The 288358-nt window shown below is 37.5% G+C and overlaps 1 protein-coding gene across 4 annotated transcripts; it reads left to right on the top strand.

The window, feature by feature from the left end:
• The first annotated feature begins 125758 nt into the window (after positions 1-125758).
• On the top strand, positions 125759-287261 carry Nipbl (NIPBL cohesin loading factor). Of its 4 annotated transcripts, XM_051182518.1 has the most exons (48): positions 125760-126020; positions 192536-192678; positions 193799-193964; positions 196382-196509; positions 199626-199725; positions 200379-200530; positions 206924-207084; positions 207776-207872; positions 209720-210346; positions 218113-218775; positions 218842-219723; positions 229683-229865; positions 234172-234369; positions 234609-234680; positions 234764-234853; positions 236570-236673; positions 238763-238849; positions 240623-240854; positions 241959-242110; positions 242601-242681; positions 243161-243261; positions 245059-245197; positions 246846-246928; positions 247479-247611; positions 248217-248360; positions 250307-250396; positions 251173-251387; positions 251473-251575; positions 252170-252268; positions 252372-252518; positions 253380-253514; positions 257038-257136; positions 258059-258112; positions 263689-263797; positions 265239-265375; positions 268539-268679; positions 268873-268966; positions 269334-269488; positions 270485-270575; positions 272658-272831; positions 273218-273408; positions 274817-274924; positions 275290-275490; positions 279264-279410; positions 281133-281407; positions 283830-284004; positions 285560-285748; positions 286296-287261. In XM_051182518.1, exons 2-48 carry the CDS (start codon positions 192615-192617, stop codon positions 286659-286661), a joined length of 8334 nt encoding a protein of 2777 aa, XP_051038475.1. In that variant the 5' UTR covers positions 125760-126020; positions 192536-192614; the 3' UTR covers positions 286662-287261. The 4 variants fall into 4 exon arrangements, with proteins under 4 accessions (XP_051038476.1, XP_051038475.1, XP_051038472.1 ...); XM_051182519.1 differs by having other exon boundaries at positions 125759-126020; positions 218113-219723; positions 285560-285789; positions 286296-286439; XM_051182515.1 differs by having other exon boundaries at positions 218113-219723.
• Positions 287262-288358: the final 1097 nt, after the last annotated feature.

The raw sequence follows: 288358 nt of genomic DNA, 5'->3' as shown, positions 1-288358 counted from the left end.
AGAGTCAGAGAGACCTGTCCACCTACGGGAATCAGTTGTTCTCTAGGACATGGATTCCCTCTTGAGGTACGGAGACTCTTCCAGAATGTTACTGGTTTGTTGGACTAGACTTTCTCCTACAGGACATCCTAACTTATTCCACATCATCTTATTCGCTGTGAATTCCTCTCCATGATGCTTTCCCTGGAAACCTATGGCAAAGTTTCAGGGAGAGATATGAAGAGCAGCAGGTGGGGAGGCTGCCTATCCACATTGATGCTGTTTAGGGTCTAACTGAGGAGAACTGAGGGGCGTGACCCAAGGTGGAGCTGAGACAAATGGCTAGACTAGGGAGTCCTGGTGTAGTTGGTACATTGACCTGATATGTAATATATTATCTCCACTTCTCACAGATAATGCTTCAAGTATCCTTACAGAAGCGAATATGTAGAATTCTTTTTTTAATATCAAAATTCACACATGCTTATCATTTTTAAAATTCAAATAATTCTGAATCTTCTATTTAGGAGATAGAAGCTCCCTCACTTTCCTCTTTTCCCAACACACTCTTGCCTCCTGCCCAGCCCCACTGGACACTGGTCCCTCCTCACTCTTAGAGTTTTTCTCTTTTTTCTTTTTGAGATTATAATACAATTTCAACATTTCTCCCTTCCCTTTCCTCCCTCCAAACCCTCACATATACCCCTCCCCACACCCCTTCATATTCATGGTTATATTGTTATGAATTAATATAAATGTATATCCATTTCTATTATTACTAAATATAACCTGTCCAGTTAACAGTTACTTTCCCTATGAATATACAAATTCATATAACTTTTACTATATACACTGCTCTGCATTTTGCTTTTGTTTGTGAAATTGAACAGTGTAAAACAGCCCCGTATTATGGCAACACTGACACATACAACCAACTCACTGTTTCTTGACAACTGATTTGATTATATGCACACGTTCTGTCCCTAATTAACTTAATCGTGGTCCTATTGATGAGTAAGTATTAGACAGGGCCTTCTCCATTTTTAAAACATTACAATCTTGTAATTAACATTCAGACACATGCATCTTTGGACATAAATGTAACTAAACAGAATAAATTCCAGTATGTGAACTTTCAGGAAAGCCAGTGTAAAATTGCCCTTGCAAACCTCAACTCTCCTATCTACAGTTTACTGGTGAACGAAGAGGTTCATTGTGTGAATCTTTTCACAAATTATGTTGTCCAAGAGAAGGAGACAGAATTGCCACTAGGAGTTAATGTCATTAATCAATTCACAGCTCAATCAAATTCGTAACAAACTCAAGGCCTGAGAGTGATCCCAGACAACCTACAAGCTTGCACTGTGTCTAGTGACTTTAGGTCAGCTCTCCTTTAGGAATGCTGATTTAGGTGGGGAAAAGGAGGACATTCTGGTGTAAAAGACCTGATGGGCTGCATGGAAATCTCAGTAGCCCAAGTACACACTACCAGTATCATCTACGTCATTCACTCTTTGTAGCAAGAAAAGAGGGTCTTTCCCCTTCCTAGGGTGACACAGCCACATGCCCGTGGATCCTGTTTGTTTAGGCAAACACTAACTTCATTGCTACACTCACATTAGGGAATGTTGCTAATTCACGGAACATACAGCCACAGTCATTTGCTTTGAGAGTTAAACATTTGCGTAAAAGTCAACTCTTTCTTATAATTTTGGACTTTTACAAAGATATTTCATGTAGAACAAAGATAGGATGCCAGATTTTACTAGGTTTTACTATTAATATCTTAGCAAGAAGTGGAAGAAAGATCTTGGATAAATTCAGATTTTTTTTTTTTTTTTTTTTTTTTTAAAGAAGTGAACGGGAATGGTCATTCCAGAATCTACCACCAGAGGGCAGTGATGCAAAACCCAGTCAGTCTCACCACGTATTTGACTTTTTAAAAAATTATTGAAATGCTCCTTCTCGGATTAAATGCCCTCCCCTCCTTTACTTGAGCAAAACTTTGAATATAAACATGTCACATTAGAACTGACTAGACGTATGAAGTATGTTATATACAATCATGATATAAATTCACATTTCCAATCAGTGTATGTAAATACTTCCTTATTAAAACTAACTATATATAAGCCAGGCCTCGTGATGCACACTGTTAATGTTATCACCCAGAAGACTGTGGCAGGCAAATCTCTGTGAGTTCGAGACCTTCCTGGCCTACATAGTGAGTAGGACAGTCAGGGCAATGAGTCCCTGTCCCAAGAAAGAAAGGAAAGAAGGAAGGAAGGAAGGAAGGAAGGAAGGAAGGAAGGAAGGAAGGAAATAAAATAAAATAGATATATACAGAAAATAGATATACATATGAAAATAGAAAGGAATCATATGCCTTCATCTCTTGAGCTCGCCTCTCTGGATTTTCTAGTTCTCGTTGTTTTATCACCCCTTTGGGTTTGACTTTTAACAAACTCCAGCTGGGCAATACTGCAAACAGAGTGCTGGACAAGGTCTGGCTTTCAACCCCAGCTTTTCTTTCCTTTGTTTAAACTTTCTTTTTATTTATTCTTTGTGTCTTTCACATCATGCATTTTGATCCCCTTCATTTCCCATTCCTGCATATCTGCCCTTTGCCTTTGCAGCCTCCACTGCCAGATTTAAGAGAAAAAAGGAGAAGAAGGGGGTGAAAAAGTCATCATGGAGGCTGTAGTGTAACACAGTGAGTCACTCAGTAGACCCTTTTGTCGTTATCTCTTTACTTGCAAGTGTTTACAGCAGCAGTCACTGGTCTGGTTTGGTCACCTCACTGGGACTCCTCTTAGTTTTCCTGCTGTTGTCCTGTGTTGTGGAGATCCTGCAGCTTTAGGTCTGCAGTGCCTGCCCCTTCATGTACTGCAGGAGCTCAACCCATAACAGGGCCTGGGCCTGGGTAGTGGCAGGGTTGCTCAGCCTGCCAGCTCTCCCCTCTCCTCAGCACCAGGGTGAGCTCTCCAGCTTTGCCTTGGTGAGTTCACTCTGCAGTGATGAGCAAGGGATCCAACCCCAGCTTTTCTACATGACAGTTTCATGACCTACAGAAATCCCCGGTTCCCTCATATGAAGAATGGAAGCACTCAGAGCTTGCAGGACCTGTGTGTGAGCAGCAATGATAAAGCCTCAAACACATTCTGGGTGACTGACATTAAAGGGATTGCATGGCAGGCTCATGTCCACTAATATGCTAAAAAGAACTGCCACTATTCCTGTATTACAGACGTGGAAACTGTTAATTATGTCAAAGGTCACACACAGAGCTAGTAACAGAAAGACATATAAAGCCCGTGTTATTTTTACTTTTCACACTGCCTTTCCATGGAGGTCAGACAGAAGTCACACGTAAACTTTGTATATCTAGAATTGGCAAACATAGTAGATACCTGTAATGCTTAATAATAGTTTTTAACTTGACAGTCTTTAAAAATTATCCATAAGAAATGCCTGTGTACCATTATTTAGTAGAATTTTCATGATTATATTAACTGAACTGAGAGGACTCATACTATGTATAAGAGAGAGAGAATACTTTCTGCTTTTTGCCTGCTTGCCTCGTATCTTGTTTAGCTGCCCTATTGCTACCACAGCTGTTGCCAACCTTCCCTCAGCTTCTTCAGACTTCCAACATGGACTGAAGACTCCAGACCATTCAGGAATTATCTGGGCCTTCAGGACCAGGTGCCAAGACGCCCACTTAAGTGAATTGAACAAGCCCCTGGCTCTCAGTTTCTCTGGTGTAAAGACAGCAGTGTTGGACTACCCTGTCAGCACTGAGCAAGCCAACCTGATCAACCTGAGGCTAACACACCTTCCTTCAATTGGGTCTGTTCCTCCAGAGAATCCTGACTACTATAGCTCCGAGGAGCTGCAGGGAGAAACCTATGAATATGTATGCAAAGCAGTTTCTAGGGGGAAATGAAACACAATTTGCTCTGGAAGATCAAAAGAACTTCACAAAGCAAGGAATTGTTACCATCATTATTTACTATCAACCCCACTATGATAAGATGCAGCAGAGGTTTGCCGGATTGCACGGTAGTGATACACACAGTCTGTAACTCAGTCTAAAGAAAAAGGGGGAAACAAAGATGAACGGCAAAGATAAACTTCAAAGAAACAGAAAGAAAAAGTAACCACCCTGAGGAACAGGCACCTCAGAGTGTCTGACCTGGACAGAAGAAGGGCGCGGAGACACAGTCACAGGTGTGCTGGTCATGAGACACATTCACAGGTGTATGGTCGGGGACCCAGAAGGAAGTCACACATGGGTAACAAAAAAGGGCAGGCAGTGAGTGACAGGGCAGCAAGAACTGACTCTGCTACCGAGGGAACATTTCAGAAGGGAAACACCTAGCCTAGAAAGCACCCCTGGGAAGACTGAAGCCCAGATGGTGTGTTAGCCCTGGAACCAAAGAGAATGAGAACTTCTGTTTGCTTCCCTGTCTCGACGCCATCCTTGTGCTGGCCCCCACCACAGTCCCCTGTAACCAGGGACTGTCTTTATATCTCCAGTACCCGTAGCCTGCTCAGTTAACTCTCCACAGCCTGAAAACGAAAGGCTCCCTACTTCCCTCCACCAGCACAGGAAGAGGCCTTGCCAGCGTCTGTCCTAATGTATCAATGTCAAATGCTTCATGCCGCACCCCCAGAGCCCTGGGCCTGGTGTTTTCCTGCTACACAGGCAGTGGGAAGCAGAGGCCTGCTGCCGTTCCAGCAGGCCAGACAGAAGCTAATTACAGCAACCTGAACCTGCCGTGACTAACATGCTTATTTAATTTCAACTGTTTGTTTGTTGACCTACAGAAATCAAATATAGCGGCCTCGTGGGCCAGGCCTCTACTGGGGCCCTGGGAGTAATGTCTGTGTGCAGAGCAATTACACAGGCCTGAGTCTAGGCAGGGGTTAGGTTGCGTGGCAATACCTGGAATGGAATCCACTTGGAAAGATGTCAATTCTGTGGGGAATGTGGTTCAACTTGGGCATGACATGAAAGGCAGGAAGCAGGCCACGGGAAGGCCATAGCAGTGAAGGCTCTCCAGCATGGTTAATTTGTGGTAATAATGATAACTTCCTTCACCAAGAGCCTACTTTGTTTCAAGTCTGCTCTGCACACGATCACATCTATTCCACCTGGCTTTGGAGACAAGTGAGTTTTGTTTTGGGTTTTTGTTTTTTTGTTTTTTGTTTGTTTTTGTTTTTCCAATTTCAGGTTAAAAAAATCGAAGCGCCGAGCCTCTAAACTTTTTAAACAAGTGGCCTGTGGTCATGTTGTAATATTAACACAGGTTCAGTATCTCTAACTCAAAAATCCAAGATCTGAAAAGCACCCAAAATTGAAACTTCTCGGACCCTGACATGCTACAACTGGAAAATTCCACACCTGATTTCATGTGATCATGGCAAAAATACAGACACATTAAAAGTGTTCTATAAAATAGTCAGGCTATGGGGACAATGTTTATAGAAAACATAACGGAGTTCTATATTTAGACTTCAGTCTCGTCCCCAAAATATTTAATTGTGCTTGTGAAAATACCCCAGCCACCCATTTTTAATATGAAATAATTTTGACCCCAAGTGTTTTGACCGAAGGACACTCGAACTGCATTTGTGGGAAATCCTTCAGGGCACAGGCCATCACTTTTAACTGAGCATCTGCTACAGGGTCATCTGGCATTATGTTAGTTCATGCTAACTCCGTGAGGTGAGGATTATCGTTAACTGAAGCTCAGGATACTAAGTTATTTATCTAAGAATGGGAGATTCAACACAGCCATATTCCTGCAGTCAAGACTGGAATCAGTGTGCAAAGCTGGCTCCACGGACCAGATTTTATGAAATCATACAACGTGTGTCTGAATCCAGAGCCGACATCTCTCTCCAGCTCCAGCTTACTCACTTCTCCAAAAAGGCAGCAAGAGTTTTTGAGGCCACAGCACAGCCAAGGAGGCTTCTCTATTCCAAGTGCTATCCTGAGAAAACCTGGAACCAAGCTAGAAGGAAACAGGCATGAGAGAGTCTGGAACATCACCGACAACGCCCAAGCATCCCGGCGCCCTGGTGAGAGTCCATCCAAGCTCAGGAGCCTGAATCAGGGTTGTTACGAATGTTAATGGCTGCTAATGTTTACTGAACATCAGTTTAACACAAGACACTGTTCAAAGTCCCAACACGCCTTCTGTGATCGGTTATGTTCCCACTATAAAGTGGGACCACAAGACCACTAAGGCTCAGAGAACATCCGGAAGCCCTGACAAAGGTACTTGAAGAAGGAGCAACATCAGACACTGGAGTAGATGGCACCCCAGAGCCAACCCCCATCCCCCCAGATGCTGTGTGCTACAGACATCACAGAGTGAGGAAACTCACCTAACGTCCAGCTCATTATGGTTCTTCACCTACAGTATGAGCCCGCTCATTCTCTCTCTTTATAATAGGTGTGAAATATAACAAGAGAGCTCCTTTTTAAAAAAGATTAAAGAGCCAGAGTGGCGACACACGATTTTAATCCCAGCACTTGGGAGGCAGAAGCAGGAGGATCTCTGTATGTCTGTGAGTTTGAGACCAGCCTGATCTACATAGAGATCCTGTCTTTAAAAGAAAAAAAAAAGTGTGTAAAGTTTTCTAAGCTGTTATCTAAATTAATAGGCAAACCTTTTTAAAGACACATTTTTTGTTGTTCATTATAATCAATTTAACCCACAAAGTGTGGTTCTTTATCCACATACATACAGGAATACACAAATACATACACACATATACACACGAATACAAAGATACACACACATACCTATCACCCACCTGTCATTAAAAGAAGATTCTCCCTGTGAGGATGTGTGCGGGTGTGTTTCCTGAATGAATGAACTTCCAAAGTATGCATCATGCATTCTTACTTCTCTGTTCCCTCCAAGCTGCCTTTGCCCCCCACAATATTGTGGAGCTCCTAAAGAAATCCCCCCAAGATTTCTCAGCGCTAGAAACAGATCTTGCTGACTCGTCAGACATTTCCTCAGCCATTACTCATGACTTACAGGGCAATTTAAAAGTGGTACCAGGGGTCTTCATCACCAGAGAGAAATGGATCTTCATCTTCATTTTCCTGTCAGCGGCCACATCCACAATAGGAAAAAAAAAAAATTCACATGGATCCAACAGCTTCCAGCGAAACTCAGGAAACACATTTGTTTAGATCAGAGTTGCAATTCTAAGAAAAAACAAATGCTGAAAAGATTTCTTCTCGAACGCTCAATTCTGAATGTATCTACATACCTAACTTCTTGCTGTGAATAAAATGAATGTGGACTAAAGTCCACATATTTAGCCATTCTGTGCGATGGGTTTATTACTCCATACACTGCTAAGCCCCCAGAGACTGCTATTTAATTAAATGCAGAGAAGTATTCATGGATAGATTTCTAATTTACCGTTTCTATGCCAAGAGTCTCAGAGGTCTCATTTCCGTTTAGAAAATTCTACCGCCACAAAAAAGAGGAATTAATGAAATTAAATGCCTTCTATCTTCCATAAGACTGGAACTTACTCCTACATGAACTCTGGGTTTGGGGCACAGGTCAAAAGTGTACTCTGCCTACAAGAAAAATCCCTTGCTCTATGGTCCTGAACTCTCTCTCTCTCTCTGTCTCTCCTCCTCTTCTTCTTCTCTTCTCTGTCTAATTTTAAAATTCCATACAGAGATATTGCTGGGCTGTTATAACAGCAGTACTCAAGCCTCATTTGTCCACATGTCTCCATCCTCTCTGCAGAGAGTTTTCTACAGCTAGACAGGTCCGAAAAAACATCCAGTCCCCCAAAGAAGTCTATGACAGCACTCTTAGCTCCAGGAAGCAGTTTCAACTTCTGGTTCTCCTGCAAGCTTTCTTTCTTTTTCTTTTTTCTAAAAAGGTCAAACAAGAGTGTCTAGCTTTAGGGATTCGGTGTTGAACAACTTAAAACAGAACATGAGACCAGGCCCCCATTTTGCCACATTCATCCTGGTCCTAACACAGTCTCTCTCTTAGTCTGTGGGACTAAAGTCCTAGGTTTTTTCTTTATGTGTTTGTTTGTGGTTTTTTGTTTTGTTTTGAGACAGGGTCTCACTGTGTAACCTTGGTTGGCCTGAGACTTTCCAAGTAGATCAGACTGGGCCCACAGTCATACAGATCCTCCTGTCTCTGCCTCCTGAACATCAATATACTCTTCCCACGGGCTTAGTGTTTGCTAAGACACCTGAAATCAAACAAATTAGTTCATCAAGCATTCTGTCAACCAGAGTGTTTTATGTCACCATCCAGCCTGCCTACAGACATCTAGCTATTGTTTCAAATGATCATCTTTGACATCTTCTGATCCTGTTGCCTCTCCAGGTGGCCTCAGTATCACAAGGCTTCTGTTCTCAGGGTCATCCTACTGTACCTCTCCTCTGCTTCCCACTGCCTTTCCTCAGACGAGAACTTCATCACATCTTGCCTGATCTACCACCATCTCTCTAGAAAGAAGAGCTATGAACACAGCCATGAGGCTCACCCTGAAGGACAGACTCTACCACCGAGAAGACTAAGGGAACTCGTGACTGCCCTGAACTCCCCTTGGTCTGCCATATAATCCCAAGCACCAAGGTGGCCACCATCTGCTTCTCCAAATCCATTCCTTGGTGCAGGAACACGCCTCCCTGTGGGTTGCCGCATCCCAAACCTGAGTCCAGAGTTGCCAATCACTTTTCCTACTCTGCTGTCAGGATCCTGCAGCCATCTGTTCAGACACTCCCTCCTTCCTAAAGGTGATTCCAACTTCAGCCTAACCATCCCTTCCAACAAACATACCTGTCGAGCTGACTCCTTGACACCTTCCCCAAGGCATCACTTCTTGCCTGGTCATGAACTATCTATGAATTTGCCCTAAGTACAAAGCATCTTACTGGAAAACATTCAAATGTACATTCTTATAGCATTTAGGACAATGTCCTGAGCATGTATGCATGCTCAGGACACATGGTAAACAAATATATTTGTTCTGCTTTTGATAAAATTTGGAAGACTTTTAAATTCTCATATTTGTTAAGAAAAGATTAAGACAAAAAAGTATGGTAAATGGTTTAATAATACCTGATAACATTCCAAATAAAAGCCTTCATCAGCTGAGCCACCTTGTCTGTAAATGAGCCAGTACCAGTAGATTTGGCATTTCTAATGTCTACCGCTGCCAACATGAGTGGGTTGTTTAACATAGCCCACCCTTCTGAAACCATCTCCACTCTCAATCCTTTGTCCTTTTCTTCTGTGGTGTTTCTTTATAGGCTTTTTTTTTTTCCTTTTAAACACAAGTTGGTACTGAATTTTTGGCACTTACAAATCCATCACTTTAAAAAGAGAGGACAAAAGTAATAAGCAGGTCCAGATTTATGTTCAGTGCCCAAAAAAATATGCAATTTCTCCACTTTAATCTGATCCAGCCAAATGGCCAGTCCAATGTGCAACATATGTCCAGCCAACTGGTTGGAGTCCATGCATTTAGTTCCTTCTGTAGATTAATGAGATTATGGCATTGTTAAAAAGAAACAGAAAATGCTAATTTGACATCTACTATGATATACTTTACAGTTTGGGGGCTTTCTGCATTTTAAGACATTTTTAATTACTTTGTTATGCTGTGCCAATGAGGACCATATGCCCATTCTTGTCCCTCCACGGCTGTCTTCACAGTCACCTGCGCATTCCCAGGCTATGCAGATGACAGAGACCTTGCTTACTGTAGCCTCTGCTAGAAGAAGAAAACAGCCTTCTCCTTTATCTGGTTGAAGCTGTTTCTGAAGCAAAGACAAGTCACCTATGTGTTGGGAGCTAAAAAATGAACTGACCATAAAAAGACTACTTTAAAATCATAACATTTTGACTCCTTTTAAAAAGAAATCCACATAGCAATAGTCACCACCACTACCTTCCCCTGTGACTAAGGGAAAAACTGGTATGTTCCCCACACTGTGTACATCATCTACATTTCAAATATTCTTAGTGGTTCTGCAATTTGCACAGGGCTGTGTGTGCTACTGCACTGCCCTGAAGGGTGTTGGGGATGATTGATGTGACATGTGCTAACATGCAGGATATTATTCTGTCCTTTGCAAATGCTCTGAGCAACCCCTAAACTTAGCATGGCAGAGCTGCACCTTCCTGCTTTCATCCCGAAGATAGCCTTGTCTCATCATCATCTGTTTTGTAGTGGTAGGTTTACTGATGCGGGAGATAAGACTTATCCCTCCCAAACTCTCCCTAAGCATCTGTCTGGAACTGACAGCTAGACTCTCAAAAAAAAAAAAAAATAAAAATAATCTGGGGACACAGTTCAGTAAGTGAAGACCTAGCATAGAAGTATGAGGTCCCAAGTTAGGCTCTGTGGCACTCATGTCTAAATCTTACTGTAATCCTGGTACTAGGACAGGGAGACAGGCTGTGCACCAAAGCTCGTTGGCCAATCAGTCTAGACCAATCAATGAGCACCAATGTCAGTGAGAGACCCTGTCTCAAAAACTAAAGTGGAGAGTTGAGAAAGGACACCTGATGTCAATCTCTGGCCTCCACAGACATGTTGATACAATGCACTATTGTACAACCCTACAGAAAAGGAGAGTGGGAGAGAAGAAAAAAAGAAGGAAGGAAGGCTATTCATGCTAAATGAAAAATGTCAGTAGCTTGCCACTTATGAGGCCAGCCATCATTCTAGGTGCATTACCAAATGAATTCATTTAACCACTCCACTATGAGACCCATACTATACCTGGCATCTCTTTCAGAGAAGAACATGGAAATACAGAAACGTTAAGCGGCCTGCTAAATGTCACCTTTTGATTTAACCTAGAGAACTCCTACTCCACCTTTGGATTTCGGGTAACATCACTTTCTCTGAGGAGCCTCTCTGATTATTTCCAGTGTGCTCCCAGGAACCAAGTGCTTCCTCTCAGGGAGCAATTATACCCTTACATCTTAATATAGTTCTGAGAACCAACCCTGGTGAAGTGTGCATTTGTTTCACAGTTCATCGTTGTGTTGCAAGCATCTCCTGGGCATATGTGTACTTTCCAATGAGCATTGGAAGCAGTCTGCTACATCTTTCTTACCTCTCCTATTTCATTTGCCAGCTAGATGGTAAGCCCCATGAGGGCAAGGCTTCTGTGCCTTGTGGTCATTGTACCCAGCCTAGTATCTAGCACATACAATGAACTTAGTAAACATGGATGGACCTCTCTGCACCTCAGTTTCCCCTTCTTCAAAACTGAGGAAACAATATTCATATTGAGAAGTGCATGTGGGCACTAATGCATGTGAGTGTGTACTAAATGAGATAGCATTACAGAGCATCTGACATGAGACAGAAATCAACGAACAGGACTGTGCTGTGAGTTCCAGCCTGTGCTTTCGACCACCCTGTAAGTTTTAAGAAGACTTGCATTTCTCAGGTTGCCTACACCTCACTGTAGAAATGCTATCTCCTCCCTACTTACACTACTTCAGGTAAATATGTGTTGCCAGGCCTTTGTTAGTCAATCAGTCAATAACTGTGTCTTCATCATTAACCTTAGGCTAGATACTCAAATACACTATTCACACATCTCTTGGTATCCAAAATAATAAAACCTAGCTGAATGTAGTGGCACATCCCTGTGACTCCTGTGTTTGGAAGGCAGAGGTAGAGAGACTGTCCCAAGTATGAGGCTTTGTAGTGAGTTCTGAACCAGCCAGGGCTTCACAGTGAAACTCTGTCTGAAAATAAATAAATAAAATCTTGTATGCAACCACCATAGTCATTTTCAATAGTAGCTATTCATAGTCTTCTCTCCCCTCCCCCCTCTCACACAGAGAGAGAGAGTGTGTGAGCAAGAGAGGAGAGAGAGAGAAAGAGAGATGGAAAGGGAAAGAAAGAGAGAAGAGTCAGAGAGTCTCTGGGAAACACAAAAACATTTTGAAAGGACAAAGAGTTAGTCAGATAATCTATTCAGCCACTGAGGGATACCTGGTGTCAGCCAGAAGCTGAAACGGTGACAAAGTCAGATGAGACATGAGACATGTCCTTGGGGAAGTCCCCATCTATTGATAGGAAGGACTGGGCACAAGAACAATCATTCCACAAGTGGAACAGAGAAAAACTCAGGATAGTACCACAGCCTCCCAGAAGAGGGAGTTAGAGAACAACCTAGTTAGAAATGGCTTTTGCTAGCCCGCTCTTTCCAAGGAGTCTGTTTCACTGCTCTCACGCTGTCCTCTGGGAAGATGAGGAATAGTTAGTTCATCAGCATTTTTCTCATAATCGCTGCTTCAATACAGCATAAAGACCAGCTCTACTGAACAAAAAGGTCACTGAGAACATGGCTCTCATCTGAATATCTTGCTGTCACCAAAGTCTGTAAGGCAGGGCTTGGAACCTGTCCAGCTTCGCTGACAGGATTCCTAACACTGGTCATTCTCCTCCACCCTTACAGGGGGTTGTGTGAATGCAACACTGTATTTGCTTCCTCACAGGCTACTTTAAGTGCTGACTTGGCCTTTGCCTCTCTTGATACTTTGTTTTGTATCTTGAAAAACAAGATCCAAATAAGAATCAGAGTGGTCATTAAGTACAAAGAGAAGAAGCACAAGTTAATTAAGTGCAACAAAGTGTCCAGTCGGAAGCAGCACGCCTCTTTCTGCTCCAAGCATGGCTTCAGAGGACAGCACATGGAGCAGTCTGTTGCCAGAACCAGTCTTAAGAACAGGTGGCATAGCCATCAACCAACAGCTGTAAGCCTCATACTCACAAGGCTCCTTTGACCAACACCTCTCCCATGGGCCAGCTTTGGACACCACAACTTCCCAAGATAAAGAACATCACTATTCTTCTATTCACCCAAAACAAGATTTCTGGAAACCATTAAATACAATGCAGGCCATTCTAGACACTGAGGGACACGGACCTGGTGAAATGTGAGTCTTGGAACAAGTAAGCTATTCAACAAATTTAAGTCTTGAACAAGCGAGTACTTGGGAGCCCAAAGGCACTGTTCCCCAAAGAAGCATATTGATTTGCTAGGGCCACCAAAACAAAGTGCCATAGACTGAATGGCTTCAACTGTCTAACTATTTTCTCATCATCCTGGAGTCTTAGTTTCATGCGGATGTTCCTCTGTGTGTGTCTATGTCCTAGTCCCTTCTGACAAGAACGAAAAGCATAGTGGATCAGGGCTCACCTCCTTTGACATTTAGATGTTTCCATAGTGACCCTATTTCTAAATATAGTCACATTTTAAGGTGGTAGGGGGTAAGATTTTAACATACAAACTTGGGGAGGCCAAAGTTCAGTTCAGAACAAGAAGTGGGAGGAAATGTGAGGTGAGGGAAGGAGGGAACTCATAGGTGTAAGAACCAAGTGAGCTTGATCCTAAAAGGCTGGAAATGGTAGCAGTGAAGAACTGTAGCCACCACCTCCCTGGTGATGGCTTTCAATCTTAGCTGTGTGGCCATGGCCTCCATCTCACATTCCACTTCTACACTCCCAGTGGCCCGCTGGACACATGCCACTTGGACAACCTGCCAACACCTTACATAAACAGGAAAATACAAGCTGAACTCATGTCATTTCTATTATTGCTATCACCAACCTTCCAGGGATTTGCAATCCTCCCCCCATCATCTAAAATATCACCAAGGCCCATTTGCTCTTAACAGCTCATGTGTCTGGCATCCATTCCCCCTTTCTCAGGCAGAATCCCATCACATCTCCTCCAGCTGATATTATGGGGACCACTGGAGATATCCCTCAACAGGTCTCCTGCTGCCTTTTCTTTGTTTCATCTTCCCAAGCATCACTCTTATCAACCTATTTCTGCTCTAACTTTCCCAGGACTGTTCACTATGACAGGAAAACAGCTGGTCTCTGCAGCCTAGCATTTTAAGCCTTCTATAGTCAGCCTCAGTGTCTGACAATACACCGTTCCCCTACACATCCTAAGGAAATATGAACACAAATGAATGGACGCCCTGACCACACTCTCCACCCCACAACATGACACACAACTCAGTCTATTTCCTGCCACCTTGTCAACACAGAAGGATGCTCCGGTGCCTAACATCTCCTCCACCTCTCTAGACCAAGCCCATCTCCCACTTCTGGCATCAGCTGGTCCATCCATTCCTATCATTTCCTGATTATTGGGAATATCTTTTTTATTATTATTAAGATTTTTAAAATTTCATTTTACATTCCAACCAAAGCTCTCCTACCTCCTCACTGCCCTCATAGCCCACCCCTGCCCACTCCTCCCAATAGGTAAGGGCTCCCATGGGGAGTCGACAAAGTCTGGCACACTAAGTTGGGGAAGGACCAAGACTCTCCCTGCTGTGTTAAGGCTGAGCATGGCATCCCCTCATAGGTTATGGGCTCCAACAAGTTAATTCATGCACCAGGGATAGATCCTGGTCCTACTGTCAGGGGCCCCTCAGATAATCCAAGCTTCACAACTGTCTTCCACATACAGAGGGCCTTGTTCAGTTGTTGGGAATATCTTAAATATTCTTCTCTCATCAGCACTAAACTGTGAAATATATTTTTGTTTATATATTCACTATTTATCCTATATGTTATCTGATTCTACATGCATATGTGTGAGTATACCTTACTCCGTTAATTCCATGAGAGCAGATAGTCTATAATCCTCATGGTACATAATAACAGCCCCAAACTTATGAATGCTTGTCACATCCCAGGACACTATGCTATTTATTTCCCAGCATTATCTTATTTAATTAAAACAGCATCCTGATAAGGTAGGTGTTATCATTATTCTTAGTTTACAGATGTGGACATTGCAGGTTAAAACAGTTAAATAATTTGCCTGAATTTAACTAGTAAGTGGCAGAGCTGGGGGACCTGTACATCCCTGCTAATAGGACCTTTACAGAGGAAACATTAAGCATATGCTTATGGGTTAATTAAGGCTGTGCTTGCTACCCAAATGAGCAGAATGTGTAGCCCCAATAGATTTCCATATCCTAATCCTAAGAACCTGTAGATACATTAGATTAAATTGCAAACAGGCATTAGGGATGTAAATGAGTCTAGGTTTGCTAATCAGGGCATCTTAAAATAGGGAATTAATCCTAAACTACCTGGATGGGCTCAATATGATCATATGAGTCCTTAAACGAGAATGAGGGAAGCAGAAATAGCTATCAGGATGATGCAATGTATAAATTTTGAGATGTCTGATTCTCATGAGGAAGTTGTGAACTGGAAACCCTAGAAGAATGAGAAATGGATTTACCCCTACAGCTTCACCCAACAAGACAGACTGTGTCAGATTTCTAACCTACAGAAGGTGAGAACTCAGGGTACAGATCCCCAGACAGATCTAAACTCACCTGAGAGCCAGCATTGGCTGCCCAAGTGAAAACTGAGAGCACAGATCTCTTTGGAACCTGAATACTGGCCCCTGCATCCACACCAGCAGAGAGTACACCACACCCTGTAGAACCTGTTTCCTGCAGGGCTGTGCCTTTCCCATCCTGTCCCTACACTATTCGGTAAGTGACTTTACCAAGAACGACATGAAACTCTTGCGTGAGAGTCACATACTAATGACAAAATTTCCTCAGAGAATATTATGGCACTCAAAACATGCATGGTATCCTTTTAAAATATTATTACTAGCGCTTTTATTCCAAAGCATTTCCCATATATCATCTTAGACATGTCTGCCAGGCCTTATGTGTACATAAGTGGTACTTCCAAGTTCATACCATGGTTTTTAGGTTGCAGTTTTTGGCTCGATTCCAAGAATTTGATTCCTAAAATGCCCAAATAGTACCGTAGGGGTGGGGCGACACAGGTTTCTGCAATGGAGGAAAACTGCTAGGTCAGTGTTGCAGTAAGTGATATGGAGCGGGCAGGTGACAACTCTCAGCTCCATGCCCCTGCTTGCTGAGCCACTACTGACCAGTGGCTTTGCCTAAGTCATTTCCAGTGTATTTAAGTATGTGTAAGCTGCAACAGATGAGCGAGGCTGGCTGATGCAGGCATTCACATCCTATTTCCTATTGCTTGTCAAGCTGCTGTGGCTGGACGTTGGTGACCACCAAGACCCCTCTGCCCTTTCATTCTCCAACGAAGAGAGGACACATTGCTCTCAGCTAATGTCAGTTTGTTGTTTATGTTCCCATGGTCACGGAAACAATGACAGCTGCCATCCTGCAATTTCCAGGTACTTTACATCTACATAACCATTTACATACAGGTTAGAGCTGTGGTTAAAACATGAACTTTGTAATTAGATCATGTTTCTTACCCTGAGTCCTCGGGTATATATATATATATTTATTAACATTTCTAGGATTTGGCTTTCTCGTGTATGAAATGGCAGTTTTGAAAAGGCTTTTAGTTGTTTTGTGTTTTGCTTTTGCTGGCCTCTGTGCAGCTAAGGATGGCCTTGAACTCTTGATGGCCTTGAACTCCTGACCTCCCGCTGTAATAATTTTACGTGGTTCTGAGGACCACACCTTAAGCGTCTCCTTGCTAGGAAAGCAGTCTTCCAACTGAACTCCATGCCCAGCCCCCGAGTACTTCGTCATAGGCTACAGTGAGGTTTGTGTTCAGACAAGTCCTAGCAACATTGTCAAGAGCACATCCAAGCACCGCCTCTTCGTGAAGTTACACGCGAGGCCACTGGAGCATTTCAGAAGGAAGAAAGGAAGAAAGGAAGGAGGGAGGGAGGGAGGAAGGAAGGAAGGAAGGAAGGAAGGAAGGAAGGAAGGATGGAAGGAAGGAAGGAAGGAAGGAAGGAAGGAAGGAAGGAAGGAAGGAAGAACTTCGCCCAAGGTCACATACTTGAAGAAGGGCAGCGAGTTTGGAGCCAGCTCATTGTATCTGGAAGGCCAGCTCATTGTATCTGGAAGGCTCTGTACTTTCCACCCTGCCGCACTATCTCGAGTTCGTTCCCGATCCCTTCGGAGCCACCTGTTCCCATCCTCACCCCACCCACGCGAAGATAAAACAGGACCGACTCCCTAGGAACTCCAGAGAAAACAAGAAAACAGAAAAAAAGCGCGCGCTGTCTGGCTGGCCGGGCACGCCCCCGGGGGGGGGGGGAGGGGGGATGAGCTGGGGGTCGGGGAACGATCCTAGACTGCGCGCCCTCCTCTCCGCTGCACCTGGGCTCCCTCGGAGCGGGCCCGCTGAGCGATGCCAACCGCGGACAGGTGCGCTCAGCTCCGCAGGACGCGTGCGCAGAGCCCCGCGGGACGCGCCCGCAGCCCCACCCTTCGCTGCCGGGTGGAATCCCTCCCAGCTGGGCAGGAAGGCAGTTGTTTGCTTCCTGGTGGAACGTTCCACTTGAAACGGTTCCACGAGGGCTGTTCTCGCCTCCGACTCCGGGAAGAACTGTAATTAACACAGCAACAAACGCCCACGACGCTAACTGGCAACGGGAGTGTAACACGAGCCCGCTGCTCCAACCGAATCGGGCCAATTGCTTTCCCTTCTTTGCCTCCCCATTTGGTCTGTTTTGGTTCCGCACTCATCCAACTGGAGCGTTTCTTAAAACATGTCAGTAGCTGGTGTTTGTGTTTTGAGCTGAACAGTTTCACACCCGTCGCTTGAGATGGTGCTCGGCAGGCTGCTGGGATGGGGACTTGCATCTCAGGTAGAAAAGTTCTGTGTGAGGCTGAAAGGAAGCGAGGGAGGAGGCAGCGGGGCCTCGCCACCTCCAATTGTCTGTAGTTGCTCCTTCCGACCAGGACAAGTGGAACCGGTCTGCCAGCTCTCCAACTGGAGAGGGTGGGGCGTCCCAACGCACCTGGCAGCAACTCTGGGCCTCCCTGACGCAGCACTACGGCGGTTGAGGAAGGGGTGGGGCAGGCTCTCGAGGGGAGAGGGGTTCTGCAAACTGCACTCAGGTCTGCAGGCATGCCCAGCAGGGGTTACGGTGGTCAGGGTTCAGGAACTGTTGTGATTCTTTGATCTGTGTGCAAGGGTCTGGGTTGTGATGCTTTGGTTATATTTAACCTTGCATCTGCCAAGTATGGTCCACTGCCCAGCAGCTTCTTGAGAACTGGTTTCGGTCAGAATCCCCAGGCTAGCTATCAACCTCTTTTTCTGGCTTCAGACTCTTTCCTTTAACAAGATTCTTTGATCAGCGACCTCTCCTGTCAGCTTACTTGGTTCAACAGTTGCTGAAAAGCACCTGGAGGTGGGGCGCAGTTCATGGAGTGCCTAGTATGCATGAAGGCCTGAGTTTGAAGATCCCCACCACAGCATAAACCTGGTGTGGTAGTTTAGCCACTCCCATAATCCCAGCACACTAGACAGAGTTAGCAGCTGGAAGATCCAAAGTTCAAGGTCTCTGGCCATACAGTGAGTTCGAAACTAGCCCAGCATTCATTTCGTAAGGCCTCACCGTCTCCACCTCCCCCCCTCATCAAAAAATAAAATTGTGCAGTTGCTTTTAGAGATAATGCAGCCTAGCTAAATGCCTGCATCTGCATGATGCTTAGAAGTTGCTCTCTGCTAGTTCTAAGGGAGAAAGAAAGGGTGGGGGGCACGGAGCTTGCTATATACAGTTCAGCCTGGAAATGCTCAAAGGCTAGATGAGGAGCCAGAACCCGAACGAGAAGATTAAATAATCATGAAGTGATAATACAAAAGTTACCCGAAGCAGAAATGACCAGACAAGCCGCTCAAACAGCATGTGCTACATAATTAACACCTCACTGTTAGTAGGTGATTACTATTTGTCCAATCAACAGAAGGATCCTCTCGTGTTCTTCTAGGGGAGAAAAACGGAAAAACAAAAACTATTTGCATTAGACCAAGACACATGTATCTGTTCCAAATTTAAAGATTTACCAATAACCAAGAGCCCATTTCATTTGTCCTTTAACCCATTAAACCATAATTATGTACATTAATAACCATAGGTACATAACCCCGTCTGCTTAGAATCCACCATAAGATTCTGCTGTATACTCCCAGTCAGACTAACCCCACAAGCCTATTAAGGGCTCCTAGTGCCCTCACAGATCTCAGTCTGTAACTTTTATAAAGCTGTTTTGTTCTCATGAGTTATTGATCTGTAAGCCAAACATTTTCAAGCAAGGCTTCACTCCGTGGACCATAATAGCTTCACTTTATTCTGTCAAGCACTCATCTTTCCTTAACTAGGCACTTAATCATGTGAGTCAGGCTGACTGAGTACCAGAGAAAAGAAAGGTGGAGATCCCTCATCACTTGGTGATCAAGAAAATCATTATGATTTCAAAAATTTGTTTATTTTTTCCATCTACTCATTTCCACCTACTTATTTTTTCTATATATTTTGGTGGTGAATGTCACCAGAACATAGGTTTTTGTTTGTTTGTTTGTTTTTTCCCCTGCTTTGCAACTGTTGTGCCTCAGTGCTAAGGACAGATCCTGAAAAACTGCAAGTACTCAGTAAGTATTTTTACTCATTTGAATTGAATTGTATTGAGTTAGTGCTTACCTCAGCAAAGATTATCACTGTATATCCAACATGGACACAAATCACTGTGTATGTCCAGTGACAATAATCTGTAATGAGCAATCTGCTTATGCTTTATCCTTACCATTAAAATCAGTACTGTCAGGATGATGCGGTTAGAGGCAAACAGCAACTGCGAGGAAAGGAGTTGATAGGAAGTTGTCCAGTAGCAAATGGTGAAGGTGTGATGGGCAGAGACTAGACCGAGACTAAACACGGAACTGAGAACCCAGCCTGGTCAGTTGCTAGCTATAAATTAAAAGTTTCTCAGTGGCAGAAATCTCCAGTTCTCCATCACTGTAATAACCACAGCTCATACTTGCTGGGTGCATATACAAGCCAGGCACTATCCAGGTGTTCACAGTGACCTGGTTCTCACACTGACTTCAAGGGAGGTACTACTGCCGTCTCTGGCACACAGAGCTGATGGTTAGAGTGCCAGGACTCAGAAAGTGTGATACTTATCAGTGGGGACAGGATGGAGGGGTAAAAAAGAAACTCAACATGTGAATTTGAAAGAGAGAATGATCTAATAGGGGAGCCTGCTGAGGTCTCCTTTGTTCTGCTGGACATGATCAATTCACAGCCAGGGTCCCATCAGCTCAGCCTGTGAGTCCCCAGCAGGCAATTCTCATTCAACTGTGTCAGGATGCATGAGAGAACCAGAACAGAGGTACCAGGAAGCTAGTGCCTGAGCCCTGAGTCAACAGAGAACAACAGCCAGTGGATAATGACCTACTTCTTCACATACATCTTTGCAGGACCTTCCGATTGTACCTGTGGTAACCCTTTTCCCAACACACTCTTGTTAGCTTTGTTTCCCTCTGCCTCATTTATCTGTTTTCTGGAATCAACTTCAAAATAAACTCCTTGTCTGCAGGTCAATTTGGGGGAAACCCAGATCAAATATGTTGTAACCAGGATTTAGGAACAAGGCACCCAAACTAATGATGTTAGGGACCTTGCACACTAAGGAGAGTGAAATATAACCAGAGATAAGCAACTTTACAGCAGTTTTTTGTTTGGTTGGTTTTGGGGTTTTTTGGTTTTTTTGTTTTTGTTTTTTGAGGGGCTGGAGCATTTCTGCACACACAGCACTCTAGTCTTCCTCCTCCCCCATCCATATCAGCAAACAATAGGAGGGAGGGGGTAGAATTAGAAGAAATGGCTAAAATCCCTGAGTCCATTCTCCAGCTTCCCCTTCCCTTCCCATGGGAGCTTTCTCTAACCATGACAAGTGAAACTGCACTGGAGCAGAACATTCCAATCACACCATGTCTACTCTGTGGGTCCAAAATACAAGTGCATTCTCTCCCCAGCCCACAGAGGTCTCTGGATACTGGCCACACAGTGGCCTCCAGCTTCCAACCAAACATCATCGTCACATGCCCAGCTTCCCACATGTAATGTCCTACCCTCTCTCTGTCATCATCATCAGGAGAACAGGGCAGAGATGGTGCAGGTCTCAGAGCCTGCCATCCTGTGGGTCAAAGAGGGAGGTATGATAAATAAATCATGTGAGAATTAAAGATTTGAACAGAACCAGGCTGTCTTCATGTTGGTTTGTCTTAGACTGAATACAAATCTACGGGGTCTTCTAGAGATACAGATAGATACAGGAATTCTACCCAATATAGCTGCAGCTGGAAACAAACAGTGATATTTATACACAACCAAAATGAAGGTTTCGGGTTTATAAGTTATTCTTGTTTCAAAAGAGCCTATCTGAACTTGTTATCTAGCAAAAAAGATGAGCTGTCAAGTGCTAATGAAAAATCACTAGGGAGAAGCTACAGGCTTTCTTTGCTGTCCACTAAGAGATAAAAACAAAGCCAAATTTTCTTCTCAACTTTTCAAGAGGAGCCAAACAGCAAATAAACTGGTGAAGGAGATGATTCCTGATGTAGTTCACATGACATCTTTATCTGGTACATTTATTCAGTACCAGGCATCTTTACACTGAAAGAATTCAAAGTCTATTTCAAATGAGAGCTCAGGAAACCAAGATCTGATGGAATTCCTCAGGGAATATTGCTGGTAAATTTTACAAACAGCATTATTGGTTTGTGAAAGTTACCAGCATGCTGCCATGGTTCTGGTAGAGCCAGACTCTATACTCAGGACAAAAAGAAAGGAGACAGCTTTAATCATGGGCAACGTTGAGAACCATATAACTGATAATTAGATTTAGAGCTAAGACCAGTGGGAGTTAAAACCACTGTGATGCAATCACTAATCTGGACCTGGTTAAAATCCTGGCATAGCCTGGCCACCAATGGCTATCTTTGTCTGATATAAACTAAGGAATAAAAGACCATGAAACCACAATGGAAATGGATAATAATAAAGGAGTCTCTTGTTCTTCCCTATTGGCTTTCTGATCATTTTTTTTCAATCATACAACAAAAGTATTTGAATGCTATATTAATGTTATACCCTATAGAAAATGTACAGGGGAAATAGCACAATCATTAAAGAGCATCAATTAATAATGAACTTCTGCTTCAAGCAGAATTTAATTTCCTCAGCCCCCCCCCAAAAAAATACACACTTTTAACACTAAATATATTAGATGTTTACTCCAAGAAAATAAAGTTTACAAATTTTAGAGACTCCAGTCCTTCTGGTCTCCTAGTATCTCAACCTCTTTCCAAGGCTGGAAGAACATTAGACCCACCTCTCAGTGCCAAGTCCCAAACTTCTCAGGCACTCCTGCAGTCTCATTCATCAGATGTATCTTGGAGGTGGGTGGTTCTGGTAGTAGCAATGATGGCAGCTGGTGCACAGATGCCAGGCACCTCAGCAGTGCAACAGCAGCAATTGGTGTTCAGAGATAGTGGACATCCGTCTCAGCTTGGAGCTTCCCCCATGGATTTGTGAGCTGTCCAATATCTTACAAATACATTTTTCAGCTTCTAAAATTCTCTAGGTTTCTTTTAAATGATATAATTATTACTCTGGGTACATTAAGAACTGTAAAATGAATTTCAGCAATTATATCCATTATAATGAAATGAAAATGAAGTTTTATCAAATCCCCTTTGGGATAAGGATGCTTGAATGGCAGTCCATTTGCCACCAAGAAAATGAAGAGACGACACCAGGAGTCTAGAACCTGTATTTTCTGCAAATCTAATTATGGGAAATGGAAGTGACAACTTCCACTTAGAAGTAATTCCTCATGCTTCATTACATTTTAGAAAGCTTCTTAGAATTTTTTTATTTAATTATTTTGTAATTGGTGGGAAAAATTATCATCATAGAGATAGAGGACTGTAAATCCTTCTCAGAGGGTAGAACTAGTTTAAAAAATATTTTATTTATGCCTCTTTGTCTGTTTGTCTCCCCACCCCACGTGTGTGTGTGTGTGTGTGTGTGTGTGTGTGTGTGTGTGTGTGTGTGTGTAGCTCCAGATTCCCCTGGAGCTAGAGTTACAGGTGTTTGTGAGCCATCTGACATGGATGCTGGGAACTGAACTTGGAACTTGGGTCCTCTGAAAGAGCAGCAAACACTCTTAACCACTGAGCCATCTAAAGGTAGTATTTCAAGTAGGCTATATGAGAGAGGCTTGAGTGAAAACTTCAGGAAGGTGTGCAGAATAGCATGCAATGAGCAAAGGTCAATCTTGTTGGGTGTCTCTTTACTGAATGTATTACACTGTAATTCATAAGATCCCTCTCGGAAAAATTGCCAAAATTCTGTCTGGAAACAGTTTTGAAGTAAAGCAATCATCATCACCATCATCATCACCATCACCACCATCATCACCACCACCATCATCCAACTAAATGCAGCACTTAACCAGTGAGTTATAGCACGAGGAAGCTCAGCAAGTGCAGCAGGAGAAATGCCTTTCATTCTAAGTTCAAGGTTCCCAGCAAACATTCCCTAGGTAATTTTTTCAACAGCAGTGGTGAGTTATGATTTAGCATTTTGTAGACAGCTCTCAGTGTTTTTAGAGTGTTTGTCAACCGCAATCAGAAGTTGTTCTCATCAACCAAGTAGACCCAGGATCACCCTCATTTTAAAGACAGACACAGCAGTGAATGAATATGCACAGAGAGTGAAGACCAATATAAGTCTCTTGTAAATCATTTTCCATTTTCCTAATGCATTTTTTAAAAAATGTTCTCATTTTAACATTCCCCCCACCCACCCAAATGGCACAGAGTTGCTTATATTTTACACCAAGACTGCACATCACAGTAGTGGTTGCCTGTTTTGTCTTCTTGGAATTTCTACCTCAACCATGGATTTAGGGTCTGAAAGATTTGAGAAGAAGACACAGAGGGTCCCTGGGGCAAGCTGAGTTGGTAAGCTGTGAGTTCACCCAGAGATCCTGCCTCAGTGAAATGGAGAGCAATGAAGGAAAACACCAAGCTCTGACCCCCACAAAGCAGGCATAGGTGCATCCCAAGCACACCATGCTCACACACATGTATACATGCAAAACTACAAAAGAATTCATCCAGCCAGATGATAGGCCACCCCTAGAACAAAGTCCCTTTCAAAGGAAAAAGGTCCCCATCTGTGTCACACATTATAAAGAGTTTCACAAAATCCATTCTAATCATGACAAGTTCTGAGCTCATTTTTGTGGTAGTAGACCCATGGACCCCCAACCCACTCATTCAGCTACGAAGATCATTTCAAGTAGAAAGATGGCATTTGTTATATGTAGAAACAAGCAATAGTACCAGATCCCCTGTAGGGAGAACCGGTCTCCTTGAGAATAATAGGAGCTGAAGAGCCTTTGAGAAGGGGAATTCAAAATGAGGCAACCACTTGAAGCAACTTTGACCAAAACAGAATCAACTTAAACCCATTTACAAAGGTTTTCATCATACAGGCTATTTCTTCACAGAAAATGCAAAAATTAACTGTACAAGTCTGTCTTTTTTATTCTCTGTAATTATAGTGGACCTTATATTTTCTTTTTTACAAGAAAAATGTCAACAACTGTATTTTCTTTGTAATTTAATTGAATCATTAGGTAAATGTTAGCAATTATAGCGAAATATGAATACTAAAAAAGAAAAAGTTGCCAGATCATAGTCTGACCTCCTTTTCTTCCTTGCTGCCTGAATTTTTGACTATATCAAAGCAAAAATAAATTGGAATTAGTAGCATGCTATTTTCCATTCATCTAACTGACAATTAAGCTAAATGAAGGAAATTTGGCCTTGAAGTATATAGAATTATTCAGCACTAAACAAAAAAGAGCTCAAGCTCCTCAGTGTATCTCTAGACACTAATTTGCAAATAATAGTTTATTACCTTAGAAAAGTTGCCTTGGAAGCTTTATATTTGAATACATGGCTTTAAAAACCAGTCCTTTCATAGCAAGCATGTTACAGTAACTGATCAAATGTTTGTTTTCTTTAGATATATCTTACTGAAATTTTCATTTGAGGAAAGCACCAGTTGAGGAAACCATGAACTATTACAAACATGAGCTATTACAAAATTCTGCAAGCAAAAAACAAACAAACAAACAAAAAAAAACAACCTAAAGGCTGTGGTGGTCCCAGCAGCAAGGTCATCCAAAATCCAATACATTAATACTGCCTGGCTCTCCCCTTTGAACACTGATCTCTTGTCTGAGCTCACTTAAGAATCAAAATCAGTGCCTTCCATGACTCCATTCTGAAGGGATTCCATTCCTAATGGAAAGGCTTTGCATTTGAACAGAGCAATAGAACTGGAGATCCCTCTCTCTGCAGGAATTCTGAGAGCAGTGCAGCTCTGTCACCATGAACTTGCCTTCTGTGGGCAGCCCAGAATACTGGGCACTATTTGTGGAGACCATGAATGATCTTGTGACTGGTACAAGCCCCAGGGGAGGTGAACAGCAGACATCAGCAGCTACACTCTAGGGCCATGGAGAGTAGCCAACTAGCTCCCCCCTTCTTCCCAGCAGCACCCAGAGCTGCCACATGGGCACCAGTTACTCATGTCCTTATTTTGTCTTCCTTAAGCTCTACAAACCAAGATCCGTAGAAGCAGTTAAGTCAAGGGTGCTGGTCCATCTACCGGCTCCTCGGGTTGATGAAGACTTACTATGGAAAAAGGACAAAGAGCTGCTGGAAGTTGTGGCACCCCTGTCACTGTCTTAATATTCAGGGCTATTTACTCTGCACCAGCATGGCAATAATAATGACAGCTAACAGTTGATTGGATAAAAAGACCCGGAACAATTTAAATCTCAATACTCTTAACAACACCTCCAAGTCGATATTATTCCACTGTTCACAGGCCATAAAACTGAGGCATGAAGAGGCATTAAGTAACTAACTTACTAGATCGGGAACTTCATTTTTCTCTGACCTCGGAGCCTATTCATTTAACCATGTCTTAATTAAATAAGCACAATGTCTTAGCCTAGGTTCATCTGAAAGCAAAGCCTGGGGCAGAAGGTGGTACTATTTAATTAGGGAAGTGGAGGGGAGAGGGCAGGACAGTGGAGGGGAGGGGGCAGGACAGTGGAGGGGAGGGGACAGGACAGTGGAGGGGAGGGGGCAGGGCATTGGAGGGGAGGGGGCAGGGCATTGGAGGGGAGGGGGCAGGGCATTGGAGGGGAGGGGGCAGGACAGTGGAGGGGAGGGGGCAGGGCATTGGAGGGGAGGGGGCAGGGAAGTAAGGAGAACAGACACAGATGCAGTACAGTACTGTAGGAGCCACTGCTGACTTCTATTAAGTCATTTCAACTGCATCTTCTCTTTGGGCGGAGGCAGGATTGATCAGATGGTTCCTACTCTCTGATTCTCAGGCACTAACCCCTCCACTCACCTTCAGGAGGGCTGTAGGTGGCTATTAACACACCTCGGGTCCACTGGTGGAGATGAGAGGTGTGCCAAGGCAGAGGATGAAGGTATCTGATACTTGAAACGAGGTGGTGAGGACTGGGCATGTGAAGTGTGAGGGATCTCATGCAAGTATCTCATATTCTGTCTCATATGTGAAATAAAGAGAAAGAATAACTGAAAGGAGAGGAGGGACGCTAGGGAAGGAGAGGGGACAATCGGGAGAAGTTAGGAGGGAAATGAGAAGGGAGGAGAGGAAAGAGGGTGGTCATGATCAAAATATGATGCAAACACATGTATGCAAACAGGGGAGGGCATTATTTTTGCATAATTAATATCCATTAATAATTATAATTTTTAAAAGCTGGGGAAAGTGTAAATTTGAGGAGAAATGTGTACCAGATGACAATAGTCGTTGAAATACAGAGCCCTTTGGTTGGATATCACTGAGCAGATGGCTTGCAGCTTCTTCCAAATATATTGACTCTGAGGGTTCACAAGTGACCTCCGATTCATTATTTCCCCAGAAACAAGACAAGTAGCTTCAGGTAGTGTAGGATCATGTTTAAGATTAATGTAGTCACAGTATGATTAATCAATTACTTCTTTAACACTTATAATTCAGTTAACTTCTTAATAAATATTTGAAGTTTAAAAACAGAAATGGGAGCTGGCAAAATGCTTTGCTGGATAAAGGCCTTTGCTGCCATGCTTGGTGACCTTAGATCTGGAACCCACTCCTACAAGTTGTTCTCTGAGCTCTGCAAGTGTGTGCATTCGCATGTGTGGGTGTGTACACACGGTGATATGCATATGCTCCCTTCCTAGATAAATGTAATAAAAAACAAAAACAATACCCAGATGAAGATCTCCTGCGAACAGACTCTGTCATGATTTTGGATTTCCAAATGAAGGAAATAAACTCCGTGAAGCCACTGAGCAATGAAGTTTGGAAGTCACTAGTTGCCCTGGGAAATCACCCCAACTCTTCCACGGGACTTATAGTAATATGGCGTGAGTATATGCACACTAACCTGAAATCATCTCACTGAGTGATGATGTGTATAATACAACCCGACAATACTATGTGGGAACAGCTGGAGAGTCTTTCTTAGCTCTCTCCCTCTGTCTTCCACCAGTGTCCTACACATAGACCCATGCAGCTGCCCTTTCTGTATTGCATATAGTTATCTATTCTGTGTCAGTCCCCTCACCCCACACCTGTGAGACCCTTGGGGAGAAGGGATGGTTTCATGGATCTTTGGATCTCTAGAACAGTGTTGTATATCCTCTACCATGCAGTAGGTACTCAAAAATTACGTCAAGGGAAAATGGGTGATGTGGGGAGTAGAGGCCTGAAGCTTCAAGGAAGGGGAGAACAAGCAGACAGCTATTGGGGAGGAATAATCTGGCAGAGCTAAGGGCCAGCTGAGGTGATCAGTGGTGAAGCTGTTGGGGAGCTATTTGGCCAGTGTGTGATTTTTTTCTCCACTATCCCCTAGCTTGGGAGGAAGAGGTAATTTTAAACCAAGTGTTATAGATATCAGGATATTGGAATGTAATGGAACATTAAGTGATATCTCCTTTTCCCTGAGTTTCCCCTGAGATCCCAGTTTATGAATATGGGGTTATAAATATTTGCAGACTCTGACCAAGCATGGTGACACACACCTTCAGTCACAGCACAAGGAAGGTAGATTGATACCTTCTGACTCAGAAATCTACAGTAGCACCCAAGTATTTTTAGCAGCTTCCTAGGATGTGAAGTACTCTGATAGACTCATGTGCTTGAACTTGGTTCCCAGTTGGTGTTGGGAGTTTGTGGAGACTAAGAAGATGGAGGCCTACTGAGTCATTGGGAGAAAGCTCTAAAGTTCAACAGCGTGGCCCAACCTCTTTCCTCCTCTCTGCTTCCTGACTGAGGATGCATTGTGATGAGCCACTTCATGCTGCTACATGACGCCTCCCCCCACGATGAACTATAAGCCTAAATAAATCCTCCTGCTCTTAAGTTGCTTCTTGCCACACATTTGGTGAAAGCGACAATAAAAGTTCATGTGATACCCTACAGCTGGCTTAGGGACCAGGGTGCAGGGGAAATCTCAAAAGGGCATAGCTGTGTCAGTAACCAACACAGAGCAGTAGATGTGTAAAAGGAATCTGGGCAGGGCATCAACTACATGTAACTGTACCACCCTTCTTTATAAACACAAGCAACAGGGCAATGAGTTCTTTAGGAGAAAACTAGAGTTTTGTTGCAGCAAAGAAGGGGAGAAATCACTAAAGGGAGGGGGAGGTCATGACTAGGTCATCTGAGCAAAGAGGAGCTTCCTTTTTTTTCAACCACCAGTGAGACAGGTGGGGCTTAAAGGAATGATGCCAGTGACCTTAAAGCTATGGATCATTTTGGAGCCCCTCAGCATACCTATGACCAAACTGGGTATTGATGCCAAGTCAGTCTTTCTTAAAACCCCCATGCAGTCCCTGAGTGACAACAGTCAACCACATAGCAGTACCACTGTCATTCTGAGGTCTGAATAAGGATATCTTGTATCTAGCATGTTACAGTCTCATTCTTTAACTGATAAGAAAATTTTACAGCACCTTTAGCTGTGAGCACAACTCTATGGCTCTTGTAGCCTGAGAGTTTTCAGAGAGTGTATAAAAATCGCAGAAGTTTTACTGAGCCTAAGAAAAGTGCTGCAATTAGAAAAAATTATCTCAAATGCATTGTATGGAAGGCAAATTGAACTAGGTAGTTCAAAGAAAAGGAGTGAAACATCAGGAAAGTGGAGACAGAAACAATGAATCTAGATGTCCATAGAGGCTGCTGGATGTAAGATCCGAAAATAAAGTATGTGTTAATTTAAGAGCATCAGTCTGATGATGACTAGAAGAACACCTGAAGGCCAAAAGCAACGATGAGAAGAGTTGCTAAGAGCAAATGGAAAACAGAGAAGTCTACATGGAACAGAAGGAAGCTTCAGTTCAGAAAAGCATGCCCAGAAGGGATTCACAGATTTTCAAGTTGAGTGCCACATGTTTACTTCCATCACTACCAAACCTGAGACGAAAGGTCCAAACCCCTTGGACTGTGAGATATTTTTAACTCTGCATTAAGAGGGAGATAGGACATCGCTTAACCCAGGCTAACTGAGAACTTGGTACATGGCAAAGTCTGACCTTGAACTTCCTATCTGCTGTCTCCACCTCCAGAGAGTTGAACTTACTGGTGGATTTAATACAGTGTGGGATGTGCATATTGGGCTTTGTATATTGTAGGCATGCACTCTACTGAGTGAACTGTACCACCAGCACACTTTTTTCTTTTTATTTATTCTTTTCTCATACTATACATCCCGACCACAGCATTCCCTCTCTCTCAGTCCCTCCCAGTTCTCCCCCAACTTCCCCTCACCCTCAGATCCACTGCCCCTCCATTTCCCTTCAGAAAAGAGCAGGCCTCCCAGGGATAGCAACTGAACATGATATAACAAGACGCACTTTTTCCCCTTTTTTTAAATTTAAATTTGAACAAGCTTGTTTTACATGTCAATCCCAGTTCTCTCACCCTCCCATCCTCCCCCATCACCCTCACCAAACCCCAGTGAGGGTGAGACCTTCCATGGAGAGTCTTCAAAGTCTGTCACATAGTGTCTAGGCTGAAAAAGTATCCCTCTGTGTGGAATGGGCTCCCAAAGTCCATTCATATACTTAGGGATCCAATACTGATCCATTACTAGTGGCCCCATAGACTGCCCAGTCCTCCTAACACCCACGTTCAGGGGGTCTGGGTCAGTCCTATGCTGGTTTCCCAGCTATCAGACTGGGGTGCATGAGCTCCCCCTCTTTCAGGTCAGCTGATTATGTGGGTTTCTACAGCCTGGTCTTGACCCCTTTGCTCATCACTCCTCCCTCTCTATAACTGGATTCCAGGAGTTCAGCTCAGTGTTTAACTGTGGGTGTCTGCTTCTGCTTCCATCAGCTGCTAGATGAGGGCTCTAGGATGGCATAAGGACCAGAGAGATTGCTCAGCAGTTAAGAACATCTGACTCAGAGGCCCTGAGTTAATTTCCAGCAACCACATGGCGGCTCACAACCATCTGTAATGGGATCAGATTACTTTTTCTGATATGCATGAAGGCAAAACACTCATACACATAAAATACACGAATAAATAAATCTTAAAAAATAAAAGTAAGATGCATTTCACTGCATAAATGTGAAAAAAATCTGAGTATTTTTATTTCTGAAGTATGGACTAGTTGTCTTAAGACTTCTGAAAGTATAAAGAAGAAAAGGCACTATACTCACCACCTTACCATGGAAACAAGGTGAGAGAATATATAATTTTCTTCATTATAACCATTACATTTTGCATCACCTGTGCCCCAGTTTCCCACCCAGCATCAGATCAGAAACATCTCTAGTAGCAAAAGGATCTTTCTGATTTTCAAAAGACAGCTTTGTTTATGCTCCTAATACCTTATGGTACTAAATACAGGGTTATCAAGAAATTCCACAGTTTTCACGCTGATTTCAACAGCCAGAGACAAAGCAAGCTGTTACCATGTGACAGAAGTGAGAGAGGGAACAAGTGTGAGAAAGAAACATCCCCATATTGGTCAATATCTTGCAATAATCTGATAGTGGCTTTTTGTTTTATGTTTCATTTTATTTTCATTTCATGTATCTCAGGCTGTCCTCAAACTTGGCTATATACTGAGGGTAGCCTTCAACCCCTGATCATCCTGCCTTCACCTCCACACTGCTGAGATTACACCTGCATGACTACATACATCTTATGTGATCCTGGAAGTCAATTCAATCAATCTTTGTGTGTGCTAGGCAAGCACTCTACCACCAGCTACATCCCCAGACTTCTGTGCTCTAGAAAGGCCTATGAACTTCTTCTATTCCAACTCTGTAACACTAGGGAAGTCATCTCAAGTGGGACTCATAAGAGTCGTTCTACCAGTAAGTGTGAACAAATGCAGCTAACATAGACATGTCTTTCAAAAAAGGATGGCATATTAAGAGAGCAATTTATGCTCTTTGCTAAAGTAACAATAATGGCTAAGGTAAAATAAGAGAATAAAGTAATAAAACTGCAAAATAAGAACATCGGGAATCCCAGCACCCAACAATGAACACTGTTAATTTTTCACAATGTGAAATACTATCAACCTTGTAACTAACTACAAGAGTGCAATGCGCTGTCAAGAGCAGAGATTCTGTTACCAGTTAGTTACTAGTCAGATTGGCATTACTAAAACAAAATGCCCAAGACAGTCATTTACCAAAAGAGTAGTTTATTTAGCTCACACCTCTAGAGGATCAAAGTACAAATACACAGTATAATCTCTGGTGAGAGCTGCCCCTGAACTGGCTCATAACCCCAAACTGGGTCACCATTGGTGAATACTGGATGACAGTGACAGAATGTGTCTTGGAGAGAGTCACATCTTAAACCAGAAACAGCTGGATGATGATTGGTTACTTCTTATATGTAAAGCCACTTCAGACCTGAAGAACTTCTGAGAGCACACCCTCCCCACAGAAGCTAAGAACCTGTTTCTAGACCTCACCTCCTTGGGGTTCTACCGCATGTCCACATGCCACCACCCTGAGAGCACAAGCCTTTGAGGGGACACACACCATAGGGGTTGGCCTGGATGTACATCCCAGCTCTATCACTCTATGAATCTACCTAATATGTCTCTGCACCTTGGCTAATAGATTTCAGTCAGTGTGTAAAGCAGTTAAAAAAGGATCTGGTACCTGTTGAGATATGGTCCTGCAAGCTATTGTTCCAGCTCATGCACGGAAACATTCTAAAAGGGCAATATGAACCACACCAGCAATTTCCTACGTCTCTCCACTCTGTGAGACAAGAGATCCAGCTCTGCAAGCCTCTTCACTGGACCTTGGTCACAAGTGTGTCTAGAGAGGAAGCTAATGATTAGAGTGAGACTTTGCCCTAGTACCTGGTTTACAAGCACAAACTGACTACTTCATCTTCAGTCTCAACTGATGGCTGCCTTTCAGCGATCTCCTGTGCAGTGCATTTTTTGCTCATTGTTTTTGAGACAAGGTCTTGAGTAGCCCAGGTTAGCTCCACCTCTCTATGTAGCTGAGGATGACCTTAAACTCTTCTTGTCCTAACCCTTCCCTCCACTTCGAGTTCTGTGGTGTACCCTTTGGTGAGTGATTGTCTGGAATTACTTTCTCTGTATTTAAATTTTACATTGCATTCTGATATCTAAAATGACATTTCATTGTCTATTTTTCTTCCTGGTGTCACTGTAGTAAATTTCCTCAAACTTGGTGGCTCAAAACAACAAGACATTTATTTTTTCCACAAGTCTTGAAGCTACAAGTCCAAAAACAGTTTCACTGGAAGAGAGCAAAGTGTCAGTAGGACTATGATCCTTCCAGAAACTGTTAGTGACTCTTCTAGTTTCTGGGAGTTACCAACACTTCTCGGATTGTGGTTGTATCACTTTAGTGTCTGTCTTCCTGGCTACGTTGGCTTCCCTTCATTTTTCTATGTTGTCTCCTCATGCTTCCTTCAGTAAGAACATTTGTGACTGAGTTCATAACCTACACATATGACCTCGCCCACCTCAAGAGCCTTAACAACCTCTGTGAAGTTCCTTCTATCAAGTAAGGTTCTGGAATTAGAATAGGAACAGATTTGGTGCCATTATCCAGTCTATCAACATACGAATTAAAACTGGGGGGGGGGGAGAAGGGACCATACATGAGGCCAAATTGTGACTTGTTTTGAGTTCCATCAAGTCAGTTGTGTTATGTTCCTAGGAACAGCCTGATGTCCACAGACAAGCAAGTCTTTGCTGCTCAGTGGGCTTCTAGAATCTGCTTTGGATGTGCCAGGTGGATCTTCAATTACAATATTTTTCAAGCTTTAGCTGAACAAAGAAAGTTCCAGTTCCTCATCCTCTCCATGTGTTGTTTTCAGTAAATACACATTTGGTCTTATGTGAATAAAGAAGATTTCTCCAGCCCTGTTTCAGGATCTATATATCCCATTCCATTTGTCTGAGTTTGCCACCCCCACCCCACCCTTGCTAGTTTTTCAAATGCTTTAGGGAACATAGCTTTTGCTAAGATATAGAATTTCTGAAAAGGTTGATGTCAGCCAATCCAAACTGTTTTTCTTCATGCTGTTGAGGAAAGAGAACATCGTTCCTCAGAAGACAAGAACCGCGTGTCTCCAGAGAGTGTTAAACTGTCCCAAAAGGAAAAGGAAAATTTGGAAAACAAACTCCTATGCAGGTAAAAATCACCCCATCCCTGCTTTGGGGGGGTTTGGTTTGTTTCCCTATAAATTAATAGAACTGGATGTTTGAAAATTGGTGTAAATAAGTAAGTGCTAGTGCATTTGGAAGACAATATCCAGAACATATGCACAGAAAAGAGTAGAGAATCCTAAGATACCTAAATTAACACAAATAGTTCTATAAATTGTGGAAAATGCAAATTCCAGACTCATTTATTTTAACCAGAATAAATGATAATGTAAAGGCATATAGACCTTGCAAAATTTTCCCTTTGAGAAAGGGTCTCCTGTAGCACAAGCTGCCCTCAGACTGGCTGTGTAGTTGACCTTGAACTCTTGATCCTCCTGCACCCATCTTTTTTAAACAATCACACTTAGATTTACACATTGCAAAATTTCTGGTGAATATTCATTGACTGTGAGACTGTGTTGCTTTAGAAGTAGACTATTGTACAGATTTAATTTAACATGTGTTGCTTTTGTTTATGCTCTGGAACATTTAATGATGGAAAGATGTGTTTGACTAAATAAAGTTCACAGGCTGTCAGGAGGCTGGGTCAGCAATTAGCTGACAAGAAGTCATAGGGAGGAGCCAGGTGGAGATGGTTTATGAGGAGAGGGGGGATTTGGGAGATAAGAGGGGGTGATCTAGGTGAGCTGCTTGCTATTCAGCCTCTCTGGGAAGCAGAATTCTACCTCAACCTTTGACTGTTGAGGGATGGAGATTTAAATAATTTTTCTTAGTAGCTTTGAAAGAGTGTCTGAGGGAACAGAATTTCTTCAGGCTTCAGCTCTTTTGGCCTAGCTGATGCTGGTAGTGGGGGAGTGGCAGTTGCTGACTGGGATAGCTGTAGCTTAAAAGGCAGCAGCAATTAAAAAAGAGAAACAACAGTAGCCAGATGCAGATCAAGTGCGTGTAGATAAAGGAAAATAGACAGCTGGACACATTCAGCCTGTCTTTCCTGGGAAACCTAGTACAACAAAGTCAATAACTAGCCCGGTCAGAAGTTGAAAAAAATCTCTTGGGAAGTGGCCTGGGGAAAAGGCTGAGAACTGAAGTGATGGGCTCTAGTTTTAGCTTTCCCACCAAGTTCTGTCGATTCATAGTTGTGTGGAAATAATCTAGGACTGTCCCAGTGAAAGTGAGCTTCACTGTGGGTCAAGAAGGAAAATTCCAGAACTACACAACTTCAGATGACTATAGAAGATTATTTATATCAAATTTTCTACCCTTCCTATCTCAGAAATAGAAATCTACTGGTGAACAATGGTGGCATATTTTAAGAAACATCTTACTTCCCTTTGCAAAGTGTGCATAACTTAAATTAGACCAGAATGATTCTTCATTTGACATCTATAAGTTGCATCTTACATTGAAAGAAGAGGCAATCATCTATTCCTGACTGTTTAGCTATGGACTGTTACATAACAAACCACATAATGAACCAAAACAACACATTTCTTGTTTCTCATGAATCTGCGGACTGATGAGGAGTCCTTTTCACTCTCTGTGATTGTTATACAGAGGACTAGGAGGGCTGGAAGACACATAACATCATTTAGGGAGTTGGCAGATATGCGGTGATAGCTGGGAGCTCAGATGCAGCTGTCAATTAGGGATTTAGTTCTCTGTGTGGTCCTCTCTACATGACTGTAAGTTGCAAACAAATTTAGAAGCTGCTCATCACTCTTCTTTTCCATACAATGTATTTTGATCATGTTTTCCCCTCCCTCTGCTGCTTCAAGATTCTCCCCCACCTCCCTACCCACCCAACCTTATGTTTTCTATTTCTCAAGAGAAAGAACAAAAAGAATCCAAGAATCAAGACTCCAAGAAACAACCCCCCAATAAAACCACAAAACCAAAAATCAAAACAAATAGGCAAAAGACCAGTAAGACCAAAAAAAAAAAAAAAAAAAAAGTAAAACTAAACAAAAACTCCATAAAAATAGTGTTGAGTTTGTTTTTCCTGACCAACTGTTCCTGGGTGCAGGCCCTGCCCTGGAGTGTGGTTGTTACAGCCAGTGAGAGTCCACTGAAGAAAACTGATTTCCCCTCCACCAGTGAGGATCAGAACGGCACATCTAAGACCCAGATTTTGTGGTTTCCATGTTGCCTCCGTCATGTTCCTTTTATCCAAAAAAGTCCCTGGGCAGCTCAGATTCCAGAGAGTTGGGGAAATCCGTGTTTCTTGATGGGAAAATACCAAAGTTGATGAAATGCTGGCACTGGAAACCCCCAGGGTAGAGACAGCATGGCTGCAGAAAGATGTCAAGCTGTTTTCAAGTTAGAACTATTTTCCTCCAGACTTCTAGTAGGTAAGAATACCAAACCCCATCATTGCTGAAGATGCTACTTGACAACTAATGTAACCTAATAATAAGCATCTCTTTTGGAGCTGGGGAGACGGCTCAGTGGTCAAGAGCATTCATTGCTCTTGCAGAGGACCTGGGTTCAATTCCCAGCACCAGCATGATTGCTCAACTGCTGTCTGTGACTCCAGTTCCAAGGGATCTGCACCATCTTCTGGCTTCCATGGGCACAGACACCCATGAAGACAAAGCATTAATACACATAACAATAGTCACTTTCTCCAGAGAGAGGCCACGGGAGAATGCACAGGTGCCTGTGTAGGCCAGGGGTCAACTTCAGATGTTGTTCCTCAGGAGTTGTCCACTTTAGTTTTTGAGACAAGGTCTTCTCTGGGATCTAGGGCACATGGATAGATAGGCTGGCTGGCCAGCAGCCCCAGGAATCCTCCCATCTCTGTCCCACTCCCAGCACAGGATCTATAGGCACGTGCTATCCTGCTCAGCTTTGCATGTGAATGCCTGGAATCAAACTCATACTTGCAGGGCAAGCACTTTATTGATTGAGCCATGTCCCTGGGTGGGTAGCCTGGGGGGGGGTAGTGAACACTTCCTGGACAAACATGAAGGGAGGAAGGAGTCATCTAGGGACTTTCAGACATGTGGCCAGTTTCCTGCGTGAACGTCTTACAAAGTCATCATAATTTGCTTCCGATATGTTAGACTTTTTCCTTGTTTTACTTTATCTCTATTTTTTAAATTTCCCATACAATATGTTTTGGTCATATTCTCCTTTCCCCAACTTCTCCCAGATCCAACAATAATAGGTTTCAATTGGATTGAAAGATAAGGGATTTGTAGAAGGCAGGCACTCTTGGGCAAGTGTCCCGTACATACTGATAATACCTAAGCAAGTGATCTATCTTAGTGTCAATCTACAGCAAGATAAGGAGATTATGCCAGCATACAAAATAAAGTGCTGTTTCCTTCTTCTAGAAATTTTCACACACGCGTGCTCATGCACAAACAAACACACTCACACACGAATGTGGGGTGGGGAATAGCAGAGAAAAAGAGAGAGAGACAAACTAAAACGGCAAGCTGAATTACACTAAGCACTCTGAATACTGATATAGTTGATCTACATGCTGGAACAAGTTTCTTATCTACTCTTCGATAACTGATAACAGTTCACAAATCTGTAGCTACCCCTCAGGCCACACAGGCTAATAATGAGTTACAGAGGGAACAGTTTGCACCAGGCAAACTACGTAAGATAACCCAGCAAAGCAATGCCATGATTTTTACTCTGGATTCCATTCCTCTGATTCAAGAAGGGGTTTCTTTGCATCTAATTGAGCTGCCTGCTAAGCTTTGGCTCCTTTGAAACCTTCCCAAACAGTGCTATTTCAGTGTATTTGTAGGTATGATTGCTTACATTTTTTTAAAAGTGTGTATTTGTTTAACTATAACATTAATTTGAAATTTGCTCCCAAATGAGAAAGTGGTAACTCTAACTAAAAGAAGATTCCAAATAAAGCCATCTTATCTCTCCCTTGCCACCTGCAATTAGATTGTTTAAATATACCCAATAAATCTCATTTCTTTTTCAGGATGTCAAGTGATGATTACTAAGTACATAGGGTATTTGTAGGAGGTGCACTCTGTTAGGAATAGAGACTCCAAAAGAGAAGAAGAGAGGAGAGGAAAGGAGAGGAGAGGACAGGAACTTTAGTCCACAATGAATACCGTAAAAAAGAATGAACAAGAGCCTGGACAGTTTAGACAATAGACATGAATGTTCTCAAAAATCTGGAAGGTAGTTCAAGGACAGTTCTTTCCCCTGAACATTACAGTGTCATATTTTTAATCCCTCTTGAATGAATTCAGGACAGATCATTGACTTTGTTGGTGATAAGAGCCTTTGATTTTGGATAGGTTATACATCATATTAATTAAATGAGCATGATTTTAAAAGAGAAAACCCACTTGTAATGTTATTACTTCTGTCTGTCTTTCAAAGGTTTGGGAAAACTGTTCATCCATCTAAAAGTTAGAGAAAGTACCTCATTAGGAAGATTCTTTTCATATTTTACTTTGTGTTTTTATACAATAGCTCCAGATAAATAGTCCACATATTACACCATTCCACCTTTTAAAGTGTAAACACAGCTATTTTAGTACATCAGTAGCTTCATCTAAGTCCACAATATTTTCATTACCCCCAAAGAAACCCCATACCCCTAAGCACTGCTCCTTTCTCTCCAACAACCTTCACAACCACAAATCTACTTTCTTTCTCTGGATTCCCCTATTCTGAACATCTCACATAAATAAAATATGTGTGACATATAGACTCACTGCCATTTCAATTTTCATCTATACTACCACAGGTATTGGACTCATCCCTTCTGATATGTGGGTAACATTTTGTTATCTGAGTCTTGCTTTGATTTTTAAGATTTTGTTACTGTCAAAGTGTGTGTGTGTGTGTGTGTGTGTATTAGCTCTCTAGTTCCTATAGAGGTAAAAAAAAAAAAAAAAAAAAACATTATGGAATCTTTATACTTGGTTGTGCTACCTACAAAGTGAAATGCTTCTATATCTGTACAGTCCCAATTTCTAAGATGTTGTTATAGTTCAGGTGGTAAATGTCCCGAAAGACCCATTTGTGAAAGGTTTGGTTGCCAGCCTGGGGTAGTTACAGGGAGATAACTAAGTCTTTTAGCAATAGGGGCTAGTATTGGGAACCCAGTTTACTGACTGGGCCATGTCTCTTGTGAGCCATGGTCTCTCATACTTATCTCAAAAACAAGCCATCTTCTTGCCTTTGAGGTGAGAGCTGGGTTTTCCATTGGCACTTTGGATGGAATGTTAGGACCTCATCCCTTCCTCCCCTCTTGCCTCCCTGCATCTCTGAAGTGAAAGTGCTATGCGCCCCTCCTGGGCCACACAGTGCTACTACAGACCCAAAGCAACAGAATCAAGTGGCCATGGCTGAAACTCCAGAATCACAAGCAGGCACAACTCTTGGCCTCTCCTAGATTGTTCCTGCAAAGTATTTGGTCACAGTGATGGAAAGCTGAAATCTCCACTGAGTTCCAGGACTGTTCCTTGTAATAAAAGACAGCGGGCAGACACGTGCCTCAATTTTATCTAAACTGAACACATTTCCTTGTAAGAGTAGAATTTTTTTGAATGTTCTTTTGTTTTTCAATCTCTTTCAAAGGGATGAAAATTCATACACAGATAAGATGATAAACAACAAGGCTTGACAACAAACAATAAAGCCTGAGTAGCTGTGAAAAATTCAGTTTTTTAAAAAAAATCCAGTTCTAAAAAAATATTCCATCCAGTTCTTTCAAAAATTATACTTTGAGAGATAAGTACCCATATCACCTTGTCATATTTCTCAGATGAAGAGAGAAGATAGTGTTTCAGTATCCCAGTCCTTGGCTTATCCATGCAAACAGGCACACAATTAGTGTGTGCTTGTATTTGTGAGCACATCTGGCTCAAAAACAGAAGAATCCCATAGTCAGACCCACCTGCAAGTTCCCTAGTCCACACTCACACAGAAGACAAGTCACACCATCACACTCAAAAGCAAACCCTTTTTTGCATCTGGTTTAACTGGGCTTGGAGAGGGCTGCCTGTTACCAGCCCACTGTGGATTCTCACTCTAGAATGTCTCTTTCATTCAATTCACAGAGGACTCAAAGGGTGGGAGTAGAATTATTAACCCATCAATGTATACTTTATAGTGGGAGAAAAATGATGAAGAACAGCTGGATAAGAATTAATAAGCACAGAACATCTGTGTATATACATAAATGAAAATAAAGGCCTTAAAAGACTATACAACAAATTGCCAACAATAGTGAATAACTTTGTGGGACACATATGGGCAGATAAATCCAATGAAGTTTCTAGGCATCCAGAACATTGGAACATAATGGACTATCTCCCTTCAAGGATGCTACACTTTGTCCCTTTTCCAAACAACACAGAGGGACAAAGCACAATGCATCTCCTGGGATTTAGTACATTTGTGTTATCCAGTTCCTGCCTATTACCTGAGTGGCTCTCAATACAGTCTGCCTAGAATGGAACCAGTGGGAAAAGACATTCCCTGGCAGTTCTTAGTGCCAGAGTGTCAGGCTAGTAAAGTCTGAAATATTTCTGGTTGATCTAGAAAGAGATATCCAAATCACAGCTCAAGATCCTAGCACTTCATTAGACTATATTTGCCTTGAAAAATAATTCTTTTCTTCAGTGAAATTGCTTTTGGGTTAGAAATGAGCACTAGTAGAGCCTTGCCGCCTGCCCGTATTGGTCGTTCCAATAACAAATTACCACAGCTGTGGCAGGCGGAAGAATGGCCACCCTGGAATATCAAATCCTAAAGATGATGCTGTAAATTTAAGTTATAAGGAGAAGGGGCCCTGCAGATGTAATTAAGTTCAAGATCTTGAGACAGTCCTTAAATGGAAAGTTTCTGAGATGTAGATGGCAACTTGATAAAAGAGCAAAAGATGTACACAACAAACCAAGTAAAAGCAAAGATCAAGGCAGAGGCTGGAGTGACACTTCTCAAGCTTAAGGAATGGGCAGGCAGCCCAAGGTGGAATAGTTGAGAGACAGACTCTCTTGTCTACAAACGGTTCCAGCCTGGTCACATTGATTTCAGCTCTCTGGTCTCCGGAACAGTAATGGAGGAGATAGATCTCTGCTACAACAAGTCTTAAACCTGCAGTAACTTGTTACAGCACCAGCATCAACTTGATACAATGTTGTAAAGCAAGATAGATCCACTCCTGTTCTTTCTAGAAGTCTGAATTAGCTTTCCTGAGCTGAAGGCAAAGTGTTATAAGACCTGATTCCTTCTGGAAGCTTTGAAGTCAGTCAGCCTTTCTCAAGTTTTCAGTGACTGTCCTCTGTTCTCTGGAACCCTTCTTTTCCCACAAAAATGTATCACTCTAGTTCCTGTTCCAGTCATTTTATCACTTATCCTCTTCTGTGCTTACCATGAGTGTTGTTGTTACATTGGGTCTGTCCAGAGATTCCAAGGTACTTCCCTATCTCAAAGTACTTAACTTCATCACCCCAGCAAAGGGCATACACTGTGACATCGACAAATCTGGAGATTCAAAATAGTTATGTTTGAGGGCCGTTATTCATACCATGCATGTATTCTACAGTCATTGAACTCCAAATGTCTCTGTGACCCAGTCTTTCCATAGACAGCTAATGAATATGCTACCCAAAAACTCAGAGAAAGTCATAGTGAAGACACTGGAATTTTCCATAAACATGTGGTTTACACTCTGCAATAGTCAGCTTTAGCTGTCAACTTGACACAAACCTTTAGTCACCTGAGAAGGAACCTTGCCTGAAGAACTGTCTAAATCATTGGCCTGTGGCTGTGTTTGTGGGACATGTTCTTAACTGATAATTGATGTAGGAGGCCCAGCCCACTGTGGGCACCACAGGCATCACAATCCTTGGTCAGGCTGGTGTTGGCTTTATAAGATAGGTAGTTGAATGTGAGTTGAGGATCAAGCCCATAAGCATCATTGCTTCAGGGTTTTTGCTTCAAGCTCCTGCCTCTAAGTTAGTTCCTTGAGTTCCTACCCTGGCTCTCCTGAATGATGAACTATGACCTGAAAGCTGAAAGAAACCCTTCCTTCTCCAAGTTGCTTTTCATCATGGCATTTATCACAGCACCAGAAACCAAACCAGGACACACTCTCTGTGCTCTAATCCTGAGATATTGCCATATTATTTTTCATTCCACAAATAGTCACCTAACAGTTAAGTTTTCAGAACCTATAGGCAACTTCTATAAATAGACTGATCAAAGTTCTGCTCACTCAATTTATATGCCTCACCTTCATAGCATTAAAGTTAGTGTTGTTACACAGCTCTAGAATAGCACATACAAATGACACTGTAATATTGATATTTTTTGGAAATAGAAATGCCTAGAAGTCTACATGAACTTCAGTCCATAGGCAGGGCCAATGATCTGGCCAGATAGTCAAGGACTTGAAAGAAATAAGGATGGACAAATTAATAAAAATAGGGGACACCACCTTCAGAGTGGTGGGACAGGCTATATTTTCCAGAGATGGCCATGCTAACATACCCTTTACAGTGACATTGACAATTCTCCACTGAGGTGTCAGATACTCATTTTTCTCCTTCAGTCTAGGAAAGTCCATAATCATGGAATATGTCATATGAATTCTAAGTTATAAAGTGTAATATAGCTTCCTTCTGTGACTCACAAAACACCAACCTGTGGTGTTTTGTAACTAGTTTGCAAGGAAGCCAAGTAATATGAAAAAGCCATACACAGATGGTCTAGCCTCAGACCCAGCTGAAGACTGGGTCCATATCAGCCTCCAGACACAAGTAAGCAAGCCTTCAGAATAGTTTGTCTCTCAGTTTTTACTTATCCCAAGTGTCAGTGGAGATGTGCTGACCCTGGGTGACCTGCTTATGTAGAAAATTCATTATTGAAATAAATGTTATTTCAAACCATTATGTTGGAGTTGTTATACAGCACTAGAAAAATAGATAATGAAGACTCTGAGAATAGTCTCAAAGGGTAAAGTTGTTTATTCCCATTATAGGTGCTAATCAGAGGTCAATCATTACAGATGAGGCTGTTAGAAATATGCTAGATGAGGAAAAGTGTTCATGGCCTATCAGTCAGACCCTTTCTGCAGCCACCCTGCATTTATTCAGCGGTCCTATGGGCAGACTGTGGGGGAAAGGGGATGGGTGGACTTTCCTTTAGCAAAGCAAACCTGGCTACTTCCATGGATGTGTACTCACTCTTCCAACAGCAGAAACTAGCAAGGAGTCTACAATGGAGTCACCTGAGCTGGAATTCAGGAGCCACCTGACTACATCAAAAGCCTTCCATCTCTGAGACACAGATTGTCCTAATGAAATAGCACATACTCTGGCTATGTCTTATTTTTCCCAGCACCCATTATTTGTCCTATTTCTGCCAGCACTGCCATCCATAGACTTGTTTGCTCAATTACTGACCAAAGAGCTGTAGGTAGAGAAAAAGAGGCATGTGATGAATTGGTTCCTGTGATAGTCACTGACATTACCATGTATCTTATCACCTAGAAGCAGTCAGCTTTGTAAACAGTAGAATGGCTTATTGAGAACGCAGGAAATAATACTGTATTCAGCTTTCCTGAAGGGTAATACAGGCAGGATTAAAAAAAAAAAAAAAAAAAAAAAAAAAGACAGCAACAGGGGCCAAGGGGCCAAGATGGAACAATAAGGACCAGATTTATCCTCCCAGCTGTAACAACACCATCAACAAGTGGTCCCCTGAGAATAGGAAGCAAGTGAGGTAAACCCTATGATACCCCAGCCTGCTACCCTGAGAATTTCCAGGCTATAGTGCAGGCAGGGAGCAGAAACCCAGAAAGAGCTTCCCGACTTCCTGAATAATAAAGGAGGTAGAGCTGAGGCGTCCAGGACACCAAAGAGACAGAACTTATATGACAGTGTGAAAGAAGTTCACATTGAAAGCACCCCTCAGACTTACAGAGCTTTCTTCAGTCTTATGTGTGAGAAAAATCTTAGGTCACAAAGAGAACTGGAAAGAAGCGGTGTCTTGTGGCCCTGGAGGGACTCAACCAGCCTGGAAAGGCTCAGAATGCACGGACACCGGGGAGAACATGTGGATGACTCTTCCCTCAGTAGCAGGGGAAATAACTAGCCTCGCACTGGGTTCAATTTAACAGACACCCAAAGCAAACCCAGAAAGGATCAACCTGTGTCGCACTGTGTTAAAGAAAAAGCACATTTCTCGTGACTAAGGTCCTAAAGGCAAATTTCAATTTGTTTTATTTTGGTTTTTTTTTTTTTTTTTTTTTTTTTTTGGCCAACCAAATGCATTTTATGTGGAAGGTAGAAACAAAGCAGAAAAGCTTCCCCTGGTACTTTGCTTAATGCTAAAGATTAAAAAGACTTTATTCTTCAGGTACTTTACTGACCTAGAGAGGAACCCTATGCTACTGCAGCAATATGATAGTGGCAGAATCATCCTAATTCACCTAACAAAGTTACTGAAATCAGCGGTTATGGAGACAGTCTTATCATTTTTCTCCTTCCTAATAGTAGCAGAGGTTGCTGCTGTACTTGCTGCTGAATATGGTGGTATTATTCTACAAATGTGACCTAAATATGTTCTGCCAGTCATGACAACTCTATCTCACATGAAAACACTTGCAATTATCTCAACTTCTTGAGATAATTCTTGAGAAATTTGTATTAGTTAGTTATTACTGTGTAACAAACTACCCTCTCTAAGCTTGGTGTTTTAAAACAATATTTACTGTTCCACACTTTTGTCTAGGCCAGGACACTGGAACAGATTAGCTTGATTGCAGATCAGAATTTCTTTTGTGGTTCCAATTAAGTTATCAGATAGAGATACAATCATGTGAAGGTCTTACTGGGCCTGGAGCTTCCATTCCCAAGAATGTTCACTGGCAAGGCCATTGACAGCTGCCTCAGTTCCTGGGTTACTATTGGCAGTAGCCCTAGTGTCTCAGTGCCTCATGTTGCTTGACTGTGCTACAGGATGCTAACAGAGCAATCAATCCAAGGAAGAGAATGGAGAAGAAACTGCAATGCTTTGTGTGAGTTTCTAGTTCATCTCTGCTGCATTACATGCCCTAGAAGCCAACTCTCAAGGAGAAGTAATTTGTAATTTAGGATCAATTTGTTTTTTTTGTTTTTTGTTTTTTTTTTTTTTTTTGAAGGAAGTTTCGTCAAAGAAGTTGTAGACATGCTTTAAACCACCACACAATTCTCAATGGTATGAGAGCACATTGCTTTGCATAGTGTCAATGCAGTTTGCCTGTAATATCTAAATACCTCTGCATCATTAAGGAACAATTTCAAAATCTCAGATTAGGTTATATCTTCTCTCTTAGAAACTGATTACAGTTTTAAAATCTTTCTTCTATCATCTTAGTTTTTCTTCCTCAAAGGCAAAGGTTTATGAAGGTTAATTTGACTTTCTTAGCAGCTAGTATAAAGATGAAATTTTTTTCCATGTTCACAACAAATGCCATGATTTTTATGCTGGATAAGTATCAAAACTGCAAATCTTGGACTGAAAGAGATGGCTCAGTGGTTAAGAACACTGGCTGCTCTTCCTAAGGACCCAGGCTCAATGTCCAGCAATCATACGGCAGCTCTCAACTGCCTCCGCTGGTCTCCTTAGCCACCAGGCGTGCACATAGCACATAGCACATAGAGATACATGCAGGCAAAACACCCATATACATATAAAGAAATTGAAACAAAACAAAACAAAAGCTACAGCCAGCCCTCATGGCAGAGCAGTGTGTGTGAGGAAGAGAACCTCAGCCCATGGCAGCAGGAGCTGGCGGCTTCTTGTATATATGGTGGTGGGCAGGATGGAGACAGCTGCCACTGTAACCAGATGCAACTAAAACCTTCAAAGCCCTGTCTCTTGTGATCTACTTCAACCATCTAGACCTCACCTACTAATGGCTCTACAGCCTTCAAAATAATGTCATAAGTTGGGACTTAGTGTTCAAAACATGAACCTAGAGTAGGGGATATCTCAGATTCTGGCCATAGCAAAACGAGATCATACTTGTAGAGCAATAATATTTATCAAAGTTACTGCAGATAATTAAAAATATTTTAGACATTTTTGACAATGCAAAAATGCCACTCAATGAAACTAGAGATATATTATGAAAATGGAGAGAATATATTAACCTTATAGCTATTAGCAGTTGCTGTTATGAAATGAAACTTCTTGTATTAATAGATTAATACAGCTAATGAGAATGAGACTTTTATCACTTCAACAAGAGACTTATCAGCCTGGCTGGCAGTCATTTCAAAGTTAACCTAAAACTTCTTCATTTTGCTAGACCTAAATGACTTTCTTTTGTGTCCTTAGATATGAGAGCCAATAACAATTTTCAGAACTAATATGCAAGATATGATAAAATACAATTCAGCCCATCCTGCCTAATAAAATGGAAAGTAGTGGAACCTGAAGGCAGAACAGAAGCATGCAGGAGGGCTGGATTCTAGGATGTACTCCCAATACAACAACATCAAACATGCGTGCTGTAGGCTGTTCTCTTCCAAGCACCCTTTGCTGGTCTCTCGGTACCCAGCCAGCTTCCTGTTTGCTTATATCAGCTCTTCTTTCCTTCAAATGTACTTACACATTTTCATTTTACAATCTGTCTATGTGGTAGGTGACATGCGCTTGCTGCACAAACCAGATGACCTTAGTTTGATCCCCAGACCCAACCCCAACACATACAACAACAACAATAATAAGTTAAAACTTTTAACATTGAGACAAATGATACTATAATGAAAGGCACTACACGAAAATGAATATATTTGATACAAGCTTGGAGGTAAGAGATGACCTCAAGAGATCTGTGGGAACAATAGTCAATATTCACTATGAAGAACAAGAAAAAGCACCAAGGCTGGGAAATACATGTGATTTTGCATCTACATAGCTTTCACTGTTATGTGATCCCAAGTCAATAATCCTGCTTATTGAGAGAGACAGTTCATTCAAACACAGTATCTGGGCATACCATGTCTGGTAATTTTGGACACTGCAATTGCTTTGACTTACAACAGCCACCCATCAACCAAAAATAAAACAAAAACAAACAAAGAAAAAAATCAGGAGAGCCAAAGGGAATGTGAGTCATGAGTTTTCCCTGCTTAGCTGTAATGTTATTAGTCAAGTATATTGCTCCATGCACATTCTCTATTTCTTTTTTAAAAGGTAAGCTTTTCTGTTTTCTCTTTGGGTTTTTGGGTTTTGACACAAAGGGCGATAGTCCAGGGCCACTGAGACAGCTAAGTGGATACAGACACCCACATCATGAACACACACACAACAACAATAATGAATGAATAAACAAACAATATAAACATCTCAGGAACCTTTAGTAATTGTATTACACATAATATCACTGCCTGGAAAAGAAGTATCATCCATATCCACAGTATATTCTCCAAATGGCTCCGAGAAGCTAGACTACCCAGAAGGATATAGTAAAATGTTACACTGAGACCTGAGTGTCAGGAAGCTTTAACGTTCTAGCCTATAAGAACAGTGGCAACTATAGTTTCCTTGACGGAGTTAAGTAATGTCTAATAAAGTCTTCTATCTGCGTATGAGTAATGAAAATGAGAAAGACGATTTCAGAGTTAGCCAGATCAGTGACACTCAACTGTGGTATTTGCACAGCTCCCACATTAAATACACATGCCATTTCTTCAGGTAATATTTGTGTCCTTGAATATCCCAGTGACTGCTCCAGGGACGGGAATAGAAGAGGGAGTGAAAAGAAGGGTGAAGTGTAACACCTCCCTCCGGAGGAACCATACCCATGGTGCAGGAAGCCAGTGAGGAGGAAAACACAGAGGAGGATGCTGTTCAAACCATCCTCTCCTGCCACTTCAATTTAAAAAAATTAAAATCATTTAAAATACACTCATAGGATTCTTTGAATAAGTGACTGTAGGACTGTCTACTTTCCACTCAGCAGATGCAGTGCATCAATATTTCCTAAGGGTCATGGAGGAGGTAGCTCAGGTGTCTAACTTGAGAGTAGTGTGGATAGTGTGGAAAGAGATGCTCTGTTTATAGAATATCCTGAAACGGGAGGATTTGCTTGGAAATTATCATCCAGTCGAAATTTCACTAATTGAGGGGAGAGAAACACCAATAACACATACGATCTCAAACAACAGGCTCTTTTTGTTTTCTTATTTGCTTCCCCCTGACTCCACCACAAATGTGACCTGGAAGGTACTTACAGTCAATTATTCAGGAAACCACCATGTATACAATAAAAAAAATAGTGTATTAATACGTTTCCTATGTTTCCCACATGTGACTGTTATTGCTTCTAATTCCTCCAACTCACCTAAAAAAGATCTGAATTCAGGTAGTTATAAATTGAAAAGTATTACCCTAAAATGACATTTATTTTTAATGCTCCATTTAATCCTGTGTCTTTTGTTAAAAGTATTAAGTAACTAAGATGGCTAAGCAGAAGAGGTGTCTGCTGCCAAGCCTGCCCAGCCAAGCTCGACAGAATCAGCTCCTGCAGCTCATCCTCTGGCCTCCACACATGCACACCTACACCCTATCCTGGTTAGGGTTATCATTGCTGTAGTGAAACATCATAACCAAAATAACTTCTGAAGGAAAGGGTTTATTTGGCTTCTATATCACTGGTCATCACCAAAAAAAAAAAAAAAAAAAAAAAAAAAACAACAACAAAAAAACCCTTAATCAGAAAAACAAAAACTATAGAACCTATGAAAAATGCACCCCTCAAGTCTCCTACTGTAGAAAGTGCTACTTTTAATAATTTTACTTCACTATAAATGTAGTCAATAAACTAGTTTATTTATTGTCATAACTGGTGTCATAATTAAAGTAACTATGTCAAATATCACTTATGTTCTGAACTGCTTCAAAAATATGGTGGTTATTAGGTCCACCCAGGCTTATTGATGTATTATAAAGAAACCTGCATATATTTCCGTATCACAAATTTAAATGTTTTATAATTGGCTTTAATATATATGCAGTGCTCTTCGTAACTGTACATTTACTTAAACCTTCTATTTTGAAACTATTTCCCAGACTGTTCTATAGATTTATCCAGACTGCGAATGGGTAAAAGAAAAATTCCAACCCCTGCAATTTGATTCCCATGAAGCCCGCTACCTACTCAAAAGTATAACACATATAAAATAAAGGGTCTAGAACTAAAGCCTTATTCATTTCATAATAAATTGATCACTAGGAGTAACTGAAATAACAGCTTTCACCCAAGGGACAGAATTTGAGTGTCGATAACATTAGAGAACAGGCTGGGGCTCCTGATGTCACTGTGAAGCGTAGTTTTACCAGTCCTCAGCAATTATAGTGAACCAGGATTTAACACACTCCTCAGGCTCCTAATGCATGGCAGAACTGAGCAGAGTTCCCCATTCTGCTCAGAATCTAACCGATATGCAGACACCCAAGGGTAAATATTTCTCATTTTAATAATAAAGATAATGAAAAGTGCCCTTACATTGTTTTAAACATTTCTATCAAAGAGGAAATGAAGTCACCAATCTACGGCTAGCCTGTAGCCCCACTCCTAAGTCCTTAACATTTTCATATCAGGGCAATGATGCATTCAGAGATTTTTTTTCTTAACACTTTAATGACGTGTTTGCCTGTCTTTCCTTTTAAATGAAGAGTCAGGCCTGAATTCACACCTTGCCCAAACTTGTTGGATAATTGCATTTGAAATCTGAACTCTAGCCATTCTTCCCTTGACTCAAGAGGTAACACACACACTGACTAGTTTTGTGTTTGTGCTTTGAGCCTCACTAATGTTTCCTGTAGGTAAAATTTCAAATTATGTAGCTCATCCATTGAAGTAGTAATTCATGAATAATAAATGTCATTCTTTGAAAGTTACCCATAAGCAATATGCAGTTGTTATGTTGTTTTTTTTTTTATGGGGGGGTTATTTGTTTGCTTTTTTAGGTCAACTTGACACAGGTGAGAGTCATTTTAGAGGAGGTAGCCTCAACGGAGAATATGCCTCCATAAGACCTGGCACAAGTCTGTTGGACATTTTCTGAATTAGTGACATGACAGAGCCCAGTCCATTGTGGGTGGTGCTACCCCTGGCTGGTAGACCTAGGCTCTATAAGAAAGCAGGCTGAGCAAGCCATGAGGAGCAAGTCGTGAAGCAGCACTCCTGCATGGCCTCTACATCAGCACCTGCCTCCATGTTCCTGCCCTATTTGAGTTCCTATTCTGACTTCCTTCAGTGATATCAGTGATGTAGATACCAAATGCATCCTTTCCTTTGAAAGTTGTTTTGGTTATGGTGTTTCATCACAGCAGTGGTAACCCTAGCTAGGACAATATGGTTTATCAAACATGAGTTTACTTTTTTTGCTTGCTTTATTTATTTAGCCTATGTAGCTCTGGCTGATCCCAGAACTTACCAAGTAGACTAGGTTGGCCTCAAACGCCTGCCTCTGTCTCCCAAGTGCTGAGGCTAAAGGTGTGTACCATTACACTCAGCCAAGTTTACTTTACTTTTTAATCTTAAAAAAAAACATAACACTTCCCAAATAGATTCCCTGTCCTTAACAGCTGTCAAGGAAGTCAGCTCAAGTCTTTTCAAGCCTCACATGATTGGCCAGCCTGTAAAAGAAGATCCCCAGAAGCACAGCTGGAGTAGACACAGTCCTGCCTGAACTAATGTCCCCGATGTACCTCCCTGCTTGTACCCTTCTGTTTGTTAGTCAGAGCATCTTTGCTCTGCCACCTGCACTGCTCCCCATAGAAAGAACCAGGAGCTCTGCCTTATTTTCATGGCTCCCAGTACTTGGCCTACAGTCTATTAACCTGGTCCCCAAGCAAGTCAACGGGTAGAGAAGTCAAGAGTCCAACTGAAAGTTATATCTATAAAAACAAATTTCAAGGCTGCAGAGAATTTACTGAACCAGGATTCAGTTAATTAACATCTGCATTAATATAGGTAGAGACAACACAGTAAAACAAATCAAAGTACCTATTTTCCAACAGAGGGAGTGACCTGGGCATTGGAATTTGTACTCACCTCCCTCCAAATCTCAGAACTCCTCTTTCCAAGGGATATTGTAGCATAAACAAGGGAGATTGTGCACAAGAGAACATCTTGTGGTCATACAAGACCAGATTGTCAGCTGGCTTTGTTGGCGAGGGCCTTGTGTGTCTTTGGCAAGTAAGAGAGAAATTACCCATTGTTACCACAGGGCCAGGGGCTTAAAAATGGAGTCATAGACCTGTTTCAGATACCATTTCTTTTCTTCCTAGTAAAAGTCTGGGGAAGTAATAGGTATCTGCAGTACAGACAAACTCGGGAGTTTGTGCATATAGCAAAGGATGGGGGGACCTGGAGCACTCCCGACCCTGCCCCATGGGAAAAGTCAGTGAGTACCAGTTCAGGGTCTTAGAAGAGACAGTATGAAAAGAGAATTACCACAGCTAGGATCAAAGGGGTCCCCTAAAGGACCTTTAGGTTAAATGTTTGGTTGCCAGCCTCTGGCACTATTGGGAGGCCTAGTTGGACATTAGATCACTTGAGGTAGCCCTTGGATCAGATACAGGGATCATGGACCATCCTCCTTTTCTGCTTTGCTTTCTAACCACCATGAAGTGAACAATCTTTATCTACCATGTGCCACCACTGTGTTTCTGAAACAACAATCCAAAATATATTCTTCATCCCTTTAAGTTGGTTATCTTAGGTATGAGAAGCTAATGTAAAGATCTAGCATTTGTGTAAGAAAGAATGGGAATGAGGAATGGGTAGGAAGAGAGGGAGGTGAGGTGTGAGTTGCCTTCCTTCTGAAGACCCAAGTCTGCTAGATCTTCGTTCCCTTGCGATAAAAAACCCCTGCTCTCCCACACACTTCTATTCACGGAAGGCTGACTTTATCATCACATATATGTTCACCCAAGGAAGACTAGCAAGGGAGGAGATACTCTGGAAAGGGCTCTTTCTTGACCATCAGCAGAATTAGACCAGAAAAAAAGTGTGTGTGTGTGTGTGTGTGTGTGTCGGTGTTTGCTTTGTGTATGCAATTGTGGGGCTGACCAAACAAGCCCAACAAGTGTTGAGAACACTTCAGTCAAAAAGCCCCTTGAGGGAAGAGTGGGAAACACTATCTTCCTAGCACTCAGGAGACTGAGACTGGAAGCTTGTGAATTCCAGGACAACCCGGACACTGTCTCAGAAAAAGAAGGAGCAGGAAGAAGACGAAAGGGAGGAGGAGGAATAGGAGGAGGAAAAAGAAGAGAAGATGGGAGAAAAGGATGGGGAAATAGGAAGAGGAAGAGGGAGGGAAGAGGGAAGAACTGTCTCTGATTCTTTTTTTAAATATTTTTAAATTTAACGTTATTTTATGTACATTGGTGCAAAGGCGTCAGTTTCCCTGGAACTGGAGTTACAGACAGTTGTGAGCTGCCATGTGGGTGCTGAGAATTGAACACGGGTCCTCTGGAAGAGCAGCCAGTGCTCTTAACCACTGAGCAATCTCTCCAGCACCCTGTCTCTGATTCTTAATGCTCTCAAGCAAGTGATAAGACACTGGAACATACAACTGTCATTGCTTGCCCTGCAGTTACCTCCAAACACCCAAATAAATGAAAACAGGAACATTCCTGAAGACAAATGTCTGTAACTATATTTGACAGTATAACATAGCCAAAATCGTTATAAAGTAACCTTCACTAACATATCTTTATTCAAAACCCATACAAATGCATCTCATTAATGGCCCTTATTGAATATAGAGAAGCCTCATTGTAAGTGAATGGGAAAATGAGGTTTCCCAGCATCACCTTAGAAAGAAGATGACCAGGTGCTAATTGACCATATCCAAAATGCACAGCTAGACACCCCCAACATGGTCTCTGTGATATTGGGCTTCATCAAATTATACTATCCTTGTGATATCTGCAAGCTATAGCAGTCCCCAAACACCATGGTGGGTTCTAGGACTTGGCTACCAGACCTAGAGTAAGATCCAAGAGTCATCCCACAACAAGATTGCCTCTATGCCAAACGCATGCTTCAGTGGAATCATTTAAAGATGTGCTCTTTACCAAGCATGAATTTGAGAAACTAATCTTCTAAAACTTTCGTTCAAGTTTTAAATGTTACATGATATAAAAGTAGTCATAGAAAAAGATAGAAGCACATAGTTTTCATAGTTTATACTTAAGCGAGGGTTAAGATAAAATAGAACACATTGCTTATTAACTTATATGCATGTGCTGTCTTCCTGAAACAATGGTAAGTCTTAAAGGATAACTTGAGAACGTATGTTCAGACATCATTCTTCTTTATATTTCCTTGCTGAAGACCTTGATGAGTGCAGATGTCATTATTTCTTTCTTCTGATGACTTCTTATAAGTTATCATGAGGGAACATGAAGGTGCTGATGAGACACAGACCTGGAGATCTGGAGAAAGCTGCAATTCAAGCAATAGGGCCTGTAGTGGAGAACCTGCTAAACATCTCTTTTTACTTTTGGCATTTGGACTCCAAAAGCACCTGGAGGGAGCAAGGACCAGAGGTGATGCTGGTTGGTAGAGGAAAGTAGTAAGACAGCGGGCACAGTGGACATAGAAATCCAGGTGCTCTGCATCTCTGACAGCGGAGCAGCTGACAGTGAATTCCAAAATGGAAATGCAGCAGGTCAAGAAAGGTTTCATCCTACAGAGAAAGTCAAGCTCCCTATCTGAAGGAGAAAACTAGAACCTGCTCACTTCTAAAATAAGCAGAGCCAAGGTTTGTTAAAAACCCATGTTCAAATTGATGAGCCTGGCATCCAAATGATGCAAATTACGTGGGAAACAAATTGGTTTTAGGAAGAGCAGGGGATTAAATGCCAAGGTTTCAGAGATAAGAATAGACACCAGGGATGCAGAGAACTGGAACATGAACAGACAGAATGCCCAAGAACAGAGAGCAGGCAGGGAGTGGGGGACGAGACAGACTGCCTTGCCAGTTTGGCCTCCTCTATGTTCAAGAGGCTTGGTCTTGGGATGCACAGAGTCTGGCCAGAACCAGGAGAGATATGCTTGCAGCAGGTCAAGGATGGCCAGAGATGCAAGGCAACCAAAATCATAGTTGACCAGAAGAGCTTCAGAATCCATCCAGTAGCTGCTACAAAGGCTCTCATACCTCTAGCTGAAAGAAGAACCAGGTCCCAAAATACAGAATGCTCCAGAGAGACAGACAATGAAAATAACAGTGCCTGAGAGACAGAATTTAAAAGACAGAGCCTGGCAACAATCAATGCAAACTAATGAATATTAGCATATTCCCCCCACACACTATGGCAACAGGGTCTTAGATCAATGAAATTATATAGTTTTTTAAAACAATGAGTTTTAAAATATATGGAACGTCTGTTCTTTCAGAAAATACTCTGTATTAAATTTTAATGTGTTATTCAAACATTCAATAGAAAGCTAAATGAGTTTGTCCGAATCAGATCCCATAAAAACTGCTTCTATGAAATGATATGTTTTGAAAAGTATGAGTGTGTGTTAACGACAGAGAAACAAGTCTAGAAATCTGGGGTGAGCCTTCACCTCTAGTAATCACTGTTGTTCTAGTATCATACAGGGTTCTGGGGGTAACATTCTATATCTCAACTTGAATATTTAAACATTTTATAATAGCAGTCAAGCTTGTATAACACATAAATAATTAAATACCACTAATATCTAATATTTAGAGAACGGAGAAATTCTTGTGCTTTCTCATATGGGCTGTATGATACTTAAGGTTAATACTAGCTTAGAATGTGTGTGTGTGTGTGTGTGTGTAGTTAAGATTATATAGTATAACTTTAATATGCATGATTTTGTGTAATTAAACAGTTTGTTAAGATACATGCTGCCCCTGGCAACAAGAGGGTTTGTGTAGCCACATAAAACCCCACATAGTACACAAATATTGTGTACAAAATTTTTCTTCTTTAAAGAAACAACTTCAGGACAATTTCCAAATATATAGGTGAGGGTCACCAATATATTTTCAGACCTTGAAACCAAACTTGCTTCTCACACACATCTCACTGTTCCATTCAAGTCCTTCTCTCCATTATTTCACATTAAAACAGCAAAATGGAATCCAGACATTCAGCAGACATGGATGGTTAATCAGCACCGGAGAGTGCTCTCAATATTGAGAGTCTTCTGGACTGAGAACTAAAGGTTGCAAACTATGTAATCATGGGGTGAACCAGAACACACACACACAAATGCCAGCGTTGTGGATGATACTCTACTAGGTGCTCTGAGTGAATTTTCGAAGTTTATCTTTAGCAAATTGCAAAGCTGGTTTCCAGGGAAAGCCCTTATTTACTAACTATCCTTTTTTCTGACCTGGTTTTTAAACACCCTGGTGAGATGACCTTCCTGGAAGAGCTGAAGGCATGCACTGATTGTAGATCAGTTTTGAAAGTAATTTTAGCACTGTGGTCACTGCTGTTCTGCTTTGAATAATATTACAGTTACATTATTTTAAAATGAGCTTCAGGGAACACCAACATGATTAGCCAACTACAGAGAGCAAAAGCAGTAAAAGTCCGACTACATTTAATTTTAAAAGAGTTGGCCTGGGTCTTTAATGGCACTTGATAAATGCAGAGTTGTTTAAACAAGCAGGAAGTTGAGGATATTCTAGAATATCATCTCTTGTCCATGAACTTTTCTTTGTGTTGTTCACCCCAGATGCAACTTCACGTAACTCTCATCACCCAGTCACAGGCTAAATGTGACAGAAGGAGAGAGTGAGACAGAGAGAGACAGAAACAGAGAGGTGCATACATTCGGTATTCTAATTAGTATTAAAAAACACAGGTGTCCACCTGTCAGCCTCAGGGACACGGCATTTATTGATAACAGGCAGAGAATTCCGTGAAATCTGAGGGAGGAACAGCAAACTTTGTGCAAACCTAAAACTGGGAAGCAGACTGAAACCAAAGCTACCTTTTCTACAAGCCACAACCTGGTCTCTGCACATTTCTCTCTCCACAGGGTTCTTCTGCTCATCATCAGCATCACTTCCAACTCTGGCCTCTCAGGTCCACTGACCATCATTAGCTGGAGAGATGCTGTGTGAGTCTCAGCTCAGCTTTCCGAAAGGGGACGACTGTGAGTCAGCAATGTGACCTGTGAGGAATCCCTTTGGGCTATCTGGCATGATCAATTAGATCAGAGAAGACAGACCACAAGTGTGATTGTGTAGCCCTCATGAATAAGACAGGCATATGCAGCCTGACATCTGTGAATGATTAACAACTATTACTTGAATAGCAAATTATAGCATAGCTTCACGGTATATTATTTTAAGGGTTACTTTATTTTGTCAGGTTTTTTTTGTTTAGTTTATGTGTATATACATGTGCCTGAGTGAGTTTATATATGCCACATGTATACAGGTGCCTAAGGAGGGCAAAGGTCATCAGATCCCCAGGAACTGGAGTTATAGGCTATTGTCAGCTGCTTGATGTAGCTGCTGGGAAATGGACTGGCTCCTTTGCAAGAATAATAAGTGTTCTTGACTGCTGAGCCATCTCTCCAGCCTCTGGCTTTATAGAACTACATCTTTAAATGTCCTCTTTTCTCGATCAAATTTCAAACAGAAAACACTTGTTTATTTACAACAAAGGGACTTTAATACAAAGGATTGGTAGCACAGGTGGTGGAAACATAATGAAAAGTAAGTAATAAGTGATGAAAGTAAGATAACCAGTGTTCAGTACCAGTAATGATCTGTTGGTACCCTGGATTAGAAGGGCAAACAGAAGATATTTACCCTATAGATACCCTGTCTGGAGTCATCAGGGAGACATACCTGCTACTTGAGATGCTTCTCAGGCAATCAGAAGGGGACAGATACTCCAGCAATTCATCCTTTTCCCGTTCCACATTCCTCATACCCACTATTGACCTGACATAGAAACCCAGCATCTGTATATGTTTATGCTGCTATGACAGAATGCCATTATTAAGCCTGGCCAGCTTAAATAACAAACATCTACTTCATGGAGTTCCAGGGTTGTGACACTGAATGTCAAGGTGCCAGCATGGTCAGTTCCAGTGAAGGTGCTCTTTCTAGCTTGTAGACAGTTGTCTTCTTGCTGTGTTCAAAAGAGATATATACACTTCCTTCTCTTTTTATAAAACCACAGCCCTGTTGGGTTAGGGATTCATCAAGGTTTGATGTCACAGCCAGTGTCACTATTTTAAGAGGTTGTGGAACCTTTGGGAATTGGGGCCTGGTGGATCACTGGGCAACAGAGTTTAAGGTCTCATTTCCTGTTGTCTCTATTTCATGGTGGAATTCCGGGATATGAATAAGCAGCTTTGTGCTCCTACAGGCACAGTTTCAAACTGCTCTCACTCCTAATCCTTCCCTGGCAAACCCTGAGTCCAAACAAATCCTTCCTCCCTTGAGTTGCTTCTCATCAAGTATTTGTTCACAGCAGTAACAAAAGTTGCTGATACAAGCCCTACTTTTCTGACCCCATTTACCTTCCAAAAGGTGCTGTTTCAGATACTGTCATAATGGAGGTCAGAATTTCAACACATGAATTGGGTGGAGAGGGCACAAAATGATAGCATCACAGAGAAATGAGACTCCTCCCCAGACTATCTACCCCACCCCCACTACCAACATACACTTTCTACTGTGAAACACAGTGGGCAATAAATAGATCAGAGGGCAAATGGTGAAAATCCTCTTCAGAACCAATTTGTTCAGGGCCACAGAGCCACACCAGGTCTTAACCCAGGACTTCTAATTCTAGATACAGCCGACAGTGACTTCCATTGAGACCGTACCATAAGTATCAGCTTTCCTGGGTTCATCTTTTTCTGAACTTCTATTCTTAATCTTGTGGTTCATTCATGATTGGTCTCTTGTTTTATTCCTATATTTCTTATGAGCAATGTTCCATCATTCTCTACTTTTCCAAGTGTATCAGCATATTAAGATCAAGAATCATGATTTCAAGTGATAGCCATCTCATTGTTTATACACATGATGCGTGCTAAATAACCACTTTAACTGAATGATCTCTCCCACCATATTCTCAAATATTGGAAAAAATAGTTCCACCTGAACAAGGATGACTCCTATAGACTTGCTAACAAGGAAGGGAGAAATCTCAATCCTAAACAAAGAACTACAGGCAACCAAAGAATGCTGAGAGCATGAGAAATTGTCTTCCCCAGGGAAGAGCACCCCAACTAGCTATCCAATACGAAGTCGTTGGCCATTAAATTATATGCACACAAGTAACATTATATAGACTGTGAAGGTTCTATTTATGCATGTAGGAATACATATGCATGCATATGAACATGTAAGTAATTAAAGTAAATGAGGCCATGAATGTGAGAGATGATAAGGGAGAGGACAAGTGTACATGGTGTGGTTGGAGGAAGGAAAGAGAAGAGGTAAAATGATGTTATTATATTTTAATTTAAAAAAAATTTTAAAATAATAGTTTCATTATTTCTTTAAATAAAACTATTCATCTGTTTTCCAAAATGCCATATCCCTCTAGCTGTCAAGAAATTCTTTGTGCAATTCCAGGAAATTAAATTATCCAGGTAAATATTGTTTATTATTTCAGATATAATCTCAAAGAATGATCTATTCCTATGGATCAGGAATGTAAAGCACCTTCCAATTCCCTTCTGAACTGAGCTGTCAGGATTATCTTTGATCATGGCCATTATTCATCCATATTGGGAAACTGCTGTCCTCTTTTCTCCTGATGGTCCTGCAAGTATCTGGTTTGGTTGCTATTGATTAGCAATTTATCACACGATTCTTACTTACAAGATAAAAATTCCTTTGCAAAAATCTCCTGGGGGTGAAATGATAAACATATCTCTTTTTTTTTTGCCACCACCTATGTTATGAAATAAGACCTGTATTTTACTCTCACTCAGAACGTTATTAGCACAGTGAAACATAGAAACCAAAGTCAAATGTTATATTGCTCGCATTAGAATATTTAGCTCATATTGCCTTTGACTTAATCCCAACTTGGCTGTCATTCTGAGTCCTGTTATGACTGACAATTCCCATCTTCAGGTATCCTATAAGGTCACAAAATGTCCTTCCATATCCCATCATCTACAAACACAGCAAAAACCTTCAACCCCTGTGAGATCATCAGTGAAACAATCCATCACCTCTCCATTCACTCCCATACTGACTTTGTTTTTAAATTTTCACACACTTATAGTTTGAAACTTCAAATAACCTGGAAGATCCGAGGGAACAAAATAGGTCTCCCTCCAATCCCTGATACTCAGTCCTGGGTGTCCTTCCAAGTGGCAGTCCTAATATTATACTTTTGTTGTTGTTGTCGTCATTGTTTTAGATTTATTTATTTTATATTTTGTGTGTATGAGTGTTGGGGAATATAATTTTAAGGTGTGTGGCTTTTGTTTACACTGCATTTGTTTAACTCTGTGAAGCTGTGTTACTGTACATATCTAAAACACCTGGTAGGCTAATAAAGAGCTGAACCGCCAAATAGCAAGGCAGGAGCAAGGACAGGCAAGGCTGGCAGGCAGAGAGGATAAATAGAAGGAGAACTGAGGAAGACAGAAGAGCAACAAGAGAATGAGGAAAGGACATCAGGGGCCAGCCACCTAGCCACCCAGCCACCCAGCCACCCAGCCACCCAGCCACCCAGCCACCCAGCCACCCAGCCACCCAGCCACCCAGCCACCCAGCCACCCAGCCACCCAGCCACCCAGCCACCCAGCCACCCAGCCACCCAGCCACCCAGCCACCCACAGAGTAAAAAAGAAAGATATACAGAATTAAGAAAGATAAAAGCCCAGAGAGAAAAGGTAGACAGGATAAGTAAAGCTGGTTAGAAACAAGCCAAGTCAAGGCTGGGCATTCATAACTAAGAATAAGAATAAGCCTCTGTCAGTGATTTACTTGGGAGTTGGGTGGAGGGCCCCCCAAAAGAACCAAAGAGTAAAAAACATATGAATGTTTTGTCTGCAGGTATGTGTGTGCACCACATAGGTGCCTGGTGCCTGCAGAGTTCAGAAGAAGTCATCAGATCCCCAGGGACTGGAGTAACATACAAATATACGGGTTTAGGGAACTGAACCTGCGTTCTCTGTAACGAAAAAAAAAAAAAAAAAAAAAAAAAAGCTCTTAACTGCTTAACCATCTCTCCATACCACTTGTTTTTTGTTTGTTTGTTTTTAAACCTCTTCTCTGAAGCAGATTAGCCAAGATGGGTTGGGTTATGATGCAGCAAATTTAATTCAAGATACTAGTAGCTGAATACAGTAAAGATTGCTTCCGTACCAAAATATGTTTTGAAGCTGCTTTGTTTTGTAAGGCATGGCTTCAGTGAAAGAAAGAGCCAGAGACTGTTGAACATATATCTCTCAAACCCAGATGGGCTCACACTATGTTTGAGCTATTCACAGATCTACTTATCAAAGATTCATTTTCTGCGAGTTTAGGAACAAGAGCGACAGCAGAAAGAGCCCGTAATCTCTACCACACAAGCCTTACATGTGAACTTCAAATAAATGGTGCATACCAACCCAGTTTCTCCACCTTGATTTTCAATTTGCACATTGTCTATGATAGTTCCTTAGATATGACCGAGTATATAATTTACTTATTTAGAACTCAATTATAGGATATTTGTGTTACTTCTAGTTTTTTAAAATTATTGTTTATTATGAACAAAGCTGCCACAAATATACTTGTAAGACTAATACAAATCATTGCAATGATTTCAGACATATTCATACCTTATTATGTCCAAAATGCTTTTCAAATCATAGTACATGTGTAGATTTACCTAATACTCTTGGCAAGTGACATAACTTATAGGTTCCTTATTTACAGAGGCCTTAAACCTAGGCAGTTGGTCCCAGGGTCTCACATTCATATAGATCTTTGCACAGTATTGTACATGTACTCTAGAGGTCTCACTTCCCAACCCAAACTCATAGTTCTATTTGAGATATGCTGCCTCTGTTTCAGTTGCCTTCTAGAAAGGAGCATACATAAGAATCTCAGTATATTTATCAAAGTGAATCTGAGTCCTGCATCCCTCACATCTCATCTTTGCCAAGTCTGCAGATGCTGTAACTTCTCATTCAAGCTGGAGTTCCAGCTGAAAATTCAAGTGTGATAATGTCCTTCCTCTCTACCTCACACTCCCTCCCATCTCAGTCCTTATCTGTCACTCACACCCAGCCAAGTCCTGTGTGCTCTTATTCCTCTGTATACCAAAACTCCCACAGAAACACCTTAAGGAAGAAGACAGAATTGATTTTGTTCATAGGTTTGTTCCATCATGGCAAGGAGGGTGTACTGAAGCCGAACAGCTTACACTATGGTAATCAGAGAGCAGAAGGAGAGACTACCCTGATTGTTGGGGTTTCTTCTTCTCCCCTTTCCTATTCATCCTATGCTCCCAGCCTATGGAATGATACCAACCTCAGCCAGAGCGCCTTAGTTAGCTCTCTTTGGAAAAGACCTCACAGACATATCCAGCGGCAAGCTTCTCTAATCTCCTAGGGACTTTTCTGTCTAATCCTGTTGATACCAAGCTTAGACACCATATTCCTATTTCAAACTGGGTCTTGAATCCATCCACTCTCTTCCGGTCCCACTTCTACTTTCTGAATGAAGTTTTCATTATCTCTGAGCTGAATTATTAAAATACTTTCTTCACAAGCTGCTCTGCAATTCAAAGTTATTTTTGAGGCGGATGCGCTTAAAACATAGATCATATCACACTTTCCCCACTGCCTCAAGCCCTTCCCATTGCTTTGAAAATCAAATTAGAATTTCTGAGAGGAGCTTGATCAGGTCTGTATGATATGGCTTCAAATTGCCTCACCAAATGTGAACATTTTATGTTAGCCTCTGCCTCCATTTTGACTGTGGAGACATCAGACTTGTCCAACTTCAAGATTTTTGTTCTTCCTGGCCCTCTTCCTCTCACTTTGAGTGGTTCCTCATTCTCCGATGTCAGTTCCAAAGACAATCTTTTATTGTCATCATGAATAGGTCTTTTCAGTTATTTTCTGCCATCTTTCCTTCAAAGCAGCAGTCACAATCTGTAATTTTTACATGTATTTGCTTGTTGGTTTTCTCTCCTCATAAAATATAAGCTCCAAAAAATTCCTGTGTCGTTGGGAAATCTATTCCCAGCTTAACTTATCTTAATGAAGATGGTTGAGTAGAAGGCAAAGGACATTTGAATAATATGTCAGACACTGAATGGCTTCCTGTTTAAAAAAACAAACAAACTAACTAACAAACCTAGAATATGAAGTCCCATCTGTCTGGCTCCAAAGCTTGTGTTTTTCTGTGCCATACCGACCTCCCATATATGTTACACCTATGAGCTAATTGCTCTTTTTAAAGTATTTTATTAACACATCAATTATATAAAATAACAACACTCATTGGGGGCATTTTCATGTATATAGACAATGTACTTTGATGATCTCCATCCCCTCCTTACCTTTCTTATACCCTGTCCCCAATCTTCTTTCTCATCTTTAATAGTCCCCTTCTGCTTTTATGTCTCCCTCCCTGAGTCTACACACTGAAGGAAATGTGGTAGTTACTTCCCTAAGTCTTGTTGCAGAATATTTGTTTATAATTTAAAGATGTGTCTTTGCTTAAGGAACCTTCTGATCAGCTTAATAAAGAACTAAATGACCAATAGCTGGGTAGGAGAGAATAGGCAGAACTTCCTGGGAGAGAGAGAACTCTGGGAAGAAAAAGACGGATGAGCCAGCAAGATGCAGGGGAAATAGGACATGCAGTACAGAAATGAGGTAATGAGCCACAAGGCAGAATATAGATTAAAAAATATGGGTTGAGAACAAGCCTAAGCTAAAGGCTAAGCTTTCATAATTAATAATAAGTCTCCATGTCATTATTTGCGGGTTGGTGGTTCCAATGAGAAAGTACTACTACACAATCTGGTTTATTTCTCTCTCATTTTCTCTCTTTCTTTGTTTTCGTTTGTTTTCTTTTTGAGACAAGGTTTCTCTGCATCTCTGGCTATCCTGGAACAAGCTCTGTAGAGAAGGCTGGCCTTGAACTCAGAGAACTGGGATGAAAGGTGTGACCACTGTCCAGTGGTTTTCGTTTTCTTGATAAGATGATCTCCAGTTCTATCCTCCTGCAAATGACATGACTTTGTTCTTACTAATGGCCAAGTAGTACCCCACTGAGTAGTACTTAATGCTTGGTTGTTGTGTATTTGGATTTGCTTTGTTTGTTTGCTTGCTTGCTTTACTATGGACAATATCTGCCACAGCTCTCCTTGTAAGCCTAATATGGAAAATTGAATTTGGTGTTAAACCCTCTTTTGAATTTAACACAAGAATGAAAGCACTACTTTGAAAGTACTGTTAAAAATCCATCTGTGTGTTGAATTAATTCACTAAAACACTGTTTCCCATCTGGAACTTGGATCTCTGGTTTATGTTATCCTGTGAATAAAGCGATATAAAAACACTTGAGATTCCTAGTTTACCAGCTTTCACACTAGGGTTGAGAAATTATCATGAAGCTAGTATGCTGTTGCAAAACCATCCAAGTCATGGACACTTGGTTGCCAGAAGATACCAAGCAGGAAAATCAACTAGAAGAATATGGTATCTGAGGACAGCAATTGCCCAAAAATTTCTTTACAAGCCCAAATGCTTCCAATGAAACAAAAATCTGTCCTGTTATGTATAACAATTTGAGATGTTCAGGTTAAATTTTACTCACAGTTTATCTCTGTTCTGTTTTGATGAAGTAGTGATTTTCTAGACTGGAGAAATAGCTCACTGATTAAGAGCACTGAGTGCTTTCCCAAAGGGCCAATGTTTGGTTCTCAGCACCAAAAAGCATCTGTAACTCCAGTTTCAGGAGCTTTGACACCCTTTTCTGACCTGCACAATGCCAGGGAACACATACCCAAGCTAAAAACCCACATACAATAATTAAAATCATAACTTTTAAAGTAGTGATTTAGAGCTGGAGAAATGGTTCATAGGGAAAATGTTTGCAAGTTGAGCATGAAGAAATGGTTCTGATCCACAGAATTCATGTAAAACATAGACATGACAGACTGCCCCAGTACTGGGAAGTGGAGACAGGATGGTCTCTGGGGCTCATTAGCCAAATCAATGAACTCCAGGTTCAGGGAGTCACTCTATCTCAAAAACTGAAGTGGAGAGCAGTACAGGAAGACACTCAGCAATGTCTACCTTTGACCTTCACATGTGCATGCAAGACAAGTACTCACACACACACACACACACACACAGAGAGAGAGAGAGAGAGAGAGAGAGATTTTACTCTCATAGAATAAATAGAACAAGACTCTTTATTTCCTAATTTACATAACTGACTTCATGTATTATCATTTATTTCCACCATGTTATTGAAAACTGTGTTTTTTTCTCATCAACTGAATGGCACAATGTTATATGGTTTTGATACATTGTAGGGAAAATTACACAGCAGGTTTCTGGGTAAACTAAAAGAACCCAGCAGAGTTTCTTAAACTGTGTTCCATGGATCAGTGAATTCAGAGTCACAAAGAAGGCTTGTCACAAAGTGAAGTTCCTGGCAGCTTCCCAGATTTTCTCCTACATCTCTGAGGACTGAGGCATGGAACCTGCTTGTTAGCTCTCTGGGTGATTGATTCTTACATGAACTAAAATTATATACCCAACACATAATGTGTTCCTGCCCTTGCTTGTCTCAGCCCGGAGGTTTGCTTCTAGACTTTGAACTACTCCCCAAACCACCTAAAGCAAAACTCACATGGCTGAGAGCTGAGGAGAAAAGTCTGTCAAGATAACCACTCTGTTAACACTGGGACTCCAGGATGTTGCCAGAATTTGCAACCTTTATCATAACTCATTTTCCTTTCTACAGTGTTTTTAGTTGAAAAAAGGGAAAAGAGCTATATAAAACAAAATTATGCTTTCATTAGGCCAAATTTTACATGTACACATCACTCTCTGAGAATAAGATATATTTTCACAAGTTAAGTCTTTCATTTCAATATCTATTATCTTCTTAATTATTATTTCAGTACACCAGTCTTCTTGGCCTAAAATAACTGTGATTTTAAAAAGTAATCTTTTAATTCTACAGGGACATTTTCACATAACTTGATATTAATTTTTGGTTCACTCTTTGTAATACTAAGTCATCTGGGCCAAAATAATAAAGTGCAAAGGCAACTCTAAGAATGGGAAAAAATATTTGGAATATATATGTATATATATATGCAAATATATATATGAATTGGTACTTAGAGTATATATATAATATATACATTATATATATGAATTGATACTTAGAGTATATATATAATATATATACATTATATATATATGAATTGGTACTTAGAGTATATATATTATATATATAATATATATATATATATAGGAATTGGTACTTACAGTATATAAAAACCTGAAACAGCAACAACAACAGCGCAACTAAAAAAAGGACAAAAGACTTAAACATTCCACCAAAGAATAGATATAAATATAAGCAGATTCAAAACACATTAACATACTCACCATTGTTAGCCATCACTTTCAAGCCAATGCTGCAATGAAATACCACTTCTCACTCATTAGGATAGCTATTATTTACAAACTGGGAAATACTAAGATTGGCAAGAATATGGAGAACCAGGGAAGCCTTGTACTTTGCTAGGGAATATAAAATAGTGTAGCTACTGGGGGAAAAAAATAGTATAATGGTTCTTCAAAACATTAAACATAAATGTACCATAGGATCCAACAATTCCATTCCCCCAAGAACTAAAAAAGATACCATACACCGATGTTCTTTGTTACATTATTTATAATAGGTGAAAGATAAGAACCCACAAACAGGTGAAGGGATAAACAGAATGTGGCATTGGAATCTGCCTTCAAATGCTGATATTATAACATGGGAGAACCTAGAATGCATGTTGCTAAATGAAACAAACCAGGAACAAGAAGAAAAATGTTGTCTGCTTCTACTTATATGAACTATCTACAGTAGGCAAATTCATATGGTGTTAGTAACAGGTAAAAATGGGATTTTGTTCTTTTAATAGGTACAGAGTTTCTGTTTGGAGTGATGAAAAGATGTGGAAATGGTGCAAAATTGTGCCTGTGAATGGTCTCTGAATTATACATTTTAAACTGGATAAATATGAAATCCATGGCATACACATTTTCATACAATTAAAAACATACAAAATAAACACAACTGAGCAAGTGTTTCTGTAGCAGAATATCAAGTCTTTGGGTATATGCCAATGAATGATATAACTGGGCTGGATGGTAACTGTACTTTTAGCTTTTGAAGAATGTTCCACACTGATTTCCACAGTGGCTGCAACAATTTGTCATCCCACCAACAGTCAATGAGGGTTCCACTTTTCCCTCATTACTGCCAAGATTTGTTGTCGGTGGTTTCCTTGATCTTAGCCATTCTAACTAGGGTAAGATGAAACCTTAAGATAGTTTTAATTTGCATTTCCCCAATTGCTGAGGTTGTAGAACACTTTGAGAGATTTCTTAATCTTATTTCTTCTTTTGAGAACTCCATGTTCATATTAGTAGTCTAAGTTTTGATTGGTTCATTTGTTTTCTTGATTCTTTGTTTTTAAGTTCTATATTCTGGATCTTAATCTTCAATTGGATAAATACATGGCAAATATTCTTTCCCATTCTCTGTGAGATTTCCCTTCACTAGATTGTTTCCTTGTTATACAAAGGTCTCATTTGTTGGCTTAATTCTTGACAAGTAGAATCCTGTTCAGAAATCACCTTCCTGCACCTCTATCCTGTATGGTGCTGCCTATGTTTTCATATAGTTCTATCAGTTTCAGGTTTTACATTGAGGTCTTTGAGTCAACGCACTTGATTTTTGTACAGGGTCATAGATAAAGGTCTAATTTCATTCTTCTATATGTTGACATTAAGTTTTCCCAGCACCATTTGCTGGAGATGTTGTCTTTACTCCAGTGTGTTTTTGTTGCTTTTGTTGACTATCAGGTTGCTGTAATTATATGCACTTCAGACTGGGTCTTCTGTTTTGTTACACTGATCTGCATTCTACTTTTTGTGTCAGTATCATGCTTTTTTTTATTTCAGAATCATTAACTTGATACAGATTAGGTAGATTTCTATATGAAATCTATAACAATATAATAATACAACTTGAAATTTTTTGCTCAGATACAATGAGAGCTAGTCTTTATAGAGGAGGCTACTAGTCAGAAGATTTATGCAAACTGCCAGGGGAGAAAATTTATCACAGCCCCAGCCAGATGTCAAGCCAGAGAGATACAGTAAACATGGTACCAACAAGATGGTCCCTAACACTGCAAGAACGGTACTTGTATCTTGGGAACGGTCAACAGCTGTCTAGCTGTGCCTAAAGCATGCTCAAGTAGATAGAATCCATGGCTCATACTATAATCCAAGTCCTCATACTATAATCCTAGCCAAGAATCTATGGCTAAAGAGGCCATAGATTCTAGAGGAGCGTCTACCACTACCATATTACTAAGTTTCCAACTGCCTTCTAAATGCTCATCCTCATACCATAGATAATTGCACCTCTCACACTCATCCAAGAAGTATCTTTTATAGTAGCTGGAGATGAGAAGAGATATCCATAACAAGTCAAAATGCAGAGAATAATTGACTATGGGGTGCCTGGCTACAAATGGGACATCTATTATATAACTCCTACAACTATGGGTCAGGAAAGATCATGGAATGGGGTACAGAAGACCCATAAAAGTCTGAGGTCCAGGATGACTGCTATGTGATAGTGTCTTCAAGATGCAACGAGATGCTGCTCCATAAACTCTCATCAGTATGGCTGCCTGCACAAGACCTGCAAAGACCACACCAGTCAAAATGCCAATAAAGACAGAGGAAAATTCCCAAAGGCCCACTTCTGATAAAGAACAATAGAGCTGCAGCTAATGACTGCTGAGGGAGGAAGGAGTTGTTGTTTTGATTTGGGTTTTTTGGTTTGTTTGTTTGTTTGTTTTTTTCAGGGACAAGAACAAAATCCAAAATTGCTCAGCCATAGCATATGCAAATAAGGGCAACACTAATGGTACTCTTCAGATTATGTATACACACACACACACACACACACACACACACAAAAGAATAAATATGAGGTCATGAATTTCAATGGTCAAGGGACACAAGAGGACTTGAAGGAGGGAGAAGGAGTGGCAATGATGTAAATATAATGTACTCGTGTATGAAATTTTCAAATTAAAAAAAGGAAAGATAGTCTATTACTGTTTAACAAAATAGCCACTGGTCACGTTTGAAATGTCGTTAATCAAATTTGAGAAATGCAACTTAGTTTCAAAGAAGAGAAGCATCTTAGTAATTTCTTATATAAATCATGAGCTGAAATAGTTACATTGTGTACATATTATAAAATAAAATCCAGCAATATTAATTTAGTCTATTTCCTTGAATTTTTAAACATGACTACTACAATTTTAAACTAATATGCATGTGTAAAGATGTCATAGTGATACCCATATTCATTATTTAATGAATGATACACATTCATTAAAACAAAATTAAAAATCACTTAAAATATATAAAACATTTAAAAATAATCCATCTCTTTTTTTTTTATCTTTTTAAAGTGATTTTTTTTTTCTTATTTACATGCTGATCCCAGTTCCCTCTCCTACCCCCCCTCCTATGGCCCTCCACACCCTGCCAACACCCCCCCCCAACTCCATAGGAAGGATGATGACTTGTAGAAGGGATCATCAAAATCTCACAAGTCATTTGGACAAAAAGGACTTTGCGGGCACATTCCCCATGGAGGGATACTCCCTTAATCTAGAGGCAGGAGAGAAGTCCTAGTCCCTACTCCAAATGATGCTTCCTGGAGGGCATCACCCTATAGGTGGAGTGGGGAGATGGGAGGGGAGGGTGGTCGGGGTGCATGTGAGGGTGGGAGACAGGGAAAGAGGGAGGGAAGGGGAACTGGGATCAATATGTAAAACAAAAATAAAAAATAAATTAATATTAAAAAACGAAAAGGAGATAATGCTTCAGAGAATGTAAAAATAAAGAAGGAAAAGAAAGCGATAACTTCAACCCTCCGGGGTGGGGGGAGGGGAATCCAGCCACACTGAACCTCTTAGAAGAGAAAGCAGGAGGTGCCCTTGAATGAATTGGTACAGGAGACTGTTTCCTGAACATAACACCAGTAGCATGGACACTAAGATCGACAATTAATAAATGGAACCTCCTGAAACTGAGAAGCTTCTGTAACGCAAAGGGCACAGTGGCCAAGACCAAAAAATGCCCACAGACTGGGAAAAGACCTTGAACAACCCCACATCTGACAGAAGGCTGATCTCCAAAATATACAAAAAACTCTAGAAACTAGTCACCAAAACACCATATAACCCTATTAAAAATGGGGTACAGAACTGAAGACAGAATTCTGAATAGAGGAATAAAAAATGCCTGAAAGACACTTAAGAAAGGGCTTAACATCCTTAGCCATAAAGGAAATGCAATGCAAAATAACTCTGAGATACCAATTTACTCCTGTCAGAATGGCTAAATTTAGAAAAAACAATGACAGCTTATGATGGAGAAGATGTGGAGAAAGGGAAACACTCCTCCACTGCTGGTGTGAGTACAAACTTATATAGCCATTTTGGAAATCAGTATGGCAGTATCTTAAGAAAATGGGAATCAGTCTAACACAGGACCCAGCAATCCCACTCTTAGTCATATACCAAATGTTCCATATCCATGTAACAAAGATATCTGTTCAACTATGTTCATAGCAGCATTATTAGTAATAGCAAGAACCTGGAAGCAACCTAGATTCCCCTCAACTGAAGAATGGATAAAGAAGATGTGGTATATTTACACAATGGAATAATGCTCCACAGGATTAAAAAAAAAAAAAAATGGAATCTTGAAATTCACAGGGAAATGGATGGAACTTGAAGAAACCATCCTGAGTGAGGTAACCCAGGCACCAAAAGAGGAACATGGTATGTACTCACTCATATATGGATTTTAGACATAGAGCAAAGGATCACCAGCCTATAATTCATACCGCCCAAGAAACTAGGACACAAAAGGAGGAATCTAAGAGGTCCCTCACAGAAGCGGAAAGAAAAAAGAGCTCCTGAGCAATTGGGAGCATAGGAGTGCTTTGAGTGAAGAGGGAGTGAGTAGAAAGAGAAGGGGAGGAGAGGAGAACATGTGGTACCAGGAAGACTGAGTCCAGTGATGAATAGATGAGAGAGGAAAAAAAAGAGCGAGAAACCATAATAGAGCCATTATACGTTTGAAGAGAAAACATTTCTACAGAAATGTCCACAGACCTACAAGGATCTGAGCAACAGTGGAATGGCTACCATATATGCTTTTCCCTGATATTGAGATTGATAACTAAATTATATGCTATCATAGAGCATAGCTGATGGAAACCGAAGCAGACAGCCACAGATAAACACTGAGTCGAACTCCTGATATCCAGTGGCAGAGAGGGAGGAGTGGTAAGAAAAGATGTGAAGACCACGGTACAGAATCCCACAGAGACAGCTGACCTGAACACAGGGAAGCTAATTGACCCCCAGACTGATAGGTATGAAACCAGAATTGAACCTACTCAGACCCACTGAACTTGGATCTCAGTTACAAGCCCTGGACAGTCTAAAGGACCTCTGACAGTGGAACTAGGATGTATCCCTTGTGCACAATAACATTTTGGGAGCACATTCCCCTTGGAGGGATACTCTCTTAGCCTAGAGGCAGGGCAGAAGGCTTAGACACTACTCCAAATGACTTGTGAGATTTTAATGATCTCTTCTAGAAGTCATCACCCTTCCTATGGAGGGGGGGTGTTGGCAGCGGGAAGGGGGGGTAGGAGAGGGAACTGGGATCAGCATGTAAAATAAGAAAAAATAATAACTATAAAAAGATAAAAAAATCCATCTCCATTTTTATTGTAACTTCATTAATATTTGTATAATTGAGTTTAGTTTTGCTTTTGAGACAGGGTCTCACACTGTATCCCAGGCAGCCTTGAACTCACAGTATTGTTCTTGCTACAGCCTCCTTCAAGTGCTGAGATCACAAGCTTGAGACATGTCTGAGGAAGTAATGCCTTCACATATACTATAATAATAACACTTCATCTAGTAGTCAAAGGAATACAATTACACAGAAAATTGAATGAAATAAAAAGACATTTGAAAAGCTTTCCATTTTTCTTCAGTTTCTGAGTGGCATAGCCTTCTGGAACATCAGTTAGAATGTTAGTTAAGTAAATTAATTTACCTTGTTTATCAGATCCTGTGACTACATCCATGCTATTGAAATATGGAGTAGTACAACTAAGTTGGAAAGAGACAGCAATATTATTCACAGAGCCAACGTGCATTTTATTATGTATGAGCTCACTTGTGGAAATTATATATGCCAAATAAACATGTATTTTATCAGTGTTTTACTTCTAGGGAGATAGGCAACTTACCAAGAAATTTCTGAGTAGTTTGTTCCCATTTGTATTCACATGCAATATAGTATCTGTTAGTACAAATGTATCTTTATAGTTCCTGGAAATCCCCTCAGACATTGATGAAAATGCTGAAGATTTGTTATTTTTGTTTTTCATAACTCCAAAAGAAATTTCAAAGATAAAACTGTCATTACCCTGTACTAACTTAAAATATCAAAAGGCATTCATAAATTGGTATATAAGATCAATAACTAGATAAACTGAGAGAATTGATAAACAGTATAAATGAATGTCTGTTTTCTAACAACACAGTTATTACTTCTATAATGTATAAAAAGTTACTGTTTCTGTATTGAGTCAAAACTGCTCTTCTAAGAAATAATTGATCATTATTCCCCCTAGAATCACATGAAACATTTTAATATACTGACACAGTTAATATTTTACAAAATTAATTCCTATTTCTTATGAAAGTATAACTCAAATCAATCTTTTTAGCATGCTACCTTGTCTTAATATTCTGAGCAGTTTTACTCTAACATTACTTCCAGACTTCTTCTTTTTTTTTTTTTTTTTTTTGGTAATTACACTACCTTTGATTTTGAGTTTACATTTTCTTCTTTACATAAAATGCAAAGTGTCTTAGTTAGGGTTCCTATTGCATGAAGAGACACCATGACCACAGCAAGTCTTATAAAGGAAAACACTTAATTGGGGTGACTCTCTTACAGTTTCAGAGGTTTAGTCCTTTATCACCATGCTGGGACATGATGACATGGAGATAGACATGGTGCTGGAGAAGGAGCTGAGGGCTCTGCATCCTAATCTGTAGGCAACAGGAAGTACACGGAGACACTGGGCATGACTTGAGCATAAGAGACCTCCAAGTCCACCCCAACAGTGACATACTTCCTCCAACAAGACCTTACCTACTCCTATAAGCCACACCTCCTAATAGATCCACTCCCTTTGAGCTGATTGCATTCAAACTACCACACAGAGAATAAAGCTAGTGTTCCTAAGTGATTCTCTGAACAACAGCTTGCAGATAAAAAATATTGACTGATGGCTACAAGAAATTGTGAATCGAATATAGGACTTCTCTTATATTTGAAATTTATGCTAATAAAGAGTTATTTATCCCCAGATCAATTCATGAAATTTGTACTCGTTTCATTATACTTTTGATTGTAGACGTTAAAATGCTTCAAATTACCTAACAATTTAGTTGTAGAAAGTCATCCTTAAATTACATCTAGATGAAGCAACTGAAGCTGTGAATCTCCAGAAAGACATTTAAGGTAGTCATCAATCTCATTTTAGGGGAAGGGCATTTAAGGTAGCCTCTCCATTACTGCTTAGATTCTTAGTTGGGGTTAATCTGGAAATTTCCTAGTGCCAAGTTTCTCATTAAGCCCATAAGGGCTCCCCCTATCAAGTTATCTCTTTCCTTGCTCTCCTTCTCTGTTCTTTCCCCAATACTACCTTCCTGATCCCTCATGTTTTCCTCCCCACCCCCCTTCTTCCCTCCTCTCTCTCCTACCAACCCCCCATAAAACTTCCGTACATAGTGAGTTTCAGGCAAGCTTTGGCTATACAGCAACACCACATCTTAACAGTAAAACTACAAAACAACCCTACCATGCTTCCCAGGTGGTTGTATGTTTTATTCCCATTTTCACACTGATAGCTGCTCAATTTTCTTGCTAACGGGCAGTATAGTCTGCCTTTTCAAACTTTAATTTAAACTTTCCTAATAACTAATAATGTCAAGAGTCTTCCCATGTGTTAGTTTGTTATTAACAATTTCTGGCAAAAGCTCTTCAAATCTCTTAGGCATTTTCCATTGATTTATAAGTATTTATATTACTAGGTAAACATTCTTTCTTGGATATATATTTGGGAACTAATTTCCTCCAGACTGTGGCTTGCATTTTGAACTTTATAACCATGTCTTTTAAACAGGAATCCGTTTCAACTTTTTATATTTTTCATTTTTCTTTCATATTTATTATTTCTCTATATTATAAACAAGCATTTGTCAAATCTAATATTATTAAGGTTTTAGACTATGTTTCCTTCTAAAACTTTTATGAGTCTAATGCTTAGGTTTAAAATGGTACTATAGTTAAAGTAGTTTGTGCATGTGTGGGAATGAGGTAAGAAGCAGGCAGTTTTTGGTTTGTTTTTTTCTGTCTTCTTGTTCTGTCATTTGTTGACAATTCTAACTGGATGGGGAGAAGCTAACAAAGGTAGTGGGTATGATTGAAGTACATTATATTCATCTACAGAAATCTTATAACAAAGTGATTTTTTGTACAATTATTATATGTTACTATAAAACCTTAAATGATTGTCCTTCCCTTATGGATTTGCCTTGGTATCTTTGTTAATATCAATTATCTGAATATATCATAGAAAACTTCTAAATTCTTTTTATCAATTCCATTGATCTTTTCTGATGTTTTCTCAAGCAACTCATTGCTAACTTTGATACAAATATTCATAAATTATGTCCTCTATTGTAGGAGACTTTATTATTTAGCCCACAAAATTCAAATGCTACTGTCCTGAATCCCTGAACCTCTGTACATGTCCTTGTTTGGAGAGAGAGAGAGTCTTTACAATGGTGACTGAATCACTAGTGTGGATCCTAATTTAGTATGTATGGTATCTTTTTATTTATTTTTATTTATTTATCATTTGTGTGTAGGGAAGTTACTCTTGTTTGGTTTTGTTCCTACTTTCAAACAAAGTTTCTCTGTGTAGCCCTGGCTATCCTGGAACTCACTTTGTAGACCAGGCTGGTCTCCAACTCAGAGATCTCCCTGCCTCTGCCTTCCAAGTGCTGGAAACTAATGGTTTATGTCACCATCTTTCCCAGGAAGATGGATGGTGTCCTTTTAAAAGAAATCTGGAGACACAGCTCACATACAGGAAGAATGTGCAGTGAAAGAGGCCCCCACAACGCATGGAGAAAAACCTGGAACAGCTCTCTGAAGGAGTCTAAGTCTGACCCTTCCCAACACTTTAATCTTGGAGTTCTATGGAGCTGAGACAACAGATTCCTAAAAACTAATGCATCATCCACAACATTGGAAATATAACACAATGTAGTAATATAACACAATCTGTGGTAATGTGACTAAAATTTTTACTGACTGAACTAAGATTTTCTCATGTCTATTTCATTTGCAAAATTAATGACCAACTATAACCACTACCATAGTCTTTCCACATCACAGTTTCATGCATGCCATTTCTTTGGTGATTTTTTTCTTTCTGGAATCCTCTACTGTTGCTCCTCTTGTCTTTCCCATAGTACAGATTTATAGTAACAAACAGTAAAGTATGCCCAAACATCAATGAGGCACTAATATATCTCCAATGAAAATATTTCGATAAATGCCTTAGAGTAAGCAGCATGCTTTTACAAGAACAGAAAGTTGCTGAACTCCAAAGAAGGGTGCTGCTGGTTTTTCATTATTAAACAGGCATGTAAGGGTCGGTGACATAGAGTTCTAGACAAAAAGGACAAGTGTCACATGACTATATCAGGAACCTTTTATCACACTGCCCTCCAGAACTTTTAAAAATTATGGGTTTGGAAGGGACTAAGTTGTACAATGCTTACAGCACCCACATGCCACAGGTACAACAGGACTCACCTCTAGCAATTCCCTGCTTATTCTCTGTGCCTCTGATTAAATGTTAATCAGGCACTAACTTTCAGAGTTATTATACTTTCCATCCATGTATCCTGTCTTTCTAACTAGATTATGTGTCCCTCAAGGGAACTTATTCATAGTCTTTTTTGTAACTCTGTTTTATGGTACTTTATAGTGGTTATGATGATAAAGATAAAAAGAATAAAAATGAATTAAAAATTAAATACAGCCATAGCACATTTTTTCAGTGTGATCAGATATTCAGAGTGTATATTAGACATGGTCCTCAATCTTGAGTATCAGATAGTATTCAAGAAGATTTTAAATTTCAAGAGAAAAAGACTCTCACCACATCCTTTTATTGCATCATCTTCAGTACCTGGCACAACACTGAATGTCATTTGCTCATAGCTAAATTGTTTTGGTAAATGACTGATAGTCACAGATACACATTTTCTCAAAGACGTGGATGGTTAGCCAGTGGTTCCCAAATCTTAGATATCATAAACTAACACAATTCCATAGACACTCTTTGACCTAACATAAAGTTGTCAATCTCTCAACTGATAAGAAAGGATGTTAAGAAATGTGGTTACCATTATAGTTGCAATAAAAGTCATTTCACTACCAAATTGATATAAAGGATATCTATTGCAGGACAAGAAACAGTACTTTAGGCACAATACATACAGCCTCACTTAGTAAAAACCATACTGCTGGTCAGGCGGTGGTGGTGCATGCCTTTAATCCTAGCACTCAGGAGGCAAAGGCAGGTGGATCTCTTTGAATTTGAGACCAACCTGGTCTACAAGAGCTAGTTCCAGGACAGGCTTCAAAGCTACAGAGAAACCCTGTCTTGAAAAACCAAAAAAACAAAACAAACAAACAAAAAAACCCAATCAACCAACCAACCAAACAAAACCTCAAAAAAAAAAAAAACAAAAAAAAACAAAAACAACAACAAAAAACCCACAAAAAAAAAAAAAAAAAAATACTGCAAACTAATGAGACATCTTTAAATGGAAATAGTACTCTTCCTCTGACTTTAAGCAAAGATTATACAAATGTAAGCATTGTCTCTATGGAACAAAACAGAGCAGTTGTAAGCAGGTTCTGGGCTTTAGTGCTGGACATAAGCACTGAGCACCAGGAATTCAAATGGCACAAATGACCTCATTCAAACAGATGAGAATTCAAAGTGCTTTTCTAGCTGTTAAGGCTTGGCTATGAACTGTCCCCTGACAGGCTCAGTATACACTCTGTTCCAAGCTAATGGGACTATTTCAGGAAGTGGTGGATCAGGAGGTGAGGCCTTGTGGAAGGAAGGAGGTCACTGGAGACACAACGTTGAAGGCTGCCCCTGGCTCACAGTTCATTCATTCGTGACTTTCTGTTTCTCAGTGGTGGTGATATAGGCTGTCTGCTTTGCTGTGCCCTGGCTGCCATAATGACTGAAAACACTGAAACCCTATGGCCAAATAAATCCTTTCTGGCTTAACTTATTTATGTCAGATATTTTGTCAGTGTAATGTAGAAGTAACACAGTATCCAGATTCACTCTATGAAGCCCAGATCTTCAGAATGGTAGCCACAGTAAGAGGAGCTGGAGCTACAAATCCAGGGACCATGAACAATGGGAAGAAGTTAAGCATGAACAGATAGACTTTTAAATACAAACAATTAGCAATTCTGGAAATAATTTTAAAAAAACAACAACCAGTCATTGCTGGGTTTAGTGGCACATACCTTTATTCTCAGCACCAGGGAAGGTAAGACAAGCAAATTTATAGTTCAAGGTCAGCCTGAGCTACATGAACCTTTTCTCAAAAAACACAGTCACTAAAATTTATTTTACACAGGGCAACAACACTTTAGAATCAACCCTTAATACAGCATGGGAAAACATACTGGAAGTTAAGCTATGTACTAAATAGATTGAGAACTCTAGAAACAAAGTCAGGAGAAAGTGACTAGAATTTTGTAGAATTTAAATACATAAATTGAAAATACATATCTTTATATTGTGCTGTTAAACTTACTTTATATTATTTTACTTTGTGGTGTGTGTGTGTGTGTGTGTGTGTGTGTGTGTGTGTGTGTGTATTGTGTGCACATGCATGTGCCATGGTGTACATATAGGTCAGGGGACAACCTGAAGGAATTTATTCTCTCCTTCCCCTCGGTAAGTCTTGAGTATCAAACTCACATCATCAGGCTTGGTGGTAAGCACATTTACCTACTGAATCATTTTGCTGGCCTCTTACACCTATTTTTTTTTTTTTTTTTAGAAATAGCTGATAATTTTTGTTGTCCTATAGCTCTTTGAAAACCCAACAAGTGTGATCCCTTCCCCTTGAGACTGTTTGGACCTTTATAACATGGTAGAAAGAGTAACTTCTAAGACAAGGTTATAAATGGCAATCATTTACTTCTGAATTCTTTCTTGAGACCTTTGCCCTTAGACATAGATAATGCAAGTTAGCCATGGGAGGTCCTCCAGACTGCAGCCCTATCTAAGTACCCAGCTGATAGCCAATGCCAACAAGCTGGCTGCAGGAAAGAACCATGTTGACTCAGTGCCTGCCTTGATCAGTTAAGCCACACAGTGTATGACATATGGAGCAGAGACACATTCTTCCAATTGAGCTCTGAGCAGATCACATGATTATGGCCAAATAATTATTGTTTTGTCAAGTCTATTATTCAACACTAGATAACTGAACCACTCATATCAGCACCGAAAGGGTACTCCTCACGGAACTTCTTGGAAACAGAAAAAAAAAATACTATTTAAAGAACATGTTGAAAAAAGGACAAAATCAGTCAACAAGAAGCATTGACACAAAAAGAAGCGATGTGCAAAGAAGTTGGCATAGTTTTCGGCAAATCTGTAATTAACTGAACTATTTAGAGTCACCTATTAATTTCGGGAGGCAGATGTAAAGCTAGAATGGATACAATTTGTAGATAGATTTGTAGATAGGATGTTAAGTGTATCTTATTAAATATCTTAGGTGTTTCTAGAAAGTAAAAAGTTAAGCATATGGAGTAATATGTGAATCAATAGAATGTCTTTTTCATGGCTGAATACGGTGACTTAGAAAACAATTCAGCATTCATGTATTTTATAAAATGTAAAACTACATTAGAAAACAATTTAACACACTCATAGAGTTGGCCATACCTGTCTCACAAAACAAAATTTCTGATCCTGATCATTTTTTAGCAAACTTCTTCTCTCAATGCTGGAGAAGACAGATATTAGAACTTTCAAAAAAGCAGCAAACAATGGACACAGCTCAGTGGCCCCTTATAAACAGAATAGTGTTTATACTCATAGCAGTAAAAATGATGACCCTTTACTCCCTGTATAACACAGGTGAATATTGTTAACCAATGTTGGATGGAAAAAAGCAAGTCCTTTTCAAAACCTATGTTGTACTACTTTGTTCTTTTACATGGTTTCCTTTCAACAAAGTACTATCTCTGTAAAGTCCAACAGAATTACATATATTTGCAATAAAATCATTTTCAAGGTATAATTATAAAATGTGCTTTAGGGGCTAGCTGTTAAAAAACATTTGCAGAGGACCTGGGTTTGGTTCCCAGCTCCCATGTGACAGTTCATAACCATCAGTAACTGATTTCCAGGGACCCAAAAGCACCTCTTGTAGTCTCTATAGGCACCAGACACACACTTGGCATATATACTAACATACAGGCAATTACTCTTTCATATAAGTCAACAATTAAAAAATGTGATTTTTATATCTTCAAAAGGCAGAGGAATAGTTAAGTGTAGACTTTAGGGTAGTGATTATCTAAGGGACATGGTGGAAAAGGAGGGCACTCAAAGACTAAGGACAAATCAGTAAGGCAAATATAAATTATTAGTAGCTTAAAAATTCTTGGTTTGGGTATATATTTATAATACTTTTTGAAGGAAGGGTAAGTAAAATTAAATTTGAAAAATAAAATAGAAACTAGGGCTATGAATATAGCTCAATAGCAGAGAGCTTGCCTGGCATTCCGAAGCTCTGTGTTCAAACCCAGCACCCAAATAAAATAAAATACAGAACTGTAGTGGGATATTCACGTTGTCTCCTTCTGTGGCACTGACCACGCCCATTGGGGGTGGAGCCATGGGAGGAGAGGACCTGTGGAACTAGGTCTGAGGAGGAGCCAGGGAACGCTCTCTTGCTGGTGGGACTCAGAGAAGAGAGCATCCGGTGGAACTTGCTGGTGTTCATCTGTCTAGTTTGTAAGTTATTTCTCCCTGAATAAACATCTATTTGGCCTATTTGTTTTTCCTGATCCTTATTAAATCGCAATATCTGGTGTCAGAAGTGGGATCAGGATTTTCACAGGACCCGGGTTTCACCCAGGAGGCAGACGCTGCTCCTCTCCCCCACCATCCCCAACAGGCAGGGTCCCTTGCCTAACCAGGTGGACTCACCACAGCTTTGGGACATCTGCCTCTGTCCTACAACGCCTTTGCCTCCACAGCAGCCCTGAGAAGGCACTTGCTTCTCATTTTTTGCCCATTTCCCCACTTTGTATTCGCGCAGAGCCGCGTGGCGCCCGCCCTGCTTGTGCATTTCCCGTGGTTAGCCCTGCGGTCCCAGCAATTCCACAAGACTCCTTTTACTCATTTGTCTAACAAAATTTCTCTTGCCATAGTTTGTTAAGAGCTATTCTACAGGGACCGGGATCAGAAGGATCGTATGTTGCCGTAAGCTATTTGGCAGTACACTCCCGGATACTGTTTGGTGGTACACTTCCGGGTAGAACCGGGAATGGAAGGATCCTCTGCTGCCGGATGCTAGTTGGTGGTACACCTCCAGGCATAACTACCACAAACTGAGATCTACAACTAAAAGCATCAAAGTTCCAGGACAGCAGAATTACACCTAAGGCAGAAAACAATTAAAGGCCATCTATGAGCCAATAATGACAATGTGTTATGATTAATTCAATCTCTTCACCTCTAATTCAAATAAAGCATAGTATGTCAATTTAAAAGAAAATGGAGAGGCCTATCTCTGCGGGTCCACTTGGAGTTCCTGCAGGCTTGACCCCCAAATCCGGGCCCCTGCCAAAGAACGAGGTCTCAGCTGGAGAGCGCCAGTTTCCAGTGAGATCCCACTACCCTGCAAAACCTTCTCAAGTTCCAGCCCAGCCCTCGTCCTCTTCTGCCGGCTATTGGCCAGAGGTGAGTCTGGGCCCAATCGGGGCTGCCTGTCCCCTTCAACCTCTTTTCCCCCCTCCCCCGCCTGAACTCCCTGGATTGGCCCCTGATCCTGCTGCTCCTGTCTCCGGTCCCCTTTGAGAGCACCCTTGGAGCTCTGATACACCCCCACCCATCCCAACCTCCAGCCTACCCCCCCCCCTGTGCCCTACCCCACCTACGGTCCTGATGCTCTGGTTGAGCACTGGGACAGAGGGTGGAGCCAACAGTCCACCCTACTTCGGAGACCTCTCTGAGCAACTCCGAACAAAGGAGACCTGACTATCCACGTGGGGCCACCTGTAATTTCCACCGGCTTGGTCCCTGACCCCGCCTCCAGTCCTCTGCTGGAGTCCCAGGCCCCTCCCAGAGATCCGCCTATCTCTGCGGGTCCACTTGGAGTTCCTGCAGGCAAGATCCTTGACCCACAAATCCGGGCCACTGCCAAAGAACAAGGTCTCAGCTGGAGAGCGCCAGTTTCCAGTGAGATCCCACTACCCTGCAAAACCTTCTCAAGTTCCAGTCCAGCCCTCGTCCTCTTCTGCCGGCTATTGGCCAGAGAGAAGCCTCCTAGAGAGCTTGGACCACACAGAAATACAGACATTGAATCTTTGATCCACATAAGCCCATCTGGGAAGGACCATAGAGAGAGGGAAGAGACACCACCAACACCTACAGGAAGAAACTATGGGAAGAAGGCAATACAAGAGAACACCTAACAACAGAAAGACAAACATGACACCACCAGAATCTAGGGAATCTACACCAACTAGAATGGAACACAACAACAAAGCAGAGGAAGCAGAAGGGTACGACTTAAAAATCACCATCATAAAAATGATAGAGGCCCTCAAAGAAGATATGAGAAAATCCCTTAAAGAAATAGAGGAAAAAACAAACAAAAAAGTGGAAGAAATGAACAAATTCCTTAAGGAAAGTACAGAAAGCCAAGAAAAAACAATTAACCAGGTGAAGGAAACGGTTCAAGATTTGAAAACCGAAATTGAGAAAATAAAGGCAACACAAATGGAAGGAAAGCTGGAAATTGAAAAGCTGGGCAAAAAATCGGAAACCACGGACACAAGCATAACCAATAGAATTCAAGAGATGGAAGAGAGAATCTCAGGCGCAGAAGATAAACTAGAAGAAATAGATTCATCGACCAAAGAAAACCATAAATCCAACAAATCCTTAACACACAATATCCAGGAAATGTGGGACACCATGAAAAGGCCAAACCTAAGAATAATAGGCATAGAGGAAGGTGAGGAAGCCCAGCTCAAAGGTGCTGAAAACATATTCAACAAAATCATCGAGGAAAACTTTCCAAATCTGAAGAAGGACATGCCCATGAAAGTACAAGAAGCATACCGAACCCCAAATAGGCTGGACCAAAGAAAAAAGACCCCTCGACATATAATAATCAAAACACCTAGCATACAGAATAAAGAAAAAATATTAGGGGGAAGGGGGGGGGGGTAGGTCCCCCCCCCCCCCCCCCCCCCCGCGCCTGGGGGGTTATAATAAGAGACGCGCGCCCCCACCCCTGAGGGGGGGGGGCCCCCCCCCCCCCCCCCCCCGACGGGGGGGGGGGGGGGGAACCCCCCCCCCGGGGGGGCCCCCCCCCCCAAAAGGGGCGCCGGCACCCCCCCCCCCCCACCCAGGGGGGGCGGGCCCAAAATCCCCCCCCCCCCCCCCCCCCCCACACCCCAACCACACCCCCCCCCCCACCCACAGGCCCCCCCCCCCCCCCACCATTAATGGCCTTACCCCCCCTAAAAAAGACACAGATTAACAGAATGGATACGAAGACAGAATCCATCCTTCTGCTGCATACAAGAAACACATCTTAGCTCCAAAGATAGACATTACCTCAGGGTAAAGGGTTGGGAAAAGATTTTCCAATCAAATGGAAATAAGAAGCAAGCAGGCGTAGCTATCCTAATATCTAACAAGCTAGACTTCAAACCAAAACTAGTCAAAAGAGATGAAGACGGTCATTTCATATTCATCTCAGGAGAAATCCATCAACACAAAGTCTCAATTCTGAACATCTATGCCCCTAATACAAAGCCACCCACATTCGTAAAAGAAACACTACTAAAACTCAAAGCTCATATAAAACCTCACACACTTATAGTGGGAGACTTCAATACACCACTCTCAACACTAGACAGGACCACAAATCAGAAACTCAACAAAGAAACAAAAGAATTAACAGAAGTTATGTCTCAACTGGGGCTAACAGACATCTATAGAACATTCCATCCAAAGACAAAAGAATATACCTTCTTCTCTGCTCCACATGGAACCTTCTCTAAAATCGACCACATACTAGGAGACATAACAAACCTCAACAGATACAAGAGAATAGAAATAGTCCCCTGTATCTTATCGGACCACCATGCTTTAAAATTGGAATTCAACAACAATACAAATAGCAGAAAACCTGCAAACTCATGGAAACTTAACAATGTGCAATTGCACCACTCCTGGGTCAAAGAAGAAATAAAGAAAGAAATTAAAGACTTTCTAATATTCAACGAGAATGAGGATACAACATACCCGAACTTATGGGACACCTTGAAAGCAGTGCTACGAGGGAAGTTCATTGCACTAAGTGCCCATATGAAGAAAACAGAGGATAGTCACATAAATGAATTAACAGCGCAACTGAAAACCTTAGAACAGAGAGAAGCGAATTCACCCGCAGGAGCAGACGCCAGGAAATAATCAACTTGAGGGCTGAAATCAACAAAATAGAAACCAGGAAAACAATACAAAAAATCAATGCAACAAAGAGTTGGTTTTTTGAGAAAATCAACAAGATTGATAAACCTTTATCCAAATTAACGAAAAAGCAGAGACAGAACATGCAAATTAACAAAATCAGAAACGAAATGGGGAACATAACAACAGACACAGAGGAAATCCAGACAATTTTCAGGTCATACTTCGAAAATCTGTATTCCACAAAAATTGAAAATTCAAAGGAAATGGACAAGTTTCTTGATAACTATCACTTACCAAAATTAAATCAAGAACAGACAAACAACTTAAATAGACCTATAACCCGAAATGAAATAGAAGTAGTCATCGAAAGCCTTCCAACGAAAAAAAAGTCCAGGGCCAGATGGATTCAGTGCAGAATTCTACCAGACATTCAAGGAAGAACTAATACCACTACTCCTCAAACTGTTCCACAAGATAGAAACAGAAGGTTTATTGCCAATCTCTTTTTATGAGGCCACAATAACTTTGGTACCCAAACCTCACAAAGACACAACTAAGAAAGAAAACTACAGACCAATATCCCTGATGAACATCGATGCAAAAATACTCAATAAAATAATGGCAAACCGAATTCAAAAATACATCAGAGAAATCATCCACCATGATCAAGTAGGCTTCATACCTGGATTGCAGGGATGGTTTAACATACGAAAATCTATCAACGTGATCCACCATATAAACAAACAGAAAAAGAAAAACCATATGATTATCTCCCTAGATGCAGAAAAAGCCTTCGATAAAATTCAACACCCTTTCATGATAAAGGTATTAGAGAGGTCAGGGATAACAGGAACATACCTAAACATAATAAGAGCAATATACAGCAAACCAACTGCCAACATCAAACTGAATGGAGAGAAACTTAAGCCAATTCCTCTAAAATCAGGAACAAGACAAGGCTGTCCTCTCTCTCCATATCTCTTCAATATCGTACTAGAAGTTCTAGCTAATGCTATAAGACAACAAAAGGAGATCAAGGGCATCCAAATTGGAAAGGAAGAAGTCAAACTGTCTCTATTTGCAGATGATATGATAGTTTACATAAGCGACCCAATAAACTCTACCAGGGAACTCCTACAGCTGATAAACACCTTCAGCAAACTAGCAGGATACAAGATAAACTCAAAAAAATCAGTAGCCCTATTTTTTTCAGACGACAAAGAGGCAGAGAAAGAAATCAGAGAAACATCACCCTTTACAATAGCCACAAGCAACATAAAGTATCTTGGTGTAACGCTTACCAAACAAGTAAAAGATCTATATAATAAGAACTTTGTGACTCTAAAGAAAGAAATTAAAGAAGATACCAGAAAATGGAAAGACCTCCCATGCTCTTGGATAGGTAGGATAAACATAGTAAAAATGGCAATCTTACCAAAAGCAATCTACAGATTCAATGCAATCCCCATTAAAATCCCACCACAATTCTTCACCGACCTTGAAAGGATAATAATCAACTTTATATGGAAAAACAAAAGACCCAGGATAGCCAAAACAACCCTATACAATAAAAGAACATCAGGAGGCATCACCATTCCTGACTTTAAGCTCTACTACAGAGCTATAGTTCTGAAAACAGCCTGGTATTGGCATAAAAATAGACAGGTAGACCAATGGAATCGAATTGAAAATCCTGATATTAATCCACGCACCTATGAACACCTGATTTTCGACAAAACAGCTAAAATGATACAATGGGGCAAAGACAGCATCTTCAACAAATGGTGCTGGCACAATTGGATGAGGGTGTGTAGAAGACTGCAGATAGACCCATGTCTGTCGCCATGCACAAAACTCAAGTCCAAATGGATCAAAGACCTCAACATCAATCCAGCCACATTGAACCTCTTAGAAGAGAAAGTAGGAGGTACCCTTGAACAAATTGGTATAGGAGACCGCTTCTTGAACATAACTCCAGGGGCACAGACACTGAAAGAAACAATTAATAAATGGGACCTCTTCAAACTTAGAAGCTTCTGTAAGGCAAAGGACACAGTTGACAAGACCAAACGGCAGCCCACTGACTGGGAAAAGATGTTCACTAATCCTATATCCGACAAAGGGCTGATCTCCAAAATATACAAAGAACTCAAGAAACTAGTCAACAAAACACCAAATAACCCTATTAAAAAATGGGGTACAGAACTGAAGAAAGAATTCTCAATGGAGGAAATCAAAAAGGCTGAAAGACACTTAAGAAAATGCTCCACATCCTTAGCTATCAGGGAAATGCAAATCAAAACAACTTTGAGATACCATCTTACCCCTGCCAGAATGGCTAAAATTAGAAACACCAGTGATGACTTATGTTGGAGAGGATGTGGAGAAAGTGGAACACTCCTCCACTGCTGGTGGGAGTGCAAACTCATACAGCCACTTTGGAGATCAGTATGGCGGTTCCTCAGGAAAATGGGAATTAGTTTACCACAGGAACCGGCAATCACCCTCTTAGGCATATACCCAAAGGATTCACATCAATGCAACAAAGCGATCTGTTCAACTATGTTCATAGCAGCACTATTTGTAATAGCAAGAACCTGGAAGCAACCTAGATGCCCTTCAATTGAAGAATGGTTAATGAAGATGTGGCACATCTACACAATGGAATACTACTCTGCAGAAAAAAATAATGGTATCTTGAAATTCGCAGGCAAGTGGATGGCACTTGAAGAAACCATCCTGAATGAGGTAACCCAGTCACAAAAAGAGGAACACAGTATGTACTCACTCATATATGGATTTTAGACCTAGATCAAATGATCACCAGCCTATAATTCACATCACCAGAGGAACTAGGATACAAGTTGTATTCTAAGAGATTCATATAAAGTCCCTCACAGAACTGGGAAGGGACAAGTCCCCCAGACCTCAGGTATAGTGGGGGAGGACAGCTAATGGAGAGAGAAGTAGGAGAAAATGAGAGGGAGGAGAGGAAGGCATGTGCGACCAGGAGGATTGAGCCTGGTTAGGAATGGAAAATAGGAAAGAGAGAGAGAGAGACAGAGACAGAGAGAGAGAACATAAAAGAGGGAGCCAATATTGGTTTGAAGATAAAGTTGAACACAAAGAAAGGTCGAGGGAACTACAAGACTGCTCCCAATTAACAATCTCAGCTTCCGTGGAAAGGCTATCATAAATACCCTTCCCGGAGAGTGAGATCAACAACTAACTTCTCCATGGAGTCCTCAACTAATGCCTGTTGAAAACAGGAGCAAACACCCATACATAAACACTGAGTCAAACTAGAACCCAGAAGCAGATGGAGAGGACAAGACCATGCGGTAGAAGTACATAGAGACAGCTTACCTGAACAAGGAGGAGCTAAGGGCCACTAGACTGATAGCTGGGAAGCCAACAGGGGTCTGACTCGGACCCCCCTGAATATGGGTCTCAGCCAGAAGGTCTGAGCAGTCTAAGAGACCTCAGACAGTGGAGCCAGGATGTATCCCTGGTGCACAAAAGGACTTTGCAAACATATCCCCCATGGAGGGATAACTGCCTTATTCTAGAGATAGGAGAAGACCCCCCCCCCCCCCCCCCCCACCCCCCCCCACACCCCCCCCCCCCCCCCCCCCCCCCCCCCCCCCATTTTTTTTTGGGGGGGGGGGGGGGGGGGGGTTTTTGGAGCCCAGGGGAGGGGGGAGAGGGCACAAGGGGGGGAAGGAGGGAGGGGGGGGGGGGGGGGGGGGAAGGCTTGGGGGGAGGGAGGGAGGGAGGGAGAGGGAACTGGGATCGACATGTAAAATAATAATAATAAAAAAAAACGCTTTGACTCCAAAATTTAAGTTGAAGAACAAGTTACTGGGGAAAAGTATTTCTATTTTTGTTTCCACAGAAAATGAAAAGATGTGGATTCCTTCCAGACTAATGTGGTTTGATCACACCAGACCGCCTGAAACAGAGTACAAGCTGATCCTACATTCCAAACAGCTGGACAAAACAGCCCTACAGACTACAGCTAGGATATCTGAATCTTCTTCGAATCCCCCAAGACAGCGCCCCTTACCAGCAGGAAGTAGTTTGGAAAGAACGACGCCCAAATTCCCAAATATTGTGTATAAATGTTTGTTTTCATTTAATTGGACTTTGTTATATAAAATTAAATAAAAAATACTCTATATGCATAAAAAAAAATAAAAAAAAAATAAAATGGAGAGGGACAGGATTGTCCCATTCCACCTGTGTTGTTCCTTTATGTTGTGTGTGTGTTTCCAGTTTTCATTACAGACCATAGAAAATTCCTTTATGCCCTGGTTCCTAGCGACCAATCACCTACACTGAGTCCGTCTCTTGTCTAAGTCCCAGAGGGATGAGACTCTCATGACTCAATTTCATATACTTTCGTGGGAACTGAGGGGGAAGGGTTTGCATTCGCTTTCTTTGAATTTGTGTTCTTAAAATGAAGAATCCAGTGACCATAGTATTAATGCAACTGAACCTCAGAAATGCATAGCTTAAGACACATGTTAGCAGAAACCAGCCTGAAGATGTCACTCAGCCAAGCCCTCCCAGAAGCTTAGCCCTTAATTGGCCTTATTTGCACCATCTGCTCATCAGGCTTGCTTGTGGAAAAGTGTTTTCATCAGATATCAACAAGTTGAAAACAAAGCAGATCACCCACACCACATTTTGTCCGCCTCTTATCACAGTTTTAAATCACATTAAAGAAGCGAATCAGATTACGACAGTTTCGCCACTCACTCATTTCACCCTGCTTTTCTGTGTGATCCCTGGGTCATGTGTGGAACGTCCAGAAGCTCTTTCCTTCTCAGGCCTGTCACCCTCAAACTGCTTAGTCAAACACTGGGAGAAGCCCTCCCTCAGTGGCTGTATTCAAACAAATCTTATTCACGGGTGCCTTTCCCCTCTACCAATCCGGTTACACTATTAGATGTATAAAAGTTACTCACACAAATGTGCAGAAATTATAATCTTTTGCTGGATGATAATTTGAAGTAAGAATTATCCATACTGTTTATAAACTCATTTCCTGATAGCCTTTTATATAACTAAAGGCTGATGATTAACAACACTTACTATATAGGCTTCCTATCTGAAACAGCTACTTTACTATTGTAAGTTGTCTTGATCTCTATTCTGTCGCTGTGAAGAGACACCATGACCAAGGAACCTCTTATAAAAGAAAGCATTTAACTGGGGCTTGCTTACAGTTTCAGAGGTTTAGTCCCTTATTATCATGGCAGAAAGCAGACAGGCATGGAGATGAAGAGCTGGGAGTGCTCCACCCTTAGCCATAGGTAGGCAGAGGAAGAAAAGCTGGGCCTCACAGGGGCTTTTGAAACCTCAAGTCCACCCCCAATGACACACTCCCTCCCACAAGGCCACACCTCCTAATCCTCCTAATCCTTTCAAACAGTTCCCCTGACTAAGCACTCAAATATATGAGCAGCAGGGTCTTTCTTATTCAAAGCACCACATGATTTATTATCCCCCTCCCTACTAGGAAAAAACAAAGACTAATTTACAAAGATGTAAGTTTAAGTTTGTTCTTTCTTTTCATGAAAAGCATGTGAACGTGCACATACACGCACATAGACACACTTGGAATTTTTATCATGCTCTAGCATCCATCACAGCAATTAAATGTGACATTTTTGTAGACTATTAAACTGAAGGGTTGGCTTAAGTCTTTTGTTTCCAGCCTACAAACTGTAGTAATTATAGGAAATACGTATTAAAAAAAAACTTGACAAGTACTCAGTAAATAGCAGCTATGATGATTGTGAAACATGCATTGAAATGTTGTGACTATGTTGAGCCTCTTTCAGGGATTTTGCTCTGATTCTCATTTCCACAGCTAACAGTTTTAGTAATTCTGCCCAGTTTATTAGCTTTACTCTACTGCTCATCAATATTTACTAAAAAGAGTCTCACATTATTAGAACTTCATCATCTAGAGAAAAAAAGGCAAATTAATTGTTTTGCACATAGTAAATGTGTAAATAATTCAAACCAATTGCATTCACATTTTGAAGCCATAGTTTCCTATTTATGATAATATTTTTTATTTAAATTTGAAACAAGTTTGTATTATATGGCAATTCCAGTTCCCTCACCCTCCCCTCTTTCCCTGTCCCCCTCCCAACCCCCTCCCATCCTTTTTCTGCTCCCCAGGAAGGGTGAGGCCTTCCATGGGGGATCTTCAAAGTCTGCCATATCATTTGGAGCAGGGACTAGGCCCTCCCTCATGTGTCTAGGCTGAGAGAGTATCCCTCTATGTGGGATGTGCTCTCAAAGTCCATTTGTATACTAGGGATAAATACTGATCCACTTCCAGAGTCCCCATAGAATGCCCAGTCCTCCTAATTAACACCACATTCAGGGAGTCTGGGTCGGTCCTATACTGGTTTCCCAGCTATCAGACTGGAGTACATGAGCTCTCCCTTGTTCAGGTCAGCTGATTGAAGCCACAGTATTCTTAATCTTAAAAATTTTTGAAGCTGGTGAGATGGCTCAGTGGTTTAGAGAATTTGTTGTTCTTTCAAAGGACCCAGGTTCCATTGCCTTCACTCAGGTGGGAGCCCAGAACCATCAGAACCTCCAGTTCCAGGATAATCTGACATGCTCTTCTGGTCTCAATGAGCACAAGGCACACTCATTCTGCAATACAGACAACCAAAATATTGGTACACATAAAATAAAAAAAATACATATTCACAAATGTGTATTATTTCCTTCATAATATGCAAAGGATTTCTTACTTGAGCTAATCATATAGTATAACATTTTATCTCATGTTTAGCAGTTTTGAGTAAAGCTGCAATTAACCAAAGAAAACAAATATTTGATTACATTTATTTATTCATTTTGTGTGTGTGCTTGTCTCTGTGTGTGTGTGTGTGTGTGTGTGTGTGTGCAACAGTGTATCTGTGGAGGTCAGAGGACATCTTGTAGAAGTTGATTTTCTCTTTCTACTATGTGGGTCCTGGGATTGAACTCACATCATCAGTCTTCCTGGCTAGCCCTGAGTCATTTTATTGGCTCTGCAAATAAATATTTCAAATACACGTTTTTTTAGAGTCAGAAAGCCAAATAAAATAACCAATTTAGAGATTACAGGAAAACACAAGAGAAGCAAGAGAGATACATTATATCTCGTAGTAAAAGTGGAAATCCCTGGTTCACCTGTACACCCTGAGATGTGTATGGTAGTAAACTTGTCTTTGCTAGAGCCTGAATGTATCCCTACAAAGTGTACGTGTTGGAAACCTGATTTACAAATTTGTGTGCTGTTGGAATTTGAACATGAGGTTTTCAGAAGGCAATTAGGATTAGGTGAGTCAAGAGGTTGGACTCCCATGGTGGCATGAGTGAGTTTGTAAGATAAATTTAATTCTGAAATGGAAACTGTTATGTGCTATTTGTTTAATATCTATTAAAAACTAACCTTGATGTCATCTATTTAGTATTCCTGCTAAAATGCTTAATATAAATCTAATCATGATTTAAAAAAGCATAGCATTAATCTAAATTGAGAAACAGTTTTTTTAAAAAAACTGACCAGGATGCTTCTATGAGATCAGTGTTATGAGAGACAAGAAAGTTCTAGGTTAATGAGTACTAAAGAGACTTTTCAACCAAACGCTGTGCTGGAGCTGTGACTGGAGTTTGAAACAAGAGAGGAAAAAAAATGTTACACATAGGGTGTTATTGAGACAACTGGAATAATGTGAATATCAGCTACACAGAAGATGATAATAATGGTGATTTCTTCAATTTAGGCATGACAGATACTTATTATTTGTAATTCTCTTGTCCTCGAAAAATATATGCTAATGCACAAAATGTTTACAGGTATGTGTGTGTGTGTGTCTGTGTGTGTGTGCATTCGTGCATGTGTGCATGTGTGTACAATAAAGCTGAAGGTCCCACATGCTGAGTATTTGCTCTAACAGCAGTTACTATTAAGATGAATCAAAAATAAATAGAGAAAAGCAAGTGTGGCAAAACATTGGCCATTTTTAATCTATGCAAATAGTATCTCCACTGTACTGTTTTCCCAGATTTTCCAATAAGTTAAAAAAAATATACAACTGGAAACAAAAAGAGAAGAGCAAGTAACTCCAATGAAGCCACTATCATGTTCTCTTTCATAAGAAGGCATTTATTTTCAAGTGCATATGATTTTTTTTTTTTAGTTCAGAACATTTGCATGCACACTTTTTTTGTTCCTTGGCTATTCAAACGAGAATGTGTAGGTTTTTCTAACCAAAATTAAAATTTTATTAAGCTCATGGAGAAAAAGTTTATTAAAAATAAAATTCCTGTTCCTCAGTTGTCTACCTGTCAATTAAGGAAATTACCTGCCTCACAGGGGTGCCTAGATGATTAAATGAGCAAACTACGGTGAAACCCTGAGCCCAGGGCCATCCAGTGCTGAGTAATAGTAATACCACTTATTAGCATCCAAAAATCTCATGAAAATGATTACTACCCTAACTTTAATGTAAAGACCTTTTCTCTGAAGGAAAAGTGAGACATTCTGCATGAGCATTCAGAGGAAAGCTCACAGCTATTGCTTCTATGACAAACTTGTTTTACTGTGAGCAAGATGACCTCCATAACAAACATCACCTAGCCAATAAAAAGAGAGTATTATAGAAATTCACAATCGTGTTGAAGTTCTATAATTCATCTAAGTATTTCTCATAGAATCTCTCTTCTGGTCTATGGGGATAGTCTTTTTTTTTTCCTACATCTTCAGCTCTCTCATAAATGTAAATAATAGATAATCAATAAATGTTTCCAAATTAAAGATTAGATAACAGTGCAGAATGTGTGTTAATGGGAGTGAGTGTAGAGAGAAGAAAAATTCTGATAATGTATCTTAGTCCATTATGTGTGCTCTAACAGAACACCTGAGACTAAGAAATTTCTAATAAAGGAAATTTATAGGCTCACCATTTGAAGACTAGGAAGTTCAATATCAACATTCAGTCATCTGTCAAGGGCCTTCTGTTATCCCCTTGATGATTCTGTCTCTTGATATTGTTACAATGGCAATTAAATGTGACCACGAATTTTAGAGGGAGCAAATGTTCAAACTGTAACAGTAAAGAAGAGAGGAGAAAGCTCACTAGAAATTTACAAGAATGAGATTAGGTTTTAGAAGGAACCCAGACAGTGCACCTAAAAACAATGTTTTCTTTGAGTGAACATACTTGCAAGGAGATGCTGGACATTTGAGATGAAAAAAGCAGCTGTGACATTGTCATCTGAAAGAGCAGGAGACTGTAGGGTAACTCTCAGAAATCTTTCAGTGTCTACCTGGGGCTACCACTTTAAAGGGAGACCAGCAAGCTCATTTCTTCAGCTCTGTGAGGTTGTGTAGCAGACAATAGATGAATTAACCGGAGCTGTGATTTTGCCATGCTGACCCTATAAGAAAGGTAAAAGGATTTGAGAATGAATTAAAATGAGTGATTATGATGCTTGACTATGGAATTTCAACTAGGTAAGGAAAGGAAAGTGATCAACAGGAATACTCACGACAGCTACAAAGTCATGGGGTGAGTGGCCTGATTTCCAGCCCAAAGCTTGTTGGTAATGACATATGAGAGCCAGCTGGAGAAGCAGCTGTCAGTTGAATAGTATGCCCAACTATTGATATGATGGGGCTATTGTGCTTGTTGTAATAAGAAGGCATTGGACATAATATTAGGACGAGGTGTTATCAGGATATTATAGATTTGGTGGGAATCAAATTTCAAGATTACTGAGAGAAATAATGATTATTGGAGGTGATGTGTTCAAGGAACTAAGTGTCCAGGATACTGTATCATCTATATATTTATGAGTATCATCAAGAATTAAGACAGGAGTTATATAAATAAATAAATACATAAATACATAAATAAAAAAAAAGAATTAAGACAGGAGTAGTGAATGGTAAATTAGGAGATGAAAATCAAACAATAAGGATCAGTGGGAGGGGGTGAGGAGGTGTTGCCCAAAGGCACAAACTTGAAGTTGCAAGATGAATAAATTCTGGAGATATAATATACAACAGTATCTAGAGTTAACAATATTGTATACAGCATAGATATTAATTATCATTACTATAAATAAAATCATTAATATGTAATTGATATGTTAATTAGTTCATATGGTAATTGTTTCCTAAAACATAAATACAAAAATATATTTGGTAGTTTGAAAAATATATATATTTTGTTAATTATATGTCACCAAAACTGAAGAAACTTTAAATGCCCATTTTCAGAAGGGAAGAGGATATGGTCAAAGGGCCATAACCCATGGATCTACCAGGGAGAAGCATGGAGGTGGTGGGTGATACATTCTGATGACTCACATCTGTAGACTCACAGATGAGGGCTTCTCAGAGGTGACTGAGTGAGGACACTCTGGAAGGGGCGACAAGGGACTGAGAGCACACATACAACCCCAGGGCCGCTTGACGGCAGGAAGCAGCATCTTACCACTCGATGCTAGATAGCATCGTATTAGACTCAGGAGAGAAGCAGGCCTCAGTAAGAGCAGGCACCTGAGAGGAATTGTAGAGAAAGCTGAAGATATAGAAGGTTCATTGATTGTAGCTCCGAAGCACACTGTGTTAAATAAAATGGGTTTCTGCCTGGGGAAACTTCTGGAGCCTGCCCAGGACTTGGAAATTTGGGGGCAGATAGACTCAGTCGCATTATTATTATTATTATTATTATTATTATTTAGACTTATCTAAGGGCAGGAAAGGAGACTTTGTGACCCACAGTCTCTTCCATGAAGAAATAAAATATTTATGCCTGTTTTATTTACCCATGACTGCACTCTGTCAGGAGTGTAAGAAGTAAGTTGTCTGACAGGTTCTCTCTCATCAGGGAAGGTGTAGTCTTGTTATTGATTCCACATCTTAGGCCAAATTCCTGGATTTGGAAGGAGTCTCCTTAGCATGAATGTTTCAGAACACCAGGACAGGGTACTCAAGGTGCTCTGGGAAGTCAGACTATGTGTTCCAGATGCTCTGGAAGGTCAGGCTAGAGTGCTCCAGATGCCCCATGAGCTCAGGGAAGGTGCTCCAGATGCCCCAGGAGGTCAGGCCAGGGTGATCATGATAACATGGGAGGTCAGGCCACGGTGGTCTAGGTACTTTTGAGCGAGGGGTCTTCCAGGCACCACGGAAATAACCTTCTGCACTGCTCAGTTCTCCTAGATGGCTCTAAACTCCTTCCTGATCCCATTCCTGTCTCCATTCTACTACATTAATCCAAAGCAAATACTAATTCACACATCTATTTTTCATCAAGTTACTACTGTTGCCCCCAAATCAGGTAAAACCGTACAAATTAAGGCTGTGGGAAAAATCCAGATGTCACATGGATTTTGTCATAAGACTAATTTGATTTCAATACTAGACTCTACATATAATCAGTCTTTGCCTTCAAGTAATTTAATTATGGCAGACATCTTAGATAAAACAGTAATAAACCATTACTACTGATACCTCAAAAACCCATCTTCAATGATCGATTTCTATCTCCCAGCACTTGGAAGGCTGAGGCAGGACAATTGCACAACTTAATGAGAACAAATGGTAGTTGGAAGCAAAGACTTTCCAAATAGTGGTGCAGATTTAAATTTCGAAATAATAAACTTTCAATTTCTATCAGATAGTGTTAAATTTACTTTTTGTTATTTTGCTTTATGGCAGCAAGCATTAATTATTCATCTTACTCAGGCATTAGGGTGATATTTCTAATTATTCCACATTGTGGGCATTCTCCTAAGGAACAAAGCTAAAAAAATTAAAAATTAAAAAAATGATAAGTATAGCCAGGCATTGGTGGCTCACACCTTTAATCCCAGCACTCGGGAGGCCAGCCTGATCTACAAAGCAAGTTCCAGGACAACCTCCAAAGCAATACAGAGAAACCCTGTCCTAGAAAAAAAAAAAGTGACAAGTATATTTCATATAGTTGGTGTTTTTTTTGTCAACACATCTAACTATCTTGTGTGGACTCTAGGGTTGAAGATAAAGCAAAGCATTGTTCAGTATTATCCACTGTAGTCTTTCATATCAGTGAGTTGTATAAACATGAGTCACGCTTTCATATTTCTGTAGAAAATGGTATGATCCCAGATTACTACAATAAGCCATCTTACAAACAGGTGCTGGAAAGAATCCAACGCTCATTCACTTATGGGAAGTGTTACTGTCACTTTCATTTTATTATTTCCTGTAGCCGTACAAGACTTAGACATATTTCAGTTTCTCACCAAGGTGTTTTGAATATTATTTTAAGGGGTGCTACTTTTGTTTATGCTCTGGAACATTTGTTTAAATGCAAAGATGTGTTTGATTAAATAAAATTCACCTGCCATCAGGAGTATGGGTCAGCAACTGGCTGACAGGAAGTTGTAGGGAGGAGCCAGGTGGAGAAGGGTTTAAAAAGAGAGGAGAGAGGGCCTACAAGGACTTCTTAGGAGATGCAAGGAAGTGAGCTGCTTGTTTGCTCTTCAGCCTCTCTGGGAAGCATGATTCTACCTCAATCTTTGAATCTTGAGTCTTTTAGCAGGACAGTGATTTAAGTAAGTTTCCTTAGTAGCTTTGAAAGAGTCGTTGTCTGAGCTCTTGCAGCCTGGCCACTGCTAGTAGCAGGAGAGTGGCAGTTGCTAAATAGGATAGCAGTATCTTAACAGGCAGCAACAATTCAAAAAGAAAAACAATACCAAGGTGTCCTCAGCTCAAGCATACTTGATCAAAATATCAAAAAAGAAAGCTGTTCCAGGTCATTTCCCATATGCCCCACCCACATCATCTCTACAGGCAGCTCTAATCATAACTCTTCTCTTCTCTACCAATTCTTCATTCAATGTAACCCAAAAGTTCTCCTAAAACTGGTTGCCAGTTTGGCACTTTAATCATCAGAGAGGGTAAGGGGACCTTAGAAAATTATTACTGGGCTTTCTCTCTGCCCCTACCTTCCTGAGCATGTGGTATTGTCCTGGGTCTACTTGAAACAATGAATTAAGCATTGGCTTGTGACAAAAATTATTACATTTTTACTAAAAACTAAAGAGAAAGGGGAAGATAATATTTCCTTTCTCATATTCAAAAATGGTTTTCTTCTGTGTACTCTGGCCCCAAGCAGTAAATACCCAGGAGTAGATGTAATAATGAGGTAAGTCTTTCATTCTGAACAGCTGTTTCCTACATGTATATTTAAATACGCTGTGGAGAATTCAGGATCTTCCATTTAATACTTTTCTATAAAATGGAATTCATTCTAGTGTAGAGAAGTCTATACAAGTCACTGAGTGCCACACCAAATATGTAACATCAGGACAGTGTTAAATGGGAAACAGGGTTGAGAGAGCCAGGTGAAGCATTCCTTTCTGGAATCAGCAATTCAGGAGTTACAGGTTTGAAAATGTCAATCAGGAACTCATGGCAGAGCCCATACAAGGTACTAACATAGCACAGCCACTACAGAGCAAAGCAGGCTGAATGTCTGGCTCTCAAGAGTCAATGGAAATAAGATCTGGAATCACATGCTTGTCTCTGCCCACTTGTGTTTAGTCTGAATGAGGGACCTTTGTATGTAGCAGGAATAATAATAATAATAAACCCAGAGACAGATAGTGGGGTTCAAGCCGATGATCAAAGAAGCAAAGCACCCAGCCACTAGAGAGTTCTCACCTCTACCAATGCTCAAACCTGAGGGGCGATCCCTGAACCTCAGATTTCATCTCCAGACTGCATTGCTCTCTACCAAGTCTCAGAATCCTAGACTGCCACGCTCTCCTCAATGTGGCTGGAGACAATTCCTAAGACTGACTTTGCTACTTCCATATCTAGCTGTAGTTCTGGGAGTAAAGGTGTGAGCTCTGTTTCTCTTTTAGACTGATTCACTCTTGTGTAGCCCAGGGTGACCTTGAGATCCATCTGCCTCTATCTCCCAGGTTTTGGGATTAAAGGTGCCACCACTGCCCAGCATCTGCTTCAATTCTTGCCTCCAGATTTCTGCCTTAAGTCCCTTGGCTTGGTTCATCCCATTGTGGGCAGTGCTAACCCTGGGCAAGTGGTCCTGGGTTGTTTACAAAAGCAAGTTGAACAAGCCATGAAAAGCAATCCAATAGTCAGGGTTCCTGCATGGTCTGTGCTTGAGTTCCCACCGACAGCTTCTGCTCTGGTTTCCTTTGTTGGTGGACTGAACAACCTAGGTTGGTTTTCATCAGGGTTTTATCATAGCAACAGAAAAACAAAGTAGAATGACTGCTAAGTGACCAAAACACATAGCATTAAGTGTTAAGACAGGAGGATTATCAGGATCCCAGAGATGTCCTGATGTCAGGGTGTGTAATTCACCTTCTCAGCTACTTACTCCCTTACAAGGCACAAAGGTGTCAGAGGTGTGGGGGAGGGGACATATTAGGGGAGCATCAATTCTCACACCTAGAAAAGTATGTTAGACAGCTAGAGTACTTGTGTAACTATACCTGAGTAGGGTTACCAAAATGATAAGGAGAACAGAGATAATAAGGGCATTCTTAATTTCTTTTTAATTCAAGCAAAATCTAAAGAAAAGCAAACACGACTGTGTAATTAGGTGACCATTCATTAGCCTTCTAGACACCCCACACTATTAGCTGATCTTCCTTTTTCTGAGGCCTTCAATGGCATCCCTGTGAGTGACAGCTACTTCTGTTTATCCTTGGCTCCAAGATTTCTGACCACGCTCCTTCAACATCAAACACCTGAAAATCTTTTGCTAAAGTTTTCACTCCAATGAGAAACATCCAACTCTGACTATATGCCACTAAATGCCACTTGTGTTAGAATAAAATACAAGCTATCCAATCCATGCACTGCTTTGCTCTCTGACCTCACTGCCCTGCCACTTCCTCGTGACCCACTGACATACTGGGGTGAATGGCACATCATTCCCAAGTAGAAAAGCTCTGCACTGCTCATCTCTGGAGCCTTTTCACCATTGTACTTTCTCCAATCACTCTTTGTGATACTGCTCCTATCCTTCACCCCACATTAGTCTCTGTCTTGTTGCTTATTGCCTTCATCACTATTATCATTGTAAAAGTGTCTTATTTTTTTACTTGACTATTAATATTCTCCTCTTGTTTGTTTCTAGTATAAACCACAGGGGTAGGAACCTATTCACTGCCGTATGTTTACTGCTAGATCATTAGAGACAGTGGTATAGATTGTGTACTGCACAATTACATTATAGTCTACATGCATACATACATGGTGCTCTGCTATCTGGGTACCTGTTGTAGAATATTGTTTTAAGATGTGTTACATTTGTTTATGCTGTGGAAAATTTGTTTTAATTATGCAAAGATGCGTTGCGTTCTTTCATGTTTCGTTTGTTTAACTCTGTGAAGCTGTGTTACTGTGCCTGTCTAAAACACCTGATTGGTCTAATAAGGAGCTGAATGGTCAATAGTGAGGCAGGAGAGAGAATTGGCAGGGCTGGCAGGCAGAGAGAATAAATAGGAGAAGTCTGGGAAAAGGAAGCAAGAGAAGGAGGAGCAAGATAGAACAAGGAGAGGAGGACATAAGGGGCCAGCCACCCAGCTACACTGCAAGCCCCAGGAAAACAAGTGAAGAAAAGTATAACCAAATAGAGAAAGATTAAAAACCCGGAGGTAAAAGATAGACAGGATAATTCAAGATTAAAAACAAGCGCTGACGAGAAACAAACCAAGCTAAGGCTAGGCATTTATAATTAAAAATGAGCTTCCATGTGTGATTTAATTGGGAGCCGGGTGGTGGGTTCCCCAAAAGAACAAAGAGCACTTATGCTCTACAGGAGGTAGTATAAATGGTATTCAGACAGGCCAAATCATTTTCTCAGAAATCTAGGGAAATCCTGGACACTTACCTGTGTCTAGGTAGGCTCAGATTTATTTTTGTTTTGTTTTTTAAATTTGCTCATATGTATGTGTCCTACATGTACAACTGGTATGAAAAGAGGCCAGAAGGAAGGCATCAGAACTCCTGGAGCTGGAGTTATAGAAGGCTGGGAGCCACTATGTTGGTGTTGGGAACCATGAGGACCCCTGAGCCCTCTCAGAAGCCCCAATTATGAAACCAGTTGTCTCAGTTACTGTTGTTTCCATGAAGAGGCATGGTGACCAAAAGGGCTTAGAGAAGGAGGCATTAACTGGGGCAGTTTCAGAGAGTTAGTTAGTTGGTGAGAATCTTGGGAGTAGGCAAGCAGACATGTTGTTGGATCAGTAGCTGGGAGCTTCCATGTGACCCACAGGCGTGAGACAAAGATCTGGGAACAATATGGGCTTTTAAATCCTCAAAGCCCACTCCCAGTGCACACAAGCTCCAACAAGGCCTCACCTCCTAATCTTTCTCAAACAGTTACACCAAGCGTCCAACTATGTGAGCCTCCAATGGCCATCCTCATTCAACCACCACTCACTGTCCATATGCCAACAAGCAAGGAGATAAATTTTAGGGTTCCAGTTCTACCGTCCTTGCTCAATGATCAGGTTTCTGATACTTGCCCCAACCTGTGGTGAGGATTGGGTATAAGGAACACACTGATTTGGAAACTTCTGTCTCTCCAGGGATAACACAGTGATGCAAACTGACCAAAAGACCAGTGAGCACAGTAAGGTAATTGCAAATAATTTTCAGTTCTATTTTCTTCCTGGCTTGGTATTTAGTCTTTCTGAGGTTTAGTTTCCTTATCTGCATAGTAAAGAAAACAATAGCAATTATCTTATAGTTTTAAGAACTGAGTGAGCCAAAATATGTAAAGCTTTTAGTTTGGAACGTGGTGGATTTTAAGTACTAAAGTTATGGCTGCTGTTATCACACTGATTTCAAATTGTGTGCAGCCCTTTGCTGATTTTTCTTTCTGCTGAAGTGCAGTCTATTTCATTGCTGTGCTTTCAGCTGAGACTGGCTAAGGTCAAAAGTCATTGCCTCTCCAGCCCTGGCTCCAGCTTAGACGTGTGTGGAAAATAACACATCATCACCCTGCTGGCCTCCGTGTGTGCGTGCGTGCGTGCGTGCGTGTGTGTGTGTGTGTGTGTAATTATGGGTTTCATAAAGATATTTTCATATATTCATACAAGTAAGTATTTCATATACTTTAACCATATACACCCTCTGTCTTAGTTAGGGTATCTATTGCTGTGAGAAAACGTGACAGAAAGCAACTGGGAATGAAAGGGTTTATTTCAATTTACAGTTCCCCATCACAGTCCATCGCTGAGGGGAGCAGGGCAGGGACTCAAGCAGGGCAGAAACCTGGAGGTGGGAACTGAAGTAGAGGTGGTAGGTGATATTTTGTGCCATCCTCAGCTGTCAGTGGTCTCTCTTCCCGAAACCATACATTTTCAAGTGATCCTCAGTAAGTGAGCTATGGCACTAACTTCTGTTTACTCTTTAAAGTGTCCCTTCTGTCACTCATGCCCACAGTTTTTATCATTCCTGCCAGTTTTAGCGTCTGTGTTTGTACAATTATACCTTGTCCCTTTCTTATCCAGTCTTCTGGGATTCTGTTTTTTTTTTTTTTTTTTTTTTTTTTTTTCTTATCTCTTTGTGGATTTAGGAAACAAAAGCTATCAAAATGACTTTTAGGGATTATATTATGTAATCAAGGCACTTCTATCCTGAGGTGGTCAATCCAGCTACCAGGAAGCAGCGGGCTTGAGTTTGGGGTTTGATGTGCTTCTCTGCAATGTTTGTTTTAACTGTGGGTTCAGAGATGATTATGGGTTCATTGAATTAATCTAGAAATTCAGATTTATAAAGATGGATACTGGAAAGGCAAAACTATGTGCTGGCACTCCATCTCACTGAGGATGCAGCTAAACACACGAAGCCTCAAGCATTACTGCCCCTGGTGAGGTATCTAACCTAATAGGCCACCAGCTTCCTCCTTGTTAGCTCTTGTCCAGTCTCTTGGCTTGTCTCTAAGCTTCTCTGGGCCTTGGCATCTCCTGTCTGGCTATGACACTCTTCACTATACCCTCATGGTTTCATTTTTCACTATATTCAACGCTCTTTTGTAACATTGTTTCCTCCTTTCCTTATTTTACCACCTTATCTGAAATAGCACACATTCTCTCTCTCTCTCTCTCTCTCTCTCTCTCTCTCTCTCTCTCTCTCTCCTTCTCGGGACCCTCCCCTTTTGCAGTATTTATCACCACCATGCATATCTTTACAGGGTGGTTTATTCATTTTGTGGGTCTTTTTCCACCTAGCATGATAAAAGTTCCAAGAGGACAGGGGTTTATTTGTTGTTCATTCTTCTAGAAACAAAACAACCTTCTTGCTGATTCCTTTAGCAAGTAAAGCCTCTACTTACCTCAGCCTTTATCCTGCTCCCCTTCTGCATAGAAAACTTCTCCCTGGATGTCACATGACTTCTCCCTCTCCCACTGGCACCCCTTATCTAGTGCCTGTCTCCACAGGCAGGGCTTGCCCTGACTCTTTGCTGTCATTCCCCACATCCCATGCTTTTATTTAACTTATTACACTTGGATACTAAATACTTGTATTCTTATTTATTTATCCCCTCATTATAAACTCCACGGTGATGCTCACTGCATCCTCAGCTTTTCAAGTGGTTTATCAACTAGCGTTAGTTAGGTGTTCAATAGATTTTTGTCAAATAAATAAATTTACCATCATAAGAAATAGTGTAAGATTTTTTTTTTTATCTCAAAGAATCTCAAGATGAAGAGTTTATTTTACTTTGATACACCAAATAGAACAGATGTCCACTTGCTGACAAAGCAGTTGAAGAGTAAAATAATAAGGCAGATTTTTTTACACCTACAAGTAGGTTTACTGTGAAACCAAGTTTCAAGACCCCTCATTTATATGAGCCATTAAGACATGCTTTTCTATCATTTTTCTTAAAGTATTCTCTGGATTGTTGCCATTTTGTATTACCATGTGTTGATTTTACGTATTAATAGTACACAGCATATTTTAACACATGCAAACACAAACTGACCCACTCAGGATAATTAGCATTTCCTTCTCTTATCTTTGTTTGTTTAGAGCCTTTGAGTACCTCTTTTCTAACACTTCATAAAACAGAACAGTTTACTTCAAACCGTCGTCACCCATTTCCACTGCAGAACACCAGAGCCAATCCCTTCTATCTGAGTCTGGGCATCTGTTAGCTAACTCACTTTACAGGTTATTCTCTGGCCACCTACATCAAACTACAAAATATTTTAAGATATGCCTAAAGGATCATGACCCATTGGGGTAAAATTTGTGCAAAAAAACCTTTTAGGCAGAAGAAATACAGTACTGTGTGGCAAGAGATAGCAGATTTACTGAACTAAGAGATGCAGCATTAAGAGGTGCACAAAAGGACCTTGCGAACATATCTCCCATGTAGGGATACTGCCTTAACCTAGAGACAGGAGAGAAGTCCTAGTCCCTACTTCAAATGACTTGACAGATTTACATGACTGCACCTGATGACATTGCCCTACAGGTGGAATTGGGGTGGGGGGATGGGAGGGGAGGGTGGTCAGGGTGCATGTGAGGGGGCAGAGAGAGAGGAAGAGAGGGAGGGAGGAAGGGAGGGAAGGAAAGGGAACTGGGATGGACATGTAAAATAAAAATAAATAAATAAAGAGTAATACCCTCACTTCGGTAGTGGAGAAATGTCAGACCATGAAAGATCCGAAAAACAGAGCTAAAGATTGGAGACTTACATAAGAAGTTTTAAGCTTGTATGCCCAAAAGATCATTTTAGCAGCAGCATGAAAAATAAGTATAATTTAGGCCCAATTCTATAGATCATATAAATGAAAATCACTATTAAGATGTAAGGGGAGTTAATCTGAGAATTATGTTTTATATTTTTATTTTTCTCTTCAAAATGAACGTACCCTTCATTTGAAAAGAATGAAAATATTCTAGTTCTCCAAATTTAAAAACAATATCTCTAAAATACAAAGAAAATTTTATCACCATAATTTTTCTTCCTTGTAACCTCTCTAGAAGCCACATTTTATTATGATTTTTTTTAAAAAAAATTAATTCAAAATACACAGAACCTAAGACAAATTCAAATAAATACATTTTTAAACAATAAACTTTTGTGTTCGTTAAACTAATAAAATACAGTCTTAGTTAGTTTTCCTGTTGCTGTGACAAAATACCCCAATGAAAGCAACTTCTGGGAGAGCATGGGCTTACTTTGACTCACAGCTCAAAACCATAGTCCAGCATCGGGAGCCGCCATGGCAGCCTGAGCTTGAGGCAGCTCGTCACATGCTGCTGTCGGTGAACAGAAAGTAAGGGATGGTGGTGCTCAGCTCATTTTCTTCTTTTCATGTAGGTTCCAGGACCCAAATCCAGAGAAGAGTGCTGTGTGTGTCTAGGTGGGTCCGCTCACCTCAGTTAAGCTAACCTAGATAACCCCTCACCAAGCATGTACAGAGGCTTGTCTGTGATGGTGAACCCTGTACCAACAATTACAGAGTCCAAATGGAGAAAACTGAAACAGGAGGGATGCACAATATTAATGGTGTTCTCCATTTGGAGAATGATACATCACTAAGCAACAGAAGTTACAGAACCATGCTTTGCTCCAATAATACCACTTTTGAAAAAAATCTCCAAAATCAACTTTAGACTGGGATTGTTTGTTTGTTTCTTTGTTTGAGACAGGGTCTCACCATGTAACCCCGGCTGGCCTGAGACTTGCTATGTAGACCAGATTGATCTCAAACTCACAGAGATCTACCTGTCTCTGTCTCCTGAATTCTGAGGCAAGAAGTGTACACTGCTATGCCTGGTTATTCACTGTATTTCTACATTCTTTTTTAAAGGATGCAATTCTGGGGCTGGCAAGATGGCTTAGAGGATAAAGGCACTGACTGCCAAGCTTGTTGATCTGAGTTCAATCCTGGTAGAAGGAGAGAATAGATCCCTGCAAGTTGTCTTCTGACCACCACACATGTGTCACAGCGCCTGTGTACACTCAGGCCTGTGCACACCTCCCAATCCATAAATAAACATAATGAAACATTTAAAAACATAATTCTACAATTAAGTAGTAAGGCTTATAAAAATAAACACATTAGATAATTTTAAATAAGCAACTACTTAAAATACTCAATAAAAACTAAGGTAGAAATAAATTGGGAAAGATACTTATACTTATGACTATAAACAAAAATGTAATATTCACAACATAGAGTTCTTAAAATTTTAATGCAGGAAATCTTACACAATAAAAATGTTAGACACAAACAAGTCAGAAGATGAACTGGAAAATGGACAGTAAGTATAGCAAAAGATTTTCAATTTAACAGCAAAGGAAAGGGAAGAAAAGAAGGGAGGGAAGGAGGGAGGGAAGGAAGGGAGGAAGGAAATCCTTTGACTTATCACTTGCTATAGTGGTGAGTGTTAAGAATGAACCTTCAGGCAGAAATGGCTGCTCTCCTAGGGGGCCCTAGTTTATTTCCCAGCAGGTTACAGCCCTGTGTAAGTCCATTCACAGGGTACCTCACATTTTCTTCTAGCCTCTGCTGGCACACACATGAGTTACAGACTTACATGCAGACTTTGTGGAATTGTAAATTTGTGTTCTGAAGGGAACAGTTTAAAAATAGGCACCTATTTAAAAGTAGATACATACTTTTGATCTGGCAATTTCTCTTCTAGGGTTGTATTCTTAGTCTGTAACTACAAAAAGCACTCAAACACAGGCTATGCTCTATAGTACTACTTTCTGCTGGTGTAAGCTTTGGAAACCATCTGTCCTTTAACAGTGACCAGTTTAATAATTTATTGCTCAATTAGGCTGCATATCCCATAATAAGAACAGACCTATCTGAACAGACATTAGATGTTTACAACTATTATTTCACTAAAATCAGTGTATAAAACAGTATGCATCTGGCTTGATAGTCATACAAATTGTGTGTGTGTGTGTGTGTGTGTGTGTGTGTGTGTGTGTGTGAGAGAGAGAGAGAGAGAGAGAGAGAGAGAGAGGGAGAAGGAGAGAGAGAAGATAGCTATAAAAGTGACAACATTATAGAAAAAGCTATCTTTGAGAAATTTATTTTCTCTTTTATACCGTTGTGAATTGTTTTGATTTTAAAAGTAATGACTATGTATTATAAATTAAAATCAGAGGGAAAAGTGAAAAAATGTTATTTGTTGTTGTTTTGAGATATTTTATGTAAAATACATGGTAATGCCGTGTGCTGGCTGGTTTTGTGTCAACTTGACACACGCTAGAGTCACCAGAGAGAAAGGAGCCTCAGCTGAGAAGATGTCTCCATGGGATCCAGCTGTAGGGCATTTTCTCAATTAGTGATCAATAAGGGAGGGCCCAGCCCATTGTTGGTGGTGCCCAACCACTGGGCTGTTAGTCCTAGAAGAATGCAGCCAGAGCAAGCCATGGAAGCAAGTGACACTCCTCCATGGCCTCTGCATCAGCTCCTAGCTCCAAGTTCCTGCCCTGCCTGAGTTCCTGTCCTGACTTGCTTTGGTGATGAACAGCAATGTGGAATGGTAAGCTGAATAAACCCTTTCCTCCCCAGCTTACTTTCAGTAATGGTGTTTTGTTGTAGCAGTAGAAAGCCTAATTAAGACATATGACGATATGCGCCTTCCACTCCGTCTACTAGAATGAGGTCTCTCCCACTGATTACTTCTTATAATCCTTTCTTTATACTTAATATCATGTTGAGAAAAATATTCTTGAAACGCCTTCATAAGTTATGTCATCAATTATGCAAAATGTAAAAATTGAAGTAGCTATTTGGAATTTGAGTATACCAATTCTTTTTATTTATTTTTTCTTTTTTTCCTTAATTACTTTTAAGAAATCCCTATCAAGGCAAATCAATTTTTACATGAGAAAATTGTCTTTTGATTTACTCTAGTTTTACACCCCATACCCTCCTTGCCATAATACAGGGTATGGGACTGCTCTAACCACCCCTGGACTCTTTCATCCCCACCCCACCCACCCCCCAACATTGCTGGACTGTTCCATTTTCCCAGAGAGGGAGGTTGTTCTTACAAATCTAACTTTTTAGTTCCCTGTCTAGCAAAGTCACTCCATCATCACCAGTGTAACCAACAGGAACAACTTACAGAAAGCAAACACGTGCAATAATATTAAGTGAGTCAGATGAAATTTTAAGTAGGAATGCTCTTCCTTGCTCCAACCAGAACTCCCTGTGAAGAACGGGTTGATCACAGGTATGAGACAGCACAGTGTTCCCCACTCTTAAACGCCTAGGTAACTTGCTAATGTTACTAAGTCTCTATTAGTGTTTCCTTCCAGATGTACCACACACATCCTGCACTCCGTCCCTCTCTTCATGAATTCTCTAACTACAATTAATATAATCTTTCATTTGGGATTCACCCCTTCTCAGGGGTTCGAAAGGATGGAGCTGGGTGGGCTGAAATATTACAAATAGGATATTCAAGCTTCAAATTCCACGAGTTTCAGAGGGTAAAGTCTATATGCCTGGCATTTACCCCAGCAGACCAGTTGTTTCAAAGGAACAGTATCACTGTCTTCCACATACTGACAAAGATTTCATCAGGTTCCCAGTAAGAATTAGGAGTAGCATTACAGTCATACTCTATATTATTTATACTTTGTGTGTGTGTGTATACACATACACATATTCAACTTGTATGATAGTTTATTATATAGTTAGAACAAGTTCAACTAAATCAATATATTGCAAAAGCAGAAGTTAAAAAAAAAATTCCCAGCCGGGCTTTGATGGCTCACGCCTTTAATCCCAGCACTTTAATCCCAAGTAGAGGCAGGCAGATCTCTGTGAGTTCCAGACCAGCCTGGTCTACAGAGCTAGTGCCAGGACACAGCCAATGCTATACAGAAAAACCCTGTCTCAAAACAAACAAACAAAAAAGCAAGAAAGAAAGAGAAAAAGAAAATTCCCTGACATATAGACACAGGGTAAATCTAAAGAGTGTGATGCCTAGGGAGAGCCACCTCACACAGACAATGTACAGAACTGTCTTTGCAAAATACTATAAATAACAAAATTGTTTAAAGATTTAAGAAAACTCTGTTGAGTCTTTACAAAGAGAAAAGAAATGTAAGTTTAATGGGAAAACGAATTCTCCACAACTTCTTACATACTTGAACTTTACATGTTTTACTTCGTTTGCTTTTCACTGAGAAGTCCAATGAAATTTTATTTCAAGAAATTTTCTCAAAGATAAAACAATTCTAGAAGTTACAGAGTGTAAGTACATGGCCATAAATGTTATTCTTAAGTTAATGCCTTTTTTTCATATGCTGCCTTCAAGTAAAGGACTTTAGCAATTACTGTCTTGTCTCATTTTCATTTTAAACCAATTATGCAGTAAGATTAACTTTACAGTGGCCAGGTTATTAGTGGTAGGATGGAAATGAAAATGTAGACTTTGGGATTCAAACTATTTTCTTACTCTAATGAGTAAATCATTTTGTCTTTTGCTTTGTAGCCAGATTTGAAGATGTAAAAAATATTTTTAACTGCTTCATTTAAGCCTAGATCTTAATATTAACAACTTTTGAGAACAAATAAGGACTAATGTTATAGTGTACATGTTGTGTCTATGATTATTTGAATATAAACAGCTATATATAGTCTAAGAATTTCATATGATGGTGATTTATTAAGACTCAGCCAGCCTATTTTTTCCTTGTGATTTGGGTCAATCACTTCCAGCTTATTCATCACTGAAAGGGACACAGTTGTATAACACTTTAGTTGTGGCATATTAATTTCTTAGTGAAGCCAAGGCAATTTCTTGGTTTCTAACTTCAGTAAAATGGAAAGTTTCAGAAAAATCTGTGAAAGGTTGACCTGTAACATTTTTGTTTTGGTGAGAGGAGAAACACTTCAAATAATTCATGGGTGTTATTTAAGGACTTACAAATATTCTTTTCAAAACATTTATATCAGTTCTATAAGAAAGTTTATATATTTGAAATGCTTCAAAATTAAAACTTTCTAATAATATATTTATTTAGATTTGATTATATGCTAGGCATTATACTAAATTCTTACAGCTATAGATAGATTCTTTTCCTTTTGCCTTAGCTATGTACACTAGTCACAAATAAAATTTCTAATTTCAAATGAAAAAAAAAAAAAAAGGATGGGGCTGAGAAACCTACAAGACTCTCTTGGAATAGGAAGACTTGCACCGTCATCTGAACTGTACTGCTAATCAAGAAGAAATGAGTGAAACAGCAAATTTTCAGCTCTCTTCTTTAGCGCACTTATCTGATATTACCAGTGACTTAATCCCTAACATTAATGGATGTCTAATCTAGTAGTACTGGTTTGGGAGTGGGCAACATGTAAACAAGGAAGTCCTGTACTTAATCTCTGAGAGGTGACTCTTCCTAGGTACCACAACCTATAGATTTACGCTGTTGTCTGTATGCCTGTGGAGTTGGTTGTTTTGTTTAACTTTGACTTTTGCAATATATTTATTTAGTTGAATGTGACTGAGCTATATAATAAGATATCATAAAAGCGAATATGTGTATCTCTAGATAAGCAAAGTACAAATAATTCTCCTAATAATAATTCTTACTAAGAACCTGGTGAAATATTTGTCACTATATAATGGTCTTCCACAGTCTGTTGATTTGTCTGTGTCTATATGGGGAAAGGTACCTGTCAATCTATGCATCCCTTTATCTTTGTACATGCACACACACATTTATTTATTGAAACTGGTGTCACAATGTAGTTTAAAGACTTTCCTGGAACTCACTGGATAGCACAGGCTGTGCTGGCACTTGAGATATTCCTGCTCCAGCCTCCTGAGTAATGAGATTTAGACATGTATCACTGTGCCCAGCAGAGTCCATATTGGTCTCATGTCAGAGTAGTAATCAGAAGGAAGTTTAGTTCTACTTGTAAGACAGCAGAGGAGGGAGCTTCGGAGTGTTGAAGAGGATACTAATGTTACTCTTAAGGGGCCACACTGAAGTATGGTAAGAAGAGTTGTGAAGTGTGTGAATGGTGGTATGTGTAGTGTATGGATGTGTGATGCATGCCAAGTGTGCACACGCATGCAGAGACTAGGGTGAGCACTGCTTGTCTTCCTCTTCCCTCTCCATTGTCTCGAGAGAGGCTCTCGCTGAGGCAGAAGCCCACTGTTTCAGCCAGGCAGGCCAAAGGAGCTCTTAGGACTTGCTTCTTTGCACCTCTCCCCCAGACACTGGTATATACAGACATATACATACATGCCTGACTCTCACATGGGCAGGTGATTCACACTGAGGTTTTCATTACAAACAGCAAGTGCTCTTGTTCACTGAGTTTGTACACAGCGTATAACTGTGTACATGTTTGGGTATAAAGTCCAACACAAACTATCAAGGAGCTGAGGAAGGCATCTAGTAACCACTTATCATGAACATCTACCTATCTTATATCTCTAAAGCTAATTTTTCATTTAGATTATATTTGACCTTTAAATTCTAACTCAGTTCATCCCCATTTTATAACAAATATTTCTTAGTTTAAAAACTTTCAGATTCTCATCCATTCACATATTTGGCACAAATTTCTCATGTTCCAGATCCGAACCATTCAGTTTTTAACTGTAATTCTTTATATGAGTTAAAGATCTGAGACACCAAAGAGATCTTGTCAAATGTCCACACAATTTTTACAAAGTTGATTGGGAAAACTTTCATTCTTCTTTCTCAGACATTCCACATATGACAGAAATGAGTTCTGTGGGCATCTGATGAGACCATTTGTGTCTTCTGACTTAACTGATAAGATGCATTATCTCTTAGGTTAGTGGAGTCACCCCTTTGTGCTCTTGGAAACAAATATGGTAGATTTTTTTTTTTTTTAAGGTTACTATTGAATTAAGATCTTAACTATTTGAGGATGTTTTGTAGTTTCTATTTTAAGAGTTGTTGTTGGAAAAATGACTCAGTGGGTAAGAGAATTCGCTCTGTAAGCAAGTGTGAGTGTGTGAGTTCAGCCCCTTGTACCTGGGGAGGGGGGATAAAAAGCTGGGCAGGGCCCTGCATGGGACAGTAAGCTCCAATGCTGTGAGGGAGGAAACAGGAGGATCACTGGGGCTTGCCAGCTGCCCGCCTAAAGCAGGGTGAGAGACCCTGTCTCAAAGGAGTAAGTGTGAAATGATAGAGCAGGGTGTCCAGCATTCTCTCCTGGCTGCCATATATGTGTGCATACCTGTGCTCATTGGCACATATGTGTGTGCATACACTGCACACACGTGCACAAAATGAACAATTTGGGGGGTATAGTTTAGCCTTGGGCTTTTACTAGTCTAATAAAATGAATAAGGTAATTTTAAATTACTTCTAAATTCTCAAACTACAAAACATGGACAATTTTCCATTTTATATAAGTTTGATGATTTGGACTCAGCAATACCGCAGAGTAATTCTTTTTTAATATAGAATAATTATTTAGTAATTTTAAAAAAATCTATCTTTTGGTTGGTTGCTCTTGGTCAAGATGAAGAAAATGACTCCAAGCCCACATCTAACAAATAACATTTTCTGCTTCTTTCTGGTCAACCTTTAAATGATAAAATTGTCATTATGGATTATATTTGCTAATTTTACACTATATTAAATTATTAGTCTCCTATAATAGTATCTTTTATAGATATGACACATTATGGATTCAGTTGATAAGACATTTAGTTGTTTGATATTTTAAGTAGTACTTACCAACTTTCTTAGGAGTTTTTAGTTATTTAAAGTCATTTGCTATGGCTTAACAGGTAAGGTCACTTGTCACTAAGTCTGAAGACCTAAGTTCAAACCCAGGACCTACATCGTAGAAGGAGAGAACAGACTATTGCAAATTGTCCCCTTCCATCCACATATGAGCTGTGGCATGTTTACCTATATTCATATTTACATATATTAATAATAAAGATAAAATAAAAAATTGTATCTGGAGCTCTATTAATTTGCCTAAAATAATGTTTTAAGTGAGTTGTTTGGTTTTCCATTTGACATGTAATGTGAGAATTTAGATTCTTTTATGTTCTTTAATTGGAATAGAGATTCTATATTTATCAAACATATTCTATTAGGTGCTGGCAAACCATGTATGGTCCCTGCTTAGTGGAATTTACAGTTTAGAGCATATAGACAGACATAAATATAATAATCACACCATCATTTCTAAACACAAATTGAGCTAAGTGATCTAAAGGAAAAGAATTGTAAGTACATGATGGAGCATAATGTTGTTCTAAGTATTGGGAGAGGGGCTCCAGCAGCTGGAGCAAAGACAATAAGGTGGAGATGGATGAGTAATGAGGCTGCAGGGCCGATTAAAGACATACCATGCAGAGCCCGGGTTATTAAAGGGTCTTATCTCTATCTTTAATGTGAGCCATTTAAGAGTTTTAGGCAGTAAAATTACAGTATCAAATTTATGTTTTGAAAAGATCATTTGTGACAGCAGGAGAAAGTTGGGAGAAAAGGGAGTATTTTTATGGATGCCAGGAGCCCAGTAAGGAAGTGATTACAGTAATGGTAGGTGAGATTGATGGTAGCCATTTTGTTCATATCCTGAGTTCTGTTATCTACCCAAATCTATAGTTATAAATAATTCATTGTTTTCACATTTAAAATTTAGGACTTCAACTGTATTTATTTGCTGAGTAATTATAACTATATATGGTGTTTCTGGAAACAAAGATAAATATACAAAATCAACAGATACTTAGAGGATAAAATGAAGCGCTAAAACCATAGCTTAGTGATAGGGCACTGGTTTTAGCATGCAAGAGGGCCTGGGCTGAATTCCCAGTAAACATCTCCATCTTCTCACACACACCTCTACAAATTGGTGACAGGAGGATGGAGACTTTAAAGCTTCTGGCTCTTTACCAATACCATATATTAAATTTCTTATCTCTCCTTTTGGAGAGATAATGAATTACCTTTCAATTGTCTGAAAATCTTTAATGTAATCATATTACAAATTATTTTAGTTTTACAACATTAATATTTAAAGAAATTCTCAGCACTTACAATTCTTTCCTTTTTAAAAAGGCATCTTGGTCTTCTTTGATCTAAAATTTTAAAATCATTTTTCATCTTCACTGGGGGAGCTGTAAGTTAATCTGAGAACAGTTCTTAAAGGCTTTTCTAACTCTCAGCAGTTTTACAAAGTTCTTTCTGTAGAGTCCACAAGGCTCGTCTCAATTATTCTGTTTTTACTATTGGTCTTGTGCTATTTTAAACACATTAGAGTTTCTTTGCTTTATTGCAGTAAGATGACTAGATTGTGAAATCTTGTTGAAGAGTTGCACTGATGCTACTACTTCCTGTCTAAAATTTAGAGTCATTAAAGAATCATACTTTTGTTTTAGGTTGAAACACTCTCATATAGTTCCTCCTGACCTTGAACTTGTTACGTAGGGGAGGCAGGCTTTGAACTCCTGATCCTCCTGCCTCTAGAGTTTAAGATTCCGAGAATGTAAATGTCTGGTAATAATGCCAGCTAAGTTTTTGTTGTTTCTCAGTAGAGGGCTAAATCTAGTATTTCATGCAGCATCAAAGGATGGAAAGAACTGCTAAGCTATTTGGTAGAAATAAAATCAGAATTTCAAAATAAATTCACAAATTCTCATTAGCTTAGATTATGCCCTAAGTTTTTGCAGCTGACTTTGGTGCATCTGCTTTGTCAACATGGTTCTACATCAAGAGAACTGACTGAATTGAAAGTAAACAATGCACACACACATACACAATAAAAAAACAGGGAAAATAATGTTTATCAAGAACATATCGTGTTCCTGGGACTTTGAAGATGAATATATAAAACACATATGGCTCTGTGGCTATTCTCTTGCATTATTTGAGTCTTCCAAATATGTTCTTATATATTCCCTTCCTGAACTATGCAAGTCAAATCCAAGATTTACTTTCAGAGTGTAAACCTGGATCAGTTGGGATTCAGATAGACTCTGTATCAAGCCCTTATTTGACTTTAACCACTTTTATTGAGATGGAATTAATACACACTGTACAACTAAACATTAGAAGGATACAACTCACTGTTTTTTCATATTCACGCAGATTTGTGTAACCATCACTATAGTCACTTTAGAACATTTTCATAATCTCAAGAAGTCTTCTTTCCCATATCTACCCATCTTCATCTCTGTAGAGACTGCTCTGTTCTGTCCACACATCTCTCCTGCCACTTCAAGTGAATGTAAGGAATCATATAGCATATGATTAGGTCCTTTCACTTAACAGTGTTCTGTTAGGAACCAATCACATTTCAGCATGTATCAGTACTTCATTATTTTTTCTTGGGCAAATAATATGCAATGGTATAGCTATGCCACATTTGCTGGTTCATAGTCGTTTGTTTCCGCTTTTGGATATTGTGAATAATGCTGCTTTTTTGGCACAAATTTCTATTTGGATGCGCATTTTCATTTCTCTAGAATTGCTAAGTCACATGGAACTAAATGTTTAATCATTTGAAAAACAGCTAGACCTGTTTTTCAAACTGGCTATACATTCCTAAGGCACTATCAAAGGTTTCAGTTTCACCAAATCTTTGTCTTTAATCTGTCTTTTTATTCCAGCCAATGAAGTGCTGTCCCATTCCTTTAGTGACCAATGATGCAAATACCTTTCCATGCTCTTATTGGATTCATATTTCTTCTTTGGACAGTATCCAGTTAGATTTATTGCCTATTTCAAAGCCAAGTTACTTTACTTTGGAGTTTAGTTGTTCATATATTACACACACGGATCCCTAATATACTTGTAGATGTTTTTCTTGCCTGCTCTGTAGATAGCTGTTTTTGTTCTCCTTCACTCTTGGTGGTGTGGATGCCCTTTGAAGTATAAGATTTGGATGACGTCAGTATGAACTTGTTTGAGTAACTGACACTCTTGTTTCCATATTTAAGACTCCTTTGCCAAATCCAGAGTCAGAAACTTCACCTGTTTTCTCCTGAGTTTTATAGATTTCGATTTCACATATGTCATTGATTTTTCAGTTGTGCTAGTACCACTTATTTAACAGCACCTTGGTTCTTGAGCAAAATCTTATCTGCCATGTCAGTATTGCCTCCCAAATTAACCAACTAGTACTTGCCCCTTAATTGCATATACATGCAAGTGTGTGTGTGTGTGTGTGTGTGCGCGTGTATGCATGCACGCACACACGCATAAAGTTCATTCTGGCTTCATCAGACTCTTTTATTTTTTTCATTTTATTTAAATTTGAAACAAGCTTGTTTTATATGTCAATCCCAGTTCCCTCACCCTCCCATTCTCCCCTATCACCCACACCAAACCCCATCCCATCCCTATATCATTTGGGGTGCATGGACTCCCCCTTGTTCAGGTCAGCAGTTTCTGTGGGTTTCTCCAGATGGTCTTGACCCCTTGCTCATCACTCTAATCAAAATCTTAGTCTTATACTTCAAGGGACACACACATACACAATTTAGCTATTTGGATACTGCTTTAGAATACTACAAAACTATTTTTTGAATAACAGACCATAATTCTATTTTTAAATGATTTATAACATATGTAGCCATCCATGAATTTCATAAAGTAATTTTGGAGTCAGCTTTTTCCAACTACCTTTAGGTGGGTTCTAGAATAGAACTCAAGCCTGCTTAGCAAGTGTGATTACCACCGAGTCATCTCACAAGCCCAGATATGACTTTTTGAATGTTGTGGTTTACTACTGAAAAACAGAAAGCTCGATAGTAGTGGTTCTCAACCTTCCTAATGCTGTGACCCTTAATACAGTTCCTCATGCTGTGGTAATCTCCAACCATAAACTTATTTTTGTTGCCTCTTCATAACTGTAATTTTGCTACTGTTATGAATCATAAATATCTGATATGTAGATGGTCTTAGCTGACCTTTGTGAAAGGGTCATTACCTGGAGGCCAAGAAACACTGCTCTTCAATAAATAGCACAATCTTCACTTGCACTCTTTCTAGTTTCTAATCCCTCTTACCATTAGACAACAGGAACAAAAACAAAACAAACAAACAAATCCCATGCGATTGTTTGATTTAAAAGACCCAAAATGTGTGGAGAGAGTAGAAACTAAGAGACTGGGCAGTTGTTATGAGAGGGGCTGGCAACAAGAGAAACAAAAGCCAAGTGATAAAGGTCAGGCAGTAATAAGTAGCCAGGTGGATGTGTAGGTTTGATTGCAAATAAAAACTCCTGACTGGAAAGTTAGGAAGGTGTAGCTAAGCTGTCTAGCTCTAGATTCAAAGTATCATTTAATGTTAATAAGTAGCTGCTTCAAAGTAAAGTGTTAACCTGTTGCTTTCTTAGGAAATTGACTTGTCTTCCTGATCTTTCATTGTCAAGCAAAATGTAAGAAACAAAGTAACTGAGTAACTCCCAGGATTAAGTGATGCAAGATTTTACAAGGTAAGCCCAGTACCTGAAATATTTGAATGAATACAATAAATAAAAAGCTCTTCTAGAATGTTTTTGAAGGAAAATGGTGGGTTATTAAACCATACCAAGTGTCTCTTATAATTCTTAGCTCTTATTTTTATAAACTTTCTGTGTTCAACTTTGTAATTTCAATTAGCACATGTATGAAGATGACTCCTACCTCTCTAACAGGCTCCATTTCCTGGATATCTACATATATTTCCAACTACCTAACCAGAGAGCCTGTGAGTCAACAGTTGCTTCAAGTTTAACTTTTCTAACATCAACTTATTCTGTCTGCTCGAAGCCTTATCTTGGTCCTGTATCTCAAACACATCCGTGACCATCTAGAGCACTAAGCCAGGAGGATCAGTAACACTGACTCCCTTGTCCTTTCGCTTACATATTCATTGCTTGTCTTTGATTCTACTTTATCTTTAAAGTCTTCTTGTTCCCCTTCAAGTGCTTTCATAGCCCAACCTTCCTATGTGGCTTGAATATATGATTACGTTAATTTCTTGATTCCCCTTCCTCCATCTTTCCTGACCTATTTTTGTTTTTAATTGAAATTACAAGAGCAACACAGTCATAACAAAAGTTCAGGTAAAAAAGCAGTCTGTCAAAGTTAAACTAGATTCATATTTGCAGTTGTTTGCCACACTTTCCTTATCTTGCCTGGGTAATGTAACTAGCACTTCTTTCTAATGTTACTGTGCAGTTATTCTACAACAGCCACTCTTTTTAGACTAGATAGGGTACCACACCTCAGTCTCTTAATCTGTTACACCCAAACTGGTTTTCAGTTTCCTTCAAATGCACACATATTTTTATATGTTCTGCCTCTTCATTAGAATAATAATTTAGTTCCTGTTTCCCTGTCAGCTATTTGGAAATTACTTCAGTGACATTCAAAATTTACCATGCTGCAAAGAGTTATTAAAACCTTCATTAGCCTTAGTTATTTCATAGTACTTTTGACCCAACTTACTGCTTGTTTTAAATGTATCAGATAGTAATCTGTGTTGTTAGCTATATGAGGAAAGAAACAGTTACTCATTTCCCATTTACTGTTTCCAGGACATAGAGGTTCCACGTGCTCAGTGACTGAAAGGTTTAGTTTCATTACATCCTTCTTTGTTGTTTGAGACACAGTGTTACTATGTAGCCCAGGCTGGCCTTGAAGTCACAATTCTTCTGCCTAAGTGCTATGATTACATATGTTCACCTCCACACTAACCTTGTTCATTCTAACAAAGAAAGATCTTCCATCTTCCAAGTTTGGATCTATAATCCACATATTTCTGTGATTATTTCTTATTTTATTTTCATTAATTTAATAGTCCTCAAAGTGATTTTCAAATTAGTTTTCTAGTGAGCACTCCTCAAAGAGGTAGCATTCATAACCATAATGTTCTTACAGCAATACTATAGCTATTATTAATGTAAATATATTGTGAGTACACATTTCTCACCAAACTCTTGCATTTGATGTTTTAGGGAAAATAAATTTTACACTGATTTGTTCTGCTTTTGCTCACCAGAAGTCACCATGTTGGTATTCCTAATGTTACCTTTTGTTCTTCCAGAATAAGACAAGGTATGAGTTATTTTCTTTCCTATTTTTTTTGGGGGGGGTTGTAAGTTTAGTTATTTTAATCCATATTAAATAAAAAATAGCTAACACTTGTGCATACTATGTATTCTGGAATGACGACTAAAGTGACAAGAATTATTCCATTAGACTTTGGTATGAATTAAGCTTGCAATAAGGAAATGGTTCACATATAGCTATTGCCACTTTACTAATGTGTTTACTAAAAGACTATGCCAGCAATTTTTCCATGCACAGAAGAATTAAAAAAGTTTAAAATATGGCTTTAAAAGGTTAGATTATTCATACAATTCTTCAGCTCATACCCACCACAACCTGTATGAAGGAGCCACATGTGCTCAACTAGGAGTACTTGTTTGTTTGGGTTTTTTTTGGTACCAAATACCTGTAGGAAAAACATGAGTTTTGTTTCGGACTCATTTCATAATTAAAACAGACTTAATACCAGGACATACCTAACAGTATAATAAAGCAGAGTATTACAAGAGAACTGACTTCAAAATCCTCCGCCAATGCTATCTTTAGTCCCATTGCTAAGTGATTACCTCCAAAGGGCCATGTCCTCAGTTTTTTAAAAAATATTTATTATTTTTCCTTATTTTACATATCATCCCAGTTCCCTCTCCCTTCCTCATATCCCCTGAGCCCCCTCCCATCTCCCCCCACCACAGGGAGGATGATGCCTTCCAGGAGGGATCATCAAAATCTGTCAAGTCATTTGGAGTAGGGACTAGGCCTTCCCTCCTGCCTCTAGGTTAAGGGAGTACCCCTCCATGTGGAATGTGCTCCCAAAGTCCTTTTGTGCACCAGGGATAGATACATCCTGGTTCCACTGTCAGAGGTCCCTTAGACTGCCCAGGCCTTCTAAATGAGATACATGTTCAGGGGGTCTGAGTCGGTACAATGCTGGTTTCCCAGTCTGGGGGTCCATGAGATCCCCCTTGTCCATTTCCTGTTTTGTACAAATGTCCAAATTTTCAATGGCATTACACTGAATTTAAGGCCTTGTCTAGCTTACGATGAAAATTTTTACATGATATGCAAGGAGTAAAGAGCTCAAGCAGCACATTTTGTAAATGAATAAACTTGAGTTATATACAGCTGGCTAAAAGTTACCTGGACCCATTGTCTGAATCAGTTCAGACAGCACTCCTGCAAACTCATACTGGGTAAAAGACCAGGCTACCAAATTCAGGTCATTGTTCAGCTTCAGTGTGGGTCTTTATTTTGATGCAGTTAGTTAAAACCCAGGTCTTAAAAGTTCTTTCGACTTGAAATAATAACAAATAGATCTTATCTATTAATTCAACATTATCTATTATCTGCATTTTGCAGCTCCTAGGAGACATTAAAAGTTAGCACATCACTCAGTTATACACCTCCAAATAAATTGCACAAAGTCAACATTACTTAGCTTGTGTTTATAATGGATAATGAAAACAATTCTATTTTCAATTTTCATAGTGAAAAATCACTTCATCGTAAAAATATTCTAGCAACCTGCAACCCTTAGCTGACGTATACATTAAAATAAAAAAATCAACAAAATTTTGATCTACTTATTTGTATTTTAAAAATGTGTCTATTTAGAATTCAACTTCAAATTTAAATACAAAGTTCTAAGAAATGTTGACTCTTGACATCTGTGGAGCAATTTGCCATGGCTCTAAGTTACTGTTTTCTTCTGTTTGTCCATCATAGACATTGTGACATTTCCTCCTCTCCTTCATGTTCAGTACTCTTTGTTCTGATTCATACTTTACCAACCAGAGTTAAAAAATTCAATATCTTGAAGTTTGAAAATTTTATTTTCTTTGTTTTTAACATCTGGTTTTAAAAAGATTATCTTTTGTTCCAGTATTCTTCCTTGAGCTGTTTCTTATTTAACCAGAAGTATAAGATTGTTTAATATAAGAATAAGAATGTTCAGATCTTTAAATTTTTCTCAATTTGCTTCCTATAAGTTAATTTTGATGGCTAAATATGTCATCATTTCCACATCTGACACACTAGTAGCCTTTGTCCCTTTTTGATTGCTTTTTGCTACACTAGACTAAAACAAGAGAACAGCTGCCACAACAGTTAAATGCAAAACAGGAAGTCATGTGGCCTTCCTAACACCTTTCAAGGCCAACTCACTCCCCCTGCTGGTTAGTAGTAGCATTCATAGTTTACAGGACATTAATTAGTACATTGCTGAAAACTGATAGAGCACAAAGGCTTTGGTTCAACTGGATTGTTATTTCTCTGGTAAAATTTATGCTTAGCTACTTTTTTAAAAATGTAAGATTTAATGTACCTGTTACTTAAAGGAATCTGGCACCAGAAGTCTGAAAAAACAATTCTGTTTTGGTTTAGTTTTTGAAACAGGTTCTTCATATGTAGCAGACTGGCCTCTCAGATATGGTGAAAACCAATGCTTTTTAAGTCTGTTAAGGAGACCACAACAATAAAATTCTGAAATCTACAGAGAGTAAGATGAAAGAGAAATGAGATGCTTACATTTTATTAAAAATCTCAGCATGACATAAACCTTACCTTTTTTGGAACACACACACACACACACACACACCCACACACACACACACCCATACATATAGATCCATTACACTCCTGTCTTGATTCTGTTCACAATTCTTGTAAGTTTCCCATTTTAAAATTCTATACAGGATTTTAAGCACATTTACTTAAACAAACAAAATAAACTGGGTAGCAATTCAAAGCTAAATATTTAAGAATTTATTTTCTTATGTTACATACAGAAAGAAACCTTACTGAATACTGTTTTTTTTTTAATTCAGACAAGTTTGTATAATTTTAAAACATAACATTCTTTTTTTTCCTTTTTTTAAAATTTAAATCAGAATCAAGCTTGTTTTGCATGTAATCCCACATAACTTATTCTTATGATAATTACTCTGTAAAAGATGGCAGTTAGTTTTCTTATGAATAATATGGGTATAAAAGTTAAGAGAAATCAGGAAGGAATGGAACAGAAACCTTACATTTGTTTCACATTTATTATTTTCCTGTATTAATGTTAGCTAAGAAAATGCACCAAAACAGATTGGTAATAGTCACTGATCTACTAAATACATCAGATATTGATCCATCACAAAATACTTTCTATACAGTTTGAATCATGATTGACATTTTTTGACTAACATTTTTACTTCTTCCTCTTTACTCTGAAGATACCTTTAAAATATTTAGTGTCTCAAAATTCACATTTTATAGGCAACATTCTAACATTCTCTTCTTCTATTATCTAGGGGGAAAATAAATACAAATCTGAACTTTGTTTTGTTTTAAAGAAAACATTTTCCTTTTGCTTATAGTTATAACTCACAGGAAGGCATATACTTTAAATGTGCACACATAAACAAGATAAATGTCATTTTAAAACTTGTGAGCCAGGTGGTGGTGGCACACACCTTTAATCCCTTTACCTGGGAGGCAGAAACAGGAGGATCTCTGTGAGTACAAGGCCAGCCTGGTCCACAGAGAGAATTCCAAGTCAGCCAAATCTACACAGAGAAACATTGTCTTGAAAAACTTAAAAAAAAAAAAAAAAAAAAAAAAAACACCTTTACCATCTGTGACATACTATTAGTTTTCCTGTCTTCACTATTTTAGTACCCTTTTAAGTTAATACTATAATTTCACAGTGGTGCACAGCCAATGCTGTTTTAAACATTGGTCAACAGCAGATGCTTTGATTACGAGCTAACCCACCTCAAAAAGCAGTGAAAATGACTTTTAAAAGCTTCCCTATTATCTGCTGGAGATGTTTCAGATTATAAACAACATCTTGCATTCTTCCTTTAGAGATAAAATCACCTTTAAACTAGTGATTGTCTAGATTAGCTGAGTACTAAAGTACAACTAAGCTAAACTCTGATTCATATCCAGTATTTGTGTGGATCCATGTAGATTAGTCTTTCATGAAGGTTTATAACCTTAAGTAAGTTTATACTGAAATTTTTCAGAAGTACACTTTACAAAGCATAGCTATAAATAAACACAACTGGTTACCACATATGATTATAAATGGATGACAGAGACAGTAAGATCCATAGTTTTAGTGAAAATTCTTAATTATAAGTTAGTAGGATTAGTGAAAGGATAAAGTTTATTCTTGAAATAAGGTGGGGTGAGGACTATGCCTTTTATCCTAGCACTCCAGAGGCAGAGGCAGAGGCAGGTGGATCTCTGTGAGTATGAGGCCATCCAAATCTACATGGTGAGATCCTGCCTCAAAGAGACAAAACAAAAGACAAACACACAAAACAAAACTGAAATGAGGAGCCTTAGCAGTTAAGAGTGCCCCCTGTTTCTTCAGAGGCTTCCTTCCCAGCACCCATGGCAACCCCCACCCTGAGTACACAAGCACTTGGACTCCAACTAGAGGGGCTACAACTCCCTCTCCGACTTCTGAGTATATCTCCCCTTCCCCCCAGGCATACACATAAATAAAAATCTTTTACCAAACCCACAAAAGCTAAAAAGCTTATATATTTATAGAATGTTAAGTCATCTGACAATTTTAAGTTCTGCCCTCAAAATTGGCATCCTCAACTCTCCACCAAAGTTCAAGTCATCCTAAATATGAAGTAATTTGAAGCTATTATAAAATAATCTACAAGGCATACATTTTTTAATCTGCTATTCTCTCCCTCTTAAAACTGTGTTTCTATTAGCGATAAATACATAACTAAGGTTTACTGTCAAACATAAATAGTGGCAAGATAATTTTCTAAAAATCTTTTACTCATTACTTTAAGGCAACTTGCAACTATCTTGAAGATAAATATTCACTAAAATATAAGTTCATAAAATTCATCAGCTTTACCAACTTTTTGACAACAACATCACAGTTAAAAATCCATCTACAATACTGTATATCTCTGTAATCCACTGATCAAAAATACAGATGGGAATATATACAAACATTCATTCCCAGAAAAGAGCTGAGTCAAGAAACTCACTCCTTAATACAAGGTGCAGAAGTCACCTGGCTTTAGAGAGAAGTTAAAAATGCAGAAGCAAAGCAGACTAGTAGAGGTGGGAAAGATAGGTGTTAAGCAAACAGACAAGAAAATAACATCACTATCATAGTAAATGAGTGTAGGAACGACCTGTTTGAAGCCATTGTGTGATGGTGCACATCAGTCATTTCAGAACAGGCAGGCTGACACAGGATGAAGGACCAAGGTCAGCCTGCACTACAGAGTGAGCGCCTGACCCAAAACAACAAAGGTCTTAAATTTAGGCAAGCAAAATATTCAGATTCTGTGAGGAAATACTCATAAGCCCTGAAATTATTTAATTCTGTAATCGGAAAGCCTTCAAAGAAAATGAGCCCTTGTCTGCTTTCATTTACTATTTTATATGAGGCGCCTAGCAAAGAGCTAATTAGCACCTAATAAATCTTCAATATGTTTTGAGGAAATAAATTAAAGTTATTAATTTTGGGTGCTGGGGAGATTGCTCAGTTGGTAAAATATAAACATGAGGACCTGATTTGAATCTCCAGCAAGCTGGACATGGTAGTGCACACGTGTTATCCCAGCACTGGGGAAGCTAAAACAGGTGGATCCCTGGGACTTTCAAACTAGCTAGTGTACCCTCATCACAGATCCCCAAGTCCCAAGAGAAATCTTCTCTTAAACAGTAAGGTTGGCAGCTTCTGGGGAACAACATGTGAACCGACCTCTGGCTTCTATATGTGTGCACCCTCACACATGAACATGCATACACCAATTTATTTTAAGTTTGGATTAAATGCTGCAACCATGCCAAGACTTTGTACCAAACAGCCTATCCACTGTCTTTACTGAGGCATGAAAAATTACTAGCTCACCAGTAACATTCCAGAAAGTATACATGCAGGAAGATAATTGTGCTTCTGTAAGGAAAACAAATTTTGAAACTGACTGAAAAACATTCTAAGCCATTTGTAAGTTACTTAAAACTGTTCTCAAAATTAATACCAAGCAGACTGTTGACTGTACTAAATAATATCTAATTATTTATGTTAATGGATGTAAATAGCTATTAAAACTGTATTCTTGTCTAAAAAGTCTGTAAATGAAATATGAAAAATTTAAATATAACTAAAGCCTTTACTATACAGCTTCCAGTTTATAGCTATACTTAATTTATAAAACCTACTTTCCCTGCTACTAGGAAATAAAATTTCCTACTTTTATAGTTTTCAAAAATCATTTTCTTTTCAGTGGTTGTGGTGGGGTGGTTTCAAACCAGGGTTTCTCTGTATAACAGCCCTGGCTGTCCTAGAACCACGTTGTAGACCAGATTGGCTTTGAACTCTCAGAGATCCGCCTGCCTCTGCCTCCCACGTGCTGGGATTTAAAGGCATGGGCCACCACCACTTGGCTCAAAAATCACTTTCAATTCAGTGGTTTTTCAAGTGCTACAATAAGTAAATGTAAATGAACACCAACTCCAATGGTGAATAAAATACCAACGCGAAGCTTGCCCTCATCTTTCACACAATCTTCAGAAAATTTAAAAATTCGTCTAGCTTTTGCCTTGCTTGACAGCATAAGAGTAAGTAGCCATATGTGGTCCATTATACAAGGCCTGGTAGCCTTGGAAACATACACCGTTTGAATCACAGTGCCACACATTATGTGACCAATAAATAATTTCTGAATGAATTTTTCTAATACTACTGTATTTGAACTGAGCCAACCAAATTCTTAGACTTCGGTTCAGTCAAAACAGCGTGTAATTTGCAAGGAGGAGGGCAGACAGGATTAAGAGTGAAGTTTCGTGACTCATGAAAGCAAAATTAATTAGCCCACTATGGATAAGGTCATTTGATCAACAGATGCACTGGCTTCTGCCATGCCATCTAGAGAAAACCCAAAACAATCATCACCTTTATGAGCTTTCGAGTGGTCAGAAGAGATCTTTCCCTGACCTCCAATAAACTTACCTCGGTTCCATCTATGTACTTTTCTAGTTTTCACCATCTTTCGAAAAAGTTCTTGTAGGTATATATAAACTCATAGTAAAGGGTAGAGTTCAGAAATGAGGTTAGAAGGTGTCAGAGGCATCCATAGTGCGCGATGCATACAAACATACAACCAGCAAAGGAAAGCTTAATTTTATCGGCTGAAGCTGCCGGGCTACTGAGCTAAGAATAAGAAATAAGAAAGGCAAGACTGAAAGTCCGGGCGACAGAATGAGAACGAAGCCGCCAACCTGGGAGGTAAATAGAAGCCATGGAGGCACCCAGCAGGCATCTGAAGAAAAACCTGAAGAGGAATCAACTTCTACGGGACAGTCTGAGGTAAGGCGGCTGGATGCCAAATCGGGTTCCTTTCTTCCCCACTCCTTGCAGAACTCTTTAGGCCCTGACTTACGACTCCAGGGTCTGGAGAGCAGGAAAGATAAAATCTTAACACCTTGCCCCCAGTGATTTCTAAAGCAAGAGAATAGCCTGTAGGCAAGCTGTTCCTAGCTCATCTGTACACATACAAACTACAAACGACTGACACTAGCAACTTGATTCATTTAAATGCATGTTTCCTCCAGAGTAAAATCCGCTTACCTACTGGCACCTTTTACCTGAAGAATAGCCCCTTTTTTAAAATTTATACAAAAAAAAAAAAAAATAGAAAACTGTGTAGCGATGGAATCCCCTCGTTTTACGGTAAGACACTACAGACAGGCCCGGTACTGTGTGTACATTCACATTTTGTACTCCAGCCTTGTCCAGTGCACAAAGAGGAAAACGACGTTTGAAGTGCGCCGGTCCCGGGCTCCGGTGCCCCGCGTCCGGATGGCCTCGGCTCCACCCACACCTAGACCGCCGCGCCGAAGCGACCCGCTCATCGCTCGCACAGCGTCGCCTACAGGCCTTAGTCCGACTTATCAGGGATGATTCAAAATCGCCGCCAGGGGAAAAAAAAAAAAGAGGCAAGCACAGCAGCGCCCGCGTATTTCCAGAAATTAATGCACCACGATCACGATTCCAACTCTGCCAGGCTGGGAGCCTTCACCTCCGAGGATTGTGTCCTTCGCAGAAACAACATAGACGGATATAGAGTCGGGCCGCTCGAAGGACGGGAGGCGTGCGATCCATCCATCAGGGCGGCAGGGACACCGTTTAAAAGGTGCACGGTCGGCATCCACCGGCTGGCCGCCCGACCTCGGCTTCCCCGGGGCTGATGGCCGCCGCCGAGTCAGGGCGCGCAGGGCTGCCTCCGCTCGTCGCCGTCTGCGGCCTATGAGGCCCGGAGTACCCGAAAGAGAGAGAGGCAGAGAGCGCCCGGCTGCACGGCCACTGCACCGGCCCAGCTCCCGGCTGCTGTCGTCTCGGGGGGGGGGAGGGATTCAAGCCGGAGAGAGCCCGCCACCCGAGCGGCGGCGGCGGCGGCGCCGCCTCGCAGGAGCGACAGCACAAGCAGCAGCATTCACGGCCGTCCAAGGCAGGGCAAGGACGCGGATGAGAAGCGCTGCCGCCACCGCCGCCACCGCCGAGTGCCCGGGCCCGCGGGAGCCGCTACGTTGAGGCCGAGCTGCGAGCCCGAGTGGCGGCGACGGCGGCGGCGGCGGTGGCGGAAGTGGAGTGGGGAAGAGGGGGTGGTTGTTAGTGTTTGGCGCCGGCGGAGGGAGTCATTCCTGCAGCTGCACTTCCGGTCGGCATTTTGTTCTGAGAGGGAGAGACGGAACGAGAGAGAGAGACACACACACAGGGCTCCTTCCCCCCGCCCGCCCTCCCCCCCCTCCCTCCGTCGGTACCGACTCACCCGACACCACCAAGCCGCAGGGAGGGACGCCCCCGCCGACAGGAGGACTGGTTCCTGGGCCCGCGGCGATGCCCCCCCGGTAGCTCGGGCCCCCGGTCGGGTGTTTGTGAGTGTTTCTATGTGGGAGAAGGAGGAGGAGGAAGAAGCAGCAGCGATTTGTCTTCTCGGCTGGTCTCCCCCCGGCTCTACATGTTCCCTGCACTGAGGAGACGGAAGAGGAGCCGTAGCCACCCCCCCTCCCGGCCCGGATTATAGTCTCTCGCCACAGCGGCCTCGGCCTCCGCTCGGATTCAGACGCCGATTCGCCCAGGTAAATTCCTGCTCTTTATTTCGGCGGCGGCGGCGGCGCCGGCGCCAGGTCCTCAGCGTTTCTCCTCCTCTCTCCCCTCCCCGCCGTTTCCTCAGCGGCCCCGGGTCTCTTCCACGGGCGAGTCGAGAGTTCGCTCCTCTCCGGCGGCGGGCACCCTGGGTGGCGGCGGGTTTGTCCCCTCTCCCGGCCGGCTCCGGTGACGGGGAGCGGGCTCCTGCCGGGCGGCCGGGGAGGCGTAGGCCCGGCGGAGAGTGCAGGCCGCGGGCCAGCGGAATCTACTTGAGCTCGGGGATTAGTAGAGCTCCGGGCTGAGCGGAGCGACGGCTGGTCGGTGACAGGCCTCGCCCGGGAGAGGAGCCGTAGCTAGTGAGGAGGCGGAAACAATACAACTATCGGCCAATGTGCCCCGATCGTCCCCATATTTACAACTTTCCCGGTCCGGGAGTGGGGAACGTCCCAGTGAAACAAACAACCCCCCTTCTTCCCCCTGTGACCCCATGAAGGGAGGAAGTAGTTTCAGTTAGTGAAACAAATGTAAATACTCAGACACGGCTCCAGTGGTAATTCTCTGCAAAACTTGTTTGGAGGTTGGAAAGTTAATAAAGAGTCGTTTTCTTTGTAAAAGGATTAAGCCGTCCACATGTATATTTAATGTAGAAAACCATAGCGGAGTAGACAGCGCACATCCTCGCCCGAGAGCTATTATGTTGTTTGACAGTGTGTGTTGCACATAGACTTTATATTCAGAGATAAGTGTAAAGTGCTTGACAGGTTGACTCTGCCACTTTGCATTTGTGTGTGTTATGTAAGGATAATTTTAAATGACTGTACATAAAACCCCCAGGTACTTCCTAGCCTAAGCGTGTGCAAGCATACAAAGAATTTGAAATGTTCTGAGCTTAGGCCGAGATAAGGATGAAACCTATTTTCTTTCAAAGGATACAAGTTAAGTTACACTTAAAATCTTTGGGAGGTTTAAAAAAAAAAAAAAAAACACGTAGAAGGTGCCATCCTTTCTTGTCAGGGCAGATCTTCTTGAGGTTCCAGGATTGTCATTGGCTGTTTGTACCATGATGTTTGACTGTGTAATGAGCGAGGTGTCATTTTAATAGGTCAAATGTATCTGTAAATGCTGGAGAAAAATACCAGTTCTGTATCTTACCAAGTTCTAGTTCACGAGTAAGTTAAGTGTTGGGAGCTTGTTTGTGGCAGCTTCAGTCATGGAAGTTGGTGTAAAATGGAAATAACCTTTTTTTAAAGGCACTCCTCAGACTCAAAAATTGCACAGAAAAACAAATGTCCCGTCTGATAATTTGTTTCATACTCGCTGAAGGAAAACTCATTTATTAAAAGGAAGCAACACTGTTCAGTAAAGTCCCTTGTTTTAATAGTAATGGTTAAATATTGGTTCAAGTATTTTGTGTATTAAGTTTTTGTCACTGTAGAACTTTTCTGCGGGTTATTTTTGAGTTTAACATTCTGCTTTAAAAAAATGCCCCACGTCCCCAGCAAACGTATGGATAAATGTTAAAAAGAGTGAAGTTAATATAGCTGTCACGTACTAGGCATGTTTTTAATGCTATAAATCCGTGTAGTAGTCAGTAGCGTGTCCGTGATTTGTATTGGTCGGGGAGCAGTTTGAATTTTAAAAAGCCTGAAGCTCCTGCTGAGCCCCAATCCCGGCCTCCCTCCCTCCCACTAATCTCCCATTCCTGTCTTTGTGCTGCCTGCTCCTGTTAGACTCTGTTTGCTGCGGGGCCTCAGGCCTACGGGGGTGAAGGGGGGTGGTAAGGGGCATGCCAGGAGGGAATGCTAAAGTGAGGAAGACTTCCCGTCTTGAGAAAGCGGACGGTTTGGTGTTTGGGGGCGGGGGCATGTAAAGGCTTGGGCAAAGGCGTCATTAAATTTCTTTTGAAAGGCTCTGTGATTATCTTTTCAACTTTTATTTGATTAAAAAGGAACTGTATGTCAAAAGATGAACCTATTTCCATGAAAGATAATGGGAAAAAGAGGTCTTGCTTAGTTTTCAGAAACAGAAGCAACTTTATTTAGTTTTGTAAGTTACAAGGAGCCTTATGTAGATGTTTTAATCAGCCTAATAGATGACAGTGTATGTGAATGACATATTTTTTAAGTCTTTGGAATTATATTACAGTTAGTCCTCTCTTTTTATTAACCCAGATCTACATCTTTTGTACTTTGTAAGTGATGTTCAGTTAGTGATGCTTCCATAAGATCTCATGAACATTTCTTTAAAATAACTTGAAAATACTTTTGTTTGGCTCAGAAGATACAGATTGTTTTTAAAGGAGAAAATTCAATTCTTAAACTTTGTATTTTGGATAATTTAGTTGGAGATAACAGTGTATGTTTCATGAAGGATTATGGGTAGACAATTAGAAGTCACCTGGGTTGGTTGAGATATTCACCAGTGACACATCTTGTGCTCCCCTTCCTCTCTTTAATCCAGTGTGAAGATACAATCGTCAAACATTTAGAATTCTAGTTACAGTATTTGGAGAAATATTCTTAGTGTACCAACATGTTCCTAGTATATGCCTAACCTCAACTCTATGGCTTACTGTTTTTCTTGAGTATGCAGTTACCAATAACGTGTATTACATAGAAAGAAAATACCCTTAATAATGAAAAATCTAGTAAACTAAAATTAAAATTAAATACATAATTACTCTCAGCATTTTAAGAAGTGGGTTTGGGGTGCTTTCTAAATTCATTCACACCATTTGTTTACTGAAAGTACTTGAATGTACTTTTGAACCTGTGCTAGAAATTATTTTATTGCTGCCTACATGTAAGAAGAAAAAGAGTGGCGTGTTTGAAGAAAGACTGAGGCTTTTCAGTGGGGATGAAAAGTGAAGATTTTTACTATTGTAGTAAACAGTTTTGGTTCTGCATAGTGATTGTCATTAAAAGTTTTAAATATGAGCAGAGCTATACCAGTTGATGTTTGAAAGCTGCTTTATTTCAACCAGACTACTGAACTAAAAAATGTGCTTTCTAAATTAATTTCTTATTTAAATTTTTTTAACTAAGCTATCATCAGACTGTCATAGAAACATCTGACATGTCTGTATTAGATTTTGACATAGCCTATTATATTTTTACTCTCTCAGAATAAGACATAACAAAATATAGTAAAAACTAACTTTGAGTTTTATATAGTGTTATTTAACTGTTGCTATTAAGAAAAGCATAATTTGAAAGTATTCCTAAAATTTTAAACTGATACTTCAATTTTACATTGTCTTATTGGGAGATTTGAAGGTAAATTTCTTTGAGAGAAATGTAGTTTAATTCTGTTTATCAAGGTACTGACTAGGTCCTTTTAAATAATCCTAATTAATTGTTAAGCTTCAAGATGGTTATTTTAATATTCTAAGCATACTATATTTGCTTTAATGGTATTTTGTGCCTTTAAAAACTTTAGAGGTCATTTTAAAATGTACTATTGCCAATAATTGTCTTTTGTAATATTTTGTATTCCTAGAGTTTTCAATCTGACTTGAATCATTTGTGTGTGTGTGTGTGTGTGTATGAGTTAAAGGAATTTCCTGATACTTAATACTTTTTCTTTTTAATTTGATTATGTTTCTCTAAGAAATGTCTGCACTCAGGTCTTCAAGCCACATATTTCTTAGTGGCAATGCTATACCATTTTTAACTTTTTTGAATTATCTGTGTTCAAGGTAATTTCCCCCCTCCCCACCTTTGTTGTTGTTTTAAATTTAAAAGAGATGGTATCTTTTCCCCCTCTAGTTGTATTTTCTTGGTGTGAACATACTAGTTTGACATACATTGGTGTGTATGTTTAAACTACTGATTTTATTTTCTTCCATGACTATTACTGGCTTTAAATGGTTATATATGAGTTGTTTCCTTTACATTTTTAAAAATGACTACAGTGGAGTTTTAGTGTTTCTACTTGATTTTAGCACTCTTAAAACCTGCTTTTGTCCATTTAAGGGCAATCATTCTCATTTTTAAGCATGATTGTATAATTATAATATTTTGCCTGCATAGGTTAATTAATAAAATTAATTAATAAAATAAAGTAAATTTAAAAATTAATAAAAGTAACTTTAGATATTTGTAGTGTATATAATTTTGTTTTGGTAGAAATCTAGGGTTAATCTTAATGAATTGCATTTTATGAGATTGCATTACTCTTTTTTAGGCCCAAAGAGATATTTAGAAAGGTTATTTAATAACCAACTAAGAGTTTTCCTGTAAGATTTTGATTGCCTATTATTTGCCAAGAATTGTTTTAAGTATGTCCCCCATAATAGTATTTAATTCTAGAAAGTCTGTAAAGTAGAAACAGTCACAATTTACAAATAAACAAACTGAGGTTAGGAAGATTTAGGAAACTGGGCATAGTTATATAGTTCATGAATAATTAGCCTGATGTTCATTTGTTTTCCAAAGTTCAAGGTTCTACATCTTTAATTTTATAAAAATCATGTATTCCTTTGGTTTCTGAATTGACTCAACATTCATAAGCTCTGTAGTTAAAGAAATTATGTACATCAAACTAGGAAGATAGAAAGAATTTATGCCCTATACACATGCTATTTTTTGAAATGAAGTTTTAACTAGCTTTTAAGTTTGTTAAGTGGTCTATGCATTTTTTACTTCTCTTAAGTCTTTTTTCTTTTTATATTGGGTTGAAATTGTCATAGTATCTATTTTCAGAAAGCAAAAAAAAAAAATAGCTTTAGAGTTATTTCATTCTTAAAAATGGAAATGACCAACTAACTGTAGTATGGAAGAAATATCTACAAATTAATATGACTTTTTTTTTTTAATCCAGAATATTTATGTAGTTGTCAAATGTCGATTCTTTCAAAATCTCCCACTTGGTTGTGTACTTGTTCTAGAGCTATTGCCATTACATAACTTTGAGGGAATTTTGTTTTGTTTTGCTTTGTTGTAGGCAGGGTCCCATTAGGAAGCTGGGAACTCTCAGAGATCCACCTGCCTCTGCCTCTGAGTGCTGGGATTAAGGTGTTCATCATTGTAGCTAGAGGGAAATCCTTTTTCGAATATTCAGCAAAACATTTGAAATACCAAGTCTCCCTTCCCCCTCCCCTCCTCTTTTTTCTTGTCAAGACAGTGTTTCACTATGTAGCCTGCCTGGAATTCGCTGTATAGATCAAGCTGATCTTCCTGCCTCTGGCTCCCCAGTGCTAAAATAAAGGCATGTACCCCCACACCGAGCATTGAAATAGGCCATTAAAAATAAAATTCATTATAATGAATTTTTACTTTCAGGAGGTAGATTTTAGTTAAATATAAGAAGGAAACTAAAATTAATCTTTTGTAGTCAGGTGTTGTACCTTTTGGTTTGTGACACTTTGTTGTTTTGTTCTGGATTTTGTGTGTGTGTGTGCGCGTGCGTGCCTACGTGCGTAGACAGAAGACAGGGTCTCACTGTGTATGCATGGCTGGATTAGAATGTACTGTGTAGACCAGGCTGGCTTGGACTCTTGCCTCTTTCCCCCAAGTGCTGAAATCATAGGTTTGCTCTACCACACCTGGTAGTAGTATGTAGCAATATTGAATGGTTTTCATGTGCCAGAAACTCTCCTGGAATCATTATATTAATTGTCTCAATTCTCTGAGGTTGACATATTATAAAACTAACTTATAGGATGATTCGGTGGCTAGCTCAAGGTCACACAATGAAGTGTGAAAAGAAGAAAAAGCATTCCAGAGTTCTTTATCCACTATACTGTGTATCATGATTTTAAAACTGTTCAGTTACTCAGTGAAGCTATAGTATTCTTGTTTTACAGACATGGAAATAGAAGCTTATCATGTTTAAGAAACTTGTTCTGGATGGTAAATCTAGCAGATGTTAAGAGAATTCCAAGCCAAATATGTTTAATTCTAAAACACCTTTATTCTTTGCATTTTGCTTCTTCAAAGTTTACAATTCTTTTGTATGTATGGATGTTTTGCCAGCATGTATGTCTGCATTGTGTGCATTCCTGGTTCCTTTAGAAGAAGGTATTAGATCCCCTAACTTGAAGTTGTAGCCTGTTGTAGGCTGTTACATGGGTGCTAGAATTTGAACTTGGGTTCTGTGGAAGAAGAGCAGCTAGCTACTACTGCTCTTTACTGTTGAGCCATCTTCCCTAGCTTGAAAATGTATGCTATAATTTTTGATGAAAAGAGTGGGCTTGGTTATAAAGTAGACTGTTTTTTTTGTTTGTTTTCTTGTATAGCTTATAAAGAAAGTAGTTTGTGTCTGCAATGTTTGGCATCTGATCCAGGGCCCCATCATATTCAGCATGTGCTCTTATCACTAAGCTGTATCCCTAGCCTCCTCAAAAGAGAAGAGTTATGTTTTGATAAACTATAGCTTACTTGTTACTAAGTTATTGTCATATAAAATACTTTGTTGCTGTACATTATGCATACCTGTATATAAATGTGTGTATTTAAATAATATATTGGTTTTTAAATATATGAATTATATTTAAAATATATGTATAGAATAGCTCTAGAAAATGTCAGCTACTTTATTTTAATGACATTGCAGTTTTCAATTACTTTATGAAAATAATAAGCATCAAAGATTTCCATGAGTGATTTAAACTTCTAAAAATAAGTCATGTAGTTAAATTGGCTTTGCTATCTAAATTGTGTCAAACATTATTTAACATGGATACATTAAACTCTAAAGTTTCCTTTTATGTTTGTCAGGAAGGAAACACTTAAAACCTGCAGAAATTAATTTATTAAAACAATTTTTTGTATTTTTACCTCTTCTGAGAAATATCAAAACTGTGAGGAAATTTGAAATACTGGATTCCTTTTAAATACTGTTATATTTAGGTTATTTGTCTTCTTCATCCCAAAGAATCATGCTCTTCTTAAACAGGTGAAATGTATACTTGTTTGTATGTGACCATTACTTTTAAAAAATCATATTGTTCCAGATATTTTAAATCTAACAGTTTCTAAAGTAATACTAAAAGTCAGGGCATGCTTTTAAGTTAAAATCTAAAGGTTTATGGTATTTTTATTTTCAAAACAAAAAATATGCCCTTGAAATTAATTATAGCAAGAAAATATATCCAACACTGCTACTCTGAAACCCTTTAAGAAAGTAGGGATTCTTAAACTTTCTCTGCTCATGAACCTTTTTTTTTTTTCTCAAGAAATTAGGTAATCCTCGGATATATAGGTATTTAAATAAAATATTTACTGATAACAAATTATAAACATTGGAGCTGGAGAGATGGCTCAGCGATTCTCAGCACCTATATGACAGCTAACAAACATCTGTAAGTCTAGTCCCAGGTGGTCCAATGCCTTCTTTTGGCCTATGTGGGCAATGCAAGCATGTGATGCACAGACATAAATGCAGACAAATGCCTACAAATAGAAAATAAAATTGTTTACAATTTATTTTAAAACAATTCTTTGGTGTATATACTCTTTCTACCTGTTGAAGACTAAAGCAAATTTGCATGCTAAAGTGATATATATATATATATTTCTTGTTTTTTGACAGAAGGGATTAAATCTTGCTTGAATATTTAATATTACAGGATACAATGTCTTCATGCTTGTATTTTTGTTTTGTTTTTATTTTAAAGACAAGGTCTTACTATGTATTTCTGGCTGACCTGGAATTCATTATGTAGACCAAGCTGGCCTAAGACTCCAAGAGCTCTGCCAGCCTCTGTCCGCCTCTGCATCCTGAGTGCTGGTGTTAAAACAATGTATCACCGTCCACAGCCCCCTTCAGCTTTTTAAAGAGTTGATCAATATTTTGATAACCATGTGTGCCAAGATCACCACTTCATTTAAATACATAGTACAGAATGGTAGAAGTATGTTTAGGATTGTTTTTGGAAATTTATTTCTAGATCCAAGACAAAAATCATATGACTAGTTACAAAACTCAAGGTAGCAATTCAAATAATAATTTTAAAATCTAACATTCTAACTATGTTAGACTACAACCCAAAGATAAACTAATTTGATACATACAAACTGAGGAATGTGGTATGAAAGTATTAGAAGTCTTCGTTTCCCATGGTCAAATCATTATGTTACACAGAAAACTTGAATGTGTACTCAAAACACTGCATTTTATAGAATATATTATTCTGGAACTATGTGTGGCAAGATGGCATGCATAGTGCAAAAGTGTGTGCTGTGTTCAGAATCAAGGCCACAGTGAAGTCGAGGGAAGCAACAAGGTGAACATTATAGCAAACACCTCCAGTGTCATTCATATGGGGTTTTGAATCCATTTTTGGTTGCTGTGTGGAAAGAAGCCTTTTATTGTTGCTAAATGTTTGACAGCACCTATATTCAGTTCCCTGACTCCTTATGGAGTCACAAGGAGCCAGAGTTAAAGAAGCTACTTAAAACATTTTTTTACTTGCCTTTTGTCTGATAGTGTTATGGTTTGCCAATTTCAGCTAAAGAAATTGATTGTTGAGGTATAGGCTATATATATATGGAGTTTTTCCTTAGTAATGGCAAAATTGAATTTTTATGTGGATTAAATTAGGTATAGCTCATTATAAGTAGTAATTCTGTTCTTTAAAAAAATGATATAAAGGACACTCCCCCAAGGCTCTATTTAATGCCTTAAAAGACAACTTGAGATTGAAAGTTGAAATGTAATAAACCTAAAAGCTGCTGCTCTTTCCTTCTTGATAAAACTAACTAGGAAGACAGTATACCACAGTTCAGGTTATCCTGAAAGCCCTATCTGACCTTTCATTCTCTGCCTGAGTGAAATTTTTGCATAGCATATAAGTACAGAAAAGTTCAAAATATTGGTGGTAGAATATCAGTGAGATTATCCATGGAAATGTTTGTCTTAGTGTTCCCATTTGTCTACACGTTTTACTTTTTAAAATGTTAAGTCAGTGGGTGGTTTTTTTGTTGTTTTGTTTGTTTTTTTAATGTGTGAAGAGTAAAGCATTTTGTGAATATTCCCTTGATCATTTATTCCATTTCACAGCGATTGTACAACTTATTACATACTTGTGGAGAAAATAATTTGTTTCTGTGTCCATTCACCATATGGTGGTGTTTTTCCTGCTTTAGGCATTTGGTAAAGTTTTGTTGAATTGTTTAGTTGAAATTGAGCTGCATCTTTTATTCTACTCCTTTCCCCTTTTTTTTCTTTTTCATTTCCTCTTTCCTTTCTCTTTCCCTTTCCTTTAAGCACTAAACTGCTGAGAAATAGCTCTTGCCATGTTTAGTTCTTAAAGATCTGTTTCTATATCTATGAGTAGCAATGGCAACTTTTATTTCAATCAGTTTCAAAATGTTTCCTTGACTGCAGGTATGTACTTGAACCTTCTTGCTCTAGGATAAGAGCCTTTCATTTACAGGCATCCCTAGTACTACAGGTGCATTATAACTTGCATATAAAAGTGAATCAAATAAAAATTACAGAATTCCTTTTTCAGCTGTCAGGACTGTATAGTTTAAGAAACACCCCCCCCCCTTTGGTTCCAGTCCTTTGGACTGCTTAGTTGGGAATAATTTAGTAGTGTTTATTATAAGAAAGTAGTTATCTCATTACTTTGTTTTAATCTTAACATAGTTTTAAAGTTTTCTTTGCTAACTCAACTATTATATGTAATGTGTATTAGTTTGTGATAAGAAACACATTACTGCATATAAAAATGTTGCTCAACTAAAATGGTGATTTGATAGCTGCCTTTAAAAATTAAGTTAGATTTATTGAAATAATTTATGCCACAAAAGTCATTGTTAGATCTAGTCCAGTTAGGTGAACATTAAATCTTGTCACCTACTACCATTAACATAATAGTTATTATATTAACTATAGTTACTACTATATTAATGTAATAGTATCCTTGTGTCTCTTTGTGAATTTCCTAACCATCCCAACCCATAGCAGTCCATCTGATTTTGTTCTTACAGCTTTGACCCTTTCTATAGTATCATATAAATGGAATCATATAGTATAAAAATATTGCATGTCTTGTTTCTTTCACTTAGCAGACAGCTTTTGGGATTCATTCATGTTGTTTATATATATTAATAATTTATTGGTGAGTGAATTTTGAAGTTATGTTTAATGTACTCTTTGATTGTTTTCTTATGAAAACTAATACTTTAAACAGGGTGCATATTTTTCTCACAGCTTAGTGACTATATAACTGAATGTTGTAGTTGTGCAATTTTTACCCATTACCTCCTCAAATCTAGTGTAAATGGCATTTATTTATATTAGTACATGCTATTAGTTAAATACTTTATCAAATAGGTGAAGTAGATATTACTCTATCATAGGGAAAATAATTAACATCATGTATTTAAAACTTGTAGCATTTATCTAGAACAAGAAATAAGGGATAGTGCAGTAATTAACTAAAAATTGAATTTACTATTTTGTTTGTTTTTGAAAGACTTATGTTTTTGTTTTGTTAATGTTTGTTTGCATGTATGTGCACTATGTGCATGCCTGGTGCAAGTAGAGTGCCAAAGAGGACATTGAATATCCTGTAACTGAAGTTACAGACATTTGTGAGCTGCCATGTGGGTGTGGGAATCAAACCCAGGTCCTTACAAGAGCAGACAGTGCTCTTAGCTCCTCAGCCATCTCTTCAGCAGATTGAGATATGGTTGTTAGTTAACTATGTTGTTTTGGCTGACTTGGAACTCAGAATGTAGCCTATGCTGAGCTCAAACTTAAGCAATTCTCCTGCCTTACTTCCCAAGTGCTGGGATTACAGCAACTACCCACCACTCTGATAGCTTACATTTTGTTTACATTTAATGTTTATAAAGCCTGGGTTACAGTGAAGAACATCTATAGTCTTTTTATAAAGATTAAATTTGGAGAAATGGTGCTGTTTGCTGAAAAATGGAGTCAAGTTTTGATATAAGTTGTTTTCTACTTATTTTATTTGACCTCCCTATCCTAATTCTGGTTTTGAAATAGCTTCTTCTTTGGGGTTTAGGGATCCTCTTGTTATTTTTCTGTGTCATTCCCTTCTATTTAAAAGGGGGAAAAAGATTTATTTATGTGTATGTGTGTGAATATAAATGTATGTGCAGTTTTCACAGAGGACAGAAGAGGAGCTGGAGTTACAGACATTTGTGAGCCATCAGACATGAGTGTTAGTAACCAAACCTGGGTCCTCTACAAAAACAGCAAATACTCTTAACTACTGAGCTGTGTTTCCAGCTTCTGCCCTCCCAGCTAAACTGTGTGTGTATGAGAGAGAGAGAGAGAGAGAGAGAGAGACAGAGAGAGAGAGAGAGAGAGAGATGAGTGGCAGGCAGAATTGATGGATGGCTGACTGACCATGTAGTTCAGATTGATCTTGAATTCAGATCCGCCTGTTCCAGGCTCCCTGGTTAATGTAGTTGCAGATTTATGCCTCTGTTGCACATACTTTTGGAATCTTTGCCTAAAGAGTTCTTGAGACTGACAAGATGGCTCAGCCAGTAAAGTACTTGTGATTCAAACATGAGGACCTTGGCAAAACACATCAGTCTGTAGCTTCAGCACTAGAAAGGCTGGAGCTCACTGGCTAGCCAGTTTACTAAACTCAGTGAGTTCAAGGTTAGTGAGAGACCCCCCCCCCCATCTCAAAATGTAAAGTACAAAGTTACTTTAGAAAACACCCTCTTAAAACTCCGGTTTCCATGTGTATGCATATGCACGCACACATACATGAGCAGGTACACAGATATACATAGTGTACGCACACATACGTAAGAGTTCAGTTCATGTGATTTATTACATACCACCTGTACACTGATGACTCACAAATTCGTTTCTTGATTCTGTCTATTCTGACTGGGATGAGATGTAACCTCAAAGCAAGTTTTAGCTTCTATTTCTCTGATGGCTAATGCTATAGAACACTTTAAAGTGTTTATTAGCAATTCATATTCCTTTTGTGAATTCTTTTTTCAGGTTTATAGCCCATTTTTATTGGTTTGTGCCAAAATGCATTTTTCCTTATTTTTTTTATTAATTTATTTTTTACATCCAATCCCAGTTCCACCTCCCTTCTCTCCTCCCACCCAACCCTCCTCCTCCCATCTGTTCCTCTGAGAGAGAGGGCAAGGCCTCCCCTAGGAAGTCTACTAAGTCTGTCCCATCATCTCGTTGAGGCAGGACCAAGAGACCTCTCCAGCCCCCACATTCCTGTGCCTAGGCTGGGCAAGGTATCTCTCCATAAAGAATGGGCTCCACTAAGTCAGTTTGTGCATTAGAGTTAGATCTTGGACCCACTGCCAGTAGCCTCATATATTGTCCCAGCAGCACCATTGTCACCTATATTAAGGAAGTTTATTTCAGTCTTATGTAGGTTCCCCATTTGTCAAACCTGAATCAGTCATCTCTCACTAGCTCAGGTCAGCTGATTCTGTTAGTGCCTATATGTTTTTTTAAAAGACAAATTGATAGGCTCCAGCCTAAATGTTCTACATGATCCATCTGTGCATTGGAAGGTATTGGTGGTGAAAGAGGAAGTATTTCTTACAGCTTTAAGTCTTATGTAATTACTGTGGTTCCTAATGTTTATGGGTATTCATTGTACTGCCCTGTCTTCAGATGTAGGGATCTCAAAACTGGAATTTCAAATGACTCAATTATAATAAACTTATGGCTGCTCTAGATTCAGTACCTGGATCTTTAAATATGTTAACTCATTGTGTTGTCACCTATAGTAATTCCATGCTTTAATGAATCTGATATTTTCTAATCTAAAATGTTTTCATGTTTCTAATAAACTCTCCACATTCCCTCAGTTTTCTTACAAGCCAGAACTGCTAGTAGTGTTCTGGTGTGTCAGATGAGGCTCAATTTTAGTTTGCTGCCAAACTCTTTCAAGAATATTAATGTTGAAGACTTTTAATGTGTTTAGTTTTTCATTTTTAGAAGGAATTTGAGAATTCCTTTTGCTGTTTTGAAAATTTGGAACTTTATAGATATTATTCAATAACAATAGTTATATAAGTACATGTAACTATATTATATATGTACATGGTATAAACATATACATATTGTTTTAAGACCATATGATATAGATTTTCTTAGTTTTTGTATGTTTTATTCATAGTATTTGAGATGCTTCCTATTGTTAGTAGGTGAGCCATAACTTTTCATTTTACTATTGGATATTTTATTTGCTTTTACATTTTCTTTAAAAATGTTAAGGCAGAGAACATCTTATGCGTACAATTTGGGGTGGGGGGCCCCATATTCAGTCCTTTATTTATTATAGAGTAGAATCCAGTAAATACAAAGTTAAAAGGTTTCAACATTTTTATGACCTTTTATATGTAATTCCAATAATAGTTTGCCCTGCCATAATTATTTTCCTTGATGTCTTGATTTATAGAGAAAATTAATTTTGTTTTTCATGTAGAATGATTCTACTAATATTATCCTCCCCAATATTGTGGCTGTTTTCAATATTTAAATTTTTTTAATGGTGAAAATCATGACTTTTCAAACAGTACGTATCATTTGGAGATAATGCAGTAAAATGTGTTTAAGATCTAATCTAGTTACAAGCCAAGCAACATGTAGGCCAACTCATTTCTTCTATAAATTGTCTCAAGCTTTAGGAGTCTGAACTAGTAAAGCAAGACAAATCGAAAGAGTTAGGTTCAAAAATAAAAGTGCTAATTGTTAAGAATATAGTTGAATTTTACAGAACAATCAATCTTTTATTTGCCTATAGTAGTAAAGAAATTCAGGACTGTAATATGATGGACACAAAAATCAGTTTCTAGGTAAGACCTATTAGTCCTTTTTATTTCTTATTTTAAATTATACCTTTACTTATTTATTGAATACATGTATATGTGTGTGCTTGGGCACACATGTGCTATGGCATGCATTTGTGTGATCACCTTGGATGAATTCTTTCAGTCTGTGGGTTCCAGGTATCTAATTTAGGGTGGCCAGGCTTGATGATCTTACCAAACCATATTACTTAGTCTTAATTTTTGAAATATAAAACATTTAGTGTGATGTGTACATGGCTTTGATCTAGTTCCCATTCTTCTGGTTATCACACATTGGTTGTATTTTCTGTTTCTACTCAGAAACTGCAGACATTGGAAATGGTGAACTGAAAGCCCATCCTACCCACCAAAATCTTAGAGTCATAAAGCTTTTGGATAGATGGGCAGTGATCATTGTGTAGTGCTGTAGTGCTGTGATGAGGATGAGCAGAGGAAGTACAGTAGGTTGTTGGGGTGGGGGAGGGAGTGGGAGTGAGAGAGACTGTTAGAAAACCTAGTTTACACTAACTAGTGTGGTAGGAAAGTAAGTTAGGAAAGCCTTTCCAGGAGAAGCTGTATGTAATCCACAGGCTTTAGTCAGACTTGTGAGCCTGGAACAGCTGTTGGATTTTGGAAACTGGATGGCACAGGCTTGAAAAAGTGTTGACCAAAAGATTTAAACCCTTAAGAGAGGGCAGATTGTGAAGAAATGTGTCTGCCTGGGACTGGGAGGGTAGCTCAGTGGGTAAAATGCTTGCTGTGCTAGAATGCGGACCTAAGCTCACATTCTCAACATAGACAGTAAAATAATGGGCACCTATTACCTCCTCACGGACAGGGTAGGAACAGGTGGATCCTGACCCTGGCAGCTCACTGATCAACCCGTTTAGTTTAGTCAACAAACTCCAGGTTTAATGAGAAACGCTGCCTCAAAACACGAGTTGGCTCGTGATGGAGGAGCCTCAGACCTCCACATGTGAATGCATGGGTGAAGTGCTCCCCACACACCACATGTGCACACACATTGCTATGAATAGTGTTTTGCAATAAAGGTAACAGTGATTAGGAAATTATTAGGTCACAGTTACAGTTTTTATTCTTTAAGTCTTAGTTGGTACTAAGAAGTCATGGAGGCTAATGAAGAGTTGCCAAGGTATTCAGTTAAGATACTGAGAATGTAGAGAAGGAAACCCATTAAACAGGTATTAAGGCATTCAGTGATTATAGGTAGGTAGAATGGGTAATGGAGAATAAAGGCAATTAAAGATGTCTTCTCAGTTTCTCAAGTTTCATACATATGGACATTGGAGTTTGAGATATAAGTTCAATCAGTTTTGACCGTCTATGAATAAAAACTGTAGTTTATCTAAGGGTGTATCTCTTTACATATTCCAGAGGGAATGGATTTTGAAAAATAGTGGCTTGACCAAATGTGGATATGAATGATATTTGAAAATTACTTTGAAGCTGACCTGGAATATCTTTCTAGTGTTCATACAATGTTAAAAAATTACGGTAGGCTGTACTTAATTTTTTTTTTATCCAGTATGGTTTAAATTATAAAAAGATATTACCATATGGTTTAAATTATAAAAAGATATTACCATATTTTCCTAATGCTTAATTTTCCAGTATGTTAACTATATTGCTATGTACTTAGTATAGTAGTACACTTTTAGGCATCCCTGGTATATTTGTTTACCTAGTGTAATCTCAAAACTGGCCCTTCTGCTTTAATAAATTATACATACAATGAAATATTATAGTGAGAACTGTTACTTAGTTCATGATGGGTATCTTAATCACGTTTCTCTTTCTGTGAAGTGACATCGTGACCACAGCAACTCTTAAGAAAGAAAGCATTTAATTGGGGGCTACACTTTCAGTGGTTTAGTCCATTACCATCATGGTGGGGACATGGCAGCAGACAGGTGCTAAAGCAGGAGCTGAGAGCTACACACTGATTTGGAGAGAGAGAGAGAGAGACAGAGAGAGACAGAGAGAGAGAGAAACTGGGCCTGACATGGGCTTTTGAGGAGCATCCCAATTCCTTACCACACCTCACTCCAGTGACCACTGCCTCCAACACAGGCCACACATCCTAATCCTTCTCAAGTAGCAGCATTCCCTCATGACCAAGCATTCAAATATAGGAGCCTATGGAGGCCATTCTCATTCACACTACCACAAGATTATCTTCATCTTTTAATTATAATTAAAATGTCAGGAATAATTACAAATAATCAAACAGATTCATCAGAAATAATTTGAGCAGTTGGTTTTAACATGGCTCCTTTAATGTTTTTCAAATTCATCTTTATTTATGTGTATGTGTACATGCCTGCTTGTCTGAATATGCACCATATGTATATAGGTGCCTGCAAAGGCCAGAAGAGAGTGTCAGATCCCCTAGAACTGTTGTGAGCCACCTGGTACAGGTGCTGGGAACTGAACACAGGATCTCTGCAGAGCAGCAAGGGTTTTCTTAACAACTGAGCCATCTCTCCAGCCCCACATGGCACCTTACTTGATTTTGTAAAAAGGCAAGGGTTAATGTGAGAAGCTAGTGATAGAGGGGAGAGATGTGTTTATTTTTGAAAAATGGAGAGAAAATTGCTTGATATTCTTAGGCTATTTTTTGAGGGAGGAATTAGGGTAGCAGGCATAGTGCAATTGGAGAATAAGTTGTGAAAAACAACAGCAACATGAAAACAAGCAGGTGTGTATGCAGAACTTTTAAAAATTGGAAGTGATTGATATATTCCTAAAAGTATATTTTAAAAGAATATTCTAAATATTCCAAGTGTATTTCACATAATAGATATACACTGCTTAAAAGCACCCTGACTCCATAAAAGCATGCTGTATACTATTAGTTCCTTGGCAAATATTGGTTCTTTTGGTCAGTTGGCAACAAACTTTCTGAATGCTACTTGAAAATATATTGCTGCAATACTTTCGAACAAATGTGCTAATTTGTGACACTTTAATGGATTATTAGAAAAGAAAGTATTTGTTGAGAATTGCTTAAATTCTCCAGGTATGATGTCATGTGCTTTAATCCTAGTACTCTGGAAGTGGAGGCCAGCAGATCTCTTGAGAGTTCAAGGCCATCCTATCCTCGTCAGTGAAGTGGGTTCTAGGCCAACTAAGGCTGCACAGTGAGGTTCTGTCCTAAAACAAAGCAAAAATAATTAAATCAACTTAAATTACTCTAATATTGTGTAAGTACTGTTTATAACACAGTTTAGCCACAATACTCCAGATGGAGTCTCCTAAGTAATAACTACTTATATAAGGTTTGATTTTTAACTCGTGTTCTAATATAAATATGCCTCCCGGGGTGATTCTCACATATGTATTTTCAGTAATTTCAGAAATGGACAGCTGTGTCCACTACACCTTAATTCTTTTTGTAAATGGCTTACAGTTTTCAATTAAAATGTGTACATCTTGTTTTCCCCATCTATCCAAGTTCTTCCTTCTTACTATCATAACTTTATGGGTTTATTTATACCACAGTCATCTACTCACCCCCTGTACCAAGATTAAAATACTTTCTCATTTCCCTTCTTTCGTAACTTGTGTGATCTTTTTGTCTTCTAGTTAAGTAAGTTATGTGTTGGCTTCTCACTTTTGGTTGACAGTGGTGTATGAATGTGTGTATAATAATGTTTGTTCACCTGTGCAGGCACATGAGAAGGCAACAGATTGATTGACTATAAATTTCTTCTATTTGTCTCCACCTTATTTTTTGAGGCAGGGTCTTAAGTCATTGTCTCTAATCAAACCTAGATACACACCCATTTTGACTAGACTGACTAGTCAGTCCAGCCTCTGGGATCCACCCGTTTCTGCCTCTCCATTTCAGTTTCGGGCTACAATGTACCAACTGTCACAACTGGTTTTTATGTGGATTCTGGGGATTGAATTCGGGTCCTCATGCTTATACATCATGCACATCTCCCAGCCTGTCTCATTTTTTAAGATGTATCATATATCAAGGTAAGATTAATTTTATGTCATTGTCATCTTATTTGTCTTTCCTTCTTTGTCATTGTAGTGTTGGAGGACTGTGGTTCTTGGTAGAAGTGTTTTTATCTGAATCAGGCTCCTAGCAAGTATGTGTACTTCAAGAACCGTAGTTTAATAAATAGTGCTGAGCTCTATAGATGCTGATTTTTCCTATATGTACATACCTGTGATAATGAGGCATGATAAACCATTAATAGCTAGACAGAATATTTATAACCACCTGTAATAAAATTATGCAATTTGATCTCTTTCAAAATATTATTCTATCTCACTCTTGAGATGATAAAGATATTCCTCTCCCTCTTTCTGTTTGTTTTTTACTAGACTAGGCTGGCCTCAAATTCACAGAGATCCTCCTGCCTCTGCCTCCTGACTAATGACATGTGCCACCACATCTGCCTAAGAGTTCTTTCTTCCTTTCCTTCTGTGCTTTTGTTTTTGTTTTTCAAGACAGGGTTTCTCTGTGTAAGAGGCCTGGCTGTCCTGAAACTTTGGAATTCACTCTATGGATCAAGCTGGCCTCAGAGAGATGCCTGCCTCTGCCTCCCGGGTGCTGGGATTAAAGGCCACCACCACCTGGCATAAGAACTATTTGTTAAAAGAAGCCTTAACATGTTGTCTCTTCTGTGTGCCTGAATTGTTAGCATCTTTACTCCTATGTTTTGGGGTCATGCTGAGTAAAATGTTAATCTGAACACAAAATACTGAGTTAACTCAGTTGATCTGATAACCAAGACAAATTCTAAGTAACTAATGTAGTCATTTAGAATGTAGTATATACAATGTGGATACATAGGACAAAAAAGCATGGCTTATATTCCTGGTGGGACAGGGGCAGAGAGTAGATGGCACACTTAAAAAAAAATACAGAATTTTAAAATATGGATTATTTGTACAATTGTCCATTTAATCTTTTCTATTGACCACATGTAACCAAAACCGAGGGAAATGAAACCACAGATAAAAGAAGAGTGTATTCACAAACTGGGTACCCATCATGACTTGTTCCGGTGCATTTTCATCACTCTCTAAGAAGTTCCACACCCATTAGCAGTCACTCGGATTTCCTCTTGTTCCAATCCTTTGGCAACTCCCAATTTCTATTGCTTATAATTGGAAGTACTCTGTCATTTTATCATCCATATTGCAGAATGTCAGGACTATATTCATTTTTATTTGCATGATTGTGTATATGTACACAAATGTGACCATACACTCATGCATAGGCCAAGGAGAATATTGCGTGTCCTGCTATCACTCCAACATATTCTCTTTAGACAGGATTTCTCGTTGCACTTGGAGCCATGTTGGCAGCAGTCCTCTTGTTTTTGCCCCCGATAGTACTTAGGTTATAGGCTAGACTGTGGCTAGTCATGCCAAGATTTTCACAGGAGAACTGTGGATTTGAACTCCAGTTCATGCTTGCTCAGCAAGTACTCTTCCTACTGCTTCATCTCCCCTGCCTCAAGATTGCCTTCCTTTTTGTGGCTGAATAGTATTGTGTGGATTTGCTACATTTTACTTAGAAATTGTCACTTAGACAAAATGAACATTTGAGTCAGTTTTGCTTTCTGGATACTATAATGTTGATATAAAATTCATGTGCACATTTATGAATATATCTGTATATGTACACCGTAGTTTTCCTGGGTATATATATCGAAGTGGAATTTTAGGTTGTATAATATCAATAAAAAGAGTTTAGCTCATTGAGAAACTATCAGATTATTTTCCAGTGTAGTTGTACCATTTTACATTTCTGATAGGATTCTAATTTCCTTAAATTTTTGCTGGTACTTCTTTAATTTTTTTTTTCATTTAGTCATTTTTATGTGTGTGGAGAGAGGGAAGGGGGTTCCATAGTACATATGTAGAAAACAGCTTGCAGGAGTTAATCCTCCTTTTTATTTTTCTTTGTGGGTTCCAGGAATCCAACTCAGGTCATCAGGTTTGGCCAAAAGTGCCTTTACTTACTAAGCCATCTCACTAGCCTTCCTGGTACTTGTAATTAGTTAGACTTTGTCCATTTTAAAGTTGCTTATCTGTTTTTAGTATTATAGGTTTTTTTTTTTTTTAAAAAGGACAAGTCTCCTCACATGTGAAATATTTCTCACATTCTATTGCTCTTATTACTCTCCCCCTCACCCCCCGTTTGCTTATGTTTCAGGTGCCATATGTAAGAAAGCACTGGGTAATACTAGACATGAAGAGTTACCCTGTTCTGGCTCTTACATTTAAATCTCTGGTTCTTACTAATTTTTTTTTGCATATAGTGTAAAATAGGCCCAACTTCACCCTTCTACATGTCTGTGGTTGTCCATCTTGATTTATGAAAAGATTCTTTATGTCGACTGAATGACAGCCTTTTCACTCTTGTCAAACATATTTCTAAGCGAGGCATGGTGATGCATATCTTTAATCCTAGTATTTGATAGTCTGAGATAGGAGGACCATAAGTTTCAGGCCACACTGAGCCATGTGGTGAGACCTTATTTCATAAAAACGTAAAAAAAATAAACAAATGCCAAGGTAGCAAGTGGCTTGCGGGGGTAAATTGCCTGACACCATGCCTAATGACCTGAGTTTGAGCCCCAAGACCCACATAGTGAAAAGAGAGAGCCAACTCCTGCAAGTTCTGTTCTGTCCTATAGACATAAGTTATGACACAACATATGCACAAACACAATAAATAAAAATGCAATTGACATTTTAAAAAATTAATAAAACACAATTAGGGTTGGTGCATGGCTTATTGATGGAGTAATAGTTTTCTTACATTCTTGAGGGACCCGTTGAAATGAAAATACATCTTAAGAATTTATTTCAGACTCAGAGTTTTACTTTGATCTGTGTGTCTATCCTTATGGTTGTCTTTTATATTTATAGGAATTTTAAGGTCAAATCAATTTTTTAAAAATATGCAGTTGTGATTTGGTTATGGATTTGTTATCTGTGGATCTGTTTGTTTGGGGGTAGAGTGCCATTACAATTGGAAGTCTCCCATCTGTGAGCACAGTGAGGATGATTTTCCTTCTTTTAAGCTTTATTTTCTTTCAACTCTTTTTTTTTTTTTTTTCAGTTAGAAATGTGTTGTACTTTGCCTGCCAACAGTGGTTATGAGACAGTTTTTTTGTTTGCCCAATCGTACTCCTTTGTAACGTGAGCAAACTCACACACATGAAGAGAAAGAGTAGATAGCTTGTGAAAAAAACTGTAGCCTCTCAGTTAGGTCAGCATGTTTGTTTGCTGTTATTTGAATATAACATTGAACTCCAGTATTTAAAAGCAATCTTTGTTGTCTGTAATAAGCTACCTCAGGTGTTTGTTGTAGGAATAGATGAGTAACTAAATGACACATACATATCCAAAAAAGATGCCCTGCTGACTAGCACTTAGGGAAATAAAGAGTAAAACTGGCTAACCTATAATATGTTGTGTTGACCAGGGATTAAATAAAATGAAAAATCCTTACTCAAAGTCAAAGAGCAAGATTTTGTCTCCATTCTCAGTGATATTGCTATTCTTACCACTGACTTCTAGATTTGTAATAGAGAAAGAGACCCATAGGGTAATTCATGCCTTTTCTCCTTTTAAACATCTGCCAACTGTTACTCATTCTCATATTTAACAAAAGTCAGGAAGACAACTTTTATTTTATTGCTGAAGACATGGGAGCTCAGGATATTAGCAGTTCGCTTAAGGTCTGGCTTGAAACAGGAGGAAGGGTTTGAAGCTGACTTCTGAGATCTAGCCTTGACCTTGTAGTTGCTGCACTGTCACGGCTTCTCCATTGCCTTTAAAGGGCTTGTGCCAAAGAAGGTTATGATAAACGTGGTCCTCTTTGGATCCTTAAGCCACATCAAATAAAATTGCATGCAGAATTTAAAATTGAAGTTTGATTTTACTTAGAAAATTTGCACTTTGTTGTATTTCCAGAATTAGATAAAGGATTTGCCTTTTGTTTTAATGCTGTTGAATCAGTCAGGATTTCAAGTGTTCTTAATTTTTTCTTGGAGAATTGGGCACTTGAAAGTCAAGATTTGCAACCAGAAGTCTTTCTTGCATTAAAAAAAAAGTAATATAGCCAGGCTGTAGTGATGCACATCTTTAATCCCAGTACTTTGAGAAGCACAGACCTTGCAAGGTGGACCCTTGCAACTTCAAAGCCAGCGCAAGCTCCAGGATAGCCAGGGATACACAGAAAAACCCTGTCTTGAAAAACTAATAAATAAATAAATGAATGAATGAATGAATGAATGAATGGATGGATGAATGGATGGATGGATGGATGGATGGATGGATGAATATGTGATGTAATTGTCTTAAACATACTTAAAGATAATACTTGTTGCGGGTTGTTTGAGACAGGGTTTCTCTGTTTAGCTCTGATTTCCCTGGAACTTGCTCTGTAGACAGTCTGGCCTTGAACTCAAAGATCCTCCTGCCTCTGCTTCCTCAATGCTGGGGTTAAAGGTGTCTGCCACCGCCACCACCCTGTACTGGTTTTTAATTGCATTTTAATGGAAGTTTCATATTTTGTTTTATCTGTGCCCTTTCCTTGGGAATCTCAGATTTAGTAGACACCATTCTTACTTAATGGTTTGTTGAATGTTTGAATGCTTTGAACTTTAGAAGAAATTTTAGCTTGAAGTTCCTAAAGCTTTGGGTGTCATGGTCCCATAAAAATGAATTTTTAGGGGCCTAACAAAGTGGGCAGTAAGCATGTAGTTGAGTTTTCTGTGCAGACCTGGTGGCCTGGAACCATTTAAAGGTAGACAAGAACTAACTCCCAACAGTTATCCTCTGAACTCCACATGCTTGCCTTGATATGCATGTGCCTGCCTGTATATACATGCACGCCATACATACATACATACATACATAATGATGATAATAAGTATATCAGTGCATTTTGTTAAAAGTGAATTTTAAGTAGGTTGTTTTTTTTTTTTCCTTCCAGTTTTAAAGAGCAGTCATCCTTTCTGTGATTATATATGTAATCATTTCAGGCAACCTGCTTTTCCTTCTTTTTTTTTTTTTCTTTCATTAACGACTACATATTCCATTCTTTATCTCATTTGAAATGTCTCCTCTATTGTAAAATATCTTCTAGTTATTGTTTTTATATTTTAGTTCCAAAGTGAATTAAGCCTTTTCTTCTGTTATCAAATATTTTTTTTAAAGTGTATATATTACTCTGTGTGTGTGCATGAGTGTATGTGTGTGTGTGTGTACCGCTGTGTGTCTGTCACACACCGCTGTGTGTCTGTCAGAAAAGGGTGTCAGATCCATGGTTGTGAGCTACAACGTGGATACTGGGAACTGGACTTAGGGCCTCTGCAAAAGTCACAAGTGTTCTTGACCTTAAGCCAACTCTCCAAGCCTGTTATGAGTAGTACTTCTAAAGCATACATATATGCAGAGTTGAAAAACCTGCTAGTACTCAAGGAACACCATCCTAGATTGTATCATCAGGTAAAATGGATTAGAACTTGTTTTCAATACTCTTTTTTTTTTTTTTTTTTTTTTTTTTTTTTTTTAATAATGTGATAGAGTGGGATGTACTTCATGCCTTGGCTGATAATTACATTAGTAAACTAAGAATCTAAACAAAAGTCTGGTTCTTTATGACTTAGAAAATAGAAAACACATTTACTGGTGGTACATGCTGGCTCAGCCTTGTCACCAGACACAGGTGCTTTGGTGGTGGCTGGCTTAGGCCAGAATGAGTTCACAGTGACCATTTGTTGCAGGGAGCCATAATCAGTACATTGGTAGCAATCAGACTTTCCATTGCTGCTAAGGAATGTCAGATTGTTGGAGCCTCAAGTAAAACTAGTTTTTTAAAGTCTACCAAAATGATGGGAGGCAGTATCAATGTTAGTTGAAAGCCCTACTGCCAAAAAAAAGGGAAAGATTTTAAATGCTCATTGACAAATCATGTTATTAAACCACCCAGACAATGGAGGATCTCCTTATACAGCAGCCAGAAGCTATGGACTTACTAGAAAGTCAAGCTAAAATATGAAGGAAATGTATGGTAAATTTTAAGTCCCTGTTAGTCTATGTATGAGTGAGTTTTTATAATAAAAACCAGTTTTTATAATAAAATGCCTTAGCTACAAATAAAGGGTTAATAATCATAGCAATAATGGTAATTCTTATGGTTTCATTATAATTCTTTGAGTTATAGCTTTAAGATTATCTCTACACATCAGAAACTACTGATTATAGAGAATGTGAATCTCACAAATGATAAAAAGAAGTTTCACAAGCAGTTCAGAATCACTGTAATTAACAACAAATGATGCACACTCCTAAGTTCTGTAACCTGAGGTCAGGAATGTAATATCATATTTCTGCATTGTTACTAATACCTAACACAATGTCAGCCATATAGTACATGCTAATTGTGTGTCTTTTGTTTTATGATCAAAATTCTAAGTAGTTTAGCCTTAGCTGTCTTTTGGCACAAGAACTTTTGTTTGTGTTTCAGCATGACCCCCCCCCCCCCCCCCCGCTTTGCTTTGGGATACTGATTTTTCTCTATTTGGCAGGAAACCTAACAAATTTCTGCTAACCTTTTGTCTATCAAAATAATTGCATCTTTTAATAAAGCCTTCTTTACCTTTTTCAAATAGGACTTGCCATTCTCTTTTTATCTCCCCCCCTTTCCTTCTCTCTTCCTTTCATTACAATGTCTATTATGTCATGTCACAATTACCTTTTTTTTCTAGCCTAGGAATCCATGAGAGAGCTTGAAAGGTGCAGTGGTGACTTCTTTTTCCTCGTAATTAGCATCAAGCGTGTGGTTTCTGCACTTAGTAGCTGCTCAGTAAATATTTGAGGTGACTAATTCACTCAGAGTAGCTAAAAATAGACTTCATTTAATGGTGAAGCATTTACTTAAATATTATCTATTCTGACTTGCTTTTTTGGTTTTATGCTATTCCTTCCATATGACAGTTAGTCCTCTGGGCCACTGTTTTTCAGTTGTGTGAATATTTGAGGAGATACTGCAAAGTCCCAGCATTGCTACTAGCATTTTCCTTATTTTAATTTTTGACAGTTTCTTCATATGTAGTATATATATTATGTCCATATTTCCTTCTCCCATTACTTTTTCTTATTCCCATTCCCACCTATTGACAACCCCCTGTGTGTCTGTTTGCAATTTCTAAGAAAATTTCTCACATTTTTATTCTTTCGGATGAAGCTTTAAAAGACAGGGGATCTAAATAAAAGAAATAGCCAGATGTATCAGAATAATCAAACTTTTAACAATTTCAATATAAGAACATTCAATTGAACTATGAAATTCTTAAATAAAAGGTATAAGTCTAAATTATATCTGCCTTTACATGTGTAAAACACATGTAAGTATAATTGTCCATAAGATTCAGTTGAAATAATGTAAATAGAAATGTTCCTAAATAGAAAGTTCTAATGTAAGGATATGGTTGGTGTGAGGATTGGTTATTTTTCTATTGCTGTGACAAAACACCATGACCACCACAACTTGTAGAAGAAAGAGTTTATTTGGGCTTATGGTTCCAGGAGGATAAGAGTTCATTATTGTTGGGAGGCATGGCAGCAGACAACAGAAGCTCCGTTTGAGCCATAAGTAGAGAGAAAAAACTAAAAATGTTTCAGTTCTTTGAACTCTCAAAGTCTACCTTCAGTGACATACTTCCTCCAGTAAGACCATTCTTTCTAAACCTAGCCACACAGCACTATCAACTGGGGAACAAATACTCAGATGCCCAAGACTGTGGGGGGACATTTATGTTCAAACCACAACAGATTCCACAGACAAAGTGGTTTTGTTTTGTTTTGTTTTTTGTTTAAGATTTTTAAAATTCCTAGCACTGCCAAACAGAAAGAAAAATATCCTAAGAATAGTATGAGATGCAGATGCTCTTGAATGGTCATCTTTAGCATACATGGTAGTGTTTTCCAGCAATCTCAGCACACAGGATGCTGAGGCTGAGGAAGGGAAAGCTCCAGGCATAGTGAGTTCAGAGGCAGCCCAAGCTATTTATCGAGACCCTATCACTAAAACGAACAAAACATCTAAAAACATTTGTTGGTTATCAGTTGTTGTGTAACAAGTTACTTCAGTATTAAACATCTTAAAACAGTATTTGTTATCTCACAGTTCATGTAGACCAGGAAAACTGAACTTTATATGTTCTTACTTAGTTGGAGTGTCTTCAAAGCTACAGTTTTTATACTGATACGCCTGTGGTGGTGGTTATGGTAATAACTGGATTGAACTGACAGAAAAATCAGCTTCCAAACTTACTTTCTTGTATTTTGGTGGGCCTCAGATTGTTTCTATTGGCTAGATACTTGAGGTCCTTGCCAAATGAGCCTCACCTTAAGAGTGACTGGCTTAGCCAGTTGTTAGTGGTGCGTGCCTTTAGTCCCAGCACTCAGGAGGCAGAGGCAGGCTGATCTCTGTGAGTTGGAGGCCAACTGGTCTACAGATGGAGTTCCAGGACAGCCTAAGTCTACACAGAGAAACCCTGTCTCGAAGGGGGAAAAAGTGTGACTATTTTGTCAAATGCTAAATGACTTCTAGCAGAATAAGGGAGAGCAGCATGGCAGAAGCCTTTCTGTTTGTGAGCTTGTAACCTGCCATCACTTTGATGACTTTTAGAAGCAAACACTTCAGTTCTGTGTACAAATTAAGGATGTTGCATAAGGGCACGAGTAGGAGGAATGTGGCTTTATAAGGGACCATCTCAGAGCACACCCACCACAGATGCCCAATGGAATTGATATGAGGGTTTCAGTACTGCAAAAGTAAAAAAAAAAAAATTAAAATATCTAGTGAGTTGGCCACATATCAGGGACAAGAATGTGTTTGTTCACCAACAAATAATAGAGGAAAGGCAACAGAATAACTTTGAATAAAGTAAGTAACTATTGAGACAATGTTACTATCATCCCTGTGTGTGTAGGATCAGTTCCCCCCTTGTGCTACCTGTCCCTTTCCTGGGTAATAAGCACCCACTAATGGAGATTCCTGCTTGAAAGTATAGGACTTAGTAGGAGATAGTTGAGCATAAAAGCCTACCAATTGCTTCTCAGGTCAAAATTACACTTGAATGTGGTCTATTTATCTAGTATATGTTAATATATATTACTATGTGATATATATCTAGAATATGTAGTAAACATATATAAAATATAAAGGAATTTTATACCACAAAACAATTTTAAGTAGTGATAATGTTACTGGTAATGTTATAATTAGTTGGGACTTTTAGAATTAATTTTAATAAAAATGGGTTTGTTGTGTTTTTGCTGTTTGGCTTGGGGGTTTTGTTTGGGTTTGTTTTTTTTGGGGTTTTTGCTTTTTTGTTTTGTTTTGAGACAGTGTTTCTTTGTGTGGTTTTGTAGACTGCACAGGGTTTGAACTCACAGAGACCCACCTGGCTCTGGCTCTGCCTCCTGAGTTTGGGATTTAAAGGCGTACTGCACTACCATGGCCCAGCCTGTTTGGTTGGTTTTTAAGGCAGTGTCTCATTGTATAGCCCTAGCTGTCTGGAACATGCTATATAGACCAAACTGACTTTGAGGTAACAGAAATTCACTTGCCTCTGCTTCCCAAATGCTGAGATTAAAGTTGTGTAGCACAACACCCAGCAACAAGAGTGTTTTTATATTAACCATGGCCTCAGTTGCTGATTGTATAGTTTTCCATCTTTCCATCTTGTTAAAACCATTGTACTGCTCTAGGGAAGTAAATTATTGGCAGACTACAACCCAGAGTTCTGCCTCCAGCATCACAGAAGTTAGTCATTGTGTTGCCTTTTATAGTGTGTGTGTGTGTGTGTGTGTGTGTGTGTGTGTGTGTGTGTGTGTGTGTGGAGGGGGTAGGGAGGTAGGTGTGATGTCTGCCCTGGATAGCAAGACAATGACTTAAAGGTTTTTTAAATTTACTGTTATTGTGTATTTTATGAGGAGAGCACATGTGCCATGAGCACACATGTGGAAATAGTATGTCCTTTGTGGATTTCTGTCCTTACATTTTTACATGGGTTCTGCAGATCAAGCTCAAGTTACCAGGCTCACAGGGCAAGTACTTGTGTGCTGAGTGAAGGCTGGAGAGACATCTCAGTCAGTAAAGAGCTTATCATGAAAGTTTGAAGACCTGAGTTCAAATTGCCCATATATACATAAAGTGGGGTATGCTAATAGTTGTTGTGGCTCCAGTCCTAGAAAAGAAGCAGATGTAATGAGGGAGATAATGTACCATTGACCTCTGGCCTGCCTGCATATGCATGTACACTTATATGTGTGTGTGCACACGCTTACAAGTGAGTGAGTGAGGCAGAGCATATAGTCAGTAATAGTATTGTCAGTCTTGCTTGTGTACCCAGGTTCAGAGTTCAGTATTGTGAAAAATGGAAGAAAAAAACAAAAATGAAAAGAAAAAAAATTATCTTACCAGAACAAAATTTGTTTTACTTACTGTTAGTACCTTGAAATTATTGATTTAGAGAAGGAAATGAGGTGAAAATTTGACCAAATAAACTAATCTCTCCCACTAATAGTTTCCTTTTAACCATTTACCCTGATTAAATAAACAATTGACTATAACGTGAAAATTTATTTTATTGAGCTTTCTTACTAAGTCTTTAGTAGATGCTGTAACTAGTAGTTTGTTTCTGTTTTGGTTTTTTGTTTGTTTGTTTGTTTGTTTTTTGGTTTTTTCCTATATATATATAGTCATTGAAGAAGGGGGAATTAGGTTGAAAAACGATGAGTTTTAAGCATTTTCTATAACTTTAGTTTTTGGTGAAGTGATTGGTTTTAGGTATTTTGGTGTGGGAAAGTAAGTCCATGAGAAAAATGAATGAATTTCTTCTTTCCACCCAAAGATAGACTGTAGTATATTTAGGTTTGGCTGTGTTTTCTTTCTCATGTCTGTGTGCATATTCCTGCGAGTGTGGGTGCAGGTGTATGTGTGGGTGTTGAGAGAGAACAGCCTTGGTGATGTCCTCAGGCACCATTGAAGAAGGTAGGACCTCAAGCCCCAGGGATCTCTGTTTCCCTGACTCCAAGATTACATACATGTTTGTACCACTATACAGAGCTTTTAAAGCAGTATTCTAGTCCTCATGCTTGCAAAGGGCTTGTGGATTCCTCTTAGGATTCTACATTGCTTGGTTAGTTTTTCCAGATCATTCAAGTAGGTAACAGAGTTTTAAAAAGCGCTGCTTTGAGCTTACTCCCAAACTTGCTAGATGTGGATTGTGAATCACATACTTAGTAGGGATTGAGTGTTTGCATTTCTAACAAACTCCAAGATGTTCTGGCCTTTTACCTTGTTTAAGACAGTACCTCTTGTTGGCACTCACAAGCCAGGATAGCTATCCCACAAGTTTGCAAGGATTCAGGTCTTCCTCCCATCTCACAGTAGGAACGCTGGAAATACTCCTGCTGCCCTTAGCTTTATGTGAGTTCTTGGGATTCAAACTTAGGTTTTCCTGTTTGCATTGCAAACTGCCACAGCTATTTCAGTGTTCTAGCCTATATAATAATTACTGTATTTCAAGACAAGATTACCAGTACTAAGTGTAGTAACATCAGCTCCCATATCTCCTTTTTCCTTTACTTGCTTCCCCACTCTTCAACAAAGCAAGATATAAGTACAGTGGATGGCCCATCCTTTGCAGGTAACTACAGCTTCTGTGCATTCATGAGTGCAAAAACCATGTCATGTTCAGGAGATGGTGTTTCACAGTGTTTTCCATCATCTTCTGGCTCTTACATTCTCTCTTCCTTCTTCCACATTCTCTAAGCCTTAGGGGGTTTGGGGATAGGGACTCTTGATATAGATGTACCAGTTAGGGCTGAGCATTTCACAGCCATTTGTTCTCAGAACTTTTAACCAGTTATTAGTCTCTGTTTTAACCACTGCTCACAGCAAAAAGAATCTTCTCTGACTAGGGTTGAGAGAAGCACTGATTTAGAGGTATAAACATAAATATTTAGAAGGCAGTGTAACTGCATGTGCATTTAGCAAAACTACAGTAATAGGTACCTCCTAGGGCTGTGATCTACCCAGTCATGAATTTCCTTCTGAGGATTAGGCCAAGTCCAATCTGAATGCAGTTGGTATCCTTCAGGGGTCTGGCACTATTGCAATAGTGGGCACATCTTTCCTGGCAGGTCACTATTATACATGGGCCACTACTGGGTAAGACCATTGATAACTTTTCTTTCATATTCACCTTATGCTAAAAGCTAACCAGTAAAGAAGAAGCTTCTAGCTCAAATCCAACTTCATTTCTCTATGTTGTACAGTAAAAGTATGTGGTATCTTTAGCAGAAGACTCTGTTGCTTAAGATCTAGTTTCTCGACAGCTTGTATTGTTTGAGGGCCTCTGAGACCTCATTGACCATAACTGTTCATGAACAGGTATCCTACCTTGGACCTGGGATTTTGTTAATAGCGTATGGCTTCTGGGAGCAGTATTATCTGTCTACTCATGTAGAGTAAGTTTATAAAGATCCCCTCTAGGGGGTCTGGTTTCCTTCTAACCTTTTGCATTTGGAAATAATTTTTCCTGTGACCTTACCTTGTACTTTCCTTTACTCTTGTACTTTCTACCTTGTTGTGAGAAACTTGGTTTTGTTTGTTTATTTTAATCAAGCTTATATTCTATACTGGAAAATCTTCCTAGACTTTCCTAGTGTACACAACTTATTTTGTGTCTTTTCATGGTACTTAATACAATACCTTCCGTATAATATAGACACTCATTAAAATTTTCTGATCAAATTATTTTGAGATTTACATAGGAAACAGTTAATGAACTTCAAATGTAATAATTCTTTGCCCCAACTAAAACAAAAGCCATAAAAGTGATGCCTAATGATTGAAGTTGGGAAACAGTATGTTGAAAGTAAGCAGCATCAGTGCTTTCGGTTAGTTAGTGGAGATGTAGGTAGGAAATGCAGTTTGACTTCGCCTGACTTCACCCTGTGCTTGAAGGGGAAGTCATTTGATCAAGCTTGTTGTTAGATAGGTTACACAGTGAAGAAGCTAGCTATAGATGATAAGACTAAAAGGCAGGAACCCAGCTAGATGACTGAGACAGAAGAAACTCTAAGGTCCTAGAACTAAGACCCTATAGTAGGATAGAAGAGAATATCTTTAAGAAATATAGGTAAAATGTTAGCAGGCTTCTTGGTGTCTTGCTTCATGTGTGGGGTGAAGCAAAGGCAAGTTTCCTGACTGCTTCACAGACTGGATGAAGTATTGATGTTTCAGTTAGAGAAGACAGGAGGAAGAGGATCAGCAGTGACTGGTGGCTGAAGTAGTTTTGAATATAATCAGTTTGAATTGTATGTAAACCAGTCAAGAATGTCTGGTAATCAACTGTATTTCTCTGAAAAGACTGAGAGTCATCAGCATGTAGATTCAATGTGGGAGTGGTTTGTGTTTGTGGTTTAAAAAAAAAAAAGACAATACAAAAAGAAGAAAAGTAGTTTTAAGTCAGTCTCACCATCACCACCACCCCCCCCTTCCTTCTCTCCTTGTCTTCTCCCCACTGGCCCAGAAGATGTGTTATGATTTACTCTTTTTTTCTCTTCTAATTATCTACATATAATATCTTTCAACCTAAGTCATGAGAAGAAAAAAAATCAAAGCAGTGTAAAATTGATAAACACCATAAAATAATTGATACTAATGCTTCACAAATGTCAGCATCTTGAAAGATTAAAGATATGGGTAGAAAGACTGTTTCAGATTAAAGGAGACTAAAAGAGATACAACTAAATGCAACTTGACCCTTGATTGGTTGATCCTGAATTATCCTTCTGGAATACACTATTGGGACAGCTTGCATACATTTAAATGTGGACTGTACATTAGAAAATACTGTCGGTTAAATTTAGTGTGATCATTTATTGTTACATAGGAGAGAATGATGATTTTCTTAGGGCAGAGTCCCATGATATAATCACTCCAGGGTATATGTCTGTATTGTCCAGGCAGGGCTGAAACCTCTGCACTCAAGTGATTCTGCTATGTCAACTTTCCAAGTGCTGAGACTACAGGCACCTGGCATTGCATCTAGCCAAGATTTCTTAATATATATGGTTGAGTATTAGAGATTAAATAGGATTCTATTACTGCTTGTTGGGCTCTTCTGAATTAACTATTGTAAAGGCGGTGTCATATTATGGGGTTTTTATCTTTTCAGATAAACCTACTGAGTATATGGGCCAGAATTATTGTTATCTAGTATTGATAAACCCTGTTTTAGTGGGACTATGGTAAATAGTCCAATGTCAGTGGCTTAACATTATTTATTCAATAGTTAGACAAAGAATAGATAAGCTCCACATAGTATCTCAGAAAGCCATGAGTTTCTGACATGTACAGCTGGGCAACTGGAGCATTAGGACTACATAGGGAAATAAACAGCTTGCAGGTCTCCCTTTAACTTTTAAATATTTTAGCCATAGAATGACAAATCACTTCCACTCACAACCCATTAATCAAAATATGTTGCATGCCCCTACTGATAGGAATCTAGGCCATGTTGGGAATCACACATGGCTGTTTGATAAACAATAAGTTTCTCTATCATCTGCTGTAGTTCCTCTCAATAAATTGTATAGATTCTTTAAATCTGTCAAAAATAGTCACTGCTACTATAATTCTGTTTTTAAATTATAATAGTTTCATCACAAAAGTTTTATGGCATGGTACAGTTTACTACGTAGGTATTGACTGTTTTCCTACACCTATTTTTATTTATCTTAAAAACTTCTATGTATATTGAATTTGAGGGAAATTTCATTGTATTTTATCCAATTCTTTATCCTTATTTCTAGCATAAAAATATGTTTGAAACAACTTTACTCATCTGTTTTCATTTTGTTTATGGAAGTTGTCACTTTCTTCTTTCCATCCCTTCCGTCCTTCATCCCTCTCCCCTTCCCTTCCTCTCTCCTTCCTTCCTTTCTTTCTATAGGCTTTCACTGTGTAATCCCTAGCTGCTGACCTGGAATTCGTTGGCTGCTCAGGTTGGCCTTGAACTTGCCTTGCCACTGCCTCCTGACTGCTGGTATTAAAGGTGTCCTTTCTTCAGATTAACTTTATTTGAAGTTCCTAATAAAAGTAGGTAATAGTCATTTGGCACATTGGCACAGTTTCTCTTTTTACAAGTTCATTTAAATTGTTTTTCAGGTAGAAGGTACTCTAAATTTACTAAATTTCTGCTGTAGTTGGAAAGATACAGCTTCTCTGAAACTTGTTTTTAAAAGTAGATTTCAATTATATTCTTGAGTGGAAATCAAACTTGATTAATGAAATAAGTGTATATAATCACTACTTTCTCAATTTTGTAACTCTCAAAAAGTAGCCAAAATTTTTGCCTTCAGTTAGGTAAAGGAGAATTAATGTATCAAAAACTTCAGATTTTGTAGTTTATAAAGCTACTTAATGAAATGAAAATGCTTCCTTTCCAAAGTGAATGTGGATAAAACAGAAACACAGAATTGACTAATACTTTAAAACTACTGTTACAATTTGATTAGTGATAATTCATTAATAAAATAAAACAAGTGGTTAGTCATTTGCTTTCCAAGAACCTTTTTCTCAATATGGTTCTTAAAATATCGCCAGTTTCTATTACTGCCCATATTCCCATTAATCTTTTTCTATAATGTCCTTGGATTTTAAACTCTGTGTATTGTGTGTGTACGTATGTTATATGCACATGTATGTGCCCATTTTATGTGTGCATGTATGTGTGGAGGCCCGGAGTCAGTATCAAGTGGCTTCCTTTTAACATTGTCCACCTACTCTTTTAGAGACCCCTTGGTTTTGTCATTGTTTTTGTTTTGTTTTTGAGACAGGGTCTCTCACTGAACCTGATTGGATAAGACACTAGTGGACCTTCAAGCTACAAGAATGCTGTCTCTGCTTCCTCAGATCTAGGGTTTCACGGTGTGTGACTTTTAACTTTTACATTAGGGATTAGAACCCATGCCTTCATGCGTGTGTGGCAACTAAACCACCTCCCCAGCCTTGAATTTTTTTTTTACTCATTCTTAAAATTTTGGATTTTTATTCATTTCTTTACTCTTGTCTCCTGTTCTGGAAAATCATGCTATTCATAGTGTAAGTAAAATTCATCAGAAAAGAACCAATTTGGCAATATATTCCTAGAAGTAATATTTGATTCATAAGAATTATATATAAAATAAAGCAGGCTGTTTTCTTTGGCCATTGTCAAGTATTGTACTTGTAATATACTATAAGAGTATCAACCACAGTAGATGCTAACTTCTGACTGTAGTTGGCATTACTGTACAACGCACAGGTTTTGGCTTTTCAGCTTTATCTTTTTTTTTTTTTTTTTTTTTTTTTTTTTTGATATTAGGCAAGTAAAGGTTTCTTTGAGGTTCACTCATTTTATTCATGTGTCACCTTATTTATTAAATAGTGTTACTATATCAAGATTGAATGTGCTGTGGCAATTTTGTTGGTACTAGTGAATGCCAAATACAAACCCCTGTAAAACTGATAACCTTTTTTTTATCTTACCTTTGATAATGGGAATTTTTAAGTATGGCTAATAACGAGACAGCACATTTGTAGTAGATTTGAAGTATTAATTTTAACTCATCTTTAAGTACTCTAGGTACTTTCCAACAATATCTATAGACAAAGGTAAAGGGAAGTATATTTTAAGGATAAGACTTGTTATAACAGATTTTAAAATTCACTTCTGCAGACAACGATGTTGTCTTTATGAGGGAAGGGTTTTTAATTTTTAAATGTTTCAAGACTAACTTGCACATATTATCTATTGATCATTATTTCTAGTTACTAGAATAATCTTTGGATCTTGTTTATAGTTATTAACAATTCCTATTAAGACCCTTTAATGAAAATTGCCTAGCTTCTTCTTTCTTCACTCTCTGTGGCCTGAAAACAGATGAAATTTAGCTATATTGCTTTGTACTTTAGGGTGTTCTGATGAATACTCTTTTTTTTTTTTCCTTAATTTTCAAAACACATTTATTTATGAAATCATTTGAAGTTGATCTGCATAATTTCAAAAAGAACTTTATTGTCTCTAGAAAAGTCTTATTTATACATGGAGGAACAAAGGTGTTTGTTTGTTTTTTTGTTGTTGTTTTTGTTTTTTAATGTAGATCTCAGCAGAACAATCCATCACAAAGTCCTAGCATTCTAAGAACACTCCAGCAAGAGAACCCAAAGGGAGCTGCCATCCTTCTCAATCATATTCAGAGAATCAAATGTGCTGACTGGCTTGTTGAGTCTTGGCCAATCTAATCTTCTCAGCTTTGGTGAGCTTTGGGGCCTCTTTTTCTTTTCCTGAGGTTGATTATGTTTTGGCCTGTCTGACTACCAAAATCTTCTGCCAGTACCTCTGCTCATGATCACCCGAAAGGACCTCGAGGTTCCAACAGTGCTTCTTTCTAATTTCAGTCTGTGCATTCATTACTGCCTGAGCATCCTCAGAAGTTTTGAACCTGGCATGGTATTCAGTATCTCCTTCTAGCAAATCAACGTAAACAACTTCTGAGACTGCAGCTAAAATATCCTATATAATACCATATTTGACATAGAACACATGGAACCGTCTTTCAAATTTTTTACAATAACCAACAGGAATCCAAGAGTTCTTGTGTAGGTCTACTGGCACACAGCTGATAGCTCTCAATTTTAGATAAAACACCTAAATGACCCTTTCTAGGCAAGCTGAAGGACCCCACAAGGGGACAGTTTTACCTATCTGATGAATACTCTTAAAATTCTAAAAATTGAAGAGCTTTTTCTGCAGCTGTTGAAGTTGTTTCATTTTATTATTAATCATTAGAGGGATGATTGGGGGGTGAGTATGATGTGCTTGCCACAGTGCATCTGTGGAAGTTTGGGAGTTGATTCTCTCCTTCCACCTTCCATGTTGTCAGGCTTGCACAAGAATCTTTACCTGCTGAACTATTTCAGTGACCTCAGAAGTCAGTTTTCATCTATTTGATTATTTTGTATAGGGTCTGTACTCTTAATCATCAACTGGTAGGCTTGAATAAGTTTCTTAAAGGTATTATGTATCACTAAATGGTAAAAACCACTTAATACCACCAGACTAGGTTCACTTTTGTAGGCAGTCCATATATATTTTTGTACAGGCATTGCAAACCAAGTCCTGGAAAGTTTTAGCCTTACAGTGGGTAGGACAAGACCCAGTTTGATTATTTTATTGTTGATTAATTTTCATTCTGAATTAATTCCCAATAAAGGTGTTTAAGAATTGTTTACAAGTTCCAAATCAGTTGTCTGTATTATATTAATTGTCCTGTAGGTGGCATCGTTTATAATTTGCCCACTCATGTTTTGCTTTACACAAACATTTACCTTTTTTTCCATCTTTAGATCTTCTTTGTTGTTAATGATTGCTTATGTATGGTCACATCACTCTCAAGACTCATTATGACTGCTCAAGTGATGAATTAAACTAGATCAGGAAGTAGAGAACTGTTTAAGTGTTGCTAATAATTTGGGGTAACAATTATTTTTCATTTAGTTTTTTTAGTGCTCAGGAATTATGGAATTTTTAAATACTGTTTATGAGGTGCGAAGAACAAGAACATGGGTCTAGAGTAACATTTGGGTTTGTTTGTCTCCTCTTAGCTGTGTGACTTTGAGAAAATTACTTCTTTGAAAAGGCTTCCATCCTGCAGCAGTCTGCACTTTGATTAGGTCAGGGAAACCATATTGTCTTGGGTATAATAAAGTTCACAATGTCTAGCACTTAGTAGGTTTCAGTTAAGTTTTTTTCATAAATGGATATATGTTTTTGCATGAATGCCATGAAAATTATGAGTGTAAAAGAGATAATATATACAACAGAGGTGTTAGTGGCTATTCCTATCAACAGTAATAGAAAACTCTGTCTTTCTAGTACATGAATTTTTTGTATGCTCATATCCCCCACATTTTACAGAGTTGTTAAGCAATTAGTTTGCCTACTTATTGAGGCAATTCATTAATGTGTGGAGGTTAATCTCTGGCCAGCAAGAATGTAGTGAAGATTAGCATTTATATAATATAATTAACAGGATATCTGTTGTATAGAAACACTCAACAGATGCTGCTTATTAATTGTAATGATATTAATAATAATTTAAAACAGTTTTTCCTTCCATATCACATATATCTCACAACTGTTAATATTTATTCACAGTCTTTCTCTTATATTGATTTTATGTACATTGCCTAATCTTTAAAAAATATGTGTGCTCAATACTATGTCCTCACTTTATATTGGAAGACACCATCAAATAAACTAATAGTTTTGCATTGTTTGGCTATCAGTGACTGGATTATAATCTTAAAGCCTGTGTTCTTGCTTTTTTACATTGTTTGAATAATTACTTCTTCAGACTGAATTAAGAGAAAGTATACCCATCTGTTGTATCCTTGTTTGTTTTTTTTTTTCTTATTCCAGTTACATTTTTTTTTTCTTCTGTCCAAATAGATCATCAAGAACGCAGTATTTCATGTCCCACATTTCTGTATCACAGATATATTTTAATATCCTGGTTTTTTTTTTCCTACCCTTACCAATTTGTTAGTGACTCAGTTCCTTCCCCATGCCCCAGCCCCACAACAAATATGAAAAACAGTAACAGCTCTATTTCCTGACTTACTTTTTAAACTCACTTCCTAAAACTCTTAGCATTTAACATTTGTTAAATGTATCTTTGAAAACTATGTGCTGTCGATGGCTGTTGCTATGTAACAAACAAACCCCAGAACTTTGGCTTAAAATAGTAACCATTTTTGTATGTGTAACAATTCTGTTGATTAGGAATCTAGTTGGTGCTTAGCTTTGGTCCTATCCATTTGAAGGTATTGGCTGGCTGAGTGAGTAGGTCCGAGCTAATTTCAGACAGATTAATTTGACCTTGATGGAGATAACCAGAAGTCTGGGTATATCAGGTGCAACATCTGTGTACAGAATCACATCTGTGTACATGGCAATTGGGACATCATCTAACATTTCTGATGTCCCAACCTTTAGAATCCCAGAGAATGTCTTCAGAGTGTGTGTGTGTGTGTGTGTGTGTGTGTGTGTGTGTGTGTGTGTGTGTGTGTGTGTCTTGTAAATCACACAGGTTAACCCAGATTCAAAGAGGGAAATTAGACTACTTCAATGAGAACTAGCAAAAAATGTGTAGCTGTATTTAATCTGCCACCATGAATCATACCAATTTTAGATTGTATATATCCAAGTGAAAACTAAATTGGTTATAGAGTGCAAATGGTTTCATGTTTTTCTCTGCCACTGACAAATTTAAAAGTTTAAAACTTAATTGTTAGAATCAGAACAGCTATAACTGGAGCTCAACCAAAGCATTTATTGGCTTGATTTGAAATAAGTTGATTTTGTTATCATTAAAACTATGAATACTTTTTCTTTTAAATATGTAAAGTCTCCCTGTAATACCTGCTTCTTAGTTAATAGTGTAACACTGTATACTTCCATTTCATATTCTGAGCTTACTGTTTTGTAAATATGGGGTCCTGGGAAGATGCCTCAGTGGTTAAGAGCATGTAGCACTCTTCCAGAAGACCTGAGTTGAGATCCTAGTACCCATGTTGGGTAGATTAAAACTGACCACCTTTAACTCAAGCTCTGATGACAGTGCTCCCTTCTGACCTTCCTGGGCACCTACACTTTCACAGTGCAACTTTAAAAAAAAAATTAAAAAATCACTTTAAAATAAACCAAAAGAATTTGTAGAGGTGAGATTCAAGGGAAGACAAGAACTCACTTCTCACTCATCAAGTTATATAACTTTTGTATATTACAAATATTTTTATGAACAAGATAAGGATTTGCTTTTTATGGAGGGAAAAAATACCAAGGTATAGTTTTTGCTTAAAAATGTGTCAAAATTTATATTCAAGCTTGTAGATACTAAAGAGTATGCCCTTTTTTCTTAATGAAAATGGAAGTACTTGCGAGGTTTTTGAACAGAGAAAATCAACAATATATTTTAATAAAATTGTTGGCTGCTGTGTAAAAGTACCTAGGAATATCAATGATAGAAAAGACCAGCTGAGGAGCTGCATTAGATACAATCAGAATGCAGTACTTCCATGAAAAGACCAAGGGAGGGAAGGTAGTGGCTAAGAAAAAGTCAAATTCTATGTAGATTTGAAAATAGGGGCTTCTTGTTTTATAACTGTTTTTATTTTTGCCCGTTTTGTGAGACTTCATCATTACAGTGGGTACTTGAATTTGCAACCTTTTCTTACTGTTAGTGTATGTATATATGAATATGTGAATATACACCTCAAACATTATAAACTTTAAATGTAGATAACTCAAGAAAAATAGTTCTTGATAAGATAATCCTGCTAAGTGTGTTTGTGTGTTCCATATATGTGTAAATGTTCATGTGCATATGTATGTAGAGACCAGAGGTTAGTATTGGGTATCTTCTTCTATCTCTCTCTATCTTATTTTATAAGACAGGGTCTCTGGAGCTCATCAGTTCAGCAAGGTGAGCTGGCCAGTGAGTTCCAGGGGGTCCTCTTGTTTCTGCCTCATTCTGGTTAGGATTACAGGATTGTGTCACCACCACACATGCTTTTTTCTATGTCTTATGTGGGTGCTAGGGATCTGAACTTAGGTCTGCATGCTTGCACAGCAGGTACTTTGCAGAGTGAGCTGTCTGCCTAGTACTCTCTTTTGGTGGGAAATTAGAAAATGGCTTTCTCAAAAGCCACTTTGTTTTGTAGAATGTGTGGAAAGAACTTTGATGGTTAGCAGTTAAGTGTGGCATTTCTTTACCATTTAAAAGTAACTGGCATTACTGTAGTAGGCACTGAATATATTAAAATAAGTGATAATACGTTTATCATTAAGTTGTATATAATCTAATGTGAAGCCCAGACTTTTATAATTACATATCTTATAAACAGAGGAAGCATGAAATTGCCTACATACTGGGATTTCTGAAGACTTAACAGTGGTTTTAATGCTACAAGAGCAAGAGAACTGATTGATTTAGAGACTACTGTTGGGATTAAAGTTGCCTATGAAAATCTGTATGGAGATGTGTAGTAGGTAACTACATATATGGCAATAGTCCAAGTAAAAATTATCTGAAATGGCTAACACTATTTTGTTAGCAATGCTGTTTCCTGTTGCACAGGCAGAAATTATATTGTTCTGGCAAGTGCTTAAGCCTTCTAGGGAGAGGCAGTCGGAAAATGGTTTTGGCTTGAAAATCTTTCTCAGTGACTGCTTACTTTCCTTTCCTCCCTTTCATGAGGTGTGATTGGCATTATAGTTTTCTGTGTCTGCAACTACATGGAGTTTTCTGGGTGAGATTATTGTTGCTTCAAATGTTATTGCAGTCACTAAGTCATTTGCAGTTTGTCTTCCTTTATGTGCTAGTGTTAACCAACCCCTAGTTTTTTTTTTTCTATTCCACATTTTAAAATTTATCAGAAAGGTGAACTTTTGAAATTTCTTCAAAAGTAAAAATAGACTTCCTTCTGTTTAACTTCATTCAGTTTATCACATTTTTAGAAGGTTTTTAAAATTTTATATGTATGCCTGAATGTATGTATATGTACCACTTTCGTGCCAGTCAGAAGAGAAGGTGGGAATCCCTATAACAGAGGTTACTGTCTGACAACTGAACTGGGTCCCCTGCAAGAGCAGCAAGGGCTCTTAACTGTCGAGCCCTCTCTAGCTTCTCACATTTTTTTTTTTTAAAACTAAGTTTCATGGGGCCAGCAAGACAATGTCTTAGCTGATGAAAAGCACTTGTTGCATAAAGCTAGCATCCCCCTTGGGATGATTCTCTTTCTTACTTATATTTACACACACACACACACACACACACACACACACACACACACACACACTCAAATATTGATTAGCAAAAATACATTTTTAAAATATAGGCTTATTTTCCTAAATTGTGAAAAAGATGATTGAACACATGTATTCTCTAAAGGAACAGTACCATTCCAATTGGGTAAAAATTGGCGGGAGGAGAGCAGAATCTTAAACAATTGTAAAATATTAGCTTAAGGAGTGTGTAGATCCCAAGCCTGTAGAAACACCAGTATAGAATGAATACTACATGTCTGTGTGTTGTAAGAGAACACACACAAGATTTTAACATCTGGAAGGACTTGGAGAGCCAAAGCTAAACTCAGGAAGCAGGATTTTACTTTACATTGCAGTGTACTTCATATTAGTTAATAGATAAATCCAAACCCAGATTAATCCAAGCTAGATAAACTTAGAATGAAGCTTACTATAAATTTGTTGACTTCTAATGATCATAGAATGCAAACTGATTACTACTTCCCCGATTTTATACCAGTCAATAACTGTATCGTGTGTTTTTATTTTACTCATGAAGAAAAGGTATCCCTTTCTGCAAAGTATCATAATCTACTTGCTCTCATATTAAAAAAGCATATTCTTCCTGAGATCAGTGGCCCATACCTTCAAGCTGTCATTCAGAAGGTAATGTGAGATCTCTGGGAGTTTGAAGCCAGTCTGGTCTCCAGGGAAACATAAGTGAGACCTTGTCTCAAAAAAAAAAAAAAAAGAGAGAGAGAGAGAGAGAGAGAACATTTTATTTTCTTTCTTCAGCCTAAGTTTGTTTTTCCCAATACAAACTTTTGTTAGAAAACCACTATATCTGAAACTGATTAAACATTTTAAAGATTATTTCTGATTTAAACAGCTTAGAAAGTACAAGATAGTAAGAAATACAGAACCCATATGTATTTATGTATGCACACATATATTTATATGTGTACGTATGTAAATGGAATTAGAAATAAGAGTTAAAGCTTTTAAGTGAGAGAAAATTCAATTCTGAAATAATAATAATAGTTACAGTAGTGGTTTCCAAACTGATATATGTACTGGAGAAGATGCAATCGTGGGGCTGTGGAAAGATAAGTTAGCTCGTCATGGACAAGAAATTAGAACTCTCAGCTATTTTTTTTAAATTTATTACTCTTTTGCCTGCATATATGTGCACCACATGGTGCCTGGTGCTTGTGGAGGCTACAAGAGGGCACCGGATTCCCTGGGCCTAAGTTACAGATGAGTCTGAGTCACCATTTAGGCTCTAGGAATTGAACCCTGATCATCTCTTAATCCTGAACGATCTCAGACATCATCACCACTGCTTAATCTTGTCTTTGAAAATACCTTCTTTTGCAATTTGCAGTAATATAACATATCTTCTACTTAGCTACTTGTCTTTCTAGAAAATTTTCTATACATTTTACATAAAGAAAGACAATATAGACATAAATTGTTTTGGAGACTACTTTAAAGAAGTGTACAAAAACATTATTGGCCTTGAGGGAGGAAGGGAGGGTGTGTGTATGTCTCTCTCTCTCTCTCTCTCTCTGTGTGTGTGTGTGTGTGTGTGTGTGTGTGTGTGTGTGTGTGTGTGTGTGTGTGTGTGTGAATTCTAGCACAGTTATTTAGAAATTTTGTGTCCACAGCAAGTTAATATTTTGATTCTTGGTATCTTCAGTTATTATTAAGTGGTTCCTACTTCTAAACTTTCTTCTCCATTTACAGAACATGAAAGGAAACAACATTCTGAGATTAAAGCAGATTTTTGTTTTGTTGTATTTTAGGCATAAAAAATGTAATCATCTGTTCATCCATTGTTTGAGTGTTTTCCCTGGGACTCTTTTCTGTAAACCTGTATGCATTTGGTTTTTCTTAGAATTGTATTCATTTTTCAGGAAGAGAAGAAAAACCAGGAGATAGGGAAACTTAGCATTTACCCTTGAAAGTGTGATTCGAACCTGTAAAGCAAAGGGCTGGACTGGATGGTTTGTAAGAGGACCTTTCACTCATGGTATACTACTAGTGTATACTGTTCAAAAGTGGGGAGTTAGTTATGAGTTTAATGTTTTTGTGCCTTAAACTTGTAATAAATTTTGTGTATTTTCCCTTTGATTAAAAAAATTCCTGTAATTTTATATGTTGTAATACTAAGGTGAGTGGAATAATATATTGAAGATTTATTTATCACAGGTGACTGAGGTTGCTAAATTAGCATTACTTTCATATTCTTCAGAAATTTTAGTCAGGTACAAATTAGAACTGAGTGGTCCAAATCTCAGCATTTGTTTTTAGTTAGACTATGATTAAATAAAATAAAAATAAATTTATATTCCACAATTTTCTTTGTAAGAAAAACCATTTTAAGAAAAAAAAGAGAGATATATGTATGTATTATCTGTGCATGCATGTGTGGGGACAGCTTGAGGGAGTCCGCTCTTTCCTTCTAATTTGTGGGTCCCAAGGACGAAACTCTAGTGGGGCTTGGTGTCAAGTGCAAGTGTTTATACCGAAGTATCTCACCCATCAAGGAAAGATACTTAAAACTAAGAGGGGTATTATCTAGATAAAAGGGGTTTCTCTTCTGCAATTTTATAGATGTGTAATTTACGTAATAGAAAGTTCATGTATTGTAAATCCATAATTACATGGTTTCCAGTCTTAGAATTTTACATCATTCCATGAATTTTTCCTCAAAATTCAGAGTTGTTCTCAACTGAAGTGCTTAGGTCCAGACTCTGTGTTTCTAGAAATCTTTCTAGAATTTTCACTAGTCATAATCATGCTGTATATATTTGTCTTTTCATATGGCTTTCACAGGTGTGAATGAATTTCATTCACAGTGTAGCATGTATTATGATTTGGCTTTGTTTTTTCTCTGCATCCTATTTAATTGTATTGATTTATCTGTGTTTTGTTTCTTCATATACAAATTGAACAAATATCTCATGTATTGTTTTTTAAGTGCATTATATTTAAAATCTTTACATTTTGTTTCAAATTTTTAATTAAGATTTTTTCAGTTACTATGCTAGCTAGAATCTATAGTAAAAATATCCAATAAAGTGGTTTTTAAAAATCTTGTTTATTCTAATGTTTGAAAGATAGATGTAAACTTTTCTAATATACTTTTAATTAAATTGCAGAAGGTCCTTTATATTCCCAGTTACAGTATTTTAAAAATTAATCGGTATTATATCTTGTCAAGTTTTCCTGTGTCTTTTGGAATGTTCATATTACTTTATTTCTTTATGAATATTATGTTTAACATTAATTAAACTATTGACTTTGTATCCTCGGGATAAACCCTGACTTAGTAATCCGGTGGCATTATTTATATATGTTGCTGAATTTGGTTTGCTGATATCTATGTCTAAAGTTATGTCTGATTTCATGAGGCCTGTTAGCTTGTAGTTTTGTTAGGTTTTTTGCCTTGCTTTGCTGTGCCAATACTGGCTTCATGAAAGTTACTATTGCTTTATATTTTCAGAAAGATATTTAAAAATTACTGTTGTGTATTTATGTTATTACCTTTGTTAGTGAAACCAATTAATTATTCCTGGGCTTCCGTGGTGTGAATGAGCATTTCCATTTTCTTATTTGTTATATACAGATCTAGTTAGATTTTTTTTCTTGTCAAGTCAGATTTTGTCATTTGTCATTCTAAGAAGTCTTTATAAGTTATGTAATTTGTTAACGTTGTTCATGGTATTCTCTTTTAATTTCAAAAGGTCAGTAGTCTTCTTCCTTCCTGCTTTTGGTAATTTCACTCCACCTTTTAATTTTCTTGGCCATTCTGTCAAAGGAATTGTCAGGTTTTAGGGATTGCTTTTAAATCACCAATTTTTAAATTCACTATTGTTTCTGTTCAGTTTTCCACTTACTTTAATTTATCTCTTTTCTTCTCTGCTTTAGACTTAATTTTCTCTTTTACTAGTTTCTTAAAGTTTGGAAGCTTGATATAATGATTTGTGACTCTAATAAAGATTCATGGCTGAGAATATAGTTCGGTGGTAGAGTGATTGCCTAACATGTGCTAGGTCATGAGCTGGATCTCCAACACAAAAAAGAAAAAACAATAAACAAAAGCCAGATTAACTGTCCTTAATCTGAAATGTTACAAAATCTGAAACTTAATTATGTTGCATTTTTGATTTTTCAATTTGGGATGTGCAAATTTACCAAAATCTAAAAATCTGAAAGTCTGGTATTGAACATTTCATTATAAGAGACAAATAATCTCTTTAGGCTTCTAAAGCTATAAATTTCCATATGAACATTGCTCAACATCTCATGAAGTTTGTATTGTTTTTACTCAGTTCAGTTCAAAATACTTAATATCTGTTGGAATTTCTTCTTTGACTGATGGGTTTTCCTAGATTTCTTTTTTTCTTTCTGTTTTTCTTTTTCTTTTTGGTGGATTTTGAGTTCTTTTTGTTGTTGTTGTCACACTTTTTAAAATGTCTCTGTTTAAATGTATTGAGATTTAGTTTGTGGCTTATCATGTGGACAGTTTTATTGTATGTTCCTGTAGCATTAGATGGAATGTATATTCTGAAATGTTCATAAATTTAAGTTACATCAAGTGGGTTGATAGTGTTTTTGTAGTCATTTATAACTGTGCTGATTGTATTTCATTCTTTTTCATCGTTTAGATTTATCTAACGTTTTAGGCGTTTTATTTTTTAATCTAATTAGGAATGTTACAGTTTCCTAATGCGTTGACTCTTTTATTATAACAAAATACCTTTTGTCTTTATGTTAAAAACCATTTGGTATGCTGTTAATATAGCCACTCCAGCTTTCATATTGTTACTATATGTATGGAATAACTTTTATTCTTTTACTTTAACTTATTTATGTCTTTGAATATAAAATGTGTCTTTTGTAGAGTATATGCATGTCTTTCATCTAATATGTGGCAGTGTTTCTGCTCTATGAATATTATGTTTAGTGTTCCTATTAGTATGATTTTTTGATACTTTATGGTTTTATTAGCTCCTTCCATTTTTTTTCTTCTTCACTGCCATCTTTTATGTTAAATATTATTTTAGGGTACCAAAAGTTCCTATGTAGATTTGTTTTTAAAAACTGCTTTGAGTTTATTTAGAGGTTCCTATCCTAATTTATCAAAGCTATTTTATACTTGAATTTATTGGGGGAAATGGTTCCTTTAATGAAAGTTTAAGTAGATTATCTAGAATGAAAGCTGTTTTTCTTTTTCAAAGGTATTTTCTCTAAACAATCACAAAGATCTCATTTATACCATAGTAATTCTAGCTTTTTTTTTTTTTTTTTTTTTTTTTTTTTGTATCTCTGAATCCATGATGTTTTGTCTTAATAGTGAGCTATCCATGTTGGCATCTAGTGAAGCTTATTCCACTTAAGTGTAGTATCAGAACCTTCACTTACTTACTTATAAATCCCCACTTTAATCATTGTACCAGAATAACAATGAAGTTTTCCTTACGTAGTTCATAAATGTGTTGCTTTTCTTATAGTCCTGTATAGACCAGGTTGACCTTGACCCCATCATCCTCTTACCTTAGCCCTCCCCAAGTGTTGGGATTACAGATGTATAACGCTACACTCGAATATGTATATGCAAATTTTATTTTTAAATCACTATTAGGCAAGTTGGACTATAAAACTCTGATTAACTTTGGTCAAACAGATTGGTAGATATTGTAATATTTAATTTATTATGTGTGAAAAGTATTTTTAAAAACTTATTTATTCATCATGGTCTGCTGATTTGGATAATATAGTAATGTCCAGATAGTTCATTATTGTTCAGTCCAAACTATTCCAACACTAGGCATTCTTCTGGCATTTACAAAGGTGCAAAACACTGTCATATTTGAGAAAGTTTTTTTTTTTTTGTATTAGTATAAAATGTAATCTTAGATTAAAACACCATGAACTTAGGCTATTAGCTGGCTGGGGCAGATGAACCATGAATTTCAATATTACACTTACTTTCTCTGAGTTATTCTGACAGAATTGTACACCATCCCTTGAATTATTTTAAAGCAGGTACAAACCAGGTGTGATGGTTGTTGCCTTTGATTTCAGTATTTGGGAGGCAGAAGCCAGAGGACTGCTGCAAGGTGGAAGCCAGGCTATGCTTTATAGTGAGTTTGCTGCCAGCCTGGGCTAGAGTGAGACTGTCTCAAAAGACCAGCAACAATTAAAATAGTAGTAATAATACAAAGTGGGTTTATCTGAGGAGAAGTTATGTGTGTGTTTATTAAGAATTCTTCTATTTTGATACTGAGGAGTTTTTTTATGGTAAATTTTAGAAAGTTTTAAGCTAATATTAAATAGCAAACTCTTAAGGATCTAAGATCTTTTGGTGGTGATTACAGTTAAGTCTTCTCTTTTATCAGACTAGTGTATGGCAGGGCACAGTTAGGAGGTATACCTGTATTATAAGCTCATTGGATTATTTCATCTTTCACAATGAAATTAAAGTAAGTCTTGTCAGACAGCGGTGGCACACACCTTTAATCCCAGAATCTTGGGAGGCAGAGGCTGGTGGATCTCTGTGAGTTCAAGGCCAGCCTGGTGTCTCTAGTGCTTTAATTTTTTAAGCAAGATATGTGAGTTACTGAAATTACTAGTATAATTTGTGAACTTGGAGTCTTTACAGATATTGTAATATTTAATTTATTATGTATAAAAAGTATTTTTTTAAACTTATTTATCCATCATTGTCTGCTGATTTGGATAATATAGTAATGGTGTAATTTTGTTTTTGTTTTTGTTTTTTTTTCTCCTCTTCTGGGATTTTGATTTTGAGATAAAGATTTAGTGTTAGGCTAGAGATAATGCTAGAGCACTTGCCTAACATTCATGAGTACCCTGATTATTTAACAACAAAAAATGGGCTGAAGAGATGGCTCAGTGGTTAAGAACACTAGCTGGTCTTCAGAGGTCCTGAGTTCAATTCCCAGCAACCACATGATGGCTTACAACCATCTATAATGAGATATGGTGCTCTCTTCTGGCCTACAGGTATACAAGCAGACAGAGCACTGTATACATAATAAATAAGTAAATGAATCTTCAAAAAAAAAAAAAAACCCAAAAACTTTTGTCTTGACCCTCCTTCCTCCTACTGCTGTACATGTTCTCAGCTGTGCATTACAGTTGTCTGAATTTACTTAGTCTTTCTTAAACATAGTCTTAACAGTTTTCTGTCTTATAGCCTGTCATTTTCAAAATAAGTATTTTTGTAGCCACTTAGAACTAATTCTATTTTGTCGATTCTAGCCATCAGGTTTCAGTTATGTGTTTACTCTCAAAGACTCCTCTTCACCTGGCTTCTAAGACACAATGTTATGTTAGAATTGTTATATCAATAACACGTCGGACACAAAGCTAACTAGCTTCTAGTTTTTCTTTTCACTTATTTGTCCTTAGAATATATCCTAGCAGAATGTCTTCCCAGGACTGCCATAACAATTCTTACAAATCTGGTGATTAAAAACAGCAGAAATGTGTCTTCTCAGTTTTAAGGGCCAGAGGCCCAAAACCAAATTGGCAGTAGGTCTATTTTCCCTCCAAAGGCTCTGGGAAAGAAACTCCGTGCTTCTTCTAGCTTCTGGTGGCTCCTGGCATTTCTTGTCTTGAGGCTGTGTAACTCCAAACTTACTCTGTGTACCTTGCCTCCTTTGTGTGTCTGTATATGTACCTCTAGATGTAGGTTCTAGCTTTTACCCAAAATGATCTCAGCTAGGTATCTACCCTTCCTTATAATAAATTCACATTTATATATTCCCGATAGAGTTGCTTAGGAGGTGTCTTAATTAAGGTTTCTACTGCAGTGAAGAGACACCATGACTGTGGCAACTCTTATAAAGGAAAACATTTAATTAGGGTGACTCACTTGAGGTTTGGAGGTTTAGTCCATTATCATGGCAGGAAACAAGGCAGCATGCAGGCAGATACAGTGCTGGTGAAGGAGCTGAGAGTTCTTACATCTTGACCCACAGGAAGCAGGAAGCAGTCTAAGACACTGGACATGGTTTGAGCATATATGAAACCTCAAAGCCCACCCTCACAGTGACACATTTCCTCCCTCAAGGCCATACTTAATACAACAAAGCAACACCTTCTAATAGTGCCACTCCCTTTTAGGGCCATTTTCTTTCAAATTACCATAGAAGAAAAGAAGTCTACATTTCAAATCACTGAACCCAGAACATTTACAGTCAGAGTATTACTACTTTCAAAGTTCCTTGTAACACTTTTTTCTTTGTGTTAGTAATGACAATACATCATTTCTAACTATTTGTGGTTGGTTATAGGATTTGCTTTTTCTTTATTAATTACATAGTTGTAGAAGTCAGTTTTATTAAGAGTCTCATTAGCCTCTTTTTCCTAGGTTACTTATGGATATCTATCTTTTTAGTTTCAAGTTTCTTTTTTTTAAGCAAACAATTGTTTGTTTGATCAAACCTACCTACATTCTTAATTTACCTTCATTAGAGAAAAAGAGCACATTGTGTTTACCTTAATATGTTGCTTTTTTGCATAATATATCCACATTTGTTAGAGGTCTTTTCAGGTAGGGGGGTGTGTGTGTAAGAGAGAAATACTTTTTGTAATACTGCAGAGTGCCTCTTTCAGCTTCTTATGCTGTTTACATGAGTTGGGTATGATACCATACACCTGTAATCCCAACATTCTAGAGACTGAAGCATGAGGGCCACAAGTTCAAGTTAGCCTTGGCTACATATAGTAAGACTATCTTAAAAAAAAAATTAAAAAAACAAAAACCCAAGGCGAGAGAGGGGTAGAGAGAATGAAAATATGATGTGCCTGGTTGTGCTTGAACACACACACTCTGTCTGGTCCTCCGTTAACAATGATACAGACATTATCTGCTGTGCCTAGCTTACATGTGTAATTTTGTTAAATATTGCTACATTCAGTTCCATTTTGCTTTCTGACCAGTAGTGAGAGTACCTGTTTACCAGTCTCAACAAGAGCTGTTTTGTCACTTATATGGTGGGCAAGATTTAAAAACCTTGCTGTCTCAGTGTAGTTTTAGTTTGTGTGTCTGATAAACGTGAGATTGTATGTTTTATTGTAAAAGCAGTTTCAGTTGCTTTTCTTTTTAATCTGAGTGATAAACTGATTTTAGTGTTGAGTTCTAGGTGTTGATAGTTTTACATTGAGTAGTTTAAATTTATTTGTTTTACACATTTAAAATGAGGATGGACTTGTTGAGCTGTTATAAACAGTAAATGGGAGAAATCATATAACTATCAAGGTACATGGTTCACAGTAGATATTCTTTCTCCTCATGTATATCTCAGTATATAAGGCTCTGTGTTGTTTATAGTTAGGCAGCCTGGTCAATTTGTTCATATATATTATTTCTTTCTACAATGGTCAATTTGAAGGGTATTAAACAATAGAGACATTTTTGAAATACATACAACATTTATCTATAGTTAGTAGCACTGGTCTTATGATTTGGGATCACAATCCACTCATCTTTTTTGCCTACAATATCAGTCTTATTCTGTCTTGTCTGAGGCATCTGTATAGAGGTAAAATGTTTGGGGAATTAGCCTTTTCCCCCTTTCTATTTTGCTTTTTTGTTTTGCTATGGTCTTATGTAGGTAAGGCTGACTTCACACTCATTGTATAGCCACAGATGGTCTTGAACTCTTGATTATCCTGCCTCTGCTTCCAAGTTCTCAGCTGGTAGGCTTATAGGTGTGTGCTGGTCAGGATAAAGTTCATAAAATTATGTCAGAGGCTAGAAACAGTGCTAAGGACCCAGGTTCAGTTCTCAGCACCTACAAGATGGCTCATTTGTAACTAGTTCCAGGGGATCTGATAACGCTTTTAGCCTTAGCACATATATATTATACACATAAACTCACAAGTACATATACATGCACATAGAAATAAACTAAGCAATGCCATTTAATGTGATTGATTAACCATATATACTTTTGCCCTAAAGAGTACCAAATGTTTTTAAATGTTACCCATCTAAATTTTCCAGGAACACAATTTTAAGAAAATGTGTCTAGAGCACTGATTGTATGGTGTTCTGCCCATTCCTCTGAATACTTAACATTTTAATCTTAGATAAATCATGTCATTAGATGTGTTATGTATGTGCTTTATATCATTTGGTCTTCTTATAGTTTCGCATATGTTTTAAGATAGGAATTTCTTTGTTTTTCTAAGAGAAAGAATAGGACAATTCTTCCAAAGCAGATCATTGGTTGGAGGGTTTTAAGGATGCTATCAAGGCCTTCCCTGTATGAGATTCATCTAGTCCTAGTTATTTTTTTTTAATACTACAGACTTTTTAATTGGTTTAATTTTATTTTTATGTGTATTGGATATGAATGAAGTGGGATATGATGTTTATGTGTGTGTTTTGTCTGCTTGTATGTCTGTGCACTTCATACATGCAGTGCCCACAGAGGCTAAAAGAGGTGGTGAGAACATCTGGAACTGGGTTTTGAGCGACCATGTAGGTGCTAAGAACTGAACCCTGTCCTCTCTAAGAGCAACTGGTGCACTTAACTAAGCTATCTCTCCATCCTCACTCAATTCTCAGTTCTTTATGAGAACTTAGTAGGGAAACACCTCTCCTATAGCATCTTTAAAAAAAAAAGTATATTTTTGAACAATTGCTGGTATATATTATACATAATGTATATTATATATAATTTTATGAATGGGAAAATTTTGTCTTGCTAAGTTGTAAACTTAATTTTTATTTGAGCATTAATATTTGGTCTTTGTAGAAAAATAAAATGTGCTTTTTTGTGTACCATTTTTATTTTTTTTTATTCAGATGCATCTTTTGCCCTGAATTTGTCACTCATTTATTTTTATCATATATATTCTAGAATCAAGTGGGATATGATGTTTATGTGTATGGTATTATGTTTGTGTGCGTTATTGTGATCTCATTTGCCCGAGCCAGCCCTTTAAAGTTGTCTGAGATATTTGTTCACCACATCCAACTGCCACCAAGTTTGAGATAGATACACACACACACACACACACACACACACACAGTTCTTCCTTGGCTTGTCTTTACAGGCATCACTACTTTGTTAGTATATTTATTATGTACTCTTCCTACCTATAGTTTGTTACTTTCTACATCTTTCATAACGAGGCCATAGACTGTGTTCTAATACCAGGTCTATTTAACCTATGTATATAGTTTTGTCTATTTGACTCTTAAGCCTGCTGTGCAGTTTTGTATCTGTTTGCCTTTCCACTTTTCCTGCATTTCTGTCAAGCCCTCAAATACCATTACAAATGAAATTTCTCCAGAATTTTTTCCTTATCCACTCCGGATAGTTATTAGTAAAGTCCATGCATCAACAGCATTGGTATCATTTGAAGAAATTATTGTAATGTATATTTTTCAGTGATACATGAGACATGGTGAGTAAAAAACTTTGATGCTACAGCTCAGCAGTCTGTGGAACCCAGTGATTTTTCAGACTTTAGCATATATCATAATCACATGAAGACTTACTTAAGTACTGGTTCTCATTCCTGAAAGCTTTTGGCTCAGTGGATAAAATGAATTGCATGAATAGCTCCAGGTTTTTGCTCCTCTCTGAAATCAACAAGCCCTTTGGCATATGACTGTTCAGGTACATTTCTTCTACTCCCACAAAAAGAGGAACAATTTCCCTGTCCTTTGACTTGCAATTTGGCCACAGGTCTTGCTTTTACCCCTGAAGTAAGTGGACAAGATATAACCAAATGCTTATAAAACATTTGCAATATTGGGCTTGTTCATATGTGCCTCTGCCGCTTCTAGGAGGCTGAAATATCTATCCAGGCTAAAAACTGTGGGTCCAAACTGATACATACAAACTATTTGGAGAAATGGAGTTTGACGTCTCCAATTCACTTTCAAGGGGTTCAGTAGATACGTATGCATGTATATGCTTCTGGATACACATAGAAAAAGAGAAAAGAGATTATGGATATTAAAATGATGAGGCAATATGTAAATAGTTGGCAATTCTTAAAGCTTGTGGTAGTTTCTCACATATTTGAATTCATATTAAAAATTATCTCCTCACCCATAAATAAGTTAAAACATTTTTAAACTGGAAAAGTTCTGCCTGTTATACAACAAAATTCTAAATTTGCTAATGTAAACTTTTTATCTTTTTCAGTATAAAAAGCTTATAGAAACAATCCCCAGTTTTTGATAATACAATTTATGAGATTTAACTTATGGTGGTGTAAAAGCAATATGCATTTAGCATATTTTAATTTCTGAATTTTGATCTCTTATAATAATCTATGCTAAGCAGCATCAGTGAGCCTCAGCTTCCAGTCAACAATGACATCCCGAGGTTAAACAACAGATACTCAATTGCCAAGCTACCAGGCTCAATAGATTAAGTATATTAATGTATTTTGAAACTGTGACAATTTCAATTTTAGAGCTTGCTTAGATTTAGTCAGCCATGTATATATGTATGCACTATTTTGGGTTGGGGTATTTTGTATAGTGTGTGTGTACATGTACATATAACTACTTGACATAGGGCTTATTAAAAGAACTATGCCTACTAAAGGCAGTGGTGGGCATGGGAGGGAGAGAGAGGGAACTGGATCAATATGTAAAATAAGAAATAATAATAAATATATATAAAAAATAAAGGTACACCTTTAATCCCAGCACTTGGGAGGCAGAGGCAGGCAGATCTCTATGAGTTTGTGGCCAGCCTGGTCTACAGAGTGATTTCTAGGACAGGCTTCAAAGCTACAGAGAAACACTGTCTCAAAAAGAGAAAGGAAGGAAGGGAGAAACTACACCCTTGTGCTCTGTAGCAAGCTTTTTTGTTGGATTATCTTTGGCACACCAGCCCATAAGTAATGACCTGGAAACTTGTTAGTTATGAAAGCTTGGCCTTAGCTTAGACTTTTCTCCAACTAGCTCTCAACTTAATTAACTCATAATGTCTTATTCTGCATTCTTCCATGTGGCTCTGTTGCGGCTTCTTAGTACAATACCTTTGACTTGCTCCAAGTCTGTAGGCAAAATCAAGCACCTAGATTCCTCCGCAAAATCAAGCACCTAGATTCCTCCTCCCAGTCTGTCTCTGTGTCTGTCTGTCTGTCTTTCTTTCTTTCTTTCTTTCTTTCTTTCTTTCTTTCTTTCTTCCTTCCTTCCTTCCTTCCTTCCCTCCTTCCTTCCTTCCTCTCTCTCCCCTCCTCCTCCCCTTCCTCCCTTCTTCCCCTTTCCCCTCTCTTTCCCTGGAAGTCCCACCTATTCTCTCCTGCTAACTATTGACTATTAAACCAATCAAAAGGCAGTTTAAGCAGTGTAAACAAATAATCCACAACAGTGCTCTTCTGTAGCAATACACCTGTGCTCTTCATCATTAACTCCTAGCAACTACTAATCTGTTTCCTGTCTCATTATTGCAGTGTTTCTTGTGTTACATAAATGGAATCATAAAGTATATAGCTGTTAGAATGGCATTTTTCCTACTGAGCATAAACTCTTTGAGATTTCCAAGTTACTGTATTTGTTACTTTCAATTCTGAATAACATCATTCATTTCTTGTTATGGATCCACCACAATTTAACTGCATTAAAGGATGTTTGAATGTTTGACATTTCTAGCTTTGGGATATCACAGCTGAAGTGTCTATGAGTGTTCTTGTTTAGGTTTCATTTCATAAATATAAAAGGGTGTACACTTGCCTTTTATTTAACATTTAGGTCTGTCCTTTAAAGTTTATTCTAAGGCAGTTGATTTCAACTTTTAGAAGATAACTTTTCAGTAGCTGAAAGTTCTTTCTAATCTGATAGACAAGTTTATTATACTTCAAAATAACTTATTTCATTTTTTTGTTTGTTTTTCTGAGACAGGGTTTCTCTGTGTAGCTTTGGAGTCTGTCCTAGAACTTGCTCTGTAGACTAGGCGGGCATCAAACTCATAGAAATCTGCCTGTCTTTGTCTCGAGGGTTCTGGGATTAAAGGCATGTGCCACCTCTGGGCTCAGATTAATTTATTTCTCATTCAGTAGTGTAGGCTGACTTCTAACTCATGATCTTTATGCCTCAGTTTCCTGAGTGCTAGGATTACAAGTGTATGCCGCCATACCTGGCTTTAAGTTAAAAGTCTGAGACTCAAGGTAATTTCTTAACTATAACCCCTTTAAAATCAAAAAATAATTACATATTTCCAAAATACAGTGGCACAGAATATACATTACCATTCCAAAAAGGAAGAGTGGGGCACAGTGAGGAAATACTGGACCAAAACCATGGTGAAATCCAGTAGCACAAACTCCAAATCCTGTAGCTTCATGTCTGATGTCAAAGGGCTTAGATGGCTTTATCCTCCCAGCTTTACAGCCTGCAACACACGCTTCTCTCTCTAGGTCTGGTTCTGCTTCCTTTGTGTAGCTCTCCTTGACAGATATCCCACAGCTCTGGTGCCCCTAAAATCTTGGGGTCTCCAATGCAATCCAGGCTTCTCTTTCCCAGCTGCATGCAAACCCTTAGCAGCTCTCTTTAACTGTGAAAGATTTCATAACTCTGACTCTTGTATTTTTCTAAAGCCAGACCACATGGACAACGCTGCCAAGTTTGATCGACTGCTTGGGATGGGTCCTGACTTCCTTGAATCACATTTGAATTTCCTTTTTTGCCTTTTTTGGAGCATAACATTTTTTAGATCTTTTCTTTTTACAAGTTGGAAGCTTTGCTGTGTCCAAAATATGTGTTCTTAACTTCAATTTATGGGTGGCGACCAAGGGCAATGGTAGTAACCTGTATTGTCTGGGGAGTCTTGACCAACAAATCAAAAGGAGGTTTTCCATGCCTGGCGCTGGGAGTTTTGTTAGATAGTCTATGGCTTTTGGGAGGGCACCATCACCCCACATAGCCTAACTTCATTTTATATTCACATACATACATACATACATACATACATACATACTATCCTTCTCAAGGATCTAGCTGGATGAATGTAGTTCTCATCCCTCATCAAGGGTACTTTTTGCAACAGAGGCCATTATAGAAAATCACAGTCAATCAGAATGCAGAGTTATATATCTACAATACAATACATCTACAACTCCTGTACCTAAAGTTCATGGACCATTGTGAAAGAATGGATGGAGAGACTATAAGAGCCATAGAAACAGATTTATTTGCTTTGAGATTTTGTCTCCTAGAAATGTCAGAATCTATATCCATGGAGTCCGTATGGCTGCCTAAACATGATGACCAGTAAACACTATAATGTGAAAGGAAGAAAGCCCATGTGCCTCAACCTAAGACAAAGAATTAAAAGCAAAAAATGCTAAGTGGAAAAAATAGTCTTTCCCAGGGAAGAGCAGATCAATTGGTTATCCAGTATCAAATGGTCAGTCCTGAAACATATATACAAGTAAAATTATATAGACTGAATAGATAGTATTTAGGTATACATGTGTGTGTTTAACAATAATTAAAGAGGTCATAAATTTGAAAGAGATCAAGGAAGACATGGGATGGTTTGGATAAAGGAAACAGAGGAAAGAAATGTAATTATAATCTCAAAAAATAAAATTTTCAAAAATATGTGTGTATTATGTATGTATATAATAATAAGTATTTGTGTATATGATTTTAACTAAATAGAAGATAATATGATATCCCTATGGCCTTTTCAAACCTCCTTGGTGTTATTCCTTACCACTACAGTCTGTGTTTCCATCCCTTGCCCCTCTTCCAATCTTTCCCTTTTCCCCATCCTTGTACCTGTGTCCATCTATTCCATCTCTATAGCTGCCCTACTTCCCAACTGCAATCCCTTTTTCCCTTTCTCATTTCTATGTTGATTCTGGGCTATATACTCACATCTAAGAATTCAGACCTAGGATCCTCAAATAAATGATGCAGACAGGCTTGGTGGCACACATCTTTAATGTCAGCACTCAAAGCAGGGTTAAGTGGTTCTCTGAGCTCAAGATCAGCCTGCCAACTCCCAGGTACCCCCAACCTGGGAGTAGGGAGGCAGGTAGGACAGAAGGGAGGAAAGAGAGAATATAGTTGAACAAGTATCTATGCAGTAGAATGTCAGGTCTTTCAGGCATCTGCTCAGGAGTGGTATAACTGGGTCATATGGTAGATATATTTTTAGCTTTTCAGAGATTTCCCACCCTTAACTTCCAGGGATTCTCCAATTTTCAATCCCACCAACAGTGAATAATTTGTCCCCTTTCCTCACATCCTTGCCAGCTTTTGTTTCTAGCTGTTTTCTTGATCTCATCCCATAAATCTTAAAGTAGTTTTAATTTGCATTTCCCTAATTAGTAAGAATGTTCAACACTTTAAAAGATATTTCTTAGCTATTTTTATTTCTTCCAAGAACTCTGTTCAGATCCATAGTCCACTTTTTAATTGTGTTGCTTCTTTTGTGTGTGTGTTTGTTTCGTTTGATTTTTTTGAGACAGGGCCTCAACTGTGTAGGTTTGGTTGTCCAGGCACTCACTATGTAGACCAGACTGGCCTTGAACTCAAAAGATCTGCCTGACTTTGCCTCCCAAATGCTAAAATTAAAGGTGTGTGCCACCATGCCCCCACATGCTTATTTTCTTGGCTCTTTTTTTTTTTTCAGTTCTTTATGCACTCTGAATATTAATTTTCAATCATATGCATAGCTGGCAAAATTTTCTTCTTCTCTATGGTTCTGTGGACTTCCTGCTTACCCGATTGTTTCCTTTGCTGCACAGAAGTGGTTTAGTTTTATGAGGTCCCATTTGTCTGTTGTAGGCCTTAATTCCTGGGCAGATGGAGTCCTAGTCATAAAGTACTTCTCTACACCTATATTTTTCTATAGTGTTTTATTATTGAGTGTTTCCCTTCCACTTCCAAATCTATGAGAGCCAATTCTCAGGCTACCTATGTCTTCTTCTATTAGTTTCAGAGTATCAGCTTTCACATTGAGGTCTTTGATATTTGTAGTTGATTTTTGTGCAGGTCAGAAATAGAAGTCTACTTTCATTTTACATGTGGGCCTTCAGTTTCCCTATAGGTGCTGAAATTTCTAACTCAGAAAATTAACAGAAAGAAGGAAACTTGTAAGTTATCCTTAAGTATCCATGATATAACCTGATACTGTCAAAGAGAAGTTAAAATACTTCATTGAGTCAAGTTAATTTAGTATTACAATTTAAATGAAAGTGTTTTGTTTATTTTGCCTTTCTGTTTCTGTGTAATAGCTAATTATGTTAACACGTAATTTGAAAGCGTGGAGGTGCTGGTTTTTGTTTGTATTGGTATTTAAACTGGAGACTGAAGGAGATCTGTAAGGAAATGAAGGCGGGGAGACGCAAAGGGGAATCCAAGAGAAGGATATGGTCAGAGAAGTTTATATTGTTACTCCGAAAAAAGAGTAGTCAAGTTGTATTGATTTTTGGACAAATTATGTGGGACCCAAGGCTTGCTTGTTCATTGAATTTAACATTGTCATTGTGATACTGACTGTGGTGAGGCATTTGTGGGGATAGGTAGCTGAAGAACTTCATGAAAGTAAGCAGAACTACTAAGCAATAATTGGAGGGGAATCTAGCAGTCAGATCAGGCTTTTGTTTTGTTTCATTGGGAATAGGGAACATTAACCAGGCAGGGTATTTCATGCTAATTAGAATGATTTGGTGATAAAAAAGAATTAATACAAAAGGATTGTTTGAATGGTATCTTTAGATTAGAGCAAAAAAAATGAGATTTAAGTTGCAGATTATTATACATATGTAATCTGTTCTGTTTTTGTTTTTATATGGTCTGTTTTTGTTTGTTTGTTTGTTTGTTTGTTTTAGACAGTGTCCTTGAACTCTTGCTGTACACCAGGCTGGCCTCAGATGCACAAAGATCCTCTTGCCAAGTGCTGGGATTAAAGGTATATGCCACCACCACCCAGCTGAGTGTATTCTTTAAAAAAAAAAAATTTCCAGATAATTTTCTTAATGATCTTAAATGTATATGGGTGTGTTTTGCCGTCATGTATGTCTGTGTACCTGGTATGTGCCTAGTGCTCATGGGAGCCAGAAGAGGGCATTAGGTTCCCCAAAACCTTACTGGTGGTTTAGGCCTCCAGGTAAATGTTGGGAAATGTTGCTCTTTGGGAAGAGCAACCAGTATTCTTAACTAAGCCCTCTCTCTGACCTTTGATCTTATCCCTCTAACTAGAATTTATACTAAAATATCAGAATCTCAAACCATTTGTTATCACATTGAGTTGTATTAATTAATTAATTAATTGCTTACAGATCTGTATCAGAGAAAAAAATCAAAGTTGCCATATTTTTTTGAAAAGGTTTGTAGGTCAGAGATGGGCATACTTGAACTAAACGCTAACCTGTATCACAAAACAAGAAGAGAAAGGAAGAGAAAGGAGAAGAGGAGGATGGAGGGGCAATTCTAAGGCAGCCAAATGTCACCAGAGATATCAAGGCTAAGGCTATTTGTAATTTAATATTAATACATAAGTTTCTATATACCCATTTTTCTTTAATTTTGTATGCATCCAAAAATCTTCACTGTATGAGCACTTTGCACATTACACACTCATCATTTCTTGCTTTCTAATGATGTTGAGTCATCAGTTTGGAAAAATTTGGCCAACTTTCATTACAGTAGTTTATTTTTTTTATAATTTTTTTTATTTAATTTTATATAACAAAGTCCAATTAAATGAAAACAAACATTTATACACAATATTTGGGAATTTGGGCGTCGTTCTTTCCAAACTACATTACAGTAGTTTATTAAATCTGATTTTTTTTTTAAACTTTCCCACTTACAGTAGTTGAAAGTCTGCCCTCTTGTGGAGTTCTTAGATTACAGATTAAATTTCATTTTGACCAAACATGTTTTGTTCAGACCTGAGAGCAAACTCTTATAAAACCAACGTTTAATTTAGAAAGAAATAAAGAGTAGTTTTAATTTTTACTTCTAATACTGCCCATCTCCGTTTAAGAAACAACCTTTTAAGTTAGTCTCTGTTTTGGGGAGCAGATCTTAAAGACAGGCTGTTTCATTTGCAGCATTAGAAAAACAAATTGTTTTTATGCCGGGGGAGGATAGACTAGCAAACCAAAACATAGTAACACTTTTCTTCTGTGAAACCTTTTAGTTTTATTTATTTTGAAACAGAGTCTCATATAGCCCTGTGTAGCAGGGAACTTCCTTGAACTCCCTGCCCTGTCTGTGCTCCCAAGTGCTGGGTTTACTAGACATTGCTACTACACCCTAGTCATGAAGTGCTAGGAATGAACTCAGGGCTTCCTGTATGCTTGGCAGTCATTCTGTCAACTGAGCTACACCCCAAAACTCCACTCTCTACATTTGAAAGTTCAGGGCTATTATTTTCCTGATGCATTTTGTTTATTTGTATATGGAGATGGTTATACTTTGTCTAGGTACTCAGTCCTCACTAAATTAGTTAATGCAAAATAATTGGAAAGAAAAATATCAAGGCAAATTCTTACTGCCTTATTTCTCAGCAAACACAACTTCATTTTATAAACTGCTTTTGAAAAATTGCAAATCCCAACCTAATTTTCTTAGAGGTTAATGTTTTCTATATAATAAACTTAGTGATATAATTATATCTTTCTATGTTGTGTATGTACTTTTTTATACATATTATGATAGAGCTACATGATCTAGGCATGTATACACAAACATTCCTAGTTTGACCATGATGACTGCAGGGGGCTCTAAAGGTGAAGCAAATTACCCATAATAGCTTTGTTTCATTTTATATTTTGCTCAATTAATGGTGGTAATTTGGAATTTTAGAAAGGCAGAAATGTTTTAAAGGAAGTAAATTTTCACAGTGCAGTAGGGGCTAATTGGTAACTTTGTTTTTGAGCCAGAATTTGTGGAAGATTCACTCATCCATATATGAATATAATGTGGGGAAAAAATGTCTGTTCTTGAATAGCAGATAAGGAAAGAAGCTGATGATTAAGTAGTGCAACATAAGACTTATTTACTTAGCCTCTGTAGCTTTTGAAGATTTATATCTTACACATTTCCCAAATGCATTTGAAGCCATTTATAAAATTAAATGTAATATTAACTGAAGTAATAAATTATAGTAGTGTGTGTATTTGTGTCCTGCCCTTGTAGATGTATGTGAAGTCCAGAGGTTGATATGAAAATGTTTTCTTCAGTCACTTCTCCCCACATTTTGAAACAGGATCTTTCAACCTTTGAGCTTGCCATTTAGGCTTTGCTTGGCTAACCAATTGGCTCTCCCCCCAACCCCTCCCCTCAGGCTCTACCCATCTATACCTAACCTGGTGCTAGGCTCACAAGCAGGCAAGCACTGTACTTACAGAGCTGTCATCTCCCTATGCCTAAAATGTGCTACTTTTGACTTTTCCTACACCTAACAGATTTTATATTAACAAAGAAGGAAAAGCATCAATTAGTTAAAATAGTCCATGTTTATTAAATTTGGGTCAAAGGTCAAAATAAACTTATCACATGGCATGAAGATGATTTTGAATTACAGCAACAGACATTTGTATTCTGTTCTTGGGCTAGGCTCTAATTTTCTCTGAGAACTTAAACAAATACTCTTTGTACCTTTATTGATATGTATGTATGTATGTATGTATGTATGTATGTATGTATGGCATATCCTTGTGTCCCTTGACTTACAGCCTTTTTATGTACCCAAGAATATAAAACTGGTTTAGAAACACCTGAATTTAGGCTGATTGTGTACCAGAGGTGTGTGATCCTAGCACCCAATAGACTGAAGCAGAAAGATTGTGAGTTCAAGGCCTGGTCTATATAAGGAGATCCTACCTTTTAAAAAAAGAAAAAAATAATGGAAAAGTATTGGAAAACACTCAATTCAAATGTTATCTGCTTTTTACTCATGTAGCTACAAACTTTTAAGATCCTAAGGCTTCAATTTCAATCGGAAATAATGATAATTATCATAATAACTTTCTTATAATTAGGAAAGGTGTGTGTGTGTCCATGTGTGTGTACCTTACAGGTAAAAAGTGTTTAAAAACAAATGTCCGACTACAGAGTTACCTTCTTCTTACTCCTGTTTTTACAGGTTGAGTAGCTCTTATCCATAATGCTTGGTTTTACAACTGTTATTGATTTTTATGTTTGAGTATGGTTTTTATTTGTTTTGTTTCAATTTGGGAATATTTGTATACATATAGTGAGGTATTTTGAGGATGAGACCAAAATCTAATCATAAAATTCATTTATGTCTCATATATTATATGAAACATAGCCTGAAGGTAATTTTAAATAGTATTTTTTATGTCTGTGCTTTACTTATTTAGTCTATGTGTCTGTGTATCCCAAGTATATGTGCCATGGCACATGTGAGGAGGTCAGGAAGCTCTGTGGAGTCAGTTCTGTTCTACTTCTACATAGGATCAAACTCAGGTCACACAGGCTTGGCAAACTATGTTACTATCCCAGATATGCCTGTGTTATAATTCACTGTCACTGGCACATGTGTTTTCAGCACATCATGTCTGTGCTGAAAAGCTTCAGTTTTTGAAACATTGTACATTTTTATCCTGTGTTATTTAAGTTGTCCTGTGTTAATATATGGATTCTTTTTTTAACTATCCTTGGGATTGGGGGTGGGAAGCATTTATTTTTGTGCTGCTGGCACTGACTGTACCAGGGCTTTATTTGGGCAGGCAAGACAATAACCCTACCATTGAGCTACATTCTGTAGCATAGCTGTAATTCTCACTATTTTGTCCGTTTCTTAATTACCAGTATTATACTTTTAAATTTCCAGTTAAATATTACATTGGCATCTAATCTAGATTATTTAAATCCAGAATTGGACCATTATTGCATATTAACACTGGTATTTGTACAGAACTTTTTGCTTTCATTAAAATTCACAGAGATCTGCCTGTCTCTGCCTCCCGAGTGCTAGGATTAAAGGTGTACACCACCAGTGCCTGATTATACATTTTAGTTATATATGATCTCAGGCAGATTCTTATCTTCTCCGTATATTGAGCTATTCATCAAATATTTAGATGAAAGTGCATGTGTTTTAAAGCAACTTTATAATATAGTAGCTACTTAGTAAACATGTTATCTTTTCTATTTTTCACTGCTAAAATGCTTTATAATGTTAAGTTTTTATGAGTACATTATGTTTTGAGCCATGTATATAATCAGTTCTTCAGGGTATATTTTTATGTATGGGGCATGCATGTGAGTTTGGGTACATGTGAATTAAGTGCATATAAGGAAGGCAAAAGACAACCTCAGGTATCTTTTCTTTCTTTGAAACAGGATCTCGCTGTGTAGCTCTGGCTAGCTTGCTGGCCTGAAACTCACTGGGATCCACCCGCTCTGCTTTCTAAGTGCCAGGGTGATGGTCCACCTCACTCAGGCCAACTGTTTTGTTGTTGTTGTTGTTTTGTTTGGGTCGGGGGGGGGTTGGGTAAAATATCTTGTTTCCCATCTAGGCTATGTTGGCTGGCCAGTTAGTCCTAGGAATCCACCTGTCTCTACAAGTTTAGCACTGATAAAAGTGTACTTCACCATTGCAGGCTTTTTAAAAATGTTAGTGGTGGTGGCCTGGCATGTGTTGGGTAAGTGTATGTGCATGCATACGTCTGTGAAGCCCAGAGAAGAGAGTAGAATACTATGGAGTTAGAGTAACAAGTAAGTGGCTGTGAGCCCCCAGTGTGGGTGCTCGGAAGGTCCTCTGGAAGAACAGTAAATGCTCTTAAGAGCTGAGCATATTTCTAGTCCTCCCTACAATATTGGTTTTGATTATTTGCACAAGTGCTGAGGTTAAATTCAGGTCTTTGTGCTTGTGCTGCAGGCACTTTATAGACAGTTATCTCCCAACCATGTTCAAGATATTTTCTTGCCTCAAGTGAAATTCTTGAGGCAAGATAACATGCACATTTCAGACTTTGCTATAAGATAAAGTCCTCTGTCTGCCATCACATATTTTACTGCAGATCTATACCAATTTGAATATTATTATAATTTCTGCCAATTGTTTTATTTGCATTTATTTTGCTTGCCTGAAGGAATCATAAAATTTGAAGGGAAATTCAGTGAAAAAAAAAATGGAATCTTTCAAAAAAAAATTCTTGGCAAATACAAGTTCCTTCAGACTCATTATAGTATACTAAATTAAGCATTTACAAGTAATATCTTCCCATAACTAAACAATCCTTTCATTAAACCACAAGCCATTTTTAAGATCCGTTATTACTTAGTATATTTTGCTGATGTATTTATTAGTATCATAGTGCATGTTTTTCTTATTTTGTATTACCATTTTTTATTTCTGGTGTCATGTAAGTAATTTTTGTTAGAAAGTGAAAAGTCTATGAAAAAATAGCATACTTAGGTTAAGAGCATTGATTGTTCTTTCTAACAGAAAGTGACATTTCCATAGATTACTCTTAATAAGTATAACTAAAATTCTAAGTATTTCTACCAATTCCTGGTCTTCATGCTCTTGGATTCCTGTGAAGTTAATATAGTTGAGCGATGCGGTATATATTTTTTCTGTAATTATTTGTTCACTGTGTAGTTAAAACATTGCTGCCTTTGTAGATACTATGTCCCTCCTCCTTTTATTCCATTGTGAATTTACATCACATTCCACTAAGAAAAATACAGTCTTGTGATTGGTTTTATTGTTATTCCAATTTATAAGTGGTCATTTTTAGGTTAAAATCCTTAGCTTCAGTTTGGATTTGTTGTACGTGTTACTTAGTAGAATAGAATAAAGTCAGGTATTACCAAATACAACCCTCTCCTTACTGTTTGTTAGTTCCTTTCTGAATCAAATATGCTTATATATGGGAATTTACTTGTACAACGACGAGCTGTAAATGAGTAACAAAAGTATTTTTGTGATGTTCTGTAATTTGCATTTGATGGTTTCCAGTAATTACTAAGGACTTTGGAGTTTCCCTATTAGCATAAAGTTAAAACAAAACACATTGTTTTTTAGTGATGTGTTTCAGGTTTTAATTTCTTGTCTGTATTTTAAAGTGTTTGATGCTGGTGCTAAATGTGTAGTGTTGATTAAATTTCTTTGGTGAGTCTTAGAGTTTCAAATTGATTAACAAGAGAAGTTCACTTTGGAGCGGAAGGACTAGAGTATAGGTAATGGTGAATACATCTTTCCTCTGTTGTTTCTTGTGCCTTTTCTTTCAGTAGGCTTCTACCAACAAATTTTATTAGTCACCCATCAAGGAAGTGTGGGGGGGTTGTGTTACTTAGCTGCCCATACACAAATTATTGAAAGAAGGCAAGAAATTATTATAATGACAGAAGAGCTATTACGTCTTTAAGGAATTGGGTGCTATCCTTCTATTTGGTCCTAAGGATGTTCACTTTGTGACTGCTAAGCCTGACATCTGTATTTTGTGTAACTTGTTTTCCTATACTTACAATTTAAAACATTTGGAAGGATTCTGAGTACTGCTTACCTACTTTCAAATACTTTTAGGAGGGGTGGGGGTATGTAGTGTGGGTGTGATTAGGCCAGGACATACTGTGCATGTTGGAGGACAGCATGGGGGATGGGTCAAAAACCTCCTTCCACTCTGAGTTCCAGGGACCAAATACACATCCTCAAACTTGCTGGCACAGCAGAGTTTTGTTAATATGTATGAATAAGGAAAGCCAATTAAATCAGGTGACTTTTTTTAAAGTTTACAACTCAAAAACTTCCAGAGGTTCTCTTAAAAGTAACTAATAAATAGTGTTGAAAGTGGAAACATTTAAACTAGAAGCAGTTTCTGAAAGGTGTAGTGATGAAGTCTTATGTGAAGCCCAGGCTTCAATTCCCAGCACTGAGAAAAGAAAATCAATTATCAATAAATTATTTAGTTTTCTAGTTTAATCCTGTGATGTAATTGATGTTGCATACTTAAGTAGATTAATAAACGCATGCTTTTAGTTATTACAGATTATTGAAATGTTATATCATCTTACATACAAAAACATTACTGAAGCCATAGATTTAAAAAAAAAAAAAAACACGAAGACACTGAAAGGGAGAAAATGTTCAATATTGTAGGGTTTCCTATATATATGTGTTCATACATATTTATAAAGAAAGAGGATGAATTGCATCATGATAATTACTAAATACTGATCTTGAATTGTAGGATTTAGAGTAAAGGAGAATAAAAATCTTTTTAGATAAGGAGACTATCTTAATAAGATATACACACAAACACCCAAGAAGAATCTAAGAGAATCTGATGAGATAGTCTTCATAAGAAAGTAAAGTCTATTTAGAGAATGAAAAGAGAACTACTAGACAAGAAATAGAAGCCAGATTATTAAGTAAAACTTGTAATATATTTAGAGTTTGGAAAGGAGTTAAGTGTTTAGCAAGTTTGGGTACCCTCTCTAGCAGTATATCCCTCTATTTAGGATCAAACTCTGAAGCCAGATTATGTCATTTGAATTCCAGCTCCTCTAGTTAAACTCCCTGTAATTTCCTTATTAGTAAAATGCAGAAAACAGTTATATCCTACTGTACCTGGGTTGTTGTGAGACAAATTTTACTATATACAAAGCATTTTGCAGAACTTTGTATGTGGTAAGTAGTATATATATGGATGACTTGTTAAATAGATTGAACAAACAGAAGCTGAGATTTTTATGTTTTTAAATGATTAAGCATCTCTCTACTAGTCATATTTTGACATAGTTCTACAAATAATTATGTGGTTTTCTTTGTGTGTGTTTTGCAGAGTTTGGGAAATGGAAAGTAATGACAGCTGGCACCTGAACTAAGTACTTTCATAGGCAACACCATTCCAGAACTTCAGGATGAATGGGGATATGCCCCATGTCCCCATAACTACTCTTGCGGGGATTGCTAGTCTCACAGACCGTAAGTTTGGATAACTTATCTAATTTAAGATCTGCTATTTACACATTCATTTTTAGAGACACTTCAAATTATCTTTAATGTTGTAAATAACAGAAAAATGTATAATTTATTTGACTGATATACATGTGGGAATAGCAAAATTAATGTTACCACCTAATACATAAATTTAATTTGTTTCCTTTTTTCTTAAGAAATGATAATAAGACCTTGGTTACAAAAATAAAGACTTTAAAAAAATGACACAAAGTTTTAAGATATGCCAGAACTAAAGAAACGAATTGACAAAGAAGAATAAGGAGTTTTGTAGAAAGCATTTATAAAAACAGCACCCAAAATTGCTCTCCAGCAATGAGAACTTGATAGCCCATTTTACCTAAATTCTAGTGGTGCTGGGTTTTAAATGTCATGTTGCCTATTGGTGTGAGCAGTATTTAAACTGTGGAGTTGGTTTGAAATTACCCCAAAGGCTTGATACCTGATAACTTTAGTTGTATTCTTAACCTTTAGGCAGATTAACAAATCTTCATTAAGTGTGCTGATAGCAAATAGTGAAATTTAAGGTGCAAAGTACTCATTTTTTTGTTTGTTTGTTTGCTGTTTAGAGTAGAATTGGAAAGCACTGTTTAGGAATTTATGACAAGAATGTTTTATTGTTCTTCAGGAATGTTGCACTCTGAATATTCTACTACTATGAGCTATTTGTTTTTGTCTAAAGCTTTTAAAAATATCAGTGTACTGTAGTCAGGTATTGTTCTTTGTTTATTTGTCTGAGAGTGCTACTGATCTGATCCAATTTGTAGATAGTCACCTTCTAATCTTATGTCTCAAAGTTGTGCTTTATTTAGTTCATTAAAATTTTTAAATGAAAATTAAGCATGAATATAAAGAAGCTAAGTGTTTTCTAGTAGTATGGTCTGCAGTGGCCTGTGGTGTTTTCAGAGCGGCTGGTTTCTTGGGTTGATTGAGACTTTTTCAGAATGAGGAGTAATGCTTTTCAGTCATTTGTCACGTTGGCACTTATAACTTACTTTTACGCTTAAAATTTATATAAACATACACGTGTATATAAAGACATATTGTGGTCACTTAATTTCTAATAGTGTGCTTTTATTCTGACTAGTCCTGAACCAGCTGCCTCTTCCATCTCCTTTACCTGCTACAACTACGAAGAGCCTTCTCTTTAATTCACGAATAGCAGAAGAGGTGAACTGCCTTTTGGCTTGTAGGGATGACAATTTGGTTTCACAGCTTGTCCATAGTCTCAACCAGGTATCAACAGATCACATGTAAGTACAATCAGTTTTATATCTAAAAGTAAAAATTTTTGGTCTTGTGTATCTCAAGCTGGCCTTGAACTTGTTGTAGAGCTGATGTTCTGTTGCTACTTCTTGAGTGCTGATATTACATGTGTGTGCTACTGTGCTTAGGGTTTCATGTATGCTAAGTATTTACTCCATTACTAAAATTACAGCCACAGCTTACCTTTGGTCTTTTAAACAGCCTCACATTATAACCCAGTGTGGCCTCGAACCAACCGTCCTTTGCTTGCCAACATCTCAAGGGCTTTATGTCTGAATTATCACACAATATGTGATTTTTAATGTCACTACCCATCCAGAAGTGGTGGCTCATGCCATTGATCCCAGCATTAGGGAGACAGGCAGGCAGATCTCTATAAGTCTTGAGGCCAGCCTGGTCTACATAAAGAGTTCTAGGCCAGCCAGGGCTACCTAGTGAAACCCTTGTCAAAAAAGGAAGAAAAGAAAATGTCAGTATCCAAATGAGAGTATAGCCAATTTTGATGAGACATTAAAGAGATTTAGGTAGGCCATAGTCAATTTATGACAATAGTTTTGATCCACACATGTCTATGCAGATCTTTTCAACTTATAGAAATCATCTTAATATCATCTGCTCATAAATGTGCTCATAAAAACTTATCTCCCCTTTTCTGATAGTGTTGAAGTAACTAAAATTTTTGACACTGTAGAATATGACACTGAGTATGACAAGAACTCAAAAATTAACTCTATGGGAAGTAAAATATTTTTTTCTTGGAATTGACTATATTATTTAAACATAGTGCATAATTTCATACATTTTAAAAATGAAATTGAAGTAAACAGTAAGAGTGTACTTAATATGTTTTGCACTATGGAAGTAATACATATTTTACAAGATTAACACCACAAAAATGTATCTAGCAGTAAAGTCTGGATGCAGAGAGATGACTCAAGTACATGTCATTCAAGCCTGATAAGACCTAAGTGCAGTCCCCAGTGTATAAATACAGGTGAAAGTAGAGAACCAGCTCTGCATCTGTGTCATGTCATGTGCATACCTCCACATGAGCACATATAATAACAAACTTTTATAAAAGAAGAACTTTCACTTTTATCCCATTATAACCTACTATTAAATAGTATTCATATAAATGGCCATTCATTATTTATTTTTAAATTTTAAAGATTCATTAGCAAAAAAGATGAAACCTATTAGATGCAGTACATGTTTGGGGGACAATTTCCAAATTGACTCAATTGAACTGCTTATTGAGTGTGACTTTTCTGGTGGAGAAACTAAGAAATCTCTGCTTACAACAAGAAGAAATTATAATGTTCATATTTTAATCACTCTAGAAATTTCATTGTGTAGATGTTACATAGTTGATATGCTTGTACATACTCTGTAGTATTTTCTGAATATTTAAGGAGGTAGGGAAAAGACGCAGAAATAAGTAGGATTTGTTTTATAGGAAGTTCCTTTAAGATTATTCCCAGGAATTTATGCAGTCGTTCCGTTGGGTGCCATCTTTTAGGTCTTTACTGTTGAATCCAGTGAGTTTCTGTGCATGCATGAATGCCCGTGTATGTGCCAGGGTGAGTGAGTTTGTGGAGGTCAGAGGACAACTTTGAGACATCACTTCTCAATTTGTACCAGGTTGAAAGCACCATATAGAGAACAGTGATATCTAGAAAGTAACATTGAGTCTGTTGCTGTGCTTCCATGAACATACCCAATGCCCTCTGAGCTCAGAACCTAATCAGGGTTGGGCTTAGTATTTGAATGGGAGAATGTAAAATTGAAAACACTAGCATGTCTAGTCTAATTTGCTAATTACTTAGTTGTTTGCTGAGATTGCTACTGTGTTTATTGTAGCACTTGTTTGGTTTGACTTTGTTTGAAACACCAGTATAAGATAGAAAAAAATCATATGATCTGTATGTCTTCTCTTAATCAAATATGTCAACATTGCATATTTCATTGAGAGAACAATCCCAAGAAAGTCACACTCACTCATGTTCAGACATAAGGGAGAGTCAAAGCATTCTAAGTCCAAATAGTAGCTTCTTAACATTATTATCGTCTATATCTTTTCATTATTGAGTAATATGCAATAGACTCTGCTTTTCTTTCTTAAAATTGACATGAACATTTTTAAATAAAGTTGTTCTATAAAGTTACAGTTTTAGCTTTCCTTTCCTATGCCCTAGAGAAATAAAGTATGGGGGGGGTTGTCTATAGGCACGCATATTATTTTTAATAATTTCCTTTCTTCTGGGGATTTTGTCTTTGAAAATCCATGCCTCGGTTCAAGTGAAGTATATGTTTTTATTCTGTAAGTCTTCTTAGGAAATCAATCATGATCATAATTTTTTTTTTCTTTCTTATTCTTTTTTTTTTTTTTTTTTTTTAATGCCAGAGAACTGAAAGATAACCTTGGCAGTGATGACCCGGAAGGTGATATACCAGTCTTATTGCAGGCCGTCCTGGCAAGGAGTCCTAACGTTTTCAGGGAGAAAAGTATGCAGAACAGATATGTACAAAGTGGTGAGATTCTTTATTATAGTGCATGTTTGTGAATACTGTAGCAGAACTTGTTTTACACATGATTAAATTCAAATGTCTTTAACTATCTCGCATCTCATCTACAAATGTCTGTCTGTAATTTAAATCAAGCCAAGAATGAGAAGGAAACTTAATAATATTCTTGTGATTTAATATGTAATTAAATTCCTTGGGAATTAAAACAAAACTTTGAGTTTGTTTTTAAGGTATCCTGAAGTGTATTTATTAAGTGAGCTTTAGAAATTTTGCTTTTAGAAAATAATAGAAAGTTTTGAAGTCTTTCAGAAGTGAAAATATATGAAAAGGTTTTTGGGAATGTGTTTTATGGATATATTACTATTTTTAGTAATGATGTTCATGATTATATGTGAATTGACTTAATACTCATTTTGCCTTACTAGTAATAATTGTCTTCTGGAATTTAACTGTGTTTAGCAAATCCAAGTCCATCCTTAGCTCTCTGGATTATACTAGGAATAGCTTAAGCAATACTGGAAGGTCCAAGTTAGCTAATTGGTTCACTGTGTCTGAGAATATCATCAGACTTTTTCTGTTGTATTTTCAGCAGTGTTTCCATGCCGCTCTCCCTTTTCTTTCTTAGTTCTTTTTTTGTACATGAGTATTTTTAAATAATACTTCTTTTTTATTTTGTTTGTATTTTTCTATGTGAATTAAGTATTTTTGATTTATTTCATTTGTTTTTGTTAAAGCAATTATGTATTTCCTACTATTCCTCACAACTCAGTTATGCTCCTCTTAACCTCTCAGCAAGTTGAAAACAGATACACAGGGCTTGGTTGTTTATTTACCAGAACCAAGAAACAGTTAAAGACAAAAAGAATGATGAAAAGAAATAAAGTTAAAGGAGAATATAAAGTTCGTTAATTAAAAAAAAAAAAAAAAAGGCAACTGGAGAAATGACCCAGAGGTTAATTAAAAGCATATAGTTTCTTACCTTGGGTGTTTGTAACTCCATTTCCAAGGGATCTAATACTGTCTTCTGGCTTTTTCAGGCAGCTTCATTCAAATGTACATAACCTACATACAAAAACACATGCATAAGCTATTTTTTAAGTAATAAGAATAAAACTAATAGAAGTAATAAGTTTAAGAGAATGTAAATATAATTTTGGATAAATGAAGTCATCCAAGGATAGTAATAGTACATTTTTTGTAATCTGTATGTTTAAGTAGGAATTTGGGTAGTAAATCATTGTTATAAAAAGTTTTATAGCATTCATCTTATTTAAATTACATATTTTAATTCTGTATACATTTTTAGTTAAAATGTATAATTACTATATATTGTTATAGGTCCTGCTTTGTGAAAAGATAAAGTAAAATTTTTAAAAATAATTTGTTGATGTTGTCATTTTTAAAACCATTTTTCATAAGACAATGTTTAAAATTTTTAAAGGTAATTTATGTGGATTTATGTTATGGGTCTGGGTATATGTAGGTGTATATGTGCGTATGCACATGTCATAGCAATAACTTGTAGAACAAGTACTTTACCAAGTGAGCCATTGCCTATACTTAAAAAAATAACTTTTAGTTGCTAAATGTGTAAATATGGTTCACTCATAGACTTTTTACTATATGCAAGTCACTATAATCATAGTTCTTTGGAACTTTGGGGTAATCAGAAAGAGCTGTTCTGATTTTATTTGCCCTTTATTTAAGTGGTTGTTACTTTCAAACTAGTAATTTCAGTATTGCCCAAGTAATGACTGTTAATTGAGAGGGAAATTTTCTTTTAATTTTGTCTTATGCTATTGCTTTCTCCACTCAACAACAAAAAAGAACAATCAGAAACAGTAATTATAGTCACTAAATTAAATCATTAAGTTATGGAATAAAACTATTTTGTACTGACATTCACATTTTTAGTAGACTTTGAGGTAGTCTTGAGTCCTAATCTCATTCTGCTACTGGTTGTAGAACTATAGTCCCTACTGTAGTGTTACTGGCAAATAAATATATATACCTTCTGTTTGAATATTTCATGTCAGCAGCAAGAAAGAAAATTTAATAATTTGATTGAAGTTCCCAGAAGTCATAAAAAAAATCAGGGTTAGTTGTAGAATTTTATCTGTGATTTAATTAACTGACATTCCCTGCTGCTTCTTTATAACAAAATTCCATTTGTGCATCAATCAAGAAGCAATGTTCTTGTTGAAAAGAAATAGAAGAATCTAAAACCTGGAGTAGGAGAGATGGCTCAGTGGTTAACAGCACTTGCCGCTTTTATAGAGAATCCAGGTTTGGTTCTGAGCATCCATATGGTGGCTGACAACTGTGTAATTCCTGTTCAAGGAAATTCAGTGTCCTCTTCTGGCCTCCAAAGGGACCTGGCACACATTACCCATATGTACATGCAGGCAGACACTCATATACATAAAATAAACAGTAGAAAAGAAAATGAAAGCTATCCTTATGTTTTCATTTACTAATGAAATATCATTTTAATCCTTACTAAAAGACAAAAAGTTACTTTAGAAGAAGAAATATGAACATTATGCTTTGTTAATAGAGTTTTGGGTGGAAATTTCAAGAACTCAAACTTTTGGTCCATAGATAAATTAATAATAAAACCTAGGTGTGAAACAATTAACTTTGTGAAATTAAGTTCCTAAGCACAGAAAAGATATATGCCAAAAAATATTTCTATATAGTAACAACAATAATAAACTACTTAGAGGCCTATATCAAAAGACAGTATGTAGGATTTTGATAAAAGCTACATTTTAAAAAATTCTGCTTAGTTTGAAGTCTGAAGGCTATAGGATGTGTATGTAAGCTTGGGGATGTAATTCAGTTTGAACACCTGCCTTGTATGTACAGTGCCCTGTGTCAATACCTAGCACTATAAAACTTGTTAGCATCATCTCTATTTCCAGTACTAAAGTAGTTGTACTAAAATTGTGTTTTTATAAAACTGATTGTGCTTGAAATTTAGTTTGCCTAGTATCTATATATTGGTTCCCCAAAACAAAATCATTTCTGGAAGAAAGTAACTTAAATGTTTTTAAAAGAATTCATTGGCTCTTTATTGTAAGAAGAAAATAATATTTTGTGTTTTTCAACCTGTTGCACAGGAATGATGATGTCTCAATATAAACTTTCTCAGAATTCCATGCACAGTAGTCCTGCATCTTCCAATTACCAACAAACCACTATCTCACATAGCCCCTCCAGGTAAATAGATAGCTATGTTATTTATTAAATATTAAATTCTGTGGAAAGCGAGTATGCCTGTGAATATCAAGTATATACATTTAAACAATCATGAATTATATATAAATAAGTAGTTTTATGCTTAGTAGTACTCATGAACATTCACCTAAAAATGTTGCATGTGGAATTATTATATTAACTAAAGAGCTACTGTATTATTTCTTGAATTTCACATAAAAATCAAGTTTGATAAAATAAATGGTATGTTTGGGGTGGTAAAGTAGCTCACTGGTAGCTTACCTAAAATGTACAAAGCCCAGGATTCAGAGTCTTAATTCCCAGCAGCACTACCACCTAAAAATAAATAAATGAATAAATAATGTGTTTGTTGTAAGTTTTCTATAAGTAACAAAATGGGGAAAGCACGCTTTATTGTAAGAGTCATAGATTGATATTCCTAAATCGAATGGTGATTTTTATGTAGTAAAAGAAGTGAACTTTTAATTTGATGTGACTCATACTATATTATGAATGTGAATACTTTTGCTGTTTGTCTGTTTATCTAGATTTTATTATATGTAAATTGGAATTCAAGGAACTTTGTCAGTTAAATTTCAAGGAATAACCTGTTCATTTCTTTTCCTAATATTCTTCATTTGGGTTTTGGGTTTTAGCCGGTTTGTGCCACCACAGACAAGCTCTGGGAACAGATTTATGCCACAACAAAATAGCCCAGTGCCTAGTCCATATGCCCCACAGAGCCCTGCAGGATACATGCCATATTCCCATCCTTCAAGTTATACAACACATCCACAGATGCAGCAAGGTAAGAGAGTTGTTTGTTTCCTAAATAATTATATTAATTATTGGATATACCTAAATATAATTCTAAACAAGATCATTTTGCATAAACTAAAATAATGTACATGCTATCAAAAAGTTTTAACTGTTTTAAACACATTAATTTTTTTTTTTTTTTTTTTTTTTTTTGGTGATTTATCATTGGAGTAAATAGGGCATTGCCATGGAGTCTTTGATTAAATTACTATATAGTTATATTTTGATATGAAATTAACTCTTTTAATTGAGTTTCTCTTTACAGTATCATTTCATTTTACATTTATAATTAAAGAATATTAGAGGTTTTGGTACAGAATTTTGTGAGTTGAATTACTAGTCTCAGTTTATTGCCAGTTCTCCAATCTTTATATCTATTATCTTTTAAGGATTATACCGTCTCATGACTACTAAATAATTTATTAGCAGTACAAATTCTTATACGCTTTAATTAAAATTTAAAAAGCAGGAATTTTCAAGGAAAAAAAAACCAAGAAATATCTGTGGTTTTATTTCCCATAATTCTTACTTAATTTTAAATACTACTGTAAGTCATTAGTTTCTATATTGTTATTGCTGTTATTGTTACTATTATTGTGAATAAAACCAAAACTTAGTTTATTTGAAAACATTTTTACTCTCGAACTTTCAATTTATTTATCAAAACAGCCAACTTCTAGTTTCCAAAATGAAATATTTATAAAATAAAATATTATAATGAGACCATTTTACAGTAACTTGAAGAGAAACTTGAAGGCAAATCACATTTGAATTGCATATTAAATTTAATGTAAGTGCTGATCATACTCAAGTATTTAAATATAGTCTTAAAGTTTGTGTGTAATAGTATAAACTAGCACACAGTGGCATTGGGAACATTGTAAATGTATTTAGTCAAAGAACAAATACCCAAAGAGCACTTTTAACATATAAATAGCCATGTACATAGGTGTATGTGCGAAAGTGCATCATTTGTACTCATAAATATCGATGATGTTGGATGATAGATTTACCCCCTTATTGAGCAAAACAGATTTTTCAAAATTAACCAAAAGGAAAATACAGATGAAGGCCCTCCCTGCTCTATAATGAGTCATTCCTGGAATGCTCAGATGACAGAAACTTGAATACGCTACTTCTGAGTGGTACGAGGTACCTGGTAACTCAGTAGAACAGAAAACGGTTGGAGATAGGGAAGTTTAGAGTATTAGAAAGATATTTAAAACATTTTCAACTTCATATTAACAATTAAACAATGCAGAAATAAATGGCCCATTAGCATTTCGTCAGCGTCTTCCAAGAAAGGTTTTTTTTCTTTTAAATCAGTACTCACAAGAATATTTCACTTATAAACACTTAGTTTCTAGCATCATCCAATACACAGTCTGTATTTCATTTTCACCAGTTTTATTTGTCATGAATATATTTTAACATGCACACTTTCACTTTCATCAAGGTATAATCTAGTTTCTCGGATGTTGTGTGTGTGTGTGTGTGTTTTGTTTTTTTTTAAATCTCTTTTGACTTTTTCCTTCTTTGAGACAAGTGTTACAGTCTGGCCTTGAATCCCTGATCTACCTACCATGGCGTCTTTGATGCTAGAATTTACAAATACGCACTACCACACCCAGCTCTTTTAGCTCTCAGTCTAAACAGTTCTATACCTTTTTTCCTTCATCATACTAATTTTGCTTTGTTATATGTAATACTGACAGTTCAGTGTATGGTCTCGTGTGTGCTAAACACATACTTCACTGAACCATAGTTAGTCTTTCATTGTTATTTTGAGACAGAATCTAACCTATCCAAACTGGCAGTAAACTTACTCTGTTCTCCAAATAAGCCTTGAACTTGCCTTCCTCCTGAGTAGCCAAATAACAGGTCCATCAACTAGGCTTGGCTCTGATTTGTGTGTGCTGGGGAATTAGTAGTCTTATCTCATATTCTAGACTTGACTGTTTTCTCATAGTATGGCTTGGTTTGTTCTCTTTATATTTTCGATCAGCTAGAAATATGTTTTAAAGGATTTATTTATTACGTGATTTTGTGCAATTATAGTCCATAAATGATCTATACTTTGTCATATATCTGCAAATATACAGAGCCCAGTAGACCACTTGTTTGTAGTTTTTTGGTGGTACCATGTGATCTAAATACAGTTTGTATTTTTTACTTTGTAATTACTAAATAATTTGGGTTGATGCTACAGATAACCTGTTTTTTAATAATCTTATAGAGAGATCATTATCCAGTGTCCAGTGATTCTGGTTTTAAGTTTTTTCATACTGGAATGTTGTAATAGTTTTTATTTTCATTCAAAAGGTGACACCTTGAAATTAGTATGTAAGAATGACTTAATAAATAATCTATACAACAAAAGTACAAATTTTTAGTAGAATGAGAAAAACCTGTTTGAGCAGATTAAGCACCTAGATTTGAGAAAAGAGAAAAAGAGATTAACCATAAATTTCTGTTTGAGAACATAAATATGTGATTATATAAGTACATATTATACATACAATATTATTTATATTCCAAGGTATATAAAACTATTAATGTTTTATATATGTACATATTCTATATACAGGGTCAAGAACAAAACAAAAATTAATTTATGTACTGAAATTAGGCAATCTATTATAGAGCCAACAGATACAGAAGAGTTTAACAGATATTTAAAATAATTATTAACTTGAAGTAACAAACAGTATAAATTGAAATAAAATTTATATCAAATTGGTAAATATTTCACATTCTTAAAAAGGATAAAACTTTATACAAGTTTTCTGGAACATAGTTTACATAGTTTATAAATTATTTACCTCACTCAGTGGGTTAAAACTCCCTTTAAAAGGGCAAAGGGATAAAACGCCTTTTTTTAATCAGGTTTCCATAGCATTTAATGAAGACTCACTCAAATCTTTAACCATTTTGTCAAAAAAAGAAACACATCAACACTTTCCCAAATCACTTTATAATATTAAATAACAGCTGAATTCTAACATCTGGTGAGGTGGAGAATATGAGGAGGAAGAGTATATGATGCTGTTAATACGTGTTCATGGTAACAAAATTCTAAAATGTAGACAGCATTACAGCCTTTATCACATAATCAGATATCCATTAGGAACTGAATATATAATTACAATTCAAATGGATAGGGGTAAGGGGATCTGTAAGCTCTTTAGTTTGATATTTTAAAAATACTACTGAATGATAATAAATTGGTACAGCTTTATCCTGCTATAGGATATCTACTGGTGATAACTTAGAAATATTTTTCTTTACATCTTGTATAGAAGACATGAGTGCCTGTAGTCACCACTCTAACTTAGTGAGTAAAGGGTATTCTAGATAATAGAGGAGAAGCATATGACCTCTCTATATATCTAATGTCACTGTGTGTGCATATGAAAGGAAGAAATGAAATGTCACTTTGGGTATAGAACTATCTCAGTGAAAATTCAAAAAATGCTACAGAAAAGACGCTATGTTTAATAAAAGTATTTTTTGTAGGCCCTGAACGTATCATTAAAAATGAAATTAACCATATTTTACATACCACTAAGCAATTACAGGTATGATTTTAACTATCAGTGCCACTCCAAAGAAAACTGCAAGAAGCCTTGTGATTAGTAAAAGATGTATATGACCTTTGTTAACAACATGATGTGAAATTGTGTTGCCCTCATAGATAAGAAGCTACAAATACATGCTATGCAAACACCTGAGCATGAGAAACCAGGAAGATTGAATTGGGGGAAGAGTAGAGGAGAACAAAAAAAGAGACAACTTAATAGATGGAGACATTATAGGTTTAGAGAGAAATCTGGCACTAGGGAAACGTTCATAGATATACTAGAATGACCCCAACTAAGAATCTAAACAATAGGGGAGAGACTATCTTAAATGCCCTTCCCCTATAATGAGACTATTGGCTTCCTCATAAGCCATCCTAGATCCTTCATCCAGTAGCTGATGAAAACAGAAGCAGAGACCCATAGCTAAGCACTGAGCTGAATTCCTGGAATCCAGTTGTAGAGAGGGAGAGGTGGTGAGCAAAGGGGTCATGACTAGGCTGGAGAAACCCACAGAAACTTCTGACCTGAACAAGGGGGAGCTAATGGACCCCAGACTGGTAGTTGAGAAACCAGCATAGGATGGAACCAGGCCCCCTGCACGTGGGTGACAGTTAGGAGGCCTGTGTAATATAAGGGACCCTTGGTAATGGAACAGCATTTATACCTAGTGTACAATTGGACATTGGTAGCCCAATTCCCTTAGAGGGATTCTCTCAGCCTAGACACAAAGAGGAGAGTCTAGGACCTGCCACCAATCAATGTGACAGACTTTGATGATCCCCCCATAGAAGGCCTCTCACCCTTTCTATGGAGCAGAAGAGGGATGGGATGGGGGTCAGGGGGTGGAGCATGGAAGAATGGGAGGAGAGGAAACTGGATTGAAATATAAAATAAGATTATTTCTAATTTAAATAAAAATAAAACATAAAAGAATATTGAGGAAAGAATTACTTTTCCAAATCTATAAGCTCGTTGGAACATTATCAGAAATTTGAAAGTGTATTGTGAAACCTAGGCAACTTCTAAAATATCATTTGAAAGAATAGAAGTCTAAATAGGTAGGACATTTTTAAAGTTTCTTTTGTCTTTTGATATTATGATTACATTCCTTCTCCCTTCCCTTTCCTCTCATATATGCCTCCTTGCTCACTTTGAAATTCATGACCTCTTTCAGGGGTTTCATTCTGTTTGTTTTGGTTTTTGTTGCTGTTGTTTTGTTTTGAGAGTGGGTCTCTCAATGTAGCCATAGCTGGCCTGGAACTCACTATGTAGACAAGACTGGTCTCTAACTCAAAGAGATGTGCCAGCCTCTGCCTGTCAGCTGCGGTCTTAAAGGCATGAATTACCACATCCAGCTGACCTCTCTTTTTGGATAGGTTAATTTTTAAAATGAATATTATATAGCTCAATATAGCTGCAGTCAAATTTGTTGTACCATTAATACAGACATAAAAAAGCATGCTTAAATGCAGTGTGATAGTGTCTAGAAACATACCCATAAAGCAAATGAAAACTTCATATACATCTTAATAGGGAATAATATATAATTATATACTATATAATATATAATTGTATATTCTAATAGGGAGATATTTGCTTAATTGTGCTGAGACAGTTGGAAAAATATAGTTAAAGCTTTTTTTTTTAAATGTAGAAAATTTTTCTATGATTGTGGTAAGGAGGGAATATGAGTGATAGTATAAATGAAGGAGTCTTGGCTTTGCTGCTAATTACGAAATGTAAACTAAAGTGACTGACTATCAAGAATATTTTTCACTCTCAGTAACAAAAATTGTTGGTAAGTATATAAAGCAGTGGGAATTTTCACATACTACTGGTGATTAAGAGACTTAAGTAATTTTAAAAGTCATTTGAAAGTATTCAGGAATACTTACAAATGTATGTAACTAGTAATTTTATTAAGTCTTTAACATTATAGATACTAAAAAGATTCATGTACATATCATAAACAATAATACCCAGTAGTTTAAATAATCCAATTGTTCCCATACAAAAAGTGAATAATATATTGTATATATTATACAATAGAATATACTTATTCAAAACGAGTAAGCTTAAGATTGCATATATAGAAATAGGAAAATCACACCATAATACCTAATTAAAAAGGCAGTTATATGCCTGGTATTCATGAAGCCCTGAGTTCTGTCCCTAGCACTGCATAAAACTAGGTGTGGTGGCACAGACTTGTAACCCCAGCACTTAGGAGGCAGAGGAAGTAATTCAAGAAACTCAAGGAAATCCTCAGCTACATAGCAAGTTTGAGACCATCCTGAGCCACATGGGGCTCAGTCTGGAAAGAAAAAACAAGTAGTAAATGGATTTATAAACAGATTATTTAGAACATTATATTCAAAATGGTGCCTGTGTATTATTTGATAATATGTTTCTTTACAATAAAAGTACAAAGATATGCATATGTAAATATGCCTACACCAAACTATTCTTTTCCTGTGGAATAAAGTGAGACAAGACTAGAGAAAACACAAATATAGAAAGCTTTACCCGTATCTGTGATGGTACACTTCTTTCAGAAATGGTTCTGAAGGACATCTGTCATAGTGTTAAGATTTGTAGTCAGTGTTTATAATTTTATGTTTTGTTAATGCAGGATCCTACATAGCACATGTTGTCTTCAAACTTCCTATATATCCAAGGATCAGTATACAAATGTTTATTATAAATAGTCTTTATATTTCTGTGTGTTTAAAATATTCTTATAATTATTTTCTAAGAACTCCTCTAGTTAATTTTCGTATTTTTAAAATGTTTTATTCTAGCATCAGTATCAAGTCCTATTGTTGCCGGTGGCTTGAGAAACATCCATGACAACAAAGTTTCTGGTCCATTATCTGGCAACTCAGCTAATCATCATGCTGATAACCCTAGACATGGCTCAAGTGACGACTACCTACACATGGTGCACAGGCTAAGTAGTGATGTATGTAATGTCCTAGTATAAATGTAGTAATGGCTGATATCTCTGTCTTGTAGCCCAGCATTTTATAGCATGGGTGAAGGATATCTGCTCTACCTTGAGAATTATACTACAGTCTGAGAACATAAGTATGAACGCCATACCTGAAGCTTAATCTGTAGAGTAGGATTCAATTTCAGTTTTAATAGTGGTCATACCAAAATATTCTCTTAAATAACAAACTTGTGTTCGTATTTGGCTTGTTAACAGTTATCTACTTCGTCATATTTAACATTTTCTCATTAAAATATTTTGCATATTAGAAATTTCCTTATTGTGGATGTCACTGCACTTTTATGTAAATTGCCTATATTTAAAGATAACAGAGATGACAGTGGACTCTGCTCTCAAGACATTTACAGCCTCATAGGGTACTCTTCATATCTCTGTTTTATAGGAAGCAAATCAAAATGGAGCATGCTCCTAATGTCAGTTTTCTTTATTCATTGCCATGCATAGGGTGTTGATTCTTTTGGATACAATTTCAATTCTTCTAAGATATACCATGAAGAAAACAGGAAAGTGCAGAAGAATTATACTATTGAATTTCAACACTTTACCTGTCAGTAATTTATGTCTCTTTATTAGTTCTCTTTAAGATTTCAATAATGTATCTCCTAGCATTCAAGATAGAAATTTTATGTTTTATTTTTAGGATGGTGATTCTTCAACAATGAGGAATGCTGCATCTTTTCCCTTGAGGTCTCCACAGCCAGTTTGTTCTCCTGCTGGAAGTGATGGAACACCTAAAGGTATTGTTCTAACTAGCAACATTTCTGTGTATTTCATATTTCAAGCAGACTTAGAGTAAGTAGGTCTAAATCTGTTCCAATTTATTTAAGTTGTTCATCTTTATAGTTTCTAAATCCTAGTAAACTCTTAAAATATTCTTAGGTATATACAGTACCATTCTCACTAGTAAATCCAGTGACCTCTCACAATCTTAACCTTAACCTCTCTTAAATGTTTGAACTGTTTAATCAGATTCATCTGTCCACCTCCTGAGAATATTACTTCCTATTGAACTGGCTGGTTGTCTTCCTTCTGTTTTCTCTTCATTGGCTTTTTTTTTTTTTTTTTCCCCCGACTTTAATGCATCTCTAAGGCTCTTTTTTTTCTTTACTCCCTTTTCAAGATTTCTGTCACTAGAAATAAGTGTGTCTGCTGAATTTTTTAACCTTTTGACCTTTAATCCCAACACTAGGAAGGCAGGGGTTTGGTGAATCTCTGTGAGTTTGAAGCCAGCCCATGCTGCATGGTGAGACCCTGTCTTTTCAAAAAAGGTAGTAAAGCCAGGTGGTGGTGTTGCACACCTTTAATCACAGCATTCCAGAGGCAGAGATGAGCTCTGTGAGTTCAAGGACAGCCTGCTACAGAGATTTCCAGGACAGCCAGGGAGGGCTACACAGAGAAACCTTGTCCCTAAAAAAAAAAAAAAAAAAAAAGAAAAAGAAGTAATAAGTTGCAAAATAGTTAATAATGTATCATTTTCTAACTCAAGGACATTGTTTATAAAGTAGAGGCAAAACCTATCTCTTCAAGATTTTTTTCACCAGATATTTTACTAGAGAGAGAAAACAAAAAGAATGAAAATGAAATTAGGCAAGAATGAAAAAAAGACAAAAGTGAAAAAGCAACAGTGTGTGGTATTTTAGTTCTATAAATACATACATTCCTAAGAAAGAAAACTAGAGTACCCTCACAATCAGATATTTATCGTTCAAGTTTGTCAAGATAAGTTATTGATGCCTTCCACGAAGGGATAACAAAGGAATAGTTAGTTAATCTAAATAACCATCTTGCTTTTCTTCTGACACTTAGGGGAAGATGGATAATGGGTAGATAGATAAATGATAGAAAATTTCAAATTGAAGATGCTTAAACAATATCATAAGTATATTATACATCAAAAGCCTAAACATTACTTTATCAGGTTGTTTTCGAACTAGTCTTAAAATATTAGTGTATTGTCAGTTAATTTGATTTTAAAGTAAATTGTTGAAATTTGGAGCTTTTTATAAAGTACTATGTAAAAATTAAAAATCTGGTCCTTAACTCTATTTAACTTTGTAAAACTTCCTTAACTTTTATGAACAGGTTCCTTTTTCAGCAAAACTAACAATAGTGCTTTAGAATGTTATGTTTTTAAACATAAATGAATTTAGCTGGAGAGATGGCTCAATGATTAAGAGCACTGACTGCTCTTCCAGAGGGCCTGGATTTAGGTTCCAGCACCTACATGGCAGTTAGCAACTGTCTGTAACTCGAAGAACTGATCATAAAATAAAAATTAATTATTAAAATAAATTAATTAACCAAGCATGGTGGTACACATAAGTTATTACAGCATTAGAGAGAGCTGATGGCAATATTAGGAGTTCTAAGTCAAATGTTGGCTTCCTAGCAAGTTCAGGGAAGTTAAGTGAAGTAGTATATGAAGTATCTTTTATAGTTCAAGCTACAGTTCCAAAGTACCTTGGATTAGATAATTTCTTAATATTTGATCCACCTTAACTGTTCTCACTTCATATTTTTATTACACTAAAATACAATGCGTAAAGTGGCACAACTGTTTATTTTTGCTGAATTGTTTTTCTAGGATCAAGACCACCTTTAATTCTACAATCTCAGTCTTTACCTTGTTCATCACCTCGAGATGTTCCTCCAGATATCTTGCTAGATTCTCCAGAGAGAAAACAAAAAAAGCAAAAGAAAATGAAATTAGGCAAGGATGAAAAAGACCAGAATGAGAAAGCTGCAATGTATGATATAATTAGTTCTCCAACCAAGGACTCTACTAAACTTACGTTAAGACTTTCTCGTGTAAAATCTTCAGATATGGACCAGCAAGAGGATATGCTATCTGGTATGGAAAATAGCAATGTTTCAGAAAATGATATTCCTTTTAATGTGCAGTATCCAGGACAGACTTCAAAAACACCCATTACTCCACAGGACATAAACCGCCCACTTAATGCTGCTCAGTGTTTGTCGCAGCAAGAACAAACAGCATTCCTTCCAGCAAATCAAGTGCCTGTTTTACAACAGAACACTTCAGTTGCTGCAAAACAACCACAGACTTCTGTAGTACAGAATCAGCAACAGGTATCACAGCAGGGGCCGATATATGACGAAGTGGAATTGGATGCATTGGCTGAAATTGAGCGGATAGAGAGAGAATCAGCCATTGAAAGGGAGCGCTTCTCAAAGGAAGTTCAAGATAAAGGTAAGAAACCCTTATTACCACTTCAACATCGGGGCACGTGTGTGATTAATCCTTATGTTATCTCTTGTGAATTCCATTCATCATCTGAAATAACTTTTATAAAAGAATTAGTAATTCTGTACCATTTATTATCAATTTTGAACTATATGATTTTATTTTCTACTGTTCTACTAAAATAAGCATTACTGTTTCAATATTACACTTATTTTCTCTGAGTTATGCTGACAAAATTGTATACCATTGAATTTTAAAGCAGGTACAAATCAGGTGTGATGGTTGTTGCCTTTGATTTCAGTATTTGGGAGGCAGAAGCCAGAGGACTGCTGCAAGGTGGAAGCCAGGCTATGCTTTATAGTGAGTTTGCTGCCAGCCTGGGCTAGAGTGAGACTGTCTCAAAAGACCAGCAACAATTAAAATAGTAGTAATAATACAAAGTGGGTTTATCTGAGGAGAAGTTATGTGTGTGTTTATTAAGAATTCTTCTATTTTGATACTGAGGAGTTTTTTTATGGTAAATTTTAGAAAGTTTTAAGCTAATATTAAATAGCAAACTCTTAAGGATCTAAGATCTTTTGGTGGTGATTACAGTTAAGTCTTCTCTTTTATCAGACTAGTGTATGGCAGGGCACAGTTAGGAGGTATACCTGTATTATAAGCTTATTGGATTATTTCATCTTTCACAATGAAATTAAAGTAAGTCTTGTCAGACAGCGGTGGCACACACCTTTAATCCCAGAATCTTGGGAGGCAGAGGCTGGTGGATCTCTGTGAGTTCAAGGCCAGCCTGGTGTCTCTAGTGCTTTAATTTTTTAAGCAAGATATGTGAGTTACTGAAATTACTAGTATAATTTGTGAACTTGGTGTCTTTACAAATGTGTATGTATATTAGATTATCCAAATGTAAATCATACTTTATAGTTCAGTTTTATTTCTTGATACTGAATAGAGTTCATCTTGCCGATCTCTTATGTGTCAGGTTCATCACTAAATAACTGTGTTCTATTCTAAGAAACATGCTGAAAGTTCATCTTATTGTGATGAATTTTAAACATTGTTGGAAAATGGTTTATCTTTAGAAATTATTATACTATAATGTCTGCACAGTAAATCATAAGTAGGACCCATAGTCTTTATTTTAATGGTTAGAGAACTGGAGTCTTTTATGTTTTATTTTTGTTTTCAGCCTTTTGAAAACCTGGTTCATAAACCTTAGTTAAACTAAGATAAGAAAGTGTGGCTGACTTTCTTACTTTAACTTGTGATGAGTTTCAGTATAGATTTTAATGTGCATTGTACTTTCTGTGCCTTTATAAAAATTGCACATGTTATGGTATTCAGCTTTCCTTTATAATATTGAAGTATGTAAAATTTGTGACTACTATGACAGTTTTGAAACAAATACTCGAAGTTGTTATTTATTTACTAACCAGAAATAGTAATAGTGTAAAGAACTGAATTTCCATGTTACATTTCTTTTTTGTTATGGAAGATTCTATTCTGGAAAGTGGAAGATTCTATCTGGAAAAGTGGAGAGATGGATATTGTTTTAAGTGATTTTTAGTAGTTGTTGACAGGAACAAAAACAGAAGAAATCGCAAACACGTTTGTTACTTTTTCTGTATTTTCATTATGTCACATTTGTTGAAACTGGAGTTCCAAGTGGAATGAGGGGCTGAAGAGGTAACTTGGTAGATAAGAGCATGCTCTGTTCTTGTAAAGGACTGGCGTTTGGTTCTCAGCACTCACATCTGGCAGCTCACAAATGCCTATAGCTACAGCTCTGGGGGGCCAGGCCCCTCTTCTGTCCTCTGCTTGCACCTGCACACATGTGCACATACATATATACATACATACATACACACACACATACATACATACATAAACAAAAATAAGATAATGTGCTTTTTAAAAGTGGATCGAAGGGGCTACTGAATGGCTTGTTCTTGCAGATAGTGCAGGTTTGATTCCCAGCACCCACATGTGGCTCACAACCCTCCATAATACTAGTTCCAGTGGCTTTGATGCCTCCTTCTGACCGTGGCAGGAACCTGTCAGACACGCAGTACAAAGATGTAACATGAAGCATAACATTCATACACGTAAAATAAAATAAAGTATTTTTTAAAAGGGGAGAGAGCATAATTTGCTTATTAGTAAACTTACCTTTTATCCCTTATTTGGGAATGTAAAACAAAGCAATTACAATTTATTATTATTTCAGAAATTTGCAGTACGTATTTTGAGTCATTTGAATAGTTTTCTTCATAATCTGTGATATTGTGGCTGTAACAAATTTAACTGAAACTTAGAGGACAAAGCTAGCATACAGTTCTAGTGAAGGTTCATATGTTCTATGACTATAAAAAAATAAGTAGATATCTAACTTCATTTCACAGTTGTCATTTTTAAGTTGTTTTCTGGTGTCAGTTCCTATTATGCCATACATAAATTATATGGAGATTTGGAGATATTGAAATAGTGTATTATGATGTTCCAAGATTGTACATAAAATTATCAGTAAAAGTGTAATTTTTTTTAAATTGGTGATTTTGCTAAGTGAGCCCTGAAAAGATGATATAATCACTTGAAATTAATTCATTATTTCTCACCATTATTTTGATGTTTTCAAACTAAATTCTAACCTTGACTTTAAATGTATTTTAGCATATGGCTCTAAGAACTTGGTTGTATCACTTATAACAAGCACACTGAACTACTTGTCTAGTTTGTGGTTTTGTTGCATGCCTTTTCTAGGGTTGAGTTGTTTGTCATGACATTTATTTTGTCAAAAAATAGAAACCAAAATGCTATATCTTATAATTAAGAATAAATGTTGATAACTGGAATACAAGAAAAGAAATAATTAGTCTTAAATATTCTACATATGTTGTGGTTAAACCTAACATTACCTGGTTCTACGGGCAAAAGTGCTTTTCTGGATACTGGGTATTTATGTTCTTGGCCTGTTTCTTTTTGTACATACATACATACATACATACATACACACACACACACACACACACACACACACTAAAAGACTAATTGCAACTTTATGTTACACTGCTCATACTTGTAACATCTGTAACTGCATACATTACTCTTAAAAAGCTGTTCTGTTCACCTTTGCTTCTAGGATGACCTATCAGGATTGTATCTGTCCTTCTTGTGCTAAAATATTCCTGTTTTCTTTTTCTTAAAGGAATTTATTTATCTTTGTCTATTTCATTTCTCAAGGTCTTTTTTTCCATATCAACAAATGTAAAGAATGACCTAGCTTCCTAATGCTTGTAATGTTAAAGTACTCTGACTTTAACTCTTATAAGAAGTAAATTATAAATTGAACATCTTTGATTTTGCCCCCCCCCACAACAAAAAGGCTCTCATATATAAAACGTAACTGAGCATCAAAATTTCAAGTTCTAGAGCATTATGAATTTTGTTATTTTGAGATTAGGGGGTTTCAAGTTAGTAAAGTCCATGAAAATACTTAAAAGTCTGAAAAATCAGAAATGCTTTCAGTCCCAAGCACTTCAGATGAGGGATAATCAACCTATGTTACCTACTATTCTTTGGATTAGAGATACTGGTATTTGGGATGAGAATTAAACAGTGAACCACCTGACCTGTGTATGCCGTTGTTTAGGCGTGGGGTATTTTCATTTGTCCTAGTTGGTTGCTGTCCATTTCGCTTTTAGTAGATTTATGTTTTGCTTAAAATATAGTTAGTAGCTGTAGCAATTTGTTTCTTATAAGCCTAAGAAGCTTTGACTTTTGGGAGGTTGAGTCTTATTTTTCAAAATATTCACAACTATGTGACAAATGGTTTCAAAATTATTTTGTACACATTTTCTTCAGGAGTATAATAAATCCTGATATCTGATGTTACAATTCCTGAAACTAAAGAGAAATTAAAGGTAATCAGTGTCCCCTATACTAAAATTACTTTAAACAGATGGGCTTTCACTATTATGTAAAGGTCATGATATAGTGAAGACAAACTAAAGAGGGCAAAAGTGAGCTAGCTGTCCATGTCCTCTTTACAGGGATAAACCCATGGGAGAACTGAAGTAGACAGACCCTGAAATCACAAAATTAGTTTTCTTCCTGGATCCCCCAGCTCCCTCAACAAAAAACAGTGAAATATTTTTCAACAGATGAAAAATTCTGATCTGGTTTGGTGACCCATACCTTTATTTCAGCAGTCGGGAAGCCAGGCAGGAAGAAACCTAGATACCATACCAAGTCCCATACCAGCATGAGATTGTCAGAGAGAAGGGAGGGGGAGATTGGTTTAAAACTTTGTAGCCAGCAATGTTTTCTTTATAATAGAAAAAGTAAGGTCTTTCTTGATCTTTATTGCATTGCTTATGTGTTATATTTCGTAGATTCTGTATTTCTTTGAAATAGCTTATTACCCAATTTTTATTTTAATAACAAAAGGTAAATTAAAACGAAGTTAATGATTCATAAATTTTTTTGTTTTTGCTTTTTGTTTGTTTGGTTTTGTTTTTTTTATATACTTATTTATTTTATATGACCAAGTCCATTTAAATGAAAACAAACATTTATAGACAATATTTGGGAATTTGGGCGTTGTTCTTTCCAAACTACTGCTGGTAAGGGGTGCTGTCATGGAGGATTTGAAGAAGATTCAGAAATCCTGGCTGTAGTCTGTAAGGCTGCTTTGTCCAGCTGTTTTGAATGTAGGATCACCTGGTACTCTGTTTCAGTCGGTCTGGCTTGATCAAACCACATTAGTCTGGAAGGAATCCACAGCTTTTCATTTTCTGTAGAAACAAAAGTAGAAATCGTTTTCCCCAGTAACTTGTCCTTGAACTTACATTTTGGAGTCAAAGCATTTTTTTTTTAATTTATTATTTTACATGTCGATCCCAGTTCCCTCTCCCTTCCTCCCTCCCTTCATCCATCTTGCTCGCTCCCTCCTTCCCTCCCTTTTACCCTCTCTGCCCTCTCACATGCACTCCAACCACACTCTCCTCCCATCCCCCCATCCTAATTCCATATGTAGGGGAATGCCATCCAGTTGGGGTCATGTAGGTCTGACAGGTCATGTGAAGTAGGGACTAGGGCTTCTCTCCTGTCTCTAGATTAAGGCAGTTATCCCTCCATGGGGGGGGTGTGTTCACAAAGTCCTTTTGTGCACCAGGGATACATCCTGGCTCCACTGTCTGAGGTCCCTCAGACTGCTCAGTCCTTCTGGCTGAGACCCATACATATTCAGGGGGGCCTGAGTCAGTCCCATGCTGGCTTCCCAGCTATCAGTCTGGTGGCCTGTTAGCTCCTCCTTGTTCAGGTAAGCTGTCTCTATGTGTTTCTGCTGCATAGTCTTGTCCTCTCCATCTGCATCTGAGTTCTGCTTCGACTCAGTGTTTATGTATGGGTGTTTGCTCCTGTTTCCAACAGACATTAGTTGAGGGCTCCATGGATAAGTTAGTTGTTGATCTCACTCTCCGGGAAGGGCATTTATGGTAGCCTTTCCATGGAAGCTCAAATTGTTATTTGGCAGCAGTCTTGTAGTTCTCTATACCTTTCTTTGTGTTCAGTTTTATCTTCAAACCAATATTGGCTCCCTCTTTTATGTTCTCTCTCTCTGTCTCTCTCTCTCTCTCTCTTTCCTGTCTTCTATTCCTAACCAGGCTCAATCTTCCTGGTCGCACATGTTTTCCTTTCCTCCCCCTCATTTTCTCCTACTTCTCTCTCCATTCGCTGCCCCCCCACTTCCCCTGAGCTCTGGGGGACTTGTCCCTTACCAGTTCTGTGAGGGACTATATATGTGATTCATAAATTTTGTATCAGAATTTTCTAATGCTTTTAAAGTCTACCTGCTAAATTAATGTTTATTTCTGCAAATATATATATTCAAAGAGTGAGGCACAAATTTAACAAATTCTTGATGTTTGGACTTAACTATTTGCTTTGAAGTATGGTTAATTTATTTTAATGACATTTAAAAAAATCTGTTGCCTTGAAACTATAGAAGTCTTAAGTTGTGTGAATTTTTGGTTTTGTTATAAAAACTTAAGAGTTAAGCTTAAGACATTCTATTTGTGATCTAGTAATTGTTTTATGTGCTGTATGGCAAGATTAAAATTTTGTGACAATATTTTAAAGGGATTCTGTAAACATAATTTTAGTATGCTGAGAATTTTTTCCTCTTATTGATTCAGAAGGCTTCATATATACGCTTATCTGGCAGGTTATTTGGAACTTGGGAAAACAATGGAATGATAAAAATGATAACTTTATTTTTGTTTTAGAAGTGCAATGTGTCTATGGTTTTGACTTCTGTGTAACAGAGCGGATTGTATGTTTGGGGGTAGGGTCCTGGAGATCAAACTCATGTTCTCATACATTGTAGGAAAGCATCCAACCACTGAGACATCTTCAGCCCTGAAGTACATTTTCATTACATTTGATTAGACTTTATATTGGAATAAACTGCTCCTTCTGTCTTTGAGAGTCAAACAATGGAATTTGGTATATAAAATACACATTGCAACTTTTAAAATTGTTTCCATTATTCTATTCCACTATAATAACATACTGATGTCTTACCTGTCACTTTGAAGTTTTAATCTTGTGATACTGTTCCCTTAAATGCTATGTCCCATTGATGGATATTATCAGAGAACCTAGAAATTCTCTTGTTAAAGTAACTAAAAAATGACTTTTAAAACATAGTTTAAAAGTTCAGGAAATAAATTGAGTAGACAAAAACCACAAGGTACTATAAATATATTTTTAGAACTTGAGAGATTCAGTTCATAGATGGTAAAGCAGAAATCTCCTGAGTTAGAAATAGAATCAAACAAACAAATGCATAGCTGCTAAAAAAAAAAGTGCTTCACAATCTATTGAATAGTAGATTTGTGTTAATATGCATGTCTCATTATATTTCATAATACTTTAGTTCTCCCCCACCCCTATGGCCAATAATACAAACCACTAGAATGAAAAGACTAAAAGCATATTTGTCCATGGAAGTTGCTCAAAGCAAGATTTATCTAAGTAAAGTGCATCCTTATAATCTCTCCCACAGGAGACGAAGTCGGAAGGATCCGGAGTTCAGGGCCACTCTGGGCTACATTATAAGTTCTAGCCCAGGGTAAGGTATATAGCAAAACCCTGACTCAAACACAAACAGAAAGACAGGATTCATCTTTAAAAAAAAAAAAAAAAAAATTCATGTTTCTGATTATTCCCATGATATTGCTTCTTAAGTTCAGCTTTATTTCTAATGTTGAATGTTAGCTTTTAAGTTCCATGTACACTGTTACCATCTGAAGAATTTGAATTCATGACATTTTGTTATTCTACTGTCATTTGCCTGTCCTTGGTGACATAACTACATCTGCATTTTAGTTTTATTCTTTTCTATTTTGTATGTTTTTCATGTAGTAAAACATTGTGTTTCCAGTTGTATTTGGCAGATTTAGGACTCTTAATTGTCTTAAGTGAAAATATGTGATTTATAGCTAGTCTTATAAAACAACTTGGGTCTTTTATATATAAACATAAATTCATGTGTATATTACAAGTTCTATTCATTTGTATTCATATACTTATTCAAAATGCTACTGAATTATTTTTGATGTACTCTGTTAATTATTGAAGTTTAGTAAGCATAAAGATCTCAAATCTTAGTTTTAAAAGCAGTCATTCATACTGTTTTAAACATCATATTTTGTTTTTTAGTAAGATAAGAATGTGTCTGTTACTGATGTTGAATTATCTTTAAATTTCAGATAAACCTTTGAAAAAAAGAAAACAAGATTCGTACCCACAGGAGGCTGGGGGTGCTACAGGAGGTAATAGACCAGCTTCTCAGGAGACGGGTTCTACGGGAAATGGGTCAAGGCCAGCATTAATGGTTAGCATTGATCTTCATCAGGCAGGAAGAGTGGACTCTCAGGCTTCTATAACTCAGGATTCAGACTCCATAAAAAAGCCTGAAGAAATGAAACAGTGTAATGATGCACCCATTTCTGTTCTTCAGGAAGATATTATTGGAAGTCTTAAGTCTATACCAGAAAACCATCCTGAGACACCTAAAAAAAAGTCTGAACCTGAGCTCTCAAAAAGTGAAGTGAAACAAAATGAAAGTAGGTTGTCAGAATCTAAACCAAATGAAAACCAACTGCTGGAGACAAAGTCAAGTGAAAGTAAGTTAGAAACTAAAACTGAGACCCAAGCTGAAGAACTTAAACAAAATGAGAATAAAGCTACAGAATCCAAACAAAATGAGAGCACTGTAGTTGAGCCTAAACAGAGTGAAAATAGACTATGTGACACAAAACCAAATGACAACAAACAAAACAATACCAGGTCAGAGACAACAAAATCAAGACCTGAAACCCCAAAGCAGAAAGCTGAAAGCCGGCCTGAAACTCCAAAGCAAAAGGGTGAAGGTCGACCTGAAACCCCAAAACAGAAGGGTGAAGGCCGGCCTGAAACCCCAAAGCAAAAGGGTGAAGGCCGGCCTGAAACCCCAAAGCAGAAAGGTGAAGGCCGGCCTGAAACCCCAAAACACAGGCATGAAAATAGGCGGGATGCTGGAAAGCCATCAACAGAGAAAAAACCTGATGTGTCTAAGCATAAACAGGATATCAAATCTGACTCACCCCGCTTAAAATCAGAAAGAGCTGAAGCCTTAAAGCAAAGACCTGATGGGCGATCTGAGTCACTAAGACGTGACCATGATAGTAAACAAAAATCAGATGATAGGGGTGAGTCAGAACGACATCGGGGGGATCAGTCAAGGGTTCGAAGACCAGAAACCTTGAGATCTTCTAGTAGAAATGAACATAGCATTAAATCTGATGGTTCAAAAACTGAAAAGCTAGAAAGAAAACACAGGCATGAATCAGGGGATTCACGGGACAGACTTTCTTCTGGGGAACAAAAATCAAGACCAGACAGTCCTCGTGTAAAACAAGGAGATACTAATAAATCAAGACCTGGTTTTAAATCACCAAATAGTAAAGATGACAAAAGGACAGAGGGTAACAGAAGTAAAGTAGACAGTAATAAAGCGCACACTGACAATAAGGCTGAATTTCCAAGCTATTTGTTGGGGGGCAGGTCTGGTGCATTGAAAAATTTCGTCATTCCAAAAATCAAGAGGGATAAAGATGGCAATATTACTCAGGAAACTAAGAAAATGGACATGAAAGGAGAGCAGAAAGACAAAGTAGAAAAAATGGGATTAGTTGAAGATCTAAACAAAGGCGCTAAGCCTGTAGTAGTTCTACAAAAACTGTCGCTGGATGATGTCCAGAAGCTAATTAAAGATAGAGAGGAGAAATCAAGAAGTTCCCTTAAGTCTATCAAGAATAAGCCATCCAAGTCAAATAAAGGTAAGAATACTTCCACAGTCACTGTATTCTTTAAGTTTGCTTTTAAATGTAAGCAATGAAAATCTATAAAACTGAAAAAGCTTGTACATGAAAATGTAATATTTATATAAGCAACAGTGAATTATTTTCAGGAATATAGATTAAATTTTTTAGTAAACTTTTCTCACACCTGTACTTGAACTAGTCATGGCAGTCGGGAATTTTACTTCTGTCTGGGTTTAGAAAGACATTCTTTCTCTGTTCTTTTGGGCATTTCTGAAAATTACTTATTAATCAAGTGAATGATGTGTTATGGTAGATATATTTAACTCGAAAAAGATAGCTTGGCTGTAAAGATACATTATACAATGAAGTATTTAATTTCTAACATCTCGGTAACGTTATATATGGTATGCAAGAACAAGTTTTATAATTTTGAATTGTCATACACTGTTTCTTATAGACTTTATGATTTAATTATTGATAAACCATTTGAATTTTTATATATAACATTACTTAAAAGTTGGAGAAATAGGCTTTGTAACTTATAAATATAAAAAAGTGGGGAATGGCACTTCCTTCTTAAACTGGTTTAAATTGTTGATTTGTGGAATTAAATCTGGTGTTATTTTTGAATAATGGCTGAATTAAATTCTCTAGTTACTTGAGTAAAGTTAAGTGCTAAAAATATAATTGCAGTTTTTGAAGAAATTATAATCTTGTATTCCTTTGTATGCCTGTTTAAAATAGTTTTTGTTTTTTGGTTTTTTTAATGGTACCGTGTGGCAAGACCTACTTAACCTGTGTCTAATCTGATAATACAATCTAAATAAAAATAGTTCTGAAGGCAGTAGGACAAAGCGTTTGCTTTAGGTTTTCATCCTGTGACCATTCTTAACACTTAAATTTATACTTAACAAGCAAATGTATGAAATTAAAGTTATTGTCCAGTATGATAGTCAGCTGCCTTTTGGCTATTTTGGTTGAAATTAACAAATTAAATATCAAAATCTGTTTTATCAGTAGTCAAATGTGGTTATTGACTACTGTCTTGTTCAGCACACATGAGAGAATTGATATCATATATAGCATTGCAGTATAGTAGAAACAGAAGGTATAATTATTAGTCATTGTAGCATACTACTGTAGGTGTCTACCACAGAAAATAGTATTTATAAGATTCTCTTCATTCAGAAGTTTTTACTTTTACTTGATTGTATCAAATATTCACTCTTCTGCTACTGTTTCTCAGAACTGAAAATTACTTTCTGAATTACTATTACTAGGATTGTTAGGGCAGTCAGAACTACAAAACTAATAGGTGATGTTTGTTGTTTAACTTGAATGTGTCTTTCTGTAGTTGCTTCTTAAAATAATACAAAGAGGTACAGAATGTGTGACTGGCACAAGAATTGTTTCCTTTAAATGAAGTCTGTTTGTTTGAAAGGGTTTTACTGTTGGTTTGGGGTTTTCCTTTTGTGTCGGTGGGTAGGTGGTTGGTTGGTTGGTTGGTTGGTTGGTTGATATTTTTGTTTTTGTTTTGTTTATTTTCCAAACAAGGCTTCTCTGTGTAGCCCTAGCTGTCCTGGAACTCAGGTTCATCTGCCTCTGCCTCCCAGTTATTGGGATTGAAGGCGTGAGCCACCATGCCCAGCTAAATAAAGGTTTTCCTTAATTATCAATGAAAGTTTTGGGACATTTTATATTCATAGTGAAATGTGGTTTGAGTACTGAGCATGGTGGCATATGCCTGTAATCCCAGCACTCAGGGTGCAGGGGCAGGCAGATGTCTGGCTTAAAGCCTGACTGATCTACTGTTTCAAAAAACAAAGCAAAAAAACAAAAGCTAGTGAAAAGGCTCAGAGGATAAAGGTGCTTGCTACACAAGCCTGGCAGCCTGAGTTCAAGAAGTTCCAGAATCTACATAAATGTGGAAGGTTAGAACCAAGTCCACAAATTGTCCTGACCTTCTTTACAAATACTGCAGCAAACATGCCAGGCATACACATCATGGGCACAAATGCACACAGTAAAAATGAATAAAATTTTAAATTAAGAATATGGTATGTAATTTTAATAGAGAAAGTAGAAAGGTAGAAAAGGGTTAGCTGTCTTGATTTTAAGCTCTGTTTTAACAAAGTCTTTTACTGCTGCTAAAGAACATTAAGCCTGTTGTGGTGGTGCATGCCAGTAGGATTTGTTGAAGGAGGCAGAGACAGGAGAATCATGAGTTATTGGACAGCCTGGGCTACACATTTTTGCTGGATGGTTGGTGGCACACACCCTTAATCCCAGCATTTAAGAGACAGAGACAGGCAGTTCAAGGCCAACCTGATCTACAGAGCAGGTTCCAGGACAGGCTCCAAAGTACAGAGAAACCCTGTCTTGAAAAAACAAAAACAAAAAAACCCAAAAACTATTAAGAGGTGGGCTTGATGGTGCAAGCCTGTTGTCCCAGCCTTCTGTACCTAGATAGTAAAGGTGGGAGCTTCTGAGCAAATGTAGGCCAGCCTGGTCTACATAGGGAGTTTCTGGTCAGCCAGAGCTAGATATGAGATCCTGTACAGAGCCGGAGAGGCAGAGGCAGGAAAGTCTCTGTGAGCTGTAGACCAGCCTGGTATACATAGTGAATTCTAAGACAGCCAAGACTCCATAGTGAGACCCTGTTTCAAAACACAAAACAAGCAAGAAAGTATATTATAGGACCAGTGAGAAGGCTCAGGGGGCAAAGGCACTTGCTGAGAAGAGGACAAAGCTATGAACTCCAAATTGTTAACAGTTATATTATTTTGTATGTTTTTTTTTTCACATCTTTTTAATGCTAATGCATATTTCCAATAAATAGACTGGGTGTCTACCATTAGAGAGTAGTATATGTGTAGATATGAGGATATTTGTGTATATATGCACATATATTAATAATTGTGTAATTAATTACAATATGCAGAATTTGGGGGGGTGTATTTTGTTTTCTGAGACAAGGTCTCACTATGTAGCCCTAATGGTCCTGGAACCCACTGTGTAGACCTGGCTGGCCTCAAACACACAGAGATCTACTTGCTCTTGTTCCTGCCTCCACCCTCACCTCCACCCCAGTGCTATGTTTAAAGGTGTGCACCACAACCTAAACCTAACCAAGGCTTTGATTAAAAATAACTTTCAGTCCTCTGATTTATTTTCAGACAATACATTAGATGGTGGGGGGGTTATATCTCAGTATCCTTTATCTATTGTTTTGTTTTTAGTAGTGACATTCTATTTTTGTATTTATTTTAGATCTCTGTTACTAAGCTGACACAATCATACGATTGTATATTTTCTTACTATTTGTAGCTGAAACACAGGTAAAAGAATTAGTCTGAATGTTGCTGGGATTCTATTACAGTTAATTATGTCCTAACACAAAAATTCTTAGTAACTTTTTCTTTGTTGAAAGAGCCACAAAAATCTACCCACAAATATTTTACTTAAAAGTTTATGTAGTTAATACTCATTTTTCAGGATAATTTTAAGTTCTTTGAATATACTTTGAAGCCTATAAATTTTGAATGTATAGAGAGGTATAGATTAATTTAGGTTACTGACATAATTTTTAATTTTTTATATGAGTGTATTGAATGTAAACTGATACTACTTTTAACCACTGAGGTAATATTTATGTAACCCTAGTATCTAGCATATTACTTCATACATAGTAAGTACCTAATAAATGAATTGTGACTATGTTGCTGTTAAGTTCAGAAAAGGCTTTTGTATACAGAATAAAAGTATATACTGAAAAGCCGGGCAATGGTGGCACATGCCTTTAATCCCAGCATCTAGGAGGCAAGGCAGGCGGATCTCTGAGTTCCTCCAGCTTGGTCTGCAGAGCAAGTTCCGAGACAGCCAGGAAGGAAACCTTTTCTCAATAAATAAACAATAAATAAACAAGGAAAAGTGTATACTGATCTTTCATTCCCAAAAACTCTGTAACAATAGCTACTTAGTTTCCAAGTTCTTGTTCTCTAAATTTTGTATTTGCCCGGCCAACTGCCTGACTTCATTACAATAGAAAAGAAACCTGCCATATTCCTGTGTGTTCACTTGCCCTGAGCCTTATTTTCATTTGTAGTCATTACTCAGTAGGTTCCCTGTCTGTCTGTCCTATTTCAACATTATCTTTTTGTCTCTATGATACAGAGGAGAACCTTTTAATGTATCAGTATATAAAATACCTGTTTTATCAGAATGTTATGTACAGTATAGCTACAAATGAAATATTAAATAATAAAATTATCTTTTAAGAGTGGCATGATAACTAAAATGCCTTATTTAGCCCTTCACTGTTTAATATCGTTAATTAGCAACATGTAGATAATGCAGAAGTGTCTCAGAAAATCTCCACTTGATGGCTGGGAAGATGGATCCATAGTTAAAAGCACAGACTGCTCTTCCAAAAGGCCCAGGTTTAATTCCTAGCACCGGTCTGGTAGCTAACAACCATAACTCCAGCTCCAGGGAATCTGATGCCCTATTCTGGCCTCTATAGACAGGAGGCATGCACTTGGTGTGTGTGTGTAGGCAAAACACGCACATAGAACAAAATAAAGATTTTAAATCTATTTTTAAAAAACTTTTAAAAAGAGGAGGTTATGAAAGGTTTCTTTTTTTTTTTCCCTCCACTCTCTTCCAATTATTTCCGTTATTTGATTTAATGCCTCCAAGATATCCTTTACTATTTGTGTGATCATCTTTTTTTTGTTGTTGTTTTTGTTTTGTTTTGTTTTTTTGTTTGTTTTTTTGAATATGTGGGTTGTTATATGCATGTTTACATGTGTCTGCACTTTGGTGTGGGTGTCAGAGGTTAATGTCAGGTTTCTCTGTAATGGATCTTTATTTTATTTACTGAGGCATGGTTTCTCACTGAACCTGAAACTTGCTCACTTATGGCACTAGTTTGGCTAGCCAGTGTGCCTCGGGACTCTCTTGTGTGCCCCCTAAGCACTAGTATGATAGGTGAACCCCACACCCACCTGGCTTTTTTATGTGAGTGTGGCCTCACACTTAATTGGCAAGGGCTTTATCCACTGAGCTGTCTTCTTTTAAAAACTAAGTTACAACTGGGTAGTGTTGGAACATGCCTTTAATCCCAGCACTCAGGAGACAGAGGTAGCCTGGTCTACAGAAATGAGTTTCAGGACAGGCTACAAAGCTACAATGAAACCCTGTCTTGAAAAAACAAAAACAAAACAAATGAATAAATAATGAAAGCTAAGTTACTGGGTAGGAGTCTGGAACATATCTAGTAGTTGTAACAGCTAGCAATGATGTAATCAGTGTGAGTTGGCCTGATGATAGCAGTTCTCATTAGAAGTACTTAGCATTATGTTTAGCTTTTGTAGTCATTGAACAACTAAGTGCTACCATTAAAATATGTTGTTTGCCATCCTTTACCCAGTCCTTACCAATCTCATTTAGTTGAACTGTGCTCTGCTGAGCTTCTGTGGATAATGTTGTTTCTGGGTGAGTTTGTAGCATAATCTGAATTCTTGAACTGGAGAATATTGTTCTGTTTTCTTCACAGTAGATCATACTATTCAAGATCTTTAATAATACTGCAGTAGAAATTCGTTTTGTTTTAGCAGTTTTAAGATGCACATTTGAAAAATTTCACATAAGTTTTTAGTATTGATGATATCATTAGAATATTTATATAGAAATTATTCTTGTTTGTAACTACTAGTTAGGTATGATTTTAGAAGAGTTTTTTGAAATTTTGTGACCATGATTTCCATTTGTAGAAATGTTTGGTCATTATATGCAGTGGTTATTATTAATGTAAAGAGATTTGTTCAGTACAAACTTTTTTTCATACGAATTAAATGGATTGAGCTGGAGATTGAGCTCTGTGTGGTGTTTGCTCCAGGATAGCTAAGGTTACAGGTTCAGTTTAGTACTTCAATAAAAGAAATGAGCATATACTGAAGGTGTTCTTACTACTTAACCATTCTGAACTTTAACTACTTAACCATTCTGAACTTCAAGTCACCATTCAACAACATAGTTTCTGTAGGGTTCTCAGACATATAGAAATAGGGATCTTATATGTCTTAGTTACTCTTCTGTTGCAGTGATAAAGTACTCTGACCAAACCCATTTAAGAAGGAAGATGCTAGTTCAAGTTCATCATGGCAGAGAAGTCAACATAGCACAAACTAAAGCACAAACATTGTAGCCTTTGAGATGAGAGAGCATGGAATGCTGGTGCTCACCCTAGCCTTTTCCTTTTCATGTAGTCTACAACCTAAGGCCTGGGAATGCCCCCACCGATTCATGGAAGGGTCTTCCCATCATGTATTTACTCAAGTCAATTTCTTATAGGTTTGACCAGAAGCTAACCTAATCTAAATAATTCCTTACTGGTGTGCCCAGAGGCTTGTTTCATAGCTGATTCTAGATCTTTTCAAATTGATAATCAATATTATCCATCGAATATTTTATGACAGAGAGAGTTAGCAAATAACTCTTATGAAAATTTCTATTTGTGAAAAAAATGATCTTTAACATTAAATTCCCTTATTCTAAAAAAAGTTAATGTGGCTGAAGAGTCTATGCAAATATCAATCCTTACTTTCCATGGTACTATAAATAAAACAGGTATTCTAAATATGGTCCTTCCCATTGTTCCCACCAAATGCTCTGGATTCTCGTGTTTCAATTTTTTGAAATTCTAATTTAAACTTACATAAATTATAGTACTGGAAATAGTGAAATCCAAAATTCGAAAAACAAACTTTCAAAGCTTGAGACTTTTTTTTTTTTTAAATGAGAAACAGCTCTTCTACTTTATACAATTATGAAGAGCAAATGAGTGCTGTAACAAGAGCTATTGTATACACAGGAATGCAGCAAGTCCAACTTTACTGAATTCATCTAATACATTTTAGAGCATCTCTCTGTGTATATTGTTTATAAGCAGTGTGTTTGGGATGTTCCTTCTGCACTTCATTACTATCATTATATGTACATAGCAGGAAAAGGGCCCTGTGACCGCCAATTCCCACTTTTCAGTCTTGAGTAGTATGTTGTTATTTACATAATTAATAGAAAACATGTTCTAACAGTCTTCCATGTAGTAATTTGGCAACTGAACATTGAAATCTCTGTAATGTTGATATAAAAATTAAAACTGTATAATACTAACACTGGATTTTCTTTTTGTTTGTTTTTTTTTTCATTTATAGTAATGTTCTTTCATGGTTCAAGTCAACTAATTCCTTGATATTTGTCTTCATTAAATAAACCACTTTATTTAATGCTCAAGATGCTGTTTCAGTGTACAGTAACTTCTCCAAATAATAACAGATGGTTTTTGTAATGACTGAAACCTTATAGGTTATATAGTGAATCCACAAATAGTATCACTTTGTTTCCTTTTAAACTAAGTATAATATGATATGGATCAGAAGCCTGCAAGCCTTTTTTTTTTTTTTTTAATAAATGACTATAAGTAAATATTATTGCTGTTTCATTACCAACAGTCATTGTAATTGTCTTTCAATGTGATCTACTTTTCTTTGTATTCCCTTAGTTGGAGACATTTATAGTGGCTAAAACTAAAAATCTTTAGCGTGGCTCTAATTTTGTTGAATAAATATTCAACAGTGGTATTGCTAAAATGTTTGAATGCCATTTGCTGCATTAGCAGTCTGAGTGTGCACAGATCATAGTGTGTGTGTGTGTATGTGTGTGTGTAACTTGGGAGCACAGCCTAAATCATTAAAAATAATCTTGGGACCATAAAACTTCCAGGCAAGATGGTGCACATCTTTAACCCTACCTCTTGGGAAGCAGAAATGGATGGATCTCTATGAATTGGAGACCAGCCTGATAAACTTAAGTTCCAGGCCAGCCAGAGCTACATAGAGTAGCCACATAGAGCTACTTGATGGAAAAAAATAAAGTACAACCTTAAAACTAATTTTGAAATTACAACTTAAGAATTCCTGTGGAAGGGCTTGGGGAGGTGGCTCCATGGCAAAGGCACTTTACCAAACCTGACAAGCTGAGTTCATGCCTGGTAATCAAATGATGAAAGAAGAGAACCAACCAACTCCTTAAAGTTGTCCTTTGACTGCCACACATGTACTGTGGCATACATATTCCTGCTTGTGTGCTCACACACTCACACAGTAAATAACTAAAAATAATTTTTAAAGAGGAAGTTACTAGAAATTAAAAAGAAGACACTCAAGTTCATAGGCTTCTGAAATTCTTTTGCTTTCAGGACTGTTGCTTCGATGCCATCAGATAGAGAGCAAACCTGCACCGTTTACCCTGTGACTCTTCTACCACCGTAGAGAAAATGGCTGTTAGCTCTTGCCCCTCCCCCTTGGGACATCTACAGTCTTAAAAATTAAGGCAACTTTACATACTGAGCTGTGTTCCCTCTCCCTTAAATTAAGACCTAGCCTTGTGACCTGCAAGACACAGGTCCTCTTTCTTATTAAACTGACAATCACTAACATTCACTCGATTGCTGTTTTGACTCAGTGTACGAGCCTCTGTGTCAAACTATGTAGTTTTTCTCCCAGTTTTCTGTCTTTATTTTTAATCATACTAGTGCTCAGACATAAAAGTCCACATTCTTTCTCTAAAGCCAGGCTTTTGTGATCTCTGAGTTTGTATTCACAAGCTCTCCATATCCATGCACTCACTGGGAATTTCAGTCCCTGGTTTAGTCTTCTGCTCGCCCTTCCAGTCACTAGAATTGCATCTTTCACGTAGAATCCCTGCTGTCTGTGTCCATAGCACAGCAGAAGTGTGTGAAGTCTTGAAGAGCCTTTGTGATACTGAGTAAAACCTTCAGAACAGCAAAGGGTGTATTCTCAAAATTGGTGTTGCATTATGTATCTTAATGTATCTGGATACCCATTTATTTTTCTATCATGATTTGTTTTTTCTTTTTATGGAAGCATGTTATTTAAACATACAAGAGGTAGTGTTAATGTTGGTTATAAGTTGCTGATGTCTCCTACTGTAAACCATTAAGGAAACTATTTGATTCCATTTTATAAAATCTATCATGTAAGACATCAATTCTAGTCTTCCACACTAAAGTTTACATAGGTAAGTAAAATTAGGTAAAATTGTCACCTTTATTAGTCATCAAGGATAAATTGTTTTGAAAAAAATAGTGTTCGTTACTTCTACGTTGTTTTGAAATAGCCAAAATAATACTAACAAATGTTTTCTTCATAGAAACTGTGAATGGTGATGTCTCTAGGTTTATATGATGTTAATGATTCTCAGTATAGTTTGTTGATTTTCCTGTCATTACTCTTTCATGGGAAAATGTGAAACGATTTCATTAACAGGCTTGGATTTATTTACTATTTTCAGTTGTAAACATTTTTAAATATTTTGAATTATTGATCCTACTTTACAGACTCCTGTTATATTTAATTAATTAAATGTTCACTATTTTTGCCCTTACAAGGAAGTTTTTTGTGATGCTAAAGGCACTAATTTGCTTCTCAAATAGACAGTGGCAGGTAAAGATGTATAAAGCTCTTACCCAACCACCATAGGCAACTGTCAAAACTATAGAGGAAGACAAGGAGGTGGTAAGTGCCCTCCATCTTACCGTGTGTATTGAAGAACTACTTTAGTTCCAGGATATGGAGGCCTGCACTAGAACTAATGAAGACTTTAGTTTTTAAAAAATTATGACATAGAGATAATAATGTAATTCAGTGATACAGTGCTTGCCCAACATGTACAAGACACCATATCTTTTAAGAAAAGTTATTATATGATTAATTTTGTTATTAAAGTAATAATGTCAATTTTTAAAGTTATATAAGTTTATATGCATGTGTGATTTTTTTTGTTTAGGGTTAATATTTCAGTTGTAAATGTAAAACGATGCTTTTATAGTGCTAATTTGGTTAAAATTTTTATCTTCAGATTTAAATTTCTTTTTTACCTTTCATTAATAGGTAGTATAGATCAATCAGTGTTAAAAGAATTGCCCCCTGAACTCCTGGCAGAAATTGAGTCTACCATGCCACTTTGTGAACGTGTGAAAATGAACAAGCGCAAGCGTAGCACAGTTAATGAAAAGCCAAAATATGCAGAAATCAGTTCAGACGAAGACAATGATAGTGATGACGCTTTTGAATGTAAGTATCATTTAATTGTTTTTAGGAATTCAAGGCAGATTAATATATGTCACATAATTTGGGGGTTAACAAGGCACAGCTGCCTTAATTTGTAATAACCTAGTATAGCAAGTTTTTTTTCTTTATACTTTAAAATGGTATGAAAGATGAGATCAGTTGGCACCAAGAAAAAAACTTAGATGAGCTGTAATTAGTAATAGAAAACACCATGTATGTGTCTATTTGTATTTAACCTGTACTGGACTCCTAATATATACTAGACATTGGAAATAAAAATACAAATAAAAATGTGTCCCCTGTCTCACAGTCTCAGTCTATTGGGGGGGAATATGTAATTAATAACTGTAGTACAATGGTAATAGTAGCTGCAGGATGCTGCGGGAACACATTGGCATCAATGTCAGTGGGGGTTCAGAGAATGCTTACTGGAAGAGGTGACACTTGAGTTGAGTCTGGAAGGACACGTAGGAGATAGCCAGATAAAGAAATATTTAAAACCATACTATCACTAAATTATGAATGGCTTAGCCACATTGTGGATTATCTGTGTGGTTTGGACCTGGCTTCTCCTTTTTGCCCAGCTGTGTCCTGGAATTCCTCCCTTGTTTCACTGTTTTCCAGAGCTGGCTTCTTCACTACACAGCTACCTCTCTACAACACTGTGATCACCTGTCTTTGCACTAGACTTGCTATACCTCGCCTGTCTTCCTACTGGTCCACTGAAAAAGTTCTTCTCTTTTATCCCTATCTTCCTTCTTCTGGAGCAAGAGAATTGAGCCTAGCCAAGAGGGGTCAGCAACCTTGTTTGACTTAAACGGCATTCAGTGGAAACAGACTATGGGAGATCTTCACTTGTGTGCCAACTGACTTAGTCATAATGACCAAAAGAAGTGGGAAGACCACCAGTGTGTTCTACCTTTTCCACCTAGTGTCTGTAGATTGAGGTGTGACAAGCAAGGGCAGGAAGGACAGATGCATGCTGCCATTTTTAAGTGTATATTGCCGATGGAAGCTCTTCACCTCCTCCAAAGTTTTTAATCAATGTTCATTTACTCATCCTTTTAAAATTGTGAGCTCTTCAGCTAGAGCAGTAGACTATGATACTGAACAAATTTTAACAGTTTTAAAAATTGAAATATACAACAAAGATAATCTGACATGTGTGATTGTTATAATTTGTATTATCATGAGATGTATTAACAATACAGTATATTAAAATGGCTAAAGTTTTTTTTTAATTATAATCAAACATTTTTGTGATATAAGGACATGGTTAGCTATGAAAAAATAAGAGAAAGGAAGCATGGTGGCCCAGAAACTCACTCCTTTTTATTTGTCTGTCTACTCCTTCTCCCCTGTTCTTTCACCACTTCTAAATTCCTTACTTGCCAAATTCACTTCATCTCTAGTTGCTTCATAGTGGCTGCCTGCATTGCTAAGTTGGTAAGGATTGTGAAATAATAAAAGGAATGGATAACATAATCAGAAATGTCCATGAATTGTGAAGTAGAGAAGAGCCACACATTTGTCGTCAATGGAAAACACGGTTCCTTTTTCCTCCCTTCAGTTATGAGAGATGTCTCATTTTATGGAAACATAAAGCTTCATTCTAATCCGTGGATGCCGTTATAGCTGTGCCCAAATATATTGAAAAACTAGTATTATTGAGAGAACTTGGGCTTCAGATCTCTGCTAGAAAAAAGGAAATTTTCCCCAGATTTTAAGAAAGATACCCAAGTAGTTTACTGGTTTATTTCCATCTGCTTATGTACAAAACAAAGGTCTACTCAAAGATGTTCAGTTGGTACTTGACACAAAGAACCAAATTGTCATCTTGCCATAACAATAATCAAAATATACTATTAGCCCAAAATTTAAAAGTATCATGAGAAGAATAGTTGGAAGAATTATTTTACATTGAGATAGACTTTGTGAAATTTAAGATTTCCCTGGTTTAATCAAATCAGTTTACTAAAATCTAAAGCTTAAGGAAATAGTTCTGTTTAAAAAAAAAGTGACAATAAGGTCACTAGTGCCTGAAAAAGATAGAGAGGTAAGATAACAGAAGTGAGAGAGTGAGCGCTCAGATTTGGAAAGGGGATAAGGAACACTGAATTCATACTTATGTGTATGAACCTCAGTTGCGCTCCTCTCCTTCCTCTGCTTTTTCTAGAGCAGTGATTAAAATAGAGAAAGGACAAGCTCACCAATGAATTGTGACCCTGCTAACCTCATGGAACACATAATGTGTCCTACACATTGTGGGGTTAGATTATTTTACCCTGTTTTAATCCAAACTCCCCAAACTTTAATGAGTTTGACATTAGTGCAGCATACTGTATAATTTCTAATAACCACAAGACTTATCAAGCATTTTCTAGTGATAGAATTGAAGGCAAATATAGATTTCTTTGAAATTAATTAAAATATAAAAAGAGTAAGGTAGAGTGTAGTTTTGGTTTATAAGTAATGGTCTTATACTTGACATTTATAGCATGCTTCTTTCTGAGCAAGTTTGTTAGTTGCCAAATCATTGTTTAGTAGACAAGTCAGTAACTGTTGAAATGTTGCAGAACATTTAGTGAGTATTATATAAACACATTACCCATCTCAGTGAATCTCTCCCACTTTCTGTCTAATAAATGAGACAACTTGTTTAAAGTGTTCTAGAGCATAGCCTAATCACAAAACATGAGAAGGAGGTCCTGCCTCTCCTCACATTCATTACAGCCAAACAAAATTCACATCTAATTAGGAAATATAATATTGAATGTTTTAATTTACTCATTCACATACAGTTGTTCTCAGTAACAACTCTTCCTGTGACAAAAACTGTCCCCAAAGAAGTCAAGACCAAAATATCCTTTTCTGCTTTGTACCAGGAAAGAAACCATATCATGGGTAGGATTAATGATGGTTGCATATAGGCTGAGGTTACTAGGATTTAAACATTTATTGTCTACACATAGTGGTACCAACACAAATATAATAGGGTGGGGTGAGCCAGACTGACAACCTTAAGTCTAAGATGCATAGTGGGTTTAAGAGATTTATCTTAGTATTTGTGTATTGATCATAGTTAGGAATTCAGGAAAGAAACCAGTCAGAGGAAGAAAAGGCTTTTTAAAAAAATCTTACAGACAAGAGAGTTTATCGTTGTCACCAGCAACTTGTCACTATAGTAACTGGTGTAGGGGCCAGTGAGATAGTTCATCTGTGAAAAGGTACTTGTCACACACGCTGGTAACCTTTGCTCAACCCCAGAACCCACTTAAAGGTGGGAGGGGAGAACTGACTCCAAAGCTGCCCACTGAACTACACATACACAGAAATATACACATGCAAAGTAACAATAAATATCTCTAAATACCCTTGTCATCATCTCAAGATAGGACACATCAGTCCTACCTGTTTTTAAGTGGTGGTGCCTGCACTGAAGACCAAGTGTAGTGTTTATTTTTTGCTTGCACTGCCCTCTAGCTTTCACTGCAAAACTGTCATTTTTTTTCTTATATGAAATGTAATCCTTTCTTAGCGCTCAGTATCATTTTCAACTTACTACATCAGTTGCTATGTCAGATGAAATTGTTTGCCACTGAGTCTCCTGTCAGTATTGGTGATTTTTAGCAGAATGCATACAAGCTTTGGTAAGATGGGGGGAAGTTTGAAGGTAACATATAAACATGCTTATGTAGCATGCCTAAGCTTAGAAACTTGTCAGAGAACTGTCTCAGTGTATTAGTGCTTGCAGTTCTGATATATACTCTCTGTAGGTTTGTGATGTTAGGTCATCAGTCTCTGGAATTTATTGCTAAGTTGTAAGTATAACTTAGCTGTTAATTAATTGGTGGAATACTTGGTTACGCATATTCTGTAACAGTATCTCAAAAGTTGACTATTTTCTCCCCAAACCCTTCTCCCCATAAAAAATATAAATGGTGGTTGTTTTTTAAACCAAATTCTAAATAAAGGTTGTTTTATAAGTCTTAATTAATCTTGAGTTTTATATATAATTCTTGCTGATGTGCTGAAACCTTTTACTGAAATGTACACTGTGTTTTAATTCTCAGAACCTTCCTGTTGGTTTATTAATTAGCAAGCTGACTTCATGTAAAAATCTCTAGTTTTAGATTAAATCATGCTAAAAGTCATGGTATCCTCTCTATACCCTAATTTAATCTCTAGATAGATGAATGGCTCAGAATTTTATAGACCAACAGAATGAAGATGTAGTTCATTGTAAAGTACAAGTTTTGACAGTGTTTTAAAGTGAGGTAAATTATTTGTCATGGGGATCTGCTTCTAGCCTCTAGGAAACGGCATAAAAAAGATGACGATAAAGCTTGGGAATATGAAGAGCGTGACAGAAGAAGCTCTGGGGATCATAGGAGAAGTGGCCACTCACATGAAGGAAGAAGGAGCTCAGGTGGCGGTCGTTACCGAAACCGAAGTCCATCAGATTCTGATATGGAAGATTACTCTCCTCCTCCCAGCCTTAGTGAGGGTAATTCATCAGTTCCAGTGGATTTCTAAAACTGATTGCAGTATTGGGCTCTAACTTTAAAGAGCATTTTTATCATGTCCTAAGCTAATTAACAACCTCTAATTTTAATTAAAGTAGATGTTTATATTTATATTAATTGTTGTCTAAGCATAAATCATTAAAATGATCAGAAACTAGGAATACATGTGGAAAATATTTTGTCACTCTTGAGTTTCAGTGTTTCTTTTTGTTTATTTTAGTTGCTAGAAAAATGAAGAAAAAGGAAAAACAAAAGAAAAGGAAAGCTTATGAACCGAAACTAACACCTGAAGGTAACATTTTCATTTAGTTTTACTATCTTCAGTTTTTACTTACTACTTGGAATGTGAACATAATTTTTTCTTCTTTCTTGTAGAAATGATGGATTCTTCAACTTTTAAGAGATTTACAGCCTCAATAGAGAATATTTTGGATAATTTAGAAGATATGGATTTTACTGCATTTGGTAAAATCGGTTTACAGGGGTTTTTGTTTGTTTCTTTATCCCTTTGTCTGTGTCTAGTTTTTTGCAGCACACACTAGAAAATAGTGATGGTCTGTACTGTCAAGAAACTTGAAATCTAGAATGAGTTCATGTTCTCAAACTAAAACTATTGCAAAACCTAGGCTACAAATTATCTTAAGTTCTGAAAATATAGCTATCGCATCAGGGTAGAGTAAGGAAATATTTCTGCAAATAATTCTTGAATATTCCCTAGATAATGATAAACATGCAGAAATAGGAATCAGCTCATGAGTTCCATTTATTATAGTGGTCAGCTATGTATGGCTATGAGAGGTCAAAATATATAATACCTGAGCCTCTGGTATAAAGAATCCAACATATAAAATAAAGCACCAGCCGAAATATAGTATAACTAATATTAGATAGTTTGATAAGATGTAAAAATTATATCTGTAAATGAAGATAATGTATGGTGGCATACCCCTTTAATCCCAGAACTTGGGAGACAGAGGCAGAGGCAGGCAGAGCTCTGAACTAGAGGCCAGCCTGGTCTAAAGAGCAAGTTCTAGGACAGTTAAGGCAACCCAGAGAAACCCTATTTCAAAAAACCAAAAAAAAAAAATACATATATATATATATATATATATATATATATATATAGAGAGAGAGAGAGAGAGAGAGAGAGAAACTGACTTACTTTAAGATATCATATACCACCTTCACTAATATTTATGTGAAAGTTCTACAGATTACAATACTTTCTGATATGAGGACACCTTCAAAGGTGTATTGACTATTTTTAAAGAATATTTTAAGAAATATAATCTTTTGGTGGTGATGGCTCATACATTTGATACAAGCATTTGGGAGGCAGAGGCAGGCAGATCTCTGAGTTTGAGGCCAGCCTGGTCTACAGAGCGAGTTCCAGGACAGGCACCAAAGCTACATAGAGAAACCCTGTTTCAAAAAAACAAACAAAAAAAAAAGATATAATCTAAGTATCATTCTGATTTAGAGTCTTCATTCTTTCAAAAACTTTTTAATTCTGTGCTAGAAATTATCTTCTATATAACTTAGAATCCAAAAACAAGAATTTTCAAATTAAGGCATTGTGGGGAAGAATTATTTACCAAAGAAACTATTATTTATAAAAAGATTAATTATAAATATTGAACAAGATAGTACCAAATCCCAGGGTTAACAGCTGTGGAGCTGTTTATTGCCCGTTTATCCAAAAGCATTAAATAAAGATAATAGGAAAAAATTATATGCTGCCTTGAAAGAAGCAGTACTTTTTGGATGAGGAGTGGAGGAAACTTTGAAGAAAAGAATGAGGGTATAAATAGCCTGACGTCACTCCTCTCTGATCCTCTAGCAGGGCACCCTACTGACTGAACCCACACAGAAGCCAGGAGGCACTGGACCTTGTTGAGTTAGTTCTTTCAGGTCAGCCTCCTGAGGCAGAGAATATGATTGACAGGTGTCAACATTGTATCTACTGTAGTAAAGACAAGATCACTGTCTGTCTGCCCTTTTTGAACTCTGATGTCACCCTTGCTTTCTTTGGTTATGGCTTCTATGCGTTTACAGAGCTTTCTTAAACTACTCAGGTTTTTTATATATGTGATCAAAGTTGTATTTTTAAAAGCTTATTAACTTATCATTTTTAGCTATTTGTTTTACATAACCATTTTTGGTCGGTTTAATTTTTTTCAGGTGATGACGATGAAATTCCTCAGGAATTGCTGTTAGGAAAACATCAGCTTAATGAACTTGGGAGTGAATCTGCTAAAATTAAAGCCATGGGTATAATGGACAAGGTATCTCAGCAAAGTAAAACGTTCAGATTTTCATAATACATGGCATGTACAGTTAGTTACTTTAAAGTTTTCAGGCAGATTGCAAAGTTAGTGTATATAAAAGGAAAACTCATGATTATCACCTAAGATCTATTGAATTATGTCTTAGGAAAAGCTCTTGGTAAAAGAGGTATACACATTATTCTAAGCAAAATTATATGCATTGACAGAGCATGATCTCTGAGTTTTCACTTTTCATGTATTTACATTGTTCAGTGTAGAAATATACAACTTTTCTCTGACATTGCTTTAGTCCTCTGGAGTTGTAAAAGAGTAGTGTCACATATGCTGCTAATAGAATGTGGCAGTGTTTGCTTAACTGCTGTTACATTTATAGCCTCGTGGCCATAGTCTTTAGTCAGTCCTCTTTCCCCGAAGTCCATGTTAGTAAGATGTCCACTTATGGGTAGCAGGTTATTCCTGGTGTGATACTTATTTCAAACAGGAACAGCAGCATCAAGAGGTGACCTGCCATTGCCTTTGTCATTCGCCACTGACCCTCTGCTGCCTAACTAGTATGTAGCTAGTCTCTAACCAGTCTATAATGCAGCTGTTACTATGAGACTTAGGTTTCCTGGTCTTCGTGGCCTATCCTTTATACTAAGAAGAGTTAATAAAAGATTAAGTTCACTTTGGAATTGAGTCTTAACACCTTAAGCCTCTTTCCTTAGTTTTCCAATTTCATAATTTTATGATGGCCTAGAAAATATTTTTGGGGTTGTTTTATTTTGTTTTTAATTTTTAAGTTACATTTATGTACTTGGTTATTTAAGTATGGTGGGGGAAGTCCTTCTACCTGGCATGAGTGTGGAGGGCAGAGAGCAGCTTTCAGGAGTTGAGTATTGCCTACATTCTAAGTAATCAGTGTGCCATAAAATTGACTCTTAAAGCTAGAAATACACGATCATGAACCAGGGATTTGTCTGTTTATAAAGAAGTAAATAACTTACAATTTAGGGTAGGGGCTGGAAAGATGGCCCAGTAGTTAAGAGCTCTCACTGCTCCTACAGAGAGCCTGTGCTTAGTTCCGAGCACCCACAGGGCAAGTAGCCACCTGTTATTCCAGTTTCAGGGGAGCCAATGCCCCCTTTACAAGCAAAACAATGATACCCATAAAGTAAATGAATCTGAAAGGAAAGAATCAATGGACTTCTAGTTTTTATTGATAATACCATATATAGTTAAAGAGATTGATTCATTTTGTATGTAAGACCATTTCAACATTTTAGATACCAGTGCTAATCTTAGTCATTTATTTTATAAGTTCAGTAAATACATGCAGCTGCTATTTCTCTTTCAGAAGGCAAATTCATTAACTGTTGGCTAAATATAGACATTTTGTCAAAAAGATTCAGTTTTAATGTCCCAAGATAATCTAAAGTAGTAAACCAGGGAACAATCTTCTGTAATCCAGCATCAGTAATCACACTGGACCTAGCTCTATTTGCTTAATTCATTTGACTTTTCTAGTTAGATTGTGTGCATGTTCTATCAGCATGCTAGAAACCTTAACAGAATACTGTTCAGTGAATAAAACCTAAGTAACAAGAAATTCCTACGTAAAGCAACCTTACTTCACATTCCTGACTTTTTTACTCAGAATTTCTTGCTTGGTATTCAAAATACTTTGTTTTCTGTTTTTGTTTTTTTGTTTTGTTTTCTGTTTGTTGCCCCCCATGTTGAATTTTTAAAGCCTGTTGGGTAACAATTATGGATGAAATCTTTAATTTTTATGTGTGTTTCCATGTGCGTGTTGAATATCACTGCAAAACACTAGAGGGCAAAACCAACAGCATCTTGCCTAGATAAGTGGTATGAATTGAGCTATGAGCTATGCATGGGCACTGTGTGCTCACACTGGGTTCAGTTCTCTGTCTTTAAAAGAAGTAATTAGCTCTTTTAAGTCAGAGTTGAGCAGAGGGTCTAAAGAGGGAAGTTTGTTTTCTGCTATTATTTAAAAGACAGATGATGTTAAATCTTCCATAGCCTAAAGAAATAATACTTAGATTGTTTCTTGAGTGATGATAAATCAACTTGTATTTCCTTTTAGCTTTCAACTGACAAAACTGTGAAAGTCCTAAATATTTTGGAGAAGAATATTCAGGATGGATCAAAGCTTTCCACTTTGTTAAATCATGTAAGTTTAAGACCCGTGTTACTAATTTTACCCCTGGTATTGTTAAATGTCCTGGTTATGTTGGTTTGATTAAAAAAAAAAAAAAAAAATACTCTGACCAAAAGCATCTTAGGGAAAGAAGGGAATGCTTACTCTTACACTTCAGGTCACAGTCCATCATCGTAAGGAAAGTTACAGCAGGAGCTTCAGGCAGGAAACTGTGGAGAGAGGGAAGAGCAGGATCACAGGCTTAGAGAAACTTAAGGTGCCAATATATTCCATGGTGAAGTTTACAAGTTCCTTAGGCACTTCAAAAAGAAGTTTTAATGACTGCCATGGAGGATAATTACTATAATTGCCTTATAACTCAGTGGCAGAGAGCAAAAACGGCATACATGAAGCTCAGAAGTGATCCTATAATCTAAAGTTTGTATTTCATTTTGAAGAAGAATGTGATAGAATGATTTACATTCTAGCATCCTAATTTAAATGTCTAAAGTAAAAGGAAGACTTAATTAATTGTTAAATTATCCATTTTAGAAAATGTCATAAGTATTCTGCATATCTCTACTGTGATGTTTTTAAGACATCAGTTTTGAATCTTGATATATAACACAGACAGGACTAGAACTTACTGTGTAGCCCAGATTTGTCTTAAATATACCATCCTCCTGTTTTAACTTACCAAGGACTAGAATTGCAGGCAAGCATTGCAATCCCCAGCTTTTACTTTTGAATTTGCAGATGGGAGAGGGAAGTATTTGAGATTGAACCAAGTGTACAGTACCAGCATAGAGTTACACCACTAGCTTTGTGTATATTTGTTTTTCAATGTTTCAAAAATAGTACTTAAAAAGCAAATATTGGGCTGGGCATAGTGGCTCATATATGTAATCCTAGCCAGCCTACATTGCATAACAAGTTTCAGGCCTGCCAGAGATACATAGTGAAGACCTTGTCTCCAAACAAGATACAAACAAACAAAAACAGATACTAGGAATAATTAAATCAGTAACATTTTACTACTTTTGGTTTTTCGAGACAGGGTTTTTCTGTATTGCTTTGGAGGTTATCCTGGAACTTGCTCTGTAAACCAGGCTGGCCTAGAACTTACAGAGATACGCCTGCCTCTGCCTCCTTGAGTGCTGAGACTAAAGGCATGTGCCGCCAATGCCTGGTGTCATTTTACTGCTTTTTAATAAAAGCTTTTCACTTGTTAATTCTTCCTATGTTCTTGAGTAAAGTGTAACTATTGTGTTTATACCCAAATCACAAAACTAATTTATATTCAGTATAGTTTAAGTTAAAATTTTAGATCTAGGTGAAATATAACAAAAGATAAAAGTGACAATAGCTTTGTCATTGGGGTATCATCTAGTAGTGAGATAGGAGGAGAGGTAGGTTGTATTTGAAAATGCTGAAACAACAGCAAAAACAGAATACAAACAAAAAAAAAATATTTTCTAAACTGGCATGGTAAAGCATGCATGTAATCCCAGCACTCAGGAGACAGATAGACTGCTGCAAGTTCAGGGCCAGCCTGGAAAACTCTAGGCCAGGCCGGTGTGGGCTGTAGAGTAAGATCTTACCTCAAAAAATGTTGTTTTAATCTTGGCTAAAGTGGTATCATTATTTGTACTTTATTCCAGATATTCTTTTGAAATAGTCTAAAAAATTTCTAAATACTATTTCATATTGTTCCTCCCACCATTGAAAATCATATATCTTTGTTTTTTAATATTGTGAACTGTAGGTGTTTTATTCCTACTTTATTAACAATTATCTGTTTTATAGAATAATGACACTGAAGAAGAAGAAAGATTGTGGAGAGATCTTATTATGGAGAGAGTTACAAAATCAGCAGATGCCTGTCTTACAACTATCAACATTATGACATCTCCTAACATGCCAAAAGCTGTATACATTGAAGATGTAATTGAAAGAGTTATACAGTACACTAAATTTCACTTGCAGAACACACTCTATCCACAATATGACCCTGTTTACAGATTAGATCCACATGGAGGTTAGTTTGTCCTTTTATACTGATAGATTAGATTTTGGTGGGGCGGGGATTGTTTTATTTATACATTACCAAATTATCCATTGTCAGTGCTAGGTGAATCAGAATACAATGATTTTACTTGGCCCCCAAATTAATAGATTATGTGCATTATAATAGATATTGACCTTGATTTTTGTATTTGTATAAAACCATTAATAACTGTTGCATTACTTTAGCATCTATAGGTTTAACACCCATTATTCTGAAAATCCAAGATGCTTTGGAACCTAAAGACTTTTTGAGGGGCTAGAGAAATGTCTCAGCAGTTAAGAGTGCTTTTTATCTAGAGAACCTAAATTTGGCTCCCGGGACCCATACTTGGCAACTCACAACCACCTATTAACTACAGCTCCATGAGATCCAACACCCTCTTCTGACCTCGTTGGGCTCCCACACACAAAGCATATATAAAAATGCACATAAATTAAATGTAAATCTTTTTTAAGGACTAGCATGAAATAGAAAAAGCTTTGTATTTGGGGGTATTTTTAGATTAGGGACATTAAAGTGTTAAAATCTATGCAAATATCCCAAAATCTGAAAAACTTTGAATAAGAAATACTCAACCAGTATTTATAATTGAAGTAATTTTTTTTTAATTTTAGAGAAAATTCCAGATAGTAATAGTTTTTGGTTCCTTTTAATTTAGCTCAAAATAATACCTCAAAATGAGTTGACTTAAGATATATATTCTCTTAGCTTCATAACCTGCATTATGTGATCAGTAGTTAAAGGTGCATACAGTTCATTTGATTATTTATTGCATAATAATCTCAAGTAATTTGAAGGAGAAATATAATCTTACTGTCCTGTTTGAATGAGGGGGAAGAAAGAAAATTCAGTATAGTAGCCACTGTACAGTGTGCTATACATTATGTGTTACAAAAATGTTCCAGTACAGTACCACTTAGGAATAATTTCCTCTGTTAATTAACAGTTGCTGCACTGTATTTTTATGCAGCACCCTGCAATGTTTGTGTTCTCTTAATTTAGAAGATAGTACTAGTAACCTCCATTGAAGAATTTCAAAGATAATATTCTTATCTTGAATCTCTCTTATCTTAGGAGGGTTATTGAGTTCAAAGGCCAAGCGGGCTAAGTGTTCTACTCATAAGCAAAGAGTGATAGTGATGCTTTATAACAAAGTATGTGACATTGTCAGCAGCTTATCAGAACTGCTAGAGATACAGCTTCTTACAGACACGACAATCCTTCAAGTAAGTATTTTTGAAGCATTTTGTGCATTTCTAGGCACAACAAATCTTTTTCAGTCTAGTATAATCCTCACGAGGTAGTGATACCTACACAGTGTTCAACTTACTCAGAGTGTTTTATGTGTAAACTAAAGAAATAGAGATTTAGCAGCTTTAAAAGGAAGTACCTGAGCTAAAGAGGAGGAATTCTATATAAATTCCAAACACTTAATTTCTATTAAAAATGAGTTAATTTTTAAGAAGTTGGGATATTTTCATTCAGGAAAAAAAAAATGCCTTTTGTTCCTTTAATTCCAATGGGTTCCGTGTAAAATGCAGAGACTAGGGAAATGGCAGCTGTGAAGCAAATTATTTGATGGGAGAGACTAAAGAGACCATAGAAAGGAATGCATGCTAATTAGGTCACAGAAAGGAACAGTGCTCTCTGGGTGTAAGGTACAATGTTACTGAAGTCAACTAGAGAAATACTAAGTAATTAATCTTGAATTTTTAGGTTTCATCAATGGGAATAACACCATTTTTTGTGGAAAATGTCAGTGAACTACAATTGTGTGCCATTAAGTTAGTCACTGCAGTAAGTATAATCAAACTGTAATTTCAGTTACCCACAAATAAAATAAGATTTTCATAACTTGGTCCAGATGACCATTTTTTTCTGTTTTCCATTAGATTTATTTCACAATAAGGATTATTTTAGTCCTTTTAGAGTTCATTAACTGAGCATTTAATTTCATTATGTTTTTCTTGAATCTAAAAATCTCACTTTTTAATAGTATGGTAAAAACCAGAATGATTTAAAATCTTAAATCTTATTTCTCTACCCAAAGTATCACATCCCTCTAATAAAACTTTATACTGCCTCATTTTGGTAATTAAAACAAAATTTGAATACATTTCTGTATATCATTACTATTTAACAAGTTGAAAACATTTTCATTCTGAATAGCATGTTTACTCCAGTTTCTCTTCAAGTAATATATTGCCCTCATTTCATGATATTTCTATTTTGTTTTCTGCCATAAGTTTAATTTTAATTTTATAATTATTAAACAGGTGTTCTCAAGATATGAAAAGCATAGGCAGTTAATATTGGAAGAAATTTTTACTTCACTTGCAAGATTACCAACTAGCAAGAGAAGTTTAAGGAATTTCAGGTAACTATAGTACAATTTAACCTTGGAAAACCTTGTTATGTTGTAACTGTCATATAAAAAAGTGCTTCAATCAGAACTACATAGGTAGCTTAGATTATGTGAAATAATACAGTATGTTTGGGGGACTTAAAGAAATTCATTGGTCCTGAAGCACAAAGATCTTTGGCAGTTTGAGCACTATTAACATTTGGACCAGTTAATGCCTTCCTCTCCAGGGCTTTCCTGTGCTTTACATAATGCTTAGTAGCATTCCTATCCTGATAGAAATCTCTACTTTCATTTGCAACAACTAAAACTATTTCTAAGCACTAGAGGTCAAAATAAAAAGCGTAAGGAATGTAGTTCAAAAGACTTGAGACAGTTTTTAAAGTGTTTTATGAACTATGATAACAAAGTTAGACTTAATCTTTTAGTTAGTGTTAAACTATTCTACAGTATTTTAGAAAGCTGAAAGATGGCTGGAGTGATGGCTTAGCAGTTAATAGGATTGGCTACTCTTCCTGAAAAGGATTCCACATTTGATTCCCAGCACCCACATGGCAGCTCACAACCACCTGTAACTCAGGCCTCAGATGTTCCAACATTCTCATCTGACCTCTGCAGGCACCAGCCATGTACATGGTACACAGATATACTTGCACATAAGACACCCACACATAAGAAAGCCTCCCTATATATATTCAGGCAAAGCACCAATACCAGTACACATAAAAAATAAATAATTTTTAAAAAGTAACAGAATAGACAGAAATTAAATACTATTTAATCAGTAAGAACATTTATAAATTAACAGCTGTAATCAACTTTATTGCCTGTTATAGGTAATCATCATCATAGGTTATCATAGGTAATATTTCTGGTGATTAAAAGCATTGAGCTGGTATATGAGTTTATTTTTGGGTTGATTCTATAAAATAATTATTTTTGTCTTTATATTTTGAACTAAGTGTGCAATAAAAACATCTGTTTAACTGAAGAGTGATCAACATACATATGAATTCTTATACTTCTACAGTATCTGTAGAAGCAAACACTTGGAAGTTGATCATATATAATCAATGTCTCAGCTCTCATACTCTATCCACAGAGTTGAGAATTGTTAAGATGCCTCAGTGGATAAAGGCTCTTACAACCAATCATGGCCTGAGTTCAAACCCTGGAACACCACATGTTGAAAGAGGAAAACTGATTCCCTGAAACTAGTCCTCTGAATGCCATATCCATAGTAGCAGGTGCACACATACATGAACACTAAAAATGAATGAATAAATAAATAAAATTTATTTTGTTATAAATTGACTAGAGCGATGTGATAGTACATGCCTATAATCCCAGCACCTGGGAGGCAAAGCTATAAGGGTCACTGCAAATTGAAGGCTAGTATGTTCTATATAGCAAGTTTTAGATCAGCTTGAGACACTTATGTCACACACAGAAACACACACCCATGTAGGTGATTTTAATGCTAGTTAACTACCCTACTCAGCAGGTGTAGACCAGAATACATGGGCATTTGGAAATCCTCAGACTTTTATTATTCTAATTTATTCAGTAATTCCTCATTTTAAATTTTTTGTCTGCAGTGCATAAAAATATTAAAGTTTATTAATTAAATACTGTTGTTCCTCTCATAGGTAGGCATTATTTTGTTTTTTCTAATGATTTAACAATTATACTTCCACCATCATAGAACACTAACGGGTGGTAAAGAAAACATATTGAAACTTTTAGATGGTAATGAAGCATAATGTGACTATTTCCATCTCTGTGATATAAATTGTTCCTTCTTCATTACAGGTTAAATAGTAGTGATGTGGATGGAGAGCCAATGTATATCCAGATGGTTACAGCACTAGTTTTACAACTTATTCAGTGTGTGGTTCACTTACCCTCATCAGAGAAGGACCCTAATTCAGAAGAAGACTCAAACAAAAAGGTAAGGTTTTATAACTTTGTACTTTAATTATTGGAAACACCTGTATTTTCTGTAATTCTTCTAAAATGGAAATTCTTATCTAGAGGTTCATAATTGGGGATTGGGTTTCTTGTAGAACCTTACACAGAACTCAGGAAATTTCTGACTCTTACCTGGGCACCATGAATCACATAAATCGACAACCCAACAGGCTTGTTATACCAACTTGTAAAACTCAATCAAGACATGAATGTCAGAGGGAGCATTAGAGTTAGGTGTATATGTATGTATACATAAAATTAGTATGGAATTCACATGGAAAATGACTTTATATTCTCTGATGAGTAAAACTAAGGTTTGCTTGGTTTTACACAGTTTATTGGTACTTATTTTTAGATTTTACTGCAGGTTGTGTTTGTTTGTCTTTTTTTTTGAGGTACGTTTCACAGTGAAGCTCTGGCTGTCCTGGGGCTGACTTCAAACTCAGAGATCTTTACCTCCCACATACTAAGATTAAAGCTGTGCATCACAATGTCCATTTCTAGACTATATAGTATCACTTCTAATAAAATTTCCAAGAATCAAGAACAGTTTGTCTATAGTATAGACAGAGAGAGTGAGTGAATGTGTGGATATGTGTGTGTCTGTGTGTCAGTGTGTGTTTTCCATACAAAATTAAATTAAATGTAGTCCAAAATACTGAGGTCCTCTGTTTCCTCCTCTAGATTAGTCTAGCCTTCCTTTTCTGATCATTGATGACCATTAAAGTATGTTTATTTTTTTCTACTTTATGTATGGATTTGAATATGGTCATTTTGTTTTATAATTTACACATAAATTATAGTGATATGTTTATGGCCAATTTTTTTATTCAACATTTTTTTGTCAAATTCTTTTTGCCTTGAGATATACAATTGGCATACAACAATCCCATTATAGACTTTAGAGTCTCTTTATGAAGTACTTAGAAGCAAAATTGTTACAGGACACATGTATTTACTAGAGGCTGTCCATATGTTCACTTAAGTGATAGTTCCATTTAAATTCCTGCATTCTGATTTTACTGATTCTAGTTACTGTAAAATACTACCATGTTCATTTTGTATTTTTCTGGTTAATATTACTGATTTAATCCCTTTTTCTATATTTATCACTGAGTTTGTTTAGGTATGGACTGATGTTTTTATGTCCTTTTTTATCTTAATCTTTAAATTTCTACTGAAAGTTTCAAATTTTTGTTTATATTGTAGTGGTTTCATAAACTTTGAAGTTAGAATGTTCTTTGGTTGGATTATTTATGTTAGCTGGGTGTACTGGCAAATATTCTAACACTGAACTATATACCTCCAATTCTGAAAAATTGTTTTTATACTTTGATTTCATTTCTTCTTGTTCTGGTATGGATCATGATAAACAACTACTTATTACTTATTAATTACATTTCTGATCACTTTAATAAACTTGAATGAACTCTACAATTGTTTCTAAGTCTTTATAATGTTTTAAAATGTATTTAGTATGCCAACTGACCTATCTCATTTTGTAAAAAAGAGTAGCTTAAATACTAAATTTGTCATCTCTCTTCAGTATTAGCACAACAATAGCAGCTGGCCTCACTTATTCATTGTTCTATCTTTACAAAGTATTTTTTTTTTTTTTTTTACTCTAGGTTGACCAGGATGTTGTCATTACTAACTCTTATGAAACAGCTATGAGAACAGCCCAAAACTTTCTTTCCATCTTTCTTAAAAAGTGAGTAAGATCAACTGTGTGATTTTTATTTTCATAGTGTAGAGTGGTCTATATAGAAAGAAGATAGAAGTTTTCTATCAAAACCAGAACCTCCCATATGCTTGATCTTTACAATGAGGAAGAGATTTAAAAATCTAAAAATTTGTGAATTTGCTTCTGATAGACCCCCCAAAATGTTATACTGGATTGTTGTATTTCTAGAATTTTTTTTACAAATTTTTGAGGTATTCTGCTTATAAAGCAGAGTTTATGGAAAGAAGGCATTCAAGCTTCACGATAATTAATAACTCTAGAAGAAATTCATTTCTTAAGAGTTGTTGAAACTTTCAGAGAAAATGATAATATAGGTTAATGTACTTTATAATTGATGAAAATGCAATTTAAGAAATATATTTCTAGACCTCATTTCATTTAATGTACTCTTATATACCTTGTTACTAAATACAGGAGTGGAGGGATCTGTACTTAAAAAAATTGCAAATATTATGTAAATTAACATGTTTTTGGGTTTTTTTATGGTTTTTTGCTTTTGTTTTGTTTTTTTGACTAGATGTGGTAGTAAACAAGGTGAAGAAGATTACAGACCACTTTTTGAAAATTTTGTTCAAGACCTTCTTTCAACAGTCAATAAGCCCGAGTGGCCAGCTGCTGAACTACTCCTTAGTTTGTTAGGGAGACTGTTGGTAAGAGTATAGCATTTAAAGATTATTAATTACTAGAAGACAACATAATGAGGATGTACTCTGATTCACAGATGATGAATTCTTTAAAAATGTGTAAGGAAACATGAACATTGCATCTATTTTTGCATGTGTATAACTGTACTTTATATCGTCAATACCTGTAGAAAATCGTAAATTTTATTCTTTCATTTCATTACATATAATGGAAATGCTTTCTGAGATGGCTTGGGGTGGGGCTTGGATTTGTTACATTGTTGGTTTAAAACATCTCAACAATGAGTCCTGGGTTATTGCAGTTATCCATTTGAAAGCATGAAACTGACTAATGTGAACATTTTTTCATGTTTTTTAAGATAATTTCTAAAGTCATATGGTACTTTTTAAGTCCTCATAGTACAGTATAAAAATGGAATGAAATAACAGTGATTGCTCTTTTCATTTTAAAGTATATTTGGAGTTGTACAATATAAGTTGTTACAAATCTTTTGAAACCTTTTTATGAACTGAAAAAAGTAATACTGCTATTCTTAAACTATAATGATTTGTAGACAATAGTATTTTATTCTTAAATTCTTACTTAGTAATATCCCATCTTTGATATTTAGGTGCATCAGTTTAGTAATAAGTCAACGGAAATGGCTTTAAGAGTGGCATCTCTTGATTACCTTGGAACTGTTGCTGCGCGACTAAGAAAAGATGCTGTTACCAGCAAGATGGATCAAGGGTCTATAGAACGAATTTTAAAACAGGTATCGAAATAAAGGATTTTAATTAATATATAAATAGTTGCTTACTTGGTTGCTTTTGGGGAAAGAAACCAGGTCTTATGTTGACTAGGTTGGTTTCAAACTTGCTGTGTAGTCCTATAGTTGAGAGTGACCTTGAGCTTGTGACCTTTCCAAGTGTTGGAAATTCTAGGCATGTGTCGCTCAGTCCACTGTATGGAGTGCTAGGGATTGAACCCAAGACTTTGTGCATTGTAGGCAAACATTCTATCACCTGAACTATATCATCCAGCCCTACATGTTCTTACCTCATATCATGAGTAGATTTTGTAGATTCAAGGAAAATTAGTTTTGTTAGTTGGTCTAGAGGGCAATGACCTCTCACTGTAGTCCAGACTAGCTTTGAATTCATAATGTCCTCAGAAACTCGTCCCAAATATAAAATTTTAGGTCCTTCTCTGAATCAGCTAAATCCAGAGCCCTAGGAATAGTCAGTGGTTTAATAAGCCCAAGTGGTTTAACAAGAATATAATTAGTGCTAAATTTTGAGTGCTGTTTTGTGATATGTATTTGTACAAATAATTGGCACATAAGTAATTGTAATATAGTATCTAAAGCAAAAACTTACAATTACTATATTACTAGTGAATATAATACTTAGAGTATAATCTTATGCCATTTTTTTTGAAGATTTGATTTATTTCATTTGTGTGTGTGTATGTTTACATGTGTATGTAGGTATTCATGGAAACCAGAGGGTCCATTGGGTCCCTTGGAGGTGGACTTACAAACATTTGTAAGCCACTGAGTATGGGTGGGTGCTGGGATCCAAACTCCAGTGAGCCCTTTTAACTACTGAGCCATCTCTCCAATGATCAGATTGTCCTTATATTTGACTATTGACATAATCTTTTGAACTATCTTTGTGTCTTTTTTGACATGTTCGCTATATTCTTTTTTGGGACAAGGGAGTATGTATATGGTTATGTTGTGTTTATGGTGTATGTACTTGCTAGTGTGTGTGCACCTACATATAGATGCCAGAGTTCAGTTAGGTATCTTTTTTTTTTTTTTTTTTTTTTTAATCACTCTCGACCTTAGTGTCATTTATTAGTTAAAAGACTAGGATTCTTTGAAGAAATAAATGATTCCACAGATGAGACACTGAAGGTAAAAGATGTCTGTAAAGTACCCATTATATCATGAAACAAAGTCTTCAAAGAATAATGGGAACAGTACTGGGGAGATAGCTCCATGATATAGCTTAGGGACTGGATTCAGGTCCTCAGAAGCCATGATAAGCAAACTCAGTTAAATTCCTAAAACCTACAAATTCACACCTTTTCTACACGTAAAGTATTTTCTCCACAGTAACTATAAAACTAGCTGAAATGTTTAATGCATTTTATTATATCTGTTAACATTTTTTATTTACTAGAGTAAAGCTACAGCATACATTCATAAATATAAAATACACAATGAGTTCATGACAATGCTGGAATATGTGAGTCCTGTCTCCAAAAGAAAAAAAATTTAAATTAATGATCGTCTCCCTTTTTTTCAAATGTAAATTCAGTACAGGGTTGGATAGGGGATATCTTTGTGATAATATTTACGTCAACCATTTCTGAGCTGTTTAAGATGGCAAACAGTTCATAAAGCCAAACTTTAGTTATCAGTATGTTTTGAGAAACCATAGTTTTTTGTTTCTGTATAATGACTATACTTGTTTTCCTTCTTACTGGTTCCTCCCACCATGTTAGGTTTCCATTTACATCTACACAGTTTATTAAAACACACCAGTAGTCTAGTGGTTATCTATCTGTGATCCCATCATTTGGGAGGCTAGGGCAGAGCTTCACAGATTTGAAGTCAGCCATAGTGTAACATGGTTTGAGAAGTGGATGGGAGGACCAGTAACAGACAAATAAGCCACTGATAAGTTTGTGGTTGTTTATATTTTGGTGTAGGTTTCTGGAGGAGAAGATGAAATCCAACAATTGCAAAAGGCATTGCTTGATTATTTGGATGAGAACACTGAGACTGACCCTTCACTGGTGGTGAGATTCATTTTGCCTTTTAAATTTAAATTGTCTTCTAAAAGTAAGTGTGGGAGTTATAGGGAAAGAAAATAAGGGAAATATTTGGAAGTCTTTTTATTAGATTATCTTAAGTTAATCCTAAAAATGAGTATAAACCACCTGATACTGAAGATGATCTGTTAGCATACAAATAAGCTATCAAATTCATATGTATGTATACATACAGTTCTTTTAAAATGTTGTGTATTAAGTAACAAGTCCAGAATATAACAGGCTATGTATACAATTTGTACACTTTTAGGCCTTGCATAAGTTCATAAATGATACTGTGCACATATTGGTGTGTTTTCAATTTATTTTTAACTGGTAAAATGAGAGTTATAATAACCTCTCTATGATTTTAGCTACCTAGTACAGATTTCTACTCTCTAGTCATAGAACAGATACACAGAAGTGCTTCCATGCTGATTGTTTCAATGTATTTAACTTAAGTATTTCTTACACAGATAAGAATTGAAAACAGATGGAAGTCTTTTACCTTAACCCCTTTAATTCTAAACTTTTCTAAGTGGTATTACCATTAAATCTTACTGAGCTATATGAAATGTTCTACTTTAAGTAGTTGATAGTAGTGCTGTGTGTTAAATACAGTCATTTTTATTAAATTAGTTTTTAACATTAACAGTTATATTTATAGCTAAATGTAAAAAAGAAATTCTGTAATCCAGGATATTTCAGAAATGTATCTGTCTTTATTAATTGCATCAGCTCAAATCTGTCTAATGTTTTTCCAGTTTTCTCGTAAATTCTATATAGCCCAGTGGTTCCGTGACACAACTCTGGAAACAGAAAAAGCAATGAAATCACAGAAGGATGAAGAATCATCTGATGGAGCACATCATGCAAAAGAAATCGAGACAACTGGTCAAATAATGCATCGAGCTGAAAACCGGAAGAAGTTCCTTAGAAGCATTCTCAAAGCCACACCATCTCAGTTCAGCACACTAAAGTAAGATGCAGAGAGGTATGCTAGATACGTGTCTCATAGATCCAGTCACAAAGACCATACTAAACCTCAATGTTCTCTGTTGTAGGATGAACTCAGACACTGTGGACTATGATGATGCATGTTTGATTGTTCGATACTTGGCCTCTATGAGGCCGTTTGCCCAGAGCTTTGATATTTATTTGACACAGGTAAATTATTTTTGTTCTGATTTTTTTTGTTTGTTTGTTTGTTTTTTGTTTACTTTTGGAGATAGATAGTGGACAGTGTTGTTGGGGTTAGTTTTAAAGTATTATGAAAGCTGCATTTGTCTCTGTTCCATGTTGTTCTCATGTCTTTAGCTGTGATTACCCTCTACATACTGGTTCTTGTACAAACAAATGGATGTGTTTGTATGACATAAAAATAAATTGTTTAGTTATCAAGTCATGGCAAATAATACTGTCTTTGACAAAAGTCACATATAAGGTTTTAGTGGATGTATATATACATATATATGTATCACACACACACACACACACACACACACACACACACGGCAATATGTTTGAGAATTCTGAGGTAGAGAAAAGACCTAAAGTACAGAATGTTTTTCCATGTTTTCCATGTGTACTGGTCCCTGTTAAGATTTTTGAACCAGTAAGATGAAATAGTTTTACTCACACATTAAAAAGGGGGGGCACTAAGTAATAGATTGTGTTCTCTTATATATGTATGTTCATGGTATATTTCATTAAATGCTATGTACTTTAAGTTTTTTGAGAATGTTAATGTTTGCCTGGTAGATACTACGAGTTCTTGGTGAAAATGCAATTGCTGTTCGAACAAAAGCCATGAAGTGTTTATCTGAGGTTGTTGCTGTAGACCCCAGTATTCTAGCAAGGGTAAGAGAAAAAATAATATAAATAATACTTCTTCCCTTTATTTTTCCCAAATTTAAAGATTATCTCTACTGCTACAAATGACATTTCTCTCACTCTTCCTTAGCTTGACATGCAGCGAGGAGTTCATGGACGATTAATGGATAACTCCACTAGTGTTCGAGAGGCAGCTGTGGAATTACTAGGTCGATTTGTCCTTTGCCGACCTCAGCTTGCTGAACAGTATTATGATATGCTGATTGAAAGAATATTGGTATTTGCTTCAGTTTTATAGTAATTCATGAATATAATTTGCCTTAAACATCCCACCTTGTTTTAAATAAATCTAAAATATATAAGTGCCAGTTACAATTTTATATTGACTAATCTGTGAACTATAGCACCATTCTAAAGAAGGTAATGCTTTCAAGAGGCAAGCTTTATAACTCAATGTTACAAAGCCAATTGTTGATGAAAATAAGCATTTTTCAATTATTGTTATACCAGTTTTTAATGAATGATTGATAGTAATTATCTATGATAGTTAACTGCTTTTGGAGAGTACTCTAGAATAATTATATTGTCATTGCAGAGTGAGTGTGTATGTGTGTGTGTGTGTTTGTCTGCCTGAGAATTATTTCCATGGCAGACATACCACCCACTATAAGCATATTGATTTCTTACAGAACTACACATTGATGCATTAGCACACAACAATTTTGTATTGCTTCAATGAAAAGTATTTATTACCACTAATACTAAGATTAGTTAGTACTTCAAATTTTACTTCATTTACCTTAGATATTTTGTTGTCTACATCATAGATAGCACTTTGTATGTTGTTGAAGTACCAAACACTATTCTAAAAGTTTATCATCTTATTCTGGTGAATTTATCCTCTGGGCTTGAGCTCATTACTAAGTGTACATACTTCCATGTCATGTCATGTTTTGAAAGTTAAGACAGTAAACTAAATGTCATGTATATAACATATGAAGAGTAAATATATGCAATATAATTTTCATTTAACAAAAAAAGATTATAATGCTTACAAAAAAATCTTACTTTGTCAAGTTTCATACACCTAAAATGTCTGACTTTTCCTAACATTTGAAAAATACATTTTTATTCTTAGGATACTGGTATCAGTGTCAGGAAAAGGGTAATAAAGATTTTAAGAGACATCTGTATCGAACAACCAACATTTCCAAAAATTACAGAAATGTGTGTAAAAATGATTCGTAGAGTCAATGATGAAGAGGGCATTAAGGTAAGATGAAAATTTGATCATGTGAAATTTCTTTTTCATTAGTGTTTAAAATAATTTAAGTACTTACTGAATCTAATTTTTTGTTTTATTTCTAATGTTTATATTAATAAAAGATTATCTTTCCCAACCATTACAAGATTTGTGTATTTAAGTATAGAAACTATCCTATCCAAAGAGATTACCAGATTAAAATCTTGATTTTTTTTTTAATAGTATGTTGATTTTTTTCAGTTACAGACTTGCCTACAACCTATAGGTGTTGTCATAATTGAGGTTCCCTCTTCTCAGATGTCTGTAGCTGGTGTCTAGTTGACATAAAACTATAATTGATCCGGTCTCAGCTTGACATGCAAACAAATCACCTTTCCTTTCTTGTTCATCCTCAAGATCACACATTCAAATAAACATCACAATATGAAATATTTTACATACTTAAAGGTCCCCACGGCCTTGCCCGGTGGTGGTAGTGGTGCCTGTGGCAGTGGTGCACACCTTTAATCCCAGCACTTGGGAGGCACAGCCAGGTGGATCTCTGAGTTCAAGGCCAGCCAGGTCTACAGAGCAAGCTCCAGGACAGGCTCCAAAGCTACAGAGAAATCCTGTCTCGAAAAGCAAAAAAAAAAAAAAAAAAAAAGTCTACACAGTCTTACAAATTCAAACACTTTAAAAATTCAGTCTCTTTGACTTAGTAGACTTTCTAGGGGAGGCTTTACCCTCTCCAAGGAGCAGATGGTGGAGGGGGGAGGGGAATTAGTGGAGGTATCAAATCAGGAGGAGAGGAGGAAGGATTGGAATGTAAAAAATTTATTTAAAAAAGTTTTAAAAAATTCAGTCTCAAAAAAAAAATACAGTCTCTTAAAATAGTCTCTCAACCATGGGCTTCTATAAAATCAAAATGAAGTTGAATACCTTCATATTTCAAGAGAGAAAACCAAGGCACAGCACCAATCAGATAAATTCGGAACCAGACTCCCACAGTGTTAATCATTTAATGTCCAGTGTCTGGGCTCCTTCAAAGGACCTGAGTCACTTCTCAGATTCCCCACTGCCACACACACAACTTGTCTTCTAGACTCAGGCTGGGTCCACTCCGGGGCTGCTACTGTTCTTGGCAGTCATCCCATGGTACTGGCATCTACAAAATGATGAGTCTTTTACTGCATCTGGGCTACACTTTCACTGATGGCTCTAATGGGCCTGCTTTATGATACCAAGCCTCAACTTTTCTCCAAGACTCGTGTGTCTTAGGGTTAGGGCTTCCACTGCTACTCTGGCTGTACCTTCACAAGTGGCCTCACAGTACTGAGCCTCAGCTTCTCTCCCTGACCCCTTCATGCCTTCAAAACCAGTATCACCTGGGAATCTTAGACATGACCAAGTTGAGCTACAACACAAGGTACAACCTTGCCTACTGGTGAACACAGCTTGTGTGTGCTGACAGAGGAAAAACTTTCCACAAGATTTCGCCCTGGCTAAAACTGTCCCAGTGAAGCAAGGCTTTTTCTTCAGTAGTTCTGGTATCTTGTTAATAACAACTGATTCTTTAGCCCCAGCTAACCAGAATCACGAATTCTTAACTCAAAATAGCAAGCAGCTCTGATAGAATCATTAAGGGTCTCACAACCTTCCTTCTGAAACTTCTGCATCGCTCTCCATGTTCTTCCATGCTCCCAAAGAATAGCTCACCAAGCTTTGAACACTCAAAGGTTTTCTTTCCCAAAGTTCTAAAGTCTTTTCACATTCCTCCCAAAACTAACATGGTCAGTCTGCGACAGCAATGGCCCACTATCCTGTTAGTCAACTTCTGTCCTAGTTAGAGTTACTATTGCTATGATGAAACGCCATGAACAAAAGCAGTTCATTGTAAGAGGTCAGGACAGGAATTCAAAACAGAGCTGGAACCTAGAGGCAGAAGCTAATGCTGAATCCATGGAGGGCTGCTTGCTCCCTCTGGCTTACCCAGCCTTCTTTCTTACAGAACCCAAGACCACTGGCCTTAGAGATGGCCACACCCACAATGGGCTGGTCTCTTCTCCACTCAGTAATTAAGAAAAGGCTGTACAGCAGAATCTTACAGAGACATTTTCTTAATTGAGGTTCCATCCTCTCAGATGACTTTAGCTTGTGTCAAGTCTCCCTTTAAAGCATAGCAAGTGGGTAAGAGTACTTGTTCTACAAGCATGAGGACCTGAGTTCAAATTCCCAACACCCACATTAAAAGCTGGGCATGGCCACATGAACTTGTAACCCTAGCTTTGGGCAGGTGGAGATAGCAAACAAGAAAGTCTCAAGAAAAATGATAGGGGTACATGTCCTAACTGTGGTCTCTTGTGTGCTCTCATGAGTATACACACCCACATACATACATGCAAACAAGACACACAGGCACAAAACAATAAAAGTGATTTTAGTCTAATCAAAACCATTTTGGGTCAAAGAGGTGGCTTGTCAGTTTCTTGCTGCTCTTACAGAGGACCCAGGTTCAATTTCCAGCACCTGCTCCATTCCAAAGGATCCAACACATCTCTGGCTCCTGCAGGCACTCGCACGCACACAGGTGATGCACATGCATGCAGGCACACACACATAAGCACATTGTTACAGACTTTTGAAGGTGTCTTATCCAGAAGCCGTAAGTTAAACATGGTATTGCCCATCATCACCTGTTTGAAAAAGTTCATAATTTGAGAAATCAGTTGGTGTTTTTTGTTTGTTTGGTTGGTTGGTTTTGGTTTTTTATGGTAGTGGTTTTGTGTGTTTGGTTTTTTCAAATCAGGGTTTCTCTATAACTTTGGAGCCTGTCTTGGCACCTGCTCTGTAGACCAGGCTGGCCTCAAACAGCTGGCCTCAAACTCACAGAGATCCACCTTTCTGTGCCTCCCAAGAGCTAGGATTAAACAAATACACCACCACTGCCCAGCTACAATTGATCATTTTAATCATGAAGAAATTTATAATAAACTCCTGAAAATTTCTTTTTTAGCTAACTGTAGCTTTGTGTTGGGCCTTAATGAGAATTTACAATTAAAAGTTTGCTGTTTTTGGCTAACCTGAGCAAGTGGGAGCTCATGGACCCCAGTCTGATATCTGGGGAACCAGTATAAGCCTGAACAAGGCCCCTTGAACTGTGGGTGTCAGTTGGGCCTGGCCAGTCTATGATGCTGCTGGCAGTGGAACCAGTATTTATCCCTAGTGCACAAATGAGCTTTGGGTGCCCATTCCCTATGAAGAGATACTCTCTCAGCCTAGATACATGGGGGGGGGGGGGGCGGGCCTACGTCCTGCCTCAAATGATGTGACAGACTTTGATGATCCCCGTGGGAGGTCTCGCCCTCACTGACTGAGGAGTGGATAGGAGGTGGGATGGGGGGGGGTTGGTGTAGGGAATGGAAGGACAGAAAGGAGAGGGAAAGGGAACTGGGATTGGTATGTAAAGTAAGATTTTTTTTTAAATTTAAATATAAATTAATTTTAAAAAGTTTGCTGTTTTTGTTGTTAGTAATTGATTTTCTTTTTCTTCTAGAAATTAGTAAATGAAACATTCCAAAAACTCTGGTTTACTCCAACGCCACATAATGACAAAGAAGCAATGACAAGGAAAATCTTAAACATCACTGATGTGGTAAGAACACTGTGAATGCAAAGGTAGTTAATTCCACGGCATCTTAGAGGGAAGGGGCAATGGTGAAATATGCAGCTGTGCCTGGCATTAGTGCTGCTTCCTTTGTATCCCTGGAGCTTCTCCTGGGCTTGAAGTAAAAGGACATGGATGTTTATACATGGCTCCGTTTCTTGATACTCACATGTATAAACATTGATGTTGAAGTTTTCTCTTCTTCCATAATTGAAAAAGGAAGAGAGAAAGAGGAGGACAGCTGTGTACTCTGGGCTAGCAACCTGCAGATAGCATTTAGAGTAGTTTAGGTTTTATTACATAAATGAACTATAATTTACTGGTGTATATTGAATATTACCAGTTTTATATACTCAGTGACAAAGTTATCTCTATTTTCACTGTTAGCAATAAATCTATTTTCAAGAGGGTTAAGGAACAAAATTTTATTTTTGTTGTTTGAAACTTAACAGATTTTTCTGATAAAGCATGGCATAAGCTTTTACGATTTGATACCATATTAGTCTTTGATATTAAACTAATTTTTTAGTGTTTTCCATATTACCAAGTGTTTCAGTTTCTGAAAAAAATGTTTGCTTTAAATATAACATTTCAAAATTTTAAAGTAGACATATACTTCATATTACAGCATAACTAAAAATGTCTGTTTTAAAATAAATGTCTTGTTTTTTTTTTTTTTTTTTTTTTTTTTTTGAGAAATACAATTTCAACATTTTCCCTTCCCTTTGCTACCTCCAACCCCTCCCATATAACCCTCCTTGCTCTCTTTCAAATTCATGGCTTCTTTTCATTGCTGTTATATGTATATAAGTATATGCATATCTATCCCTAAACATAACCTTAACGGTCTTTATAATGTTATTATAATTGCCTTATTTTAATAGTTTCATGGCCTTTCTTTTCACCTTAGGTTGCAGCATGTAGAGATACTGGATATGACTGGTTTGAGCAACTACTTCAAAATGTGAGTGTAATTTTGATGACATGAAATTTAATAAAAGGTCTTTGTCATTTTAAAAATAAAACTTTTAAGGGTTGGAAAAATGCCTTAGTGGTTAAGAGCATTGCCTGCTCTTCCAGAGGACCTAAGTTCAGTTCCCAACACCCACATGGTCATTCACAGCTATCTGTAATGGGATCTGATACCTTTTTCTGGCCTACAGGTCTGGCCATGCAGATAGAGCAACATATACATAAAATAAATAAATCTTAAAAAAATAAAAATAAACTGTTCAGTTCTTTCTTAAATATCTGTGTAGAAGAAACTTACTTCAGTATGTTAAGCCTTATGTTTTAATTTTCTTATTGAATCAGTAATCCAGTTAACTGCTAAAATGTTTTCTGAATTACTAATTGAAGTTCTAGCTTCACTTTCTGATAATTTTTTTTCTTATCTCTTTAATGTAGAACTGTGGTTCTCAACCTCCTAATGCTGTGACCCTTTAATACAGTTCCTTATAGTGTGGTGATCCCCAACCATAAAATTATTTTGTTGCTACTTTATGACTTTAATTTTGCTGCTGTTAGATTCATAATGTATAAATATCTGATATGTGTGATATCTGATGTGCAACCCCAGTGAAAGGATCATTTGACCCCAAAGTGGGCCCACAGGTTAAGAACCAATGATTTAGAGACTACTCATCAAATCTTAATATAAAAATAACATTAAATATATAATTATTTGGCATATTACAAAATATATAGAATTCCTTTTAGTAGTATAAAATCAAACCACAATTTGAACTTTCAGAAATTTTCAAATAAGAGCATTCATCTCCCAACTGTAAATGTTACTGGCATGTTTTGGTCCTTGTGAGTAGGAGCTAGGCAGCATGGGTGGAGCTAGAAGAGAATGTTAGGCATTCTGTCATTCCTACCAGTCTCTGTCTTATTCTCTTGAGACTTTCTCACTGAATCTAAAGTTCACTGATTTGGCTAGGCTAGCTGACCAGCTTGTTCCCAGTGTTCACCTGTTTGTGCCCCCAGTGCCAGGGTTATGTACAGCAGCTGTGCCCAAGTTTTATGAGGGTGCTAAAGATTTGAACTCTGGTCCCGGAGTGGTCTTACCCACTGAGTTGTTTTTGGAGACCGTATCTCACTTTTTTTCCTCAGGATTGCTCTAAAAACTCTAGACTCTGATCCTTGCACTTCTGCCTACCCATCAAATCTTCTTTCATCTGTCTTCCTCCTGTCCCTTTTTCTTTAATGGCAGCATGTGCATACATGTGTATGTGTCACATGCATGCATGTGTGCACATACAGGCTGTACAAGAGCATTGTTTCCCCTGAGGGCAGTGTTGCACGTGGTTGTGATTTGGAAGAGCAGTAAGTGCTTAACCTCTGAGCTTTCCCTCAAGCCCCAGACACACACACAAAAAAATTGGTTAAATTACACATGACAGAGAGATAACCTCTCTGCAGCTATGTATGCATACGTTTTTATAGGAAACAGGAAGAGCATAAGGAGTGGCTAATGGGGTTCTTAGGAATTCTAAAGTCACCTACCATTTCCATACTTCCAGACATACATGCTTATGTTCCATGTAACAATGTTCAGAAAGACATCATTTCATTGAAGTTTTTCTTATGATTCAGTAATTTTCTACATGAGATATAATTTGCTAGGGAAACTTAAAGTACTATATTAAAAAGCCTCAAATTCACACATGCACCAATTTATGCAGAATAAAAGACTTACACAGAAGAGTATTTTCTCGTGTGTGTGTGTTTGTATAAACGGGCACAAGTTAACATTTCTACCCTTCAGTCCGTTAGTTTGTATTTGTCATCTCATTCCTCAAATTTTGCCAGTTGAACAGTGTAAAATGTGGTCCTCATCTGTTGTCATATGTTCAGCTTTACTTAGAAGTAACAATTCTCGGATTGAACTGTTGGGAATAGTTATTGCTTATGCATATTGCATCCAGTTTCCTAGTTTGTGATGTGTTCTCCATGCTTTGAACAGTCTATTCATGTTTCCCTTTGTATTGATAAGAGTTGAAGCTCAAGCTTTCTGGGTGCAAAGCACGCACTCCACTTATTGAGTTGAGTTACCCCTAGCCCTTTTCCACCATGTTTTGTTGGTGTTTTGTTTTATATAAGACAGGGGTCTCATTGTGTAGGCCTTCTGACCTGGAACTCTATATATAGACCAGGCTGGCCTTGAACTCATAGAGATCCGTCTGCTGCTGCCTCTGGTGTGTGGAATTAAAGGCATGTGCTACCCCATGTGACATGATTCAGTACTCTTGAGGCTAAGACTGAAGGATCTTGAATTCAGGTACAACAGGCTATCCAGAAAGACTGTTCTATAAAATATCAAACACAAAAAGAAGAGTTGTATTTATTTGTTTGCTTGGCTTTTTCAAAACTGGGTTTCTCTGTGTAACCCTGGTTGTGCTGAAACTCATTCTGTAGAGCAGGCTGGCTTCAAACTCTAGAGATCCACCTGCCTCTGCTTCCTGAATGCTGAGATTAAAAGGGATGGAGACTGTTAAAGGCACTTGCTTGTTGCTCTTGCAGAAGACTTGAGTTGGTTTCCCAGCAACCACATGACAACAGCTCACAACCATCTATAATTCCAACCTCCCGAGGTCACAAAACATTCAGGTCGTACATATACATACATGCAGGCAAAACACTCATACACATAAAATAATAAAATAAATAGATCTAAATAAAATAATTTGTCTGGGGGAATAGGAGAGGAAATTCCTTGTCTGCGCTTATTTGACAGCCCAACTCACACACAATACAGTTACCTTCAAGCAATTTATATAAGGACTGTATGAAACTTAAATGAGCTTCATACTTAGACCTCTGTCCTTTGCCCAAGCATCTCCTTGTGTTGTATGCAAATACCCTAAAATATATAGGAATTCAAGTCTCAAGCATTTCACATAAGTGTTTCATTCTATACAATCATTTTGGAAAAAATTATTTCAAGTGTATACCATTAAAATTTGACTTAACCTACACACAGAAGAGTGACTAAATGATTTGTGGTATACAGAAAAGACTGCTAAAAAGCACTGAAATAATAAAACTATCTGAAACTGCCTGAATTAAAATTATGTCATAATGCTAATTAAAAATGTAAGACCCAAAACACTAATCAAGTTACATTTGTTGAAGTAGAAAATTTAAATTAAAAAAGAGAAAAAGAAAAAACTACCAGGACCAAGCATGGTGGTGCATGCCTTTAATCCCAGCACTCAGGAGGCAAGAGCAGGCAAATCACTGAGTTCAAGGCCAGCCTGGTTCCAAAATGAGTTCCAAGACAGCCAGAGCTACATAGTGAGATCCTGTGTCAAAGAAAGTTAACAGCTACCCCGCCCCCAAAAGAAAAGAAAAGAAAAATTTGCACATTTCTTTATGCAAGGGGATAATAACATTTCTTGAGTTATTTCATAGGATAAGAAGGGGAATACCTTGGTAGATACAAATTACTGGACATGTTCTTGAGTTGGGATCATAGTAGAGTATTATTTATAATTAATATATCACGTACCAGTTAGCAGTGATAGTGTCATAAACCAAAATTTTAATGAATTACCTTTCATGTACTTGATATCTTAGGAAAAAGAAACAAGAAGTTTTGGTGATTGCATTCATTGCTTTATGTAAACCAAGCTAGAGTATGGTGTTGGCTTAAGAAAGTAAATTAGAAGCCAGGTGATGGCAGCATATGCCTTTAATCCCAGCACTCGGGAGGCAGAGGCAGGAGGATCTCCATGAGTTCTCAAGGCCAGACTGGCCTACAAAATGTGTTCCAGGACAAACTCAAAAGCTACACAGATAAACCCTGACTTGAAAAACCAAAAAGGAAAAAAAAAAAAAAAAAAAAAAAAGTAAATTATAGAGTAGGTCAAGGATAATTGAAAATGAGCAAATTCGGGCTGTCTTTTATTTATCTTTTAATTGAACAATGATGCTATGCATATTTCATATTGTTCTGGTTGCTATCACTCATGTTTAACTATTTGGGTAATTTTTTTTTTTTTTTAATGTAAGGACAATTTTATTAACATTTGAGAGAAAAACAGCAGGGTAGATGCAGAGGATCTCTGAGTTAAAGGACAGACAGGGTTACATGAGCAGGCCCTGTCCCTGGGGTGGGAGGTGGGTACGGGCGAAAGGAAGGAAAGAGGCCATGTCTTAAGTTAGGGTGCATGGGAGTCTGCAGGCTCAGCAGTGGCGCTTAACAAGCAGCTGCATGGCAAGGAGAAGAGGAATAGCTTCTGAAAAGATTGAGAAAGACCAAAATGTCCAGAAAAGACTTGAGCTAGTAAAAAAAGAAAAGGATTTTTTATTTAATAATGGAAAGGGGAGGCTAGAAAGATGTCTCAGCAGTTAAGAGCACTTGTTGTTCATAGCAGAGTTTGATTCCCAGCGCCCATTTGGCAGCTCATAACCACCCATAACTCAGGTTCCTAAAATTGTAGCACCATCTTCTGACCTCCATTGGTACCACACATCCACTTGGTGCACAGACATACATGCAAGTAAAAAACACTTATACATAAGATAAAAATAAATAAATGAAACTGCAAAAAAGGAAACTTACATTTTTCTGCATTAAGACTTAGAAAAACAGTCCGGTGGCTGTGGTGACGCATGCCTTTAATCCCAGGAGGCAGAGACAGGTGGACCTGTAAATTCGAGGTCTACAGAGTGAGTTCCAGAATAGCCAGCATAACAAAGAGAAACCGTCTTGAGAAAACAGACTCAGAAAAGCAGGCAACCTAGTAACATAATGCGTTCTTTGTAAAACCTTGCCTATCTGTGTATCATGTAGTAAAAGTTTAAAGCATGCATTTTTACACTTTGAATATTGAATTTTTGTTTTACTTCACTTTAGTTCCTATCATGAGCCATTCATGACTTGCTCTGACTCTGTGAGACACACAGGGATAGAATATTTATGTCTAATAACTGGAAAACTCCACGGAAGTGAAATTCAGCTTTCTTTAATATCCCTAGAAATAATTTGGCTAATTCTTATTAGTAAAACAGATATACCTTAAGTCATTTTTCCCAGTGACCTGTGGTTGTAATATTGGATTGCTTTTCCTTTTTACTATAAGTAGGCTTATCTCTACCCTCTTTATTGTTCTTCATAGTATTTTTAAACATGTCTTATTAATGATTTGGCAAAGAATGAAGCAGAAAAAAAATCTGCCAAAGAATATGCCATTATGTTTTATAATTGCAAGGCTTACGGTATAATTCAGATACAGTTGTTAATTATTTAAAATAATTCAACTAGCATCAGATAGTGCTTCTGTGAGAGAAAAGTTTCATTTCCTGCCTCTCTCCAGTGTCAGGACATTGCACACAGCAGTTTAAATATTTCGTACTAAAGTTGTTGACTTTGCAAATTGATGATTTATAAGATATTTTTAAATATGCCACATATTTTTGCTTTGCCTTTTAATATTAACTAAAAAACAAAATGTTTGATATTTAATGCATGTACATTACATTATTGCTAGATAAATAATTTTACTGAATTTTTTTATATGTATACATATATAGTTGTTGAAGTCTGAAGAGGATTCCTCATATAAACCTGTGAAGAAAGCTTGTACTCAACTTGTTGATAACCTAGTTGAGCATATTCTTAAATATGAGGAATCTCTAGCTGGTAAGACATTTTATATATTGGTCCTTAAGTTAATTTTATGATATTTTCAAGTATTTGGGCCCTTTTCTTAGTTTTACCTCTCGATTTGCTTGCTAATAACTAGCTGTGTCACTTTTGAGGGTAATTTGATTTTCATGACGTAAATTTCTGTTTGATAATTCATTTAGATTATATTGTAAAATTGCCTAGATCAAACAGTATAATAAAAGCATAAATCTTCTCTTCTACATATCTCTCAATATGTACTTTTAGATGTCATATTAAACAAGACTAAAGTTCAGGACCCAAAATTTGTTATTTTGGGGGGGGGGTTGGGGTTTTTTCTTTCTTTTTTTGTTAATAGCATCACAAAACTATTTGGTTTTATTTAAATTATAGAAAACTTTCAAAGAAATTGTAGTGGCCATTAAAATGTTCTTAATATAGTATACTATTTAATATTTTTTCTAGTTGTATACAAAGTTCTCTTAATATTTAATGTTTAATCTGTTAAAATTTCTTAATCTTAATTTTTAATGTGTTTAAATTTTTGATGTACATTAAGTACTTAATATTTTATATTATGAATTATGTTAGTCACAAACCTGAAGTCTTCAGTTATCAAAAACTGCATGGAAAAGTCATAATCGGTACCTATTACTTAAAAGCATAGGCTGTTAATATTACTTCCCCTTTCCTAATATACATAATGAGGAGCAGCAGCAGATAGACCTCAGTTACTCAGTTGAAGCTCCAACTTCCTCTAGTGGAAATGTCACTTGTGCCCCTAAAGGAATTGTAGCTGTCCTTTCTTTTCTTACATAGGGCTTATCTTTCTTTACATTTTTCTCATTTTTCATGTTTGTCTTTTTTCCTTTTCTGTTTTTCTCATCCTAGACTTCATTGGTGATATTAATATCCATTAATTTTCAACACTGCTAATTATCTTTTTAAAAAAAAATATTTTTTAAGACCCAAAGTAACTCCTAATTGGCTTCATGTGAAGTGTTTTGTGTGACTGCATAGAGCACTGATGGAAATTCTTTTTGTCACTTCCATTATTTAACATTCTCACCAGTACTCTTTAAATACAGTATTATATAACTAAATTGTTTTGTTTTTCTCTTCTCTTGTTTGTTTTCCTGTATTCACTTCTACTTATAGACATTACCAATTTATTCCCAAAAACTCTCCCTGAACTTTCCAACTTCATTCTCCTTTTAAACTTCCATCATATCTCCTTACAGTGAAACTTGCCTTTTTCTTAGTAAGACCTCTGTCGTTTGTCTTCATTGTATAATTTTGTGCCCAAAAATGAAATACAAGTAGTCTAATATCATAAGAAATACTAATGTATTTTATTAAGGCCCATACTAAATCTGTTATAATAAGTAAAGTCAATATTCTGTCTAATTTTCACTACTTTGCCATATGTTAGTGTCTTATTTCTTTGTTTTTTCAGACTCAGACAATAAAGGTGTGAATTCTGGAAGATTGGTAGCTTGTATAACCACTTTGTTCTTATTCAGCAAAATAAGACCGCAACTCATGGTTAAACATGCCATGACTATGCAGCCGTACCTTACCACTAAATGTAGTGTAAGTATAAGTGCTTTCTTTTTGGTCGGGTGGTTTTTTTTTGAGACTGTTTCTCTGTATAACAGTCCAGGCTATCCTGGAACTTGCTGTGTAGAAATCCGCCCAACCAAATGGAAGATGCAGAGTAGGGGGAGAAGGAGGGACTGGGATTGAAATGTAAAAAATAAATTAATAAAAAGTATAAATAAGAATCAACAAATAAAATGAAAAACAAATTTAAAAAAAGACAGAAATCTGCCTGCCTCTACCTCTTAGAGTACTGAGAGTAAGGCTTGTTTGTTCTTTCTTCCATACAACACGTAGTAAGTACTTTAAATTTAGAATTTACATGTACTAGCCACATTCTCACTAACAGACAACTGTCATCAACCCAGATATACATTCTGATGCTTGTTACAAGTTATCTAAAAATATCAACTAAAATTTAGGCTCTATTTCTTTTAGTTCTTAAGCTAACTCCTCTGTAACTGTTTAATAAATGTTGTAGCCCTTGTTAAGACCTTAAAAGTGAATAAAGCAGAAATTCTAACTTGAAGAAACTAAGTATATTTTGGATTCATAATTTACAATTCATTTGTCATAATGCATTTTATTACTTTTATTATAAAGCAATATGTTGAGTATGGAATGTCTAGTATCATATTAGAGACATTGATATATTAACATGTTATGTTCTAGAATAAAATGAAAATTCACAAAACATTGCTTAAATAAAAATAATAGTGTAAATCAAATGAGGTTTTTGAAATGGGATATATAACAACATAGTAAATTGTGATTTCTTACATATGCCAGATTTTAAAATGTTCTAAAAACTTATAACTCTTATTTTTTTATATACTATGTTCTAAAGATCTAACTTTAATAGTTTTCTACTAGTTTTAATTTTCTTCCATTATCAGGTGTTTGTTAAGTTCTATGAAAACCTCAGAGCTTCCTGAGAAATTTTTAAGAATCAAGGAAAGCAGTAGAGAATAATAAATTCTTTATATATTATGTATGCTGTTATTATATATTACATATGTACTATTTCCAAGGCACTAATTCCATCTAGGAGCCTATAGTAGATCCAGAAATTATTTAACCTCATATACAATCTGTAGCTAATAGTTAGCTCATGTCTGCTAAACACTACAATCAGACACTTTGAAGAACTTTACATGCATTGTCTCATTTACTTTGTCAAGCACTATTTATTCTTAATTTTAAAGATAAGGAAACCAAAGCATAGAAAATATAAATAGCTTAGTCCATGTCACATAGCTCATCAGTGCCAAGAATATAATCCAGTGCCATTCTCTCCCTCTAGAGTGGATTATAATAGACATAGTCTTCTGACATATACTTTGAAACATTGTTGCATCATTTTAATGAGCAGATTCTCAGGTATGGGTTCATTAGGGCACTGAGAAAAATTTGGGTTTTTCTTTTTGCTTCTTGGTGGACTTTGTTTTGTTTTTTATTTGGATTTTGAGAGATCGTTAGATAGGATCTTTAGCCTTTTTGAAAAGCAATACATAACTTTTGGAACCATTTTTGTAATCTGCTAATATAACAGGTGTGGAGGAATAATTCCTTGTTGCTCCACTTCTAAGAAAGTGAACCTTTTTCAAATTGAGCAGTTGGCCCTCTTTTTCTGTAAATTCACTGCTTATCTAGTTTTCCTATTTTCTTTGAATTATGTTCAATGTTTAAAAAGTCTTTCAATAATTTAAACATTTTAGATATTTACCAGACATAATTATGTGTGCCTTTAGGCCCAGCACTCTGGAAGCAGAGGCAGGCAAGTATTTGGATTAAATGCTAGCCTGGTCTACACAGAAAGCTCTAGTATAGCCAGAGTTCTATGGAGAGACCTTGTCTCAAGGGAAAAAAGTGTTCATCGTACCTTATTTTTAAATTTTTATGTGAAAATCTTATACATATTCTAAAAAGAAAAATAGATGTGATATTTTGGCCAGAAAATAATTTACCCAAAAACAAATACCAGTTATCTTTTGCTTGGCTGGATTAAAGGCATAACATACAAAACCTTCTTTCCTTTTACAACACCCCCCGACACCCCACCCAACCAGCTAGTAATATTGCTTTTAGAGAGTTAGCTGATTAGAGGACAAGTGGGAAAAAGACTTTGTGTTATGGGACTGCAGAGTTGCTCAGTGGTTAAGAGCACTTGCTGATCTTCCAGAGGACCTAGGTTCAGTTCCTAACACCCATATGGTAGCTCACAGCCATCTGTGACTCTAGTTCCAGGGGATCCATTTCCCTCTTATGATCTCCACGGGCTCTAGTCATATACTACATACATGCATACAGGCAAACTTCTGATACACATAAATATAAAATCAAATTTTTCATTTGCTTATTTTTTAATTTTTTAAGTATAAAATTAAAACACCTTCTGGCTAGTTCTGGCGGTAATAAATACATGTATTAAATAAAATATATTTAACACAGCATTTCTCCACTCCAGCACTATTGACAGAGCTGGATATTGCACCGTTGGTAAGAGCTTTTGTTGTATTGTGGGATATTCAAAAGCATCTTTTGGTCTCTGTCCAATAGATGCCACCTCCCACTTTGACAATTAGAATTGCTCCTGACATTGCAAAATACTTGTGGGTGAGAATGGTGAGCACAGTCACTCACAGTTGAGAACTATTAGGTTAATAATCTTCATCAAGAAAGTATATTAAAACTTAAAAGCTGCCAGTCTTTGTAAAACGTTCCCCTCGTATTTAAATATTCTGTTTATAATTGACTTACATTTCATTTTGGGGGTGGGGGTGACTGAAGCTAATGACATGGTTCAACAACTAAGAGCACTAGCTACAAGCAATATGGTGCACATATATACATTTAGGCAAACAATCATACTCATAAAAATAAATGAGATCCCAAAATTATTTTAAGTGTAACAGATTTAACAATATTAAGTGCCCAAAGTTCACATATAAATAAGTGTTAGAGCTGCAATACAAACTCGTGATAATCTCTCAGATGCTGCTGCTTTCATATGGGGGTGGAGGGCTCCTCTGTAGTACTTTTTTAGATTTTAATGTAAATTTACATACATAATGCTCTGTTATACTCCACACATAAAGCTGTATATGGTTTCTTTTAAGTTTTAGATATTCATAAAGCATTAATTTTATTCTTATAGACACAAAATGATTTCATGGTTATCTGCAATGTTGCAAAAATCCTTGAGTTAGTTGTACCACTGATGGAACACCCAAGTGAAACTTTCCTTGCCACCATTGAAGAAGATCTGATGAAGCTGATCATCAAATATGGCATGACTGTGAGTAGTTTACGATCTCTGTCTTGTAATGTGTGATACGCAGATGATAGGTTGTAACGTATTGCTATATAATATGTCAGTTAAGTCACAAGATATTTTATTATATTTTAAGACATGTAAGAAGGAAAAAAATGATCACACTTAACTGTGTTTTAGTTTTTTCTTAAAGAGTAACATTTTCTCTATCTTTTAGGTAGTACAGCATTGTGTGAGCTGTCTTGGGGCTGTTGTAAATAAAGTGACACAGAATTTTAAATTTGTGTGGGCCTGTTTCAATAGATACTACGGTAAGTTCAGTGCCTGGGCTTTCAAATTGTTCCCTAAGTTCAGCAAGTGTGTCTGCATCATTTACACGTCTGATAAAGGACAGCAGTGAGGAATAAGTGTGTGTTCCAGTGTGCACTCAGAAGTTCCCTATGACCTTTTGTATTTTCATTAGTTCAAAAGTTTCTCTCTTTAAAGTGATGTTTTCTGGCCACCATATAAAGTAAAATTTTAATATTTTTTCTTACATTGTTGTAGGCTACGCACATTATAAATGTGTTTAATACTTAAAACCATTAGTAAAAGTTAATCATATTTCATTAGTAATTGCTTAAACATGATTCAGAGATATGGAGATTACTGTAAATAATGGTTATTTATCTTTACTAGGTGCCATTTCAAAATTAAAAAGTCAACACCAAGAAGACCCAAATAATACTTCACTTTTAACAAATAAACCAGCGCTTCTTAGGTCCCTCTTCACTGTTGGAGCACTCTGTCGGCATTTTGATTTTGATCTGGAAGATTTTAAAGGCAACAGTAAGGTAAAGATCACAGTATTACCTAGTGTGCTGTGAATCACAGTCCTGTGGCCCTGAGCTAAGAATCAGAATAATGACCTCAGAAGAAGGCAGCATTAGAGAAGTGTAATGAGACCTCTGGAAAGAGTGCTAGACCAAGCCTCATCCTAGACTTCCTGCTGATTTAGAGCAGTTTCTTACTGGTCTGTGACAGATTTGAAGTTTCCACAACCAATTATATCAATTCGGTAACATAGACACACACAGGTTGTGGCACATACTTGTTACAGACATCACATCAAATGCCACTATTCTGAAATAAGTTAAGAGACTGGAAAGGTAGCTCAGCAGCTAAAAGGGTTTGGTTCCCAGTATCCATATGGCAGCTTACAACCTCATATAACTCTAAGTCCTAAGGAATCTGACATGTATTTCTGGTGTCTGCAGGCACTAGACACACATATGATGCATAGTCATACATGCAGACAGAGAACACTTATGCATACAAAGGTTTAAATAAGTTTAAATATTAAATAAAATAAATGGAATTGATTTTTTTTTCCCTACCCAGTGTTTTAAATTAAACAGTATGTTATGTTTGCCAGACTAGTGCTCTGCAAATGACCAACATCTACAGCAAAGTTCACATGGAAATTCTCATTGTTTGCTTTTAAGGATTCCCCCCTCCCCCAATAGCTGGAATTAAGGGCTGGTGAGATAACTTAGCAGGTATAGATATTTGCACATTACCTTAGGTCCATCCCTAGGTCCCACAGGATGACAGGAAAGAACCAAGTCCTTAGAATTAATTCTGCTGGCTTCCATACCTTCCCAGAGCACTGTGGGGCCTGCTCATTCCTCCTCTCCCTCGCCCTCGCCCTCGCCCTCTCCCTCATTTTTCCTCTACTTCCCTCTCTGTCCTTCTCTTCCTCTCTCCCCCTCCTCTTCTTACACATACTTGAAAACTTACCTGACATTGAGTATTCTTCTTGAATACTTTTAATATGCGCCCCCCCTTAGGTTAACATAAAGGATAAAGTACTTGAGCTGTTGATGTATTTTACGAAACACTCAGATGAAGAAGTACAAACAAAAGCCATCATTGGTCTAGGTAAGTTAAGTCTGAATTTCTTAGTAGTTTTTAGCTCTTTGAGGGGTGGAGTAAGCTTTTCTGACTATTGCGAGTCTAAGCTGTTGATTTGTAGACATACTTCTTTAATGTGACCTGATGTGGGGAATGATGCACTGGGGTTTAAAACACCTGAGTTCTGTTCCCGTTTCAACCTGTGGCCTTTCTAGGTAGCTCTGCTCAAGCCACTCCTCCCTTCCTCAGTTTCCTTCTTAGTAAAGTAGAGCCAACAACACTGTCTTCCACCCTCCTTCCTAGAACTGGTTTAAGAGCACTGACTGGGGCACCATAATACTCAGGATGTGTTGAAAGTTCTGTGCTATTTGCATTTCTTAAAATTGTTTTTTTTTTTTTTTTTTTCAGTGCAAATAATGTTGTTACATGTATCTGCTACTTGTTAATGAACAGTCTATGTAGACTTAATTATAGGAACAGTTGGGTTGCATACCTGGTCCATGTTCCTTTTCCAGAAGCACGAGTGTAGTAAAAACATGTTTTGCAAACAGCTCTGTACAGCTTACCTGGGAAGGAATTAGCGAATAGAGAATTAGGAATAGGAAAGTTAAATTGCCTGAATTAAATACTCTCTTTTAAAAAGGAAAGAAATCTAAAACTCTTTTGTCTTAGACCTGTAATAAATGGTTTTATTTATAAAAGACAGAGAGAAAAGTATGTCCTATACTTGGAATTTTATTGTTATTGTATATTTTGTGCAAATACATATAAAAATATTCAGTAACTTAATTTGTTTGCAAATATTTTGATAGCATTGTCAAGGTTTTATTTTAATCAATATTCATGAGTAGTCACTGATATTGGTCTTTCAAAAAAGTAAGTAAAACGATTCTGAGTTGTTCAAACCCTTTAAAATCATGTTAATAATTTTATAAATATTTAAATGTTACTGCCTTTTTCCTTGTCGTTTCTTTTATAAAATATAAGCCAGGTGTGGTTATGGACACTTTTAATACAAGCACTCAGCAGTCAGAAGCAGGCAAATCTCTTGAGGATCAACCCTGACTTGGTCTACATAGTGAATTCCAAGTAAGCTAGGATTGTGTAGTGAAGTCTTCTCTCAAGAGAACATATAAGAGGAAATACAGTAAAAATGTGAACATCATTTATTAGAGAGTTATGAGATGTGGTACTACCTTCATGCTAGTGTATATTTTTAAATGTTAAATGTACATAATAAGTTTTGGAGTGGTAAAGTCAGAGAACAAATAAGTAAAGTTTTAATTCAAGGAAGCAGCACTGTAGAACAGTGAAAACAAGTTACATGGGCCATGGCTATCTTGTGTGACCTTGAACTAGTTGTCTAATTACTCTGCTTTAAGTCTGGTGGTTTGGTCTTAGTCTTACTAATGCTTGCTGCCATCAAGAGTCTTATTTTTTTCTTATTAAACATTATATATACATTGATCATTTGATTTTGCTAGTTATTAGTGGTTATAAGTTACCATTGTGGCCTCAATTTAGGGCCATTTGAGAAAGAATTAGGAAGATAATTTTAGTTCTATTTTTAAATTCTGTTTCATCAGTAGATATATTTCAGTATTTTTTTACGTTATCACTGTAGTACCTTCTATTAGGGGTCTGAAAAAAATTGTTTGCAGACATTACATCTTAATCCTGACAACACCCCTATGAGGTAGGTGGGTGGTAAATATTATTGTCCCCATTTTACAGATGGAGAATTGAGGCAAAGAGAGATTGTGTGACTCACCCAAGGTCACACTACAAGTCAGTGGTGGAGCCAGGAATAGAACCCAAGACTCCTGACTCCTAATCCACTCCCCTAGCCACTAGGCCCTGCTCCCTCCTCAAGGTTTCCTCTTGTGTGAAATTCTCCTTTGAAATGCAATTTCTTGTTTTTAATTCATGGGGAAAGAAGTACCTGCTCTAATGCTTCTCTAGGTAAGGCCACCAGCATATTCTTCCAGTCATTTTAAGTTTTAAATTTTGAAATTTGAAATAAGGAGCTCTTTGTATAATTTGACATTTTCATTGTGTTGTATTTACCTTTAGTAGGTATATATAAAGACATTTTCCCCTTTTTCTTAGGCTTTGCCTTTATACAGCATCCAAGTCTGATGTTTGAGCAAGAAGTGAAGAATCTGTATAATAATATTTTATCTGATAAGAACTCTTCAGTGAATTTAAAAATACAAGTGTTAAAAAACCTCCAGACTTACCTACAAGAAGAAGACACACGAATGCAGCAAGCAGACAGAGACTGTAAGTGAGAACACGGTTGGTGATTGACAGCGCAGCTATAGTTAGGACGCTTAACAGATAGGTAACATCCCTTGAATCCTAGAAAGGATGCCAGACTTTGGGTAAGTGGGAATTAGCAAGCTAAAGTTCATAGGCCCAACACTGTTCTTAAACTCTAAAATAGTTACAAAATTTTAGGTATCTACAAGCATTAATACTTTCCAGGAGGAGAAGGAAATATCGTTTTTACTGTTCTCAAAGAGCCTCTGACACAGTTGAAAAAGAGTGGAAACCACTTGAGCTTGAGCATGAGCTGTACTACTTTGTGGGCTTGAGTTGTAGACTCAATCAGGAGCAGTCAGAGTTAATATGATCTTGATCTGTTTCTCCTTTGCCCTCTTTTGTAGGGAAGAAAGTTGCAAAGCAGGAAGACTTAAAAGAAATGGGAGATGTTTCCTCGGGGATGAGTAGCTCCATCATGCAGCTTTACCTCAAACAGGTGCTTGAGGCCTTCTTCCACACCCAGTCAAGTGTACGCCACTTTGCCCTTAATGTGATCGCACTGACTCTAAACCAAGGTCTTATTCATCCAGTGCAGGTAAACAACAACTATTCTTATCCCTCTTCTTCCTCCTTTATAGTTAAGAGTTAGTCTTGCAGGGCACACCTCTACTACCAGCACTCAGGAGGCAGAAGCAGGAGAATTTCTAAGTTCCAGGCCAGCCTGGTCTACAGATTGAGTTCCAAGATAGGTTTCAAAGCTACAGAGAAACCCCATCTCAAAAAACAAACAAACAAAAAAAGAGTCTTACAACATTGCTCAGGTTGTCTATCCTCAACTCATGGGCTCAAGTATCCTCCTGCCTCAGTTTCCTGAATTGTCTTCAACTCTTAAGATTCTAAACTTTGGGTAATCTGTTATGTGCCATTGCTGCAAAATACCCATATATTTATGTTAAAACTTCTAGTCTCTATTACTTTTTTCTCACTGGCTTTGTTAAAATTCATTATAATCCAATTTTACTCAGGCCAACAATATGTAATATCAATGGAATTAAATAGGTTTAAGAGAATAATAATAAACTAAATAGCATAAAGTTTGTTCTACCACAAAAAGATAAATCCCATCATCTGAGTTCTTTTTTTTTTTTTTTTTTTTTTTTTTTAAATTGGAGGTTAACATTAAAACTTGGCAATGCAGTTGGGATGATAGCCTAAAAGGCCAGATTTGTAACTCAGTGGTAAAGTACCTGCCTTGGATATTCAGATACTCAAAGTCATGGATTTAACCCCAGCATCACAAAAAGAAGAAATGTCATAAACTGTTTAGCATTCCTGAAGACTTGCATTTTCTGCTGATATACTGACTGCTATCAAATAGTCTGATACTGTCTAAAACATAACTAAATGTTTATATACAGTTTTGTGTCATGAAACAGCAAGCACATGGACAAATATTTAGTCTGTTTTTCATCATGCAGAGCTGTTAAAATCACTTTATAACATGCAACAGTATATTGAGATTTTCACCTTTCTTCAATACTCAGAGATAGGGCACACAAGATGGTTTGGTGGATAAAAGAAGAGTGAGTGAGTGAGAGTGTGTGTGTGTGTGTGTGTGTGTGTGTGTGTGCGCGCGCGCAACTTGGCAGAACTTTCAATTCTTCCAACCATATCGGCTCTGAGCAGATTCGAGTCCTCAGTCTTGGCAATAGTTAACCTGTCCACTGAGCCCCTCACTGTCCCCTATGTCATAGTCTTATATGGATAGTCTTACCCAGGGAACATTGTTGAAATTGTTTAAATCTAAGTGCATTGTTATTATGCTATATTTCCTTGCTTTAAGTTAAAGAAAGATTATCACTTTTAATGGACACAAAAACATAGCAATTATAAGCGGTCTGTGCTGCTACATTTTTATATCTGATGTACAAGCTTGACGTTTGTTGAGATGCATATAGAATTTTTACTGCTGTGATGTCTTATAAAGTCTTTTCTTCTCCCAGTGTGTTCCATATTTAATTGCCATGGGCACAGATCCAGAACCTGCTATGAGGAACAAGGCTGATCAGCAGCTTGTGGAAATAGACAAAAAATATGCTGGATTCATTCATGTAAGTGCTTTTAGTAGATTAGTATTGCTCTAATAAACCAGGGTGAGACTGTTCAAAAAAAAAAAAAGTCAGGAGCCATGAACTGTGGACCCTACTTCAACGGTGGCTAGCAAGGAATTCTAGACCTTGGTTTTTGTTTTGTTTGGTTGGTTGGTTGGTTTTTTACTTTTTTTTTTTTTTTTTAATGTGTGAAATGGGGGGGTTTACAATACATGGTCTCTACTATCCCAGTACTTCACACTGTGATTTTTATTATTTTCAATAAGGCAACCAAATAATGAAGTTAGCCTTGAATGTAATGATCAGAGTATACTTAATATGAATCTTAATATCCCTTATCCAAATGAGGCCTTTATTATTTACAGATGAAAGCAGTGGCTGGTATGAAGATGTCTTACCAGGTACAACAGGCGATCAACACGTGCCTGAAAGATCCTGTCAGGGGGTTCAGACAAGATGAGTCTTCTAGTGCTTTGTGCTCACACCTCTATACCATGATCCGTGGGAACCGCCAGCACAGACGCGCCTTTCTTATTTCCTTACTCAACCTCTTTGATGACACAGCAGTAAGCATAAACTTTATTATCGTCAAAAAGTAATGTTCTAGAAACTATATGCCTAAAAAGAGTCATGAGTTTTAAATATTGCCACTTTGGTAAATGTCATTGACTATATTGTCTCCTGAACTTTTACTAATTGACTTAACAAAGCTTATGGTCACAATCAGAAGGGGCATTTTTACATGAAATTGAGGAATAAAATATGATTGTGTGTCTGTACTGAATATCTTGGAAAATTTATCAGGGTTTTTTCCCTTAACTTTTTACATTTAATTATTTTATATTTATTGGGGGGGGCACAATGTGGGTGTGGGGATCAGAGGTCAACTTGTGAGATTTATTCACTTCCTTCCTACTACCATGTGGATCCAGGAATTGCACTCAAGTCATCAGGCTAGGGAACAAGCTTTCCTCTCTGCCAAGCCATCTCATCCCATAGACATGAGCTGCAGCATTTAAACTGTCACTGTGGGGATAGATTCCGTGTACATATGCATCATCCATACATGCATATAAAAGATTATTTCTGTCATTGTTGTAGGACTCAAATATTGTTGGAAAATAATACAGTTTTGGGGAATTTGGCATTTTGTTTTTCAAGACATGGTTTCTCTGTAACCCTGCCTAACCTGGAACTTGCTTTGTAGACCAGGCTGGCCTCAAACCCAGTGATCCAGCTGCCTCTGCCTCCTGAATGCTGGGATTAAAGGTGTGCACCACCACACCTGGTTTAATACTAACACAGATTTGTAGTACTGTGGTTTTTGTGTTGATTTTCTTCATCATTTTCTTTAAGTAATTAAAGTCAACTTGTAATTGCAAGTTGACACACATTGCACTGACCAGGACTACCATCCAAGAATGCAGGAATCATCTTCTGTAGGTTTTTCTTTTTTAATTTATCCATTCATTTTACAAATACTTCTTTAGTACCTACTATGGTACTCAGCATTGTATAAGACATCATCAGATACAATAGTAAGGTCAGCTATAACACCTACCTGCCCACATAGAATCAACAGAGCAGCCTGTTGTTCAGGCAGCTTGTAAATGAGTGATGTTAACATTACTAGATCTATGCTTTTTAAAATACTACATAAATTTTTTTATATGTAACTTAGCAAATACATGTCCCAAGTTTGTATTTCAGAGTACCTGACATCTTCCCCACCCTCCTCACTATTACATTATCATTAGTATTAAACTTTTACAGTATAGGACACTGCTAAGACTGAGAATGGTGTGCTGTAGTGCTATGGCATCCAAAGGGTTTATTTTCACTAAGAGAATAAAATACAAATAAGGAAAATAATAATGATGTGGTTAGCATATGCTGAATGTGATTTCTATTAATACTTCTTCGGTCTTTGTATCTCTGTTGGGTTCACTCCTCTCTGATTTCAATGCATCGCCTCTATTCAGATGTTCTATTATTGTGATAGTAGAACTTTAAGATTTTACTTTGACACAGAATGTCAGAAAAGGAACAAGGCACTAAAGGTCTTAAGAGAGTGGATGCTATAAATGTACTATAAGGTAGAAGAGGATTGGAGACTATGGGTAAATTGCCATTTGTCTGAATCAGAGGTCTTACTAAGCACAGTACATAGACCAAAGAAGCAGCTGTGAGCATTGGAGGACCACAGAAAGTATTTAAACAAAATGATAGGCAGTAAATAGAGCATTTTAGGAACACAAGGGTTTTTTGTTGTTGTTTCAGCATTGTGTTCACAGCACAGGTCATAAGGAAATAATCTCTTATGACTACAGTAGAGAATGAAAGAACTAGTATCAGGAAGACAAAAAAGAAACATTGTAGGAAAGGAATAAATTGAGAGTATGTGAGAAGAGACAGTGAATAACTGGAGTAGTTTTCTCCTAAGGACCTGGGAAGATAATGTGACTGTTGCTAAAGGCAGGCATAGAAAGAAGAATCTGGCTTGTTTTTAAGGAGTTTGATTTTGAGAAGAGGGAACCATTAGGAATTTAATTTCCAGTTCTGAACATTTTTCACCTCTACCAAAAAAAAAGTATGTATTCATATGAATTACAGTATTAAAGCTAATAGGTAAGCTAGATGTAGTAGCTCATGCTGTAATCCCAGCCTTGTGGGAAGGGGCAGGGTGGTCTTCACTGTAAGTTCAAGGCTAGCCTGGTCCACATGCTGATTCCTTTTTTAGGCCTATCAAAGAAAGAAAGGAGAGGTCAGAGAAGGGAGAGAGGATAGATATTGGTAGGTGGGGTAGAGTTCTATGTTCTACTTTTCCTCATTGTGACATTTAGACAGTGGTATACAACTTTAAAGAACAGATTTGAGGGTCTGGAAAGATGGCTCACTGGTTAGGATCACTTGATGCTCTCACAAAGGAGAGCTCTCACAAAGGGGTCAATTCCCCGCACCCATATGGTGCTCACAATTATCCATAAGTCCAGTTCCAGGGAATCCAATGAGTCACACAATATACACATACATTCATATAGGTAAAATACCTATTCACCTAAAATAAAATCAATCTAAAAAAGAAAAGAGCAGAAAGGGCTAGCTGCCAGATGACTCAGCAGGTGAAGCCCTGCCATGCAAGCCTGGAAGCTGAGAGAGTCAGTGTCCCTCGGTTGTCACTCACCTTCGCATGTCCCCTCACATACATTGTGCATGCACAAATGATGATGGTGATGATTTTTAAAGGAAGAAAGAACATTAATACTTTGAAAGCTGAGGAAAGTGTGTAAGCTTAGGCTGAAGATCTGCAAGTAATTGCCTTGGTCACTAGCTCTATGATAAGTTCTCAAAACTTCTGTAAGTTCTCAAAAATAAACTCAAATACTAATGTGTCTTCCTATTTATTTACTTATTTTCCTGGGACATGGCATTTCACTGTGTTGCTTAGGCTAGTCTTGAACCCCTTAACTCAAGTGATACTCCTGCCTCAGCCTTCCTCGTGCTAGGGTTACAGTCACATTCCATGTTTCCCAGCCTACATTTCTGTTTAAGGTTCTTCTTTTTAAAGCCAACAACCAATATCAGCCATGATTGTTGTTGCATTTTGTGTATTTCATAGTATTTGGGGTTTGTTCTATTCTGGGTTTGTTTGTTTGTTTTTGAGACAGTATCTCACTAATAGTTCTGACTGTCCTGGAATTCACTATGCAGACCAGAATGGCTTCCAAGTCACAGAAATCCACCTTCCTCTTCCTCCCAGTGCTAAGATTAAAGGTGTTTGCCACCAGGCCTGACCCTAGAAAATGTTTTTTTATCCATGAATAATCAGGGATGGATAAATCCACATATTAGTAGTGTATTTTATATATACCGTTTTTGGAGGCTAAATAGTAACTGTGTATAACTGTTCTCCATATGTATTGAACTTTGAGCCTCAGACATTGGCTAATTACTGTGTCTTCATATATATATACTTTCTGATACAATGTGGATTTTTCATAAAGGTCTTACATACCATATAAAGGAAAAGGAATTTTGCTAAGCTACACTAGAAACTTCACCTCTTCCTTCTTGAGGTAGCATGTTGTACTTCATTATTAAATCTCCTGAAGTGGCTGTAAGATCTCTTTTGTAAATTCTGTTTCTGTCTACTTTTCATCTACTTTCTGCCTCTTTGCTTGTTTTCTTCTCATTCTCTCCTTTGTCTTTCCTCTTTTGTACTTCTCTATCTCTCTCCAGTATTAACTGAGCTTAAAGTGCCTTGTAATAATTTTCTAAAAGCTCTTTGGGTGGGTTTCTAACTCACCACTAAACATGTACCTTCTTTTAAAATTTGCAGAAAACAGAAGTGACTATGCTCTTGTACATAGCAGACAATCTAGCCTGTTTTCCATACCAGACTCAGGAAGAGCCGTTGTTTATAATGCATCACATAGACATTACACTCTCTGTTTCCGGTAGTAATCTATTGCAGTCATTCAAAGAGGTAAGTTACATGTATTGCTATTCTCTTTAGCTTTGGTTTTCAAGTTACATGTATTGCTATTCTTTTTTGCTTTGGTGTTCGAGACACAGTTTCTCTGTGTAGCCCTGACTGACCTGGAACTTACTCTGTAGACCAGGCCTTGAACACAGAGATCCACCTGCCTGTGTCTACCAGTACTGGGAATAAAGGTGTGTGCCACTACACCAGCATATTGTTATTCTTAAATGTATCTGCCCAAATGCAGACATGCTGGTTTCATTGTTTCGTTTCTCATTATTCTTTCTACAGGCATATAAAACCTTTCTGAATGAACTTAGGAAATCTAGGCAGTACTTACACTGGGAGACAGGGGTTGCTATTTCATTTCTACTCAGATATCAAACCATCCCATTTCTAGATAGTTTCTACACATGTGGACTGTTCCATTGATAGGTCATCCCACTTTTTCCCTCTCACTCTAAAGACTAACAGAGTGTTTTCTTTAATCATGTATCTACTTGAGCCCCATTAGAGGTCATTGCTCTTCTGCTAATGTTTGGTGTTGTGATAGAGCATAAGACTGGTGTGAGCATACATGGATGGATGGATATGTGTCTGGTGCGGAGCTTACACCACTGTACGTACCCTTCCACTGAAGCATGTTAATGCATTTGGTATGCACTAAGTTTGTCATTTCTGTCACAACTCATAAGTAGAAATATAGTTAATTATTACCTGATCTAAGATTAGGCAGGATACATACTTTTAAAATGGAATGAAGTATTTTTGGATGCCTGCTAATCCAGTTATGTCTCATTTCACAAAATTATGCTACTCAAAACTCAGCCTGATGACACTAGAAACTCAGGGAAGTTCTCTTAGAAACCTAAGGAAATTCCAGGAGTGCCTAATCTCTTCTGGACCGCAGAATAGCAGCACTGTTTCACCTAACCTTGTTACAGCCACAGTCTGAGCCTCGCCCTATACCTGCTCAGTCAGGTGCACTTTATAAAGGCAACCTCTAGGCTCTGAGTGTGCACAATAAAGCTTGAGAAATTAGTAATTTTCTAGCTATTTTAGCTATCTTGCTCTCTTAATTTTTACTTTTAAGGGTGTACTTAGAAATGCGTCTCCTGTTATTTGGCAACAGTTCAAATTTTGAATAATTGCTTTTATAATTTGGTTCTCTCAGTGTGACCTCCACCCATAAATCAGTTCTTTCAAGGAAAGTTTTCAGAAAGTAAAAAGAAACAGGATTTACTAATGGAAGAAAAATTGCATGGTATCTTGCTAAAAACTCTTGAAAGGGGTAGTTAGGTGGAATCTTGGAGTGTATAAGCCCACCATAGTCTCACTTAAATTGTAAGTGTTGCTCTTATTCTACAATGGTTTGCACATGTACCAAATTAATATTTTTATAATTATATAGGTTTGTACATAAACATATAATTTTTATAATTATGTCATCTTGATGCTATCCTCATGAGAAAATCATTTCTCTTTAAGTATTATAGAGGGTCTGTTTGGATGGGGAAAGATTGCGTGGGCGTTGTATATGATTTAGTCTTAGGACTAAGTTTTTCCATAAGGCTTACATCTCGGTTGCTAATAGAAAGTCAGTGGATTTATCATCTGTTTATTGAAGCGAGTTTTTCGCAACTGTTGGATGGAGGATACTTATATTTGTTAGTGGCATTTTGTTTTTATTGGTTTTCAAACAGAACAATTCCCTCTTTCTTTCAGTCTATGGTAAAGGACAAAAGGAAAGAAAGAAAAACATCCCCTACTAAGGAGAACGAGTCCAGTGAGAGTGAAGAGGAAGTTTCTAGGCCTCGGAAATCTCGGAAGCGGGTGGATTCGGATTCCGACTCAGACTCTGAAGACGATGTGAACTCAGTGATGAAATGTCTACCAGAAAACTCAGCCCCTTTAATTGAATTTGCAAATGTTTCCCAGGGTATTTTATTACTCCTTATGTTAAAACAGCATTTGAAGAATCTCTGTGGATTTTCTGATAGGTGAGTTTATAGAAGCAGTAAGAAAGTAAGCATACTCTGTTCAGAGTACATTAAGATGTTCTCCATTTAAACATTCACAGGCCAGTGGGTTATTCAGGTTTTATTGCTATGTATTCTAACTCTGTTGTGAACCATTATTTGGGTTTGTTTTTTCTCCCCCACCTACCCCCATTGGGGCTTTTTTACAATACCAAAAGAAGGGAAAACATACTTCTTCACTCAGTGTATTGCAGATTTAAAGAACTTTCCATATTGATTTCTATAAAAATGCTTTATTAGATACTCAGTCTAGTTTTTAAAATGTATCACAAATGTAGGGTTGTAAAATGCTATGCAATAAGAATAAATATAGACTGATCACACAGAACTCTTAATAGGATCCCAAATAGGCTTTCTAAAGTAGAGTACTGTCTGAAGCCATTGGTGAATTTTGAGTGTTTCACAGTCATTGGAACCTTGGATTTAAAAAAAAAAAAAAAAAAAAAAAAAAAAAAATCACCAAGTGGAGACTGGAATGATGGCCCTGTGGTTAAGAGCACTTACTACTCGTACTGAAGACTCCAGTTCCCAGCACCCACAGGTATCTCCAGTTCCACGAGATCTGGCAGCTCTTTCTGGCCTCAGCAGGCACTGCACAAATGGCGGACCCATACACACACACACACACACACACACACACACACACACACACACCATACTTTTAAAATCTTTTTTAGATCACCAACTCAAATATTAGTAACCAAGTAGAAAGCCTGTATATCTTAGTCAGCATTATTGTTGCTGTGGTGAAACACCATGACCAAAGCAACCTGGGGAGGAAAAGGATTGTTTGGCTTGTACTTCCACACCACACTGTTCATTGCTGAAGGAAGTCAGGACAGGAACCTGGAGGCAGGAGCTGGTGCAGAAGCCATGGAGGAGGGCTGCTTACTGGTTTGTTCCTCATGATTGGTTCAACCTGCTCTCTTATAGAACCCAGGACCACCAGCTCAGGGATGGAACCACATACAGTGAGCTGGGGCTGCCCCCCCCAATTGATCACTAATTAAGAAAATGCCTAACAAACTTGCCTTCAGTTATCTATTTACAGGCATTTTCTCAGTTGAGCCCCCCCCCCCTTCTCTCCAATGACTCTAGCTTATAGCAGATTGACACAAAACCCCAGCACAGTATGTTTCCTGTGAAGGGGCCTTTAGTGAACATTTCTATAACTGATGAACATAGGTCGCTCTATAGTGAAGCATGTGGTTAGCATGTATAAAGCCCTGGGTTCTATCCCTAACACTAATAAGGGACAGAGAGATCTCTCATTTGTCAGCTGTTGTCACAGGAAGAGGTTGCACAGTGAGCCACTGTGCTTCCACTGTTTTCAAGAGGTGTTAAAAATCCAGCCACCCTGCTTAATCTAGTCTGGAAATGAAGCCAGAGCCTTGTGTTTGCTATGTATTCACTGTGTCCCTGAGATCTGCTACCTCCCTAAAATTCCAGATTTTTAAGAGAAATGCTTGGGTGTGAAATATCAGTAACTAATTAGAATAATTTTGAGCAGTATAAAGTCTTGTTAAGGAGTTGGAAAGAGTTTCAAAGTTACTAGTGATCAGAATCTAGTTTATAAGCAGTGTTTCTGGCTACCATGTAGACAATGAATAAGGAAAAAAATCAAAATGAGGCCCTGTTGAAATAAGTGAGTGGATAAGGAGGCACTTATCCAAGCCTGACAATGTGAGATCCATCCTCAGAAGCAACATGATGGGAAGAGAAAAGGGATTCCACAAGGCACCCTCTGGCACCCACAAATGCACTGTGCTGTGCATGTGCACATACGTGCACAATAATAACAGATCAATGTGAAACAAAAGAAGTCTGACCACTGAGATGACTCAGTGCATAAAGGTGCTTGCAGCCAAGCCTGGCAAACCATGTCCAGTCCCCAGGAACCACACTGTGAAAGGACAGAACTGACACCTGTGTGTTGTCCTCTGGCCTCCACATATGCACCAAGGAGAACTCATGTACCACAAAACGCACAAATAATGTTCAGATTTCTTTTCACAGAAAAGAACTAAAAGTTATCAGGCAAACCAGTTAGAAAGGCTCAATTGTAAGAAAGCTGCGCTATTACCATACTCGTAGTCTATAAATTAGATGCAAGAAACACATTTCATTAAAATGATGCCTTCTGCTTGTAATTGGGTTTCTCCAGGTCTGCTGCACCCTGAGCCAGGTGTCTCTTTTCCATCCCTGTCAATGTAGATATTGATGAAAACAAAAGAATATTGTTACTATTTGCTTTTTCTTTTCTCTTTTCATTGGTTGAAATCTGTACGATTTAAAGATTGAGTTATTACTAAGAAAGAACTAGAGTCAGTTTAAGTACTTGCCTGAATTTTTTTAACACTCTGGTTTTGTATTTCCAAAACAGTAAAATTCAGAAATATTCTCCATCTGAATCTGCAAAAGTATATGATAAAGCCATTAACCGAAAAACAGGGGTTCATTTTCATCCCAAACAAACACTGGACTTCCTGCGAAGTGACATGGCTAATTCCAAGCTAACGGAGGATGTGAAGAGGAGCATAGTAAGGCAGTACCTAGATGTGAGTACCGAAGTGAAAAAACTAAGAGCCAGCCTCTTAGGCTACCAGGGTTACCTTTCCCACTGCGCACACTGCAGCATAGTCAGGGTTACCTCAGTAAACAGCAGTCTGAGTTACTTTAGCAAAAGATGAAATATTATCAGTGGATTACATGGTTTACATTCTTAAAAGTTAAAACCATGATCAGTCATCCTCTTGCCTTCTTTGGCCATTTTGTTTCTCCCTCTTTCTCTTTCTCTCCCTTCTCCCCTCCCTCCTTCCCTGCTTCCCTCCCTTTTCTCTCATGATATCTCTGTGTTAGCTCTGACTATCCTGGAACTTGATGTTAATATGTAGACTGGGCTGGCCTTGAACTCACAGAGGTGTGCCTGCCTTTAGGTGCTCAGATTAAAGGTATGCACCACTACACCCAGTTTTTCTTGCATTTTTACATGAATGAGTGAGTGTGTGTGTAACAAATATATAAGAAGTGTCTTTAAATATCCAAGCTTGCTAACAGATGAGAGGATTGTAAATGGAAGAACAACCTGGACTATATAGCAAGTTCCAGGCAAGCTTTGGGACCCTGTCTCAAAAACCCACCCACCCACCCTAAAAAAGTGTTCTAGAATAAGCAAAACCCTGAGTGTAGCAGCACATACCTTTCATTCCAGCACTGAGTCCACGGCCAGCGTTGGCTACATAGGTAGGTAGCTTGAAAACTGCCCAAATTACAAGCAAATTTATAGAGGCAGACAGTAAAAAATCAAGATTGTCAGGTACAGGGAATAGGGCTTCTATTTAAATGATGAAAAACTTCTGAAAATGATGGAAGATGGTCAGGGCTGTACAGTGCAGTGAAGGTACTTCAGACATAGAGATTGTACCCTTAAAATAATTAAAATACTAAATTATATGTACATTTTGCCATAATGAAACTTTAAAAATACTATTTGGGAATATGTTTAGAAAGCTGTCCTAGGGGGCTAGATTGATGGGTCACTAGTTAAAAGCACTAGCTGCTCTTCCAGAGGACCTGGGTTCAATTCCCGGTACCCACATGGCAGCCCACAACAGTCTATAATGGGATTCATTGCCCTCTTCTGGCATGCAGACAGAGTGTTCAAACTCTGTCTTAAGTCTATGAATGTAAAAATTACTTTTTTTTTTTTTTAAGTTATTTGCTTGACATAGAATAAGGCAAGCAGAAACTGAAAGATAGGCTGTCAGTTCTTATCACCTGGATGCTTGAGGACTTGGGCCCACCTCCAGCAGACTATGGGTCTTGAGCTAGATCTACCCAGTTACCTAAAATTTTAATGAAATGGTTCAGTCTATATGCTTTCATACAACAGTGGAAGAGTAGTAATTATGAGAGAGACCATATGGCCACCAATCCAAACACATTGCCTATCTGCGTTTTTACAGGAAGTATTTGTCAATCCCTGATTTGCACAGTAACCATGTGGGAATAGTATAGATCTCTTACCCACCCTAAACTACTGGCACAGAAAACATATAAGAATTTGATGTTGTTGTTTAAAATATTTACTTAACACTCTCAATCTTTTTTCAGTTTAAACTTCTTATGGAACATCTGGACCCTGATGAAGAAGAAGAGGAAGGTGAGGTGTCGGCCAGCACGAATGCTCGGAACAAAGCAATTACCTCGCTGCTTGGAGGAGGCAGCCCTAAAAATAACACAGCACCGGAGACAGAAGATGATGAGAGTGATGGGGAGGATAGAGGAGGAGGCACTTCAGGGGTGAGGCGGAGGAGGAGTCAACGTATTTCCCAGCGTATTACGTAAAATGATTTTTATGTGCTTATATATGTCAGTCTCTTAAATGTAAACCAAGTAATGTAATACTTATAAAACAAAACATTTTGTAGATAGAGATTCTCTACTTAACCATTTATACATCCTTTTGTAGAAAGTTTAACATAAAAGATAATAAAAAAACAGAAATGAGATTTATCCAGCATAAAGGATTAATAATTTTTTTGGATTGTATTAATGTGTGCTATCCTTTTTATTGTTGCTAAGTTTTATGTAGCTTTATGGTTTATATGTACATATAATTTTATATATCAAGAGTAAAGACACGGGTACAAATTAAAAGTTATATGGTTTTACAAGTATATGTTAACCCCTTGGCGCTGGCGGTCACGGTGCGTCTCATTGCCGGCAATGGAAGTGTGCCGGGAAATCCCAACTCCCGGCGTCAAGGGATTAAAAGCAATAAAAACAATAATTTCACTAAAATTCTTTTGTGTAACACTTGGTCTTTTTTCCCCTCCCAATGTTTTAGTCATTGAGAAGGTCAAAACGAAATTCAGACTCTACGGAGTTGGCAGCACAGATGAATGAAAGTGTTGACGTCATGGATGTCATCGCTATTTGCTGTCCAAAGTACAAAGATCGACCACAAATTGCAAGAGTAGTACAGAAAACCAGCAGTGGCTTCAGTGTTCAGTGGATGGCAGGCTCCTACAGTGGCTCCTGGACGGAGGCTAAGCGCCGCGATGGCCGCAAACTGGTGCCTTGGGTAGACACTATTAAAGAGTCAGACATTATTTACAAAAAAATTGCTCTAACGAGTGCTAATAAGCTGACTAATAAAGTTGTTCAGACTTTACGATCCCTGTATGCCGCCAAGGACGGGACTTCCAGCTAATGAATTTGTACATGCAGCCAAATTTACAGGAATTTTTTTAAAAGGCAAAAAAACTTGAAATATCAACATTCTGGCAAAAAAAAAAAAAAAAATCAGTTTTTTGAAGAGTGGAACCTGGGATGCAGGAACAAAGGAAGGAATGTTGGGCAGACATTTTTGTGGGAGCTCCCTTCGCTGTTGTGCAGCAGAGACGTTTCTCGGTTCGTTTTTACTCCCACTGTATTATAGTTTAACAAAATTGTTTATATCTTGGAAAAAAGTTTCTGTTTAAAAAATAAACAAGTGAATGTTGGAAATGAGTCTGTTAATGTTCTTAATAAAGTGTTCTTGGAGTTGCATCTAAGCGATGGCTTTCTTTAGCTTAGCCCAGTTTCCAGGGAAGCACTGTCTCCAGGCTGTAAAATGGCAGAGTCTCCTGGATCTCTAATTTATTCTGTTGAGAACAAAGCATGCAGTATCTGTGACCTATCTGCAGAAGGAGTTTTTTGTAAATGTAGATTTTGTTGTATTAGGTCACCCTGAAAACAATACAAGAAAAGGGATCCCCAGGCCATCTGGTGGAGCGAATACTGCAATAAATTTTTTTACTTCTCTTTGTTACTTGTCTGTTTCCATTTGAATTTCTTATTGTAAAGATCTGTTTAAATCCATTTATATTATTTTGCAGTCTTTTATGTAAAATTTATTATATCATTGGTTTTCAAAGCAGAACATAAAGTATTGTTTATACAGTTTGTACAGGCTGACTTCTGATAATTGCTATCTATTATTTTCATTCCCATAAGAGGGTGTAAACAGCTCCAGGGTTTATTGTATCCTGCAATATTTAGTATTAACTATATATGATTTAGCACTGTGCCAAACACATTTTCAAGAGTACATTTTGATATAAAAGAAACTATAGTTTATTCCTTGTATGCTTCCATTTCTTTCTAGCGATGTCATGTTGGTAATACTTATTTTTTAAACCATGGGGAAAGATAACAATTCTGCTATTTTGGAAAAACAGCATTTCTCTTAAAGTGACGCCATGTTATTTTAGAAATAGAGTTGAAATAAGTATGACACTTCCTAGTTAAACACACTACATTTTGACACGCTATTTTTTAATGCTAAGAGTAATTTTACTAGGTGGGATATTCATTTTGTAGCCTAAGAGTTTTATACATGTTTTCAGAACAATTGTCATATAGAGTAGTTACTACAAATACCTCAACTAAATTGGGAGAAGGATATTATATGTACTGATTTTTAAATGACCTCTAAAATGTTAAATTTTATGAAACCAGCAAGTAAATGAACATATTCAGTTTGTGAGGAAGAGTGACTGCCACAAAATTCCTCTTTGTGATCACCTACCTATTAAACACTATGAAAATACCTCCAAACTCTACTTCCTATGTGGGGTCTTTGAGAATGCCTTCTTGAAGGCTGTGTTTGTTTTCTTCCCCCTGACTGCATGGTCCTTCCCTGTTACTGTGCATTCTTTATGAGGAAACTAGAGTGGGTTTTCCCTGGAGTGTTTACATCAGAAGAAGACTTGAGGTAGCTTATAAACACAGCAATCTATCAATAAGGGTAAAATATTATCTAGAGAAAATATAAAAGTCCCGCCTAGAGAATTCTAAATAAACTGAGTTTAAAAGCCAACTCTTAAGTGCTTTGTGTCTGGCGATGCTTGCTGTCTCTCACTTCTC

The sequence above is a fragment of the Phodopus roborovskii genome, unplaced genomic scaffold, assembly GCF_943737965.1.
Source record: "Phodopus roborovskii unplaced genomic scaffold, PHOROB, whole genome shotgun sequence".
Classification (NCBI taxonomy): domain Eukaryota; kingdom Metazoa; phylum Chordata; class Mammalia; order Rodentia; family Cricetidae; genus Phodopus; species Phodopus roborovskii.
This window is presented reverse-complemented; position numbering and strand designations above follow the sequence as displayed.

What these genes read in the sequence shown, in the direction of transcription:
- Nipbl (XM_051182515.1), top strand. Translation starts at nt 192,615, where the DNA reads ATGAATGGGGATATGCCCCATGTCCCCATAACTACTCTTGCGGGGATT. An exon ending in TAGTGATGACGCTTTTGAAT is followed by an intron (nt 229,866 to 234,171) that starts GTAAGTATCATT and finishes ATCTGCTTCTAG; the next exon opens with CCTCTAGGAAACGGCATAAA. An exon ending in AGAAGTTTAAGGAATTTCAG is followed by an intron (nt 243,262 to 245,058) that starts GTAACTATAGTA and finishes TCTTCATTACAG; the next exon opens with GTTAAATAGTAGTGATGTGG.